Source organism: Natator depressus, chromosome 1 (assembly GCF_965152275.1).
Source record: "Natator depressus isolate rNatDep1 chromosome 1, rNatDep2.hap1, whole genome shotgun sequence".
NCBI classification, from domain to species: domain Eukaryota; kingdom Metazoa; phylum Chordata; order Testudines; family Cheloniidae; genus Natator; species Natator depressus.
This window is the reverse complement of record NC_134234.1, coordinates 76,923,578-77,167,370: the sequence shown is the minus strand read 5'-3', so window position 1 is coordinate 77,167,370 and position 243,793 is coordinate 76,923,578. Positions and strand designations below refer to the sequence as shown.

At 40.9% G+C, this 243,793-nt stretch overlaps 1 long non-coding RNA gene across 3 annotated transcripts; it reads left to right on the top strand.

Moving 5' to 3' along the window:
• The first annotated feature begins 260 nt into the window (after positions 1 to 260).
• Positions 261 to 196,602, top strand: LOC141982253 (uncharacterized). Of its 3 annotated transcripts, none has more exons than XR_012637997.1 (3): positions 261 to 422; positions 56,390 to 56,519; positions 196,506 to 196,602. It is a non-coding gene; the product is annotated as an uncharacterized LOC141982253 (long non-coding RNA). The 3 variants fall into 3 exon arrangements; XR_012637998.1 differs by lacking the exon at positions 196,506 to 196,602 and adding an exon at positions 104,368 to 104,483; XR_012637996.1 differs by lacking the exon at positions 196,506 to 196,602 and adding an exon at positions 98,595 to 98,663.
• Positions 196,603 to 243,793: the final 47,191 nt, after the last annotated feature.

The following is a 243,793-nucleotide window of genomic DNA, read 5'->3' as shown; positions in this document are numbered from 1 at the left end:
TGTAATGTAAATAAAATAAAGAAAAGACAAAGTGATATGGTGCAAACAAAGGTAAGTGTATTCAGGCTAAAGGTACAGAAAACTGGGAGAAATGGGTGGGGGGTGGGGGAAGAAGAAACACAAACCTAACCAGTACAATGAAACAGTGACTGGCTTTAGGAGCTTGAAGCTCAGACCCACAAAACCTCCCTTGGTGTTCAGAAAAATAATAAATGAAACCCCAATACCGAAACCTCTCCTACTATATTCAGGTGCAGTGGATGCTATGCACAGATACAAGGTCCATGACCTTCAACTCTCTGGCTGATTGGGAGCCTTCAAGGAGGACCACTGGCGAGTCCTGACAACTGGTGGACTTTGTCGCAGGTGGGGAGACCCTTTGGGATGATGGACACCAGGAAAGCTGCAGGATTCGCTCTCAGGTAAGATGGTTTCGCTGTGGTGGGAATGATGATGATGACAGGCCTCTCTTTCCTCTGTCTCGCTTCGGGATAGACGATGCTCTTCTCGCTAGCTCTGGAACATGGGGAAGAGCCGATCGTGCACCTGCTGCTGCTGGAATGGACAGCCCTGCGCAGGCGCTGAGCAAGATCTTATATAATCTTTAAGGCAGGAAAAGTTCTGATGGCATAGAGTGTTGGGGGTTGGTTTTGGCGGAAAAAACTAGTTCTGTGCCGTTTGAGCCAGGGGACTCCTGTGTCTAAGTTTTAAACAAATTTGCTTACAAAGATGGAGTCCAAGGGTCACAGATGATATACTCCATATTGGATTTCATTAGAGCCAGTGATTTACATAACCTTTATCTTATATATATTATTAAAACAACTAATTACATACATTTAAACAATACCAACACAACATTTTTTTCTAACATAACTAATCCCCGTTCATTTGTTAAAACAATATGAAGTCAAATAAAGACAATTTTCAAATCAAGTGCTTTCGTAGTTCAAGTAGCACATTTTGTTTGGCTTTGTGGCTTGTGTGGTGCTGAGTGAAGGCAGTGACCATTTAGTAATGACTCAACAAGGTAGATAAATAACTATCCATTTCTGCATGCCACAACAATAATTGTGTGCATGGATTGGGCATACAAATATCCATTGTACATACACATAATATGGCTCATATTGTTAATACGATACCTAGGAGTGTACACTTCACTACTGGAAGAACTTCAGAATTAAATCTGCCAATCCATTTCCATCAATGGCTGGTTGACTCTGGTGTAGGTGGATGACTTTTCAATTACCATGATATTTTTAGTCATGTTGGGCAAAATTCAACACTGATTTACACTCTGTGCCATCATACTGAAGCTAGTGAAATAGCATAGGGCATAAATCAGCACTGAGGATGTCCCACTGAGTGCTATTTTGGATACACAGTTTCAGCTTGCTGTGGCCCATCATATTCATAGAATGCCACTTGGGAAGCTGCAGATGGTGTTAGCTTTTTCTCTTGGCTTCTATAATTCCCATTTCTTGATGTGCTATATGATGCAAAATCAATTAAATTCACCCAATTTCCTTTTTTCCCCCTTTGGTATGATGGTGAGGTCTAAAGGCTGGACATCTAGATCATTCACTGTCCTAAGTTAATACTTTCAGTGCTACTGCTTATAGCATTTCCCGAAAGTCTCTTTTCCTGCTGCACAAATGGTATTTGGCATTTCTATAGCATCATGTGTCTGAAGATTTCCTTTACAAATACTTATTAAACAAACTTCCCAATAACATAATGAGGTGGGTAAATAATCATATGCTCAATTTATGTATTAGTATATAGAGGGACACAAACAAGTGACTTTGGGTTACCAGGTTCGTTGGCTCCTGCAATTGTTACTGGAAGCACCAAAATCTATGCACTGGAGCTGGTCAGAATATAGGGGTTTTTCCCTCCATGGAATGTTTTGAGTTCTTGTCCAAATATAAAAAAATCAAAATATTTTGGGTATACATTGAAATATTTTCATTCCAAACCACATTGCCAGTCCTCATGGGAGTTGTAGTTGGGGTGCCTTGCTCTCTCATTCTCTTCTATGGAACAGGCCGTCTGGATGGACTACAACTCCCATGATAACAGCACTTTCTCCTTTCTTAGCGAGGGCAGAAGGCATAGCAAACATTTTGGGGTGTTCCTTTTTTCTATAAAATTTCAAAATTTTCCATGGAAAGCAGACATTTTTCACAAAAAAATGTTTTGCTGAAAACCCAATTTTCCACAGTTTTCCAAAAACAGTTTTGATGGAAAGCTTTTAACCAGTCCTAGTGTCCACACAAGTCTCAGTGAAATTTTATTTGCAGAAGTGTGTGAGACTCGTTGCATTAAGAGACACATCAGAGGGATCTCAGTGAGCTGAGATGTCTTTGTTTCTGTTAACTTTGTTTTTTGACAAGTTTTTAATTGCTTTGACTTTTAATTATATTGTGCTGTTGGTAAGGGTGTTAAAATTAAGCACTAGATATATGAGTCAGAATTAGCCTTAATGTGTAAGTTTAAATTGGTCAAAGTACACATCTATTTTCTGAAGAATTTCAGACACAGAAGAAACAGTGTTTTATGTGGTTATCCCTACTCCCACTTTTCAACATGTGCATCCTTTCCTGTCCCTTATCCCCAAAAAATTAACTGATGTAACTTAAGTTAGAGGGCTGTGTAGCCCCACCTTTTCATTCAATGGCATTGGGCATTTACACCGATCAAAACTTGATATTTATCCTTCATTACATTTTAAACAATTTGGGGGGTGGGGGGGAATTTCAGTTTTCTTTTTAATTTTCTATATTTTTGAAGAGGCCTTTTGATAAATTAAAAAAGGAGAATGAAAAAGATTAGGAAATCATAAATATAACATCTCCCCACTGTATTTTCCACTGAATGCATCTGATGAAGTGAGCTGTAGCTCACGAAAGCTTATGCTCAAATAAATTGGTTAGTCTCTAAGGTGCCACAAGTACTCCTTTTCTTTCTGCGAATACAGGCTTACAGGGCTGCTACTCTGAAACCTATATATATAATTGGAAACTGTGTTGAATACGCCACTAGATGGCAGACAAACATTTACAAACGTCTGGCTTAAGCAAGTACACTTCCATTTCTTTTGTATGGATTTTAATAAATGGTATTACAGGATCTATTGTAATTTTGGTAAAGGATCTGTGCAATTTATTCTTTTGATTAATTTTTTAAAATAGTTTAAAATTGAAAAAAAAAACTACATTAGCTTTCCGTGTGCTTTCATGTGTGCGATTGCAGAATTGGGATGTTCAAAACAGAGAACTGAGTTAGCCATTTAAAACCTTAGCTTCTTGTATGTGCCTTTGGATAACATTGGGAGTTACTAGACTGTGGCACAACAATAGCAAAATATTCAAAGAAAGTTTTCAGTGTGGAAACCAAATCTGCATTAAAATTTTTATCATTGAATGCAGATTTTAAATTTAGCAGAAGGAAGTCTTACAAACTGCACAGGAGAAATTTCCGTAATCCTTTTTCCTCTGAGGTTTATAAATACTTCAGGAGTGAGCTTTTCTCTTCCAGGAATTTATAAACTTTTCTGGCAGGTGTTATATGCATGGGTGGCACTAGATGGTGCTATTGCAAATATCTTGCTTGTCCTATTGCAAAGCCTATACAGGAGGTAGGTCTTCAAAGGAATGCTTATTGTCCATCCTGCAATGTTTATTTCCCCATCACCAGTAGAGTCTGCCCCATACCTAAATCTCTCTCAGACTGAATAATTTTTCTTAGGTGCAGCTACTGCCCACAGTTTATACTCAGTAAACAAACAAAACATTGCATGGTGTCAGAAATTCTAAGTGTGGAAGCAGCCTAAAAGAAAAGAACTGGCTAGGATTCTAAAGTTTGCTGGAGTTCACAATTAACGGGAAAACATGAGCCTTCCTTAGGACTGGAAGAAGTTCAATCAGCACAGAGCGCCTTGTCCAGGATCTCTGAAATCCATATATGAGGAGGAATAATGCTGCTGTTATCCAATTACTTGGGCTGGACAGAAAAGTAGAGATGTTTATAATAGTTGGATATATATGTCAGCTGAAGAGAAAAAAGAGCCAATGTTTGATTGTTACTTTAATGCCTGTTGTTTGCTTCCCAGATTCTGAGGCATTTACAAGCTAATATTAAATATGAAACTATGAGGGGAGTATCAAGAAAGCAATTAGGAGAGGAAGGACTGAGACAATATCAGTAAGATTACATGGTTACGTAGTGATATAATTATTGAAAGGCTCAATGTTGGAAATTAATGGCAAACCCTTATATACGGACATATATTGCTTTCCTTGGCAAGTATACGTCCTCTTTAGTATGATTTAGGTATATTTAGTGGTGCACATTTCCTATACAATTATTTTCATGTACTGGTGCAGCTGAGAATCTGCTCCAAAGTATGTGAATCCACGTTTGAAAAATCTGTGCAATAAACTGCATGGAGCTCTATTTATCTAACTTGAAGATGAGGTCAGACCACAGGCCAACCCTGCTTACATTTGAACCACTGTCTGCAGAGTCTGTGACATTCCACTTAATAAGCTGTACTCCTGAGGGCATTCTGGACCAAAAAATTAAAAATTCTGTGCACAATATTTTAAAATTCTGCAAGTTTTATTTGTCAATAAATAAATGCAGAGGCTCCAGCATGGCAGTGGGGAGCACAGGCCACTGGCTGCACGAAGCTGGGAGATCACCCTGCAGCTCCCCCAGCCCCGGGACACGGACTCAGCATTGAGGCTGCAGCCTGACCCTGACCCAGCACAAGGCCTGGGCTTGCCCCAGAAACACCCTGGGGCCCTGCCCCTCTGCGCCAGGCGCACCAGATATAGGGCAGGCAGGCTCAAGCAGACAGGATCCAAGTGTGGAGGGGCTCAGTGTGGGGTGGATCCAGGTGTGGGGTGAGGGGATTCTGCGTGGGACAATCTGGGTGCAGGCAGCTTAGTGGGAGGTCTAGGTGTGGGGGGATCTGGATGCACAAAGGCTCGTTGGGGGGTTCCAGGTGCAGGGGCAATGGGACCCTGCAGGTGCTCCCAGGTGAAGGTGGTTGGGGCTCAGCAGAGGGGTCTGGGTGTGGGGGTCTCTGCAGGGAGGATCTTGGTGCTGGGGGAGTGGGGCTTGGTGGGCTGGGGGTCTGGGGGCAGCTAGTTGGGGGTCAGTGGCATGGGGGTCTGGATGTTGGGGCTCAGGGTGGTGCATTGGGTGGTGCATCAGGGTGGGGGTTTGAGTGCAGGGAGCTCAGTGGGCGGTGGTCTGGGTTCAGGGGTCAGAGGCAGGCGGTCTGGGTACAGGGGACCTCCAGATGCAGGGATTGAAGTTCAGTGGGGTGGGGTTCAGGTATGGAGGGATGTACCAGGTGAGGCTTGGCAGGGGTGTCTGGGTATGGGAGGTGCGGATGCAAGGGGGTTGGGCAGATGGGGGAGCAGCTCCCCGTACAGTGACCCTCTCCCCCCACGACTGAGGAGCAATGGGGGCAGGAAGCAGGGGAGGATGCTGAGCTTCCTGCAGCTGGAGAAGGTTTCTGGGAGTGGGTCTGACACAGCCCCAGCCACACCTTGCAAGGGAAGAGGAAGTCCTGTCCTCTCCTGCCTCCAGCCCAGATGGGATTAGCAGCTGATCCCAGCTCAGGGTAGGAACCATTGGCTGGGGTGTCTCCAGCCCCGTGGTGATTTACCTCTCTGCCGGCTGCTCTGGGTGCCTGAAATGATGTACCTGCACTGCTAGGGAGTGGTGTGTGACTGTTCTTGCAGCTTCCCTTTGCTTCCCTTTCAGAAAGTCATTTTTCTGTGGGGAAGCGAAGAAATCTGCAGGGGACATGAATTCTGCACACGTGCAGTGGTGCAGAATTCCCCCAGGAGTATAAGCAGGGAGCCACAATCTGCACTTGCTTTAACTTCCCAGTGGTCTCAATGTGTCACCTCATGCAGAACACATTACAGCAATCCAATCCTGAGATGACAAAGGCCAAGAAAGCTGTGGCAAAGTCCACATCCAGCTGAAAAAAATCTCAATGCTCTTGCAATGTACATGTGAAAAAAAAAAAAGACTTTTGGCCACAGCTGCTACCCAAACATTAGGAACTAATGTCATACCCAAGCGGCACACGTCTTACAAATAGTAGTCACACTTCCTCAGTCAGGGCACTGATATAAACTTTGCCAAGTCTTCTGGATACATCCCAAAGCCTATGGTTTGCTGAACTGAGGCCTCCAAAGAAGATACAAAGGCGTTTCTGATACTGTGGTGTTGGAGACCATGTAAGTGCCCGACTAGATTCTTGGTGTGTTTTGTCTGTGGCAATTTTTTTTCCTTCACCTTTTGCCAGAGATAGTTGTAGTAATCATACACTTGGAGTAATTTAACAGTCATTTACATGCCATCATCACTACAGTTTTTAGTCATTCATGAGCTGTTGCTGGGCTGAGGATAATGTTTTCTCAAGCCATAGTTGAAATGCTAATCCATGTGGTACTTCTGTCACCTCCAAGGTAGATTATTGTAATTCCTTTTTGGTGTCTACCTGACTGTAAAACTTCACAAGTTCTGTTTTACATAAAATGCTGCAGCTGACATGCTTATTCATCTTAAACCAAATTAGCATATCACTGTGGTCTTTTGATCCATGCTAGGGCTGCCAGTTAGAGTAGTGCTTCCTTCCTATAAGACCTGGCATGAATTGATGCATTATGATGGATTCCAACCACAAGCTTAAGGTTTAGACTATAAAATATTACCTTGGCCCTTCTTCACTCTAAGTCACCTTTATCTTAGTCTCAAGCTGGTATGTTAACACTTTAATAGTGGTTATTAAAATTAATTAATACAGTCATAAATATTAGGGATGGAAATGCTCTATTAGGTCATTCTAGTTAAAGTAATATTACATTTATTAACGAGATATCTAGTATTGTGTCCACTCAATGCAGAATGTCATATTAAATAGCATTCTTTTTAAAGAGATTTTTATTGGATGAACTGGGCCTTCCGTTTTTATTTTACTTTGAAGTCCCTTCATGCAGCTGCTTGTTTAAATATCTTGAAATATTAGATAGAATATAGATAGATCATAAGTAACAGTTTGGGCTGTGATTCTACCCATGTGATTTTACTTGAATAAAGTAAAGGGGAAAGAACACTATCAAGCAACTCCTCCCAGTTTGATTCCCCAATTCTGGTGAGTAGTTCTCCATGGAAAATCACTTACAAATTACTGTTATTTGAAGGCACCTTATTAAAAATGATGTGATGAGCAGGACTGGATGGCTCAGATGAGTGGTCAAGGATTATTTCACACATTCATGAACACAGAAATGTATGTAGTCTCTCCCTTCCCTACGTTGCGATCTTCTCCTAATAGGCACATTCCTGTTCCCATTCAAGTAAATGAAAAAACTCTCATTGACTTGCATGGTGCAGGATGGAGCCCCATTGATCTCATGTTAAGACTTGATCCTGCAAACGTGTACAGACATGAGTAACTTTACTCATGTGTGTAACCCCCTGGAGTGCAGTGAGACTTACTCAAAGGCGTGAGTGTTCATAGGCTCAGAACTTTAGATTATAAGTGCTTGAGTGTGGAGCCCCCGTCTATGAAGTGCCGTGCCTATCTGTGGTGCTCTACAGGTAATGTAATAATAAAAGGTCACCAGGTGAAATTCTGAACAACAGTTGTTACCATCTGATGACTGGTGATTTCAGTCTTGTTGACAGTGGAGAAATGCCCATATTAAAAAAAAATTCACAGCACAGTGCAATAGTTATGCATGTATTCTTCTCATTTTGTTATAGATAAGAGAAACTGCAACACAGAGGGATTAAGTAATTTAAATATCCAGTGAGGGCCAAATCCTGCCTGTCTTGCACGAATACCTGTATGCATAAGGAGAGCTGGATTTGTGCCCTTCTTAGCAGCAGAGCTAGGATTCAAGCTAAGAATGTCTTGCTCTAAGCTTGTGCTCCTTTCACTAGAAAACCATGCCTTTCAGTTTAGCATAAGAACATAAGAACGGCCCTATTGTTTTAGACCAATGGTCCATCTAGCCCAGTATCCTGTCTTCTGATAGTGGTCGCTGCCAGATGCTTCAGAGGAATGAACAGAACAGGGCAATTTATCGGGGTATCCATCCCCTGTTGTCCAATCCCAGCTTCTGGATGTCAGAGCTATAGGGACACCCAGAGCATGGGGTGGCATTCCTGACCATCTTGGCTAATAGCCATTGATGGGCCTATCCTCCTTGAACTTATCTAATCCTTTTTTGACCCAATTATACTTTTGGCCTTCACAACATTTCCTGGCAACAAGTTCCACAGGTTGACTGTGAGCTGTATAAAGAAATACTTCCTTATATTTGTTTTAAAGCTACTGCCTATTAATTTCATTGGGCAACCCCTGGTTCTTGTGTTATGTGAAGGGTAAAATAACATTTCCTTAGTTCACTTTCTCCACACCATTCATGATTTTATAGACCTCAATCATATCCCCTCTTAGTCATCTCTTTTCTAAGATGAACAGGCCAACTCTTTTAAATCTCTCCTCAGATGGAAGCTGTTCCACCAAATAATCAATTTTGTTGTCCTTCTCTGTGCTTTTTCCAATTCTAATATTTTTTTGAGGTGGGGTGACCAGAAGTGCATGCAGTATTCAATGTGTGGGTGTACCATGGATTTATATAATGGCATTATCATATTTTCTGTCTTATAATCTATCCCTTTCCAAATGGTTCCCAACATTCTATTAACTTTTTTGACAGCCGCTGTACATTGAGCAGATGATTTCAGAAAGGAAGCCACAATGCCAAGATTTCTTTCTTGAGTGGTAACAGGTAATTTAGAGCTCATCACTGTGTATGTATAGTTGGGATTACGTTTTCCAATGTGCATTACTTTGCCCTTATCAACATTTTGTCATCTGTCATTTTGTTGCTCAGTCACTCAGTTTTGTGAGGTCCCTTTGTAACTCTTTACAGTCAGCTTTGAACGTAACTATCTTGAGTAATTTTGTATCATCTGAAAACTTTTCCACCTCACTGTTTACCCCTTTTTCCAGATAATTTATGAATATGTTGAACTGCACTGGTCCCAGTACAGATCCGTGGGGGACTCCCACTATTTACCTCTCACCACTGTGAAAATTGACCATTTATGCCTACCCTTTGTTTTTTATCATTATACCAGTTACTCATCTATGAGAGGACCTTCCCTCCTATCCCATAACTGCTCACTTTGCTTAAGAGTCTTTGGTGAGGGACCCTGTGAAAGGCTTTCTGAAAGTCCAAGTACACTATATCCACTCTGTCATCCTTGTCCCCATGTTTGTTGACTCCCTCAAAAAAGTCTAATAGATTGGTGAGCCATGATTGCCCTTTACAAAAGCCTGTTGACTCTTTCCCAAGATGTCATGTTGAGATCTGATAATTCTGTTCCTTACCATAGTTTCATGCAATTTGTCTGGTACTAACATTAGGCTTACCGGCCTATAATTGCCACGATTACCTCTGGAGCCTTTTTAAAAAAATCAGTCATCTGGTACAGAGGCTGATTTAAGTGATAGGTTACATATCATAGCTAGTAGTTTTGCAATTTCATATTTGAGTTCCTTCAGAACTCCTGGGTGAATGCCATCTGGTCTGGTGACTTATTACTGTTTAATTTACCAATTTGTTCAAAAATCTCTTCTATTGACCCCTCAATCTGGGACAGTTCCTCAGATCTGTCACCTACAAAGAATGGCTCACGTGTGGGAATCTCCCTCACATCCTCTGCAGTGAAGATTGATGCAAAAAATTCATTTAGCTTTTCATTTAGCTTTTCCCCTAAAAAGGAAAGGCACTTCCTTGAGTGCTCATTTAGCACCTTGATAGTCCATTGGCCCCACTGATTGTTTGGCAGGCTTCCTGCTTCTGATGTACTTAAAAAAAATTGCTGTTAGTTTTTTGTGTCATTTGCTATTTGCTCTTCAGATTCTCTTTTGGCTTGCCTAATTATACTTTTATACTGGACTTGCCAGAGTTTATATTTCTTTCTGTTTTCCTCAGTAGGATTTGATTTCCAATTTTTAAAAGATGTCATTTTGTCTCTAACCACCTCTTTTACTCTGTTGTTTAACCATGGTGGCATTTTTATGGTCCTCTTACTTTTTTTTAATTTAATAAAAATTTAATTTTTAATTAATACATATAGTTTGAGTGTCTAGTTTGGTGTTTTTAAAAAGTTTCCACACAGCTTGCAGGCACTTCGTTCTTGTGACTGTTCCTTTTAATTTTCATTTAACTAGCCTCCTCATTTTTGTGTAGTTTCCCTTTTTGAAGTTAAATGCTACTGTGATGCAGTTTTTTGGTATTTTCACCCATACAAGGATGTTAAATTTAATTACATTGTGGTCACTATTACCAAGTGGTTCAGCTATATTCACCTCTTGGACCAGATCCTGTGTGCCCACTTAGGACTAAATCAAGAATAGTCTCTCCCCTTGTGGGTTCCAGGGCTAGCTACTCCAAGAAGCGGTCATTCATGGTGTCTAGAAATTTTATTTCTGCATCCAGTCCTGAGGTGACATGTTCTCAGTCAATATGGGGATAGTTGAAATCCCCCATTATTATTGGTTTTTCTGTGTTTGTAGCCTCTCTAATCCCCCATAGCATTTCACAATCACTTTCATCATCCTGGTCAGGTGGCCGGTAGTATATGCCTACTGCTGTGTTCTTAGTATTCAAGCATAGACTTTCTGTCCATAGAGATTATGTGGTGCTGTTTGAGTCATTTAAGATTTTTACTGTATTTCACTCTATGCTTCATTTTACAGGCAGTGCCACTCCCCCACCAATGTGATCTACTTTATCATTCCTATATATTTTGTACCCTGGTATTACTGTGTACCATTGATTATAATTGTTTCACCAAGATTCTGTGATGCCTCTTATATCAATATCCTTGTTTAATACCAGGTACTCAAGTTCACCCTTCGTATTTAAACTGCTTGCATTTGTATACAAGCACTTATACATTTGGCAATATTTAATCATCTGCCTTCAAGTGATGTAACTGAATGGGGCTTTTTGTTTGTTTGTTTGTGACACCTTAGAGACTAACCAATTTATCTGAGCATGAGCTTTCATGAGCTACAGCTCACTTCATCGGATGTGAGTTGTAGCTCACGAAAGCTTATGCTCAAATAAATTGGTTAGTCTCTAAGGTGCCACAAGTTCTCCTTTTCTTTTTGCGAATACAGACTAACACGGCTGTTACTCTGAAACCTGTTTGTTTGTTTGTGTCTCTTCAATTCCTACGTACTTTATCAACTTCTATGCTCTCCTCTTTATTAGGGTAAATCCTCTCCTAAGGGATAAGTTAGTCCAAACTGTGTGCTCCTCTGCACCTCTCGGCTTTCCGTGAGCCCTTAGTATAAAAACTCTTGTACAACCTTTTTAATTTTACATGCCAGCAATCTGGTTCTGTTTTGGTTTAGGTAGAGCCCATCCTTCCTGCATAGGCACCTCCTTTCCCAGAAGGTTCCTGTTATGGAGTGTATGTATCCCATGCTGGCCCAGCACCAAAGGGTTAATGTAGGTACTGTTGGCCAGTGCTGATTGACAGCCTCACAGCAGGTGGGAGAATAAAAGTATTGGGAAACTGAGGAACAGGGAGGCTGCCAGAAGAGCAAGCAGGCTGGAGAAGAGAACTGCCAGCAAGTTGTTGAGATGCTGATCAGAGCCAGCATCCTGAGAAGGGATGACTGAACCAACCAACCAACCAACCAACCAACCAACCAACCAACCAACCAACCAACAGGCTGAAAACCCTACAGTTCCCCTACCAACCCCCTGAGAAACTTAAGAACTGAGGGAGTTTCTAGACCCCCTGGGCACAAGGACTAGCTGACCCTGCCAGGAATAAGAGGAAGACCCACACACCCCAGCAGGAATTGGGCAAGAGGAACTGACTGACTGCTCTGCCAGCGTAACACTGACAGACCCCGGTAGTCAGCAGGCAGGATCGAACCTGAAGGTACAGAGCACCACACCCAGGAGGTATGTGGGTTACACTAGACCAAGTGAATTCTGGTGCAGTGCTCTGCGTGGCTAGAGGGGGGGCTGTTGCATTGACACACCAGCCCACATGTGGTACCAGAAGTGGGATCTTGCTGGGCCCCTGCCCCCCAGGGAACTGGTGCACCTTTACACAAGCCCCCACTAAGGCTTAAAATGGAGGAAATGCTTCGACTGCTCACCCAACAACAGGCTATTGCCTTAGACCAGCAAGCAGTGGCACAGGAGCAACAATGACAGATGCAGCAGGCCTTGACACTACAGTTGTTACAGGTCCAGCAATGACAGAATAAGCCGCAAGCAGCCACCCAGTGGCAACAGCGGGGGGCCCAGGCTGTGGCTCAGCAACAGAGCCAGCAAATGTGGGACATGATAACCACTCAGCAACAGCAGCTAGACACTCTGTTGAGAGCATCCCACTGGGGACAGCCCCACCCCCATAGCTGAAGCTAGGGTAGACTGGGTGCGTTGGCCCAGTAGCCTTGGGTTGTCCAAGACTGGACCAGATGATGACCCAGTGCCCTCTCTGGAGATCTCTGAATGTCTTGCCACCTGTGCCCTCTGGCATCCTGAGGTATGGGCCATCTGCCTAGCGCCTGTTTTGACTGGAGAAACACAGGCTGCTTATCTGGTAAGGTCCTCATCTGACAATCTGCCCTTGACGATCGAAAGGTTAAGGCGACCATGTTTGACTGGTTGCAATTAAGTGAAGAGACTTACCATCACTGTTTCAGGGAGCAATGATTTAGCCCATCCATGCAGCCCCAGGCACTGGCTCTGGAACAGAGACTCAAGGATGTCGGCTGGATGTGAATGGGGCCTGAGGCTGGGACAAGCAGGAAAATAGCTGGCTTAGTTGTCCTCAAGCAATTCCTTTGGGCCCTCCCTGCTGTCGTGTGTAAACAGGTACAGAAACACCTACCAGAGGCTCTGGAAGAAGTGGTGAAGCTAGCAGAAAACTATTTTGAAGCTCATGTCCCACTCTCCCAGCCTGGGAGTTCAGAGCTTGCCTCTCCTAAGTCAACAAGGGTTGAACAAAAGGGGATGGCCTTTCTGAGACCACAGGATGGAGGCTAGCCTCACACTTGACAGATAAGAACTCATGACAAAAGTTGACCCCAGCTTACTCCTCACCCCATTTTCTGAATTCCAGAACTTGGAAGTCATGCCATGCTGAAGCCCTGAGTATCCTGCCATTACAGGGCTCATGGGGGAGGGTGGTCTGTTTCCAGTGTGGACATGGGGGCATATCAAAAAAGATTGCCTGACCATGGAGAGTAATTATGGGGCCAGCTTGACCTTCCTCAGCTTTGACTAGATGCCAGGCAGCCCAAAACTGACCACCATGGTGCACATTGACAACCTAGAGGTACAAGCCCTGGTGGATTCAGGTTGTGAATAGACCCTGGTGAGAGAAGACCTGCTGAGGGAGGCTGAGGTCCACTCAGAAGGCATGTTGTCCCTGATGTGCCTCCACGGGGATGTGAGGGACTACTCCTGTACTAAGATCCGTCTAATGGCAGGTGGACAAACAGGCCACCTCATGGTAGGCCTAGCACAGAAACTGCCATACCCAGTTCTGCTGGGATGGGACTGGCCCCACTTGAAGACACTAATGCGGACCCTGTTGAGAATCCAAATGGAGATATCTAGAGAAGCCAAACAGTCTCTTCATGATCTCTTTATACCCCAGACAAAGGTCCAATGGACCGGGGTGAGAAACACACCAGTAGACTTGAGGGATGGGACTTACCTAAATGAGGCTGGAATTGTTGTCTAGGTGAACTGGATGACGCCACTCGAACAGGTGCTCTTAGATCGCCGAACACCAAACAGGACCTGATAGATGTGGGGAAGCTGTTGGGATCATCTAACTTGCGGGTTGAACAGCAAAGGGAGGGCTCCATCCTGAGGGTTTATGAAGAAGGCATAGTTCTTATAGATGGGGAAGTGGTGAGGTCTGAACTGGCCACTCACCTGCCTTGTTTCAAGCTGAGGGGAGACCTACTCTATCACCTGGCACAGGGTACCCTGCAGGGGGAATAATACCCAACTTCTTATGCTCTGTGTGTTCAAATGGGAAATACTCAAGCTAACCCATGAGGTACCAATGGCTGGCCACCTGGGCCAGGAGAAAATCCTCTTCCATCTATTACCCTGCTTCTTTTGGCCAGGATATTCACAAAAGATTATTGAGCCTTCTGCCCTGACTTGCAATTGGTAGCCCCTAAATGAGTACAACCTACCCCATTAGTTTCCCTTCCACTGATGGAAGTCTCATTCAAACGGATAAGAGTATACCTTGTAGGATACATAGAGAAGAACGGTGCTGGCTACATGTACATACTGGTTGTCATTAACTACTCTACCAGCTACTCCAAGGCAGTTCCCCTATGAACCAGTATAGCCCTGGTGATAGCAATGGAGTTGTTAAAAAGTTGCGAGAGTAGAACTACCCAAGGAGATCCTGACGGACCATGGTACAAATTTTACCTCCAAGCTGATGAAGGAAGTGTGTTATTTACTATGGATCAAGAACTTATGCACCTCCGTATAACACCCACAGAAGGGGCAAGGGGTAGAGCAGGGGTGGGGCCTGGGGCAGAGCCAGGGGTTGAGCACCCCCCGGCACATTAGAAATTTGGTGCCTCTGAGGGGAGGGCATCAGTTTTTAGGGAGGGCAGGGCTGGCCTTATGGGTGGGTGGAGGCCTAGGGCCCTGTCACGGTTCCTTCCCCACTCTGAACTCTGGGGTACAGAAGTGGGGACCCACATGAAAGACCCCCTAAGCTTATTTCTATCAGCTTAGGTTAAAAACTTCCCCAAGGCATAAAATCTTTGCCCTTGGACTAGGGTATGCTGCCACCATCAAGTGCTTTAACAAAGAACCAGGGAAAAGGACCACCTGGAGTTCCTCTTCCCCCAGCTATCCCCCCAAGCTCTTACACCCCCTTTCCTGGGAAGGCTTGAGAATAAACAAGTTGAGCACAGACCAGCTTAGGTTTCTTACGACCTTAGAAACCGAATCAGATTCTTAATAAAAAACAGAACTTTATTAGAAGAACAAAACAAAGATAAAAGAAACACTCTGTAAGATTAGAATGGAAAATAATCTCGCAGGCAGTCAGATTCAAAACACAGAGAATCCCTCTTGGCAAAACCTTAAGTTACAAAATGACACAAAAACAGGAATACACATTTCCTCCAGCACAGTGAATTTACAAACCAAAACAAAGAAAAGCTAACGCATTTTCTAGCTAGATTACTTACTAACTTTACAGGAGTTGGAGGGCTTGCATCCTTGATCTGTTCCCAGCAAAGGTATCACACAGACAGACAAAAGCCTTTCCCCCCTGCTCCAGATTTGAAAGTATCTTGTCCCCTCATTGGTTATTTTGGGTCAGGTGCCAGCAAGGTTACCTTAGCTTTTTAACTCTTTACAGGTGAAAGGATTTTGCCTCTGGCCAGGAGGGATTTTATAGCACTGTATACAGAAAGGTGGTTACCCTTCCCTTTATTTTTATAACAGGCCCCATGGTCTGGGGGGCGATGTGGTCCCCACTCCACCACACACAGCCAGCCCAAAGCCTCTTTATCTCATGAACACTGGGCCCTGATTGTTATCAGCTGCCCGGCTGTGAAGTGCAGCTCCTCCTGGTGCCACTCCACCCCTACCCAAAGCTTGCAGTTTGGAGGGGGCAATTCCTCCCCTGCCCCCCAAACTACACCCAAGTTAAAAAGTGGAGGAGCATGGACCCTGGCACCCCCAATTCTGGTGCTGTTGGCTGGGGGTGCCCCAGCCAGGGCCTCCTGCTCTGCACTGGGCTGCAGCTGCTAGTTCTGGCCAGGACTTCCTCTTCTCCATCAGGGGCCACTCCTGAGGTGAGGTCAGAACACCTCTGGGAACCTCCCCCGGCTGCAAGAAGCTCCGTGGCTGCCCTCTGTGCAGTGACCCCCCCACGGCTGGGGAGTGATGGGGGCAGGAAGTGGGGTGGAGAGCTTTCTGCAGCTAGGGAAGGTTCCCAGCGGTAGGTCTGACTTGGCCCCAGAAGTGGCCCCTACAGGTGAAGAGGAAGTCCTGTCCCTCCTCAAACCAACCAGGACTAGGAGCTGGAGCCTAGTGCATGGTAGGAGCCCCAGTTGGAGCACCCCCAGCCCTTCCCCAGCAGATTTCACAGGAGGACAGATTTCATGGTCCATGATGCATTTTCCATGGCTGTCACTTTTGTAGGGCCGTAGATCATATATACACTCCATGACAGACCTCCCCCATTCTCTGGGGAAGAAATCTTCATTTTTATTTTGATGGCCAGAGCAGTGTTTTTCTGAGAAGGAGTATGGCTGTAGGCTGAGGTACCACCTCATTACTCATGGATTTATCTCTTTCATATGGTTCAAACATTTTAGTGGGGCATGTTCAGGCACCAAAGTAAAGTGGTTGCCTAGCAGATAATATCTTGGTGTCTTGATAGACCATTTTACCACAAGGCACTCCCTTTCAATTATTGCATATGTTTTCTTGCAGGGGAATAATTTATGTACTAACTTAAGTATAATACTGGGTGTTCATCACCGTCATATTCTTCAGATAGTACTGCGCCTATGGCGACTTCAGAGGTGTATATCTGGAGTATGACGGGCCTCTCCAGGTTCCTCAGTTCTTGAGTGGGAGGTGCAGAGCTTAGGAGAAGCTAAAGAGCTGAGAGCTATAGAAGACTAATGAAGCTAACTTAGAGATTTACTTAACTAACTGAATTAAAACTTTACAATTAAGAACTAATAGACTAATAAATAAAAAGTTAATAAATGAAGGACTAAGAAGCTTCCTTGGCATGGTGGGTCACCCCTCTTATAGAGCTTGAACACTTGAGCCCTCCTTCTATGTCCAAACTTAGTTTCCTCACCCACAAAATGTCAGGGTACACTTACTTCATACCCTGGTATGTTTGTACATATTGATGACATATACATACATATTAATGACATTAGCTCATTCTTATATTTGTTATTTCTCTCCTAAGAGGTTATTTCAGTTATTTCCAAGTTCTTTGCTGTATACCTGTTAACTTTAAAAGGGAGTATGAACTTAGGTAGTCCCCTATGCCAACATGCTTCAACACATCTTTTATCTATCTATGTTAAAGGTTGCAACCATATATGGACCTTATGCTTTAGCTCATCACCACCTTTCTGGGTGAAAGGTCCCAAACATATGTATGCTAACTTTGCCTTAGCGCAACATACAGGATGTGGCCTGTAGATCCCTTGTGTTACAGCCAAAAAAATACTCTAATATAAACCTATTATAACCTACTATAATAAAACAAATAATCAAACCCATAAGAAAATAAAAAACCCATAAGGACACCAGGACCAGCTGACCCTGCTAGATTAGAGGAAGACCCACACACCCCAGCGAGACTCAGGTGAGAGAACTGACCGACCGCTCTGACAGACCAAGTGCACTCTGGTGAAACATTCCACTTGGCCAGAGGGGGTGCTGTTGCATTGACACACCAGCTCACAGTTCCCCAGTTCCTAATAAACGTAAATCCCGCCTCTGAGTACCGTCGTCTCATCCACGCATTGAGACCGTGTTGTTCTGCCTGCCTAACTGGCCCTGCATGTGGAACTGGAAGCATTTCAGAGAATGCTACCATGGAAGTCCCAGACTTTAATCTCTTATCTAGCAGTCTAAATTTGGCCTCCAGGACCTCTCATCTACCTTTCTGTATGTCATTGGTACCTACATGTACCATGACCATTGGCTCCTCCCCAGGACTGCATATAAGCCTGTCTGGATGCCTTGAGAGGTTCACAACCTTCATGCCTAGCAGGCAATTCACCAGGCAGTTCTCCCAGTCATTACAATCCCAACTATCTGTATTTCTAATAATTGAATCCCTCATTTCTGTTACTTGTCTCTTCCAAATAATAGGGGTCCCTTCCCCTGGAGAGGTCTCCTCAGTGTGAGAGGATACCATAACATCATCAGATCATTTCCTTCCATTTCAATTTGATATTCTCCTTCCCCAAGACTTTCATCCTCCCCATCAGCATGGAGGCTGTCAGACTGGGAGTGTGACTCCTCCACTGTATCCAGGAAAGATTCATCTGTGTACTGCTCGGTCTCCCTTAGCTCCTCCAGTTCATCCACTATGGGCTCAAGAGCCCATACTCAGCCTCTTGAAGGACATGGGCTGTTGCACCAAATGCACACCTGTCGACAAGGCACATAATCAGACATGCTTCATTCAGTGCAACAAACTGGATAGCCCCCACTCTGCTGCTGGATTTCTGCCTGCATTATTTTTACTCTTGCAGGTTTTTTGTTTGTTTGTTTTTGAGGGGGTTTGTTTTAGTTTCCTGCAGGTGTTATTTTTGTATTTATTTTAAATAATTTAATTTAAATTTAGTTTAAAAATGAAAGAAGAAAATAACTTTGAAAAATAATAAAATATACTTTTTGGTAAAATGGTCATCTTATTTTGGTAAAATTGCATCTGCTTCTTATGTAGCAAACCCATATAGAATAGAATAGAATTCAACAGAATATGTAAAAATGCCATTTTCTAAACTAAGTACAGCATTCCAGGGTGTGCATCTGTAAAGAGGTCCCGTATATGCTACTCTTTGCTGATGAAAGCATAAAGAGACTGAAAAAATGTGATGTGCCTGTATCTCTAGCATCTCACAGCATTCCTGGGACAACTAATACAAACATTTATAGCTAAAAACCTACCGTATATTTTGTACATAAACACACATGTACATTTGTATATGTATGCATCACAGAATTAGGCATTTTGAGCTATATGTATAAAGAGTGTATTACACTGAAAAAACTAAGCTTTATGCTGTGTGCCATATAAAGCAAATTCTGATTTATTTATAGGGTTACAGTGAAACACAAGCATGTAGCTATACATATCAGCAATTATATAAAACAATATACATATTGTATTCTGATGGATTGGTCCACTGTTTATTCTCAATTTCCACCCCTAAGGCTCCATTTCTGCTAGTGCCATCTCAAGTTGATTTGAATCAGGAAGCATTCTGCAGTTTTGAATTTTAATGGATGTCATTGCACTATGGCTCTACAAAAAAGAATATTACTATCAAATAAAAACACTACAAGTTATGAAGAAGATAGGATAAGTCACGCTGCTGATCAAAAGTAAGGATGCTTTCATTTTTTAACGTGAAAACGAATCAAACTTGCAGCATAAATAAAGGAAATTAATTTACAAAGGACAGAATGCTAATATTTTTTAAAAGCATGCAAAAAAAAATAAGGGATTTTTATAAATAATAATTATGATAATTTATGTTATGCTAACATCCAAAGGTCCCAGGAAGGATCAGGACCTATTCTGCTGAGTCCTATGCAAACAGAGATGAAGAGGAAAACTCTTCTGGAACAGCAATATTTCTTAAAATTTGACTTACTGTAGTCATGAATAAAAGAAAATTGTCTGTTTACCCACTAATCCATCCTCAGTAGAGATCCATCTAAGCCTTGTTAAAGAAATTGCACTCCAGCAAAGGCTGTTTGTTTTGATTTTAAGAGGAAAACTATTTTTATGGCAATTGTCGTGTAGTAAGTGAAATGGCAGCAATATTTTGTTTATATAAGGTACAGTGGAAAGAAAATATCTGGTTTCCTGCCAAAAGTATTAGCAAAATATCTAGATTCCTACCGGACGTATTAGCAAACTGTACATTATACGATCAAACCAGTTTTATAGTGTAGAAGCTCTTACCTATTCAAAGAAAATTTGCCAAAATTGTTATTAATGGACTGCTGTTAACTTTTCAGCAAGACACATCAGGAGTTGACCCTCATAAAGGCTTTCTTTCCAGACTATTGAATCAGACTTTTCTATTGAAATTTTCCTATTTGGTATTTAAAGTACAGTGTAAATATATTATATTATATCCTGAATTTCTGGATACTATGTGATCCTTACTCACAGGAATGACCTCACTCAGGCATATAATCTTGCTGACATCCATGAGAAGACTTGGGTGAGTATTTCTTACTTTAGTGTTAGTTGAAGGATCAGGCCCTTAAATCTTACATACGTGAAGACTAATGTGTGAGGAAAATTGACACAGGTCATGTTTTCTGGAGATATCTCCAAAATCTGTCTTAGGGGAAATTCAGAAAAACAAATAAGGGTCAGAGGAATACCCACTAAGAGAAAAATTAATGTAAGCATGAGGGAAACAAAACTTGAGGACATAGCATGATATTTGGCATTCAGAAGTAATTCATTAAAGCTGTAATGTATTAAAACATTGTGTTCTGATTATTTGTTGGTAACAGTCCATGCAACCAATGGTTTAATTATTCAATATAGTAAATAAAAGAGTTACATAACTATGGTTTCCCCGTTCTTGCTTTCTCTGATCTTTGAAGTGTGTCACTCTTTCATTTTACCATTCAACAGCCTGACATGCAAAAGCTTTGTTCAGACAGTTTAATTTAATCACTGCCACTGGTTCAACAAGATGATAAAATCCCCTGTGCTGTACAACATCCCACATCCCGCTCACTGTTATCTGATACTGTTTGAAGCTCTTCTCATGAATGCATGCTGATAACACAAGAACTCCAAACATGTCATAAACAATATATTAATACCCTTGATTGAATTCCATTAGAATAAGAACTAGATGAAGTTCAGGCCATCCAGGCAGGCCAATGTAATAAAATGTAATTTGGCCTAATCTTCCCAAAGAATGTCTTGTGTTTGAAGCTGACAGTCTCCTATCACATGCAAAAGTAATTGCTTGTTGACTACACTGAGGACTCTTTTGAATCCTGGCCTTTGTACTTCATGCACCTTCCAGGTGTCCCTTGTAGCAGACAATCTACGTCTTTGTTTCAGTGGAGGGATGTCAGAACTACAAATAATAAAATAGACAGTGGGTATTTTAATGAACACTGCTGATCCAGACTGGAATTTGTAGAAACCTGAGATTAGGAGCTCAGATGTTTAAGGCAACAAAGAAATGTAAAGAATTCATTAGGTAAAATGTTGATTCAAATGATCAGATTTCTTAAATTGCACCAGACTAAAAGATAGAAAGGCATTTCAATGAATGCCATACCTACAATTATCCAAAAGCTATATGACCAAATCCATCCCTGGGGTAACTATTGGTTTCATAGGAGCAACACCAATGATGGATTTGACCCTCAGTGGTTAAGAATTTCACTTGGTTTAAAACTAATAAAAGACATACCTGGATGGTGTATTGTGGTGCTGCCAGGAGTTGTCAAATTCATGAGAGATGATTTCCCTTATTTTTGTCAAATTTTAAAACTACATTTTCAGTGTACATGAAAGATGGTGGATCTAAAGGTGACAACACTGGAAATTTGTGGTCTGTTGGTTACAGTTATTACTTGATTTTATTTATTATTTTTTAAGTATTGTCCATGTACTTTCTTCAGTGAAAGTCATAACATGAAGATAGTCCATTTTTCAGACAGTTTACAGTTTAAAAGCTAGACAATCACACTGTTCGCTCCTATTGACTTCAGCGAGATTTCTGGGATCAAGCCCAGAAAGTACCTTATATCATTAGCAACCCTTTTCCGTGCTGACCCAACAGTGTGTCTGAACAATGTGAGGGACCCACCTCCAGTGCTGAGAGGATAGGTTGGGCTCCTTGCCCAGTCAGTCTTTTGCCTGGTTACCAATCAGGATACTAACTGAGCTAGTGATATTTATGATGTGGACACCAAGAAAAGGACTGCAACCACCAATTACTTTTGTCAAAAAATATGTTAAACAGCAAACTACAGAAGCATTTCACTGTCTTGAGTATCTTGCAGTCTTGCTTCAAACTAGTCCCTGCAAGCTGCATGCAGAGGGATGGGCAAACTAAACTATTTCCACATCTCACTCTCACAACTGATGAGAAGCAAAATGGGCTTTGGCAGAAAAATAGGTTCAAGGTTGTTCATTTCTCAGCATGTGTAAGGTTCTCCTGGTATTACTGTGACATCTCTCTCACTATTTTTTTGTCATTCCTACTTGCATGCATTTATAAAGTGGAGTCACCTGAATAAATGAAAACAGCTTTAGTCCTTCTAATTGTGGGTAATTTAAAGTAAACAGAATTTGTATTGCATACACTTAAGCTCTCATTAAAACAGAATTGCTTTGCATACTTTTATAGTTTCTTTGGGCCAGATCCTGCAAACACATACAAGGGTGCTTAACTTTGTGTGAGAGTAGCTCCATGGAAATCAGCTGAGGGGCCTTCTCTCATGCTTAGGGCTAAGCATAGGTGTTTGCAGGATTGGGGCCTTCAGATTTTATTGGCAATGCAAACACTGCATTTCAGCCCTTTGTAATATGCACAGCATATATCAACAGCTATTAAAACACATTTCAAGAAAGAATTCCAGAGATTGATTGTTTCTTCAAAAAAAGACCAAAAAAATCAATCTGAATTGTTTTATAAATGTGCCTACTATGCACCTAGTTCCTGTTTTCTTTTTTTTTTTTAACAAAATTTATCAATCCATTAAGGAGGGGACAAGTAAACAAAAATGAATTGTCATTTGTGTTATTTTATTAGTGTCACATGAGATTATGGCATATTATTGACTTCTTCAAGAGTATTTTACCCAAGGAGGTTCAGTTTAACATGCACAAATCAGGATCAATACTGGATGTGCATTAATTTTCATAAAAATGCTGTAAGGCAATTTTCTTTACAAATTCCATGATTACATTTATAGTTCTATAAACAAATTATCACTGTGACCAAATGATGGTCTAGCTAAGATTTAATTATTAAAACGATGGATTATTATGTGCATTGTTGCTTAGCTTCCCAGGTGTGTTATTTACTGACCAAATTTAATTTATTTGCTCACCCTGTTTAGTGTGAAGTTGAATAGCCTGCGTACATTTTGCTGACTCCACTATCTTAGCTAGCTTTATCAATTCTTTCCCCCCACCTTTTTTCATTAGAGATCACATACAGTTTAAGAGCTGTAGTCTGACACCTCACAGCTCTAGTGGATACTTAAAAGACTCATTGATATACTTTGAAACATAGACAATTGAATAACATTAGCAATAGCAGCATCTAGCCATTAGACTGTTAGGATCATTTGCCGAGGCATTAAAATTAAATATAGGGACTCTGGCAATTCCCCAATTGTATTTGTTAGTATAACAGCAGTGCCAAGGATATTTTTTTCAGTCAGTGCAGTGCAGATATCACAATAACCCCATTGTTTTACATGTTATAGATGTACATATATATCGGGATCAGGAGACAATAAAAGATCTTTAACATTTACTTAGTTCTGTAAAGCAAGCAATGTAGATCAGCACCATGGGCTGATCCAAAGCCTATTGGAGTCTTACCATCAGGCCCTATGTTATCTGGAAATCCCTATTTCTTCAATTTTATTTAATAATACCATCAGTATGTCAAAACTGTATAGTCCGGGAGGACCCATGTTGGGAGTGAGGTGGGCAGCAGCATAAAGTCAAGGGGAGGAAGCTCTTTGCCTCCATTAGCTGGATCCCACAAGATCCATACGGATCTCAGTAATCTGCAGGGACAGCCTCCTCTATGAGGGTCAAGTTTTCTCCTACCCAATGACAGAAGAGTTCCATGGAGATGTCCACATTCCTGAGTCCTTGTCTAATAAACTCGTAATCTAGTCATTTGTTTAATTCTTTGCATTTATGCCATTTTCTGCATTTCTTTCTCCTTCTTCCTTCAGTAAGTTCCCTATACTATTGCTTTCCTTCAACACCTCAGATACCTATGGACTATACATTTATTTGACCCACAGACTGCTCTGCTGGGCAAGAATATTAATTCTCCACTGAAAACTACAATAAACACCTTTGTCTTCCTTAGTTCATCCACACTCCTCTTACGACTTCTTATCCTCCAACTACCTCTTCAAATCCTCCTCTGCAACTCCCCTTGTCTCAGTGTCCCCTTTTGAAAACAGGCATTGTGTTACACTCACCAGCAGCACTAGCAAAGGCAGCAGACGCCCTCTGACAAAAGGAATCTGAACTACCAACCTAAAAAGTGACCTTGTTAAAATAGGGGGGCATCAGCCCTCTAACTCCTCAACCTTGCACCCTGCTTTGTTCTCATGGCGGCAGGTTTGACTCACTGGTTAAGAGCTGCACCAGAACCAGTTGTTGCAGTTCACCTTGTCCCATTCTAGTGTGCAGGATTAGATGTTACTACAGAGAAATGTGGATTAGACTCCATTATCCATGGATACATGATCACATTTCTTTCCCTGTCCCCTACCCATGCCTCTTCCCCATCCCTACTCATGGACCCTTCTCATGAGAGTCTTTTACAAGCAGAATTGGCCTCCTTGCTCCAAACCGAGTGGTAGAAGGAGTTTCACAGAAATACAGGGGAAGCGGGATTTACTCTTTGTACATTCTCTTTCTGAAGAAGAAAGGGGGTCTTTTGTCCTCTCCTAGACCTTAGGACACGCAACAAGTATGTACATATATTCATAAATGATCTGGAAAAGGGTAAACAGTGAGGTGGCAAAATTTGCAGATGAAGCAAAACTACTCAAGATAGTTAAGACCAAAGCAGATTGCTAAGAGTTACAAAGGGATCTCACAAAACTGGGTGACTGGGCAATAAAATGGCAGATGAAATTCCATATTGATAAATGCAAATTAATGCACACTGGAAAACATAATCCCAACTATACATATAAAATGATGGGGTCTAAATTAGCTGTTACCACTCAAGAAAGAGATCTTGGAGTCATTGTGGATAGTTCTCTGAAAACATCCACTCAGTGTGCAGCAGCAGTCAAAAAAGTTGACAGAATGTTGGGCATCATTAGGAAAGGGATAGATAATAAGACAGAAATATCATATTGCCTCTATATAAATCCATGGTAAGCCCACATCTTGAATACAGTGTGCAGATGTGGTCGCCACATCTCAAAAAGATATATTGGAATTTGAAATGGTTCAGAAAAGGGCAACGAAAATGATAAGGGGTATGGAGCAGCTTCCATAAGAGGAGAGATTAATAAGACTGGGACTCTTCAGAATGGAAAAGAGATGATTAAGGAGGGAATATGATTGAAGTCTATAAAATCATGACTCTTGTGGAGAAAGTAAATCAGGAAGTGTTATTTACTCCTTCTCATAACACAAGAACTAGGAGTCACCAAATGAAATTAATAGGCAGCAGGTTTAAAACAAATAAAAGAAAATATTTTTTTACACAGCGCACTGCCAACTTGTGGAACTCTTTGCCAGAGGATGCTGTGGAGGCCAAGACTATAACAGTTTGAAAAAGAACTAGATAAGTTCATGGAAGATAGGTCCATCAATGGTTATTAGCCAGGATGGGAGGGATGGAAAACCATGCTCTGAGTGTCCCTAGTCTCTGTTTGCCAGAAGCTGGGAATGGGTGACAGGGGGTGGATCACTTCATGATTAACTGTTCCGTTCATTCCCTCTGGGGCACCTGGCATTGGCCACTGTCAGAAGATTGGGCTAGATGTACCATTGGTTTGACCCAGTATGGCTGTTCTTATGTTCTTACATCAGCTTGCATTCAGGATGGTAGTGCTTGCTTCCATCATTTTGTCACTCCAAGCCCAGGAATGGTTCACAGCTCTCAACCTACAAGATGAATACTTCCACATGGCCGTTCATCCAGCCCACAGGAAGTACCTCTGATTCAAAGTTGGCCCAATAAGTACCAATATGAGGTTCTACCATTTGGACTCTCTATGGCACTAAGAGTATTTGCCAAGTGTTGAGAGGTGGTAGCAAAGCATCTCAGGAAACAGAGTACATATCGACCCAGATCTGGATGATTTGCTGATCAGGGGTGTATCTTCATGTGAAACTGAATCAGCATTACAACAGGTGTTATTTCTTTTTTCCCAGCTGGGACTTCTGAGGTATGGCTACACTGTGATAAAAACCCCACAGCAGTGAGTCTTAGAGCCTGAGTAAGCTGACTTAGACTGGTGGGGCTTGGACTGTAGGGCTAAAAATTGAAGTGTAGACATTCAGGCCTGGGCTAGAGTCTAGGCTCTGAAACCCTCCCCACTTGTTGGGTCTCAGAGCCCTAGCTCCAGCTGAGCCGGAACATTTGCACTGCAATTTTAGTGCTTTGCAGTTTGAGCCCTGCAAGCCCAACTTAGCTGACCTTGGCCAGCTGCGGCCATGCCATGAGTCTTTTATTGCAGTGTAAACATACCCCAGGTGAAGTACACAAAGGCATCTCTGAGCCCATCATTTTGAGCCTACTTATCAGACAACAGGTTGGAATCCATTTGGGCCAACATAATCAAATTTCAGACAAAACTGTCAACCATGTTTTGCACATGTTTACCCCTCCTGGGACACATGTCAGTGTGTATTTACATGATACATGTTGCCAGATTTCACCTCTGACTATTAACAACAAAGACTGAGATCAGTTTACTCCCCAGTCAAGCACCAGATAACCAAGTGGGTAGCATGACCTTCCTAGATTATATAGGAAGTCACCTGGTGGATGAATCCTGTAGATGTGCAAAAAATAGTATCTCTTGTGGTCTTGTCCTCATCCTGAACACTGGTGATGGATACACCAGGAAGTAACTGGGGTGCTCACCTGGAACACCTCCAGAAGGAATGGTTGTCCTCAGGTGACTTAAAACTCCATATGAATGCCCTGAAGCTGAAAGACATAAGGCTGTACAACTTTCTAACCCATTCTCAATAACTCAGTAGCGCAGATCATGATGGACAACACATCAGCAATGCACTACTTTTAAAGAAGAGTGGCACACACTTGTCTCAGTTATGCCAGGAGGCTATCAAACACTGGGAATGTTGCCAACAACATGTGATGACCGCAGTGGTCCTTTACCTCCCAAGGATCAACAACAGTGCTGCAGATTTTCTAAGCAGGCATGGTATCTGAACATAAATGGTCATTGAGAGACATCATATTTTACCCCATCTTCCAGACATTGGGATACCTAACTATAGACCTATTTGCACCAGCAGAGAATGCCAAATTCATGGAGTGCTATTCCTGGGGATGCATGAGTGTTGGATCCCTACTGGATGCCCTGTGTGTTTCCCTCAGTTCTGCTGATTCCCAGGACAATAGCAAAGATCAGATGAGACAGAAGCACAGTGATTTTGAGAGCCCTATACTGGTTGAGATGGTTTTGGCTTTTGGACCTCCTGCAATTTTCCACTCATCCTCCCATCCATCTCCCTGTCTTCCCTGACATAGTGGCTCAGGATCAAGGCCAGATACTGCATCTGGACACCAGTCATTACTCTTGATAACTTGGATGCTGGTTGGATGAGCAGTACTGATAGACAGTGCTCTAGACAGGTGCAGGAAATCCTCACTCAAGGAAAGGCCTCCATCAGGAAAACTTTTGCAGCAAAATAGAAAAGAGTTTCCATATGGGCAGCCCAGGACAACATGGACCTGGTTGAAGCCCCAGTATGAAGGGCTCTAGACTACATATAATCCTTGAAGCAAAAAGCCTTTATATTTAGCTCCCTGGAAGTCCATCTGACTGCAATCTCTGCATATCACACTCCAGTTCAGTCACAGTAAATCTTCTCACACCTCATGGTGACAATGTTCTTCAAAGGACTGTAACACTCATGGCCCTCCTCCCCCAATTAGAGACACAGCTCCTCTGTGGGACCTCTACCATGTCCTGCTACAGCTCCTGGAACCACCATTTGAGCCTGTAATGGAGTACATGAGCCTCCATGCAAGGCAGGAAGGGGTTAATAGGCTACCAAAGGCCCAATTAGCCCAAATTCAGACACTTGGAGCAGGATGCAGGCTTCCAGGGAGGGGCTTAAAGAGAAGAGCCTTGCTTAGTTGTGGATGAGCAGGCAAAGAGAGTAGATGTAGAGCTCTCATTGTGTGAGATAAGACTGGCTACCCCCAGGGACTGAGGAAAACTGGAGCCCAGTAGATCTCCCTGAGGAAAGAGAAGAGTTTATGCTTATGTTACTTCAGACATGTTTTGGACTTTTGGGTGCTGTGGAAGGTGGAGAACTGTAAGTGACCTAACCAGAGGGTTACGTCTCTGTAACACAGAAGGCATGGGAGAGTGGGCAGAGTAGTGAAAGTCTTTCTGGGAAACTGAGGCTGAGCAGCTGCTGTACCACACATTATAGAGGGGTGCACTACAACAGAGCCCCTTTCAGAATACTCTTTGTACCATCTCACTATCACAATGGCATTTTTTGGAGGCATGAGATCAGCCTGGAGAGTGAGTGAGATCCATGCCCTTGTGGCTGGACTACTATATACTACTTTTATAGAGATAAGGTGGTTTCTAAGTTTATTCCTAAGAAAGTATTGCAGGTTCATCTGAACCAATCAATCACCTTACCGGTCTTCTCAAAGCCACACTCCTCCTTGGGAGAGAACTTGCATTCTCTGGCTGTCTCCAGGATGCTGCTTTTATTACCTGAACAGGACAAAACCTTTCAGTCTCTCTCCCCAGCTCTTTATTGCTCTGCTGGGTAGACCCAAAGGTCAGGCAATTTCATTTCAATGACTGTCAAAAGAGGATCACTCTGTGTATCTCCACATGCTACCAATGGGCTCGTGAGACCCTTCCTACATATGTCAGGGCACACACCAACAGGGCTCATGCAACATCCATGTTCTGCTTCAAAACTGTTCCAACTGCTGAGATCTGTACGGGCAACTATATGGAAGAATCCAATGATCTTCGTAAAACATTGCACACTTGATGTAGCGGCCAGAGCAGATGCTAGATTCAGTCATTATTTGACTGATATGGCTGTGACTCCTCTCTCACCTCCCAGCTACTATGGGCTTTGAAGTGCGAGAGAACTGAGGTAGGGGTGGGGCCAACCACTGTACAGAAGCATGATACGCAGGGCACAGGGGCAACCGCGCCAGACATGGCTAGCTAAAATAATCTGGTCTCACGTGCATGGGATGCATGCGAACCTAGAGTTGGATTACATTGTCTCAACAAACTAGTTACTGTAGGGTAAATAACCTTATTTTCTCCTCAAGCTTGTCACTAAGTACTACTCTATTTCTAACCTTTCCTTTCTCAACGTGCTTGAGAAAGTATCATTTTTTCACCTGTGCAATCTTCTCTCACACAACTGTATAGATCAGTTACCACCTGAGTTTTGTTCTGGTCATAGGTGAAGATCTCAGAGGGAGTTCTATGAGGTGTGTGTGTGTGGGAGGGATATGACATTCTGGGATACAATCCAGACCAGTGAGGGGCTGTGTCACCACTTGCCCTGCAACCTGGGATGCCTCACAATGCTTTGCCGCTGAAGCTCTGAAACTGGGTTTCTTCACAATCAGACAAATAGCATGCAGGTCACACCCTGATTGTCTGTGTATAGCCCTGGTCCAACAGCTCTGACCCCAGCAGCCTGTCAGCAAACACCAGCCACACTCTGACTTCCAACAGCCTTGTTTACTGCTTGCAGGGTGACCCAAACACACTCCCAGTCCTGGTTTCATCCCAAAACATTTGATCTGCACTGTCCTGCCATCTCCTGGACAGTCTAGATATATTAGGTCTATTGCCCCTTTAAGGGGATCAATATACAATAGTTTGCGACCCTAATGGAGTTACCCAAACAATTCAGTTGAAACACAGTGCTGGATTAGTTTTGATTAAGGAATAAAAAAAGTTTATTTAACTACAAGGAAATAAGTTTTAAGTGAATACAAGTATAAAACATTAAAGTCAGAAATGGTTCCAAGAGAAATAAAGATAAAACACTAGTGCTAAGACTTAACAGATTGGACATGGTTCAAGGTGAAGCTCCTTACCACATGTTTCCAGTAACATTGCTGACTAAACTCTCAGGCCCGGATCTGCTCCCAAAGTTCAACAACTGTTTCTTTTTTCTTCTTAGATGAAAAGGAGAGAGATATGTAGGAAGAGATAAACGTGGGGGTGTTTTTGCCCCTCACTTTTATGATTAAGTCACCCTTTGAAATGCATTTTCCCGAGGGTTACACCTAGTTAAAGTTCATTCAAACAATAAAGAAGACGACATGGTATCTGGTGGTGAAAGAGGTTACACATTGTTTCTTCTCACCTGTTTGTTGAAATGCAGTTTTTCTTGTTTCCTGTCTGCTCCCTCTTGCTGGCTGAGGACCCTGTTTACAACTTATATGTAAACTGAGGTAAACACACATTCCTTTATTTAAGATCTGCTTGATCAGTCCTGCCTAATTGGGGCTACATCGGTTTGAACATGTGCTACCAACATTATTCAGGGAGAATTCATAACTTTACATATAATGTTGCTACACACATTTCATCATGATATTATTGACCAGTGTTATTAGTTTTCAAATGATACCTCACAACGCATATGTAATACAAAGATTATTACAATGGTATGTGGGGTGTGAATTATTACACTGGTATGTGGGCTGTGAATTATTACAATAGTATGTGGGGTGTGAATACAGGGGTGCATTCCATCACAAGGAATAAATTGAGGGAGGGGCCAAATGGAGGGTAAAGGGGATGGGGGAGCCTTAAATGGGGAAACTGAACTGCCCAGCAACATGAGTGGGCTGGTATGTAGTATGCTGACTTCCCAACAACAACCTCAGTGTAGCCTGAATGAAATACTGAAAGAGGTGAATTGCAGAAGTCGCATCAAGAATGAATCTGGCCCAGTGTTTTTTAAAAGAATTGATGATAAAAAGGGAGATTCTGACCTTGCTGAAGCCAAGGCATTGTAAACTCTGTTTTTGTCACTTTTTATGGAACTTTGATAAAGAGAACTTTGCTAATTATAATGAGAATGGATTTTTTGGGGCAGGCCCTCAGAAATGAGATGCTACTTTTAAGGAACACTGGGTCCTGTCATTGGGTTTGGAAATGGCAGGTGGCTGGGAATAAAGGAATAAAGGACAAAGGACAAAATGTTCTTCTGGTAAATGTTAGGCACGGATAAGCAATATGCCTTTTGCTTGTTGGAAAATGTATTATATTTCAGTGTTCTCATGGAGTTTGTAATCCACCTATGGAGCAAAGAAGGAACAGAAATACCTGGATCAATGCGTTTGAGTTTAGTCATTGGTTTTTTGACAAGGGAACATAGAGATGCTCAGAGAAAAATTGCCCTTTTAGAAGACAACTTTTCATGACATTCCAAGATTTTTTTCCCTTCACAATATAACAATTATGTTTCTTCAAACAAACACAACTTTAGCACATCCTCTAGCCAAGGGCAAGATGGAAAACGTCAAAAAGCAAAATTATTAAGGGGAGAGAATCAGATGATATACTGTTGTTGCTACATGACATACAAATTATATTTCTCCTATGAAACATAGTAGTAAGCTCACCACATCTGCTAGGCCAGGACAATATGAAAACTTTCAAAAAGCAAAGTTGTCAAGGGATGTATCAATATAATGTACAGACACAAAAGATTTTTCTTTCATCGGCAACTCAAGTCACACGATCCACTGGATTTCCTGGACACTATCTTCATGACCTGTATTGTTGTTCCATAGTCTTGCACTATCAATGTTTTCTGTAAATGTGTTTTCGTGAATCAGTCAGTTGATTAAAATAACTATAATAATATTCAGAATGGAGAAATTCCCCACTAACAGTATTGGCTCAGAAGGGGTTGGAGTCATAGATTCAGAGATAATATATTTATGATAGAAATACGAAGTGACAAGATTGATGATCAGAATTTACAGAATGGGGAAGAACGTTTTGTGATCCCATCATGCAAAGAAACCGATTGGTGCCTAGTCACAGTGCATCATGCCATCTGTTGGTCATTTTACAAATTACGTGGACTAACTGTTGTATAGGAGCCACTGAATAGCAAAGCAAGGTATGATGCTGATAACATGTGGATTGCAAGGGAACTGAATATGGAACTGTGATGCTGTAATGCTGTTCCATTGCTGATGCAATATAGTTAGCATTAAAATAGTGTTCAGCACAGTATTTTCTCATTAGAAACCACTTGCTTTTCAATAATGATACTGTAAGAACTTGTTTACTGATGCATTTTTAGATAGCCCATTAGAATAGTGATTTTCTGTCCAGTCCTGAACAGTAGAATGGTAAAAAAATTTGAAATTTTGACCAGAAAATGGGGGAACCATTTTAATGATTTTTTTTGGTGAATCTCCCCCCAGCTTCCTTTTTCTTACTTGCTTTACCAAAAAATGAAAGAGCTAGCGCAGGCTAATAGTCTGAGGATTGGACTGGAAGCCTGACATTCTAATCCCAGGTTCACTACCAAGTAACAGTGTGGTTTTATAAACCTCCTAGGCTTCATTCTGATCTCATTTACACTTGTGTAAATCTGTAGTAACTCCAATGAAGTGAGCAGAGCTATCATGGTGTGAAATCAGTGTAACTGAGATCAGAATCAAACCCTCCGTGTCTCATTTGCCTGCCAATGGGAATAATATTGTCCCTCCCTCAGAGGAGTTGTGAGGAATAATTAGTTAATGTGTGCAAAGTGCTTTGAAAATGAAAAGTGCGCAGTATTTTATTATCTCTGTTAGTTATTATTTTTGTACTTGATGAAACTAAATGAACTTTTCAATATAACCCTTTACAAAGTAGTGTGTAACCATGATTTATAGCAAAATGCCATGTTTTCACATGCACCCAAAACTGTTCAGTAAAGTCCCCTAGGGCCTGTTCCACCAGCAGGGGGGGCCCAGAACTGGTATAAAGCTGCATTCAGACAGCCCAAAACATCCCCTGGCTTTACTCCAACCTAGGGATCACCAGGGGAATCCTCAGTTCTTCTTAGTGTAGCTACCCCCATTTTCAATTTGGTACCAATGGCAGATCAACTTCTTTGTTCCAGTCCAAACAGTAGAGCCACTAGTGTGTCTCTTTTCTGAGCAAGTCTTTAACTGGAGCACGTATCCGTACTGGTTCTGTATTCAGTCACTTAAACCATGTGCCCAATTGTTGCAGAACACTACTGAACATTAAAAGAAAGGGAAGTAAAGTAACTCTTCAACCTTCTTAATAATGTATATACCCACCTAACCTTAATGATGTGTATGAGGAGGATGTGATGTATTAAGCAGTTTTAATGCAGTGCAGAAATTACACGTCAGTACTGTTAAAGCAAGTTAGTGCTACCTAGATGTGGGCAGGGTGGGGCAGATTATGTGACCCCTTCATAGTCACTAGAAACTCATCTAGAAAAAGAGCTAAGGCAGTTCCAGCCTGATTCTTTTTAATGTCACAGTTCATTTGCAGACCCATAACTGGAATAAAAAATTAAAAAGCCTTGTATAAAAGTCAGTAACATTAAACCTTTAAGACTCATGTTTCATGTGTCATAAAAAGTCTATGAAAGGATTTTATATTCTGTACAGTGTTTTAGCACTTTCAATCATTTTTTTCTACATAACTTTTGTGAACACTTTTATGGCCTCTAAATGAAAAACTAAACCATGTGTCATTCAAAAAAAGGTTTTATGGATCACAGAATTTAATACAAGTTCTGCACCATAACAAGGAACTGATAAACCTACATTCAAATTAATTTAAAATGTTGAAAAATATTTTAGGAGAATGTTTGTCACACATTACGGTAAACATCACTATTGTAGGAGTGAAAATGTTTTCCTTATGTAACCATTCAAAGATGGTGAAATACAGTACATTAGAGGAAATAGATAGCAAGAACTATAATGGTTAAAATATTATCCTTGTATCATGTATCTTAAAATCCCAAGTTTCCATATTTGCTGTAAGAAGAGTTAAATCAACTTTAAAAATCATTAAACAGGCATGATAATAAACACAGCATGTGACTGTGTCTGACAAATATAAAATTCGGTATAAGCTCTAATCTTTCTCAGGAGGAAAGCCTATTATTCCTCTGAGTCATTAATATTTATGAATTATGCTTCTTTATGAAATGGCAAAATTACAATGATATTCTTCACGTGCTAGCCCTATATTATACATCTGTTTTACGCTAACGGGAAGAGTTGTCTTCTTTTAATACATTTTAGTCATGTGCCTGTGCCAAGGGGAGAATCAATGCCACAGCAAAGATGTATAAAAATAATACTGTGCACATTTCATCTACTGAAAAATGCTGTGAAAACATTAAAATAATTAATTTTCACAAGATTTTTGTGAGATAAGTATAATTTCCCCATTATACAGACTGTGAAACCTGGTTGCAGCTCCCTGATTCTCAGGCTGATTCTATGCAGGTCTCTGTTCTTACTGCTGGGTGGACAAGGGCAACTATCATATTTATCTGACATTAACAAAAATTGCATTTTCTTAGAACCATACCAGTAATATCACAACATTGCACCAATGTAAGCATAATGTGAGCACTAGCTAACGCTTCTAGAAAAATACCGTAAGTCAAGTTCTTGAATTAAGATAATTTAACTTCACAAAACTGGGACAGGTCTGAATTTTTCAATAACCCATTCTCCTATCTGTTCTTTAAACCTTGAACCTACAGACTGTGTTCTTCCAACACAAAAACTGAATACATAGTCTTTGTGAGAACAAGTAAATCATGGGCAAGATAGATTCATAAATGATCTGGAAAAAGGGGTAAACAGCAAGGTGGCAAAATTTGCAAATGATACAAAACTGCTCAAGACAGTTGAGTCCAAAGCAGACTACAAAGAGTTACATATGGGTCTCACAAAACTGGGTGACTGGGCAACAAAATGGCAGATGAAATTCAATGTTGATAAATGCGAAGAAATGCACATTGGAAAACAAAATCCCAACTATACATGTAAAATGATGGGGTCTAAATTAGCTGTTACCACTAAAAAAAGAGATCTTGGATAGTTCTCTGAAAACATCCACTCAATGTGCAGCGGCAGTCAAAAAAGCGAACAGAATGTTGGGAATCATCAGGATAGATAATAAGAGAGAAATATCATATTGCTTCTATATAAATCCATGGTATGCACACATCTTGAATACTGCGTGCAGATGTGGTTGCCTCATCTCAAAAAGATATATTGGAATTGGAAAAGGTACAGAAAAGGGCAACAAAAATGCAACAGCTTCCACATGAGAAAAGATTAATAAGACCAGGAATTTTCAGCCTGGAAAAGAGATGATTAAGGGGGGAATATGATTGAAGTCTATAAAATCATGACTGTTGTGGAGAAAGTAAATAAGGAAGGATTATTTACTCCTTCTCATAACACAACAACTAGGAGTCACCAAATTAAATTAATTGGCAGCAGGTTTAAAACATACAACCTGTGGAAGTCTTTGTCAGAGGATGTTGTAAAGACCAAGACTATAACAGAGTTCAAAAAGAACTAGACAAGTTCACAGAGGATGGGGCCATCAATGGCTATTAACCAGGATGGACAGGAATGGTGTCCCTACTCTCTGTTTGCTGGAAGCTGGGAATGGGTGACAGGGCATGTGTTACTTGATGATTACCTGTTCTGTTCATTCCCTCTGAAGCACCTGGCATTGGCCACTGTTGGCAGCCAGGATACTGGGCTAGAAGTACCATTGGTCTGACCCTGTATGGCCATTCTTATGTTTTTATAACAACTGTTAGTGGTGACTGTGTTGCTGATCACTGCTCTGTGTCCTGGCTCAGTGTTGCTCTGTGATCATGCAAAATGTTTGACTACCGCTTCCTGGGTTTGTGACCCCTTCTATGCATAAGTTAATTAGCATACTCAGCATTGGGAGTGGGTGGAGATGAACTGGCACAGAAGGTGTTGTAATTTGATTCTGATATAGGCCAATAACAATTCACTATTCCCACCAATGTAAGGGGAAAATGGGGAGGGAATTGTGTCTCAGAGGATCGTACTTGAGGCATGGTGTCTGTCAGGGCTACTCCTTAAAACACAATCTAGCCCTACCTGATTAAAACCCTACATCACCCATCCTCAGTAAGGTAGGGTCTTATCCTCCAAATAGCACAGAGAGAATACATACACTCACAGATGCCAACATTCCAATGTGCCAGAGGACACTTGACCCCAGGCTCTGCCACAGGCTCCGCCCCAAATCCACACCTTCCACCCCTGCCCCACCTCTTCCCACCCCCATCCCATCCCTTCTCCCAAGCCCCCACCCCACCTCTTCTTGCCCCTGCTCCACCCCCACTCCGCCTCTTCCCATCCTGTTCTGCCCCCTCCCCCAAGCATGCCGTGCCCTCGCTCCTCCACTCTCTCCCCCAGAGCCTTCTGCATGCCTCCAAACAGCTGATTGCAGCAGGCGGGAGGTGCAGGGACGGAGAGGGAGACACTGATCGGCGAGGCCCGCCGGCGGGTGGGAGGCGCTTGTGGGAAGGAGGGGAGCTGATGGGGGGCTGCTGATCGGTGCTTTTTTCCCCCATGGATGCTCCAGCTCAGAAGTACCCATGGAGTCGGCAGCTAAGCATGCACTCCAAGTCATATGAGACAGAGAGGTGCAATGTAAACTCATTGTTCCCCTGAAGGAGCAAACCCAATGCTGAGTGCAAGCATCAAGAGAAATTATGTGCCGCATGCTCATAAATATTTATCCGACTGCTGAAAAGCATGAACAACTGAGTGGTATGGGGAGAATCAGGTATTGTAGGGCGTGACAGCCTCAGTGGTTACTGGCCTTGAATAAACTTGCCACCCCCCAAAGGGAGAGAAGGGAGGAGATTAGCTGGGCATGGACCAGCAGGCCTGTCTGATGGTGCAAAGAGTTATTGTAACTGGCCACGGAGGACAGTAAAATGTATTCTGTTGTGCTGGTGGTAGTCCCACAGCAATCCCTTTATCCTCTGAACTACGCAGCTCCATTTAGGGGTTTGTCAGCAACTTACCTGGCGACACTGACCATTCTAAAACACACCCTGCATCATAGTGACACTACGTCCCCCGCTCCTGAGTCCCCTTTTGCCTTCTCCCTGAAGATCAGTGGATCTGCCTATCTTTCATCACTCATACAAGGTATGCCCCTTTGAGTCTGCCACTCACATATCATGTTGTCTGCTCACTGCCCCTGTATTGTTATGGCCACAATCTGACAGGCACAAATCTGTGTAGAGGGTAGAGTAGTCAGAGGCTGCTTTATTTAATGCATTATTTGTACCTGACCTTCTTCTATATGTATACAATTTGTGGGGAAAGGACAAATCACAGGAACTTAAAACTTTGTCAGCTGGCCACACCTTCTTTTACCAAGGTCATACCTCCTTTTGGCATGCTATGTGACGGAGTGCAGACGCTGAACAGTACAGCAGTGTGCCCTTGGGATTGCATAGGAGTGGGATCACAGTAGCTCACTAATTTTGATATATGTCTTTAATCTTTGCTCATCTTTTTGTCCTATGCACACTAATATTACTACTATCAGTTATAATTTGCATCCGGGGAGTACCCTCAGCCAGCTTGGATCCTGTTATAATTGGCAGTTTAAACACATCCAGGCTATGTCCACATTGCAGGGTCCATGTAGCGACATGCCACAGTGAAAGGTAGGCTGTGTCCACACTGCGGTGGGTAGCTACATGTGTCAGTGAAAGGTCCTGTCAGGGAGGATGCAGCGGGGAAAGGCTCCAGCAGCTCCCCACTGTTGGAGCCTCTCCCTGCTGTTGGAGTTTTTCTCTTCAGTAAGGAAAAACTCCAGCAATGGAACACTACACAGCTAAAAATAGCGGTGTACATGGGGGGAGACACTTCTTGGGCAAGTAGAGAACTCTTTAGGATATAAACATAAGTGCATACCCCCAGGGTTCAAGTATGTCTTTCCTTGCGTAAGCAATGCCTCGCTGTCTGCATTGCTACTCATACCTATGCTAGGGGTGTGCGTAGTGTATGTACTCTACATGCCGCTGAAAGGAGTATGCAGTGTAGACTTACCTACTTACAATCTTAGGTCCCATTTCAGCACAGCAATTCAGCAATTCAACTTTTGGGATTTCAGAATGTGCTTAAGCGCTTTGCAGAATTGGGACCTAAATGAACACTTTTTGGGGCATGGTTTTTTGTTTTGTTTAATCTTCATCAGTAACAGTTGTCTCAGTTTGCCACATGTCTAACTATTATTAGCTAGTATTGTTGCACAGGCATCACATTAAATGTGAACATTAAGGAAGGATTTGAAGGAGGATAGGACATTATGGAATTTTTGGGAAGTTTGTGCAACATATAGGGCAATGAGCCCTAGATGGGTTGTTTTCTCTCTCAAAATGTTTATTGTTAATGCTTTGCTTCTCTCAGAACTTAACCTTGTAATATTCAGAGACACAACTCTGTCTAACCTTTGCAATACCTTTAAAATTACTTGTATACATGCCAGTTTTCCTGCATGTTTTGACAAATGACACATTTCCTTTGGTGCTTCCTTGTGGGTAACAGTGTGTGAGGATCTAGTGGTGGCAAAATTTATTACAGTTATTTTGTAGTTGATATTAAAGAACATGATGTATTATATCAGATGTCTGACCTTTAAAGATCTTAGGACCCAATTCATTACAACATAAAATTTACATATTATTCAACATTCCAGCAGACCTTTTATGAAGAAGTCATGGGGCATACGTATATGAGATTTAAGATGGACAAGTATACTTGCACATGAAGAGACTGAAAACTGTGCGAAATAAAAAATATAGTAGGTTTGGGAAGGACTCCCTTTTTAACCCATGAAAGGATTACTCAAAGGAATGCTGGCAGCATATTGTTGTGCAGAGCGTTAGGAAAATTAGAACGCAGCAGGGGCAATGTGGCCCGGGTAAGAACAGGGCTCTTGAATTCTATTTCAACCCTGTCTTGGCCTTGCTGTCTTTGCATCTCAGTCTCTCAGTTTACCCATTGGTAATACAGATAAAACCACATATAAAAATCTATGTTAAAACATTAAGTCAAGCACTCAAAGGTTAGGAAATGCCAGCATTAAGGTTGCCTGTGAACTTTATGTAAAACGTTATGTTTCGTGCCAAAGAGAAAACGTATCAAATGACTGTATTAACAGTTTCAGAGTAGCAGCCGTGTTAGTCTGTATCCGCAAAAAGAAAAGAAAAGGAGGACTACAGCTCACTTCATCGGATGCATGCAGTGGAAAATAAAGGGGAGATTTTATATACACAGAGAACATGAAACAATGGGTGTTACCATACACACTGTAACGAGAGTGATCAGCTAAGGTGAGCTATTACCAGCAGGAGAGAAGAAAAAAAAACAAAAAAAACCTTTTGTAGTGATAATCAAGCTGGGCCATTTCTAGCAGTTGATAAGAACGTGTGAGGAACAGTAGGGGGAGGAAATAAACATGGGGAAATAGTTTGACTTTGTGTAATGACACATCCACTCCCAGTCTTTATTCAAGCCTAAGTTAATGGTGTCCAGTTTGCAAATTAATTCCAATTCAGCAGTCTCTCATTGGAGTCTGTTTTTGAAGTTTTTTTATTGAAGAATTGCCACTTTTAGGTCTGTAATCGAGTGACCAAAGAGATTGAAGTGTTCTCCAACTGGTTTTTGAATGTTATAATTCTTGACGTCTGATTTGTGTCCATTTATTCTTTTACGTAGAGACTGTCCAGTTTGGCCAATGTACATGGCAGAGGGGCATTGCAGGCAAATGATGGCATATATCACATTGGTAGATGTGCAGGTGAACGAGCCTCAGATAGTGTGGCTGATGTGATTAGGCCCTATGATGGTGTCCCCTGAATAGATATGTGGACACAGTTGGCAACGGGCTTTGTTGCAAGGATAGGTTTCTGGGTTAGTGTTTTTGTTACGTGGTGTGTGGTTGCTGGTGAGTATTTGGTTCAGGTTGGGGGGCTGTCTGTAAGCAAGGACCAGCCTGTCTTCCAAGATCTGTGAGAGTGATGGGTCGTCCTTCAGGATAGGTTGTGGATCCTTGAGGATGCGTTGGAGAGGTTTTAGTTGGGGGCTGAAGGTGACGGCTAGTGGCGTTCTGTTATTTTCTTTGTTGGGCCTGTCCTGTAGTAGGTAACTTCTGGGTACTCTACTCTGTAGTAGGTAACTCTGGGTGCTCTGTCCATCTGTTTCTTCACTTCACTGTAGTAGGTATTGTAGCTGTAAGAACGTTTGATAGAGATCTTGTAGGTGTTTGTCTCTGTCTGAGGGGTTGGAGCAAATGCAGTTGTATCGTAGAGCTTGGCTGTAGACAATGGATCGTGTGGTGTGGTCTGGATGAAAGCTGGAGGCATGTAGGTAAGTATAACGGTCAGTAGGTTTCCGGTATAGGGTGGTGTTTATGTGACCATCGCTTATTAGCACTGTAGTGTCCAGGAAGTGGATCGCTTTTGACTGGTGTTGGATTGCAAGTCACTTTGTTATTAGGTGCAGGGGTAATAACGTGTTGTTACCCTTGTCATGTGAGTAAAGGGAAGCAGAACTGTGGTTGGAATGCCATGTTTGAGGACAGTCACCTTCAACTGAACTGCACTCACTAAGCAGGGGGTAGGGGTGCCAAAGGCCAGTGGAAGGGAAAGAGTGGGAACGGGTGTTTGTGCTTGGCAGTGTGGGCTCTGCCCAAGGGCCTTAAACACCATTGGACTCTCCTCCTCTCCACTGTTAAAGGGCAGAGCGGAAATAGTCTCAATCAGGACTCTTTAGCTGTGGATCAGTGGAGCTGAAATCACTGGTAAGTGCTCAGCGTTAGACCGGCTTATGGGACAGTGTCTCTGGTGAAAGACCGCCCAGCCTGCACTAGCAGTGAGGCTCCCCCACTCACAGCTGAAATCAACGAGAGTTGTGTAAAGTGGTGGGACCTCAAGACATCCGAGAGGTTGCAGGAGAGAGGGCAGTGGTGGAGTGAATGAGGGCAGAGCAGCTGGCAGTGGAGCAGCCGGCGAAAGAGAGGCCGACATCAGAGCAGCTGGCAACTGCTGGGAGGCTGGCGATGGTGGAGAGGCCAAAGCGGCAGTGAGCAGCGCAGCAGCAGCAGCTGATGAATTTCTTGATACCCCCCCAGGGCTGGGAAGTGAACTCATAGAGTGAACCTCTGAACTTTGGGTCATCGCTGACCACGGACAACAAGCGTGAGTGGGGTGCAGTGGAGGAAGAAGTGAGTGGCGTATTAAAGGGACATTTGTTTGTCAGAATTTCACACCACAAGGGGAGAGATTGAGGAAAAGGACATTGCCCAGTGTACTCTGGGGTGGGTGTTTTGCTCATGGTCATGGTTTTGAATCATGCTTGTTGGGTTTTCTAAATTAATGCTAGGTTCCTTTCCCCTTTTATTAAAATTTTTCTTTTCCACACACGGACTCAGTGAGGGGAAATATTGCCTCTTAGAGGCACCCAGGTGTGATGTGTAGTTTTCCCAGGTTACTGGGTGGGGGCTCAAGTCAGTTCTGTGTGCTATTGTAAAAAGGAACCCCTAGATAGTGAACCCAGCCCTTGTTGCTGCCAACTCCCCCTGGCAGAAGGGTTACATTCGAAAGATGGTAGGGGAAAAAAGGAACAATTGAAAGACAAATGAAGTTAAAAGGAGAGTAGAATGTAAAAACATAGTATGGGATGGGCTACAATCACAAAGATTATGATGGTGGTGACATTGCCGAAGACGAAAGATGATAGGATGCCAAAGAAAATAATGCAAACACAACAAAGTAACCTAGAGGCTGGCAGGACCCAACACATCCCAGATTCCCAGGACTGTAGTTTCAGAATAGTCTTGCTCATCTCTCGGCCAGAGCATGCCAAGTGTGGACAGAATTTTCAGTGAATTTAGCTGCTAAAATCGAGGTCTCTACGGAGAATGTACAAACTGCATTTTTTCAAAGGCTTATAACGTGGCCAAATTTGGGTAGATTTTCCAGGGATGGCAAAAGGCACATCCCTGATGCAAAGGGCCCCTCTCCCCCTGCCAAATTTCAAATCCTCGCTCTAAAGTATGGGGGCACTAGATCTTTTCTGAGAACAGAGCAACAAACTTTTTTTTAACAGAGGCAAAACATTTTTCCTAGCCTCATTTTTTGTATTTTTGTATTTTTCCTCGCCTCATTCTTGGAAACAGCTGAACTGTTTTGGCTGAAATTTCCCCAAAGAATTTAGACCAAGGCAGATAGCGGATATGGACATTTTCACTTCAAATGGTTAAAGTTTGGCAAAGTTATAATAAACTAAAAACAGGATCTTATAATGGGAAGTGTTTGGCAAATTTAATAGTACATGGTGCTACCAGTCCCACATATGATAATACTTACCTTACAGAGGTACTGTGCTTCATTAATTAACATCTGTAAAATGATTTCAGATCCTTGAATGAAAGACTCTGTGCAAGTGCAAATGTTAATTATTATTTTACTATTATATACTTTTGCTTTGACTATTACTATTACTTTTCTTAAAATGAGAACTTCCTCCTTCAGCAAAATAACCCCAAGCAAGAAACAAAGACACATACAAACCTAGCCAACCTTTGCAAACAGAACTCTCACCAAGCATTCTTTCAGCTGCAGTATTTTGTTAAGAGCTAAAGAAATAAAAAGAGCACTTGAAACAATTAGAAAATTAAAGAAACGGTCATTAAGGCTCAGGAAAAATATATATTATCATACCAGGTTTTTCTTGAAATAATATAACAAATAATAAATCTCACAATACAAGTCTGTAAGACATCTTAGTGGAACATGTAAATGCTACAGAAAATCAATTGATAATACAACAGACTTTTGGTGAACAGGAAAATAAATTGTCAAAGAGAACCCACTTCAGATTTTGATGCATTAATCATTGTATCAGGACAAAGTATGTGCAAACATTTAGCAAATAAAATGCCTATATTTGTCCTCCTATTAAAGGCTCTTCTTATGCAAAGAAGTTTGCTTGAAGTTCTGTGCACAGTTTGCAATTCTGTAACCTTCACACAAGCCATCGTAGTGCTGCTCTCATAGCAAGGCTGTGTGCGAAAGGTTACTTCAGCCACTATTTTTTAATATTGTGTGTAAATGTAGGGCCTGATTTGGATTTCACTTACATCAATTTGATACCAGCATGACTGACTTCAATGGAACAACTGATTTACATCAGTGAGAAAGGAGAAACAGGGCCTTATGTCATTTTTTTTATTGTGAAAGGAAAAAAGGATAAAGTGTCAGATCTTGAAAACTAGACAAACCAAGCGATGAAATCATGACAGGGTACAACATCTCCTCATTCTACTCCTAATTACATCACAAACTGCTGCCTCTAGCAGTAAGATTAGGACAGAGAGTTAGAAACCTGTGAATCTTTGTAAAGAAACTATTTCCCATTATTCTACTGCCTATACTTACCCGCGCACCCGCTTACACTTCTGATGGACACCTCTGCCCACAGCTGTTCTCTGTCTTATTTTCACTGGTGAGAGATGCCACATGTGGCTCTGGGTCAAAGTCGGCAGCTATGAAACTGACTAACTCTCTGACCCTAAACGGGAAAACAATGAGATGACTGTACAAAAGGTGCTGTTCTTGCACAAAGTAAACACACTGAAAAAAGAATGCAAATACTATTTCTCTCTCTTGCTGGGACTTTGTTACTTATAGTAAAAATTTGTAACAAAAAATAACTAATGATAGAAGTGCACTTTTTAAATTGCACTTTTACAGAAGAACTTTGGGGTTTGGAACGGATCCCATCTGAGGAGAGGTTAAAGAGGCTAGAACTTTTCAGCTTGGAAAAGAGGAGACTAAGGGGGGATATGACAGAGGTCTATAAAATCATGAGTGGTGTGGAGAAAGTGAATAAGGGGAAGTTATTTACTTGTTCCCATCATATAAGAACTAGGGGGCACCAAATGAAATGAATGGGCAGCAGATTTAAAACAAATAAAAGGAAGTTCTTCTTCACACAGCACACAGTCAACTTGTGGAACTCCTTGTTTGAGGAGATTGTGAAGGCTAGGAATATAACAGGGTTTAAAAGAGAACTGGATAAGTTCATGGAGGTTAAGTCCATTAATGGCTATTAGCCAGGATGGGTAAGGAATGGTGTCCCTAGCCTCTGTTTGTCAGAGGTTGGAGATGGATGGCGGGAGAGAGATCACTTGATCATTACCTGTTAGGTTCACTCCCTCTGGGGCACCTGGCATTGGCCACTGTCAGTAGACAGGATACTGGACTGGATGGACCTTTGGTCTGATCCAGTATGGCCATTCTTATATTCTTATTATTCCAGCCCCTAGACCACTTCTTGTCCCAGATTTTAAAAAAAATCAAACTCTTAGGGTATGTCTACACTGTATTGTAAACCCAGGTCTGTGGGACCCAGGCTTGTGGACTTGGTGTTTCCAAGACCTTGCTTGAGCATCCATGCTGCATTGTAAACCTGGATTTACAACCGCTGCACTCGGGTTTCACAGATGTGCTAATATGTCCATATTATACTATGCAGACTTTATGTACTGCGACTTGACCTGCATCCACACTGCAAAATGACAGGGCTTGGACCCGAGTCACAGTGGGACTAGGGTGCTGAATGACCCTTCTGGCAGGGTCCTAGGACTCAGGTCCCGAGTGCTTGCTGACCTGAGTCAGACTGATTTGTGTGTGGACAGAAGGGGGGCTTGGGCTCAAACCTGAGTCAGAGCCTGGATTTAGTGTGCAAGATGTAGCCTTACCTTAGAGAAAAGTGGCTAACCAGCTGTCAAAGAAAAACAAAAAGAGACAGAAGAGAGAAGTCATTCATTACTTTAGTCATAGCAAAAGTTGAGAGTTTAATTGCATCAGCTATTACCATCCCAGGCTGAGAATGGCAAGAGAGATCCCATTCACTCCTATTATGAGAGGAGGGATTCACAGACCCATAATTCCTCCACAGAAAGTTCCATCTCACAGGTTGCAAGAGAGAAAAAATATCTTATAACAAGTGAAAGGAAAACTGAGCAAAATCAAAATTTAACACAAATCCAGGAGGGCGAGCTCACAAAATAGGTAATGATCCAGAAAGCTGTTCATAATGGAAATGTTTGTGAGGGCTACTAATAATGAGATTTACTGCATACAGCTGTGGGGAGCCTTGGTTCTTTCAGTGCTTGTGTTAGTGGAGGCTGGGAGCATGGCAAATATGATAGGAGAAGAGGGAATTCAGTCTGACTACTCTCAGGTGCCCATATGGGCTGCCCTTGGATGAAGCAGTGCTGCTCCAGAGGAAGCCATCTACAGTTGCTGGCTGAGGGGAGGAAAGAACAGGGATTGTATGTGGAAAAATAAGCCTATGGGTATCACATCATAGCCTGACGTAGTGGGTAAAAGTCCATAACCTCGGCTTGGTTCAACTGTCCATCTAACATCTCTGCCCCCAGAAAATTAGAACCTTCTTGACTTAAACACCTAGTTGATATTTGGTGGGAAAGAATCCCATGTGATCGAGAAAATAAGGACATCACTCTATCCTCTATCACCACCTTACCATTCCCAAATACTTATATCATTATTTGGTCCCTGATGTTCAGTAAAAAAGTGTACATGTGACTGTGTGGAAGATAGTACATTACTATGTGAGAATATTTGAAGAAAAAATACTGTTATTTATGTCAAGGTTCCTTCCTCACTCTGAACTCTAGGGTACAGATGTGGGAACCTGCATGAAAGACCCCCTAAGCTTATTCTTACCAGCTTAAGTTAAAACTTCCCCAAGGTACAAACTTTTACCTTTTGTCCTTGGACCTTATGCTGCCACCACCAAGCGTGTTAAACAAAGAACAGGGAAAGAGCCCACTTGGAGACGTCTTCCCCTCAAACCCTACATCCCCTTTCCTGGGGAAGGCTTGATAAAAATCCTCACCAATTTGCATAGGTGAACACAGACCCAAATCCTTGGATCTTAAGAACAAGGAAAAAGCAATCAGGTTCTTAAAAGAGAATTTTAATTAAAGAAAAAGTAAAAGAAAAACCTCTGTAAAATCAGGAAGGGAAATACCTTACAGAGTAGTCAGATTCAAAACATAGAAAATCCCTCTAGGCAAAACCTTAAGTTACAAAAAGACAAAAAAACAGGAATATACATTCCATTCAGCACAACTTATTTTATCAGCCATTTAAACAAAACAGAATCTAACGCATATCTAACTAGATTGCTTACTAACTCTTTACAGGAGTTCTGACCTGCATTCCTGCTCTGGTCCCGGCAAAAGCATCACACACCCAGACAGACCGTTTGTTTCCCGCCCTCCCTCCAGCTTTGAAAGTAACTTGTCTCCTCATTGGTCATTTTGGTCAGGTGCCAGTGAGGTTATCTTGGCTTCTTAACCCTTTACAGGTGAAAGGGTTTTGCCTCTGGCCAGGAGGGATTTTATAGTTCTGTATACAGAAAGGTGGTTACCCTTCCCTTTATATTTATGACACGCCCCCCAAACCACAGATAGGGTGAAACACTGGCTGTGATTTCTTCCTGGAGCTCTAGGAGAAAACAGAGTTAATAAGACACATGCACCTCTAAATATACTACCAAGTGTATAAAGACTAACAATATTTTCCACATCTCAAGGACGATTTTAACCAGTTGATTCTGGGAAACTTTCACAGGAGAGTGCATCAGCCACTTTGTTAAAAGCTCCTGAGATGTGTTGTATGTCGAAATCGAAATCTTGGAGAGCTAAACTCCACTGAATAAGTTTTTTGTTATTTCCCATGATGGTATGAAGCCACTGTAGCGCAGCATGGTCAGTTTGCAGGTGGAATTCTTGATCCGGTCCTTCCTGCATTAAAACTGCTCCTACACCACACTCGGATGCATCTGTGGTTACTAGGAACGGTTTGTCAAAGTCTGGGGCCCTTAGCACAGGGTCAGACATGAGTGTCGCTTTAAGCTGGTTAAAGGCCTTCTGACACTCCTTGGTCCACTGAACAGCATTTGGCTGTTTCTTTTTGGTTAGGTCTGTCAGTGGGGCGGCGATTTGGCTGTGTTGCGGTACAAATCGCCTGTAATATCCGGCCAACCCTAAGAAGGATTGGACCTGTTTCTTTGACTTTGGGACAGGCCACTTTTGGATAGCATCCACTTTGGCCTGTAGGGGGTTGATAGTTCCTTGACCCACTTGGTGTCCAAGGTAAGTCACTGTGTTTAGGCCTATTTGACACTTCTTAGCCTTAACAGTTAGTCCTGCCTCCCTTATGTGCTCAAAGACTTTTTGTACATGTTCCAGGTATTCTGCCCAGGAATCCAAAAATATGGCCACATCGTCAATGTAGGCGACTGCATATTCTCCTAATCCTGCTAGGAGACCATCTACAAGTCTTTGGAAGGTGGCGTGTGCATTCCGCAGCCCAAAAGGGAGTACATTAAATTCATACAGCCCGACATGTGTGGTGAAGGCTGACCTTTCCTTGGCGGATTCATCTAGTGGTACCTGCCAGTACCCCTTGGTTAAGTCCAAGGTAGAGAGCTGTAGCTCACAAAAGCTTATGCTCAAATAACTTTGTTAATCTCTAAGGTGCCACAAGTCCTCCTTTTCTTTTTGTGGATACAGACTAACACGGCTGTTACTCTGAAACCTGTTATTTAGATGGAAACTATAAAATAAAATGTAATAATGCCTGGATTATCTAGTTTGATAAAACCACAGCATTTCAAACTGAAGCCACACATTGATTTTGTGTTGCACCCTGTCCATTTCCACATTCTATTGTGTAATTACAGCAAGTTTATTTTGATCGAATACTCGTGATTAATGTACTTATTTTCACATTTGCTAGAAGGTCTGCAAATCTGTATTGCAGTTCGTAGCTTTTTCAAACTTTCACAACCAGGCATTTTAAAATTGATAAAAATAAAGCGAAGGCAAAATAGGTGGTTGTTATTTTAGACTCATGTTCCTGAGAAAGTGATAGCCAGTTCTGAGGAATAATGGTTCTGTATGTGGAAATGCAGCGTGCCCTCAATAGAGGGTGCTGTCTTCTCATTCTATCACAAGTTGAAATAGAAGGTCACTCAGCGTATTGATAAATCACACTGCCGTGATTCCTAACTGACAGCTCAAACTAACATCAAGCTGGATGAGAGAGAACAAAAGGCCATCAAGCAGCCATTTTCTTGACACTTTTATTCAATCACCAGCAGATTGCTTACGACAGCAATAGCAGCTGTTTTGTCTTCATCTTTCCACATTTGATAAAAGGTGTCAACTCAAATTTTTGTAAATAATTCACTTACCCCTACTGCACACACCAGCACTGTTCAGCATATGTATTCCAAGTGAGCAGATCACTGAGGCAGGTCAGGGCTCAATGATATCAGCTGAAGGTCATCTGTGATCTAAAAGGAAGCACTGATAAAGCTGCAGTCCCTCAAGGTCAAAGATAAGAACTACACTGAAATATGTGTGATGTAGACAAAAGGTTAAACAATAGAGAGAAAAGTGTGGTATTGTTTCAGTTAACACACTAATGATTTTTCTATTGTTCTTAGTTTAGGAAACACCATTACTAACTCATTCAGCTAGTTAACCCTTTCTAAGTGTATGGTGTATTTTAAAAAATGTTAGACTCAAGTAATCAGAATATTACTTTCCAAAACTGGTAATGTTAAGTAGTAGCTTACAGATCCTTAATATGCTGCTTCTAATACTTTTGAACTGTGAAAGGGAATGGAACATTTCTTTACTGCATTCACCAAAAAAAAAAAAAAAGCTGAATATTGTATCAAACACTAGTGGATAAAAAGACTAATATAAATTAAGTAAAATCCAGTTTATCTTCAATTCCTGCTTGAAATGCTTTTAGTTTCTAGACCAGAGGAGAATTAGAGAATGTGTCTAACATCTGCCATGGTAACAGCTTCATTTACTTTAAGGGTTTAGAAAAACTAATAGAGAGATCTTTGAATTATTGCAATCTGACACTGATGTTGGCAGTAGCTAAAGCCGAGAGATTAAAAGTGATACATCCTTCAATGCTGGTTTTTTTCATAGTTATATTACCCACAAAATAAATCTAAACAACAAATAGTCACTGTTTATCACTGTTTGGTTTATACTTTCTAATAGCCATAGTATATGTGCATTTGAGATTCTGTCTGGGCTCAAAAAGTAAGGAATTTATTGCAAGCAACTGATGTACATGAAGATCAGAGAGCAGTGCCTTACATTTTCCCCTTTCCTTTCTGCCTCAAAGCTATGGTGACAACAACTTCCCTCAATCCAGCTACACTTTGCTAAAGAAATAACCAGAGCTGGATAAGAGAAGATCTCTTTTATTCCTTACAAAAACAGACAGGAGTTAGGAATAGTGTTTGCATAAATTTCATTCCCTATCTAGCTAGTCTCATGTAAATTAATTAGAGAAAATCTCAACTAGGATTAAGCAAACAATTTGCAGCAAATAATCTACTTTATGAATTTAATCTCCTTTTCTGTTAGCAGGACACTGAGAATTAGATTGTGATTTCTTCAAATGTTCTAATTTGAACATGCTGATTTTTATGTAACTATGGATTGATCGCAAAAAGTTTTCTGTGAGCATTTGCTACTTGATAATCTGAATTCAGATGTGCTTGTTTACATTGATTGGCCACATAAATCTTATGGTATTGTGTTTGCCTTTCTTAACTGGATAAATCCTAGAATCGGCCAAAGGGTTTGAGGAAATGACTGCGGCTTTGAATCTCTGAGGAAGTGAGCAGGATTACAGATTTTTACAAAATGTTAAGCCTTTTCCTTTCTGGGCGACATAAATCTTGCTCAAGGTACCATTCTGAGAAGAAATAGACCACTCTAAAATGTATTGGCTGGGTACAGAAATTTAAATATAATGTTCTCTCATTAGATTTGCACAAAGTCATTGTCTGTGCATGCATGATCGTAGCTGCTAAGGGTGCTGTTAGGTGTTTTAATTGCCCTTGTGGCAAGGCTGTGGTGAAAGTTTTGGGGAACACGGATCCCTTGCTGTTTTAAGCAGCATTCCATCCCATATAAAATAAACCAAATACATTGCATTTATTGGTCTACAGTTTTCTGACCAGTTCTTGATGCAGATTCACTGTGCATATGTGTGCTTGGTCCTACCTATGAAGGATATGTTTAAATCCTTGTATGGCTTATTTACTTGCCTCTGTGCCAGTGTTCTGGCAGGGAATTTTGGGAACACTGTGCCACTTCTGTGTCAAGTAATGTCCCATCCCATCAATTTTATATCACTTCTGGTGTGAATACTCAAGCTAAAAATTCATTTTCCTCAAGCACTTACATGAGTGAAACCAGATTACTCGCATTCATTTGTTTTCCATGAACATACAAAAAGGATGCTAGGCTAAGGCAGATAGTAAACACAGTCTGGGCTCTACCCTCTAAGTGTGGCAGAGCAGTAGGAAGTCTTTAGTCTAGCCTCCTGGCTAGGGCAGACAGCAAATACCATCAGTGGGCCTGCAGCCTTCTGGCTGGGGCAAGCCACAAACAAGGCATAGGCCTTCCGGCCTAGGGGAACTAAGCCGCCATCTCAGAGTTGGGGTTGGCGGCAGGGGACTAGGGGGATCCAGGCCCACCGTAGTCCACTGGGTCCCAGCCCAGGGCCTAACAGGAGCAGGGGTCAGTGGGGATCCTGCTGAAACAGACTGGCTCATACTGTGACAGCACAACGTGACTATTGTCTGGTTTCCCTGGACTACTTCCTATCACAGTCAATTGGTGTTGCTCCATAGCCTGTGAGTCCTCAGTCTCCTCAGGATAAGTGGAAGATGACAGTCTTAGCAACTCTTCCCCATTCTCGGTCTCCTCCGAGGGCAGGACACCGCATGGCTCAGGATCTGGTCTGGAGTCCAGCAATGGGTTAGAGACGTCTGCCTCCTTCACTGGCTCCAGCCCAACTGAGCTGAAGGGCCCACCTCTTATACTTCTTGTCCCTCCTCTCTGCTGCCGGCAGGAGGGGCGGGCTGGCTTGGCTCCACCCACTAGGGAGAGTGTAGTGGTCCCTCTCTGTCAGGCTCAGAGGGAGGCCACTCTGCCTCACTACAAGGGGCCTGTATTATGTATCTTTATAATTCCACTACTAACCACAGCAAAAATACTAGCGGTTTATTGGGAATTTGTCCCAATTCTAGTAATCGGTGTTGGCTACCAATGTACCACTCTAAATCCCAAGGGAAGTAAAGGAAAGCTGTGACTTTCACTGGTGGAGTTTACCATAGTTTCAAGCAGGTATAAGCATCATCAGTGCAAATTGCAGATTTGCCAGTCTATATTTGGGCTAACCATTGATTGCTGGAATCAGAGGCAAATTCCCAATGAAGACAAGTCCTGTGGTAGGTAAGTTGTCAGAGGCTCATTAGAAGTGGGATATTGATAGCTTTTAGGGCTAAACTCAGAAGAATCATAATAATAATCTAATCTGATATCTTGCATAATACAGGCCAAAGAATCTCATCCAATAATTTCTCTGCATCAAGCTCACAACTTCTGTTTGAACTATATTATATCTTTTAGAAAGATTTCCAGTCTTGAATTGAAAAGTTCAATTGAGAAAGAATTTGCCATGTCTCTAGATGTCTCAGTGGTTAATTACTCTCCCTGTGAAAAATGTGTGTCTTATTTCTAGTCTGAATTTGTCAGGCATCAGCTTCCAAACATTAAGTATTGATAAAAAATCACCTAATATCAGAAATCTCTTCCCCATAGGTATTTGTAGACCATGATCAAGTCACCTCTTAACCTTCTCTTGGATGAACTAAATAGATTAAGCTTTTTTAAACTCTCACTACAAGGCATTTTTTTCCAGACCTTGAATCATTCTTGTTACTCTTTTCTGAACCCTTTCCAATTAGTCAATATCCTTTTTGAAGTATGATCACCAGAAATGGACATAGTATTCCAGTAGCGTATGGAGAAGTAGTACTGCCTCCCTACTCTGTACTTTGTATTCCCCTGCAAATACATCCTAGGATCGCTTTCACACTTTGAGCTATACCAGCACAGTGGGAGCTCGTGATCTAATTGGAATCTGCCATGACCCTTAAATCTTTTCAGGGTCACTGCTTTCCAGGATAAAGTTCCCCATTTTATAAGTGTGACCTACATTCTTTGTTCCTAGATGTATGACCTTACATTTGGCTGGATTAAAATACTCAAAGGAGCCCACTTTACCAGATTATCCAGGTTGGTCTGTATAATACATCTGACCCCATCATTATTTACTACTCCATCAATTTTTGTGTCACCTGCAAATTTTACCAGCAATGATTTAATTTTTCTTCCAGACCATTGATAATGATATTGGATAGCATTGAGCAGAGCATAGAACCTTGTTGGAGTCCACTAGAAATATCCCCATTAGATGACAGTCCCCCATTTACAATTACTTTTTGAGATCTATCAGTTAACCAGTTTTTAATCCATTTAATATGGGCTACATTGATGTGTATAGTGCACATTATTTTATCAGAATGTCATGTAGGATTAAGTCAAAAACCTTATAAATGTCTAAGTATATTATGTCAACACAATTACCTTTATCAGCCAATCTTGTGATCTTATCAAAAATATAATCAAGTTTTGTTTGACAAGATGTATTTTTGCATATACTTATGTTGATTGGCATCAATTCTGCTATCATCTTTCCTTTAATTCTTTACTGATTATGTCTTATGTTAGCCTGTCCGTAATTTTACCTTGACTGACGTCATGTTAACTGGCTTATAGTTTCCCAGGTTATCCCTTTTACTCTTTTTAAATATTGGCACAACATTGGCTTTTCTCCAGTTTCTCCCCAGTGTCCCAGTGATCGCATGATTTCAAACCCTGGCAAGATAATGGAACAGCTGATAGAGGACTCAATTAACAAAGTATTAAAGGAGGGTAATGTAATTAATGTGAGTGAACATGGGTTTATGGGAAAATAGATCCTGCCAACTAATTAGATATCTTTTTTTTGATGAATTACAATTTGATTGATAAAGGTAATAGTGTTGATGTCATATACATAGACTTATCTTAAGCATTTGACTTGGTATTGGACAACATTTTGATTAAAAAATGAGAACAATATAAAATTGACATAACAAACATTAACTGGATTAAAAACTGGCTAATGGCTAGGTCTCAAAATGTAATTGTAAATGGGAAACTGTAATGTATACATCTAGGAACAGACAATGTATACCATACTTAAAGGTTGGGGGACTCTATCCTGGGAAGCAGTGACTATGAAAAAGATTTGGGGGTTGTGGTGGATAATCAGCTGAACATGAGCTCCCAGTGTGACAGTGTGGTCAAAGATCCAATGTGATCCTGGGATGCATAAACAAGGGAATTTCAGGTAGGAGCAGAGAGGTTATTTTAGCTCTGTATTTGGCACTGGTGAGACTGCTGTGGGAATCCCGTGTGCAGTTCTGGTGCCCACAGTTCAAGAAGGATAGTGATAAATTGGAGAGGCTTCAGGGAAGAGCCACAAGAATGATTAAAGGATTAGAAAACATGCCTTATAGTTATAGACTCAAAGAGCTCCATCTATTTATCTTAACAAAGAAAATGTTAAAGGGTGACTTGATTACAGCCTATAAGTATCTACATGGGGAACAAATATTTAATAATTGGCTCTTCGATCTAACAGAGAAAGATATAGCATGATCCAATGGCTGGAAGTTGAAGCTAGGCAAATTCAGGCAGGAAATGAGGCATATATTTTTAACAGTGTGGGTAATTAGCCATCAGAACAATGTACCAAGGGTTGTGGTGGATTCTCTATCACTAACAATTTTAAAATCAAGATTGGATGTTTTTTTCTAAAGAATATGCTCTCGGAATTATTTTGGGGGAGTTCTATGGCCCGTGTTATACATACTAGACTAGATGATCATGATAGTGCCTTCTGGCCTTGGAAGCTATGACAGGTTCTTGTCCCAAGATCAGGCCAAGTGTTATTAAAATTACTGTATAGTTGGGAGCCCCGAGGTGCACAGTTGCAACACTCACACTAGAAGAGCTTTTGTATATTTACAATAATTTATTAATACATTTAGCAAAGTCACAAACACTCAAACTCAGTAAGGTAGATAGAGATAATACAGAATGTACACTTGAACATTAATATATTCACATCATACCTTGCAGAACAACCTGAAATATTAGCCATTATCTTCCTCATTACCACCATCTTCCTCCTTATCACCAGCTGCCGTCATTCTGGCACCTCCCAAAGGCTACATTTCTCTCTTCTTCATACAAGGCTGGGATACAGCTTTTATAATATGTCACGCTGACACCACTATTCCTAATGCATATTCATTAGGGGATTCTCCCTCTTCCTTATTTGTATTTCCTCACCCTACTAGTGTTGGGGAGCCCTTCTCCTATAGTTTAGTATATTAATGATCTCAACTTAATATCATATGTGTCAAATTGTTGCCATGGCACTCTTGTGGTCAGATACCTATGGATGTTAGCTTGTGTTCCTGGGTTGGCTGATGTTATTATGGCCCAAATTCGCCCTCACACGCTATTTTCAGTTTCCCCAAACTTAGGGGTTACTGTTGGGCTGTTTATCTGTGGCAAAGTTCATAGGCCCTAAGCCTTATGCTAATTGCTGAATCCAATGTCTTACAGGATACAGGCTTGCATTACTGCTGAATACAATAAAAGCAGAATATAATAAAGGCAAGCTAGCCCACACTTTTGACGTTACCTATGGCTGCAGCCTGGTTCCCAGTCATACGGATCGGTTTACACGGGTACACAGAGCAATATTTAAAATTTTTAAAATTATATATGGACCAGCTCCTATCTGCAAGTATGGATAGAGGGTGGTGGTAGGAGATGGAGAGACATCGGTTGGGGGGTAGAAGACTGAATATCACAGAGCTGTGCTATTAATCTTGGAATAAGGGAAGCTGAAGGAAGCAGGAGAAGTTGGTGCACAGAGTAATGATAGGCCCTAGAGACTTTTATTTTACAGCCAAAGGTCTTGGGTTCAATCCCTGCTGACAATCCAAACATGAGAGGTAGTATACTTGCTAGGCTGTTTGCAAGGAGGCTAGAAATCAGGAATTCTGATGACAAATCTTTTACTGATGTATTACAAAAAGTTGTATACACATTAGCAAAATGTGTGTTGTATCTCCCTTGGTGGATTGTGTCACATGACATAGAGGATAACAGTTTAAAGCTGGCTGGTCAAGTCAGTCCATGTTTGATGGCACATTCCTAAGCATCAGTTCCTGATCATTGGTTCTGGCCATTTCCTATCATTGATTCATGCTATCCCAGAGATCCAGAACAGGAGTACTAGAGGTTCTTTGGATTGAGTGGGTCAGGTCTAATGTGCACCCCTGCAAGCAAGCATCACTGGAGCAGAGTCCATCTCTTCAGGGAGTCATGGGAGATGCTTGTTGCTCAAAGACTGACGTGGGCGTTAGATAGTACCCAATGCGATATTTGGGGAAGGAGGACTGTAAAGTGACATGCCCTCACACTAGGTAGGAGGAAGCTAATGAGATCTTCTGGGCCTGTGCTGTGCTAACTTACCATAGGAAGGAACGGTGAATGCTGCTCCACCCACAGACCGAGGGTAACGGAGATAGTCCAGCCGAGGAGGAGACAGCTACAGGACACACAGCTCCCCGAGCTGTCCTGGCTGTCAGCAAAGCCATATGCCCCAGGAAGAAGGGTAGGAGGTAAACCCCCAGGAAGTGGCAATAGACTTTGAGAGACTCAGCTGATAAACCAAACATCCAGGGACTGCGTGAGAGACTGGCTGTCATTCTAGCCACCCCTAAGTGTTGCCAACTGGGGTAGAAGAGAGGCTAAATGATGGACCGCGGGACCTAGGGAGGGGCATTAGGGAGCCCGCAGGAACCTTGCTCCCCTCACAGAGACCTTGAAATTAAAAAAAAATCATAACAATAACATATAAGATAATAGCCTATGAATATGCAGATAGATATAGATATATTTCTTTATTTAGAGGCTTATACTTAGTTACGTACAAGTAGTAGTAAGTTGTAGTGTGTGTGTGTATTCAGAATGTCACACTGTTTATTATATACATTCTTCATCTATTTTGTGTTATTGTAGGTAAGTGGAATATAATTCCGTTTGTTCCAGTTTAAATAAAATTCCTGTTATGTTTTTTTTGACAGCCAGTTGTATTATCTTGGCAACCACCGAATAACCTTTTATCACAGTATAACATCCCCCCAGCTCTCACCTGCCAGGTAAATCATACCTCCACTGTGACAGACCAATACTAAATCTTGGTTGGCGGTTTTGGGATGGGGCGGCCCTCAGATGTATTTCAAATGATAACACAATAACTCTACTCTGAGAGGTCTGTTTATGTATACATAAAAGTTAGTGTAAGGACCCTGGAGTAATTGTTGAAATTATTTTGTATTCATTTACAGAGATGAATGTGGATGTTGAGCTGACGTTGGTTGAAGTGTTCCATTTGTTGAAGTGTTCCTGTGCTGAACTTCCTCTGTGGTTTAACACAGCATTTCAGTCCTGGGGGCTGTCAATTTGGTGCTTCGACAGGTAAAATTATAGATGATTCTGTTGTTGCAATACAGGGCTGGGAACCAGGAGATCTGGCTTCTAGGCCCAGGTCTACGACAGACTTCCCTCGCTATTCATCTTACATTTTTATTTCTGTATGTGTATAATACAGATAATAATACTTACCCTCTTTACAGGAGGGTTGTGTAGCTTAATTCATTAAAGTCTGTAAGGTGCTCTGAGATCTTCGTATGGAAGGTCCTTCTGCAGTGCTAAGATTTATTATTTAAATCTGGGACCAGATTCATTTGTATGCACCATCCATTTTGCACCGTTTTGGTGATGCAGAGCAGCCATGTACCTAGTTCAATTGGCTTGAGGTTGGGTTTATGGCTGATTTGCATCATCAGAGCCATACAGAGCGGCTGGAGCATACCATTCAATCTAAGCCTTGTTTTTAAGTTGTTTGTTAAACTAATGTATATGTTTTTTTCTAGATTTTGTCATGATCAATGTTTGTAAGTCATTCCAATATGGTGGACTGTTTAGACAAAGAGAAATAATAAAAGAACAAAAAACTGCACAGGGACTTGTCACTGTATCTACACTAGGGAATTTTAGACAAAATTTCCCATTACTGATGCCACTAGTTCAGCGGCAAATGAGTTAGCACCAGTGTGAAACTGTGCAGATGAGGCTCTGGAAGCTTCTGGTGTTCTTACCATTATGTTAGTTAAACCTAACTGATGCAGTGATAGAAACATCAAAAGCATTTGAAGCCTTGTCTAAATTAGGGCTTACACTGATGATAACACTAATGCAGGTGAACTTGCGTGTTTTGAGATCTTTTTCTACAATTCCCTAGCATAGACAAGGCTGCAAGACTCACTAAACAAGCCAGTACTTGTCTGCTGCACTATCAGTATCATAACACTTGTGTATCAGCGTGTTTATTGTTATTGAAATAGTAAATGTTTTCTAATTTTTATACACATACACACACATATATATAACACACATACACACACTGAAACACAAACATGTTAAATACAATGTGCCAAAGAAAAAATATGCAAAGCCACAAACGACTCCCTGGCACTCGGAATAATGTTAATTCATTTATTTTAAATGATCAGAAAAAAAGATTGGTTTAGCAGTTTTTACTCTTTTGTGGGGAGCATGGAATGGAGTCCGAGTTGCAACATAATCTTGATATTGATCTCTTAGAAGAATGTTAATTTGTCAATGTCTGTAATTTGCCAGGTTTTATTAATCCATTCTTCTTTCTTCAGAGGAATATTTCTCTTCCAAAACTGTGCTATTACATTTTTTTCCAGTAAAGATATTAAAAAAAGGACAAATCTCTGAAATCATTCTCATATATTGAAACAATCCCAAAAGAAATGTTTTGTAAATATCTATCTAATCTAATATATTTTATATGACAAGTTTTGCTCTCAGCGATGTGAATGCAACCCTACTAAAGTCTATATTATCTAATAATTTCTCAGTGAGAGTTAATATTAGTGGATGGGCATTCCTCCCTTATATACACTGTGCCAGTGAGAGTGAGTCTGCCCCCACATGTTATTTTAATCTGTGTCTCTCCAATTTTGTATATGAACATTTTGTTGTGTATTGCCAAATTTTTTGTTCTAATTTTCTCTGGCTGAGTTTCTCTGGCAGATATCTTTGCCAATAGATGAGGCATTTAATGTTTAATTTAAGAAATATCTCATAATGCTTTAGATAATGCTGACATGAGCCTTTTTACATTTTTCTTTCCAAAAAACTGATTCTTTATTTTCACTGGGTTCCTGGAAATAGTGATATTTAAAAGCAGGTGCAATATATAAGCATATTGTCATTATTGTAAGTAGTAGGAAAGTAGGATTTCTTCTCTCATCTTATTGTATCATTTATCTTTTGAGATAAAACACAGAATCTTTACCAAATAGCTGAGCCATCCTGTCCATGCCTAGTCACACCTTGCCCTCATTAAATCTTTTAAACATCTCTGTAAGAATTAGCCCTGGTCTACACTACAAGTTTAGGTCGAATTTAGCAGTGTTAGATTGATTTAACCCGCACCTGTCCACATGATGAAGCCATTTTTGTCGACTTAAAGGACGCTTAAAATCGATTTCTGTACTCCTCCCTGATGAGATAATTAGCCCTGAAATCGACATCGCTGGGTCGAATTTGGGATAGTGTGGACGCAATTTGACGGTATTGGCCTCTGGGAGCTATCCCAGAGTGCTCCATTGTGACCGCTCTGGACAGCACTTTCAACTCAGATGCACTAGCCAGGTGGACAGGAAAAGCCCCGGGAACTTTTGAATTTCATTTCCTGTTTGGCCAGCGTGGCGAGCTCATCAGCACAGGTGACCATGCAGTCCCAGAATTGCAAAAGAGCTCCAGCATGGACCGAACAGAAGGTACTAGATCTGATAGCTGTATGGGGAGACAAATCCGTGGTATCAGAACTCTGTTCCAAAAGATGAAATGCCAAAATATTTGCCAAAATCTCCAAGGGTATGAAAGACAGAGGCTACAACAGGGACCCGCAGCAGTGCCGCGTGAAAATTAAGGAGCTCAGGCAAGCCTACCAAAAACCCAAAGAGGCAAAAGGCCGCTCCAGGTCAGAGCCCCACACACTCTGCTTCTAAGATGAGCTGCATGCAATTCTGGGGCTGGGGGGAGGGGGCCCTAATACAACCCCACCCCTGTCTCTGGACAGCTGCAAGGGGGGAGTCTCATAGCAGACAGTAGGCAAGTGGAGAAACCATTCTCCCTGACAGCCAGGAACTGTTTATCACCCTGGAGCCAATACCCTCCCAACCCTCCCAAGGCGGGCTCCCGGACCATGAAGCCGGAGAAGACCTCTGGTGGGTGTACCTTTGTAAATATGATACATGGCTTAAGAGCAAGCATGTTTAATGATTAATTTGCCCTGAAGACTTGGGATGCATTCGTGGCCGGTACAGCCCCTTCTTTTAAATGGCCAACCCAACGGGTGCTTGGTATGGGAAAGGAGGGTGCTGCTGTTTGAAACCATTCCCACATGTTATGAAGGTTGAAGAAGTTGAAAGACTGTGGCTTACCATGGCTGCCTGCAAGCTGAATTCTGTTGCCTGGCCCTGAGTGTGTGATCTCTCACACCAAACTGGCAGGACCTCAATATAAGAGGCAAAATGTGACCTTGTACCGAAAGCACATGTGCTATGCAATGTTAACAACTTGGTTCACCATGAAAGAGTCTACCCAATGTTCTCTAAAATGTGTCTTTTAAAATACTACTCTCCCTTTTTCCCTCCCTGAGCTGCAAATGTTTCAATGCTCCCCCTATCATTTCCATCCCAGAGGCTAGCGCAGATAAGAAGGTGAAAAAAACGCACTCGCGATGAAATGTTCTCTGAGCTCATGCAGTCCTCCCACACTGAAAGAGCTCAGCAGAATGTGTGGAGGCAAACAATGTCAGAGTCTAGGAAAACAGAAAATGAACACGAGGACAGGAGGGACGAGCAAGATGAGAGGTGGCAGGAGCAAGATGAGAGGAAGCAGGATGCAATGCTGAGGCTACTGGAGGATCAAACTGATATGCTCTGGCGTCTGGTAGAGCTGCAGAAAAGGCAGCAGGGGACAGACCGCCACTGCAGCCCCTGTGTAACTGCCCGCTATCCTCCCCAAGTTCCATAGCCTCCTCACCCAGACGCCCAAGAATGCGGGGGTGGGGGGGAGGCTACGGGCACCAACCACTCCACCCCAGAGGACTGCCCAAGCAACAGAAGGCTGGCAGTCAATAAGTTTTGAAGTGGAGTATGGCCTTGTCCTTCCCTCCTCCCCTCATCCACCACTCCACCCGGTGCTTCCCTCCTCCTCCAACCCTCCTGGGCTACCTTGGCAGTTATCCCCCTATTTGTGGGATGAATTAATAAAGAATGCATGATTTTGAAACAACAATGACTTTATTGCCTGTGCAAGTGGTGATTGAAAGGGGGAGGCCAGTTGGCTTACAGGGAAGTAGAGTGAACCAAGGGGGTGGGTTTTCATCAAGGAGAAACAAACAGAACTGTCACACTGTAGCCTGGTCAGCCATGAAACTGGTTTTCAAAGCTTCTGTGATGCGCAGCGCGCCCTGCTGTGCTCTTCTAATCGCCCTGGTGTCTGGCTGCGCGTAATCAGTGGCAAAGCGATTTGCCTCAACCTCCCACCCCTCCATAAATGTCTCCCCCTTACTCTCACAGATATTGTGGAGCACAGAGCAAGCAGCAATAACAATGGGAATATTGGTTATGCTGAGGTCTAACCGAGTCAGTAAACTGCGCCAGCGTTCTTTTAAACAGCCAAATGCACACTCTACCACCATTCTGCACTTGCTCAGCCTATAGTTGAACAGCTCCTGACTGCTGTCCAGGGTGGCTGTGTACGGCTTCATGAGCCATGGCATTAAGGGGTAGGCTGGGTCCCCAAGGATAACTATAGGCATTTCAACATCCCCAACAGCTATTTTCTGGTCTGGGAAGTAAGTCCCTTGCTGCAGCTGTTCAGACAGACCAGAGTTCCTGAAGATGTGAGCGTCATGTACCTTTCCCAGCCATCCCACGTTGATGTCGGTGAAACGTCCCTTGTGATTCACCAGAGCTTGCAGCACTATTGAAAAGTACCCCTTGCGGTTTATGTACTCGCCGGCTTGGTGCTCCAGTGCCAAGATAGGGATATGGGTTCCGTCTATGGCCCCACCACAGTTAGGGAATCCCATTGCAGCAAAGCCATCCACTATGACCTGCACATTTCCCAGAGTCACTATCCTTGATAGCAACAGCTCAGTGATTGCGTTGGCTAATTGGATCCCAGCAGCCCCCACAGTAGATTTGCTCACTCCAAATTGATTCCCGACTGACCGGTAGCTGTCTGACATTGCAAGCTTCCAGAGGGCTCTCGCCACTCACTTCTGAACTGTGAGGGCTGCTCTCATCTTGGTATTCTTGTGCTTCAGGGCAGGGGAAAGCAAGTCACAAAGTTCCATGAATGTGCCCTTAGGCATGCGAAAGTTTCGCAGCCACTGGGAATCATTCCAGACCTGCAACACTATGCGGTCCCACCAGTCTGTGCTTGTTTTCCGGGCCCAGAATCAGCATTCAATGGCATGAGCCTGCCCCATTGCCACCAGGAAGGCCAAATTGCCGGGACCTGTGCTTTGAGAGAAGTCTGTGTCCATGTCCTCATCGCTCTCGTCACCGTGCTGCCGTTTCCTCCTCACCTGCTTTTGCACGTTCTGGTTCTGCATATACTGCATGATAATGTGCGAGGTGTTTACAATGCTCAGAACTGCCGCGGTGATCTGAGCGGGCTCCATGCTTGCCGTGGTGTGGCGTCTGCAGGAGAGCAGAGTTGCAGGGGAAGCGGTGGTTGGATGACCAGTTTGGCAGACCTACTGCACCCTCTGCTGCCAGGACACAATGACTGAGTGGGCTGCACTCTTGCCTTGGTACGGCGAGACAAGAGAGGCTGAGCAGAGTTGCAGCGGAAGCGGATGCTGTTGCCTCCTCGCCTGCTTTTGCAGGTTCTGGTTCTGCACATACTTCAGGATAATGCGCGAGGTGTTTACAATGCTCATAACTGCCGCGGTGATCTGAGCGGGCTCCATGCTTGCCGTGGTATGGCGTCTGCAGGAGAGCACGAGGGAAGAGTTGGAGCGGAAGTGGTGGCTAAGGACAGATGCCATGAGAATAGATATTTATAGAGAATGATGAGAGGTCCTGCGAGGTGGATTCATGAGAGCAGGAGAGCAGAGTTGCAGCGGAAGCGGTGGAGGACGATGGTTAGCACCACGCACATTTCTTGAGGAAGAACACACGTACCTGGGAGCCCATGACAGACAACATGGAGAAATTAGCTATTGAGACAATAGCAGCAGAGCAGAGTTGCAGCGTAAGTGGTGTATGACGACAGTTAGCAGCCCTACTGCACTGTCTGCTGCCAGAAGCACCCAGGACATAACAGCGGCGGTGTCAGTGAGCTGGGCTGAGCGGGCTGCACGCTTGCCGTGGTATGGCATCTGCATGGAAAAAAGGCACGAAACGATTGTCTGCCGTTGCTTTCACGGAGGGAGGGGTGACGGACGACATGTACCCAAAACCCACCCGCAACAATGTTTTTGCCCCATCAGGCATTGGGAGCTTAATCCAGAATTCCAATGTGTGGCGGAGACTGCGGGAACCATGGGATAGCTACACACAGCGCACTGCTCCGTAAGTCGATGCTAGCCATGGTAGTGAGGACGCACTCAGCCGACTTAATGCGCTTAGTGTGGACATACGCAACTGACTGTATAAAATTGATTTCTAAAAATCGACTTCTATAATATCAACCTAATTTCATAGTGTAGACATACCTTTAGTCTCATTTTACAGATGGTAAGATAAAGGCAGAGAATTTAAATGATTTTACTGAGCCCACAGAAGGATTCTGTCTCCGTACCAGGGTTAGAATACAGAAGTCTCTTGCTTTCAATTCCATGTTTAAGACCATACTGCTTCTCATGCTATTGACCTATAAATCTTTGAGGCCTGAGGTCTCATTGGCTGGTAAGCAGAAGAATCCAGTAAGATACAGATAGCTTGCAAGGGCCTTACTGTCATCATCATCAGCCTAGGTGCCACTATCTCTCATAGCTGTGATTTTTATATGAGGTCCTCCCAAAAACATCAAGAGATATGTCTATGGTTTTCATGGACCTCAGAGGCTAACCCTGGTTGGCTGCAATGAAGTTCATGAATAATCCATGATTTTAAGCAAAAATAGGGACAAACCGTCAACCCTAGCAACTGGTTTATATAACTTTACCTTTTTAAGGCTATGTATTTGCAAGGAAAAAATCTAGAAAATTTATTCAAAATTGGAAGCTGAGACTAACTCTGATATTTTCTGGTCCCCTAAATGAAAGGAAATGGCCTGCAGCCACAGGCTCTGAGATCCCCAAAGACCGTCTCTGCATACTAAGGGACACAATACTGGAAACTAACCTAAGAACTTTTGAGTGGTTTTCAAAGGGTAAATGTGAGTGACTTTGACCAATGAGTCAGCTGTAGTCTTGATGTAGGTTGTCATGGTGGAAGGAACAGAGATAATAAGCAACCATAATGAATAGACATGACATTCATGTATGTGAAGGAGCACCAGTTCTAATTCCTGCAAGCCCACGTATTAATAGTCATAAGATGAAGGAAACCTAGTGCTTAGAAAATGAGGGTAGCTGGTAATTTCATAAAATACTACTTTATTTTGTGGGGAGTTCCTAATACATTGCTCAATGAAATGAATGAAACATTCCATATTGGTCAGACTCAGCACCATAGTTAGAAACTCTGTTAGGTAACATGGTATTGCTATTTGGCCAATGTCAAATAACTAGATCCACTTGCCTGACAGGGAACATCAATAAGGACAACATACAGCTATAAGAATACGAGGTGCCTTCCTTTAAATAATGATTTAGCAGTTGCACATGTCTAACACAACTTACTTTGAAAACCAAGAAGTCGACACAAAAGGGAAAATATGATATTGCTTTACTCTTGTGGTCATCTGTCTGTCCATTATGATAAAATGAACTACAGTAATGTAATTACATTCAGCATGTGATATATGCAGTAATTTGCCATTTCCTGCTTCAAAATGTGCCTCAAAATGTACATTGGCCAAACTGGACAGTCTCTACGTAAACGAATAAATGGACACAAATCACACATCAAGAATTATAACATTCAAAAACCAGTTGGAGAACACTTCAATCTCTTTGGTCACTCGATTACAGACCTAAAAGTGGCAATTCTTCAACAAAAAAACTTCAAAAACAGACTCCAATGAGAGACTGCTGAATTGGAATTAATTTGCAAACTGGATACAATTAATTTAGCCTTGAATAAAGACTGGGAGTGGATGGGTCATTACACAAAGTAAAACTATTTCCCCATGTTTCTTCCCCCCTCCCCACCCCCCCCCCCCGCTGTTCCTCAGACGTTCTTGTCAACTGATGGAAATGGCCCACCTCGATTATCACTACAAAAGGTTTTTTCCCCCCCGCTGTCCTGCTGGTAATAGCTCACCTTACCTGATCACTCTCATTACAGTGTGTATGGTAACACCCATTGTTTCATGTTCTCTGTGTATATAAATCTCCCCACTGTATTTTCCACTGCATGCATCCTATGAAGTGAGCTGTAGCTCACGAAAGCTTATGCTCAAATAAATTTGTTAGTCTCTAAGGTGCCACAAGTCCTCCTTTTCTTTTTCCCACCATAGTACCAGAGGAACCAGTTACAATTCAGTTGCTGATCAGCTCTGGGGAAATGCAAATGCGTACTGCCCCATACTTCATGCTAGTTGTGATAAATCCACTGTTTAGATCCCAATAGGCAGCATCTCTGGCTCAAAAAATCTCAAGCCAAAGTCTCATGCGACTTAATCACTCCTGGGATAGGACTGGAGAGGACACTTTAACTGCCTCCCCTGTCAGGCTCTCTCAGGCAGCTGCTGCACTGCATGGAGCAGTGACTCAGAGTGGTGGGCATGAGAAGGGGCTGGTCCCACCCCTTCTGGTCCCGGCCCTGGCCCAGCTGCCAGAGACAGGGCTGAGCGTTCCAGGGACAGGCACAGTGGGAAGACAGAGCCCCTCTCCCTCCCCCTCCCCCCCCCGCAGGCCAATTGGGGTGGGGGGGAAGAGGGTGGGAAGCATTTGACCCGGCACGCCCCCCCCTACACATTGCGTCTGGAAAAGACCCTGGAAGGTTTTCACCTTCCTCTGCAGCATGGGGCACAGGTCACTTGCAGCTTTAAACTAGACTAAATGGTAGATTCTCTGTAACTTGAAGTCTTTAAATCATGATTTGAGGACTTCTGTAACTCAGCCAGAGTTTATGGGTCTGTTACTGGAGTGGGTGAGGTTAGGTGGCCTGCAACGTGCAGGAGGTCGAACTAGATGATCATGATGGTCCTTTCTGACCTTAATGTCTATGAATCTATAGTATCTGGATACATGTTCTTAGTTCTTGCAAGATTTCTTCCAATGTGATTTGGAGAAAATGTTTTTGTGAAAAAACATTGATACAAGTATTGGTGGCTAAAGGCCTTTAATTACATTTAAATGAGAGGGAAAGCTTTTTTAAAACATCAATTATTTTACTCATAGTCATTGAAATAGAACATCTACGGTGAATTTCAGAGGGAGAGAGAGAAAAAGTCTTTCCGAACTTTTGTAGATTTCTGCAAAGATTCAACCCCCTCAGTTCAACATGAAAACCAGCCACATCTTGTCAGGATTTGTCTTATCTGTAATTCTTGCCATAGTGTAATTTTGGTGAAATTTCTGTCACTGGTCCTTGTCATGAATATTTATTCACATCCCAATGGAAATCATTGCTCATCTGAAAGGGAGTTAACAATCCTTAATAGCCTCTTCTGATTTGATTGATGTTTTTGTCACTTCCTCCAGTAAATAGGTTCCATTAGCATACCAAATATGCTAGCTGTCCTTTTACCTCTTCAGGCACTTTACTGACCACTCACTTAAGATTTAAATATCCCACCTAGGGTTTTACTGTCAGTTCAGGTCATTTGTTCAAACTCGCTGGAGAAAGACTTAACTATTTAACCAGCTAGCATTTCTGACTACCATTTTGCACAGCAACAAAATGTAGTCTGCTCAGACTGGTAGTTTAATCGTAGCATTTGGATGGTTCCTGTACAACCATCAGTACAGCACAATGAGTTATTTGTTCATACATTATCGTCTGAATTTGATGGGTTTATAATTTTAGTAGATATATGGGATTAAGTGACATGTAATTGGATATGTATAAAGAAAGATATGGTGCAATGTCTCTTGTGGTCACAACAAAAACTGGAATAGCTTTTACATGGGAATTTGTATGTTGTATACACATTGAATTTGTACATAATTGACACACTACATGTTAATTTTGAAAATATAAGCTTCAGTCTAGTAGTTATCAGCTCGACTATTGTTAGCCGTATTAACAGTTGCTGCTGGGCCTTGGTTCCAAAATGAATGTGTCATTGTTTATCAAGTGTTTCTAATGCCTTGACAAAGTCCAAGGGCAAATGAATGTCCAGAAAAGAGGTGGAGCCCATACATTTTGCATGTCACAGTGTTTGCATCATGACCATGACAATTGTGTCCTTTCTCACTAACACACACAGTGTGTGGCCCAAATGAGTAAAGGGCTACTCACTCATTATGGGTAGGAGGCAGAGCCACTCTTCTTTGTTTTCTAGCCAATTTTAACCCAAGAGGATCTTCTTTCCATTACTGGCAGTGATGACTCCAGCTTTCATTGATAAGTGTATTAGACAGCAATTCTTTCATGGGTCATGTACATTATCACCATGTCTTAGACACATACGCTAGTGAATGTAAAAGGAAAGAGTAGAAGAATATTAAGAAACACAGAATAAGCTAAATATGTTGACTTGGGGCCAAGTTTTTAGGTTATCATTAGTACCTTTTAGCTTTCTTCCTTGGGAACGCATTGTCTTGTTTGGAAGCCTATGCCTTAAACTTCATTAGGACCAGAACTGTGTGGAAACAGCCTAGTCATATATTGAGCAAAAACATCATGGGTTAAATTCTCCTTTCATTAACAGCGGTAGAATTCCAATGACTTTACGGTAGGTGCTCTGCTGTAAAAGAAAAGAGAATTTGGTTCCATTTATTCTCGCAAAAAAGGTTTGTAATTTTGCATTGAATTTTTTCACTCTAGTGAAAGGCATTTAACACTATCATGGCAGTAAAATCAATCTGAAATTCACATAACAGGATGCAGAATTTTCACATTGGTCCTAAGCTTTAAACTGTAAAGTGATGTACAGATTTAGGACCTGATTTTGTGCCTGTTCGACCAATGAATGGGATATAGATTATATATTATATTGATTACTTAGACTGTGAGCTCCTTGAAGGACTGTTCTTCTGAAATGCTCAGAAAGCAACTAGCACTGCCACAAATAAATAATAAATTTACAATAATAATATAGACAACAAAGATATTTTCAAAAAATACCAGTAAATCTTTTGGGGGAGAGACAGCTCAGTGGTTTGAGCATTGGCCTCCTAAACCCAGGGTTGTGAGTTCAACCCCAGAGGGGGCCATTTAGGGATCTGGGGCAAAAATTGGGGATTGGTTCTGCTCTGAGCAGGGGGTTGGCTAGATGATCTTCTGAGGTCCCTTCCAACCCTGATATTCTATGATCTTCAAATTCCATATTGAAACCCATTTCTTTCACTATACTTTGTTACAGTTATCTTCTCAACAAATGACTGTTCTTCTCACACTTGAACTATAGTCCCATGTCCCATATTTGGACCAAATTCCGTTTGACTTCCTGCTCCAAGTGATCACAATCATTAACAGAGCTGCTCTCTTGCATAAGGACAGTAGGATTTTGTCCTGAGATACCAAGAGATCTGTAATTTTGTGAGTTCTGCAGATACTTTTATGAGTTCTGCATATGCTTTATTTACATAGGACACTAAATATATAATTAATACAAATAATCATGTTGTTATTTTGGGGATAGGTCAGGTAACCAAAATATCAGACATTACCATGGGTAAGAGAGCATTGCCATGCTCAAAGGATACCTGAAGTTTTCAGAACTTCATAAACCTGTATCTAGTCTGGACAATTGTGTTTATTAAATTGAGACCTTAACTAGGTTAAAATCTGATTTTAAAATTTTAAATTACAGAAATATAAAGCAGGTAAGTCTATTACACATTTTTAGTAACAGAAAAGAACATCTCTGTGGACTGATGGTGTGTACACCAAGTTTCTGTCCAATATGGTTTTATATGGCTCAAGTAAAAACAGGAAACACCAAGTTGTCTGTCAGTGTATCAGTGCTACTGCAGCACTATATAATTTCTTTACTTCAGCTATTTTTCAGTGGTAGAACTAGAAAGCAGCATTTAGGCTAAAATATAATCCTATCAGTTTTACATAAAATATGGATAAGGAATAAACACTTAGCATCCCTGGTATGAATTCACTGGACTTCACGAAACACTAATATATGGATTAAGAAAAGTTAACATAATCCTTTTATGGGAACTAAAATCAATTACATGTCAGCTTTGTAGTATTATAAATGTATTTAGTCAGCACAGAATTTTTCCAGCAGTATTCATTACAGATTGAAATTGACTAACCAGTTGTTAAATATTAAATAGAACTAATCAAAGTATGGTTCAAGAGATTTTAAAAACAATGATCAAAGTGAGCTATTTATTAACTGATTCATGTTTCCACTGAAACAGTGCTTCTATGATGTTATAGCTACCTGAATTTAGTTTGCTGTGAGCTCTTAATTTTTTAGTTTAACATGAATGAAAAATAAAACTCCATAATAAAAAACAATTAATGCAGTGCTAGGATTGAGAATTTTAAAGGGCATAAAACTCAGGCAATTCCATGTAGGAGTTCCCAGAGCAAATATATCTTGCTGACCTTAGGCCTGATCCAAAGTGGACCTCTTTCAACTGACTTCAGTGGGCTTTGGGGTCAGGCACCTTGTGTACATGGCATACTTTGTACTACTTGATATGCTAAGATTAATGTATTAATGAACACAGGCTAAATACAGTCTGGTATTTTGCAAGGAGCTTTGGATAGAGGGAGAAAACATAGGGAGCCTCTTACTCTTGTGTGCACAAGCAGGCAGGATTCCTCATGGCACAAAAAAAAATTGCTTGGATATATATCTAGCTGGCTAAATGTTGACCTGCAGACTCTGACTGACACAGGTAGGTACCTAAATATAATTAGCCTGATTTTTAAAACACGGAGGACCCACTAATCCCATTGAAGTCAATGGGTTGCACATAAATTGTACCCTGTTACTGACACTCCCTCATAATGCAAGAACAAGGGCAGATTCAATGAAGTTAAATGGCAACAATTTAAAACAGATAAAAGAAAATACTCTTTTACATGATGAATAATTAACACGTGAAACTTATTTCTATAAGACATTCACAAGGTCAAAAGTTTAGTATTATTTTAAAAATATATTGGACATATATATGTCACCACACACCTTCCAGCTTCTTCAGCAATTGAGGCAGACGACAACCTCATTCACTACACTTCGTTCCCACAGCTCTGTCCATCCTATGCACTGAATGAGGAAGGGGTCTATGGAAAAATAATACCTGATCATTTAATTCAAGACTGTATCATAATTCTTTCACACAAGGGGGCTGAATTAAGGTTACATGAGCATTTCCTACCTGTTGAGTGCTTGGCTTTACAACTTTAATGTTCTTTTAATGTTGGTTTTTAACGTTATTTCCTAAACTTTTTTTTTAATATATTAAAAAATATTATCCCTTGGAACCATATTGACTTCCAACGTGGGTCAACATCAGGATTGGATCTTTAGATCCACAGCACACTCCTCTCTTCTATATGAGCTAATGGAGTAACTGGTAACACAATATATTCTCTATGTGGACCTGCAACCAGAAGGGATGGAGACAAATACTTTGCCAGCAGGTTTCACAGCTATTTGCTATACAGCAACAGAAGGTTGAGACCCAGTCCAATTCTGTGTTCTTTAGGGGAGTGTCCTCTTGTGGTGAGAGACCCATCTTCCCCTCCCCCTCCCCCCAGCCTCTCAGACTTCCCGTCTCCCTTCTGCTCTGCTTCTGCTCCCCAGCTCCTACCCCATTCTGTCTCTGGCTGCTATCCCTCTGGTTCCTATCCATCCCCCGATGCATGCCCACACCCCCTCCCTGGTCCTATCCTACTCCACCCTCCACTTTTGCCCCCATCTCTTCCCCTCTCTTTGCTCCAGTCCGTGTTCATACCCCCCACTCCTATCCTACCCATCCCTGGCTCCTGCCCATGTCACTGACCTTGTTCTTATTTCCCCCAATCTTCTGCTTCCCATGGTTCCTGCCCCTGTCCTTCCCCACAACTCCAGCTCCACCCCCCCTGACTTCTATTCCCCCCTTCTCAGTGAGCTCCTGCTCCTGTCCCCCTGTCCTGCATCTCTTTCCTCCCACCCTTCTGCATCTGAATCAGGTGGCTTCCTCCTTCCTTCTCGTCCACTCTGTCTTGGCACCAGCAAGGGGAACATTGAGAGCACATGATAGCCAGTCTCCTCAATTTCACTTCCAGTGCCATAGCACTGGGAGTAGCAACTGCAGCCCAGGGCTGAAGAATGCTCCTTCACACTGTGAGGTCAGCCCATGCACAGCCGGGTCAGCCCATAGGAGCCTTGGGGAATGCTCAGTGCAGACAGAATCTTCAGAGAATTTATCTGCCAAATTCTGAGTCTCTACTGAGCATGTACAAATAGATTTTCCAGAGGTTTATAACCTGGCCAAATCTGGACAGTCTTTTCATGGGGATGACAAAAGACACATTCCTGACACTAAGGTTTAACCACTCCCCTCCGCCCACCATTGTTCAAATCCCTGATTCAACACAGCATGGAGGCACTAGAGCTTCTCAGTGAAACAGTGGGAAGCATTTTTTTCAGCATGGGAAAAACAACATGTTCTTCTAACTTTATTTGGAGAAATGGCTGAATTCTTTAGCTCAAACTTTCCAAAAAATTCAGCCTGAGACAAATAACACATGGAAAATTTCAGCCACAATAGTTTAAGTTTAGCAAAGTTATAAGTAGGGCTGTCAAGCAATTACAAAAATTAATCGTGATTAATTACACTGTTAAACAATAATAGAGTGCCATTTATTTAAATATTTTTGGATGTTTTCTACATTTTCAAATATATTCATTTCAATTACAACACAGAACACAAAGTGTACAGTGCTCACTTTATATTTATTTTTGATTACAAATATTTGTGCTATAAAAAACAAAAGAAATAGTATTTTTCAATTCACCTAATGCAAGTACTGTAGTGCAATCTTTTTATCATGAAAGTTGAACTTACAAATGTAGAATTATGTACAAAAAATAGCTGCATTCAAAAATAAAACAATGTAAAATTTTAGAGCCTAAAAGTCCATTCAGTCTTACTTCTTGTTCAGCCAGTCACTCAGACAAACAAGTTTGTTTACATTTTCAGGAGATAATGCTGCCTGTTTCTTGTTTACAATGTATCCTGAAAGTAAGAACAGACATTCGCATGACACTGTTGTAGCCGGCGTTGCAAGATAGTTATGTTCCAGATGCACTAAAGATTCATATGTTTTTTCATCTTCAACCACTATTCCAGAGGACATGCGTCCATGCTGATGATGGGTTCTGCTCAATAATGACCCAAAGCAGTGCAGACTGACACATGTTCACTTTTATCATCTGAGTAGATGCCACCAGCAGAAGATTGATTTTCTTTTTTGGTGGTTCAGGTTCTGTAGTTTCCACATTGGAGTGTTGCTCTTTTAAGACTTCTGAAAGAATGCTCCACATCTCATCCCTCTCAGATTTTGGAAGGCACTTTAGATTCTTAAATTTTGTGTCGAGTGCTGTAGCTATCTTTAGAAATCTCACATTGGTAACTTCTTTGCGTTTTGTCAGATCTGCAGTGGAAGTGTTCTTAAAACAAACAACATGTTCTGGATCATCATCCGAGACTGCTATAATATGAAATACATGGCAGAATGTGGGTAAACCAGAGCAGGAGACATACTATTCTCCCCCAAGTTGCTCAGTCAATTTTTAATTAACACATTATTTTTTTTAATGAGCGTCATCAGCATGGAAGCATGTCCTCCAGAATGGTGGCTGAAGCATGAAGGGGCATTTGAATGTTTAGCATATCTGGCATGTAAATACATTGCAATGCCAGATTCAAAAGTGCTATGCAAACGCCTATTCTCACTTTCAGGTGACATTGTAAATAAGATGCAGGCAGCATTATCTCCCGTAAATGTAAACAAACTTGTTTGTCTTAGCAATTGGCTGAACAAGAAGTAGGACTGAGAGGACTTGTAGGCTCTAAAGTTTTACATTGTTTTGTTTTTGAGTGCAGTTATGTAACAAAAAAAAATCTGCATTTGTAAGTTGCACCTTCATGATAAAGAGATTACATTATGGTACTTGTATGAGGTGAATTGAAAAATACAATTTCTTTCGTGTACCATTTTTACAGTGCAAATATTTGTAATAAAAATAATAATATAAAGTGAGCACTGCATATTTTGATTCTGTGTTGTAATTTAAATCAATATATTTGAAAATGTAAAAAAATGTCTAAAATATTTAATAAATTTCAATTGGTATTCTATTGTTTAATACTGTGATTAAAACTGCGATTAATCGTGATGAATTTTTTTATCGCGATTCATTTTTTTTGAGTTAATCGCATGAGTTAACTGCGATTAATCAACAGCCCTTGTTATAAGCTACTGTATACAGAGTCTTATAATGGAAAGTTTGGGGCAATCTTAATTATAGGTTCATTATGTGACCCATAATAATAAAATATAGTAATTTTCTATCTGTCCATGCACTGAAATAAAATTTTAATTTTTACCCTTTAGCATGAGCCAAAAAATAAAATAAAAATAAAAATCAGTCTTTTGAATCACAGTTTATTCTGGATCTGGTTTTATAGCTCACAAATTAACTATACTTTAATGAGTTATTACTTTTCTTAGGATTCAGAAAATATATGGCATAATGGATTCCCCGCCGTCTCCCCCTGTGGATTGGGGTAAACCTTCTTAGTCAAACCTGGTTGCTCTGTGGGAAGTAAAAAGCAAACTAACCAATGTTCCTACAAGCAACAAAATCATTTACATTTATTACTCTTGCACAGTAAGGCCCCCAAAGCCTCAGAGTGATGATTCTCCAAATCACTGCATTCTAAGCTTGAGTGATTGATTTAAAAGCTTGCAAGAGATTTATAACGATTCACTGTGTAAGCCAGTGATTTTACATGTAAGTCAAGAGACTGCTTTTAAATGACAAAAACTTTAGACTCACATTGGACTCAGCAGGTGACCAACTGTTTGCTTAGATTTAGAATGTCAGGCTTTATCTGGCACAGTGTTTCAACTGGAGTTTTGAAACACATACACAATGCATTTTATCCTGAGATCATTTCAGAAGCACTGAAACCTAAGCCAGAATTTTCAAAGTTCTTTGTCTCTGTGACTAATACGGTAGGTTAGCGAATAGGTGTGTATTCACTAATTTCTGTAAGTATTTTCCAGGATAATTTTAAGCATCTGCCTTTTTTGAAAATATGTGCAGATGAGCAAAACTTGAAAAGAGATGAATTCCTTCAGCAGTTTTGTTCAGGTGTGAGGATAGAATTTAGCTTATTGAACTAAAGGATTGTGAGGTGGAAAAATACAAGGAAATTGTTCCAGAGGTTAGGTGCTACAGAGAAGAAGACGTTCACAGTAAGAGTGATGAGTGGTGGAAAGGGGATGAGAAAAGAGAGGCTAGATGAACAAGAGGGGACTAAAAAGAGACAAATTCTCGGAAAGAGGCGTTTTGTGCACAGGTTTAAAATAGTAAATACAGTTTTGAACTGGAGTCTGACATGACTGAGAATCAGTAGAGATTAAATGAATTGCAACTTCAACTGCCAAAGAATCGTTTTTCAGTGTATTTGGTTATGGATGATCTAAGGCTTTAATTGCAGTCATATCAAAATAAGATATTTGGAGTTCAGTCTGGCACTCAGCCCCATAACGGGCCTTTGGCACTTTGACATGGGGGTCAGATGAATGTGGTTGAGAGGTACATAGCTGAGCTAGAGTGCTTTGTAATTGTAGAGGCACCAGCATTGTCAGGAGGCCAGTAATGGTTATTGTTCCATCTCCCATGGGACAGAATCAAATTCATATTGAGTGACTGGCCTTTACAGTTCTGTAGTTATCACATTTTAAAGTCATGGTAACAGCTTTCTTGAAGCTATTATAATAGCAGCACTCCTTCCCCACGAATCCCTCCTCTGCCTCCCACTGCTCCAGGACTTTCTTTCTGCTATAGACCATACATGAAGGCATCTCTGTGTCCTCTGTCCACAGGCCCAGTCCTGAAACTAGTGGGATTGGAGGAGCTCCTTGCATCCTTGCAAAACCTCCGTCAGCCTCCAAAATCCCATGACTTGTGATCAGTTTGTGAGGGCTAGCAATACTGCCTTACCCTGACTGTTCAGAGGGACTCCACGTCCTCCCCACTCCCCACAGGTGGAGGAAGCTGCCATTCAATCCCTCTTACTCCCATCCCCATCAATATCCTCTGTGTCCCCAGCCTCCCTTCTGCCCCACATCCCTCTGCATCCCTTAAATCTGCCTCCTGCTGCCTCTCACGTTCCCCATCCACTTTTCACAGTGCCTTTGCTGCTCCTCACAGTCCCTGTGTCCTGTCTAGCACCCCAAACCTTGGAGTGGCAGACATTTTGCCTGTATGCATGGCTTCAGTCTCATCGAACACAGTGGCAGGTGGCAGCCAACTTTTGGTTTTAAGGGAAGTCTCATTTCCTTATGCAGATAGGCAGCAGGGAAATGGTGGTCATTAGCCCCATAGACAGTAATAGGAGTTGGTGGCCATTTTGAACAAGGGAACATTCCCAAATTGGCAGCCTTCCATCATATTTTCATGAGATGGGTACAAAAAATACCCCAGAACTGCTAGAGTTGTGATAATACTGGCTTTTAGCCCTGCTTATACCTCTTTTGGAGGAGGAGCGGGTAAGAGAGAGACATCTTTTTATGTTTAACATTTGAAAGCTGACTTTCAGGCTAAATTAGAGTATTTCTAGAGAATTTGAAGAAAATTGCACAAATGCTTCTCTGGTTGAAGAGCTTTTAATATAACTTTGTGAAATGCTTGTGACATGTCTGTCTGTGCCTTGGTATATTGAAAGCTGAATCAAAACTAAGGACTATTAGTTCTATTTGCTGTGCATTTATTTAAAACCAAGGAACTACAATATGTAATATGTGTACTTAAGTAACCATAATATATAAAAACAATATACATTTTTTATTGTTTCTCCTTTCTCCCATCCTTCATATGTTGCTTGTCTTAAGGAGGAGCGAGAAAGTCTGAACTAACAAAGATGGGTGCCTCTTGTGCCCCGGAGCACTTTGCTTTTCTTCCTCGCCTCCCTTGCCTTTTTAGATTTATAGAACTCTTTGAAGCAGAGGCTGTGAAGATTTGGGGAATCTGTCTATGTACAGCTTATGAATTCTGGTTGATGTTATGAAATTATTTCATGAATGCTCTATGTGGATGTGGAATCAACCATTTGCTAATAGGGCTATAATACATCTCTCCCAGACCAGGGACAATGGGGAGTTGTTAATCTTAATGACTGTGCTCTGATCAAACAATGGGCATGCTAAGGACGCTGGGGGAAGCTAATTCCTCCAACTTGTCTGCAGTGATGGGGAAGTGAAGAATAGAAAATTGCCAAACAGGATAGAAGGGACAAAGCAAGGGTGTTAAAAGGACTCACAAGAGGAAAAAGAGGGAAGGCTTTTGGAGGGATAGGAAGCTTTGCACAGATGCTTCGTACAGCTTCTAGTACAGTGGGAACCTGATCCTGACTTTGGTTTTTGGGTGCTACTGTAATACAAATAAGTATTCTTTTATTAGAAATCAAGATTCACTTCATAAGCAGTTGGCATCATAGCCCTCAGCATAGGGTAAATTTTCAGCAAACACATTGCTAATTTTTTTTAAAAGTATGAGTCAATGTTATTTAAAAGTATGAGTCAATTGCCAGTACTAGGCTGATGAATGCAGTGTAACAACTTAAATAGCTAGGGTGGCTTCACAATAAAAACTCCTCCTCTGAACAGAGTTTTTTCAGAGGGCAAATTTTGTGTGCCAGTGGGTTTGTGGTAGAAAAAGGTTTCTGACTCTATAGACTCTTCTAGACTGACTTTTTTGAACAGATAAATGTGTGTTTTATGCTGCCACTTGCCTACCCTCTCAAATCAATGTCGAGGGTCCATTTGAGCTGACCCAGCCTGCGTGATTTTTCAGATCCTCAGGGTCAGTGGTGGAACTTACAAGTTCAGAAGACTCAGTCAATATACTGCTTCTTGGATCAATGCCCATTCAGGGAGAATGGTGCCAAGATGTCAGGCTTACTTTTACACAGTGAGACCTGTGTCAGCTCAAAGGATTAGGCAACCTTTAAGCCACAATGTGACTGCATAAATTGTTAATATACTGAAGTTTTTTTTTATTGTCTTTCTGAACTGCGACTAATTCAGCATAAGATAGTGTCATGCACATAACAGAATATACAATGGAAATACTTCAGCTCATAAAGACTTGTGCAGAATATTTTAAAGAAAATATTTCATGAATTGCATGGTGCCAAGTCCTTTCCTAGTCCTCTCTGCTGCCCTGAGTTCCCCAATTGTAATCAAGTCTGGCTGCTGGGTCTGTAATTTCTACAAGGGCAGATGCGTTTCAAAGCTTGTTCCTTAGGCATGTTCAACCTAGGAGTACCACATAAACTGGGTCTGTCAAAACAGTGTGTGAAGAAGAAATCTGTAACCCACCCTGGTCCTAACACTGAATATGAACACTAGAGAGGGTCCAAACTTGCCCTGTACCTGTATTTCTTTTATCATAAATAACAACAAACAAAAATTGCATACGAAAGTATGCTTCTAAGCTTGTTTGTTTCTAGGATTGCCCCCTGCAGAAGCGGTGCTTGGGGGAAGGAGGGGGCATGTGGGGTCATGTGTCCCTCCCCCCAGAGAGGTTGGGTGGCCCAATGCAATGAGTCAGGAGGTGGGGGTGGAACTACCTCCCTGAGTCCCGCTGTGCAAGGCTTCCCCGCCTGAGCCCCACAGCAAAGCTGCCTGGAATAATTGCTCCCCCCCTCCCCCCCAAAAAAACGTTCCTACGTTCCCCCTGGGGGGGCACACTCACCGTTTAAAAAGTCTGTGGGATGGTCACATGCCTCTCCAGAAACTTTAAATTGTACCCTCCCCCACTACGAATTACGTCTCACCTCTGGACCCCTGCAGATCCCCTCTGTCCCTTCTTCTGTCTGTGCCACAGAGAAATACTCAAACCCTTAATATCCTAGCTTGGAGCTAGTAGGACCCATGTGGTCTTGCTTTCAGTATAAGTCAATAAAATAGCTTTGTATCTGTATGCTGTATCATAGAACCTGATATCAGGGTGAATCCACATGATAGCTCTGCATCTCTATGCTGAGTTTTAGAACCTGACACCATTGTTGCAAGACCCCAGACTTATTTTCATCTATGCAGAAGAGCTTGGAATGAGATATGGACTGGGAACCCTAAAACATGTCTGTTTTATGTGGTGAAGTGTAACATGTTCAGAAGTCAATGCAGACATTTTTCAGAGTAGCAGCCGTGTTAGTCTCCACAAAAAGAACAGGGGTACTTGTGCCACCTAAGAGATTAACAAATTTATTTGAGCATAAGCTTTCGTGGGCTAAAACCCACTTCATCGGATGCATGCAGTGGAAAATACAGTAGGAAGATATATATATACACAGAGAACATGAAACAATGGGTGTTACCATACACACTGTAACAAGAGTGATCAGTTAAGGTGAGCTATTACTACCAGGAGAGAAAAAACAAAACAAACAAACAAACAAACTTTTGTAGTGATAATCAAGATGGGCCATTTCCAGCAGTCGACAAGAACATGTGAGGAAAAAGTAGGGGGAAAATAAACATGGGGAAATAGTTTTACTTTGTGTAATGACACATCCACTCCCAGTCTTTATTCAAGCCTAATTTAATGGTGACCAGTTTGCAAATTAATTCCAATTCAGCAGTCTCTTGTTGGAGGCTGTTTTTGAAGTTTTTTTGTTGTAATATTGCCACTTTTAGGTCTGTAATCAAGTGACCAGAGAGACTGAAGTGTTCTCTGACTGGTTTTTGAATGTTATAATTCTTGACATCTGATTTGTGTCCATTTATTCTTTTATGTAGAGACTGTCCGGTTTGGCCAATGCACATGGCAGAGGGGTGTTGCTGGCACATGATGGCATAAATCACATTGGTAGATTCTGAGGCTATAATTGTATTAGAATTCTGGTTACTTTATAGTGTATGATGTCCCAAGAACCCCTAGATGGTATCCAAACTTTATAAATCAAAGTTGTGTATTATATATTCTATATGTCATGCATTTGATATGTGGTGCAATTTTCAGAGATTAAAATGATATACTCCTAATTCTTGGATACTCTTTGATCATATTTATTCCTTTACTCCTTTAAACATTGCTAAATAATTGTATATGTATTCAGCGGCTGACAAGCACATTCCCTGTTTGATGGGCTAATTAAGGAGAAAAGCTAGTCTCTTCTCAGTTAAGGTTGTAACTAGCTTTCTCTTATAAGGCCAATTTTGATCTCCCCTGTAACTACATCAAAATTAAACTAACACACCAGAAAATAATGGGTTTCAGAGTAACAGCCGTGTTAGTCTGTATTCGCAAAAAGAAAAGGAGTACTTGTGGCACCTTAGAGACTAACCAATTTATTTGAGCATGAGCTTTCGTGAGCTACAGCTCACTTCATCGGATGCATACTGTGGAAATTGCAGAAGACATTATATACACAGACACCATGAAACAATACCTCCTCCCACCCCACTCTCCTGCTGGTAATAGCTTATCTAAAGTGATCATCAAGTTGGGCCATTTCCAGCACAAATCCAGGTTTTCTCACCCTCCGCCCCCCCCCCCAGACAAACTCACTCTCTTGCTGGTAATAGCCCATCAAAAGTGACCACTGTCTTCACAATGTGTATGATAATCAAGGTGGGCCATTTCCTGCAGAAATCCAGGTTCTCTCACCCCCTCACCCCCCTCCAAAAACCACACACACAAACTCACTCTCCTGCTGGTAATAGCCTATCCAAAGTGACCACTCTCCTTACAACCTGCATGAAAATCAAAGTGGGCCATTTCCAGCACAAATCCAGGTTTTCTCACTCCCCCACCCCCATACACACACAAACTCACTCTCCTGCTGGTAATAGCTCATCCGAAGTGACCACTCCCCCTACAATGTGCATGATAATCAAGGTGGGCCATTTCCAGCACAAATCTAGGTTTTCTCACCCCCCCCCCACACACAAACTCACTCTCCTGAGTTTGTGTGTGTGTGTGTGGATTTGTGCTGGAAATGGCCCACTTTGATTTTCATGCAGGTTGTAAGGAGAGTGGTCTATTACCAGCAAGAGAGTGAGTTTGTCTGTGGGGGGGCGGAGGGTGAGAAGTGGCGGATGACAACGGTCATATAGAGGATCTATTTACCTGTTGATGCATATCCGATGAAGTGAGCTGTAGCTCACGAAAGCTTATGCTCAAATAAATTGGTTAGTCTCTAAGGTGCCACAAGTACTCCTTTTCTTTTTGCGAATACAGACTAACACGGCTGTTACTCTGAAATTTTCAAAAGTGACTGAGAAACTTAGGAGCAAAATGCATTGAAAGGCAAAGTACTGAATCGGTGTTTCTGCTAAGTCACTTAAGTCACTTAAGTGCTTTTGAAAATGTTACTCCCGTCTTTACAACTATGACTATATTTATTGTGAAATGATTTCCTGGACTTCGAGGACCTCACCCCTTCTTCTTTCCTTCTCAAACAGATGTCTTCTGCCTTCCTTGTTTCAACTTACGGCACAAAAGACCAATGGCCTCTTTCAGGTCCCATTTTCTATTAAAGCAAACCTGGGAATATGAAAGATAAAAAACACATATTTCTAGCTCAGTTTTGTAACAGAAAGTGGGTGCTGCAAGAGGATAAAAAGGACAGCTGGCCTTAGGGGGTTGGGTGTAGGGAAGAAGCAGTTTAAAACTGCCCACTCTGTGTTCCAGATGGTCTCTTCCTTCCTCTCAGGCCCCACTTAAATGTGGCATCTTAGGCCAAGAAGCTAAAAAAGGAGCCTTAATGTAGCTCCTAGTTCAGCTTCCGTAGTCAGGGCTACTGAGCTGGGATGAGAAGGGAAGCAGCAGTTTCCTATTTAAAGCCCTGCTCTAGTGATCTGCCACAGCAGTGTTTCAAAGAGAAGCTGTTCTTTTCCCTTCCAGTCCAGATGTAGTGCTCAGCAGTACTACAGAGCAGCTGGGGTGCTTAAAGGTGACCGTAGGACTACAGAAACCTGAACTAGGAGCTAAATTACATTAAATTATTAGGTTTTTTATTTTGATTTATAAATAAAATAGAGAGCAGATATCTCAGCATCTAGGTGCTCTTAACAATTTTTATAAACACCAATCATACAACACCGTAATAAAACCAGCAGCTAATCCTCACCTTATCAAAAAATAAACCAGCAAACAACTACTGATGAAAACTAGAAGTTCTCACACATTACACCCCAGCACAAAAGCCAAAGAATAAAAAAATGGACTTTGCATCATAACAAAGGCAAGAGAATCAGGCTAATTTGAACCAAGGTGGCATTAGTAAGTCAAGGTTCCCTTATGCATAATGCCATACAACCAAGTCCCTTCCTTTTAAAAAAAAAGAGCTTTCAGTATTAGCCAACAGAAAAAAAGGATTGTGTTGCTTTAAATTGTGTTGTCTTCCCATTTCTAATTATTCATGTAAATTAAATTCTACAAGTTAAGAAAAATTCATAAAACTCATACTTATTCGTCTTATAGGAAGATCTGGCATATGAATAGTGCCCATAACCTCAGAAGGTGAAATGTAGAAAATATCACAGGCAACTCCTACTTCAAGTTAACTGAACCAAAAAAGGGAGATTCCTGATGTGAAGGAGAATTCAAGGAGATCCTCCCTAATCACCTCTTAATAGACTCACATTTCAGACACAGGAAAGAAATCAAGAATTCTGAAGACATGGAATTTTTAATCACTTACATTTACTATCACATAGAATAAAAATGTAAAAGTACAGATAATGAACTTTATATGTAAATAATAAGACTTATTACTAAGAATAGTCAAACAAATAGAATTCTGCAAAATACTGATGTACATACTACAGCCATGGAAAATTCATTGTACCTCCCCAGTTCTTTATCGGTATCCAATGCAGAGAAAAGATATTCTCAATAATGAATATCATTAGTACATAATTATTTTTTTTTATGTTTCTGTCTGGTAAGAGTTGGTGATAATTAGATGTGTATTTTTTAACAGTTCTAAAAAAGTGTTGAACATTACAAGAGGTAGCAGGACAGGGAGCCTGGGAAAAAAAATAGATCAAGAGAAGGAAGTTTCAATTAATGACCCTTCCATTAACATATTATACCAGATATGAACTGAAAAGGAATGAGGCTGCATCTCTGGAAGCCAAAGTCCTGTACACTTTCAATGGATGGTCTCAGACCTTAAATACCAAATACCTTAAATACCTTAAATACCAAATCCCTGTAGCAGTTTTGATTCAGTGTCCTTGGTTAAAATGTCCCCTTGTCCCATTGTTGTTCAGCATACAATGCACTGAATGGCATCTGTGTATCAGTAGCATGCACTAGAATATACAGTACATAATTTGGAAAAGGCTGTGGAATTCTAGGGGATAAAAGGGGCAATAATATTTTTTTACGTACAGCTTCTATCCTTCAAGAACGTTAACCCCACTACAGTCCCCAGAAGGACAGACTATGTAAGGCCTCCAGGGACAAAACCACTATGCCCCATAAGGCATCGAGGGCTAGTGATAAAAACAAACAAAACAAAAAACAAGCAAGCAAGCAAACAAACAAAAAACAACCAGACTATGGCACAGAGAAAAAGTTCTCTGGCACCAATCCTACTACCAGAGATGCAACCTTTGGTGTTGATGTCTACAGCTGAACAAAGGCGGCTTAATGTATCCTGAAAGAACTAGGAATATCCTCAGTACCAAGACACCTACTGAGACTGGTGTAGTCCCTGATACCGAAAACACTATATACCTCAGTGCTACCCCTAGAGGAGATCTGCTCTCTCTCAGATGCATATTGTTTTTACATCCATAGAGTTGAGAACCCTCTACTCTTTGTGGCTCTATCTGACTCGTTGAAAGGCCAAGTCATTTTATTACAGAGAATCTCTAAGTGGACTATGCAAAGTATCTCCCCACCTGTTGTCACTTAGCAAGTGATGCTCTCCTTTTGAATGCAAAGGTGCATGCCACCAGTGCACAGGCAGCATCTTCAGCCTGCTTCAAAAACATGCCAATGTTTGAGAACTGCAATGCAATTATGTGGTGTGACATACTGACAAAAATAAAATGATGTAGTGATATCTACTTGAGTTTGCAGACATCCTGAAACAATAGCTCCAAGAGGTGTGAACTGCCCCTTTTTATTTCAATAGAGTGTTAACATTTAGCTTACCAGGCATCAAAGTTAAAATTAACTATTTCAATACTCATCAAAACAGGCGGGAAGGGAGATTATCATATCATGCAAAGCTGCACAGTGTGCTGTGATTAGCACCTCATTTTAGTATCATGAGTGGGTGGAGCTTGTGTTGTGGGAGGATTTGGGGAGAGTACCACCACTTTTTTCCACAACATTATCCCTGTTGTCCAGTTTTGAACAATTCCATTAGGTCACATTAGATACTAAGGTAGGAAATGGAAGTTACTGAACTATTTGTAGGTTCTTATGAGTAGTCAACCTAGTTAGTAACACCTGCTCTATGCTGTGTTTCAGAATGACTTGTAAACCTGGCCTGTCAGTATTGCATCACTTTTGACACTCTGTCCTGTATGTTGCAGAATCTAAACTCATATTTGCTCCCTTAACCATGACTGGCATCATGTTGGCATCATTTTACACTTGTATTGCACCCATATTGTAGAATCTTGTACAATGTATCCCTCATTGCTTTAAACAATGGAAAAGATATGTTAAAATAAAACCCCCTGAAAATCTTCAAGAACTTCATAACATTCTATATTTTATATAGTTAAGACTTGTTTCCATTTTGTTGTTATTTAAGCTAACAAGAATAAGGAAATAGCAATAAGGTCCCTTGAAGTACATGAATATGTCCACTTATATGTGTTAATTAACTATACATGGATACTCGTAGAGTACACCTATCGTCAGATGAGTCCAAATCTTGTTTTAGAAAAATCATGGGTGTAATATTGGGATTGTTGGAAGTGTTTAAAAGAGAGGGTTTTAAAATTGCTTTTTGTAAAATAAGTCTATTTCTTAGATAATGTAATGTAGTTTGCATAATTTCAGGTAAAACACATCTTGTGTATTTGACTTTGCAAATCTTCTGATTGATCTAAAATGGTCTATTTATCTTACGTGTTTTTATATTAAACTTGTTCCTCTGTAAGGTTAAAAAAGAAATTCATATTACTAGGTTTCAGCTTGCCTCCCTGTGGGATGTTGTCTTCTGATCCTTCTAAAGGACCCTCAGTCTTTTAATGCAAAGACCTAGAGGCATTTTAGCAGCTCAAAGGAGTGAATGGAGGCTTTTCTGCTTTGATTTATACACATACGTATTGTCAAAAATTACTCAGTTTGTGCGTTCATTCATCTAACTCTGCCCAGGAATTATAGAAAATGCTCTCACGGTTTTTCTTCAACAATGCTATTCAATAATTGTGACAGCATCTCTTCCTCATCACCTTGTTTTCTGTGACCTGCAGAAATAGTTGTGCAAACATGAGTGTATATGTTTGCACATTTTAAAAGTGCCATGTGCCTCTAATTCTCTGGCTGTCTGGACATACTCATTTCCTCATTTTTATGCTCATATGTGACTCAGAAGGTTTTTAAATTTTGGACATAGAATTTTTGCGTGGAAAAAAAAGTCTCCATTAGCTTTTTGTGACATCTTGGGGCAAAAATGCAAAAGTCCATTTTCATATGAAATGTTGTTGTCTCAGGTTTCAGAGTAGCAGCCGTGTTAGTCTGTAACCGCAAAAAGAACAGGAGCACTTGTGGCACCTTAGAGACTAACAAATTTATTAGAGCATAAGCTTTGGTGGGCTACAGCCACTTCACTGGATACATAGAATGGAACCTTAGAGACTAACCAGTTTATTTGAGCATGAGCTTTCGTGAGCTACAGCTCACTTCATCGGATGCATAGCATATTGTGGAAACTGCAGAAGACATTATATACACACAGAGACCATGAAACAAAACTTCCTCCCACCCACGAGCAGGACAGTGGGGTGTAGCTCACGAAAGCTCATGCTCAAATAAACTGGTTAGTCTCTAAGGTGCCACAAGTACTCCTTTTCTTTTTTCTTTTTACGAATACAGACTAACACGGCTGTTACTCTGAAACCTGTCATAGAATGGAACATATAGTAAGATATATATATATATATATATATATACATATATATATATATATATATACACATATACAGATAAGTTGGAAGTTACCGTACAAACTGTGGAGATAGCCACTACCTTTGAAGAGAGAAGGTGGCAGAAAACTAAACTTCTGCCCAGTTTTCCATACTACTAAAGTGCCAAGCTAACATGGTACAGTAACTAACTTCCAAAACAGCTGGTTGTTGCGCTCTTGTTGGAGGCTGGAGAAAGCACCAATGGCCTGATATCTTTGGGGGATCACAGGTCTATTTTGTCTCACTGAGAACTTTGGTAACATATGTTCTCCCTCCTTCCCTCCCTCCGTTCCAACAGATGCCTAAGAATGTAAGGATGATCCACTGTGATCTCCCTCCCCGTCTAATTTGTTCTCTTTCTTCCTTTTAACCAATACTAAAGTTTCTCACCTGTTTTTCTGCTCATCTAATGACTGCATTCTCTCCCTCTGCTAAACATCTCATGCTTCTGTCTCACCCCCTCTCATCCGCTTCAGCTTTAATGTCTTCATCTAGATCCTTCCTCTCACAGTATAAGTATGCTCTGTTGTCCCCATCCTAAATTAAAATAAATGAAATAAAAATCCACTGATCCCCAGGCCTTACCAGCTACTACCTTACTCTCTTAATAGCCTTAGTATCTACCCATTCTCATTTCCCTGGACATCCTTGCTGCTGTTGATCATACCCTCCTCATACACTTTTCCACCCTGAGTTCTCTTGACACTGTTCTTTCCTTGTTCTCCTCAAGCCCACAATCTTGGGATGATCTGTGACTTGGTCCTCTGCCTTGCCCCACACATCCAAGCCATATCCAAATCTTGCCACTTCCCCCCACCAAATATTTCCTGATCTCTTTGTCCTTTTTTCCCTATAGCTAAAACTCTCACTTAAGCCTTCATCTTAATTGTTTTGACTTACTCCTCTCTGACCCCCTTGGTGCTGACATTGGCCCATCCAGTTCCTCCAGGCTGTTGCCCACCAGATCATGTTCCTTGCCCATCAAACTGGTCATGTCACCCACTTCAGTGATTTCTCCATTGGTTCACCATCCTTTGTAGCATCAAGTTGAAGTTTTGATTCCTTGCCTTCAATGCCCTGTAGAAATCTGTCCCCCACTAATTAACTGTCCTCTTTTTTTCATTTCCTCATGAGTCCTCTGCTGCTCTAGTGATACTAGCCTTGATGCCTTTATTGTCTCCTTTTTTAAGTTGTTTTCTGCCTACTTTTCGGCAGTCTTCTACAAGTATAACACATTTCTTGAGCTGATCTGCTGCTGGATGACCAACTCCTGATGAATGGCCAAGAAACAGTTAACCAGATAATTTTGGTAAAATTGTGTGTGTACTTAGGGGGAAGAGTAACTAAAATATAATTTCACACATACAAAACCAAACCACCAGCAATAAAAATAATTGTGTTAGTAAAATGTTGTATTATGAACATATGGCCAATAAAGGTCTTGGCTGCTTCTGCTGCTGCACTCATTCCTTCTGTGTTTAGAGCCAGATCCACAAAGGGACTTACAATGCTAAGCACTCCAATGCTTAACACCTAACTCCTAGGTACTCTGCCACAAGGGGAATTGGGAGTCAAGTGCCCAGGTGTTCCATACAGGCACTTAAGAAAGGGATCCTCAGAAGCTGGCAAGCTGACTGCACTCAAAGTAAAATGCAAAGGAAAGGGGTGAAGTTTAAGGACTTAGGTGCCTAACTCTCATTGATCTGGTGCTTAGGCATCTGACTATTGGGCCAGAAGGAGGTGCCTATCTCTGCTCATATGTGAATTCTCATATGTGAAGCTTCTCCTGGAGTTAGGGGTGCAAGCCAGGTCAGCTGTTTTTTTCACCCCCAGCCCTAATTATACCAGTGGTTAGGCCACCTACCTGGGATGTGGGAGACCCAAATTTAAATTGCTGCTCTGCCTGATTTGGAGTAGGGAACTAAACGCTGATCTCCCATGTGAGTGCCCTAACCACTGGACTGTTGGGTAGCCTGGAGTAGACGTCTCTCAGTATCTCCTATTGGAGCTGTTCCACTTTGTATAAACAATTGAATATTTATTGGAGCAGGGACTTGAACTTGACTCTCCCACTTCAGAGGTGAGTGCCCTAACCACTAGGATGCCAAGTCAACATCTTGCTTTCTAGCCCTTACTCCAATTAATATTTAATTATTTATACAAAGTGGAACAGCTTCAACAGGAGAGATTGAGAGACGCAGTCCAGAATACTCTATAGCCTGGTTGTTAGGGTACTTAAGTGGATTCAAGTCCCAGCTCTGAATAGGGCAGATGAGAGGTTTGAACTTGGGTCTCACACATCTCAGTTGAGTGCCCTAACCCCAGATGTGTATATGCACTCTTGTCTTTCCCTCGCCACAACCTGTAAGGCTGAGAACACATACCAGATTGCACGCCACTGTGGGAGAGAAGCAGGGGAAAGCCTAGTTTAAGAATGCTGTCAGGAGTCAGCTCTGAGTAAGGTTCCAAACAGCTCCTTAACTGTGGGTTGGCCTCAGGACTTCGGAGGATTTGTGCATGTCTATTAGCAGAAACCTGGGAGCGTACAGGATTCATTGGCAGCTTAGCAGTGGTTTCAAGGTTGTCAGTGGTGTCTAAATGATGGATTTAGGTACCTAGAAAGGCAGTTAGGAACCTGAGTGCCTTTTTGGATCTACCCTATAGTCTGTTTATCTTTTAGCTTGTGAGTTCTTTGAGGTAAGGACCCTCTCTTCTTTTATGCTTGGAAAATGGCTAAGCACATTGCGGGTGCTACTGGAAACACCTAGTAAATAACAAGTCAAAATGGCCTCTGGTTATGCTCCTGAGCTAGTGGAACAGGTTCAGACAAAAAGGGAACATGAAGAAATACCACAAGACTTCAACCTTGTGGTTAGTCCCAGCCAACCTAGCTCAGTACTTGAACATGCACAGTGGAAATCTGCATTCTATTTTTGTCAGTATACAGACGTGGGAAAAATATTGTGCATAATTTTGATAAAATTTTTGTTAATGCAAACATTTTACAGGAAATGCTGCATTTTCACAGGTGCTTCATAAACTCTAAAAAAGGGAAAATTTCAAATATATTTAATTTAAATTGAATATTGTGTATAATGGCTCTGGTTTTAAATTTCAGCCCAGGGTGATAATTTATAGCCAACTTAAAATTTCTAAAACTAGGTTTGACAGAGCATTAACTACAGCAGGAACCAATATTATATACCAGTTAACCACTGATTATCTTTCGATGAAAAGGAAAGGAAGAGATTAATCAGCCATCACACAATGACAATTAAACAGAGCTAATAGAAATTGGAAAAACGTGGAAAGCTCTGTGGAAGGGAAACAGTGAAGGGTAAAAATAGAACAAATTTTTAAAGATAATTTGTGGACATTTTATTCATTTAGAGGGGAAAGACCATAAATAAATCTAGCAGGAATGAAAACAATGATAAAACAATCATTTGTTTGTGCTGATAATTTGTTTGCCTTTAGCTGTTTTTTTTCCTTCAGATTTATGGGCCTGCATCTTTGCACTTCAGTGACAAGTAGATTCATTATGATCATTAGTTTCCTGTGGAGGTGTTATATCAGGTACATTTTCATCAGTACTGCTGCTAGCACCATCAACTGTAATGTGACGATTAAAATGAACAGGAGATTTTTTTCCCTTATGTAGGTAATTCGAATCTTCATTTCACTAAAGATTAAAAACCAAATCCAGAGAGATGCTGAGCACCCACAACTCCCACTTAGTCTTTAGATTCTCAACACTTCTTAGGATTTGGCCCTATGGCACTGATGTCACTAAATTGCTATTTGATATTAACACACTGTGTTAGTAATCTCCATTCATCAGCAAAGTTTACTTCGGTTTTTGCAAATTTACCTGTTTATCCTTTCACTTCATTATGGAGTCAGGCATGCCATTTTCTATTATATTTCCTCTTTGTCTGCTATCTCTTCATTTTACATTTAAATAAATAGTTACTGATTCACTATTACCATTGACATTTCTTCTGCTTTCATTTGTTTCTGTACCACTAGCTGGTTTCTCAATTTCATTATTATCAAACAGCTCTTCAGTGATAGACTACTGTTCCTCATCTTCATATCCATAATTTTATTTTCACATGCATCATCCTGATTTTCAACATCTCCAGTGAAGTCTTCAGAAGATGAGTCATTTGCAAAAGACTGATTTTCATTACTAGAGTCATCTTCAGAGTCAGAATGTGTTGGTCTATTTTCAGGGATATTGTTTGCTCCTGTATGCCTTTAATTATCTCCTGGAAGGGATGTGCCTGATGTACTTGCTTGGTCATTATCCAAATAATTACAATCAAATGTACTTATTTTGTAGATTAAACAAGAACATTTTTATTATGATTGTTTGTCTTTGAAAAGCTTGAAAAGCTTTTTAGCATAAATGTTGAGTTTAATATTGCTGGCTATTTAAATTAAACAATTAATGTCAGAAATATTTCCACTTGATATGTAAAACAGGGTGTTAATAGCTTTGAGTCAAGAAAATATATATAGACATAGTATCATTTTGTAAAAGGTGCAACAAGATTACCTGAAAGTTCAGTTGATGGCAGCCCCCATACAGAGACAGCAGTATGCACATAATACACAAGTTAATAACAGAGTCCAGAAATTTGATTCTAAGGAATTTCAGTGAGTTCATCCCAAAGGACCTCATCCTGCGTGCTTTACCTAGATTGCATTGGGAGTAGCAGGAAGGCATAGAGGAACAGGCACTGGTATCATAAGTTACAGATGGTAAAGGTATATTAGGTTAGGCCATACTCTCGCTAAGGCAGAATTGTTCCTTGCACTTTGAGCTCAGCCTTGCTCCAACTGAATGCAAAGGAAGTTTTGTCATTCACTTCATGGGAACAGGATTGGACATTAAGGATTAGATTACTTTATTTGCATAGGTCACTCCCAGCTTTTTCTTACAGCAAGATACATTTTTCTTTGGCTTTTCTTTCAGTTCTCTTACTTTGTAAGTATCTCTGACTGTAGACATTCATTGGACATGTATTGCCAAGTGTTTAGCTTTTCATGAGAATTTATTTTAAAAACTTCTCAAGTATTATAAATAAACAATTCGTTGGCTATGATATCAGTTTCCTACAGGGTGCATTTGGCTCTTACTTAGAAATATTTTTGTTTATATATTTGAGATAGTGAACCTCTGTGAGACATTAGCATGTGTAGTAAACTTACCAATGATAGCTTATTGCAATGACAATTTATACATATATATATGCCAAATCCTACCATGTTAAGAGCCTATCTAGCGATATTTTATTAGAACATATATCATTTATTACAAGCAACTTTTCTTACCTTAATCAATCATCATTTCTAGCGTGCCCATCATTTTAGCATAGAGGCACCAAATACCAGCAATTAATTAATTAAGAAGAATCATTTACTATGTGGTAGTGGATTAAGGATAACTTTTATATTATCTGCAATTGCTTCTGTTGTATTTTTGCTACAGCAGCTTTTTCTGAATGTTTCTGAATTTTGGGGACAAGATTTAACCTATACTGTTAAATTCAAATCGATATTCCCTATTTCATACTGCATTCCCATCAATGCCAACTCTCCTAAAATCACGTTTACATTGTTTTTTCTAGTACACATTGTATCTTCATGACTTCATTTAAAATCCTCTAATGCTCTTAGCACTAGATGTTCTTTAGCTGAAACCTCACTGTGTTCTTCTTCTTTGCTATGCGCAATGTGGCTCAGGTGGCACGTGACCAGGATTCTTCACCAAATTTCGTCCCCGGGTTGGATCATTAGCTTACCCGGCTCGGGCTGGGGGAAGTGTAACCTAAACGCTGATCCATGCCCCACTTTCCCCTTTACTGTGTTAATCATACCTCACTTCCTAGAATTTGATCCAGAATACCCTCATTTTGCATGAAGGCTATCCCCTATTGAAGAATCTTAACATCAAGGAGGGAGGGATTTTTCATGTTAAAGAATGTTTTCTTGAAAAGGCCATGCCTGTTTAATACATTGTATATAAATTAGGTGGGGGATTGGTCCCTTACAAAGTTTCAGTTAATTAAGGGGAATTAATAGGTTGCTGAGTTTTCCTTGTTATAATTGGCAGGTTGCTTTTATTTCTTAGGGATGTTTCATTTTGTCATTGTGAGTCGTCTTCAGCATGTTTACGAAATGCAATTGCTGCATTTTTATTAACCCTCTTGGAAATCTAAAAGAGCTCTGTAGTTTGAGTTAAAAAGGTTATCTTGAGGTTTTCTGATATTTTCTCCTGATAATGTTCCATTTAGAACTTTTAACAATGTAGTCCATATTTGGATGCATATAGCTTTCTATTGAATAGAATATCCCAACTCCAGTAGCATATTGTCCTTAACAGTGTAAGTGCACAGAAAAAGAGGAACTTGTATCAAACATTGCTAATATTACCACACGTCTCTTACATGAAAACTCACTACTACATCATGCCTCAAGGCAGTGTGTTCTGCAGAGGCTTAGAAATCAGTAAATTTGGATCTGGTTATGATTCTCTCAGCCTTTGTTTACACATATAACCTTTCTGCCTCTGTTTCCCATCCATGATGTGGGGCTAACACCCACTCCATAAGGTGAAAAGAAAAGGAGTACTTGTGGCACCTTAGAGACTAACCAATTTATTTGAGGAGAATTAACTTGTTGTTGAGGGTGGAACCCTGGATTCTGCCAGAGTTTTTCTGTGTGACCTCGAGGAAGCCACTTAATATTTGTGTTCCTCAGTTCCCTCATCTGAAAATTGGTGATAGGAATACCTGCTACTATACTGGTATGAGGAGTGTCTAAGGGATGTCTACACTGCACAGAAAAACCTGCGGCACGGAGTCTAAGCTCAGGTCCACTGACTTGGGCTCATGCGGCTTGTGCTGCGGGGCTAAAAATAGCAGTGTCTTGGAACCTGGGCTTCAGCCTGAGCCTAAATATCTACACTGCTCTTTTTAGCCCTGAAGCCCAAATGCTGCAAGTCCCAGTCAATTGAACTGGCTCTGAGACTGACTGCGGCTGTGTTTTCTTTGCAGTGTAGACATACCCAAAGTATATAGATTTTTGGCACCCCTGCTATGGAAGCAGGAACCCAAAAGCCCTGCTGTATAGAATCATAGAATCATAGAATATCAGGGTTGGAAGGGACCCCAGAAGGTCATCTAGTCCAACCCCCTGCTCGAAGCAGGACCAATTCCCAGTTAAATCATCCCAGCCAGGGCTTTGTCAAGCCTGACCTTAAAAACCTCTAAGGAAGGAGATTCTACCACCTCCCTAGGTAACGCATTCCAGTGTTTCACCACCCTCTTAGTGAAAAAGTTTTTCCTAATATCCAATCTAAACCTCCCCCATTGCAACTTGAGACCATTACTCCTCGTTCTGTCATCTGCTACCATTGAGAACAGTCTAGAGCCATCCTCTTTGGAACCCCCTTTCAGGTAGTTGAAAGCAGCTATCAAATCCCCCCTCATTCTTCTCTTCTGCAGACTAAACAATCCCAGCTCCCTCAGCCTCTCCTCATAAGTCATGTGCTCTAGACCCCTAATCATTTTTGTTGCCCTTCGCTGGACTCTCTCCAATTTATCCACATCCTTCTTGTAGTGTGGGGCCCAAAACTGGACACAGTACTCCAGATGAGGCCTCACCAGTGTCGAATAGAGGGGAACGATCACGTCCCTCGATCTGCTCGCTATGCCCCTACTTATACATCCCAAAATGCCATTGGCCTTCTTGGCAACAAGGGCACACTGTTGACTCATATCCAGCTTCTCGTCCACTGTCACCCCTAGGTCCTTTTCCGCAGAACTGCTGCCTAGCCATTCGGTCCCTAGTCTGTAGCGGTGCATTGGATTCTTCCATCCTAAGTGCAGGACCCTGCACTTATCCTTATTGAACCTCATCAGATTTCTTTTGGCCCAATCCTCCAATTTGTCTAGGTCCTTCTATATCCTATCCCTCCCCTCCAGCGTATCTACCACTCCTCCCAGTTTAGTATCATCTGCAAATTTGCTGAGAGTGCAATCCACACCATCCTCCAGATCATTTATGAAGATATTGAACAAAACCGGCCCCAGGACCGACCCCTGGGGCACTCCACTTGACACCGGCTGCCAACTAGACATGGAGCCATTTATCACTACCCATTGAGCCCGACAATCTAGCCAGCTTTCTACCCACCTTATAGTGCATTCATCTAGCCCATACTTCCTTAACTTGCTGACAAGAATACTGTGGGAGACAGTGTCAAAAGCTTTGCTAAAGTCAAGAAACAATACATCCACTGCTTTCCCTTCATCCACAGAACCAGTAATCTCATCATAAAAGGCGATTAGATTAGTCAGGCATGACCTTCCCTTGGTGAATCCATGCTGACTGTTCCTGATCACTTTCCTCTCATGTAAGTGCTTCAGGATTGATTCTTTGAGGACCTGCTCCATGATTTTTCCAGGGACTGAGGTGAGGCTGACTGGCCTGTAGTTCCCAGGATCCTCCTTCTTCCCTTTTTTAAAGATTGGCACTACATTAGCCTTTTTCCAGTCATCCGGGACTTCCCCCATTCGCCACGAGTTTGTACTACTCTGTCTACTCTGTTTGTACTCTGTCTTAGTGGGGTCCCTCTGAAGAGGCCTTGTTGAACCAGCTGTTGACCTGAAATTTGGCAATTGCCACCTGGAAATTAATTAATGGCGGCTGGGGACACATTTAGGAGTTAAATGTAGAGGTATTGGCAGAGAGGAGAGAGAGTAAAGGCTTGCCTTGACAACAAGCTAAGGGAATGCTGAGAAAACTTAAACTGTCCTGTGGTGGTTTTCACTTTTTGGTTTATATTTTTGTGTTTTACTCCATGGTAAACTTCAGAGAGAGACTCCAGCTAGAGACTTTATCCAATTAACGTCCGTTTGTATTAACTCATAACAAACCCTACCTGGAAGGTGATTTTGTGTTCAGAACTGGAGCCTTTGGTGAATTTTCTTATTCTGTCATTCCATTCCTGGCCCTGCAACGGGAAGCTAAATTAATGGCTGGTACAGCATTGGGAATGCTTGGCTGGAGGAAGCAATAGAAGTGCATGATGTTCTGAGTTGATATCTTGGTGCCTCTGCTAATTCATTACCAAGACATCAACTCAGAATACTATGCTAATCCATTACCCTGCTAATTCATGCTTCACTTGGGAAAGGAGCTGCTTTTTGTGTGATTGGTAAAATGATTGATCTTGGCTTATGTTTAAAAACTTCATACGTTTTTTGAAAATGAAAAAATAAAATACTTTCCTGATGGTCTGTAGTAAAACATTGTCACTACTTGCCACCACATTGACTTTCAGTAACTGAAAATTAAAGATTCACATAAATCACTTTTTCTTCCCATTGATTAAGAGACCTAGTTTCACCATAACTTACAGTCAACTTTTTGTCCGTGCATAGTTTCATGATTTGCAAGTTGTTTCTGGCAGCCATTGTTGTCAAACCAGTGATATTTCTTCTTCTTCGTCTCACTGTTTTGGCCCTTATCCCTCATAATTAACTTCTGCATCAGATTTACAACCATTTAGGTCTTTGTTTCTGGGGGATATCAACTCATTATAGCAATGGTACTTTGATTAACGATTTCCCTGGCATCCTGGACTTGCTTACACATTATTTTATACCAAGTTAAGTTAGATGCCTTTCTTAACTAACAATTTCATTCAAAGAGACAATGTGGGTGAGGTAATATCTTTTACTGGACCAACTTCTTGCCTCACCTGCCTTAGTCCTCTGAAATCCTGGGACCAATAGAGCTACAATAACATGGCACAGAAGTTTATTCAAAAAATGATATAAAAATGTAACTGATTTATTTGGTTATATTGGTATATATATAATATATAAAAGCACACACACACATCAAGCTCTAGACATCAAATGCGGAAACAAATTTCAGTGCACATTGAATATTAATAAGATTGGATATATAATTAAAAGAACCTGACAATTAACAAAATCAATATTGAATCACTATTAATTATTAGACAAAAATAAAAAACGAACATAAGAAAAACTGAAATTTTAGCTAAAACATTTTGGAAAGTACAGGTCATTTTAACCTGATATAAAAATATAAATACATTTCTTAGGACAAAGGCGTCAAAGTGCATTTATCTCAAATAAAATTGTACCAGCTGTTTCATAAGGGATATTTCAATTATCTTTTTTACTTTTATTATTATGAACCTCACATCTTCATTTTCACTGAGAAATTATGCTCTGACCAATTGTGAAATAAATCTGGAAATTCCACTATAGGTGGCGCTCTTGCACACAACTTGTTTCAGAGAAATCTACCTCTGTAGAATAGGTTTTGCCACCAAGTTCAATGGCAGCTACTTAACTGTAACTGTATAACTGTATGTTATATACCGTAATTCTACTTAACGATTCTGCTCGGATAAAGAGCTCTGATCCCGTTCCTCAGTGATTAATATGCTTGTTTAATCTAAATCACCACCATGTGGTATGTTATGACTTTTATTAGCAATCCTGCAAATTTAACAGGTAGGATGCCTCACCAAGATACAAAGTTAAATCAAGAGACTGATGTTTCAATCTGCTTTCCACCCCAGAGATGGTATCATTTCTTTTTTGTAATCCAAGAATATGACGTTCAAAGTTTCAAAGACAAAGTGTGAAATAAAATTGAAGCTCACTCTCTTGGGTAGGAGCAAAAGATACAAATTGGAATAGAAAGCCAATCCAAATGGAAGGATTTACAATTAACAACCAGCACTAAAACTTGATATCTACTGTATGTGAAAAATTGCAATGCAGTTTAACCATTGTTACTATCCACTATTAATCAAAGGAGATGACAAACACATCTTTCCAGGAGAAAAATGACTGTGTAAGAGAGGGAATAATGTTCACTGTAACATACGCAAAGAATCACCTGACTGAAACATATAACATGGTTTTCAGTGGCTTGGTTTGGCACAAAGACTCCCTTTTATTTCATTTGACAGAGCTACTGCCTATGGTCACAAGATGTCCAGTTCAAAACTCCACTTTGATAATGTTCAGGTTCAGGTCTAGCTGCCTGAGGTAGGATCACTAACTGGTTATAAGAAAAGGAGTACTTGTGGCACCTTAGAGACTAACAAATTTATTTGAGCATAAGCTTTCGTGAGCTACAGCTCAAGTGAAGCTCACGAAAGTTTATGCTCAAATAAATTTGTTAGTCTCTAAGGTGCCACAAGTACTCCTTTTCTTTTTGTGAATACAGACTAACACGGCTGCTACTCGGTAACTGGTTATAGTGCTATTTAGATTCTGGCCACCACAGCAATCACAAAAAGCAATTATATATTTCTAGAGCTTTATAGGGTAAATTAGACATAGTGGGACAATTTATGTCTAGTGCAATCCATCTTGCACAATAAATATATCCCAAAGTCATGCTTCCGAAGCACAATTTAAAAATAAAACTATTAAAACAAGGTACTTTTTGCTTTTCTTTACAGCCAGTTGAAATGCCATAAAACTTCAAAAGGACTAATTTAAAAAAAATAAATCAGTACACCGAAGTTACACAATTAACAGCTTTCAGTTTGACGTTTCATACTCAAAGATGGTTCCTAGCATTTTTTCCAAGCTTTTATATAACAAGTTAAAAATAAACCCTCGTGGTGATTTAGTAGCATGAACTAAGATTAAAACTTCAAAGACAATTGTAAATGTGATGCAATTATGTACATGTGACTCTTTGGAAAGATTTTATAATATCATAGTTAAATGGCAGGGCTGTGTGTTTACCTCTGATGGGTATAGCTGGCCCATATTCAACTGCACGGAAGGAACAATGCTTCATTGTATCTTTAAAGACATTTTCCTTCAGTGTTAAATGCTTTAAAACAACAAACAGACCCTTTTATGTACAGTGTGACAGCCCATGAATAGGAAACGTACACTGCATCAAAACATTTTCCCCTTAATTTTTTAAGAAACAAAATCACAAACTAGCAGCTGAGATGGTATCAAGATGAAGGGTTTGTCTGTCTGAATGATTGACTTAATAAACTAATCCTGAATGAACATCACTAATGAAACTGACAGTGTTATTTACCAAAAAAAAAAAAAAAAAAAAAGCCAGAGACTTGGTCTCTTGATTCTTGAGAATACAATATAAATGGTACAAACATGTGTACTTCATTAGCTACATGTTTCCCTTGTCTTTATTGTTTTGACACTATGGCTGGATTACTATTTCTAACCTGGTAACACTCTGAGTACAATTCACTATCCTTCTTGACACAGAGGTCAAGAGTTAGACAGCACAACATTTTTTGAAAATCAGTATTTAGGAGGCAAAGTTTATGTTCTTTGCTGCAGCTGGTGCTCAGGAAATCAGTCCTTTTTGTAACATCAAGATTCACTGTACAAATATTAAAATCCCTAGAGCAATGTCTTTTATTTTTCCCTTTTGAAAGAGTCTTCCTTGCTCTTCTTGGCACCCTGAATATCACTCATTGTCCCCATTAATTGCCTTTTCAAAGGCTTCATCAATACCGTTTCTTGATTCAAGATAATTATGCTGCATCTTGTATGTGTCCAGCAGGCAATGAAATACAAATTTGGATTTTCACTTAGCAAACTATTTTACAGCTTTCAGGCTCCTTAGCAATGTCTTTTGAATATCTTTCTAACCTCGCTGAATAGAATTGTCCTGATTCTCATTTTACATACATACTTATTTTATACCAATATAACTCCATTGACTTACTGCTGATTTACACCAGTGTAAGTGGGAAGAGAGCCATGCATATTGATTCTTGTGCCCAAACCATACCGCATAGATTTGCCAACTTCTAGCATCTTTTAACTCTGTATCATAATGTGAATAATATCTCTTCAGTACGACCCTACCCTTGCAACCTAGCTGCCTTTCCTATAGTCTTCCAGTCAGGTGTCCTTGTACTGCAGCACAAACTTTTCAAAATACACTAAGTAGCCTAACGCCTACAAAGTTCCTCACATACTTTCTCATCACCTTTCTTGTGTAATAGAGTTAGTACAGCCTATTTCTAGTTTGGATGACATAGCAAAGTTCCTTTGCTATCTCAGGCTGCAAATTATTACAGTGAAAGAAAATGTGAATAATCATTTGACACGAACAGTGGATGAAAAACAGTGGATTAAAATATAGGCAAAATTGTCAAGATCCTGAACCTTCAGGGTGCTGAGCACCCTTGTTTCCCATTGACTTCAGTGACACTCAGCTCTGGAAGGATCAGACACTGAACACATGTAACATGAAGTTAATGATAAGGAAGTCAGAGGGTTGAGAAATGGCTTTTTTCACCTTCACCTTGCTAGAAGACTTTCAGCCCTGCCTCTCAGAAGGACATCTGGCCATCCTGGTGCATTCATCACCTCTAGACTGGAGTACTGTATCCAGGTATATCTGGGGAAAAGGTGGAAGCAAACCAGAGGCTATATCTCCAGTGAGACAGGCCCTGATAAGCACACGAGACCTGTGCTTCAGTCTATCTGCTGATTCCCAGTCTTCTTCCATTGATACTTTCAGACCTTGGTCCTGATTTTCAAAGCCATCAATAGGCTAGAAGCCAGCTACATCAGCGGCTGAGCCTCCATCCAGGACCTGCCAGGACAGCTGCACTCCTCTGGGGCAATGCATCTCATAAAATCCATAGTGAAGTAGCTCATTGGTTTGACTACATCACCCACTGCTTTGCATTCTTCCACTGGTTCCTCTGTTTCTATTACAGGAAGCACACATATTCTCATATGGCCTTCATCAGGAGAGGACCTTTGAGCAGATGGCAGAGAATGAGAGAAGCCCGAAGAGCATGTGTGGGAGGATGGGTGCTGCTCCCCCTTCCTTTGGTCCTTCACTTAGCTTAGTCATTGGCTAGGTGAGTGGGGGAGATGGGGCCAGCTGATTGGCTGCCAGGTACCCCTCCCTTCCGTTGTAATTATTGGGTCTACACATTTATCCTAATTGTGAGCTCAGTTGTGAAAAGCGAGTGAACGTTCATAAGATGTCACAATAATCTAATAACAATAAATGTTGATGGGAAAAGGTGTAAAAAGGAGACAGACTAAATTAGTCCAAACAAAAAGACCTACTGATATAACTCATGATCTGTGTTAAGATCAGGCCTGATAAACAAGAAAAGGGTGGGACTGGATATTACTGGATCACAGATGGTGTGTCAGAAATGAGGCCTAATGAACAAAATAATGAAGGGGTGGGTTATTCCACCCATTACTTCCTTTTGGGGGTCCTTAAAAGTTTTTGGGGAAAACTGCAAGAAGCTGTCTCACAACTACTGACTGGGAGACAAAGGAATGAGCGTTAACATCATGATTGCCACCCCCCAATGCACCTCTTGGGGCCCTAAGATCCATCATGATACCTCTGGGTCTTCATTGTCCTGATCCTGAAATATGTCCTGACCAGACCAGCAAGAGAGAGGGACCCAGATGACATCATCAACTCCATCCGCTCTGGCTGAATCCTGGGATATGAGACTTTGGTTCTTGCTCTCATCCCCATCCCCATGTGTCCTTTTTCTTCCCTATCTATTTTCTTCTCTTTCCTATCCTCTCCTTTTGCCTTCTATCTAATCAGCATATGGCTTAGCTGACCAAGACTGTATATTTTGTAACGCTGCTGTAAATGCTACGACCGGAAAGAGGTAACTAAAAGAATTGCCCTAAACCAGTGGTTCTCAAACCTTTTCTTCGTGGACCACTTGAAAATTGTTGAGGGTCTCGGCGGACCACTTAATGATTTTTCCAAATGTTGTTTGTACCGTTAGCTAACTATTGTAAAGCGCTTTGGATAAAAGCGCTATTTAAAAAACAAACAATAATAATTAACATTTGTTTGTTCTACAAATAAAAGCACATAACTCATATTTTAATATCAGTAGTGTTACTTTTCTAATGCGATGGATGTGCTCGCTCTTCCCCGCTGTGGCAGCCCCCGAGCTGGGGCTGGGAAAGGGGGGGGGGGGTCTCTCCCCCACTACAGCAGCCGCAGAGTTGGGACTGGGAAGGAGGGCTGTCTCTCTCCGGAAGCTGCAGCCCTGGGACTGGGGAAAGTCGCCTCTTTCTCTGGCCATCGCAGTCCTGTACATCCTAAATTCCCCCCCCCCTTCTCACCCCACTGCCACCTCCCATCTACCTCCTATTTCCCCCAAGGCCACCACCTCACCTTACACATGCATCTTCTCCAGGATCCAGGCACTTAATTAGTGGAGCCATGCCTTTGCGGCTCTGCTAATTAGATGGATGGTCCTTCATTCTCTCATGTGGGGTTGCCGAGGAACACACCTTAGAGGGAACTATCTGTAGCCCACCTGAATGGAACTCGCGGACCACTGGTGGTCCACGGACCACAGTTTGAGAACCTCTGCCCTAAACAGCCCAATACTGCTACAAGGTGCCTGGTCTTGGAGTGACTAATAAGACAGTGTGATGTGCCTGGATTTCTTCAGCAGTGATGTTGTAATTGAGAGTCAACACCAGAGACAGAAGCTGCATTTCTATCTTTGCTGTTCTTTTCTCTCTCTTCTTGAGCGCGTTTTGTCTTCTAGGAACAGGATCAGACTTTAACAACAACAGCAATAAAGACAGCTGCAGCCCATCTCAGCTAACTTTTTCTCATTTCCCCATAAAAGGACCATTTATTACAGTCTTTAATACCATCTAAAAGACTGTTAAATGTTTTTTTTTTCCTTCTCAAGACTCTCTCTCCAGGGAGGGAAAGGGAACAAGGGATATTGTTAGAATGAAAGCCTTACATAAGACTTTTACATTTCAAATGCTTTCACTGTTTTGCCTTCCTCTTCTGTATCTTTAATAAAAAGTTGAAAAGGATTTTTAATGGTATTTGCCACAAAGCAGACTGAAGACTCTGTATACGAAACACTAAAACATGTTTAACACTATTTAATGTTGGACAGGGACAGGGTCACATTAACAGCTTTCACTCTTTGGCCCATTTATTCCATCAAAATTAATATAACACAGACACACCCAAACTCTTTTACTCTCCAGTTAGCTACAGTTAGCTGGGAAGCAGTTGCTATTTAGCTATGCCAGGAGCAAGAAAGCACATAGGCAACGCTGGAAGAGGCTGCTAAATTGGAAAACCCATAATGAAATAGCTCATTGGTTCTACTACGTTACCCACTTCTTTCCATTCCTTCACTGGTTCCTCTATTTCCATTGCATCAAGCACAAACTACTTGTCTTCACCTTTAAGGCCCGTAATGGCCTATCCCCACCCTACCTATCATTTACTATAGACAGATTACCCCGTGCTTCATCAACAACAACACTTTGGCCATTTCTCAGTTTTTTTGGCAAACATAGTCATGCTTTCCTTTAAATTACATCATAAAACTTACCTACAATTATGATGCCTACAAAACTCTTGAAAATGACAGCTGTTGAGCTGTGACCACCATGACTGTTGCTTATTACACTGTTTCCAATTGTCTTGCTATTCCCCTGTGCTCCCCCTGTCTGTTTGTCATAGCCATTTGTTATTGCCACCTTTGTAGGAGAGGGAGTAGCTGCTTAGTAATAGCTGCTCTCCCCCATATACCTATTATAAAGACAACAAGCACATGGGAATGAAGGAGGACTTTAGACTCCTTACTCTCTTGCGTATGTATGCTGCAAGAGTGTTGATTTGATCCATGTATCTTTCTCTATTGGTCTTTGTCATTCATTTGTAAATACAGTTTTAATCAGATGCTTTCTAGAAAAATTGTTCTAATAGATTTCCATCTAGAATGAATTTGGCGGGTAGAGGTGTAAGTGTATCCCTGGTGCCAGCAACACTCCTCCCTGTCTTCACCTTCCCTTTAGGGTTCTTGCTCAGGGGTGGGAGGGACAACTGTGATTCTCACTGGGAGCTCTATGACCAAGTTGCTGAATCAGAACCCAAAAAAGTGGGGTATGTCAACAGGAAAGAAGCCTGGCAAAGGAGTGAATTGAGTCAGCACGTCACTCCTTCCTGCTAACACAACCCTCATTTTTGGCACTGCCTTCTGCAGCTCACTGGTGGAGTGGAAATTGTGGTTGCTTTGTGCTGTTGTAATCATTGCTCTAGTGGACTTTCTGCTTTAGATATCCTCTGAAGGGGGTGTGGAACCGCTAGTGACTTAAGGGTATGTACTAATAAAGTCAGTCTGGTTCACCCAATGAATAAATGAAATTTGATCCTCTAATCTGAAATCCAAATACTTAGGAGAAGGTGCATTGCTCCTCAAAGGAAATAATGGTGAAAAATGGACACTTCTGGCATTGACCACCTCACCTCAAAGTTCCTACTGTTGTGCCTGCTAGTAGGTTAGATTTGGCCAATTAATGAAGATCTCTATACAATGGCTGGATTTACTAAATAATCATCCTGCATATTTCCCTAGTCAAGATTTGAACTGAGCTTCTGTTGTTGAATTGGCAGTAATGAGTCTTTTCTATATAGGTTCTTATACCAGGCTTATCACCGTAGTACCTGAGCATCTTCCAATAATGCATTGAGCAATGTATCCAACTTCTGTCATGTGTTTGCTCTGTCATCCTCACCGCAGGGCATGGAAAGTATGTTCAGTGGAGAGTTTAGTTTTGGATGGGGTCTGTGTGTGTGTGGGAGTGCACATACACACATTCAGCTATATGTTTATGTGAGAGAAGGCAAGGTCAAAGAAATGTGCCTTGCACTTGGAGAAGAAGATGGTGAGGTTTGTGCTGGTCCTTAGTTTCCTGGGAGAGTTCATTCCCTAGTCTTGGACTGACCCCCAAGAAAGCTCTGTACCCACATAAAAAGAAAAGGAGTACTTGTGGCACCTTAGAGACTAACAAATTTATTTGAGCATAAGCTTTCGTGAGGTACAGCTCACTTCATCGGATGCATGCAGTGGAAAATACAGTGGGGAGATTTATATACACAGAGAACATGAAACAATGGGTGTTACCATACACAGTGTAACAAGAGTGATCAGGTAAGGTGAGCTTTTACCAGCAGCAGAGGAAACAAACAAACAAACAAACAAACAACCTTTTGTAGTGATAATCAAGGTGGGCCATTTCCAGCAGTTGACAAGAACTTGTGAGGAACAGTGGGGGAGGGGGAATAAACATGGGGAAATAGTTTGACTTTGTGTAATGACACATCCACTCCCAGTCTTTATTCAAGCCTAATTTAATGGTGTCCAGTTTGCAAATTAATTCCAATTCAGCAGTCTCTCATTGGAGTCTGTTTTTGAAGTTTTTTTGTTGTAATATTGCCACTTTTAGGTCTGTAATGAAGTAACCAGAGAGATTGAAGTGTTTTCCGACTGGTTTTTGAATGTTATAATTCTTGACGTCTGATTTGTGTCCATTTATTCTTTTATGTAGAGACTGTCCAGTTTGGCCAATGTACATGGCAGAGGGGCATTGCTGGCACATGATGGCATATATCACATTGGTAGATGTGCTGGTGAACGAGCCTCTGATAGTGTGGCTGATGTGATTAGGCCTTATGATGGTGTCCTCTGAATAGATATGTGGAGAGTTGGCAACGGGCTTTGTTGCAAGGATAGGTTCCTGGGTTAGTGTTTTTGTTGCGTGGTGTGTGGTTGCTGGTGAGTATTTGCTTCAGGTTGGGGGGCTGTCTGTAAGGAAGGACTGGCCTGTCTCCCAAGATCTGTGAGAGTGATGGGTTATCCTTCAGGATAGGTCCACCTGCTAAAGTGAAGAAACAGACTGACAGAGCCAGAAGAATACCCAGAAGTTACCTACTACAGGGCAGGCCCAACACAGAAAATAACAACAGAACGCCACTAGCCGTCACCTTCAGCCCCCAACTAAAACCTCTCCAGTGCACCATCAAGGATCTACAACCTACCTGCACATCTATCAAAGTGATATATGCCATCATGTGCCAGCAATGCCCCTCTGTACCCACACAGATGAGCTTATTGTAGAAAGTTTCATTGTGTCAGAAGAGCCAAGTTGTTGATCCTGGACTTCACTGCAGAGCTTTAGATGGTCTTGTAGATAACCTGGGCCCAAGCCATTGAGCACCTGGGTGCTGAAGGCTTCAGTTTTCAGGTATTATATTGCATTACTGTAGTCCAACTGAGAGGTGACAAAGGGGTGAATAGCCATGGTCAGGTCACCATCAACAGAATGGGCTGGCGTCTCCTAGCCCAGTGGTTCTCAACCAGGGGTATGTGTTGCCCTGGGGGTATGCAAAGGTCTTCCAAGGGGTACAGCAACTCATCTAGATATTTGCCTAGTTTTACAACAGGCTACATAAAAAGCACTAGCAAAGTCAGTACAACTAAGATTTCATACATACAATGACTTTTTTTTCTGCTCTATACACTATACGCTGAGACGTAAGTACAATATTTATATTCCAGTTGATTTATTTTATAATTATACAATAAAAATGAGAACGTCAGCAATTTTTCAGCAATAGTGCGCTGTGACACTTACGTAGTCAAAATTACTCACATAATTGTATGTATCTAGGAGCTGGGGCTTTAAGAGAAACCACCAAGAATTGTGAGACTCATGATAAAATTGCGAGAGTTGGCAACACAACATCAGCAACAAATATGAAGTACACTGACACCATTAAAGGAGCCTCAAAGATCTGTCTTCACTGCTTCACTGTGATGCAATTGGTGAGCCTTTGAGTGGCCAGCCCTGTGAAAGAGATATGACAGTCTGTGTCCCTGTATTCACCACTTGCACGCTATTGTAATATTCTTTGTGCAAAGTATGCCTTGTGAGGTAGCATTTGAAAACTCATAATTTGCTGGTTAATAGTGTCTTGATAAAATGTGTGGCAACACTGTACGTAAAGTTGTAAGATTCCACTGTATGCTGTTCTTAACACATGTTCCAAACCACAGCCCTGCTCAAACAGAAGATGGTAAACAGGTCTGTCTCAAACAAAGGAACTTGTGCTCTGCTTAATTTGCATTAAAGCAGTAAACAGAGTCATCAAGCACAAAGGGAGTGCCAATAGGTGGGAAAACCAGCAGGAGACACCTTCCCCTCTAGACTTTTTGTCTCCTGAATCTTAGCTGGAAATATTTTCTATCGGGGGGAGGGAATTGACACTATACAAATGAAGGACAAACACCCCAAGCCACACACTCTTTCCCCTCTCTCACTTTCTGTCCATCTATTGACTGTACCAGAAGGAACATTGGAAAAAGCTGTTACATAGAAGAAGAGGTCCTGGCCTAGAAGTTTGGCCAACAAGACTATTGAGTGTATGTGGTGAGAGAAACTTAGTTCTGAATTTAGCATGGTTTGTTAAGTTAGGCATTAGTTGCCTTTTATCTTTATTTTTCTTGTAACCATTTCTGACTTTTATGCCTCATTACTTGTATTCGCTTAAAATCTCTCTTTTCGTAATTAATAAACTTGCTTCATTGTTTTATCTAAACCTGTGTGTTTGAATTGACGTGTTTGGGAAACTCCACTTGGGAGAACAGGATTTGGGCATATCATTTTCTATTAATAAAATGACAGACTTCATATGAGCGTGTATTGTCCAGGAGAGGGCTGGGCAGTACAAGATATTCATTTCTGGGAAAAGTCTGGGATTGGGACTGTGCTGGGGTCATCCAGCATTGTAATTCAGCCTAGTGAAAGCCTGAGCATGACTGGCAGTTTGCAAGTGCACACAGACATAGCTGGGAGTGACTTACATGCTAGACTCTGTTTGTGAGCAGTCCAGGAGTGGACGCAAAAACAGCAAAGCAGTGCAGAGGACACCCTAGGTGAGAGGGCAGGGGTGACACAGCTACTCACTAGTCTAGACTGTACCCTGGGTATGTCACAAGAGGGTGTACAAAGTAATAGGTAGGAAATGGTGGCTGATTTGAAGGATAAGAAGAAACAGGTCTATAACTGGTCTTTCACAAGTTTTCTCACTATATAAACAGAGGTTGAAGAGGCTGATGATCACACTACAGCATCTCTAAAGTAGTCTCAGACTTCTTTAGTGAAGTTTGAAGCAAACAGGCACTGAATTACATGAAAACTTATTGTCTTGACAAAGATCGTAAAAAATGGAAAATGAGACAATTAAAGACCCCTGACAAATTTTATAACAAGCATAGAAAATAACACAAAGCTAATCCATAGTATTTTCTTTTCAAGGTTCTTCTCAGATGTTGTAAATAGGGTTTATAGTACTAGTTATTTTTTTTGCTACTTTGCCATCAATCACCCTGAGGCATTACTAAACTGTTTCTTATCTGCTGACAGGTGAAACAAAACTTTAGTGCTAATATTGCTGAAATTTTATTGGTGAACATCAAGAGCTGTGTAGTAATCAACGTAATCGAAGAAGAGAAAAAGCAAACTTAAAAAAATATTATGCTAAGATTCTCAAATTGGTTGCCATTCACTTTCTTTGGTAGTAAAATATTTTTTTACCTGTATGGATGGGGGGGTTGCTGGAAGGGGAAAGTAACTTGAGCTTTTGAGTTGCCAGTAGCGTTTTATAGTGAATTGCACAGCTTCATTTTGGTTATGTTTGGGTATTAATTTCAAGTTATGTCCAGAGTGGCTAGAACATATGAATAGAGGTGTTCTTTTTTGGTGTGTGTGTGTGTGTGTGTGTGTGTGTATAATTCTAAATAAATAAATACTTTTTGCTTCTGTCTTTTGGGCTTCCCAGTGTGTTCCATTTCTGGGTGGAATCCTAACTCCATTGAAGACAATGTCAGAACTCCCACTGGTTTCAGTGGAGACAGGATTTCACTTTGTGTCTTATAGACTATAAACTCTTTGGGAGAGAGACAGCATGCTTTATCTTCCATAGAGTGAATTCTATTATTACTCTTGAAAAATTATTATTAAAAACTGAAATTTGATTATTATATTAATTTAAAAAAAATGAATGGCTGCAAAAAGTTTGTTTGAACTGCCCATGTGTTTTAACATTGCCAAGAAATAAAACTGAGCTCATGTACGCGCAGTACAGAAAACATCAACTTCTTTAAAATAGCTATCGACTCAACAAGAGCCCTAAATTTATGACTGGAAGTGGGGGACAAAGCACTATTTGTAGTTAGCTAGTGATGTAGAACTCTTTGTAACAGTGCTGCCCAATTTTCCATAATGCTATTGCATACAAGATGTTGCCTCTCACAATAGTCTGTCTCTGCAAGCATAAATTTTAAACATATTGAAATTTGATTTTGCTTCATATTTTTCTATGGATAAAGAAGCCTGAAAATCAATCATATATTTGAGATTTAGTTGCGTCAAATAGAGGTCACTTTATAAGAGCTGGCTTGGTATTAAAGATAATCTACAATGTCAAGGCAAATGTTTTAAGCAAGCAGTTTTTAAAATACTGATTTTAATAGGATACATGACCCTGATGCATTTTATTTAGTCTTGCACATCTTGCTAGCATTAGATTTTCCATACTAGACCTGTAGAAAATTTAGTGTCATTGGCTGCCTTCAGCAGTAGATGTACATATTAAGTTTCTTCATATAGCAATTTCTCATCATACAGTAGTTCCTTCCAAATCTAAAGTCTTCTTCTATAGTACCCAGAGAATAGTGCAGTCTGCTAATATGTTGAACAGAAAATTAAAATTCTTTTGCTGCCTCATTATGGAGACCCAGCCTGTAGAATGTTTTAGAAGTTTGTTCCTCATTGATTAATGAGGTGCATGTATGGCACGGTCTGGTCTCTGTTGTTTTTCTTTCATTTATTTTTCTTTAGGAATGTTGGTGCTCCTGAAAGTATGAACATTCACTAATTTCATTGACAATATTAAATTGGGAGATGGTGAAAAAAACAGCTTACACAGATAAATAGTGCAAAGGAACTTACAAAGTTTAATAACATGGGCAGGAAATAAAGTGAGAATCAACCTGGAAAAATATCTTCAATAGACCTACTTGGGAGAGGGAAATAATCCAAAACTCATTGCAAAGAAGACATCTAGGGTGAAATCCTAATCCCATTGAAGTCAATCGGAGCTTTGCCATTGACTTAAAAAAAACCCCAGAATTTCACTCCTGGAAAGTAATGCTCAAAGAGACCTGGTGACATGAGACAACAAACTAGACATAACATTTACAGTTTGACATGGTAGAAGGAAAACACCAATGCAATATGGAGCTACATATGCAGAAACATCAAGTTACAGAGTGATAGCCACTCGGTAAATGGCTCTAGTAACAGGGACCACACCTAAAATATTTTATTCAGTTCTGGGAGGCACATGACAACATCAGCTACTGCTTCAATGCTGTTGATCTTGAACAACGTTGTTTATCTATAGTATAAAAGGATACATTAAATACTTAAGGACCAATTCCATGATCACTTACATGGTCAACTCCTACAATGGAAATTGTACCCTGGAGTGAGGGCAGAATTCATCCCTTTGATCTTAAAAAAAAAAAGACTGTTGGGGCAGTTTTGTGTCATAATGAGTCACCTGATTGAGCAGCATAATTAATAAAACAGGCACTTACACATCAGTTTGAAGACTCTCTTTGATCTTGGAGCTCTACATGACAGGTGTGCAGAACAACTAAAGAGCATTGTTTATACAGATAAAGTAATTTTGCAAACTGAAAATAAAATGTGGTGCTTGGCACATGGGATATGTTGAAATAACTATTGGATTCATAAGTGGTTCAAACATAGAGTGTATTTGGTTAGGACCATGAATAGATTTAAGCATGTCTTGAGCTCTTCTTGAAAAATGTGGAAGTATATCAACTGTGTCTAGGCGGAATTGGATTAGATACTCAGAGCCTAACCTCTGGAATGATGAGGTCCCCCATCTGCAGAAAAGAAAATGAATACAGTCCCGGGAGATCCAGTGCTGTACTTGACCCCGCCATTTGCTATCGGATAAGTCTACTCCTCAACTGTCCAGTCTCGCTGTGATTAATTTTTTTTTAATGGCTCTATCCTCATATCCAAGTTTACCATTTTACATAGAGACGCTGCTGTTCCTCCTAGTAGGATCTAAATACAGCACCACTTCGGTTTTAAAAAAATATTTTCTAAAATAGTGACATTGGTGAGGATACACATGTTGATTAGTTCATTAGAACTATGGGTGTAGTGCAAATACCTCTGTGTGCCTCTTAGACCCTGTTTAAAAAAGGCCCCAAGACCTTTACTCACTCCTTCACCTTTACATCGTGGATTAACATTTGGTCTGCAGTTCACTTTCAATAGCTCATTAACATTTCATCGCCTTTTGAGTAACTCACTTTTACCAATCAACTTTACAGAGCCTCCCTTTTCTCACCATGTCACTGCATTCATCCTCCCGATTGTCACCTCCTTTTCCTAGTGTTGTCAACTCTCATGATTTTTATCACAAGTCTTGCGCTATTTGGTGATTTTTCTTAAGAGCCCAGTTCCTGGAGTAGTGTGATTATGAGCGAATTTCAGTTTTCATTTAAAAAAACAAAAAAACTAAGTTTCTAGTCCTCATGGATGCAGAGAGAAACTTGAAAACATGAATCATAAAGGCTCAAAAACCTGAAGGCAAATAAAAAGAACCCAAAATGTATTATGTTAAAAATCACATAATTTTTAAGACAACCTCATGATTTCTTGGGGGCCTGATACATGATTGTTGAATGCATGGGGCTGGCAACGTACCAGCATTTGTCCTTGTTTATTCCTACACCACCATTCCTAGTCACCATCAAGCCCCCTCTCCTTCATTTCAAAGTCTTGTACATTTACTTCGGTCACATATTTTCTGTTTCATTTTTGCCCTTCAGGGTCTATCTGAATGATATGAGACTAGAGTGCTCATCTTCTCCATAAACCTCATTGCTGTTGCAAGGGAGGGGAATCTCACCATTTTACTGCTGTAGCCTCCTGGCTGTTGGAGGAAGCAGACATCTCTGCAACATTTCCCCTCCCCCAGCCTTTGTTTTTTGGGTTTTTTGTTGTTTTCTTTTGTCTGCTTCACTGTTGCTCAGAGCTTTCCCAAGCACCACTAGCAGCACCATGATAGCGGTAGTATTCTTGAGAGTTTCACTGTTGCCCACAGGTTTGAAGTAAGAGAACTGAAACTCAGTCTCAATTTCAGTTTATACTACCCATGTCCCCCATGCACCATTCTGTGCAAAGTTACACGCAGCTGCAGAAACAGTGGGGCTTCATCAAAAGACTCGTCTAGAAACTCAGGAAGAAGGGACTGCCTCAATCTACATTTGTTAGGTTTTATTCACAACAATAAGGGTAGGATCTTACTATTTTTTTACACTGAAAGCTGAAATTCTGCAGTAATGGGTAACTTAGATCCTAGTTTCTCTAGGAAAGTCTTCCTAGTGAGCACTAGCAAGTGGATTTTACAAGCCCTGTGTGTAAACTTTATCCTTTCTTTTCGTTCGTTGGATGCAACAGCCTGTAGTACCATTTAGTTAAAGTGTCTTAACAGTTCAATGCAGCAGTCGTTCCTTGTGGATGTAAAAAGCTTCAGACTCGAGTATTTCTGGAAGGGAAAAAGTCACGCTATAATTTACCAGAAAAAATGCAGAAGGTTAGGATTTCTGATTATCTTCCCTTCCCCCTGGATACCATGGTCAGGAGCTGCATGTGGTGTGGTCAACATGAAATATAATTTGAAGTAAAATGATGGAAGCAGTGGATTGGAGACCTCAAAAGGGCCTGATCAGGAACTGGAAACTTTTACCCTGGGAGTCCTGACAAATTGGGTGCAAGCGCTTTGAGTTTCTTCCTTAATTCAGATCTTCCCATTGTACTGAGTTGGGGCCTGGTCTTACTCCCACCAAAGTCAGCAGAAAGACTCCCATTGAGTTCAGTGTGACATGCATTGAGCCCTGAGTGCAGTCCAGGGTTATTCAGCACAGAATAGCCTACTGGTGTAAGTCTGAGTCCGTTTTAATGCTAAGAGCCATCATCCCTTTTTTCCACTCCCCTGCCCACCAAGACCCACAAAAGCCACACAAAGAAAAGCATGTAAAAATACTTTTTATAAGAACAGAGCCCTTGCGGGCAAATAATATAACCCCCATCCTCCTAGTATAGTGTTAGAAAAATTATTCAGAATAAACTGATTTTATAGACAGTCTGATTGTAAAGCAAGATTAATATGAAAAGGTAAGAAGTCTGCAATAAAACCTACTAACTTAAATCGTCCACATTTGTGTACAAGTATTCATATTTAGCAACAGTCCCAAGGCTGAGATTAAAGCTGTTTGGTAGGTTACTTCAAGGCCCTTTTATTGCTAAATCTTATTATGTCTCTAAAATGTAGAAATTAATCACCTGTCATCAAAGCTGCAGTGGATTATTGACTTCTAAATGTCTCTACAAATTGATTCATGACAGAATGAAACAGGAGACTGAGCTAGCACTGAATTTTTTTTTTGCATGTGATAAAACAGGGTCTAATTAAAAATGTTTCAACAAATGCTGGCCATTATTACAAAATATTTTGCAATCAAAATACAGTACGGCTGGAATAGTCTTGTTCAGATACATAGCTGTGCAGCACAGATCTCTAAGGTAATGTTAGTTTGAGAATCTGAGTGGCTAGACTGGTAATTTACTGAATTCTGACATTAGATAGCTGATAACGGGCTCTTCTGCACTAACTGTAAATTGGATGATGGTGAAAACCTACTGCTATTTGCACCTATTCCCAGGTTTATCGACTCAAGAACTGTTTGGGCCATGACATTTGCACCCTAGAATTTAAATATTTCAGTGCATATTCAGTATCCATTGTTGTTCTTTAAAATTTATGAAAAGGGTGTATCTCTGTTTTTTGAAGAAAGAGATGTAATGTGATTTTTCGCTGAAATTGGAGCTCTTATTTCTTAGTTACTGTATGCTGATGAAGTAGTTGGAGGAAATGGCAGAGACAGAAGTTGATAGTGTTTTCTTTCTCCAAAATGTAAAGCATTTAATATATTTTCTACATAAATCAATATAGATAACTGGGGGATTCTTCATAAATAGTTAGAGCTGAACTCCTAAATTATCAGTAGATTATGTTTGACATGTGTCATTGGAAAGGTAATTTTCTCGAGATTTGCAATAAGTTCTGGGATTTGACCTATGACTTTGGCATCGCAAGATATTAATTATCTGTGTTCAGGTAATACTGAGGAAAGTAACATGCTTTTTTTTTTTTTTACATTGTTAAAAGTCCTTTTCATTTTATAAAAGACTAGATAAAATGTCACTTACATTGAGTTCATTGAAAAGATAACTCCACTAGTGACATTTTCTTCAGCAACAGTAGCAACCAGAAGATTATTTGATTGTATTTTCTTGTGGAATTGTAATCACTATGATTTTAACCATTATGACAATTTCAATTGCTTCAAAATAATGCAAGGATATCACCAATGAAAACTTAGAGCAAATCAGTCAAATGTTGAATTCTGAATCCAAATAGATCTTGCATTATGGACAGACAGTGCTGCTCAGTGACTTTTGAGACTGTGTAGCAATGTACTCTGACTCATTTAAGTGAGTATTTGGATTCTTAGGTGTTTTTTTATATTTTATGATTCACTAAGATGGCAACTCCTAGATAGTATTGCTAGATTTTAGAGGGGGAGGAAGTCTTGGCCCTGCTGAAGTCAATTCACCATGCCATTTATTTCACTATGACTGGGATGTCACCCTGCATCTTTGGCAGTTAATTTTTACAATTACTGCTTCGAAATACCTAGCATTGACATAATGTTCGTGAGACAAAAGAAAAAACTGTCAACATTTTAATGGTGACCACTCTACATAGCTACCAGCCAACCTGTCTGAAGCAGAACTCAAGGATTTGCTTTCCAAAAGCACAGTCCTCTACCACCTAAAAAAACCATGTTCTAATGTTGCTTGAAAAACCTTGTAATAAAGATTCCAATTTCTCGTGTACTTCGGGGACAAAAATCTTCTGAAGCTAAAGAGGGAGATTCTTTGTTCTTTTTGGTATTCTGCTCCACCTGTTCTCACAGATATATTAGAAATATACCTAAAATGTGATTAATTATCAAAGGAGAGATAACTTTTTCTTTTACCTGTACTTTTACCTGAAATGTTGCTGAAGAAATCTGTCAGTGTAAAAACTAAAGGCAAAAATTAGGAAGTTAACAAATGGCGTATAATTACAGCTTTAAAATTGAGGAAACTTGAATGACGTGCAAGCTCCAGTTATTTAAAAATAATTAAATAAAAAATCACTAAGCCTTTCTTTTGTTTCTGTCTAACAAAAGGCTCCATCCTTAAAAGAAGTTAGCTTTGTTAAATGACTGAGCAGTGGCTCATAAAATTCACACTCACCAAAGTACTACCTAGAACTGTTGTTAGGTTGGATTCTGTACTAAGTAAGAATCTACATTAGTAACTTAGTGTAAGCTCATCCCCTATGAGTGCTGTCTGCCAGGCATGTGAAACAATTTCCCTTTATGTTTTCCTTTTGGATCATTCCCTCATGGAATATTGGCTTTAATTACTGACACTCTACAAAATGACTAGGTTGTTCGATTTTTTTTTAAAAAAATGTATGATTTGTATGGATCTTGAAGAGATTCACAGAGACACAGGACAGTCTATATGGAGTCCCTATGCTTCTGCACTCATTCCCAATTCCTGTAGGTTTCTCTGTAGGAGCTATGCTGCCAAGAAGACTGTTGTTGGCTCTGGTTACCCTTTCACCCCAAACTAAACAGAATGGAGAGGATACGTTGACTTAGCATGCAATCTTCACAGGTTTGGAAGGACGAAAATGCAGACAGTCTCCTCAGACCTGCTTTCTCCAATGCAACTCTGATGAAACACCTGGACATGGTCTTTATGGGGTTTGGGGAAAGGAAGCAATGTGGGCAAGGAGAAGAGTAGAGTAGAGGTGGCACTCCCCATGCCATGTCTGCTTTTCATCACATGGGGTGTGTGTATGGGTGTGGGAGCAAACAGGTCCCTCTGAAACTCAGTTGTATATCTTGGAATGCAGTTATGATGGAAAATACATTGTGCTAGGAGTGATATTAAGGCGAGTGTTGAAAGTCATATGTGAAAAAGAGAACAGTAAAAACTGCCTTTTCTGTATTTCTGTAACACAGTGATTACTATTTGTACACGTGGTGGGAGACAGAACTGACTAAATTAGCTGAAAAGATCATTTTAGACTAATTGGTGCTAATTGAACAAACCTGATGTAAATATTGTTTAAATGTAGACTGGTGATAACCCGACTGTCTTAAATGAATTGGCTGCCATTTAGTATCTGGATTCCTGCGGTATATAACCAAGGGCCAGATTTTCAGCTCTGGCTGAAGAGTGCATAGTGTAAATTGGTGGTGGGGTCTGCTCTTGATGCCAGTGAGCTGAAAAAAACAGCCAGGGATCACAGCAGAATTGGGAGCATCCAAAACTTTCCTCCAGTCCTATGCTGGCATCAGGAAGAGGGTTTGGCATGGGAACCTCTGTATCTCAAAATAATCCAATTTGCACTGGCACATATCCATCTTGATCCAGATATTCCAGGTCTAAAACCAGAATCTGCTGGCAGTGCAGACAAAGATGTAGTTCATGAGTGGCTCCACTGAATGTGATGGAATTATACTGGTGTAAAACATGTATAAGTGAGGTCATAATTAGGTCCATTGAATTAACTAGCGACTACTCTAATACTTTCATGACACCTGGCATTTAGGTACAAAGTTTTTCCTGAATAAGGAGCACATATTTGAGCTCCTTGAGCCAAATTCTGCCCTGCTACACCAGTGATTATCTATTGTTACTCCATCGATTTGCAAATGAATTTCTTATCAAGACAGTGGCATTTTCCAAATGAATAACAGAATCACTGAGAGAAGAATTTGGATCTCTCTATTTAAAATCACTTTACATCCTCTCATATTTTCTCCTCTCTCTCCCTTATCCATTCAAGTTTACTCTTGCTACATGCATACAGTAGGCACATTTGGCCATCCCCTGACCCATATGCGGAGCTGCATTTTTTGATGGTGGCATATGGATACCTAACAGGTTGAACAGACACTTGTACAAATGAGAATCTGCCTTTGGGTCTCTTTCGTATTGTAGCTTCTGTGAATTTGGCTGTGGTATTTCATGTCCTAAATTATTTTACTCATCTTTGATCGAGAGCATTTTCTATCTTCATGAGCGGTTTTAGAACAGCAGCAACCTGAAAACAAAACCCTGTACAAAAAAACTCTCACGCCTCAAAACCCCCATTGTACCCTTCTCCCTCTCTCATCACAGTGATGTCTTTCATGCTGCCCTTTAGGCATGAAATTACCTTCCTCTTCTCATGTGCCAAACTATCTCTCTCACTCAGCTCCCTCCCTAAAACATTTTTGAAAAGCTTTTCATCCTTTATCTCTGCAAACTGTTCTGCTTCAAGTTTAAATCATTATCCAGATGAAATATATTTTCTGTGTCTATATTAGATTGTGAGATCCCTGGTGCAGGGACAGTGGGTAAGTTCTCTGAGCTCCCTCCGGCAGCCATAGACCCAACTTAAAGGGCCAAATAAGTTGGGTTTGTATTGCTGGACTGACACAAACAAACAGGTGAATCTGGCCAAATCCTCAGATATATTGCTACAGCATGAAGCACACTTTTGGCACTTCATAGATGACTAAGTAATGGGTGCCTTGGAAATACCTAAGACAAGTTTAATGCAAGAATTAAAATATGGAGAAAGCAGGAAGGTGAACTGTTGCTGAAACTCTTAAATCTCAGACTGACCTTCTTTTGCCCACAGGAGTTGCCATCTGTAACTTCTGGGCTGTTCCACGGTTAGCTTTAATTTATATGACTAGTGACATGAAAGATGTAAAATCTGTAAAAATACAGTGTTTGGCTGCTTAAATTAAGTTTATGAGTTTTTCTTAAGCTTGCCAAACAACTTAAATATTTCATGGCTTTCACAGGCTACAGTTCTAATATTTATAACTCTTGTGTGCAGATTTCAAAAATTATAATTACAGCTCCCAGGATCCCAGATATAGCAGATGTTCAATATTTTGTACGATGCTGGCAGAAATGCCTTTCATGCTTTTTTTTTATTTCAGTACCCCATGTATTGTATCTGTTTCTACAAGCTGTTGATAAGAGACTTTATTGTTGTTTTACTGTAAAAGACTCTGTTGGGCAGATTTAGGATTTTGTGTAAAGGGAGGACAAATGGGGACTCAACCCTACTGCATAACAAATAGTATCATGGAGTAGATATTTAAAAAAGATACCTTTATTAAATAGGATATGAAAAGTCCATCATTTAATCTGATCCAAACACTGCTCCACATGGGATCACTGCACCCACAGTGACCCTTTCATTTTAGGGCTTCCTTGTTCCTCTGCCATGGTGGATCATTTAATATCCCTTTTACTCTTATTGTTTGCCTGTATCATGCCTTTGCTCCATCTATGAGCTTTATCTGAGTGAGATGCCAATACCGATTTTTAAAAATCAGATTGCTGCTATAGAGAGAAAATCATGGAGTTGACTCTTTCTACCATGCAGTGGTTTTCTAATGGTCCACTTGTATTGAGGAGAGGAGAAATGGGCAGAAATGGGCAGTAACTAGGCTTGTCCTGATTTTTGCCATGTCTGTCTTGTATTAAATCCCTTACACTGGGCTGCTTACTTAGGGCCAGATTCTGCCCTCGTTTAGGATTGTGAAAATCAGGGTAACATCACTGTCTTCAGTGTGGTTATCCTGGATTTACGCTGGTGTGACTGTGATCAGAATCTGGCACCTACAAACTGATTTTAATTCAATCCACAGAGACTCAAAAAACAGGTTTCAAATTAGTCGATTAATACAATAGCCTCTGATGTTGCTGAAAATGCAAACAAATGAAAGCATTAGAGTCATTACATCAAGTAATTTTAATTATGCAATCATTCGTTTAGGTTTCAATTAGAAATATATGGAAGACATTAGAATTCATACTGTTTTAGGGATATTACCTTATAAAAATTCAAATTGGATACCTACTATTTGATTTCTAGTATGACCTTAAAAGGTATCCATGGGAATATAAACATTAGATTGAAACATAATGAAACTTGAAACGACAACTTTTAATGATACAGTATATGGATGTCTTCTATTATTCATGTCCATAGGACAGCTGCAGGAAAACAAATACACTGTGCTTTTCAAGACTTTCTCTAGTTGGAAGTATTTTTTGTGCAAAATTTAAATAGGAAAGAAATATAGCCATTTTCTATTTGAAAATAGGGGAGCTAGAAAAATAGCATTTGTACTGTAGCTAGAATCTGAACATAAGATGGATTCAACATGTTAAACCCTGGAAGCTTAACAAGATCATCTTGAGGAGAGAATGAAGAATATACAAAATGATGCTTTCAAACTGGCAATTTCCACTCTGATAAAACTACCATGAAGGACAATCAACAATAGAGGATTTCACACCAAGAAAATAAATATAGAGGGTAGTGGGTTTTTTTTTGTTTATTTTTAAAATGAGAAATGTTGCTATTAAGTTAGTATTGATAGTATTAAAATTATATAATCTAGGAGATGCTTGTTGGCACTGGTTTGTATACAATGTGATGTGGTTGTGTTCAGAACACTAGATGAAGCAGCTGTGGAAGTGAGTTTTTAATTGCACTTTCTAACTTGTCTTGCACTGGGTTATCATGTGAAGTGAAAAAAAGTTTAAATCTTAACAGTTTACTTGGCAATGTCAACATTGTATTATGGAATAGCACCAGGCATCTAATTTGCTCAAGTTGCGTAAATACTAATCTTGCAGTTTTTGCATTCAGTGCAGTGTTTCTAGAAAGGAAACAAAAGTACAACTCCTTTTCTGAGCTGTGAGCCTTGGGTCCTCTTCCTCAGGCTGGCTTAGGAAAGGATTTTTAAAATGGGGTCTTTTCAGAAGATAGGTTAGTGAGTCAGATTATCCCCCGTTGATGCAGGATGCAGAGGATTTACTCCAAAGCCTGTAAAATTTATAGTATAGCTGTGAATGGTGGATCGAAAATGCTAATGACTGAAGCATTGTGGGCTGTGGGATGAGGAGAGATCATTGTATTGTGGCTTTGCAACTTTCTGCGACTTGCTTCAATTCTAAAGATTTTATGTTACCTTGTTTGGCTTGTGCATCTGGTCAAACTTTATGAAGTAGGCTTGTTGCAGAGACAAGTTTCATATTTTTCTGTAGAGAATACATGCCTGTCAGAGTCCATCATTTTCTCATAAACTAAATGATTATTCAATGGTATTATTAACACCCTATACATGAGGTCCCATTACTTTCCCTGTTTTGGACACACCTTTAAACTTTGCAGCTATTGTAATCCGAGAATATATCAACTCCAAGGTGTAATTTTCAGTTGGTCATCACTTCAGTCTTTTAGTTTTATGGCTGAAATTTAGTAGGTTTATTCTTAGGTCAGGAGCAAATTTGTTTGCCATGGCTAAGCCAAAGTAGTTCAGCAATCTTCATGAACAAAGAGAGTTGCCAAGATACTTTCCCCCGATAAAATTTCAATGCCCCATCCTGTCAGTGGTTAAAGAAACTTGAATTTTGACAGGGATACAGTCCCAAGATCACAGATCTAACTTCTGATGGCCTGCTGATGAGTATAAGGATTTTTGATAATATACTTTGTGCTTGCATACCGAATTTTGCAGTGGGGTCTCTTACCATCTGCTAATGTTCTATTGGTACTTCAAATGTATGTGTCGCTTAGGTCATGATATGTCTTTCTCTGATTCGTGAAAATGTACAGGGTAGGCAGCAAGATTCTGAATGATTTCTACCTCATTCCATTCGACATGGAAGGGGTGCCTGAAATGAGGCAGGAGCTCTGCTGCTTTCTAGCAACCAGTTGAAAATGAGAATAATACTTTGCAGCCTCAGAGGTGTGGTAAGGATAAATTCATTAATGCTTGTGAGGTACTCAGTACATTGATGAGTATCATAGAAATGCCTATAAAGAAAAAAAATCCTGATTCAGTGCAGGGTTTGTTACGCTAAATGAGGAATGAGACCACATATTGAATAATGAGGATAATGAGCAGCTGCTTTGTTCACAGAGCACTGTCCATCTTACCCACTAAATGTGGCAGAGTCCTGTGGAAAAATATTATGTGATTATGTAATTAAAGACTATATCATAATAAATACACACAAAGGGGCACAGTTACATTTGTTCAGGCGACCATCCATTTCCTGACTTCTGAGCGGGTCCTCTGAACCTTTAACATTTGTGGATATACTGAACAGTTACTCTCTAAACATTGGGTCAAAAATCAGCACATCTGGCTTAGCCAGTTAAGCCCCCTTTTGTCAAAAGGACAGTCACCCCTCTGCAGGGCAACTTTAATTCTTGTGTATTTTTCTCCTCTCCCTTGCTCTGAATTTCTCATTATTTTGCAGTTCTTTCTTAAATATGTGATTGAGTCTTCTTGAATGTCAGGGAAGAATGAAATGAAATGGAAATTGCTTAAAAATAAACATGAAAAACAATGTGCTGAGTAACAGGGTGGAGTGGGAAGGGATTATGGGACCGTCCATTGTTATAGGGGTGACAGTTATAAACTAAAGCACAAGCTGCTTAAAGCTCTCACATGTGTTCACATGGCCATGTTCCCTGTTTGGGTAGACTAGCTGTGTCCCTCCTACCAGTACGACTGAATTACAGGGAGAGATGAAGGATTATAGAGCACAAGGAACATGGCTGAATCCCTTAACTTCATTTCCAGGCATTTTCTTCTAACATTTGAACTCCGCCTCTCTTCCCCAAGCATGTAGAACTCTTGTAATATTGTTGTTGACTGTTACCTGGACTCTGCTAAAACACATTTTAATGGTTAACTTTTAAAAATATTTTGTTTGGGAATATATAATTCCTGTGCTTCTGAAAGAGATGGCTTTAAATAGTGATGGGTGAATTTGATTGTTTTGAGAAGCAAGATTAACATCCCTGGCATGGAGAACAAGAGGAATGTTGTGTATGATGACCTCTGGAGAGGAATAATGTAGAATCTCATGAATGTAGGGAATCGAAATACAGCTGGACAAAAATAGAGGCCAACAGAGCTTTTTTGGGCTGCACAAAGTAATCCTGAAAGGTAAGGCCTAGGGACATTTGAAACGTGGTGTTTCCTGGTTACTCAAAACATCACTGAGGGGGAAATTAAGAAAAACACAAAAAGAGTAGAAGTCCCCCAGACTACAGCCCACACCACAGGTGGTAGGCAGAGAGAAGCAGCTCAAGTGCTAGAAGGAAGTAAGAGGGCATATAATTCTATTTTTAATTAGGAAGATGGGCTGGATGAGTAGGAGGAGCCTCACAGCAACTGGCTGATGAACTGCAGAAGGAAGGGAACTGGCTGATAATGGAAAATGATGGATTTAAAAGGATGGAAAGGATGGTTTGGGAAGGATGAAAATGACTGATTAGTGTTTCCAAACCTCAGGAGGGGAATGATTGTGAGGGAAGCCCTATGGTGTTGTAGGGTGGGTGAAGAGAGATGAAGGGGGATTGATCAATGTTGAGAGAACCTTACTGGTGGGGACAGAGGAGCAGTGAACAAAACGGCACCTCTCCTGGATCTTCTTATGCTTCCTTAATTGGAATTTTATTACCCTATTGCTCCTGAGTTGTTTGTGTTTCAGGGTACATTGCAAGACCTATCTATCTATTCAGGCTATTTCCTGAAGAGGGTGTGTGTGTGTGTGTGTGTGTGTGTGTGTGCGGGGGGTGGGGGCAGGGATTCAGTTTCTGTTGTGGTCTGCAGTGTTTTCTTTTTGGGGTCCTTTTGAGTGAAAACATGTCAGTTATTTTAAAATTATTATTATTTTAATTATTTTATAATTGGTGTGCATTGGTGCATTTTTATAACTGGTGTACAGGTGCATTTTCTAAATTAGAAATAAAGTATAAAATACATCATTTTTCTGGTTGCTTGTTCACTGAAAATCATATTCCATTCTTATTCACTTTGCTGTGGAAACTAGTTGACTTTGTGAAGGCAAACAAAAATAGCATTAGATCCTTAGGGCCATTTGATGGCTGGTGCAGCTTTGTGGCTTTCCAATTCTGAGTTCATTGGATGGTGGTTTGCTCCTGAGGAGCAACTTAAGGTGGCCTCAGAGCTGCTTTGTGTTGCATCAACTGCAATGGATCCCAAGTGACTGTTACAATGGTTGGGGCTGTCAGCGCTCTCAGCAAACTCCCTTTCCCTTGACTGTGCCACCTACAGCAGGGTGATGAGGGCAGGTGGCTCCTGTATAGTGGGAATCCTTTGCTGGCCTCTTAGGCCATCTTAAAGTCTGCTTTGTGCTGCCAAAGGATCTGATCCACTCTCTTACTTTTGGGACCCCAGTAAGAATTCCATAGAATCTCAGAGTTATGGACACCAGAGTTACGAACTGACCAGTCAACCACACACCTCATTTGGAACAGAAGTACACGATCAGGCAGCAGCACAGACCAAAAAAAGAAAAAAAAAAGGCAAATACAGTACAGTACTGTGTTAAACATGAACTACTAAAAAAAAAATAAAGGGAAAGTTTTAAAAAATGATTTGACAAGGTAAGGAAACTGTTTCTATGCTTGTTTAATTAAAATTAAGATGGTTAAAAGCAGAATTTTTCTTCTACATAGTAAAGTTTCAATGCTGTATGAAGTAAATGTTCAGTTGTAAACTTTTGAAAGAACAACCAGAACGTTTTGTTCAGAGTTACAATCATTTCAGAGTTACGAACAACCTCCTTTCCCAAGGTTTTCATAACTCTGAGATTCTACTGTAGCTTGAAATAACAAATTAAAGAAATAGATTAAAGGACTTTCTTACTATAGCTGTGCACTCTTTAAGCTGTTTTATCTCCAAGGTAATATAAAGCTCTGTGGGGCTTGAATTTTGTGGGGGGAAAGATGAGGGGAGGCTTTAGTACCTATATCTGTCCTTGTTAATATAAACCAATGTATTCTGAAAGTTCATGCTGACACACAAAACCAATACCTAGCATGGATGAAATCTGATTTGAACTACTCACTTTGGTAGTACTACTGATAATATCAGTGGAACCACAAGAATTTTTTTTCTAAATGGCTGTATAAATCTCATAAATGGGAAAACAGTTGCTCTGATTTGTTCAGTATGTAATGGTAGATATTGTTTGAATGAAGAGATTGCTTTGAGGCTGGATAGATATTGGATTATTGACATTTAACCTTGTGACTCTTGAGCCTAATAGGGAGTCATTGATGAAAATGCATTTGGTAATCTGGGTTTATCTTCCTTCTGACGGAAATTTATATCACCTCAAAACAATTACATATATATATATATATATATATATATATATATATATATAGTGATAGTGTGAGCATGCACAGTTGACATAAAGTTAAACACAAAGATGACTCCAAGAGCATCTTAAATTGGAAAGAAGTCTACAATAATAATAAAACTTTATCACTGAGAGTCATTGGCAAAAATAGCTCTGTACAGGATTTGGGGAAAATATGAAGGACTAGAGGGCTCAGGGGATTTGTAATGGACTGCAAAACCTCTCATCCATAATTCATTGATTCAATCCAGCCCAGGTCAGTTGCAGACAGAAGTCACCATCTGATGTCTACCTGTGGTAGTCAATGTAAAATGAGCTAATGTTCTCCAGTCAGTGCCTAGTGGGCAGGTTTTCATTCATAACAGCAAACATCACCAGACAGCCAAACCCTGCTTGCATTGTTCAGCTGAGTATGTGAGTAATCCCATTTAAATCAAGGAATTTTGCAAGTAAGGCAAATAGGAACTGGTCCAAAATTAACAGTCTTGTAAGCAGTCTCAGCTAAAGAAGCCAGGGATTGAATGGAAATAGTGAGAAACTATCCTTTCACTCCCAAAAATTAGTCAGCCAAGTCAAGTTTGAGGCATATGGGCAGGGCACTTGGATTGGAAGGTTGCACTCCCTTGGAATCACGGTGTGCCTATTTTGTGGGACTTCAGTCTCTAAGAATGTATGTCCATCACTAAACTTAGAAGGAAAACAAAACAAAAAACAGAGAGAGAGAGAGAGAGAATTTAAAATTTCTCTAATTTTTTTATCATGCTTTATATCGCCTTTAAATATTAGTCCATTATGTTCTCCCTGCAAAAGTAAAATGGATACCATCAAGTTTTTCTTTAGTAGTTTAAAGACTTGTCTTATGATTTTCTAAGATGCTTCACTATTAACAATTCATTTCCTGTCAGTTTTGTCCTTCTCTATTAAGTACTCTCCCTTCCCTGCATGATGGTAGTTTCCAAGCACCTCTGAAGTTTTTAACAATAGAAATAATTCTTTCTTTCTTTCTTTCTTTCTTTCTTTCTTTCTTTCTTTCTTTCTTTCTTTCTTTCTTTCTTTCTTTCTTTCTTTCTTTCTTTTTCTCCTTCCCAGCTGATAATTTATGGTTTTGTTTAGTTGGATGGGTCTTGTGACTAAAAGAATAAATTGAGGAAAAGCTAAATAAAAGAAGTGAGTATTGATGTAGCAATAATTTTCTGACTTGATTTTTGTGTGTTCCATGTAGAGCAACACAAACCCAAGCAGACAAAAGTCAAAGGGTCTCTGTGTTTACTTCTTTGCTTATGCAGCAGTGTCATTTTGATAAAGTTATCGCAGCTCTAGGAATAGCATTTGTTAGGTAAAAAAGGAATACAAGAGCACAAACTTTGTATTTGGGAAGATTCTACAAAGATAATTGTCACCGCTGTGAATATATTTGTTACTTTTCAAGTATGTATTTGTGAATTTAAAAAAGAAACTAGCAATTACCAGTGCACCAAACACTTCTCACCAGATTCTATCAATTTTAATATATATAGTACCTGTCAGCCAAACTTTGTGCCTGGACTACATGATAAAGTAGGTTTACAGACAAAGTGGGCCCTAATCTCATAGTCTTAGGCAGAGGAAATACTGTTCATGTTTGAATGTATGGGGAAAGGAAAAAGATTTTCAAAACTATTGTAGAGTAACTATTACAGTTTATAAAAAAACATTTCTAGTAAACTTGATATCCATACCCCTTTTTTTCAGTATGTTTGTCCCTTCAAGTGGTGGAATATAACTGAAGAGATGTATGTGTGTGTTCATCACGGTATGTGAAGAACTCTTTTTTAATCATACTTTGTTCACTGGCTTGGGGAAAATTTCCATAATCTTTGTTGCTAAATTGATATTTGATAAATTGATAATCACTGTTATGTTGATTAAAACTTGATTAAAATACTCTCCAAAGCAGGGAAAAAACCCTGCTATATTTTAGTGACATATTGCCTATACACTTTAAGATCAGGGCTTTTGTTACATGGGGACCAGTTTGACTTTATGAAAAACATGTAATTACAGCTATTGTATACTCTAGTTGTTATATTCAGCTAATTTCATTCCAGGAATGGAATTCAGAAGCACTTGTGAAGATCCCCAATGTGTTCAAGTGCACAATGTTGTACTTTTTGTAAAGAATTGCCTTGCATCTGACTGATCTGAATCCCAGAATTATGATCCAAGAAAATGTTACAAATTTATCAGTAACTGGCTATCCCTCTTACTTATGTTAGCACTTTATTTAAATATTTGCATTTATGTTATTATAGTCAATTAGATTTTTGAAGTAAATCTAGATTGCTCACTCTCTGGACTAGTAGGGAGCAATGAGGGCTGAAGACATTGCAGAGGCAAATGCATTCAACCCTAAGGTTTGTCTACATGAGGATGTAAAAATGTGTTGTTAGAATGTATGGCTAATGTGTCCTAAGAGTCTAGCATAGGCAAGGTAATGTAGATTAGCTGGTCAAGATAAAGCCTTGAGGGGAGCCTGTGCATCAATTCAACCTACTTCACATATGTTAAGGTATATACACTGTCTTGTTTGCACTAGACTTAGAACACATTAGCTAATATGTTCTGACCACACACCTTCAAATCCTCAACACCTTCAAATCCTTCGGGGCTGGGTCTGCCTCCTATTGCTCTTTCATCCTGAATCTAGAAAGTGTTGCCTTTGAGCAAGCCCCATCCAGTCCTGTTTAGCTGGCAGGATGGTGGTAGAAACATAGTGCTTTTGCAGGAGATGAGAAGTGGAGAAAAATGTGAGTATCCTTTGGGCTTTAACAGGAACGTGGCAGAAGTCTGCGGGGGGCAGAGAGGATGAAACTCAGTTAACTAAATTGAAAATAAGTTAGCAAACTAGACATCAAGGTTCCACTTGACCTAAACAATCAACAACAATGAGAACTGTTCCATTATAGAATATGCCCTTATGCACATTTTTGTGTATCAGAGATACTGTATCAGTCACATTGCAAAAGACCTAGATCAACTTAAAAAAATAAAACCCAATAGAATGATTACAGCTACTGCCTAGAATGACAAGTATTATCAACAAAAATTAATCAGGCGCATCTTTTAGTGAACTCAATTAATAACGTGCAACAACAGGGTCTCTTTTCTTAAGATGAAAATTAATTAGTGGAGGGAAGGTCACTTGGAGATGCTGACATCACTCATCAGAATGCTCTGGCAGCTCTAATTATTTGTCTTCCAGGCTTGGGTGATCAGAAATTATTGCAATACCTGAGCAACATTTTGAAAAAGCTTTGTGCATGGCTCTTTTAATTAGACGTGGAATTTGATTAATGCAGTGGAAGCATTTAGATCAGCCTCTTATCATTGAGTGACTTAGAAGTTTTAGAGAATTGTACTGTGCAAGACAGGGTCACTAAGATTTTTAATGCAGACTCTTAAAAGGCAGTTTTAAGAAGCCAATAAATTGTTTATGTCCTCTCTTTCCTTTTCTCTTTCATTGCCAAGCATGAATCTATATAGTTTCAGTATGAAAGATATATGAAATAAATTAAACAGTATACTGTATGAGTATTTAGTATGTGTGTGTATACATATAGTAATAGAAAACCACTTGCTAAATTTGAACAAGATGGGTTTATGTAATATTGTACTATTGAAGATATGAGCTATACATGGTAATCAGTAATGAGTAGAAGCTTATGGAAGATGATACTGTGATGTTTTTGTATAATAATTTACCATTATTCCTCCAAGACACAGGCAAAATAAAAATAATGTAATATGTTTACTGCGTTAAAAGAAAACTATCCATGTTTACTTTCTATTTTCCATATACATTTTATTTGTGTGTGTATATATGTTAATGTAATGTGTATATAAATATACAACAATGATTTCTAGCTAGAGCTAGGTGAATGATTTATAGCAGTTTAGGGGTAGATTTCAAAGACTTTGAGGGCAGGGTTTGTTTCTTTTCTCGTGTTTGTACAGCACCCCAAAAATTGGGCCCCTATTGTGAACTATCTTAATATAAATAAATATAAACAAACAATTAAAAATTACAAAGGGCAATTAGGTACCCAATTTCCAGTGGCTTTCAATGGAAGTTAGGTACCTAACTGCCCTTTGTGCCTTTGAAAATCTCCCCCTTTGTCTAGAAATGTAGCTTTTTTCCCTCTCTACGTGAATTGTCTGTGACCAGCATGTGATTTTTCTCAGATCTACTTGTTGCTTGAAAACATTCATTGAATATGTTTAATGAGTAATTCTTAAACTCTGTGTAGTTTGTTGCAAGTATTTGGCATTTGCATTGTTTATTTTACTATTACGTATTTTTCATATTACATTAATTTTGATTGGGCACAGAAGCAATATGCTTTACTTTAATCATGAATTAAAGTCACAATTTGCTGGGAGACAGAAAGGCAAACCAATTTCATGTTTTCACTGTGTTATTAAAGTTAAGCAAACACTTAAGTGGGCACAATTCCATGGAAGCTAATGGAATTATTCTTGGATTTGGCCCATTATATGTATTGTTTCTATGACTGACTTCCTCCTAACATGGTTTTATGATGACAGTTCAAAATCATAAAACTTATTCACTCTACAAAACTAGAGTCATCAATTTTTACTTTTGATGTATTTGGTTATTTACAGTTTCATTGGCCAGCTAGGAAATATACAGCACTGAGATCATACCATTGCCTTCAATAAACTTACACCTTTTTATAGTGGGGCTGAGTTTGGCAATAACAGCTTAAAATGAACATATTCAAGAAACATCAATAAATTGTCATTCCTTGTAAAATTCTATGCGACAAGGTGGCTGGGCTCTCCTGTGTTTAAGGTTCTGGGTAAGTTATGAAGATTGTTTGTGTCAAGTGTGGTTTGTTAACGCCACCAGGACTTAAGAGAATTGGAAATGACTTTCTGGGTAGGGGACTGTGATCTGGGACAGAAATATCCCTGTAGGGAAAATTCCAGGAGCAGCCAAGCTTGGGAGAAAAAAATTAAATGGAGGTTTACCTTGTGGTGTTTTATGTCAACTACCAGTAGAGCCAAACTGTAGGATGAAGGGTAATTCTGAGCTATATACTGACTGTATATTCTCATCATACTACTGTACATACTGACCTAACAACAGTTTTGCTATTCTTTTTATACAGCAAGTACAGTACTTCACTACAACTTTTTACAAAAGGATATTTTAAAGGAAATTTTTTTTTAGTGTTTGAAATATAGTATGTATCTTTGAAATAGCATGCAGCTTTCGTTTTGGCATTTACTTTCCACAAAGGGGTAAAAGTTAGTTCTGGCGCTGAATAACTGTATGAAGTTTATGGTGAATATGAGTTAACAGTAGTTGATTGGCTGAAAGATCTCATTAAATACTCTTAAAGCAAGGCAAGTTTTGGAAATTCCATATTAAATAAAATATAGTGAACACAAACAATGGCTTTTCCTTAGCACAGGGGAAGGTAGTTAAAATGTTAAAGTGGTAGGCAAACCAACCACTTTCAAGGCAGCCCTTTGGGGCCCAAACAGTAGACAGAGAATATAAACTAATTTCTGATAACTTTTTAATTTTGTCCCCTTTTGAAGTAAAAGATTGGTTTTAGACATGTGTGAAAGGTGCTTTCAGAACATATAACACAGCTCAGGTGACACCTGCTCCTTCATCAATGGATCCCGTATCTCCACTGGCCTTAGCAGCTTTTCTGGCAGAAACTCTAGACATATGTACTTGGCTTGATTTTCACCTCATACCAGTTTTACATCAGTGTAACTCTAACTTTAGTGCATGAGAGCCAAATCAAACTTCCTATAAATACCTTTTTGTTGTACTACATCTATGGCAAATACTGCCAACTTCATGGTAAAGGATTCTGGGCCTGAGGTCACTGGATCTCCCCAAAGAAAATGAAAACTCACGTAATGAGTCTGAAATATGGCCTGAAAAACCTTCCTCTACCTTATAGTGTGCTGGTCATGGAAGCCTCCCTGAGCCCTGCATAGCTAATCACACATGTCCTCGCAAAACCTAGGGCCGAACAGTTCAAATTGAGGAAGTTACTCAATCAGTTTATGTATGTTCTATGTTTGTAATCACTTTTAACCTTTTTTCAATTCTTTTCTCTAAATCTTTTTTCACTTTTGTTATGAATCATGTACAAAGACTAAAGCTATTTCTTTAGGTTCTAAATGCTGCTGACAATTCTCGAGGAACTTTAGCAGCTTCAATTTAGTTATTCCAGATTTATACCAATGTACCTGAGAATAGAATTTGACCCTTAAAAATTGTGAGCAATGGATAGGCATCTGAAAATGAAAAATCAAATTTAAGGCAAAAGTGAACAAGGCTAAAGGCATTACTTGTACAGTTGGATTCACTGTAAAATAAGTAAGTAATTAAAATGGAAGTATTCTTGAAATCACTAGCAAATTTTTCACACGTCCTTTTCCTTGAATGAACAAATTATGAAAACTAAAATTCTTGGCTTTTTATATGAATAAATAATGTATGAAGTAACATTGTTTCAGCTTAATACATTATACCTTGAATGTATGCAAATTCAGACAAATGCCAATGTACCTTTTGTGGAACCCCCTTGAAAATAAGCATCTGAGAATCAGGATATTTCTTAAGACCATTTTTACTGGTTATTTAAAGAAAGTTCCTTTTTACTAGATGCCTACTGTAATTTGTTAATGTTAATTAACAATATTTGAAGCAAATCATGATAAATAGGTACTCCCCTAAACATTATGCATCTAGTTGTCTGAGTAATCTGATGAGTAACGGATCAAATTAGCACAAGCTTTCCCAGTGTTGGGACATAGGTCTTTATTAGAAAGAGTATACATCATTCCTGCTTGTTATTTTGATCAAAACTGAATCAGAAAATTACCCATAGAAAATATTGCCTTTGGAATTCCAGCTTGTCTCTGTTTCTTTGAAACATAAAGCTTTAATTTTTCTTCTCAAATACCAGTTAAAACAGATAAATACAACAAAATACCCTTGTGTTTTTTTTAATGTAAAGTTAAGTTCTTTGTTGAGATGCCCTCAGCTTTCACAATAATATTAAAACTTGAAGTTGCTGTCTGTGTATGAACATTTGAATTCAGTTTGGAATAGAATCATGTCATGCAGCTAAACCTTATGTATTTTAATTTTGACTATCGTGCCAAATGTTATACAGTGCTGAAACAAAGGAAACTACACATGTATATTAAAAGTGAATCAGTATTGCACCCAATATTAGAAGAAACTCCCACAGCCCTTTGTCTCCCTATAAGGGGCTCAGCTGTGCTGCTTCTAACCCTAACTACATCACTTCAAATTACCAGTAAATTAACAGAGTAACACTTTCAACCTCAGAGCAGATTTGATCCAAACAGTCTTTAAATGCCATTTCTGTTCCTATTAACCTAAAGATCGGCATAGCAGATATTTTCGTGAGGCTGCCCAGCAATACAGGGCATTAATGGCTAAGTTGTGACAGCACTTTTCATGATGATTTATGATTCAGTGTTTAACTTGATTACTCCACTGCTGACTCTGAATACTATTTCAATTAGTGCACAGAAGGTCACAGCACAAATATTCCTCTATAATCTATTCCTATTAACACTAATACACAGAGTAACCAAATCTTTTCACCCTTGTTGATTCAAATCATCCATAGCACTAACTGCAGGCTTGTTTACCAGTTTACTGCTCTGGACATATCCGAAATGTTAATTTTCAGTCCTTTGAGTATCATTAATAGCTGTACCATGGCATGGTGAATAAAGCATCCCTATGCTTGAGTGTGCACATTAATGATTATCAAAAGCTCAGCATTATTAAATGGCAGGTACACTTTCAAAAGGAACTCCACTTTACATCATTATTTCATGGCTAATTATTAGGGGGAAAATAATGAGAAAATATTTAAGAAACATAACAGGAGATGTAAATTAATACAATTAAGGAAAACACTGTATGAAACCAATACACTAGAATAGAATGTTTCCTTAATAATAGGCTTTTGGAATCAAATTCTGCATCATTTATGCCTTGTACAATCCTGTCCTTTGGACTGAACTGTCCTTTGTTATTCTTATATATGAAGGAGTTCACTCATGGTTAGATCACCACCTTGTGGCTAGATGTGGCGTAGCCCTTCTCTCCCATCTGGCAGTCACTCTGGTGCTGTGGAGGTCTCTGTTCCTGTAACTTGGCCCTCTAGCCAGGTCATGATTTAGCTCATCCCTTCCACTGTAACAGAGAGTCCAACAAAATAAGAGTTCATTGTCCTTATATTTGGTCTCTGGCCCCAGCTCCTTGCACCCCTTTTTTGGCCTCATACCACCATACCAGTGGATAGTATGGGAACTCTACGCACTCACTACAGAGGGTTCCAGCATATAAGAACATAAGAATGGCCATACTGGGTCAGACCAAAGGTTCATCCAGCCCAGTATCATGTCTTCCGACAGTGTCCCGTGCCAGTTGCCCCAGAGGGAATGAACAGAACAGGTAATCCTCAAATGATCCATCCTCTGTCGCCCACTTCCAGCTTCTGGCAAACAGAGGGTAGGGGCACATCCTTGCCCAACCTGGATAATAGCCACTGATGGACCTATCCTCCATTAACTTTTTTGAAGTATCAAAACCATCAACCAAGGTCTCTTCAGTCCAACTTCTTGCTGTTGCTTCCCTGAGCTCCATCCTACTGTGGCCTTCTCCCCCTCAATCCTTGTTTCAGGCCGGGGCACTCAGGGCTCTTTGCTGGAATCCCCTAACAAATTTCAAAACTAAACCTATACACAGAAACCCACTCTCCACCAACCCAGAGAGTTGGGGCCCATCTAGTGCTCCCAGAGTGGGGATGGGATGCTGGGATTATGTGCCCAGGTTTTGGGGCATGTGATGAGAGAGGAGCACCCTGCCACTTCAGCTGCTTTAACAGTTCCCAGCACAGTATGCCGCTGCTGCTTTGGCAGTGGCATGGACCCAGCTCATTAGAATGCTCATGTGCTTAGTTTTGGCAGGCTGCCAACAGGTTCCTGGGGAACACAAGCAAGAGAAGGGAATTTGAAAGAATTTATAACTCAGCCAAACCTGAATGGAATTTCACTGGACAAGTGGAAGGCCCAGGGATTTTTCCCTTCCAAATTTCAATGGCTTTCTGCAGACAATGGAACTTTTCAAAAGTAGGAAAGTGTAAAACAACCTAAATATAGGGATACTCCATAATGTGATGGTTTAAGTTTCCTTGCACCCCAGGCAACATGTGACTGCCAGCTTTCACCCTTCCTAGCCCCTATTTTCTGGGGTCAATTGCCAAGTTATGTGATATAACTGGAGACCTCTGAGATACATCTGTTGCACCTAATGTTCCTTTGTCCACACATGTCATAAATATAAAGGGAAGGGTAAACCCCTTTAAAATCCCTCCTGGCCAGAGGAAATCTCCTCTCACCTGTAAAGGGTTAAGAAGCTAAAGGTAACCTCGCTGGCACCTGACCAAAATGACCAATGAGGAGACAAGATACTTTCAAAAGCTGGGAGGAGGGAGAGAAACAAAGGGTATGTGTGTCTGTCTATATTTTGTCTTTGCCGGGGATAGACCAGGAATGAAGCCTTAGAACTTTTAGTAAGTAATCTAGCTAGGTACGTGTTAGATTATGATTTCTTTAAATGGCTGAGAAAAGAATTGTGCTGAATAGAATAACTATTTCTGTCTGTGTATCTTTTTTGTAACTTAAGGTTTTTGCCTAGAGGGGTTCTCTATGTTTTGGATCTAATTACCCTGTAAGGTATCTACCATCCTGACTTTACAGGGGGGATTTTTTTTTTATTTCTATTTACTTCTATTTCTATTAAAAGTCTTTTTGTAAGAAAACTGAATGCTTTTTCATTGTTCTCAGATCCAAGGGTTTGGGTCTGTGGTCACCTATGCAAATTTTTATCCAACATTTCCCTGGAAAGGGGGGGTGCAAGTGTTGGGAGGATTGTTCATTGTTCTTAAGATCCAAGGGTCTGGGTCTGTAGTCACCTAGGCAAATTGGTGAGGCTTTTTACCAAACCTTGTCCAGGAAGTGGGGTGCAAGGTTTTGGGAAGTATTTTGGGGGGAAAGACGTGTCCAAACAGCTCTTCCCCAGTAACCAGTATTTGTTTGGTGGTGGTAGCGGCCAATCCAAGGACAAAAGGGTGGAATATTTTGTACCTTGGGGAAGTTTTGACCTAAGCTGGTAAAGATAAGCTTAGGAGGTTTTTCATGCAGGTCCCCACATCTGTACCCTAGAGTTCAGAGTGGGGGAGGAACCTTGACAACACAGCTGCATTTTGCACATCACACAGGCAGTGCAGCTAAACAGCAGAAATCAGCTGTGCTCTGCATGACTATTTTCGGGGACCTTTCCACCATGGGTCTTATATCCTAAAAATACAAAGAACTGCCATTACTGATTCCTAATACAAAGTAGAGACATCCCACCCCCTCACACAACCCCTGGTAGCACCCAAGTATGGATGTGAGTTATACCACTCTATAGCTAAAGCCCATACAATTGGAATTCAAATGCACAATATGACACTCTTACATTGTTGGTGGTACCTGATGAGGATAGCCACATTCTGTGGGTCGAAAATGGGCAGGATTATGGAGGTAGGGCTAGCGTTGATGTTGGAACCTTTATGGTACATTCTCTGAGTTTCTAGCATGTTCACCACAAATACAAAATTATATTAATGTTATTTTAAAGGACAATATATTCTCAGCCTTGTTTCTTAATGACTTTTTCTCTGGGAATGTAAATAGACTTTATACTAAGTGGTTTGATGTTGCTAAAACTTTGATACTGAACTTGTCGGTTTCTCCCATTCTAATGATATAATTGATTCTGTAATAATTAATGTCCATATCTAGACGAATAAAGTAATAATGATTTAAGATTGAATTGAATTACTTCATTATTGTCTGTACTGTTCTGTAGGTGAATTCCCAAATCTTTCAAACATTGCTTACACAGCTAGTTCAGATGAGTCTGTTGTTAATTTTAGCACAGATGTTACTCTCTGCAGGACATACAAACAAACTAGAGATAACTAGCTGTACAATTTGTTGCTGTATCATAGTTACAAAAGTTCTCTGGCTTTCAAGTTGTTGTTTATATAATAAAAGCCAACTCTTCAGACTGAAAAAGACGAAGTCATAATTTGTTGTTCACATTTATTTATTTGTTTGTTTGTTTTGGAAAATGTATTACTTGTGACAGATAGGAGAGTGCTAGAAGTGGAAGTCTGGCTCATTTTTGTTTCCACACTGCTTCACAAGTGCGCTTCTATGCTATTTTGGACTGATCTTCCCTTTCTCCAAACCATGGAAAGAGCCCAATATGCACACCGCTTCATGGGCTGCATCAAGGAAGAATTTCTAGAAAAATTCACTACAAAACCAATTGTATACTTGAGATACATCAATGATATTTTCATTCTCTGGACAGACTACCTAAATTCCCTTATGGATTTCCAAAACAATTTCAGCAACCACCACCCATCCATCAACTTTTACTAGAATATTCTCACACCAGCATCAACTTCCTGGACACCATGATCAGCTTCAACAAGAGAACCCTTCAGACAACTATATACAAGAAACCCACAGTTCACCACACTTACCTTCATAGATCCAGTAACCGTCCCAAACATACCAAGAAATCTGTTATCTATAGCCAGGCACTCACCACACAATATAGTCTGAGGAGAAAGTCTGGGATATGCACCTTAACACACTTAAAACTCCCCCCACCAAACAAGGGCACTCCAACAGAGAAGTAGATTGCATCATGGAATAGGTAATCCAAATACCCCAAGAGAACCTGCTTCAATATGGGGGAGTGGGGGCAGAGACAGGGAGGGAACAACCTCTGACCACACAGCCCTAGTTGTCACCTACCAGCCCACACTGGAACCCCTAATATATCATTAAATAATTACAATCCATACTGGAATAGGACAACATCCTGAAAGAAATCTTTCCCCAAACCCCTCTTCTGGCCTTCAAACAACCCCCAAACCTCACCAAGCTCATCATCAGAAGCAAGCTCCCCACAGACCAGGACACACCAACACAAAGCAGCACCAGACCCTGTCACAACAACAGATGCAAAACCTGTAGACATATTGCCATTGCTACAATGATTAGTACCCCCCACAACACACCTTTCAAGATCCAGGGGTCCTAACTATGCCCATGACCACATGTGATGTACTTCATCCAAAAGTTTGTGTGTGCAGAGTTCTTTTCTGTGCTTTCCATTTATGCATTTAGTATAAGTGATAAAGATGTGTACAATGACTATATATATACATATGTGATTCAAAAACTGGACTATTTCATTTTGGTTTTAGTGCGTAACATATAGATAATGCTGTCTGAGATGTTGTCACTAGCAAATGCACTTAAGTGTTCATTAATCCATTTGCATATATTACAGCATCTCTGCTTGGTAATACCGTTGCCTTTGTGTCACTTATACAACATATTAAGTAATATAAAACATAGGAAATTACGTACAAAAAACTATGTTAAAAGATTGTTTAGGTTCTTTAATGATGTGACCACGTATGAGAAAACAGTAGTTTGTGATCCCATAGAGACTATCATAATGCATATCCACAAGGAGGCAAATTATGGTTGCATGGGCAATGTAAATTCTGCCATTTCCTAAGTTCTGAGTGCTTGACTTTGCAACCTTAATGTTCCTTTAACCAAGTTTTTGTATTTTGTTATTTCTCATTGTGCTGGAAATGCCTTGAATAAAGTCTTTCTTATGAGATTTAACATTTCCATCAACAATCATTGCTGGAACCAAAAAGTACAGAGGCATGCCTATTAATTCTGAAAAAACTTCAACTTTCTCAGACCTCAAAAGTTCAGTTTGATTTGAGTTTTATGAGAAGAGTTGTATCATTTTTTACTTTATCCAGATAGGTTTGCTCATTCCTAAAAAATAAACAAACAACAACAAAAACCACTAGAACTTAAAGACCTTCTTTGCTTACAATTTGATAATATCCTGGGGATATGCAGAGTCTGAGTTAAAAGAAAAGATCCTCTATCAGCTGCTTTTTATTCATATATTGTTTGTCATAGGATCCATTTATTAGCCTAGAGATAATGTGACAGTTGACTCTAGCTGTAACACAGCACTCATTAGTAAGCTTGACAGGGAGGTGCCAGCAGCTACTTGAGATTGTATTTTATCAATCTTCATGACTCATTTGGGAGGCTCACTGTGCTATCCTCTACACCCAGTGCTTGCTGGGATAGGGCGAATAGCCACACAGCCAGACAGCTGCAGCGGCACAGGAGCCAGCAAACAGAGCTGTAAACAGGGGAGTTTGCGGGGGAGTTCTGTTGGAGGAGAAGGTATTTGACCTAGGTGAGAAGGTGATGACAGATACAGAGGCAGCAGTGGTAGAGACCCAAGAAGTGGAAGACACAATGAAGATGACTGGATGTAGAAGCTGCGGCAAGTACATGATCCTGGAGGGGGTACCTGAAAAGAGTTTTGTCTGCATGAAGTGCCGCCTGATAGAGCTGATGGAGGAAAAGATCCGAGGATTGGAGTTGCAGGTGGAAACTCTGGTTGAGTTTAGAAGGGGGTTCGAGGGGATGATGGAGCAAAGCCATGAGGAGGCTGAAGGGAAAAGCTCAGACTTGCAGATGGAAGCAGGACCAAAGAACTCTGAGGGGAGACTGCTGGGTGAGGATAGTGGACAGTGGAAGCATGTGACTAAGAGAACCAGGCAGAGGAAAAGATGGGCTAGTGAAGGAGAAAGAGCTCAGGAACAGATTTGTGGAGTTGGAAAATGAAGAAGGGGCACAGCAAGTGGTCACTGAAGGTGAGAGGGCAAGGAAAAAGAGAAGAGCAACTAGTCCTATAGGAAGAGGGCAAGAGTCAATGGAGATAACAACACCAAATATGATCCCCAGGAGGATACGGGATTGGTTGCAGAGGATTGCAAAGGACAATAGGAATCGAGAGGACTTGCAGCTAGAGGGAACAGGGGATAGACTGGAGAATCGCACCATCACCAGGAAAAGGCAGGTCTACGTGATTGGGGACTCCTTACTGAAAAGAATAGATGGGCCTGTAACAACAGCTGATCCAGAGAACAGAAGGGTGTGTTGTCTGCCGGGCGCTAAGATACGGGATGTGGACCTGAGGCTGAAGAGGATCCTAATGGAAGTGGGAAAGAATCCACTGATTGTCCTTCATGTGGGAACAAATTATACGGCTAGATTCTCACTGGAACGTATCATGGGAGACTATGCCAGGCTGGGGAAGACACTTAAGGAAATCGAGGCTCAGGTGATCTTCAGTGGGATTCTGCCTGTTCCTATAGAAGGGCAACAAAGGTGTGACAAGATTATGATGCTCAACAGATGGCTCAGGCACTGGTGCTATAAGGAGGGCTTTGAAATGTATGGCCACTGGGAAGCATTCATGGACAGAGGACTGTTCTCTTGGGATGGACTTCACCTGAGTAAGGAGGGAAATAGACTTCTAGGATGGAGGATGGCACAACTGATCAAGAGAGCTTTAAACTAGGAATCTGGGGAAGATGGTTGGGAGATGTCCAGGTAATCTCCACGCTGGATTTTAACACTGAGAGGGAAGAAAACAAAGTAAGAAAGGATACAGCTGTGGGTAAGAGAATGGACATAAGGAGGAAGGGTACTGTACATACCAGTCTAATAGGTGATACTGGCAGTAGAATGTCTGTGCCTAATTGGGTAAAGGATGTGAGTGAGGCCAAACAGCAAAAATTAAGATGTTTGTACACTAATGTGAGGAGCCTAGGTAACAAAATGGAGGAACTAGAGCTACTGGTGCAGGAAGTGAAACCAGATATTATAGGGTATCAGAAACATGGTGGACTAGTAGTTATGACTGGACTACAGATATTGAAGTGTATGTGCTGATTAGGAAAGACAGAAATAAAGGCAAAGATGGTGGAGTAGCATTGTATATCAATGGTGAGGTAGACTGTAAAGAAATAAGAAGTGATGGAATGGATAAGACAGAGTCTGCCTGGGCAAAAATCACATTGAGGAAGAAAGCTACCAGAGCCTCCCCGGGACAGTGCTTGGGGTGTGCTATAGACCGCTGGGATCCGATCTGGATATGGATAGAGACATCTTTAATGTTTTTAAATACTAATGGGAATTAGTGATCATGGGAGACTTTAACTTCCCAGATATAGACTGGAGGACAGGTGCTAGTAATAATAATAGGGTTCAGATTCTCCTGGATGCAATAGCTGATGGATTCCTTCACCAAGTAGTTGCTGAACCAACAAGAGGGGATGCCATTTTAAATTTGGTTTTGGTGAGTAGTGAGGACCTCATAGAAGAAATGGTTGTAGGGGACAACCTTGGTTCGAGTGATCATGAGCTAATTCAGTTCAAACTAAATGGAAGGATAAACAAAAATAGATCTGTGACTAGGGTTTTTGATTTCAAAAGGGATAAATTAAAAAAAATAAGAAAATTAGTTAGGGAAGTGTATTGGATTGAAGAATTTGTGGATCTAAAGGCAGAGGAGGCCTGGGATTACTTTCAGTCAAAATTGTAGAAGCTATCGGAAGCCTGCATCCCAAGAAAGGGGAAAAAATTCATAGGCAGGAGCTGTAGACCAAGCTGGATGAGCAAGCATCTCAGAGAGGTGATTAAGAAAAAGCTGAACGTCTACAAGGAGTGGAAGTTGGGAGGCATTAGCAAGGAAAGCTACCTTATTGGGGTCAGAACATGTAAGGATAAAGTGAGAAAGGCCAGAAACCATGTAGAGTTGGATCTTGCAAAGGGAATTAAAACCAATAGTAAAAGGTTCTATAGCCATATTAATAAGAAGAAAACAAAGAAAGAAGAAGTGGGACCACTAAACACTGAGGATGGAGTGGAGGTTAAGGATAATCTAGGCATGGCCCAATATCTAAACAAATACTTGCCTCAGTCTTTAATGAGGCTAATGAGGAGCTTAGGGATAATGGTAGGAAGACAAATGGGAAGGAGGATATCGAGGCAGCTATTACCACATCCGAGGTAGAAGCCAAATTTGAACAGCTTAATGGGACTAAATTGGGGGGCCCAGATAATCTTTATCCAATAATATTAAAGAAGCTGGCACATGAAACTGCAAGCCCATTAGCAAAAATTTTTAATGAATATGTAAACTCAGGGGTTGTACCATATGACTGGAGAATTGCTAACATAGTTCCTATTTTTAAGAAAGGAAAAAAATGTGATCCGGGTAACTACAGGCCTGCTAGTTTGACATCTGTAGTATGCAAGGTCTTGGAAAAAATTTTGAAGGAGAAAGTAGGTAAAGACATGGAGGTCAATGGTAATTGGGACAAAATAGAACATGGTTTTACAAAAGGTAGAGCATGTCAAACCAACCTGATCTCCTTCAGTAAGGCATTTGATACGGTTCCACATGGGGAATTATTAGCTAAATTGGAAAAGATGGGGATCAATATGAAAATTGAAAGGTGAATAAGGAACTGGTTAAAGGGGATACTACAATGGGTCACACTGAAAGGTGAACTGTCAGGCTGGAAGAAGGTTACTAGTGGAGTTCCTCAGGGATTGGTTTTGGGACCAATCTTATTTAATCTTTTTATTACTGACCTTGGCACAAAAAGCAGGAATATGCTAATAAAGTTTGCAGATGACACAAAGCTGGGAGGTATTGCCAATAGAGAGAAGGACCAGGATATCATACAGGAAGATCTGGATGTCCTTGTAAACTGGAGTAATAGGATGAAATGTAATAGTGAAAAGTGCAAGGTCATGCATTTAGGGATTAATAACAAGAATTTCTGTTATAAACTGGGGGCGCATCACTTGGAAGTAATAGAGGAGGAGAAGGACCTCAGAGTATTGGTTGATCACAGGATGACTATGAGCCACCAATGTGATATGGCCGTGAAAAAAGCTAATGCGGTCTTGGGATGCATCATGCGAGGTATTTCCAGTAGAGATAAGGAGGTATTAGTTCCATTATACAAGGCACTGGTGAGACCTCATCTGGAATACTGTGTGCAGTTCTGGTCTCCCATGTTTAAGAAGGATGAATTCAAACTGGAACAGGTACAGAAAAGGGCTACTAGGATGATCTGAGGAATGGAAAACCTGTCTTATGAAAGGAGACTCAAAAAGTTTGGCTTGCTTAGCCTAACCAAAAGAAGGCTGAGGGGAGATATGATTGCTTTCTATAAATATATCAGAGGGATAAATACCATAGGGGGAGAAGAATTATTTAAGCTCAGTACCAATGTGGACACAAGAACAAATGGATATAAACTGGCCACCAGGAAGTTTAGACTTGAAATTAGACAAAGGTTTCTAACCATCAGAGGAGTGAAGTTCTGGAACAGCCTTCCAAGGGAAGCAGTGGGGGAAAAAGACATATCTGGCTTCAAGACTAAGCTTGATAAGTTTATGGAAGGGATGATATGATGGGATAGCCTAATTTTGGCAACTAATTGATCTTCAACTATTCTCAGTAGATATGCCCAATGGCCCGTGATGGGATGGTAGATGTGTTGGGATCTGAGTTACTACAGAGAATTCTTTCCTGGATCTCTGGCTGGTGAGTATTGCACACATGCTCAGGGTTTAGCTGATGACCATATTTGGGGTCGGGAAGGAATTTTCCTCCAGGGCAGATTGGCAGAGGCCCTGGGGGTTTTTCGCCTTCCTCTGCAGCGTCACTTGCTGGAGGATTCTCTGCACCTCAAAGTCTTTAAACCACGATTTGAGGACTTCAGTACCTCAGACATAAGTTAGAAGTTTGTTGCAGGAGTGGGTGGGTGAGATTCTGTGGCCTGTGTTGTGCAGGAGGTCAGACTAGACGATCATAATGGTCCCTTCTGACCTTAAAGTCTATGATTTCTATGATGCTGTGCTTTTAAAAATGGAGACTTCCAGAAGTTCTACATGACCAAATAATCTGCTCTTTGTCAAGAATATAAGCATGGCCCCAGGAATTCTGCAACATATAATTGACAATTTCTAAGACAAGGGTTGGAAACCTGTGCAGTGTTTAATGTAAATTCTGTAGCAATTCTGTACTCCTTGAATTATGTATTTGCAGAATTCAATCATGCATAATGTGTCAGGGATGTGGTGCAAATATTAATATCACTCTTTAAACTGTATCATCAGCCAGAAGAAATGGCAGTACCATATGTTTTAGAGAATTGGGTTTTTGTTTTTTTTTTACTTTTCCCTCCCACGCTCCACCCTGTGTGTATGGAGGTGTGTGTTGGGTTTTTTTCTTTTTCTTTCTTTCTTTGTTTGTTTTGTAGCTCAGAAGAACATGCTGTGATTTAATACTTTCCTTTTAATTTTTGGGTTTTATTGATTTGCAGCCCTCTAACCACTCCAACCTACCCTAAATATTCTTCTTAAACTCCCACACCCTCCCATCTATGTTGCAGATTTTAATAGCTACCACACCAAATGGGAATACAGAGTGTCAGATCAAAATGGAGTTGAGCTTTTGGAGAGGGCCTTGCTCATGACCTTCACCTCACTGATGACCAGAACAACATGGTACCTTTAATTCTGCCAAATGCAAATAAGATTACTCCCCTGATCTTATGTAGAACACCAGCACAGGCCATCATCCACTTCAAGATATGAAGCAGTATATTGAAAAACTTCCCACATAGTCGACATCATCCAGTCCTCACCAAAGCTGGACTAAGCATACCTGTTGTGAACATGAATACAACCCTTCACTGGAACGATCAGAAAGAAAACTGGCCCAGTTTTACACAATTCACCAACTGCTACATCACTTGTATCTCGCACAATATCTCTATCAAAGAAGTTTGCATGTGGTTCACAAAAGCAATTTACAAAGCTGCCACCAAGTTGATTCTACAAGATTTGTAATTATAAGATTTACATTCCCTACCTAGATGGGGAGTGTGCAGAACTCTTCAATAATATGAAGAAAGTGGTGATTCAGAAATTGCCACACATCTCCTAGACAGCTTGAATGCTTTTAGAAGAGCAAGATGGGAGCAGCTTACCTCAGAACTAAACATGTCAAGATCTAGCTGCAAACCCTTGGTACTAATTAGAAAATGGTGCTGCTCAGAAGCCTCAAGCACCATGCCATTAGCTAGTCTCTTCACACAGCATTGCTACCCATCTGATAAATGTCACAATAGCAGATAAGGGCAAAAAGTTTGAGGGAAAGGTGAAGAAGAAATGGCAGCAATGCAAACAGTGTATACCTGAAACCAAAGAAGATGTCAAGCCTTTCACTGCATATGAAATACAAAGGGTGATCAAAACACTAAAAACCAGGTAAAGCCTGTGGGTTTCACATCTTCTCCTAATTTCAGAAGAACCTAGGAAAAACTAGCAGACATCTTCCTATCTGGAGTAACTCAGCAGAATAAAATACCTAAAATCTGGTGCAGAATAAAAGTAATAGCCTTGCCAAAACCTGAGAAAGGTCATGGATTTGCAACAAGTTACCGCTGCCTCTCTTTACTAATCAGTGTGTACAAATTATTTGAAAAGCTTATCCTTCAAAGAATTTCCCCCACCATTGATGACATCCTGAGTGTAGATCAAGCAGGTTTCAGATCAAACTGTCCTACTTGTACTCAAGAGCTGGCACTGACCTCCTACAACAGAAATGGCTTTCAGAGAAGGTAGGGAGCAGTATTCCCAATCATATGACAGGCTTTGGCATATAGGCCAACTGTACAAACCCTCCTTAGTCCTACCAAAGTGGGTTATGGCTGCAGAAATGTTGCTGAGAGGCATCAGAAAAAATGTCTCCTGGTCTTTTCAACTTCTTCTCACTAGCCTTCCTAACAGCACTGCCAGGTGCTTTATTTACATAGATGACATCTATCTGGCAGTACAGGACTGGGATTCCAGTCATCTAGAAGAAGTACTGAATGCCGATGTGAAAGAGGTGGCCCGTTATTATGAAATATGAAGATTTAAACCTAGTATCAAAAAGACAGTTTCCAGCTGCTTTTGTCTGTACCATTTAAAGGCCAACAAACAGCTTAATATATTCCTGAATGGATGCAGGCTGGAGAATGCCTGTGTATCTAGCTGTTACACTGGACTGTAGCATGACTTTCAAGGAACACCTTAGTAAGACCTCACTGAAAATAAAGACAAGAAACAATAGGAGTTGGCGGATGTGATTACAGAGCCATTGGCCATTATCTTTGAAAACTCATGGCGATCAGGAGAAGTCCCGGACGACTGGAAAAAGGCTAATGTAGTGCCCATCTTTAAAAAAGGGAAGAAGGAGGATCCGGGGAACTACAGGCCAGTCAGCCTCACCTCAGTCCCTGGAAAAATCATGGAGCAGGTCCTCAAGGAATCAATTCTGAAGCACTTAGAGGAGAGGAAAGTGATCAGGAACAGTCAGCATGGATTCACCAAGGGCAAGTCATGCCTGACTAATCTAATTGTCTTCTATAACAAGATAACTGACTCTGTGGATGAGGGGAAAGCAGTGGACATGTTCCTTGACTTTAGCAAAGCTTTTGACACTGTCTCCCACAGTATTCTTGCCAGCAAGTTAAAGAAGTATGGGCTGGATGAATGGACTATAAGGTGGATAGAAAGTTGGCTAGATTGTCGGGCTCAACGGGTAGTGATCAATGGCTCCATGTCTAGTTGGCACAGCTGGTATCAAGTGCCCCAAGGGTCGGTCCTGGGGCCAGTTTTGTTCAATGTCTTCATAAATGATCTGGAGGATGGTGTGGATTGCACCCTCAGCAAGTTTGCAGATGACCCTAAACTGGGAGGAGAGGTAGATACGCTCGAGGGTAGGGATAGGATAGAGAGGGCCCTAGACAAATTGGAGGATTGGGCCAAAAGAAATCTGTTGACGTTCAACAAGGACAAGTGCAGAGTCCTGCACTTAGGATGGAAGAATCCCATGCACCGCTACAGACTAGGGACCAAATGGCTAGTCAGCAGTTCTACAGAAAGGACCGAGGGGTTACAGTGGATGAGAAGCTGGATATGAGTCAACAGTGTGCCCTTGTTGCCAAGAAGGCCAATGGCATTTTGGGGTGTATAAGTAGGGGCATTGCCAGCAGATCGATGGACGTGATCATTCCCCTCTATTCGACATTGGTGAGGCCTCATCTGGAGTACTGTGTCCAGTTTTGGGCCCCACACTACAAGAAGGATGTGAAAAAATTGGAAAGAGTCCAGCGGAGGGCAACAAAAATGATTAGGGGACTGGAACACATGACTTAGGAGGAGAGGCTTAGGGCTTGACAAAGCCCTGTCTGGGATGATTTAGTTGGGGATTGGTCCTGCTTTGAGTAGGGGGTTGGACTAGATTACCTGATGAGGTCCCTTCCAACCCTGATATTCTATGATTCTATGAATATGATGAACAAACTTGCTGGTTCTACCTGGGGAGCTAGTGTGCAGATACTAAGATAGTCAGGGTTTCACTTGTCGTATTCTATACCAGAGTATTGTTGTCTGTTGTGGGCTCAGCTCTTTTCACCCAGGACTAGTAGAAGCTCATCTGAATGAAAGCATGAGTATAGCAGGTACCCTGAGATTGACCAACCTGGCCTGGATGCTAGTTCTGTCCAACATCATCCCTCTGTATGTCAGGCGACAAGTTGCCTTGCAAAATTTGCTCCTTAAGGTGCAAGACATCACAGCTTTCCCTGTTTATATGTGTGTTTAATCTACCAAGTCACTGTCTTAGGTTCAGTCACCCTGTTTGGACAGTTCCCCTAAGGAACCTTAATAAGCACTTGCAGGTGACATATTAGGTGGAAAAAATAAGCTTTAAACAGAACCTCTACCTATCTCATGACAGATTCATCAGTCCAGCCCCCTGGTTTTGACCTTCCATGCCATCTTTAGCTTCAGATGTGGAGTTATCCAATATGCCTCATATCTTCATGGACCTGTGCAATGCTCTCCGTTTAGCTATTGAATGATTCTGACACTTAAATCAAGCATGTTAGTCTGACTGTTTATGTAGGTGCAATTGAAAAAGAAAGTGAGGTATCATATGCTCGACTGAAACACTTGGTAAATTCTTCCATTGCCTGAAAAACATTAAAAAAAAAAAAAGAAACTGACTCATTCAAGTTCTACATTACGCACTTAAAAAAAGGATATTAATGATGGCGTGTTTGCTTATATAGGTTATGTTGGTATAAGGGTGTCACCATGCCTCCATGGGTCACAACTGAGAATACCAAATTCAGGACAACTGCTGAGAAATAAGGCGGACACCCCCCCAAATTAATAATTATTCTTCCATAAGATATACCAAACCAGCAACAAAAGTAAACTTCTGTCTCACCACACCAGCTAACAAGAAGTCAGAAAAGCAGTTTCTGTAGGTATTCCAGTTCTGGATTCAACACCCAGACACTTAACTTAAAGATGAGTTGTTCTTTAAAACCAGTCTCATCAAACAATAGGTTCTTCTAATCCCAAAGGACCAGCCACACTCCCAGGTCAATATATAACTCAGATCTTACCCCAAAATCATGCTGATGCCAATCCTTTAGTATCCAAAATCTAAAGGTTTATTTATAAAAAGAAAGAAAGAAAGGTGAGAGTTAAAATTGGTTAAAGGAATGAGATACATACAGACCGGTTTCAGACTAGCAGCCGTGTTAGTCTGTATTCGCAAAAAGAAAAGGAGTACTAGTGGCACCTTAGAGACTAACCAGTTTATTTGAGCATAAGCTTTCGTGAACTACAGCTCACTTCATTGGATGCAAGTGAGCTGTAGCTCACGAAAGCTTATGCTCAAATAAATTGGTTTGTCTCTAAGGTGCCACTAGTACTCCTTTTCTTTTTCAGATACATACAATAATTGCAAAATTCTTGGTTCAGGCTTGTAGCAGTGATGGAATAAATTGCTGGCTTGTGAAGTCTCTGGTTGCTTCCAAGTCATTGCAAGTATCTCAGTCCCTTGGTTAGAATGCTCCCATTAATATAAGTTCATAGTCCAGAGGCTTGAGCAGGAAAGAGGCAAAATGGAGATGTTTCCAGTACCTTTTATAGCTTCTGCCGTGCGGAGTGAAATCCATTGTTAGAAACAAAGCCCTCAGCACAGCTAGTGGAAAATCACAGGGAACAAGATGGTGTTTGGAGTCACATGGGCAAGTCACATGTCCATGCATTATTTTGCTTAGTCATAGCAGAGTCCATTACCTATACTTCAGATGGACCGTTCACAGGAAAGTCCATTCAGTGTAGATGGGCATCTAGGTAAGTGTTCTTTTGATGGGCCACTTAACTTGAATAGTCCCTTCAAGATGTGCCGGCTAAATACTTTGTGGGTGTTGCCACAGGAGCAAACATATTTGAAATACAATTATAGAGCCAATACTCATAACTTCAGATACAAAATACATATATACAAATAGCATAATCATATACAGCGAATTCTTACTTTTCCATAGAACCTTACTTGACCTACTTTGTACAAGATTTGTAGCAATTATATAACAGTAAAAAGAACGAGAAGTACTTGTGGCACTTTAGAGACTAACAAATTTGTCTGGGCGTAAGCTTTCGTGGGCTAAAACCCACTTCATCAGATGCATGCAGTGGAAAATTCAGTAGGAAGATATATATATACAGAGAACATGAAAAAAATGGGGGTTGCTATACCAACTCTAATGAGACTAATCAATTAAGGTGGGCTATTACCAGCAGAAGAAAAAAAACTTTTGTAGTGATAATCAGGATGGCTCATTTCAAACAGTTGACAAGAAGGTGTGAGTAACAGTAGGGGAAAAATTAGCATGGGGAAATAGTTTTTAGTTTGTGTAATGACCCATCCACTCCCAGTCTTTATTCAAGCCTAATTTAATGGTGCCCAGTTTGCAAATTAATTCCAGTTCTGCAGTTTCTCGTTGGAGTCTGTTTTTGAAGTTTTTTTGTTGAAGAATTGTGACTTTTAGGTCTGTAATCGAGTGACCCAGAGAACAGTGAAGTGTTCTCCGACTGGTTTTTGAATGTTATAATTCTTGACGTCTGATTTGTGTCCATTTATTCTTTTACATAGAGACTGTCCGGTTTGTCCAGAGGGGCCAAAAAATTGCATGGCACTTGGCAGAGGGGCACTGCTGGCACATGATGGCATATATCACATCTACCAATGTGATATATGCCATCATGTGCCAGCAATGATATATAAAAGATATATATATATATAATTCCTGACACATGATACAGATATATATGTATATATCTTCCTACTGTATTTTCCACTCCATGCAGCTGATGAAGTGGGTTTTAGCCCACAAAAGCTTATGCCCAAATACATTTGTTAGTCTCTAAGGTGCCACAAGTACCCCTTGTTCTTTTTGCTGATACAGACTAACATGGCTACCACTCTGAAATATATAACAGTAGTAGCTACAATGATCTACATGGTTATATTTTAATCAGATAATGTCACAAAGGGTTTGGTCTAAGAATGAGAGAATTACATAATTCCATCCCAGGAGAGATACAGGCATGAAGCTTGATACCTGAGGGGTTCACACAGAGAGACCACAAAGGGGACAGAAGAGGACAGACCACAAAGGGGACAGAAGCCTGTAGCCATGACAGTAAGTGCTGAACTCTGTCCATACTATCCAGTATAACATAAGTAGTATACAATACATTATCCAAATTAGATTACTTTTTCTTAATAACTTACTTGTTCAAGTGCATATTTGCAGCATATAGATTTTGACACTACACTAATAGGGCTAATCAAAAAATAGATCTAAATTTCTAAGAGAGAACTCAACATGTGATTTAATTCTCACAACAAAAATGACATTGAAAGAATGTTAAGCTTGTGCTCAAAAACAATCAAAACAAGAAATTCACTGTTAGGCTGCAATGTGCTCACTCAATAATTACCCTTTTCTGTTCATTCCCTCTGAAGCATTTGACACTTTCCACTATCAGAAGACAGAATAGTGGGCTAGATGGACCATTGGTTTGACCTAGTATGACCATTCTGATGCTGTGGGTTTGAAAGGGGTAGTTTTAAATTATTGGATGCCAAAAATATTTTATTGGATGCCATAAAATGCCAAATTGGATGCCCAAAATAAATTATTAGATGCCATAAAAATATTTACGACAGACAAGGTGGGTGAGATAATATCTTTTATTGGCCCAACTTCTGCTGATGAGAGATACAAGCTTTTGAGCTTACGCAGAACCCAAACCTGATGAGGAGCTCTGTGTGAGCTTGAAAGCGTGTCTCTTTCACCAAGAGAAGTTGGTCTAATATCCTGGGACCAGCATGGCTACAACATTGCATATATAAAAATATTGAATCCAGAAAACCAAGAAATGGTAGGCCAGCTCTTAATAATTGTTTCTCTTACTGCCAACTCAGGGGAGTGGCCCACACGACTGACTTCCATGGTGTAAGAACCCATAAACCTGAAGCCAGGAGCTGCAGGTCAAGTATCATTTCCTTGTTGCCACCAGTGGCCCAGGGAGGGTTGCCACCAAGACGTGCTAAGAGACTAAGCCCTAGAGCAGTGTTCCCAAGCTTGTTTCGCTGCTTGTGCAGGGAAAGCCCCTAGCGGGCCGGGCTGGTTTGTTTACCTGCCGCATCTGCAGGTTCGGCCGATCGCAGCTCCCGGTGGCCGTAGTTCGCTGCTCCAGGCCAATGGGAGCTGCTGGAAGCAGTGCGGGCTGAGGGGCGTACTGGCTGCCACTTTCAGCAGCTCCCATTGGCATGGAGCAGTGAACCGCGGCCACCGGGAGCTGCGATCGGCCGAACGTGCGGACACGGCAAGTAAACAAACCGGCCCGGCCCAGCCCGCCAGGGGCTTTCCTTGCACAAGCGGCGGAACAAGTTTGGGAACCACTGCCCTAGAGGATGTCCTGTCCTAAGGAGCATGAGCTCTAAGATTCTCTATTGGCTGGCATTCCCCATATAAACCAGAAAGCCATTTCTGGGAGTTTTCTCAGAAATGCAGCCTCCAGTGTGCTTCTTCCTTACACCTGACTTGCAGTTCCTCACAGCAACCCACCTTGATCCCAGACTCCTGGCTCTTGACAAAGGTTCAGCTCCTGACCTTGATCCTTGGTTTACCGTCTTCAGCTAAAGACCATTGCTGACCCTGGCCTGATTCTCACCTTGTGCTTTCAATTTCAGACTCTGACTTTGCAGCTTTGAGCTGGCCTTGCCCCAGATTGATCTTTGACTTTTGGCCCTGATGCTGAGCAGCTCATTCTGTACCCACAGGCTGCCCGAAGCACGAGTTCTTTTACCTGTCTTACTTAGGGGACACCATGATCAGGACCAACCAACATAAACACAATTATTAACCATCAATATTTTATTATTAAAGAAAGAAAAAGGAAACATTAAACAAAACACGACAAATGGCAGAGGGCAAGTGATAAACTGGTTGTTTCCATTATAATCTGTTTTGTATGCCTTTCTGTGGAGAGCTGTTAACAGAGATTATACACTTGACAGTGAATCCGCCTTTGGTGGGTCACTTTTCTCTTGGCAAGTTAAGACCAAGTGTATTTTGAGTGTAATTCTCAAAATTATTATGAATTATGTTTTAGTATCTTATTAGGCCCTCAACACTGTTTATGTATGGCAAAATAATTTAAGGACAAGTGAAGCCTGTCTAGTTATTAATAATAACCTAAATAGTTTATAATTGGGCAAAGTAAGAAATCTCAACTAAATCCTATGACTATATGTAAAATTAGTTACTTAAAAGAAGCCATTTAAGGAGCTGTCTTAAAACAGTCCAATTACAAATATTAAGAATCTGAAATCCAATTAAATCCCATTATTTCTCTGTTTACCAACACTTATCTCCTGTCTCCTCACCAGGAATACATGATGTAACCATCTGGTGATTAACAGGGGAAACAGTTAGTAATTTAAGTAAATTATATTAAGTAATAACAGTTTCATATTCCAGTAAAATCATCACAAGGGTTTAAATCTAATCCTTTGCCAGTGTTTTACTTCTCTCACCATTCCACATTGAAGTTTTGGGGAGGTTTTCCTTGAGCTGGTTTTTTCTTGAGTCTTCTCTGTTTTTCTTATCAGTCTGGGTAGTTTCCTGGTAGACATGGACAGAATGAATTGTGGAGTGATTGCAGTCCATCCAGAGTAGCAAGGTGTGAGTGGGAGTGGGTGAGTGCTCACGTCAGTCTTTTTTAACCTTTCTATTTTCATGAAAATTGTAGGAATTTCTGGCTTTTTTATATTCAAGGTAGTTGCTGTCACTCTGTCATTCGCTCCGTGGCTTCATGGGTAGTCTTTAGAAGCTTCTTCATCTTATGAATATGTAGTTTCATAATGAATATGCAATATTTCTTAAGTTGTTGATTCTATATGACAGTTTTCAGAATGATGATCTTTCTTGCCTTACTGAGTTGGGTGAGGGTTTGCTTGTGACCTGCTAATACTTAATTCCTCATTAATATAAATAATCTTTACTTAAAGGGCTTCTTACATTAGTAATTAGTTTAGCAAGTACATTAGGTTCCATGGTAGTACATAAGCATTTTACCATTAATATAGAAATGATATTAGGAGCTATTTTAGGAGTGTTGCATTTAACTAACATACTTGCAAATCTGCATTTCACAAAGGTGTTTGTCATTTCAACATTTAAGAAATAAACAAAAGTTTAAAACATTTCCCACTACACAGATTTTTCCTTGAATTCCAAAAGTACAAGCAGAGATTTTCCTTTGAAAAGAAAAGGGGTTGGTATGGCTACTTCACAACCTAGATTTATGGCTCTGATAACACACCCTACATTCCTTTGTAAAATTAGGCCTCTACCTAAAACATGAATGTTTTCCATGGTTTGTCTTCTTGATATTTGCTTGTTCTAGAGATAGGAGCAGAAACTTTCTGGTATTTCTTTGATTAGCTTTAACATTTTCTAACGTGCTTAGCTAAACATAGATATTGTTATATTTCCAAACATCCTGGCTGTAACATAGTTGTAGGTATTGTGACATTACAGTCTATATTCCTTATGAAAATATGCTTATGATATGAATGTGACATAACTGAGATGTACTTTATGCAAGATGGCTCATGTGAGATGTCATGAGAAGGGTTATGATTTACTGAATGTGGCTATCCAATTTGTATGCCTGTGTCAAGGTTCCTCCCCCACTCTGAACTCTAGGGTACAGATGTGGGGACCTGCATGAAAACCTCCTAAGCTTACTTTTACCAGCTTAGGTTAAAACTTCCCCAAGGTACAAATTAATTTTATCCTTTGTCCTTGGAATATCCACTGCCACCACCAAACTCTAACTGGGTTTACTGGGAAACGTAGTTTGGACACGTCTTTCCCCCCAAAATCCTCCCAACCCTTGCACCCCACTTCCTGGGAAAGCTTTGGTAAAAATCCTCACCAATTTGCATAGGTGACCACAGACCCAAACCCTTGGATCTGAGAACAATGAAAAAGCATTCAGTTTTCTTACAAGAAGACTTTTAATAGAAATAGAAGTAAATAGAAGTAAAGAAATCACCTCTGTAAAATTAGGATGGTAGATACCTTACAGGGTAATTAGATTCAAAACATAGAGAATCCCTCTAGGCAAAACCTTAAGTTACAAAAAAGACACACAGACAGAAATAGTCATTCTATTCAGCACAATTCTTTTCTCAGCCATTTAAAGAAATCATAATCTAACGCATACCTAGCTAGATTACTTACTAAAAGTTCTAAGACTCCATTCCTGTTCTATCCCCGGCAAAGCAGCATACCAACAGACACAGACCCTTTGTTTCTCTCCCTCCTCCCAGCTTTTGAAAGTATCTTGTCTCCTCATTGGTCATTTTGGTCAGGTGCCAGCGAGGTTACCTTTAGCTTCTTAACCCTTTACAGGTAAGAGGATTTTTCCTCTGGCCAGGAGGGATTTTAAAGGGGTTTACCCTTCCCTTTATATTTATGACAGCCTGTATAATTTCTGTATTTGAAGTTAGGAATATTGACTATGTATCTGTATTTCAACTATGCTACTTTGGGTGACACCCACTGATAACACTTCAGGTACAACATTGGAAAAGCCAGACAGGGCGGATGGCCCATCAGCAAGGACAATGAGCTGTGGAAAGCTTGGCCTTCCTATGGACCCTCCATATTGCCACTGACTCATGGACGCTGTGATACTACAGAGTCAGGTGGTCTTGTCACCTGTTACTAAAACCTTACCTGGGACTGGTAACTCTCCAATATAATGGGTGTGTGTGTGTGAAGTTTGGGAAACAAAGGATTCCTGCCTTATGTAAATACTATTTAAGGGTGCAGAGGGAGGCAAACAGGACTCCTTTTCTCCTTGGCCTGTCTGCCCAAGAAGAAAGCCTGCAAAAGGAAAGGCAAGGGAGGAGCCCAGACTGAGACAGGAGTCCAGTCTGCAAAGGAATATAACTGGAACTCTGAACCACAGGAACTTTGCAAATTGCCTGCAACAATATCTATGGTGAGAAATACTATTTTTAACCAATTTCTTTAGTGAAACTAGTTTAGTTTGCATGTTTGATTTCATTTGCTTAGTAATCTGCTTTGCTCTGTTTGTTACCCCTTTTACCACTTTAAATCTGCCTTTTATAGTTAATAAAATTTGTTTTGTTTATTATTAAACCCAGTTTCTGTAATTTCTAACTGGGGGTGGGGGTAAGAAGTGTGCACACCTCTCTCCACATTTCGGGAAGGGGGCGAATTTAGTAATATATATTTCGGTCTGCAATCCAAGGGAGGTGGACAGCTGAGTGCTCGAGCAAGTCCCTTAAACTGAGTCTTCCCAGAGCTGATCTGCAGCTGGGTGTGTCCCTGCCTGTGTGTGTGTTAGAGGAGGTTTTAAGAGCCTGGCTAAGCAAGACAGATTAAAGGGGGCCCATGCTGGCAGAACAGGTAGACTCAGTGGTATCTCAGCACATTAGGTGGCTTCCCAAGGGGCCCAACAATCACAGGTATATCTTAATATTCAGCAAATGTGCACAGAAATTTGTAACAACCTAAAACATTTTTGCATCGATTCTGAGGTCTCTCCCTTACTATGCTGAAGGTCTTTTAATATCTAATTACAACAGGTCCAAAATAAGAAAGTCATTAAACGTACATCCTATTGTGCATAGGTATTAGTAGACATATGGTGCTTTTCAAACAGAAATATTAATTTTCTTGCATTTCTGGTTTTCTGTCAGAACTATTTTTTAATGTAGGAAATGTTTGCAGCTCTTTTGGTTCTCTAAGAAAACTGATAACACTAGAAAATGGACCTTTTTGTTAAGGAAGGGCAAGCTGGATCAGACAAAACCAAATCAGCTTGAACCTTCACTAAACACTTGCACTGAACCTACACCAGATTTCTTTTGAAGTTCCAAAAAGTTTGGTTATTTTTGCATGGGTTTTTTTTTGCTATATTTGTTTGTACACACTTTTAACTACTTATTTCTAGACAGGGTTAGGGCTTGTCTTCACTACCAGGGAGATCAATGCTATTGCAATTGATGCAGCAGGTGTTGATTTAGCGGGTCAAGTGAAGACCCATTAAATTGATGACAGAGCTCTCTCCGGTCAACTCTGGTACTCCAGCTCCCTGAGAAGAGTAAGAAGAGTGTCTTCCATCGATGCAGCACAGTGAAGACACCGGGGTAAATCGACCTATGCTATGTCAACTCCAGCTACTTTACTGATGTAGCTGGAGTAGCGTAACTTAGGTTGACTTACTCTGGTAGTGAAGACAAGCCCTTAGAAACAGAAAGTACCAGAAATATTTCAGGACAGCATTATCTTGTGAAACTTCCAGCCTATTTTTGTAGACCCAGGAAGTTCCAATAGGTTAGCCAAGCATTAAGATTTTTGGGTGCTTATCCGATCTAAACCCAAACAACAAACTTTTTGAGTTTTTTTCTATCATTATTCATTTAGGTCACGCTCCTTCTCTGATTTAAATCAATGGCAAAACCCCCATTGACTTCAAGTAGCCAGATTCAGGTCCTTCTTTGCTAAGTGCTGACACTGTTCTCAGTGCTGAGCAATACCTGAAAGCAGATACAGCTCCTGCCCCAAGAAGTTCACAGTCTAAATTATACTTTAATCAACATTCAGTCAAATCTTGAAGTCTGTTCAGACAAAAATACCACTGGCTTCACTGAGAGTTTTGAATGAATCAAAGAATCCAGGTATAGCCTAGTAAATTCAGTCTAAAAGCTTCTGTATTAGCACATTTTTGACATGCTGTGAGAGTTCGGGATGCCTGAAAACTTTCTCCAACTGGTCCGGGAACTATATGAAGGCTGCACCACCGTGGAAGGAGAGACACCCGAAATTCCTATCTGTGGTGACATGAAGCAAGGGTGCCCCCTGAGCCCCACCGTTTTCAACTTAGTCATGGAGCCGCTCATTTGGGCGATCTCCAGTGGTCTAGGCAGTTTCAATCTATATGACAACAGAGTGAATATCCTGGCCTATGCAGACAATCTGGTCCTGATTGCAGACAACCCTGAGAGTCTCCAACAAATGCTCAATGTCACAAGCCAAGCTGCCAACTGGATGGAATTCTGCTTCAATGCCAGGAAATGTACATCTCTGCATATCGATGGCAGTAGAAGGGATTCAGTCCCTGTTTCAGATCCAGGGTGAACCCATGATCTTCCTCCAGGATAGGCAGGCATACCAACATCTCGGCACACTGACAGGTTTCCGCGTCCAGCAGACACCTGAGGATACCATCACAGAGATCCTACGAGAGGCAGCTAGAATCGACTCCCCTCTACTGGCACCATGGCAGAAGATCAATGCCTTGAACACCTTTCTGATCCTCCATATCTCATTCATCCTGAGCGGATCTGCCGTGGTGAAGATACCTCTGAACAAGGCAGACAACATCATCCGGCAGCTGGTGAAGAAGTGGATGGTTCTTCTCCAGAGAGACAGCAATGAACTGGTGTACATCTTGCACAGGCAGGGCGGTGCCAACGTCCTTCGAATGTGTGATCTGTGTGACATTGCCGTGATCACTCATGCCTTCTGCCTTCTGACATGCCCGGATGCCACGGTGATGAACATCTCGGAGAGTGCTCTGCAGGATGCTGTCAAGAAACGAATTGCCAGGACCCCCTCCAACCAAGATGTCGCCACCTACCTGAGTGGCTCGCTGGAAGGTGAATTTAGAGGAGACTGGGAGACTTTGCTTTACTCTGGACTCATGCCTGCAATGCTATGTGATGACTGGAGAAGTGTATCGGCTGCCACTGGATGTCGAGGAGTCCTGCAAGGAATGCCAGGAGCTGGGAGTCCTGGTGCCACAGATGAAGAATACAGATCACACTATCATCACTCCGAGAGCTACAGAGGACCCTAAAGGATGGCATCCACTGCCAATACGTGGAAAACATGAAATTGAAGCTGGGCCAGGGCAAGGAGTTTGAGGTGACATGCAAGTGGGATGCCAGCAAGCACTTCCTCCCTGGGGGCAGCTTCACACGATCTGCAAACTGGAGGTTCATCCACAGGGCCTGGCTCAACTGCATCCCACTGAACGGCGCTGTCTGCCACAGGAATCCGAACAAGTGATGCAGGAAGTGTGGCTACGCCAACGAGACGCTACCCCACATCCTGTGTAGCTGCAAGCCCCATTCGAGAGCTTGGCAGCAGTGACACAACGCCATCCAAGATCACCTAGCCAGAGCCATCCCGCCACCTGTGGGGAAGGTTGCCATAAACTCCACCATCCCTGGAACCGACAGCCAACCAGACATCGTCATCACCAACAAGGACTGGAAGAAGATCATCACGGTGGACGTCACAGTGCAGTTTGAGAACAGGACCCTGGCCTTCCACGATCCCCAAGCTCAAAAGGTAGAGAAATATGTTTCTTTGGCTAAAACCTTGAGAGCTAAGAGTTACCGGGTCCAGACACATGCACTGATCGTCGGAGCCTTACGCGCATGGGACCCCAGTAGCGAGCAAGTGCTGAGACAATGTGGAATCGGTCAACGCTATGCTCGGCTGATGCGGCAAGTCATGGTGTCGTATGCCATCAGGTGGTCAAGGGACATCTACATAGAACACATCACTGGACATCGGCAATACCAGGAGGGGTGAGCTGGAGTGCCAATGAGAAGCGCAGTCAGGAAAGTAACAAATACTTTCCTCATGGATTGTATTTTCTAAATGGACAACCAACCTAATTCTCAATTACTGAGGGACAATCTCCACTCATTGATATATTTTGCTTTCCACAACCAAATCTCTGTACAACTTTTAATGAGTGATGTACCCGAGTATTCGGATTCTAATATCTAAACTGTATTGTTTAACTGTATAATAAACCTACATTTGGGTTATTGCTGATTATGTACTCTATGTATCATATAACTTTAAAAACAAACTTTGTTTTTGTGGATAATCTAAGCACTATACCCAGATATACAGACACTCTTTTCCAAACCTGCTTATTATATAATTTTTTTTAACATTAGCTATTTGTGAAGGTATCATACCAGTTTTGTTTTTTTCTATCTTTTCATACAAGTGTTGATGTGGGAATTCCCTTGTTTTTATTTATTTATAGGTCTGTACATTCCCACTTCCTGGCCAAATACTACCCACGCGTTGGGCTGCATTTTTTCCTACAGATTCTGTCCCTGGTGAAGGAGAGGTTATTTCTGCCTTCCATGGCAGACTGTCCCAGCACCAGGTTTTATACTGGTAGAATCTGATGCAAATGCAAGCTGAATCTATTCATGTCTCCTTAAAGTTCAATGCAATGAAGTAAATAATCTGCTATTAAAATGAACTCAGACTTCTTTTAACCCTAACGTCCGATTAGGTTTCTGCTTTCTAAGTGTTTTTTCCCCTTGATGCCCTGATACAGACGCTTACAAAATAGTGAACAACAATATGAACTTTAAGAAATGTCAGTAATTGCTGTGCATGCACATAAACTTGTTATTTTAAACAAAAAGCCTCCTTACATTTTTTTCTCATATAGGCAGAGTGATTAGTTCACATTAGGGCCCAGTGGCCTGCAAAATTAAAACTATTGGAGCAGAAAAAAATCCCTGATCAGATATTTTAAAATCTGAATGATAAGATCAACAATAGACTACAAACACAATTTCAGAGGTTTGGAACAATACATTTTGCATCTCAGATTTCTGAACCTTAAATAATACTCTAAGGCTCAGTATTAAAGTAAATAACTAGCAACATTATTGAAAACAACTTATTTAACTACATAAACATGTCCTTGAAACTTACTAAAACTCCCGAAGTCCCATTTTCAGACTTGCATAAAAGTTGGGTTCTCTCTAGAACAGGGATTGGCAACCTTTGGCATGCGGCCCACCAGGGTAAGCTGCCTGGCAGGCCGGGCCAGTTTGTTTACTTGCCATGTCCTCAGGTTTGGCTGATCTCAGCTCCCACTGGCCGTGGTTCACCGCTCCAGGCCAATGGGGGCTGTGGCAAGCAGCATGGGCTGAGGGATGTACTGGCCGCCCTTCCTGCAACCCCCATTGGCTGGGAACGGCGAATCACGGCCAGTGGGAGCTGTGATCGGCCGAAGCTGAGGACGCGGCAGGTAAACAAACTGGCCAGATCCGCCAGGGGGCTTACCCTGGTGGGCCGTGTCCCCAAGGTTGCTCTACACCTAAAGCTTCCTTATCATCGTCATTGTTTTGACATAGCATATCTTGTGCGCACAGGCCACCCCCAGTCTCATAAATCTGTGTAATGTTCTTTCTTATTAAGCTCACAGATGGTGATGATACATACAGGAAAAAAGCAAGCAAAAGTAGCCATGTTTGCCTTCACAGAACTGAACATATAATAAAAAGCAAATGTTTGCCAAATGGGAAAGAACAAAATCTGTAAGTACAGGCAATTTATTTTCAATCTTATACAAATTTTTAATAAAACCTTTCAAAAATGAATGTCCTTCTAACAACATCTTTAATTACTTTGCTTTATTCATGTCCTCTTGAGACTGCAATCTCTATTCAACTATTTTGTAATTTGGTCAGTTTCTCAAGTAGCATCCTGCTTGTCATAGTCCTACTTGTTAATTCAGGCTTTCTCCAGGTATTAGTCATCCTGATGTACTTTGCTATCCATGTATTACCTTGCAGTTCTTGTCAGATATGTCTCTATTCATTACTTGGCTTTCATGGGCTTTGTTGCTACCAACCAATAAAATCAAGACCATTTAAAAAGAGGTAGCATAGGAAGTAGAGTGTGAGCTGCTGTTGTCAGCTGGATGGAGTACTACTATGAGAAATGTAAAAGGCCACAGTGATGGGAATTCTTCCCAAGAGAAAATTCTTTGTTTTTATAGTATTGATTTTTATTACACATCAATTAAACTTTGAATAAAACTGTTCAGGTCATGCCATTGTATATAACAATCTTGCATAAGACTAGCAAACAGAGATTAATTGGATATGACACCAGATGGATATACAGATAGCATAAGTTCTCAGATAACTAGAATGTAGCGCATTACATTATGTAATAGTTAATGCATGGAAGGAGGGAAATCATAGAATCATAGAACTGGAAGGGACCTCGAGAGGTCATCTAGTCCAGTCCCCTGCCCTCAAGGCAGGACTAAGTATTATCTAGATCATCCCTGACAGGTGTTTGTTTAACCTGTTCTTAAAAATCCTCAATGATGGAGATTCCACAACCTCGTTAGGCAATTTATGCCAGTGCTTAACCACTCTGACAGTTAGGAAATTTTTCCTAAAGTTCAACCTAAACCTCCCTTGCTGCAATTTAAGCCCATTGCTTCTTGGCCTATCCTCAGAGGTTAAGAAGAACAATTTTTCTCCCTCCTCCTTGTACCAACCTTTTATGTACTTGAAAACTGTTATCATGTCCCCTCTCAGTCTTCACTTCTCCAGAGTAAACAAACCCATTTTTTTCAATCTTACCTCATAGGTCATGTTTTCTAGACCTTTAATAATTTTTGTTGCTCTTCTTTGCTCCAATTTGTCCACATCTTTCCTGAAATGTGGCGCCCAGAACTGGACACAATACTCCAGTTGAGGCCTAATCAGCACGGAGTAGTGCGGAAGAATTACTTCTCATGTCTTGCTTCAATACTCCTGCTAATACATCCCAGAATGATGTTTGCTTTTTTTGCAACAGCATTACACTGTTGACTCATATTTAGCTTGTGATCTACTATGACCCCCAGATCACTTTCCGCAGTACTCCTTCCTAAGCAGTTATTTCCCATTTTGTATGTGTGCAAATAATTGTTCCTTCCTAAGTGGAGTACTTTGCATTTGTCCTTATTGAATTTCATCCTATTTACTTCAGACCATTCTCCAGTTTGTCCAGATCTTTTTGAATTTTAATCCTATCTCCCAAAGCAACTCCTCCCAGCTTGGTATCGTCCACAAACTTTTATAAGTGTACTCTCTATGCCATTATCTAAATCATTGATGAAAATATTGAACAGAACCGGACCCAGAACTGATCCTTGTGGGACCTCACTCGTTATGCCCTTCCAGCATGACTGTGAACCACTGATAACTACTCTCTGGGAATGATTTTCCAATCAGTTATGCAACCACCTTATAGTAGCTCCATCAAGGTTGTATTTCCCTAGTTTGTTTATGAGAAGGTCTTACTAAAGTCAAGATATACTACATCTACCGCTTCCCCCCATCCACAAGGCTTGTTACCCTGTCAAAGAAAGCTGTCAGGTTGGTTTGACACGATTTGTTCTTGACAAATCCATGCTGACTGTTATTTATCACCTTATTATTTTCCAGGGGTTTGGAAATTGATTGCTCAATTTTTTTCTCCATTATCTTTCCAGGTACAGAAGTTAAGCTGACTGGTCTATAATTCCCCGGGTTGTCCTTATTTCTCTTTTTATAGATGGGCACTATATTTGCCCTTTTCCAGTCTTCGGGAATGTCTCCAGTCATCCATGACTTTTCAAAGATAATTGCTAATGGCTCAGATATCCTCTCAATCAGCTCTTTGAGTATTCTAGGATGCATTTCATCAGGCCCTGGTGATTTGAAGATATCTAACTTGTCTAAGTAATTTTTGACTTGTTCTTTCCCTATTTTAGACTCTGATCCTACCTCATTTTCTCTGGCATTCATTATTTTAGATGTCCCATCGCCACCAAACTTGTTGGTGAAAACCTAAACAAAGAAGTTATTAAGCACCTCTGCCATTTCCACATTTTCTGTTATTGTCTTTCCCCCCTCATTGAGTAATGGTCCTCCTCTGTCCTTGGTCTTCCTTTTGCTTCTAATGTATTTGTAGAATGTTTTCTTGTTTCCTTTTATGTCCCTACCTAGTTTGATCTAATTTTTTGTGTAGCTTTTCTAATTTTGTCCCTACATACTTGTGTTACTTGTTTATATTCATCCTTTGTAGTTTGACTGAGTTTCCACTTTTTGTAGGACTCTTTTTTGAATTTTAGATCATTGCCAAACTCCTGATTAAGCCACTGTGGTCTCTTGCCATACTGCCTATCTTTCCTATGCAGTTGGATAGTTTGCTCTTCTGCCCTCAATAATGTCGCTTTGAAACACTGCCAACTGTCTCCAATGGTTTTTCCCCTTAGACTTGCTTCCCATGGGATTTTACCTACCAACTTCCTGAGTTTGCTAAAGTCTGCCTTCTTGAAATCTATTGTGCTGTTCTCCCTCCTACCATTCCTTAGAATCATGAATGCTACCATTTCATAAGCACTTTCACCCAAGTTACCTTCCACTTTCAAATTCTCATACAGTTCTTCCCTATTTGTCAAAATCAAATCTAGAACAGCCTCTCCCCTAGTAGCTTTCTCCACCTTCTGAAATAACAAATTGTCTCCAATACATTCCAAGAACTTATTGGATAATCGGTGCCCTGCTGTGTTATTTTCCCATGGGTGAGCGAGAGGGGAAGGAGGATGGGATGGGGAAGAGGCAGTGGGGAAGGGGGATGGGACAAGGCAAGGGGAAGAGAACAAGGGGTATGGGGTGGGGACAGGAAGGGGAAAGGGATGTGGCTGGGGGGGGAAGGGGCGGAGGACAGTGGGGAGAGGAAGGAGGATGGGGTGGGTAGAGGCACTGTGCATCTGAATTGCCTGAGTGGCCACAGGTCCCATGCTCAAGTCACCGCCCCTTAATGGTCAGCCCCCCTCCTCCATTAAGCTGTCCCTCACAGTATTGGAACCACAGGCACTGCTCCAGGCAGGGGGGGAGAGCCAGTGAGCCAGGAGAACTGGCTTCAGCATGCATATGTTGCCCCCACAAATATAACAGTCAAACTACGCTAATGAAGGGGACACACCTGCCCCCAGGGGCCCTACCATGGTTCTTGCTGCCCTTTAGGCAGTGTTTAAATCCATGGCTCATCCAAGCCCTATCCCAACAGACTCAGGCACCCCCAGTGCCCTGGCTGCCTGGCAGCTTGCTCTGCTCCTGGGCACCTACTCTCTTGCTCTGCTCCAGGAGGCGCTGGGTTTGCAGCTCGGTGGCCGGGACAGGATTTAGCAACTTTTGGTTGCAGACTGCAGCAGCTGAGATGCTGAGTGCAGGGATCGGAGTGCAGGGAGCTGACCCCAGGAGCTCTGGCGGCCTCTACCTTGCCTCATCCCGTGCCCACCCCACATGGTGCACTACTGCACAGAGCCTGGTATCCCCCAGGACAGAGCCTGGGAACCCCTCACCCCAGGTGGATACCTTCACTGCAGCTTGAGATCCCCCTGCCCCAAAGGATACATCCTCTACAGACTGGGATCTCCTGGACACATCCAGTCCCCAATCCAGGAATCCCCACCCCCAATCTTCTGGGACACACCCAGAGCCCTCCACTTGCCTGGGCCTCCTCCCTTCCTGGCTCACCTCCTTGTTGTGGTTTAAACTGACTACAAGAAGCCAAGCATGTCTGCACCTTTCCCCATGTACATCCTCTCTCCAGAGCCCAGGGCATGACATCCTTCTCCCTTCACCCTCTGGTGAAACAGACACCTTCCCCCAAGACCTTGGAAGTGAGGATCCCCCTTGGTTGGGGCTGGTGTGCAGCTCTCACACTGCTGGGAAGCTGACTCCTGGGACTGTTACTCTGCTCTGCACAAACCAGCACTCCGAGTAACAGGACGAAATGAAGAGGGGGGAAACTCAAAGCTATCAAGAAAAATTTTCCTGGCAGTGCAATTTCTGACTTAGGCTGTGGAACAGTCTCCCAGGGGAAGGGCTGGAAACCCCAAGGCTTGGGATTTTTAAAAGGAGACTGGAGAAAACATGCTGGAAGAAGCAGCCCTGCATTGGCAGGGAAATAGACCGAGACAGGATGATCACAGCTCCTCTTACTTCTATAATTCCATCTCACGTTTCTGGGAGTACAAATTCTGGTACTAGAGACTGGGGTGCTGGATTCCATTGCACTGGGATTGTGAAATAGCGTCCTGACATGCAACTCTGACTGGGTCAATAGTGTAGATCCTGCAGTTAGTACAGCTTTTTGCAGGTGCCCTGGTATTTAGTTGAATCCTTACACTCAGGGATTGAGTGCATTCCCCGCTCTATTGTCCGCATGCATTGTGACACTGCTACCCTGCGGTGTGGATCCCAGGGTGCTTCTACTGTGAATTTTTGGCACTCACACCCTGCTATATGTATCTCATTGTGCTGGTAGTGCTAGTGCTCTGTTGTAATGATGATATTATGCTAGAAATATGAATCCTGAAAATAGTGCCCTGGTGTGATGGTCACTCTGGCTGTTAATGTGAACCCTCCGTTTTTGTATGCAGTGTTGTTGTAGATCCCCCTATTGGTTTCTGGATCTTAGAGAGACAAGGTGGGTGAGGGAATATCTTTTATTGGAGCTATTTCTGTTGGTGAGAGAGACAAGTTTTTGAGCTTACGCAGAGCTCTTCTTCAGGTCTGTAAGCTCAAAAGCTTGTCTCTCTCACCAACAGAAGCTGGTCCAATAAAAGATATTACATCAAACAAATTGTCTCTCTAATGTGAATCCTGTCATTATGACCCTATTGGGTGCATCCTAATATACTGAGAGTATGAATCTTGGGCACTAGAGAAGGAGTGTAAATCTTAGGGCATGGCTACACTTGCATATGTAGCGCGCTGTGCGTTAAACCAGCCCTCGGAGAGCGCAGTACGGAAAGCGTTGCCATGTGTTTACGTGGTCAGCTGCAAGCGCACTGGCATGGCCACATTAGCAGCTCTTGCAATGCCACAGAGAGCAGTGCATTGTGGTAGTTATCCCAGCAAGCAAGTGGCTGCAATGTGCTTTTCAAATGGCGGAGGGGTGGAGTGTGACAGGGAGTGTGTTGTTTGTCTGCGGGGGGAGAAAGAGTGGTTTTTGGGGGGGCTGAGAGCGTGTTAGCATGCTGTCCTGTAAGTTCAGATAGCAGCAGACCCCCTCTCATACTCACAGCAAGCAGCATTCCACACTAATGGTTGCTTCGTCCTGGAGCGGATAAGCAGCCGGCTGTCAGAAACGGAGCTTTGGAAGGGCATATCCACATTCCTACAGCCGATTCCAAAACAATGAGAAGAGTGGCCACTTGACTTAAGGGGATTATGGGACATTTCCAGAGGCCGATCAAAGCACAGTAATGCAACACCTCATTCACACTGACGCGGGGGCATTTCAGCCGAGGTGCAGCAAGTGTTATGCTTCTCGTGGAGGTGGATTACCAGGAGCGCTCCAGCTGCAGAGTCCAGGTGCTCTAAGTGCCTTACTAGTGTGGACGGGTCATGAGTTAGGGCACCTGGGACTGCTTTAATGTGCTCTAACTTGCAAGTGTAGCCAAGCCTTTAATGCTAGTAGTCTGCTGTTTAGCTCTTACTCCACTCTGAGCCTGGGAGTTTTAATTTTGGCATGTGTATCCTGATACCAATCCGTGAAGACAGTGAAGTTTGGAAATAATGTGAACACAGGGCCGGCCTTATGGGTGGGCACTGTGGTCGGGGGGGGGGGGAGGGCGGGCTGTGGTCAAGACGCAAGGAGTGAAGTGGGCCTGGCATGCGAGGCCATGGAAGGGAGTTCGGGGCAATGAGGGGGAGGCAGCGGGGTCCAGGGGCGAGGGGGAGGATTCCTCTGCCATGTTGGCCTTGGTCCCTCCCACTTCTTCAAAGGTTCTGGCACCCTTGGGCTCCCCACAGTGACTGCGTGGCTCTTACCAATGGGAAGTATCTCAGGAGAGAGGAGGACCAGGGGTCCCCAGTGTGAGGAGGGTGGGGGGGGCCCAAAAGTTCTTTGGGCCAGGGCCTCAATAAATGTTCATCCACCTCTGGTAATGCTATCCTAATGAGATTGAGAGAAAAAATAGCTGTAAGGGAGGTACTCATCTCATTCATCTCAATGCAATGTTAACTGTGAAATCTATTGCCAATGGCATTTTACCAGAAATACTCTGCCATTTCAGGACTGTGCATATATGAGGAAGGACATGAGAGAATGCTGCCAAGAGAAAGGAGTGAGAAGTTCTTTGTTACTCAAAGACTGGAGGAACCCACATATGGAATCTTTAAAATCCTTTCCCACCTTTTATTATGTCAAATGTAAATACAGAAGTAAACAATATTTTGAAGCTCAATAAAGGATTGTGAGAGACCCTCTAGTCATGTCCTGAACATGTCAGTACATTTCCATTTTTACATTAGCTCTACATCTGACACATGTGGAAATATGCAAGTGTGGATTCCTCCAGCCAGGTTTCAATCCATTATTATTATATTCTTATTCATTGTTTATGTAGTACTGAAAATGTGCTAGACACTGTACATACAGATAAAGACATGGTTCTTACCCTGCAGAATTAACAGTCCAACATTGTGACAAGTTCCACGCAAATTTGGATTCATTTTGAGAGTAAAATTTTGTAAGATGCTAAATGTCAAATGCTTCACTAAAAATCCAAATATATTACATTTGCTCTATTACACCCTTATACTACCCCACGTAATTTTGTATTCAAAATAGATTTATCTAGCCAGATTTGTTCTCTATCAAACGAATATTGCTGAGTGCTCATGGTTCTATTTTCTATAGGCTATATCATGCCTCTAACTACACAGGTGCAAAAGGAAGGAGACGATATAAGGCGCTTGTTTACCTTATTCTCTCTCCCCTTGTCTATGAGCCATTGAATACACCCTCCTAGTCCCACTTCAGTGTTAGTCACCGAAAAGGGGAGGGGCAGAAGGCATATCTCCCTCACACATTCTGGCTGCCAGCCGAGTAGGGAACAAGAGCAAGTGGCATTATCCTAAGGGGTTGGAGGAGCATGAGTACTTCTTGAAGTTCTTCTTCTGCAGGGCCACTCTGCAGTGCCCCCATCTGGGATCTTAATTATTCTGTTTATTTACTAGGGATTCAGGTCTGATTTCCTGCATTGTAATTGACAGGATCACTCTTCTTGAATTTTTTTGAAGGCAATGGAATTGTGGAAAGTTCATTCCATTAATATTTATAAAGCACTTTGTTTGTCCGAGATCCTAAGAGAGCAGGTGCTATTACAAAAAACAAACAAAAACCAAAAACACAAAAACGCAAAGAAAAATAAGTGTTTTTACATTTGTGTTTTTACAATTTTCTAGTATTTCCCCAGTTTTTTTCCATACTGATTCTGAAATAATCCAGGTGTTCGGTAAATTAATTCACTAATTCCCTTAACACCCTAAGACGCATGGCATTTGGACTAGGTGACTTGAATAATATGAGACTTTCCAAGTACTGTATTTTCCTTTTCGTTAACAGGTTTTCTTTCATTTGTAGAATTCTGTCCCTACCTCTTTGCTCTAAATTTGTTAAAATTTGCATGAAGAAAAATAAAAAATGACTCAATTACAATCTGTGATTATTTTAAATAATTCACATTTGACAAAGATCCACTTTGCCCAAAGTTGTAAAATATTTTTTATACAACATTATTCAGTCAAAAAGCTCCTCAGCTCCATTATTTTCATTGCAATATCTATGATGAACCCCATTCTGATGGGGAGAATTTGTATTTTCGCTGACAACACGTATCTGATGACTTAATTTAGAGAAACAAGTTCTGAATGTTCAGTATGGAAAACCTTCAGTTTGAAAAACAGGATTTGTAATGGAAATGGCAACTGTCTGACCCAGAGCTAGAGAGTTGGGTAGTAATAAATGTTTCCTTTTGTGTTCATGGATTCTCTGGATGGCTGAAGATGTAAGCCATGTGAGTGATTACATCTTTGAATGGTTAGATATAGCAGTAATATTACAAACTAATTCAACATACGGTAATAATTTCACCTGAGTGAGACCTTTTGCGGTTTAAATTTAGGAATACTGTCTTTTACAAAAATGCCAATCAGAATGAGTGCATTTTGGTTTAAGGACCATAAAAAACACATTTGTAATGAGCTATCATCTTCCTTTCTGTGTGAAACACTGAGTTACAGCAGAAACCATGATAAATAAATACAATGTCAAGTTAGAAAAAATGTTGTAGTTTCATGTTGTTGGTTAGCAAATTGAATTTTTACATAAAATTTACACTAAATGGAACCTCATTATATCGTGATGAGGTCCGGTATGATCCAAATCATTAAAATCACTGTACTGCTTAATGATTCACTAAGTGGTACTGCAGTGCCATAAATTTAGCACTAGTTTCATGATTCAAAACACCAGACTGAGACACCAGCAAATCGTATGTGGATCATTAAATTTACAATGAATGTCAGAGATGAAATAAGAGGGAAAAAACACTTTGAGAGATAGGGATAATATGTGCTCTAAGGTGACATCCATCAAGATAAATGATCTTATACTACTTGTACTTGGATAATAATGGGGGGTTGTTTTTTGTTCATTTCATAATTTCCAGAGGGGTTGGAAGCCTAAGCCCCTAAGAATTAAAGTAGTTGTCATTTTCTGACTACCTTGTGATCTATTTTATTTGTATTTATATAATATATAGATGCAATTACATCCTTATGTAAACTCATTGGGCTAGGTTTTGCTCTCAGCTGTACCAGACCAAATAAAGAGTAATTCCACTGAAGTTGATGAAGTTGCTCCAGTGGTGTAAATGAAAGTATAATCAGGCCCATGGTGACTAAATGTTACAGCTCATCTGGTTTTCTGAGGTTATCACCAAAACCTAAGACAAAAGCCCTTTATAATACCAGACAGGAAGCAGCTATACATATATAGTAAAAACTATTTGTATATATCATTTATTAATATATCACGGTCTATGCATGTAAACACATAAATAAGTGATATTCAAAGAAACCACACTGTCCTACTTCAGATACACATATAGAATTCTTCATTCTCTGTCTTGGAGGACTTTGACATTTCACTTTTTTCATTATATTGAACAATGAATCCATATCACTGACCAGTCAGTCCTGGGGTCTCCTTGCCTCTCCCCACAGTGTGGCACTTAGGAGCTGTACAGGTGCTTGACACTCCCTGCCTTGCACGGCTCACTCGCACTCATGATCTACACATGGTCCTTGACTGCCCTTGTCTCTCTTTGCCCTTCAAAGCGTAGGAGCTCTGCAAGCTTCCTGGCTCCTCAGCTCCTATTGCTTTGCACTGTTCTGTGCAATCTCAGCCATACACAAGGTTATTACCTCTCTCAGCCCAGGTTTTTCACTATGGAAACGATGATTAGTGTTTGTACAGCAGTAATCCCATAGTGGTCAGTGGGAGAGATCCAGCTTTCAACGTTGAGTAGTGCTGAAGAGGAATTCAATATGAGGAACTATCCACTGCAGAAGCCCTGAAGAAGCTTGTGTCTGATCTCCAGTTTAGAGATCAGACACAAGAGGAACCCCCTAAATATTTTTCCACCAAATTTAGAGTCAAGAGCCAATTGTTTGTAAAGGGAGCTCCAGAACAGTTACTTCTATGTGTGCCAATAATTGAATCATTTGAGAGAGGTTCAAAAATCATTGAGGTGAAGCTGCTTTGTTGAATTTTTTACCCAACCATGCCAAGTCAAAATTATTTATTTAGTGTGTGCAAAGTCATCTAGCCAAGTGATGGCATCATCAGTGGCATGATAAAATTATAATCATTATTAAACAGACTCTATTTACTAATGTAATATCCATTGTGAGAAGGATATAGGCTGTTTAGACTGTGGAGTTGTAATTTGAATTGCTTTGCTGCAGATAAAATATTTGTCAGTAAAATTGGATTTTTAAATCCTTTTTTTTCTGTACTCATACGGTAAAGGAGAAAAAAGTGAGAGAGGAAGGTAAAATGAATTAATTTACTTTCAGGAATAGGAAATGTAACTAAATTTGGATTTGTGAAAATATTGAACTTTCAGTGGGGGAAAATATATAAATGATTCAAAGCCCTAGTGATCACATAGAGGATCCAGGTGATTTGACAGGTATGAATTTATCTCACTTGTGAATGAATAACCTTTGTAACTCACTTGAGACTCAAATATTCCAAACACATTTCCTTTGGAACACTTCAAAAGAGACAGTTCATTTCTGTCTCTACCAAACAGTCTCTTTGGTTACCTTTAGTTTACTGAGTTTGTGGCTTTGTAAGTTAGAAATTAACATAATAAAAGCCTGCCAATGAGTTTTAGTCGTGTAAGAATGAAACTAGAATAACGCTTTGATTATTCTAAAGTCTAAACAACCTCTTTTTATATCTGAAAAGAGGCAGCTTCATTGATATTCACTTCTAAATCTTGTTTCCCTTGTACATAGCAATTCCTCTCACTTGGAAAATGTAGGGGTAAATTTTCAAAGCAATGTGTGAATATATTCAGTGAGTGACTTCCACCTGAGACAAGCATAGCCCAGCCAAGAAAGAGGATTCCTTCTGGCTCAGCTGATTAGAACTGCTCCCTGAACACTTCATCCTGCAAGGTGCCAAGTGCCCTCGGTTCTCTGAGGATACAGAGTGCTGAGGTTATGAATGAGAGTTGAAGACTTCCCAGGCGGTGCTCAGAACTATGCAGAATCAGGCTCTGAGGGATCACAGAGGTTCTAATTAGAGCCTCAACTATCCATAAAGTGAGCTCAGCCAATGGATGGGAGTGAACTTCTCTAATTGGCCACATCTATTCTAGTTGCTACCTACCAGTCGGCAGAAACAATAGCTATGTGAGGGTTCAGCTTCTTAGAGTGGGCTGAACCCTATCATGTGGCATGGCCCATTTAAGATTTTGAAAGGTCTGATATACACAAGGACCTAAGATATATTGGTAGAGAGGAAGGGGTCCTGGGAATAGACAGTGTTTGGGAGGAAAACCCATCATTGTTTCTTTGAGGGTCTGGCAGCAGGGGCGTAGAGCATGTCTCCCCTCTCACCCAACCAATCTGGAACAGTTTTAAGGAAGGGGAACAGCATATTACATGGGTTCATCAAGTCTGTTCCGACGTTGGACTCTCAGGCATCACCATCAAGCCTTTGCAGTTGCACAGGAACTGACCAAATGGTGAACGATCGCTACGGCCGACTGTCTGGCTAAGCGTTGAAGAGAGAGAACAGCATATACTCTACCTCCTCCCTCATGAAGGGACAGAGCCCATCAGAAGGCTGTCTGCTGAATCCTCTGAGGCTGTGGCCTAACTGGGGAAAGGGGAAATCTTTCTAAAGCCCTACAGCTGGCTTTAGTTACAAGCCAGGTCCAAGGAGGAGAGCAGGGGACTCCTGTCCTGAAGAAGTGACTGTTAAAAATACAGCCCCAGTTCCAAGAAAGGGGTCTGGGGGCTTTCTGAACAGGGACTGCCAGGACTCTTAAATGGACCCAGAGTAGGTGTGCACTTGAGTGACTAAAGAAGTGAGTAAGGCAATGCATCTGTAGGACCATGAGAGGCCACAAGGGGCATGCTTGAGAACAAGGCCCCATTACAGTTGGTACCAGAAGTGGGATGCAAGATCAACTTCCATCAAAGAGGGATAGCTAAGCAGCAAGGCATAAACATCTTCATAGAATTACAGAAATGTAGGGAGAAGTCAAGTCCAGCGCCTTGTGTTCAGGCAGCGCTAAGCAAACCTAGATCATCCCTGACATGTATTTGTCCAATCTGATCTTAAAAACCTCCAGTGATAGGGATTCCACAACCTTCCTTTGAAGCCTATTTCAGATCTTAACTACACTTATAGTTAGCAAGTTTTTCCTAATATCTAACCTCAATCTCCCTTGCTGCAGATTAAGCCCATTACTTTTTGTCCTACCTTCAGTGGACATGGAGAACAGTGGATCACAGTCCTCTTTATAACAACCCTTCACATATTTGGAGACTATTATCAGGTCCCCATTCTGTCTTTTGTTCTCAGGACTAAACCTGCCCAGTTTTTTAACTTCTCCTCATAGATCAGGATTTCTAAACCTTTTATCATTTTTGTTACTCTCCTCTGGACTTTCTCAAATTTGTCCTAAAGTATGGGGCCCAGAATTAGACACAATACTAAAGCTGACGCCTCACCAGTGCCAAGTAGAGCAGAACAATTGGGGAAATTAGGGAGTACAGGAAAAAGTGCATGTGGGGTAGTCAGGATGACATGTCCCAAACAACAAATGTAAATGTAGGAAAATGGCCATGGATTCCACATGTGCTAAGTTTATAAATAGCCTAGCACAATGGGATCCTAGTCTCAGTTGAGTTCTCTAGTAAGATCTTCTGCAGCAGCAACGGAAATTGCATTATTTGGGGTAAATTTGTGAGAGTTGACACCGTTGTAATTGACAAGCACCTTGGGGGTGATCAGAAGAGAGTTAAAAACACTGAAGACAGATGGAAAAACAGGATTTAATCATTAAAAAGCCCACATGGGTTTCTTGGGAGGGGTCTGACTTACAATTTCTGAACTGCTAGGATTGACAATAGTGCAAATACCACACTCTTTTTTATGGAAATTGGTATTACATGTTACTTTATTCCACTCTCAAATGAGGTTAGAAAAGCAAGGGGGTCACTGTAGTGAATTGGGTATATTATTTGAGGTGTCTAACTCTTTTATAGCTGACCTCTCTGTGACCTTCCTGTGACCTTTGTCTAGTTCTGCAGTTACAGGCAGTTCCTCCTGGATAGCCATGGGATAGGTAGGAAGTCATCATTTCTGTGAGTGGTACCTCTTAATGAAGATATCCCACCTTAAAAAAGATGTCCCTGTTGTTAGCTGTAAAGGACAACTGTTGTGTGTTTGTCCCTTTCTGACATTCAGTAGCATGACAAGGCTGTGCTAAGTAAGGAAGCTTCTGCATCACCTGCTTTCATTATGACTGGTTTTATCTGTACTTTATCTTTACTTTCATAAATTACTAAAGGTCAAAAAGAACTTGTCCCACACCTGAGAAGCATTGTAAGGTACAGACAAGTTTACTCATAAAAAAGTAATAATTAAACCAGTTACATCATCAACAAAAATATACTTAGCATTAATCTTATGCCATAAAGTTGACAATGGTGACATACGATACACTAACTAGTACAAAAGGACTGACTTCTCAGTCTCCTATTGTACTCTATCTTCATATGTAATTTCAACTCTGCTTGTCTAGAAGAGAATCATTGTATACAATTCTGTAGAGCATTATTTCTCTAGTCTACCTTTCTCTGAATCCTTGCGATATCTTACATGAAGAATTCTATTTCCAAAATGATTACATTGTATGTACAGTATGCTATATCATTAGACTAACATTGCATTAGGCATTGATTGACAGGACAAGAGGGGATGTAATGTAACATGAATAGGCTTTATGGTAAATATTAATGTTTGATTTTTGGCTTTACAGAGATTTGAAACCTCACATATGTAAAAACAATAATTATGAATTATAGTAATTGTAATATTACAGAATCACAAGCTGGACCACATCCAGGATTTAAAACTGTCATATATTAAGGTTCAGGGGATATTTAGCTTTCATGAGATAGTTGTTTATTTAGGATTTTTCAGTAAAAACTATCCAATTTTCTAGGCACAGTATCATAACTTAAACAAAATCAGATAAAAATAAACATTAAAAAGGTGGACCTTTTAAAAAACCTTTCAACCTCAAACAAACTCCATTAATCATCTTCCATTTGTCTGCTATGCTCCTCACCGACCCCATGAACACTCTGCTCTAAAAGGCAGGGAAAAATATTTCAGTTTTCTAACTTCCAGAAGGTAATCAAATCCAGGTTCTGGTATACCAACGGAGAAAGCAAGTTCCAAACAAAGTAACTCTCCGGGTATGTCTGCACTTAAACTTTTAGTCATGTTTTAATTAAAATAATTGTAAGTTTTAACATGGACAGGACATAAATGTTTGCTTTTCATCCTGTTTAACCCTAGGCTGAAGTCTAATAACAGGGAAACTCTAGTGAGGAGGATTTGAATGTATTTTCAAGCATTTGATATTGCAAACCCCAGGAAATAGGCCACCAGCCTGCCTCAGTCCCACCAAGACTTGAAAGGCAGTGGGACGATGCAACAGTGTATCAGAATTAGTTCTGGGGTCAGAAAGATGGAAAAAAGAGTGGTGTTACGTGCAAGGCTTCGGTTCAGGATTGCCTTAAATATCTGAATTTACCATAATTTGTTGTGATGTTCTCACAACTAGTCATCTTCAACAGAAGCTGATAGCAGTGGTTTCTCCAGAAAGTAGTTCAAAATATGAGGCCTATCTGTTCTAGGAATAAACAACATATATTCTTATAAAATGTACTTTTTTATGGCTAGATGTATATAGCATGTGCGTATAAGTAAAAATATTTGCCATCAGATGACATTGTGAACACTCACATAATGTGTACAATTTTTCCGTTTACGTGTAAAGAACTCATTACATATTCATTTGATTATACAAATTACAATAGGTTGTAGAGCAAAAGGAAGAGAAAAAGGAACACATTGTGGGAGTTCAAATAATTAAGTTTCTAGAATAAAAACAGAACAGCTGCAGTTTTTAAATAGTGGAAGGCAGGCATTTTTAATGAAAAAAATCTATGGGGAAAAGATTATTTGGAATATTTTTTCAGATTTCAGGATTTGTCATTCTGTCTGCCAGAAAATATTTTGGAATACTTCCAGCTGAATGTTCTAGCCAAACATATAGCCTAAACACTCTTTTCTTTTTAATTTTCTGAATTCTAGGGTTTGTGAGAGTTACTTCCTTATAGAACTGGACACTGCAGGCCTCTCGCGATCAACCGAACAGTAGCAATAGGAGTTTTCCCACAATGCACTGACAACATACCTCAATCCTGTTCTGGGAAAACTATCTTTCAACATACAAGGGAAGTTTAATCTTAACGACTTTTCAGTCCTTTCACCCTGTGCCTCCTAATGGTGCCATTTGCACCATTTGTGATGGTAGTTTTGTGATATCCATGAGTCTATTAATTCACTCCTGAAAAACCATCAAAAATTTGCCAAAGAACTTTGGATGAATTCGTAGAAGGGATCAAGAAATGAAAGGTGCCGTATCAATGTTAATCTCCTAACCCATCGGGTCTCTCCCACCTGTCAGATTACAATTTCACCCGAGTGCTGATGCCCTTTCCGCAATTCCCCCTGAAAGACAGACAAGGTCTCCTGCAATTCACACGACTGAAAGAATCCTAGATCATCTCATCAGAAAAAAACCATAGACTATGCCCACAGATGCACATGTATGAGTAAAAAAATACAGTGAGAACACAGTAACGAAGGATTGGCTATATTGTGGGAATACTCAGACCCAAGCTAAGCTAACTAGGGTGTTCAAATATGGGTGGACAATCAGCTGGGCTAACTTTGCAGTATAGTCATAACATTCGAGATAAGATAAGTGTCAGAAAGATTTACCAAAACGTGTATACAGATTAAAGGTCCACTGCTGCAAGATGCTAAATGCCCTTAATCCACACTGAAGTGAAGAGGATTTCTAAGGTATTCAGTAGGAAGAAGGATTAGGCCCCAGATCTGGCAATTAAAAGATTAGGTAGCTCAGTAAGCCATGCCCTGCTTATTATATTTAAACATGTTTAAAATATAAAAGACTTATTTTTTTTATTAACTGTTTCAAGTCATGCAGATAATATTAACCTGATTCTGTTTGCTACAGGAGTATAAGATTCCCACTAAGATGTAGTCATTTCTACACTTGGAATATTCTGAAACTAGGACCATGTTACTGTCATGGCAAATTAGGTCAACATGGCGAAAAACAGAGTCATGGGATGATGAAACATAAAAGGCTTCATTATTAACTGATGTCTTTTTCGTTTTATTTTTCTTCAGTGACATTTAACAAATTGAATATTAAATGCTGAGAGCCACAAAAATGCTTTGTTAGATTATTAAAAGAGAGAGAGGCCCCTCAGCTAGCATGCAATGTAATGTAATAATAAAAAGCTGACTCTAGTGAAAATTTTTGAAGGTGCTATTTGAGGTTTCTTTCCCAGGAATATGATAGAGATTGTTCCTCCCTTGTAAAGTACGCATGATTTATTTATTTTCTTGTATATGTATTTTTACATAGTTACTTCAGGAATCTTTAATACTGCCTGAGCCATGCCCCATGAGGACTTTTTAGAATGTCAAGACTGTAAAGTGGAATGCAGTGGTTCTAAAGTCCACATTCCCCAGGAGGTACCTCTCTGCCAATGCTATATATAAATGCCTTGAACTAACCACAGAAAGATTTTTCCAGTTTTAACCTTATTTAAAGTAAGACATTTCAGAAAGTTATGTAAAGAAGTAAACAGTAACAGAATATTTTATCTTCCTAATGGTTTACAAGCTCTCTGATTGCCACACTGCATACCTAACATCAATTAGTATGGTCCAGCCTTCCTTCTCCGTGGCAAAACAGAAGAGCTAGTATAAGTTCCTGTGTACAAAAACAGAACTGAGAGGAGGCAATGAGATTTGAATCTGAGAACTTCATACACTCACACATAGGCCTCTGCTCAAGAAACTAACAGCAGCTCAGGAACCCACATTACATGGACAGTACGTCTATTATATTTCAGAAAAGATAATTAGTATATGTAGACACACACTAACCAATTCAGCCCAGCAACAACCACATACATCATAATGCACTACAAGTGCTGCTTTGTTGGACACACATGGCACATTGAGGTTCTTCAGGGGATTCACACAAGGTGTAAAATGCATAAGTAGAACATGGTTTGCATTGTTATTTATGCCAAAAATAAGTGTACTCATTTAATTACTATATAACAACTTTTCTGTCAATAAGCTTAATCCTTTACATAAAATTATAAAGTATATCTTAGCAGTGGTGCCCAACCCTGTTACACAGGAGGGCCACATCAACCTAAGCACAACCTTGTGTGTGGGCCAAACAGATTCTGCATATTTTAATATGATTTAAAGTCACCTGGATTGATTTATATTTTAAGTTCAGCTTGCTTCATATGTATTTAGATAGGTTATGTCTATCTACATTATTGTCTATTTACACGTGTGTGCAAACTAAAAGGATGGAAACATGATGAAAAAATGCTAATGAATTGGCCCTTAGTATATTGTGTAGAAGCAGACTGCGGGCCTTATGAAACGCTCTGGTGGGCTGTGTATGGCCTGCGGGCCGTAGGTTGGATACGCCTGGCCTACAGCATTAACAACCTGGAGCAATTTTTTATGTAACTGCCTATTTTCTAGTGGTGCATTCTGTTTGCTTGTAGAACACTTAAATAAATAAATAAACCCCATCAATTATTATTTGTACAATACTTTGCATTTGAGGATACAAAGTGCTTTACAAAACTGGGTATTTATACTGCCATTTAGAATTATTATCCTCCATTTTACAAATCAGGAATCTGAACCACAAACAAGCTATGGGATTTGTTGCTCAACAAATGAAGGGCAGAACTTGGAACAGGATATAGATCTCCTGACTCCTCATCTGGTGGCCCATGCACGAGAACATGCTTTGTAAATTGTAATCCCACCGTGGGATTAATGTTATGCTAGACAAGGCACTAATTTGGAGACTAAAAGTGTGTAGAACATTGCAGGCAAGTACATTTACTGATCTGTTCAGCAGCAGGGAAAGAGCTAGGAACGGAAATATGGGTGGAGTTTGATTTGAATTGAGGATGGCCTGCGGAGGTCGTGTTCAGATCTGCATTATGTTCATTCTGGTGATGTTAAAATCTTTCAAACTGACTTCACAAGATTTCAACTAACAGTGGATTAGAGGAAGAGAGATTTTGGCCATAACTGAACCAGAACAAGGATAGGTCAACTGCATGTTTGGATCTGACTACCACCAAGACTACAGTAAAAGCTTTATTATCCGGCATATTGGAGGAATAGGGGGTGCCGGTAGGTCTAGAATTCTGGTTAACTAAGAGTTATACTTACCAATGGAGGGAGGGAGTTTGGGTGTGGAAGAGGGAACAAGTTTGGGGGTTGGGGCGCAGGATGGGGTGCAAGGCGTGGGCTCTGGGAGGGAGTTTGGGTGTGGAAGGGGCTCGGGGCAGTGGGTTGGGGAGCGGGAGGGATTTTGGGGTGCTGGATCCAGGCAGCGCTCACCTCGGGCCGCTCCCTGCAAGCGGCGACATGATTCTGCTGCTCCTAGGCAGAGGCGCTGTCAGGCAGCTTTGTGCTCTGCCTCTGCCCATGGGCACCGCCCCCAGTGGGAGCTGTGGAGCCAGCGTTTGGGGCAGGGTGGGGTGGGGGCACCGCACAGAGCCCTCATGGCTGTTCCTCCACCTAGGAGCAGCAGGGACATGTCGCTGCTTCTGGGGAGCCACACAGAGCAGGTAGGGAGCCTCTCAGCCCCATGCCAACTGTACTTTTAATGGTATCAGAAATGCTGGTTTTTAAAGCTTTCTGGTTGGTAAAGTGCCGGATAACACAGCTTTTACTGTATAATGATTGGTTGAGATCTAGGGATTAAAAACTGGCATTTTAACATTTGGGGGGGGTTCAGATTTGAGGTATTGGCTCACCTCTAATTTTACAAGGTTAACAATAAAACAAAACTAAGAAGTTCATCACAATTGGTCTTTTACTTTAATACATCTTCTCAAATGTAGAACTGGAAGCTGTATAATGTAACCACACTTTACATTAATTTTTAAAAAGCAAAGAAGATTGAATCGTTTGTACAAATTGCACCACTAATTTATTAGTGCCTAACACATACACTTTCAATGCATTCTGTGAGGCATGCAGTCATACAATTACTATTACATTCAGGGAAATTGCATGGCTAAAATCCCGTGCAATGCTTTATAAAGTTAAGCATAAATAACAAAATGATTTCATTTGATCTGTTGCTTGCAGAAAATTTACCAATTTTGTATTTTCAGAATTCAGAGCAGCTAGGGATGTACTAAGTATTTCCCCAGGTCATTGCATTTTACCTGGATTAACCTACAATTGCAGATGATTTCAGCAGAAGAGGTAGCTGCAATATACACATTTTAAACACTGACGGTATTTAACCTTTGGAACAGAGTACTAGAACGTGGTAAATTCTCCATCTCTTGGTGTCTTTATATCAAAACTGGATGCCTTTCTTAAAGATTTGATCTCCTTCAACCACAAGTTGTTAGGCTACATGCAGGAATCAACGGGTGAAATCTATGGCCTATTATGCAGATGAGACTAGATTATCACAGTGATCCCTTATGTCCTTAGTCTATGAACCTATAAGAAGGCAAGAAGAAAAGGAATGAGAAAGGTGTACAAACCACCAATCCTGTTCAAAACCACCCATAGGGAAATAAGACTGAGAATATTGCCATTATATTGCCACACTCAGTGACTGATGCATTAAAAATATTGAGCTAGATTTGAGGCTAAATTCTGAAAAGCCTGTCTGGGCATATATGTATGTGTATATAACTTTCCTCAGTCAAAAAACTGTGCGTGCATTTTCAAAGTACCATCATCTGCCCAACCATGTGATAGATCTAGCACTTGCAAGGAGAGGTGATTGCATTTTCTTATGCAAACCTCTTTTGTCAAAATGAGTTTTGCAAGTGTAAGCTCTAGCACTTTCATATGCAGTTGCTTATGCATGCTCAGGTGAAAGCCCCTTTGAAAACTGGGTCTATTAAATAAACATGTGCATAAGCAGGACTGATATAGTTAGCAGCTCTAGCAGTTGAAAGCATTTCTTTAAAATAAATGTGATATTTACTGGAAGCAAATGGGAACTCTTAATTAATGGGTTGATAAACAGTATTGAGTTGGGGTAGATTTGGAGCAACTGATCTTTTGATAAAATTGGAGATCCTGAAGCTGGCGTTTTAGCTATGCTTATAAACAGTAAAATGTTGTAGTCCAACCTAGAGATGACAAAGGCATGAATCAACTTCTCCATGGTCTCAGCAGACAGCAAGCAAAGATGTCAATGTGGTACTATACCTAGGAGGGTGCAAAAGAAGTTTTGAATGTCACATGAAGATGGTTGTCAAAATACATTTCTGAATTCAATATTACATCAAGGATTTTCATGCTGACAGAGGGAATACCTTGGTCAAAAAAACAAACAAACAAAAACCCACCACAACAACCGAGAGAGATACCAAGGTCATGCCTGGGCTTTGAACCATCTAGCAGAGTGCCCATCTAATTTATACAACAGTTAAAAAAGTATATGACATTTCTGTAAGCAAACAGTCAGATGAGTGCTCATTTCAAATATGCAGAAATCACGTTTACCTGCTATTTTCGTTGCAACCCCCCACCCAGCATTTTAATTACTAAAGGACTCACCTATTAAGAATTTTGTTTCTAAACTTGAGTCTATTTACCATTAACCCATAGAAATCCCAAAGCCAATGTTGTTTTCAAGGACCAAATAGTATTCTAAATACAAAAGTGCCAGCTTCTCTTTCCCCTCCACCCCCCATCTGTGACTTTGGCAGGTTTTTCCAAAAGTAAGTAGCTCCTGTGGAATGAATTTGAAATGAAGAGACATTAAGGGACAGTCTGTGTAGCGTTTTTTAGTTTTGACAGCCCAAGGTAAGAAAACTTCAGATGCGGACAGACATAATTCCTGGATGTCTTTTAGCTATGGAGGCAGGGAGAATATTTTATAGTTAGACCTTAATCTGCCTCAGCTATAAAGGTTGAGTACTTTGGGAGTTTTCAGAAGTTCTAATCATTGCCATTACCCAGGTGTGATGGACACTGGAAACTCATTTGCTAGGCTGAAGTTGTTACTCCTTTCAGTTAAAACTAGCCTTGCATGTGCTCATTAGTCTGTCATGCGTTCATTAATTTCAATTTTTACTGCGATATCACAAGGAATTTACAGTACTCTGTGAGTTCAGTGGTCATTTCTTCTATTGTCTTGTGTTGCCTGTTGCTAGCAAAAGCAAATCGCACGAGGTTGGACACAATGGTTGCAGATGGGCTGATTGTAACCGTAAGTGAAAAATGGCATGGACATTTGCCTATTTCAAGTTAAATACTTTTTGGGTTACAAAGCCTGGACATTTGTTATTAAAGTATTTACTTGATCAATTACTGTCATGTGCCTTGCACTGGAAAGTAGCCATCATGACTTCTGTCAAGGTTCCTCCCCCACTCTGAAGTCTAGGGTACAGATGTGGGGACCTGCATGAAAAACCTCCTAAGCTTATCTTTACCAGCTTAGGTCAAAACTTCCCCAAGGTACAAAATATTCCACCCTTTTGTCCTTAGATTGGCCGCTACCACCACCAAACAAATACTGGTTACTGGGGAAGAGCTGTTTGGACACGTCTTTCCCCCCAAAATACTTCCCAAAACCTTGCACCCCACTTCCTGGACAAGGTTTGGTAAAAAGCCTCACCAATTTGCCTAGGTGACTACAGACCCAGACCCTTGGATCTTAAGAACAATGAACAATCCTCCCAACACTTGCACCCCCCCTTTCCAGGGAAATGTTGGATAAAAAGCCTCACCAATTTGCATAGGTGACCACAGACCCAAACCCTTGGATCTGAGAACAATGAAAAAGCATTCAGTTTTCTTACAAAAAGACTTTTAATAGAAATAGAAGTAAATAGAAATAAAAAAAAAATCCCCCCCGGAAAGTCAGGATGGTAGATACCTTACAGGGAAATTAGATCCAAAACATAGAGAACCCCTCTAGGCAAAAACCTTAAGTTACAAAAAAGATACACAGACAGAAATAGTTATTCTATTCAGCACAATTCTTTTCTCAGCCATTTAAAGAAATCATAATCTAACACGTACCTAGCTAGATTACTTACTAAAAGTTCTAAGGCTTCATTCCTGGTCTATCCCCGGCAAAGACAAAATATAGACAGACCCACATACCCTTTGTTTCTCTCCCTCCTCCCAGCTTTTGAAAGTATCTTGTCTCCTCATTGGTCATTTTGGTCAGGTGCCAGCGAGGTTACCTTTAGCTTCTTAACCCTTTACAGGTGAGAGGAGATTTCCTCTGGCCAGGAGGGATTTTAAAGGGGTTTACCCTTCCCTTTATATTTATGACACGCCCCCCAAATCTCAGCTAGGGTGAAACACTGGCTGGGATTTCTTCCTGGAGCTCTAGGAAAAACAGAGTTAATAAGACACATGCATCTCTAAATATACTACCAAGTACATAAAGACTAACAATATTTTCCACATCTCAAGGACGATTTTAACCAGTTGATTCTGGGAAACTTTCACGTGAGAGTGCATCAGCCACTTTGTTAGAAGCTCCTGAGACGTGTTGGATGTCGAAATCAAAATCTTGGAGAGCTAAACTCCACCGAAGAAGTTTTTTGTTAGTTTCCTTGACGGTGTGAAGCCACTTCAGTGCAGCATGGTCGGTTTGCAGATGGAAACGCCGTCCCCAAACATATGGGCGTAGCTTTTCCAGAGCGTAGACAATGGCGTAACATTCTTTTTCAGTGACTGACCAGTTGCTTTCCCTCTCAGACAGTTTTTTGCTGAGAAACACTACAGGGTGGAATTCTTGATCAGGTCCTTTCTGCATTAAAACTGCTCCCACACCACGCTCGGATGCATCTGTGGTTACTAGGAACGGTTTGTCAAAGTCTGGGGCCCTTAGTACAGGGTCAGACATGAGTGTCGCTTTAAGCTTGTTAAAGGCCTTCTGACACTTTTCGGTCCACTGCACAGCATTTGGCTGTTTCTTTTTGGTTAGGTCTGTCAGTGGGGCAGCGATTTGGCTGTAGTGCGGTACAAATCGTCTGTAATAACCGGCCAAGCCTAAAAAGGATTGAACCTGTTTCTTTGACTTTGGGACAGGCCACTTTTGGATAGCATCCACTTTGGCCTGTAGGGGGCTGATAGTTCCTTGACCCACCTGGTGTCCAAGGTAAGTCATTCTGTTTAGGCCTATTTGACACTTCTTAGCCTTAACAGTTAGTCCTGCCTCCCTTATGCGCTCAAGGACTTTTTGTAGATGTTCCAGGTGGTCTGCCCAGGAATCCGAAAATATGGCCACATCGTCAAGGTAGGCGACTGCATATTCTCCTAATCCCGCTAGGAGACCATCTACAAGTCTTTGGAAGGTGGCGGGTGCATTTCGCAGCCCGAAAGGGAGTACATTAAATTCATACAGCCCGAGATGTGTGGTGAAGGCTGACCTTTCCTTGGCAGACTCATCTAGCGGTACCTGCCAGTACCCCTTGGTTAAGTCCAAGGTAGAGATGAACTGGGCCCGTCCCAGTTTCTCTAATAGTTCATCTGTGCGTGGCATTGGATAGTTGTCTGGGCGAGTTACAGCATTTAGCTTACGGTAGTCCACGCAAAAACGTATTTCCCCATCTGGTTTGGGAACTAGAACCACTGGAGATGCCCATGCACTTTCAGAGGGGCGGATTACACCCATCTGTAACATATCCTGGATCTCCCGTTCTATAGCAGTTTTAGCTTGAGGAGACACTCGGTAAGGTTGGACTCTAATTGGGCGAGCATTACCTGTGTCAATGGAGTGGTATGCCCGTTCAGTCAGTCCTGGGGTGGCTGAGAACGTTGGCGCGTAGCTAGTGCACAGCTCCTGGATCTGCTGTCGCTGCATACGCCCAAGGGTCATGGAGAGGTTCACCTCTTCCACACCACCAGCACATTTCCCTTCGTAGTAGACACCTTCAGGCCACTCAGCGTCGTCTCCTCCCTGGGCTGTAAACTGACAAACCTTTAATTCTCTGGAATAAAAGGGCTTTATAGAATTAATATGGTACACCTTAGGCTTTTCGGTTACCTTTAGCTTCTTAACCCTTTACAGGTGAGAGGAGATTTCCTCTGGCCAGGAGGGATTTTAAAGGGGTTTACCCTTCCCTTTATATTTATGACAACCTCCCTTTGCATAACTCCTACACTGCTTTGGGAACAGGGCGGGTGGGATGGAAGGAGAAAAACAGGTGAAATTCTGGCCCTATTGAAGTCAATGGCAAAACTCTCATTGACTTCAGTGGAGCTGGTATGTGTCCCCCAGGGTGTGTTATGGGAGGCTTTTCTATCATGCACAGGTAAAAGGTCCACCATGAGAGAACCTGTTCCTCCCCAATATTGGGATGACTTGGAGTTGCAGTTTGGGGATTGCATATCTTTGGGGTCCAGGGCACATAGGCTCTATGATAACTTATTACTGCAGGGAACGTTGCCTGCCAGGTAACTGCCATTTGTATTTTAATAAAAATTAGAACGTTGTCCTCTAATCTAATTTCAAGTGTGTTGTGTTTTCTTTTCACATCATCCAAAGTGTCATCGCCCAGTGCCTGGTAAATGAGCCGGTACTTGTTAAACATCACTTGATTTTTCATGTACACTCTCTTGATATAGGCCCTCAGTTAAAAATAAAGCAGGGAAGACAAGGTAAGAAAAACAGATAATACTTCTGCAGACCTATCAAAAGGAAGGGAAAAGTAATATAGTAGAACCTCAGAGTTACAAACACCTCAGGAATGGAGGCTGTTCATAACTGTGAAATGTCCGTAGTTCTGAACAAAACGTTAGGGTCATAGGCACCGACTTCCCCTCTTTCCCCTGGGTGCTCAACCCACCCCCCTGCTGCCCCCGCCCTCACTGCACCCCTTCCATGAGGCCCCACCCCTGCCCCCACCCCGATTCCAAGCCCTTCCCCAAAGTTCCTGCCTGAACTCCACCCCCTCCCTGCCCCTATTCCAACTCCTTCCCCAAATGCCCGACCCAGCCCTGCCTCTTCCTCGCTTCCTCCCCTGAGCGTGCCAAGTTCCTGCTCCTCCCACCCCTCCTGGAGCTGTTTGGTGGCAGCTGGGCTGGAATCGCTTGGAGGTAGGCTGAGGAGCAAGGACGTGGTGCGCTCAGGGGAGGAGGAGGAGGTGGGACAGGGAGTGAGGGGAACTTGGCTACCAGTGGGTGCAGGGCAATCACTAATTTTTCAGTGCCAATGGTTATGGTTGTTCTTTCAAAAGCTTAGAACTGAACATTGACTTAATACAGCTTTTACAATGCAGAAGAATAATGCTGCTGTTAGCCATCTTAATTTAAATGAAATAAGCACAGAAATAGTTTCCTTACCTTGTCAATTTTTTTTAAACTTTTCCTATTTTTTTTAGAGTGGTAGCCGTGTTAGTCTGTGTCAGCAAAAACAATGAGGAGACCTTGTGGCACCTTAGAGACTAACAAATTTAGTCTCTAAGCTACCACAAGGACTCCTCGTTGTTTTTCCTTTTTTTTTTTTGGTAGTTTAACACAGTACCATACTGTATTTGCTTTTTGTGTATGTGTGTGTCCGTGCTGCTCCCTCATTGCATCCTTCCGGTTTCAAATTAACTGTGTGGTTGATCAGTCAGTTCATAACTCTGGTGTTCATAACTTTGAGGTTCTGCTGTACGTGGAATTTACTTGACCAGACAATGTTCCTCCACCCTATATAAAGTCCAGCCAGCACCCAAATAAAATGTTCAATTTACAAGTATAAGTGAATAGCTTGAAAGTTTGGACCCAAATTTTAAATGAAGTGAATTATGGTACAGTGCCTCTCTACAAGCCTTAAAAATACTAAAATACTTAACTCAGGATTCTGTCTGTTCTCTGAAGGCTAAAATGCATTTTCACCAAGTTACCATGCATACTGGACTCCAAAGATCGAGCCATTTCAACTCTAGTGGAAGGTAATGAGGAATAAAGTTGCATCTGGTTTGATTTCCTTCTAATAAAACAGTCAATTGCCCCATGTCAGAAAAGATGTACTATAGGAAATCCCTTGGGATTTTACCTGGCATTTGCAGAGAAGCAATAGAGAAATAAGACCTAACATGTTTTGTTTATAAAGCATGAATTGCATTGACCTGGAAACATTAGGAACATAAAGATGTTTTCACCCCTAAAAACTGGACATACTGCCAAAAAATTCTTCTGTTTCTCAGAAAGAAAACAAAAGATACTGTATTGTACCTCGTGACTTGGGGCTTGGCACTAATCTGTGGAATTCAACAGCACCACAGACAGAGAGAGAGTTCTCTCACATATCAGTGAGCTGCTTTCATTCAATTCTGCAAGTGTGCTTATCAGGCAAAAGGATAAATAAAATTTTGCTAGAAAAAGCAGAAAAATTCCCTCTGAAATTCAAATCATTGTGACTGTGTGGGACAGGCAGAAAAGGTGAAGGTTTGGCTGGTTGCCAGTCACATGTTTCAGCAGGGCTTTAAAGGAAGAGGTGTGTCCCTTGTCTGAGGGTAAGACAAGGAAATGCAAAGGGAAAGCCCCATGGACTCTTGCAGCCTGTTTTGCTAGGGGGGAATAGCTTTGTTTATGTTTGAATTAAAACTGTGCCCAGAGGGAAGGGCCTGAAAGGGATTTTTGGCATTGAAGTGAGTTCTTCCAGGGCTGCTAATGGAGCCCACCAGCATACCATCAGAGGGAGGGATAGCTTAGTGGGTTGAGCATTGGCCTGCTAAACCCAGGGTTTTGAGTTCAATCCTTGAGGGGGCCATTTTGTGTGACAGTTGTTTTTGGGTGGTGGTGGTCGGGGACTCTCTCCTCAGGGGGACTGAGTCATCTATCTGCCGCCCCGACCGGGAAAACTGAGAAGTCTGCTGCTTGCCAGGAGCTAGGATTCATGATGTGACAGAGAGACTGCTGAGACTCATCAAGCCCTCGGATCGCTACCCCTTCCTGCTTCTCCACGTGGGCACCAATGATACTGCCAAGAATGACCTTGAGCGGATCACTGCAGATTATGTGGCTCTGGGAAGAAGGATAAAGGAGTTTGAGGTGCAAGTGGTCTTCTCGTCCATCCTCCCCATGGAAGGAAAAGGCCTGGGTAGAGACCATCGAATCATGGAAGTCAATGAATGGCTACACAGGTGGTGTCGGAGAGAAGGCTTTGGAATCTTTGACCATGGGATGGTGTTCCAAGAAGGAGGAGTGCTAGGCAGAGACGGGCTCCACCTAACAAAGAAAGGGAAGAGCATCTTCGCAAGCAGGCTGGCTAACCTAGTAAGAAGGGCTTTAAACTGGTTCACCGGGGGAAGGAGACCAAAGCCCTGAGGTAAGTGGGGACGTGGGATACCGGGAGGAAGCACGAGCAGGAGCACATGAGAGGGGAGGGCTCCTGCCTCATACTGAGAAAGAGGGATGATCAGCGAGTTATCTCAAGTGCCTATACACAAATGCAAGAAGCCTGGGAAACAAGCAGGGAGAACTGCAAGTCCTGGCACAGTCAAGGAATTATGATGTTATTGGAATAACAGAGACTTGGTGGGATAACTCACATGACTGGAGTACTGTCATGGATGGATATAAACTGTTCAGGAAGGACAGGCAGGGCAGAAAAGGTGGGGGAGTTGCATTGTATGTAAGGGAGCAGTATGACTGCTCAGAGCTCAAGTATGAAACTGCAGAAAAACCTGAGATTCTCTGGATTAAGTTTAGAAATGTGAGCAACAAGGGTGATGTCATGGTGGGAGTCTTCTATGGACCACTGGACCAGGGGGATGAGGTGGACGAGTTTCTTCTGGCAACTCACGGAAGTTACTAGACCGCAGGCCCTGGTTCTCATGGGAGACTTCAATCACCCTGATATCTGCTGGGAGAGCAATACAGCGGTGCACAGACAATCCAGGAAGTTGTTGGAAAGTGTAGGAGACAATTTCCTGGTGCAAGTGCTGGAGGAACCAACGAGGGGCAGAGCTCTTCTTGACCTGCTGCTCACAAACCAGGAAGAATTAGAGGGGAAGCAAAAGTGGATGGGAACCTGGGAGGCAGTGACCATGAGATGGTCGAGTTCAGGATCCTGACACAAGGAAGAAAGGAGAGCAGGAGAATACGTACCCTGGACTTCAGAAAAGCAGACTTTGACTCCCTCAGGGAACTGATGGGCAGGATCCCCTGGGAGAATAACATGAGGGGGAAAGGAGTCCAGGAGACCTGGCTGTATTTTAAAGAATCCTTATTGAGGTTACAGGGACAAACCATCCCGATGTGTAGAAAGAATAGTAAATATGGCAGGCGACCAGCTTGGCTTCACAGTGAAATCCTTGCTGATCTTAAACACAAAAAAGAAGCTTACAAGAAGTGGAAGATTGGACAAATGACCAGGGAGGAGTATAAAAATATTGCTCTGGGATGCAGAAGTGAAATCAGGAAGGCCAAATCGCACCTGGAGTTGCAACTAGCAAGAGATGTTAAGAGTAACAAGAAGGGTTTCTTCAGGTATGTTAGCAACAAGAAGAAAGTCAAGGAAAGTGTGGGCCCCTTACTGAATGAGGGAGGCAACCTAGTGACAGAGGATGTGGAAAAAGCTAATATACTCAATGCTTTTTTTGCCTCTGTCTTCACGAACAAGGTCAGCTCCCAGACTACTGCACTGGGCAGCACAGCATGGGGAGGAGGTGACCAGCCCTCTGTGGAGAAAGAAGTGGTTCAGGACTATTTAGAAAAGCTGGACGAGCACAAGTCCATGGGGCGGGATGCGCTGCATCCGAGAGTGCTAAAGGAGTTGGCGGATGTGATTGCAGAGCCATTGGCCATTATCTTTGAAAACTCATGGCGATCGGGGGAGGTCCCAGACGACTGGAAAAAGGCTAATGTAGTGCCCATCTTTAAAAAAGGGAAGAAGGAGGATCCTAGGAACTACAGGCCAGTCAGCCTCACCTCAGTCCCTGGAAAAATCATGGAGCAGGTCCTCAAGGAATCAATTCTGAAGCACTTAGAGGAGAGGAAAGTGATCAGGAACAGTCAGCATGGATTCACCAAGGGCAAGTCATGCCTGACTAATCTAATTGCCTTCTGTGACGAGATAACTGGCTCTGTGGATGAGGGGAAAGCTGTGGACGTCTTGTTCCTTGACTTTAGCAAAGCTTTTGACACTGTCTCCCACAGTATTCTTGCCAGCAAGTTAAAGAAGTATGGGCTGGATGAATGGACTATAAGGTGGATAGAAAGTTGGCTAAATTGTCGGGCTCAATGGGTAGTGATCAATGGCTCCATGTCTAGTTGGCAGCCGGTATCAAGTGGAGTGCCCCAAGGGTCGGTCCTGGGGCCGGTTTTGTTCAATATCTTCATAAATGATCTGGAGGATGGTGTGGATTGCACCCTCAGCAAGTTTGCAGATGACCCTAAACTGGGAGGAGAGGTAGATACACTGGAGGGTAGGGATAGGATAGAGAGGGCCCTAGACAAATTGGAGGATTGGGCCAAAAGAAATCTGTTGAGGTTCAACAAGGACAAGTGCAGAGTCCTGCACTTAGGACGGAAGAATCCCATGCACCGCTACAGACTAGGGACCAAATGGCTAGGCAGCAGTTCTGCAGAAAAGGACCTAGGGGTTACAGTGGAGAAGAAGCTAGATATGAGTCAACAGTGTGCCCTTGTTGCAAGAAGGCCAATGGCATTTTGGGATGTATAAGTAGGGGCATTGCCAGCAGATCGAGGGATGTGATCGTTCCCCTCTATTCAACATTGGTGAGGCCTCATCTGGAATACTGTGTCCAGTTTTGGGCCCCACACTACAAGAAGGATGTGGAAAAACTGGAAAGCGTCCAGCGGAGGGCAACAAAAATGATTAGGGGACTGGAACACATGACTTATGAGGAGAGGCTGAGGGAACTGGGATTGTTTAGTCTGCGGAAGAGGAGAATGAGGGGGGATTTGATAGCTGCTTTCAGCTACCTGAAAGGGAGTTCCAAAGAGGATGGATCTAGACTGTTCTCAGTGGTAGCAGATGACAGAGCAAGGAGTAATGGTCTCAAGTTGCAGTGGGGGAGGTTTAGGTTGGGTATTAGGAAAAACTTTTTCACTAAGAGGGTGGTGAAACACTGGAATGTATTACCTAGGGAGGTGGTAGAATCTCCTTCCTTAGAAGTTTTTAAGGTCAGGCTTGACAAAGCCCTGTCTGGGATGATTTTGTTGGGGATTGGTCCTGCTTTGAGCAGGGGGTTGGACTAGATGACCTCCTGTGGTCCCTTCCAACCCTGATATTCTATGATTCTATGATTATACCTTTAGTGGAATGAAGGACACTTCCTTTCATGTTTTGGGCATTGTAGGATGTCCAGATTATTGTATTTTTAAAAATGTCTCAAGTTTTCCATTTTTCCTCTTCAATTATTTCTTTCGTATGAGTGCGCCAACATTTAACTTTCATGATTCAGCTTCCTTCCTGTGTCTCCTATCATCTTAGAGAAGATTTTCTGAAGATTTTCAGCTCCGGAATCTGATTCACCTTTCAAAGCATGCACTGGTTCAGAAAGAATTTCTTCCACCATTTGTATGGAAAAGATAACAGAGAAGGTTCTCTGTGCTTAGAAATACGTGCGACCATTGCTCTACTTTTGCCTACTTGATACTGTCAAAATTCCCAGCGGAAATACTTGAATAGTATTAAAGGTTCATTTACACCATTGAGGCACAACCCTGAGTAAGGGACAATGAGAGAAAGTTTACACAATGGGAGGCACAAGTCCTCTCAGAACTCCCTGGTTCATGAAGAGCACATGCACCATGTGCCATCTCTTTTGGATAGTGCTGTATGTTCCTCTCTCTGTGACTATCTCTTTGGGTTAGCTTGTGTCTCCCTGTTCCCTTCTGGGTGCTTGCATGTCCATTGGTGAGACAATGTATATCAACCCCGCACTGGCGAAGCAAGGGTTAAAGAGCAGTTTTTTGCCCATAAGGCCATGCCCCCTCGCACCTCTGGGTATGCTCCCAGTAGAGGGAGTATTCAGACGGGAGCAGCTCAGCTCACTCTGGGCTGACTGAGGAGGAGAGTGGTTGTGTGCAACAGCCTCCTGTCGGGAAGTAGCCAGGACTCCAAGCTGCCAGAATCGAGCCTCTTAGCTGCACTGTGGGAAGTCAGCTAACTGCAGGAACCAAAAGGAATGACTTGCTGTTGCCAGAAGAGGAGCTGCCAGAGATGAAGCAGATGGGATGCAAGAGGGACCCTATGTCCAGCTCTGAAGACATCACTGGAGGGACTGGATGAGGATAGGAAGTGACCCAAGGAATGCATTTGAGGGTATTGGGGCCTGAACCATGTGTCAGGGTACCTTGTTTTGAAGGGCTCTGGGTCAGAACCCAGAAAAGTAAGGAAGGCCCGGTTCCCCTCCCCTCCCCTCTCTCGTTGCTAGGTGGCACTTCCCTTGATATTGCCACCTAGGCAAGGTGGCTCCTTTCAACCCTCACCAGTAGGAATTAAGTCCCAGAGTATCACCTTTAGACAATACTGCTAGCCCAGGGCATAGGCGCCGACTCCATGGGTGCTCTGGGGCTGGAGCACCCACGGGGAAGCTCCCCTCCGTGCCTCCCCACCCCAGCTCACCTCTGCTCTGCCTCCTCCCCTGAGCGTGCCGCCACGTCCTGCTTGTCCCCGCTCCCTCCCAGCGCTAGCACTGCGAAACAACTGTTCGGGGAAGACATGGGGCCGGGGTGGGGATTTGGAGAGGGCTCCAATAGGGGCAGGAGGGGGAAGAATCGGGGAGGGGCCAGGGGCAGGGGGGCACAAGCACCCACCGGCGCCAAGGAAAGTTGACTCCTGTGGCTGAGGATACCCAGCCAACCCCTGATAATTGGTCCTTGGAAGGAACAGTCTTTGTGCTTTCCCCTCACTTCCCCTATGGTACCAAGACTAGGCACAGTCTAGCCCTAAACAGTTTAATTGATTTTGGTGTTTTTCTATCTTAAATTATGTAATGACCAATTTTTCACATTAGTCAGCTGGTTCTATAAATTGAACAATATTAATCAGATAATTTGACAATTTTTGTAATGAAATGCTAAACTGTATTATACAGTTCAGCCACTAAAGGACCTGGTATATAAAATACCTTATTGAAATGAACCCTGGCCATACCTGGCAGAGCATTAAAAGATCTTCTGATGATAGCCAGAGGCACACGGTTTAATACATTCATGAAATATGGACATTCTGCAGCTGTTTGCCAAACCAAAGCAGTCACGGAGTTGACTCATTACAGACAATCAAGAAAAAAGAAAAGGAGGACTTGTGGCACCTTAGAGACTTACAAATTTATTTGAGCATAAGCTTTCGTGAGCTACAGCTCACTTCATCGGATGCATTCAAGAGTAATTGTTTCTGGGATCCATCACTTGTGATGACATAGAGCCTGCCTGAAGAGTTAAAAGTGGAAAAACTCTACAGAGGATTTGATGATTCTTGACTTTTGAAAGAAGATCCTATACAAATGAACCTAAGAGACAATACGGAGCCATGCAATGTACAAACACCTTTACCAGTGAGGCTTCGGAGAGACTAGATGCATATATATGCAAATCATAATCTGGTTGTTGTGGACTATTTTTCAAGGTATATAGAAATAATGTACTTAAAAGCCATAACATATTGCAGTGTTATCAAGGAACTGAAGTGCACTTTAGGTCATTTTGGTATTCTAAAACAACTAGGGATGGACAATGGACCACAATTCACTACAGCAGAATTTAAGTCATTCTGAATGAAATATGATTTTTAACACATTACTAGCAGTTCACATTACCCTTGAGCAAATGGAGAGGCTGAGAGAGCTGTACAGAAAGCCAAAAAAATACGACAGCAGAAATAGCCATTCCTTGCTTTTCTTAGTTACAAATCAACATCCATACCAGCTATTGGATACTGTCCAGCATAACTCATGCTGGAAAGACATCTCAGAACTACTGTTCTGACTTTGGAAAAGAATGTACTGTATCTCCAAAGTGGCCAGACATGAAGAAAGTAGCCAAATTGGATACAAAGGCTAAAAGAGCTTATGAACACTTCTACAACAGATGTCACTCAGAGAACTGCCAGGTCTAGAAGCTGGTGACTGTGTTCATGTCAAACTGGATGAAGAAAAAGAATGGACAACTCCAGTTGTTGTAAAGAAAAAATTCAGCACTCTGATCATGTGTGATCGAGGCCGACAGTGGAGAGTTCAACAGAAATGGTCAACATCTACAGTTTGTTCCTCAAAAAGAACACTCAGCAGAGCAAACTGCACACATGGAGGATGCAGAACACAAGCAAGAAGACTCAAGGATTCCAAATTGACCAAAGCCAGTCATTGCAACTAATGAACAATCAGATGGCCAAGTTGTTATGCATTGGGGTCATGTAATTAGAAAACCAGTATAATTCAGGTTTCAGAGTAACAGCCGTGTTAGTCTGTATTCGTAAAAAGAAAAAAGAAAAGGAGTACTTGTGGCACCTTAGAGACTAACCAGTTTATTTGAGCATGAGCTTTCGTGAGCTACAGCTCACTTCATCAGATGCATAGCATATCGTGGAAACTGCAGAAGACATTATATACACACAGAGACCATGAAACAAAACTTCCTCCCACCCCACTGTCCTGCTGCTAACAGCTTATCTAAAATGATCATCAAGGAAGGCCATTTCCAGCACAAATCCAGGTTTTCTCACCCTTCCCCCCCCCCCCACACAGACACACATACAAACTCACTCTCCTGCTGGTAATAGCCCATCCCTCTTTGAAACCTCTCTTTATAATGCGCATGATAATCAAGGTGGGTCATTTCCAGCACTAATCCAGGTTTTCTCACCACCCCCCCCACACACACACACCCCCCTCCAAAAACCACACACACAAACTCACTCTCCTGCTGGCAATAGCTCATCTTACAATGTGCACAGCAATAATCCAAGTTTAACCAGAACGTCTTGGGGGGGGGGGGGTTTGTAGGAAAAAAACAAGGGGAGATAGGCTACCTTGCATAATGACTTAGCCACTCCCAGTCTCTATTCAAGCCCAAATTAATAGTATCCAATTTGCAAATGAATTCCAATTCAGCAGTTTCTCGCTGGAGTCTGGATTTGAAGTTTTTTTGCTTTAAGATAGCGACCCTCATGTCTGTGATTGCGTGACCAGAGAGATTGAAGTGTTCTCCGACTGGTTTATGAATGTTATAATTCTTAACATCTGATTTGTGTCCATTTATTCTTTTACGTAGAGACTGTCCAGTTTGACCAATGTACATGGCAGAGGGGCATTGCTGGCACATGATGGCATATATTACATTGGTGGATGTGCAGGTGAACGAGCCTCTGATAGTGTGGCTGATGTTGTTAGGCCCTGTGATGGTGTTCCCTGAATAGATATGTGGGCACAGTTGGCAACGGGCTTTGTTGCAAGGATAGGTTCCTGGGTTAGTGGTTCTGTTGTGTGGTATGTGGTTGTTGGTGAGTATTCGCTTCAGGTTGGGGGGCTGTCTGTAGGCAAGGACTGGCCTTTCTCCCAAGATTTGTGAGAGTGTTGGGTCATCCTTCAGGATAGGTTGTAGATCCTTAATAATGCGTTGGAGGGGTTTTAGTTGGGGGCTGAAGGTGACGGCTAGTGGCGTTCTGTTATTTTCTTTGTTAGGCCTGTCCTGTAGTAGGTGACTTCTGGGAACTCTTCTGGCTCTATCAATCTGTTTCTTCACTTCCGCAGGTGGGTATTGTAGTTGTAAGAATGCTTGATAGAGATCTTGTAGGTGTTTGTCTCTGTCTGAGGGGTTGGAGCAAATGCGGTTGTATCGCAGAGCTTGGCTGTAGACGATGGATCGTGTGGTGTGGTCAGGGTGAAAGCTGGAGGCATGTAGGTAGGAATAGCGGTCAGTAGGTTTCCGGTATAGGGTGGTGTTGATGTGACCATCGTTTATTAGCACTGTAGTGTCCAGGAAGTGGATCTCATGTGTGGACTGGACCAGGCTGAGGTTGATGGTGGGATGGAAATTGTTGAAATCATGGTGGAATTCCTCAAGGGCTTCTTTTCCATGGGTCCAGATGATGAAGATGTCATCAATATAGCGCAAGTAAAGTAGGGGCGTTAGGGGACGAGAGCTGAGGAAGCGTTGTTCTAAATCAGCCATAAAAATGTTGGCATACTGTGGGGCCATGCGGGTACCCATAGCAGTGCCGCTGATCTGAAGGTATACATTGTCCCCAAATGTAAAATAGTTATGGGTAAGGACAAAGTCACAAAGTTCAGCCACCAGGTTAGCCGTGACATTATCGGGGATAGTGTTCTTGATGGCTTGTAGTCCATCTTTGTGTGGAATGTTGGTGTAGAGGGCTTCTACATCCATAGTGGCCAGGATGGTGTTATCAGGAAGATCACCAATGGATTGTAGTTTCCTCAGGAAGTCAGTGGTGTCTCGAAGGTAGCTGGGAGTGCTGGTAGCGTAGGGCCTGAGGAGTGAGTCTACATAGCCGGACAATCCTGCTGTCAGGGTGCCAATGCCTGAGATGATGGGGCGTCCAGGATTTCCAGGTTTATGGATCTTGGGTAGTAGATAGAATATCCCAGGTCGGGGTTCCAGGGGTGTGTCTGTGCGGATTTGATCTTGCGCTTTTTCAGGAAGTTTCTTGAGCAAATGCTGTAGATGCTTTTGGTAACTCTCAGTGGGATCAGAGGGTAATGGCTTGTAGAAAGTGGTGTTGGAGAGCTGCCGAGGAGCCTCTTGTTCATATTTACTAAAACTAGACAAGCCATTTACAACGCACACTTTACTTCTCTACAAAAGAAAAAGGACACTAAACTTTCTAAACTACTACAGGCTACAAGGGGCCACAGCAATGGTCCCCTCAACCCACCCAGCAATATTGTTAACCTATCCAACTATACTCTCAGCCCAGCAGAAGCAGCTGTCCTATCTCGGGGTCTCTCCTTCTGCCCCTCCACCCCCTCGAACATGATACAGTTCTGTGGTGACCTAGAATCCTATTTTCGACGTCTCCGACTCAAGGAATATTTCCAAGATACCTCTGAACAACATAATGATCCACAGAGGCCTGCCTACCAACATTACAAAAAGAAGGATTCTAGGTGGACTCCTCCTGAAGGTCGAAACAGCAGACTGGACTTCTACATAGAGTGCTTCCGCCGACGTGCACGGGCTGAAATTGTGGAAAAGCAGCATCACTTGCCCCATAACCTCAGCCGTGCAGAACACAATGCCATCCACAGCCTCAGAAACAACTCTGACATCATAATCAAAAAGGCTGACAAAGGAGGTGCTGTTGTCATCATGAATAGGTCGGAATATGAACAAGAGGCTGCTCGGCAGCTCTCCAACACCACTTTCTACAAGCCACTTGAAGAGAACACTTCAATCTCTCTGGTCACGCAATCACAGACATGAGGGTCGCTATCTTAAAGCAAAAAAACTTCAAATCCAGACTCCAGTGAGAAACTGCTGAATTGGAATTCATTTGCAAATTGGATACTATTAATTTGGGCTTGAATAGAGACTGGGAGTGGCTAAGTCATTATGCAAGGTAGCCTATCTCCCCTTGTTTTTTTCCTACAAACCCCCCCCCCAAGACGTTCTGGTTAAACTTGGATTATTGCTGTGCACATTGTAAGATGAGCTATTGCCAGCAGGAGAGTGAGTTTGTGTGTGTGGTTTTTGGAGGGGGGTGTGTGTGTGTGTGGGGGGGGTGGTGAGAAAACCTGGATTAGTGCTGGAAATGACCCACCTTGATTATCATGCGCATTATAAAGAGAGGTTTCAAAGAGGGATGGGCTATTACCAGCAGGAGAGTGAGTTTGTATGTGTGTCTGTGTGGGGGGGGGGGAAGGGTGAGAAAACCTGGATTTGTGCTGGAAATGGCCTTCCTTGATGATCACTTTAGATAAGCTGTTAGCAGCAGGACAGTGGGGTGGGAGGAAGTTTTGTTTCATGGTCTCTGTGTGTATATAATGTCTTCTGCAGTTTCCACGATATGCTATGCATCCGATGAAGTGAGCTGTAGCTCACGAAAGCTCATGCTCAAATAAACTGGTCAGTATAATTCAGACACACTTAATAGACAGATTCATAATGAACCTCAAAGACAGTGTGATAGGATAAATATTGTAAATGGTAGGAATGTAGAACTTAAAGGGGGCAATGTAATGGAACGCTAACCTGTATTATACTGTTCAACCACTAGGTGGCACAGTATATAAAAGACCTTATTTAAACGAACTCAGCTATGTCTGGCAGAGCATTCAAGGATCTTACAATAAACACATCTGGTGTACATAAGTAAGCTCTGTAGCCAGTCCATAGCTAGTACAGGAACATGACAATTTTTGTGTCAATCATTGAGGAAATTATTTGCATTTTTTACATAAATTTGCCTAGCTGTAATCCTACCCCTTTCATGCCTTTAGCTGAAGCATGAAAAGTCACATGTAGCTAAACAGAACTGAAGTAATATCAGATCAGAAGGGACCCCAAACATATTTAAATCAGAAGACATTCCCTCCTCATTGCCTTTTCCTTTCTGCATCACTATAATATTTTAAAACTGCTGAGAAAACTTCAAGGGTCACAAACATTACCAGCCCTTCTGGAAGAAGCTGATGCAGTTTTAAAACATTTAAGGTAAAAAGAATCCAATCCCAGCTGGCATATTCAGCAGTGTGTCAACTTAATACACCACCTTGCCCTCGCTGTTTCAAGAAGTGGAGAAGAGACAGGTCAAAAAAGCATTGCCAAGAGCAATACCCCTGAAATTGAGATGTGACTGACAAGCTCTGCGCCAGCTCACTGGCACTGAAAATCTCTTCACTTCATGTGTTAATTCTTGCTCAACATGACATCACACTAACTGAGAAACAAACTCTATTTCTTCTTTCAAAATTTGACATGATCACAGAGCCAGGGGTGTAAGGTGACATTTTTGAGTAGCACTGTAATTTACCATTGAGCCAATTTGCTGTTCTAAATTAAAGGTTGCAGTAACAGTAACTCTTGAGAAAATTAGGATGCTGGCATGGGAAGTCTTTTTTTCCTGTGGCAATGTATTAAAATGTCTCCCTGCAAGTATTCTGTATTAATAGATAAATTCATGGTGTCAGTGTGAATGCAGAGATTGGAGGAACTGAGTAAAACTTGAACAGATGTGTCCAGCAATGAACTGAAATATTGCTGGATTCTGAGTCTAAATGGATGTTTTCAAGTCAGTTTGTCTAATGCAACAATATATGAGTCCACATTTGAATGCTAAAGTTTATAGATACTGTTTTTTGTATGTTCTAATTTTCTGGAGCTCCATGCTATAATGGTCATGAAGAAGTTGTCGGATTTTATTTTATCGGCCTTGAGCCAGCCCCAACTTGTGCAGTGATTTACTAGTGTAGATTTTTACACTCAGGCAGAATTCCTCTGAAAGCAGTGAGACTATGCACAAGTGTCAGTCTGATCATTTGGATCCTTTTGCAATATTGCCTTAGAGAGCCCTGCTTCCACTCAAGTCAAAGGGTGTTTTGCCACTGACTTCTATGGGAGCAGGATCAGGCACTAATTTCTCCAGCAAGCCAGTTGAGCAAGGCTATGTAAAGAAGATATTTGACAGACGTAAAGTAAGATTTCATTTCAGACAAACTTTTTTCCTTCAATGAAGCATTATGAAAGATCTTGTGAGAAATTCTACCCAACCAATACACTCCACTGCACACACTTCTCCCTGTGGGGAGAGAATAAGAGACCAAACAACATGTACAAATATTTAGTCACATTGCTTAACACACTACTGGAAGGGGCTCAGTAGCTCATCACTACGGTGACAAACATGGTATAAGAACCTATATAGAATAGAATAGAACAATATGGCATAACCACACGTCTCCTTCTCACCCTTTCAGGCTGTTAAGGTTTTCTTCAGGCCTGTGCATCAAAATCCCATCAGGAAGTCAGTATGTGTTGTCCCAGATAGTAGGTTTTTTTGGTCAGCTTAAAGCAATTGAGGACATAGCCCTGTTTCTTTTGATGTGTATATGGAAGTTCACTTTGCTCAATACATCATTGAGTTATACCATGCTATTGTAACACAATTAATGTGCTGTGTGTGTGTGTCTGTCTGACCCACAGATAGCCCCTGACAGGACCTGCCTCAGGAAGTAACCCTAAGAGGAAGTTGAAGTGTGCCTTGGGAAGAGAGAGAAACAGTTTGTTACTAACAGGAGCTGCTGAGTTACTGAACTGGAGCTTGTCTCATCATTCTGGGTACTCTGCCTTCTGTGTTAACCCACCAATCAGTAGACTTGAGGTCATGTCATAATACACCATATTTGTTCATGTTTTATAAACAACTTGATTAAGTTAACTTTTGTGTAACTTGTGTTTGTTCCTCTCATAGGCCCAGATCCTCTGCTTCATCCAGAGAGCACACAGCATAAATTTGGAATGGGTTTGGAGTGCAAAGGTCACTATTGTGCTCCCTGGATTGTTTCTGTGCAAGGACAGTTTCCTGGAATAACTTAGGGCAGCCTAAAGGCTGTTCTAAATTATGCCAGTTTCCAGTGGGCCTGGTCTGTCCAGGCAGCTTGAACACCATAGCACAGGGAAAACACAGTTACATTCCCTATGCCAATCATAGGAAAGAGAGTGAAAGTCACAGGAGTGGTTATGGTAGCTCTACACCACTGAACGATCCCCAGGCACTAGTGAGATCCTCCTAGGCTGATGCTAAAGTCCCTTTGCACACTGGCAGGGTCCAAAATTGGCTTTAATTCAGGCTTTAATCTGGGCTATGTGTTTTTATACGAAGTTACTCATTTTTAACTTGTTTCAGCACTGACCTGAATACCGACACTGATTTAGTGACAACCTCCACCCCTTTTCCTGACAACATTGTAATTGGAAACTGGGACCAGTAAAGGTATGTCTACACAGCTGCTGGGAGTGAGTCTTACAGCCGGGGTCAACAGAATTGCAGTGGGGCTCAGGTTAACATGCTAAAAATACCTGTGGAGATGTTGGTTCGACGTTCAGGCTCAGGCTGGAGCTCGGGCTCTGATGCCCGCTCCTCTCCACAGGCTTCAGAGCCTGAGCTCCAGCCCAAGCCAGAGTGTCCACACTGCAATTTTTAGCATGCTAGCAAGAGCACTTGTCAAGGTTCCTCCCCCACTCTGAACTCTAGGGTACAGATGTGGGGACCTGCATGAAAAACCTCCTAAGCTTATCTTTACCAGCTTAGGTCAAAACTTCCCCAAGGTACAAAATATTCCACCCTTTGTCCTTGGATTGGCCGCTACCACCACCAAACTAATACTGGTTACTGGGGAAGAGCTGTTTGGACACGTCTTTCCCCCCAAAATACTTCCCAAAACCTTGCACCCCACTTCCTGGACAAGGTTTGGTAAAAAGCCTCACCAATTTGCCTAGGTGACTACAGACCCAGACCCTTGGATCTTAAGAACAATGAACAATCCTCCCAACACTTTCACCCCCCCTTTCCTGGGAAATGTTGGATAAAAAGCCTCACCAATTTGCATAGGTGACCACAGACCCAAACCCTTGGATCTGAGAACAATGAAAAAGCATTCAGTTTTCTTACAAGAAGACTTTTAATAAAAATAGAAGTAAATATAAATAAAGAAATCCCCCCTGTAAAATCAGGATGGTAGATACCTTACAGGGTAATTAGATTCAAAACATAGAGAACCCCTCTAGGCAAAACCTTAAGTTACAAAAAAGATACACAGACAGAAATAGTTATTCTATTCAGCACAGTTCTTTTCTCAGCCATTTAAAGAAATCATAATCTAACACGTACCTAGCTAGATTACTTACTAAAAGTTCTAAGACTCCATTCCTGGTCTATCCCCAGCAAAGACAGAATATAGACAGATAGATTGTTTCTCTCCCTCCTCCCAGCTTTTGAAAGTATCTTGTCTCCTCATTGGTCATTTTGGTCAGGTGCCAGCGAGGTTACCTTTAGCTTCTTAACCCTTTACAGGTGAGAGGAGCTTTCCCCTGGCCAGGAGGGATTTCAAAGGGGGTTTACCCTTCCCTTTATATTTATGACAGCACTGCTAAAACAAGTCTGTCAACTCAGACTGCAAGGCTTGCTCCCAGTATCTGTGTAGATCTACCCTAAGTAGGCTTGGGAGTATTTATTAAATTACGTTTGTTTTTATATAGCCTTTAACCTCTTTTTGAGAAAACATTTCCTTCACCATCAAATCGGGGTAGCTCTTTCACTAGCTAATGTTTTATATAACATAACATACAAAACTCTACAAATTAAGCTGACCAATACTTTATATATAGCAGATATGACTCATATCAAACAGGTTAGAGATTGTCTGTTCCATTATTAATGTACTCTGTGATCTCATCTAGAAAGGTGGTGTTTTGGAATGTGTGGAAATTTATGAGGTAGGTAGAAAAATTGTCAATACATGTGTGCGGAAAGTTTTGCCTGTTAAGGACAACTACAGAAAACTCACTTTTCCTGGTTTCATAACCACTCTAAAACCTCACTCGTCAGCTGATCAGTTTTAGGAATTCCATCAAAAATAAAACCAGCTTTTTTTAAAAAAATTAAAACTAAAAGTTACTTGGCACAGCAGATGCCCAAATTTTTGCCTCCCAGGATGCTGTCTACTGTTCCCTCTCAAGAATTACCCTTCTGTGAGCTAGGGAATACCGGGCCTTTTCCCTGCTTCTTTCTGTTCTCTTTCTGTTGTGCTGATAGTACAATGGCAAGAAATGGTCCCTATGCTCCCCCCATTCCCCTAGAGATCAGTTTAGTCTCCCACAAAAACCTTTCCTTTAACAATAGGTTCCTATCCGGCTTCAGAAATTTTGTCTCCCTCCTGCTATGATATGTTTTGGAATATTTTAAGGTGACCTTTATGTAAAAAAAAGGTTCAGTATTTGTGTTACCCACCATTCTGTACTCTTCTGGGCCTTGTTTTGAATCTTTATTATAGTTTAAATAATAAGATACTTTTATCACCTAAAAGGTACTTATTAGAACAATGCAAAGTCCTATACCTAGCATTGTTTGTACTGTAGATAGCTTGTACTTATGCTGCAACAATTACATGTTTTATGTTTTGCTGTAACAGTGTTATACTGCTCCTATAGACACCGTAATTGTAAAACATACTGCACTTCTGCATTCATTTAAAGAGCAACTACTTGGTAAGTACAAAGTAATTAAGCAATAAGACATGACAGGCAGTACATTTCTGGGGAATTATTGTACATCTCAGATGCCTTGAAAGGTATGGGGCTAAAGGTTGAGTGACTTCAACCACCTGAGAAGTGGAATAATCCTCCAGAAATGCATTGCTTGTCATGTTTTATTGCTATTGTGAAATGGAAATTATGAAACCAAAATAGGGGGGAAAAGATTAGGTCTGTGCATTAGATCTGTGCATTTATGGAGGATTACTTATACGGGTATGACCTCACTGACAGTTCTATATGCGCCCAGAGAGTTCTAAAGCCATTTTAGAATGATCACATGAACAACACAACTTGCTGAAACTGCTGGTTCAGCATTCCGCATTGCTTTCTTTGTCTTCTACCAGCCTCCCAACAAAATCATATTTGTATTCTCAGTACAGACTTTGTCTTTCATATTAATATACAACCTCAGGGGGTGTGGTTATTCAGAGATAATCATACCCCCTAGAGGTTTAGAGGCATTTGGTTACTCGCATGCCTGGTAACACCCAAAGGTCATTATCTCATGATAATCACCTCTCCTGGAGTTGCCTTATTGCTTAAATGTAACACTAAATTTTAATTATAATGAAATAGGGCTCTTCTGGTAGTATATACAACATCTTGTGTGCTCAAAGCCAGATGGAAATAATGCCTAGCTTTTACTATAATAGCATTTGCTGGGCTTGTGCTCCATTGCAATAAATGATTTTTTTGGTTCTTGATGAGAAAATAATTTTGAACAAAATTGCATGTGGCTATTGAATTTAACTTGGGGTCTTATGGATGCACTGATTTGTTGTTGTACATTTAATTTAATTAAAATAAAATACGGAATAAAATTATAATGAAGGATCTGTTATTGTTAACATTCTAAGTCCCTGATCCTGCAAACACTACTGAGCTTTGATAAGGATTACTGATGGAAGCAAGAACTGCATTTGGCTCCTAAGGCCTTAATTTCAGAGGCTGCATTGCAAAAATAGGCTCTGGTTTGAAAAACAATGTACAATATTTCAGATCAGAACAGATGATTCTCTTTCTTACAAATGTTCCAACAGAAATGAAGTAGCAACAGTACATGTGCTAATTGGGCTTCTTTCTTTTTCTCTCACTGGTTTTGCATGTTTAGGTCCTGATGCTGAAAACTGCTTCATGTAGGCAGAACCGTACATTGGTGGGGATTCCATGTGGTTGCAGGAGTCTGCTCGCATGGAGTAGCTGGCAGGATTGGGCCTTATATGTGAAAAATGGCTTTTGAAGCGAAGTTTGGCAGTTAGTCTGGTAGCACATCTCCTATCGAGAGAATGAATGATTATATTATCACTTAAATGTATATTTTTCTATTCAGCAGAATATAACAGTTTCAATGGTATTGTGTCCATAACTGGACCTACCATTTTTAAAGAGTTTTTTAGTTTGGATAAAGAAATGGCAGTCTATTATTTTCAACTGAAAATATGTCAAATATTTAATATTAAAATACCCGAACCAAAAGGATTAAGTCTATTGGCCTACACAATTCTATCTGAATATATTTAAACATTTACTTAATAACTGCTCCAACAGTGCAGTGATCCCAATCAGAGCCCTAAAGTTTTGGTTTAGGGCATTTAGGAAGATGATTATTGTTCATTCTCAATAAATAAATGTTCTGCTACAATTACTGCATTTTTTTCCAGACAGTTTTCCATGCTGTACCTGAGTTGTGTTTCCCTGAATGTCACTTCTTCAGATATTTATAACAAAGGTAATATTATGGGTAAGCATCTGAGAAGGACCAAATGATTATGGTCCATTTGTCAGAAAAGTGTTTTATTCTTCCACTATTTGTCTTCTGGTTACCAACTTTGACAACAGAGTGGAGACATTATATATTTCCTTTCTGTTTTCATTAAAATCAGGACAGAGAAATCTCAGAGGTGCAAGTCTTGACATATTTTTGGCATCACTTTTATTTCATGGCAAAGATTAAGTTAGAATGGAAAACATCATAAAATAAACTATTCATGTGTGATAATCTTTCTCTAATGCTGTGGTGTGCATTAACTGGTTATTTGTGTAGCATGGCCAAGGACAGCAAGTTTCAGTTGTTTAAAATATTAGGTATTTATTCAATCAATTAATGAGAGGTTCAGAATAACAGTGCTTACACACAGAGATAATTTTCAATGAGGTCTAGTTTTAAATTTCTGAATATTTTCTTTAAAAATATGAGGCCAAAATTTCCCCTCAATTACTCTGATGTAATCCCAATGAAATCAATAGATCTATGTTGTGACAAATATTGCAAACCCATGCAATGTCTTCTGGGAGCATTGTATTAAACTTTTGAATGGTTTATGCATGATTGTGTTCAATAGGGGAGGGTTACCACAGCTTTTACAGGAACTCAGAACAATAGTGGGTGATTACCCCTGACTGTAAATGACTCCAGAAAAGTTCCATCCCTTGGAGTGGTTTGCTTATATGGCTAAGGATGGATTTTTTGGAGACTCGGAAATAAAGAAAGGGGTTTTGATATAAAAGGATGAGCTTGAACTCAGTTGTGGTCTCCTTTCTGACCCAGTAAATGGACTAGAACTTCTGTACAAGTGGTCCCCAACTCTTGTGGAAAGGTTGGAAAGATTTTGACCTATTAGGGCCCCAGAAGACTGATGGGTGGCTCCTGGTATGTTTAGTGTGTGTTTAAACCTGTTTATTGTTTTTATTATGTTTTCTGTGTAATGCTTTAACCTTAAGAATAACTGTGTTTGCTTAAAAAGAGCTTTGTGGTAACTTGTAACTGCTGGTAGTACAGTGTTCCTAGCCCTCAGAGAGAAAGCAAAGCATAGATTCTGGCCTTTAGGCAGACTGGCTTGCTGGGATATGACAGTGCAAGGCGAGGAGCTATGCAGCCTTAAAACCTCAGGTCAGGAGAAAGAGAGAGAGAGATGCGGGTCTCCACCCAAGGGACACGATGGGTGGGAGCTGGAAACCTTAAATGGGTGCCCTTAAGGGGGTGGGGAGAGTACAGATACAGTTACTCTGAAACTGTGACATAGATCACTTCAACAGGAGTTACTTGTAACCTGCACTGAAAGAACAGATCCCACTGACTTAAAGGGGGGTGCATTGGTATAACAAAGAGGAGAATTTGTCCCACCATTGAGAAATAAAACAATGATCATACCATATGGAACCATGAAGTTTGATCAGCTTTCCATTACTCCTGGTTTCCCACACTGGCTGTTATAATCTATTTAGTGTGTCATGATTATGTTGATTATGTTCTAGCAACATTGGTGTTTAAATCCCCAACAGAGACACAGAAGGATAAATTCTATATTTTTACCATTTTGTGCCTGATTTAAAAAAAAACAGAAATCATAGTTTTAGTAATTGCATAGCGTTAGGAAACAAAATTATTAACTGTTGCACAAAGCAATCACATTGTGAAAATTTCATCCTTTCTGTAGCCTCTTATCTTGTTCTGCTCTTACATATGGGTCATATTATGCACTGCTTTGTGCAAGTTTGACAAGAACTAATGTGGCTACTTAAATATTTTAAAGACTGCACATTTCAGAATGATAAAATACTCACCCGATCTTCCTTTCCTGTTGAATATGTGGTTAATGATAAAGTAATTTAATACTTTAGTCTATTACTGGTTTTAACAACAAATGCTAAAATTCCTTGTAGGAAATTTTCAAATAAGGCCATGGAATGACACTTTTTAACTATAGTTGTTTTTATTCAGCCATAAAATCTATCTTTCATAAAGAAACCCACTTACATGTCTTACTTCAGTGAAGGTTATTTGTAGACTGAAGGTCTTTTCTTGTCAAGATATGATGAATACCATGTGTAAAGACAGAGGAGCATCAGGACCTGTATTAGCCGGAAAACCCACTGATCTGTGAATAACCTAAAAAAGAAAACTTGAAGATTAGCAACGTCGCTTTTAAGAATGATCCATCAAATTCAACAAGCAGATTCACAGAGATGAATCATCTAGTTCCTTTTATTCCTGCAATACAGTAAAGGTTATTTCCCTTCCTTATAAACAGAAGTTCAAAAATAAAGGAAATAGAGACTTGTGAATGTTTCCCAGGCATAAGCCAATTATTCTACATTTTTTCATGCCATGTATTTTTAAAATCTTTTTACTGATCATTCAAAAGAGGCATGGCCAACTGCATCCTATGGATAGCTCAATTGTGTGATTTTGTCTAATTTTCAGATAAGTGTTTGGTTATTGTAAAGATTAACTCCCTTGTCAAAACTGTGTTTTATAGAAAGCACAGAAATTAATCATTGATTTTTAGCAAAGAGTTTCTAATAGCACATCAAGCTGTTGCTTAACCTATTAACAAGAGAAACTGTTGTCATACTTTATACTGAGATTCATTTATAGTTTATAAAAGGTAAAAACATTATTAATGGATGTTTTAATAAAGGGTTAATTGTTATAGAGTTCAACAAATCAATAGGTTGTTTATAATGATGGCTTATAACTATAACACATTATTCATGTTTGTACCATTCTTGTAACATCTATCAATCATTTATTAATCCTTTGTGAACCAAAACAGCTTTTTAGTTTGTATTCTTTACATTTCTTATTCTGCATGTTTATTTTATTTGTAGAAAAGTGCACTGACCAAAAGCCAGCCTCCCCAGACTCTGGTGAAATTCATTCTCAAATGAGCATTTTGCATCTGGCTCCTATCTCTAACAGGACAAACCCAAACCCTTGTTTTGAAAGTCTCAAAACTTTGGGAAAGTGTGGATTCCAAGTTTAGGAAAGCCCCTGTCCCCCCAGCCACAAAAGAGGGTTTTATGAATTCGGGGTAAGTGGAGAAATATGTTTCCTTTTTAAGCCTTTAATAAAATGTTTGACACTACAGTAAAGAATTTTGAAGTATATTTCTTTTTACGGTTATGATTTGAACAGTGACAAGGGCAGCAAAAGCAATGCAAGTTGACTGGGGTTAGCATAAGAGGGAACAATTTTATCAGTTCATTTCTATCAGCTAGTGTGAAGATCTGAGAAATAATGCCAAATATTAGTACAATAGAGAAGGACCCCTGCAACAGGCACCAATAGGTTCCCGTGCCTGTGCTCAGTGAAGATGCCCGCCGTTGGAGACAATAAGAGTTTTGCCTTAGAAAAGACTGCAGGATTGAGCCTGTTAACACTGGAAAAGCAGCATTATTGTGGACCCCTATTCTGACAGGGGCAGAAGTATTTAGTTTGAGACATGGAGCAGCAGGCAACTATGCAGACCTTGACCCCAAGCCTTGCTACAGAACTCTTCTCAGAAGATCTGGCTTTGGGGGATCTGGGGAATGCATACTCTTTAGGTGCTGAGGAGGCATAGGGCAGGATAAGAAAGTTTCACTCTCTCAGGGAATACACAACTATGAAGCATAAGACCTGAATTTGGACCAATCTATTCCTGAATTATTTTTTTCTCCTTAAACTCGTGTCTTTTTGCTTCATTCCTTTTATCTATGCAACCTGAAATCTTGCCCTATATAGTAACCCTTTCAACTATGCCCAAGGGAATGTAATTTTTAGGATGCATCAGATGACAAAGTTCCTCTTCTGCTCCCTTTAAATAGCTAGCAATTATTTATACTGTGATATGAAACTTTTTGATAATGTTATTTATATAGTAATTTTCATTATGCAAATTAAATAATAAAATGGCAGCAATGTAAAATAGCTAATGATTTATGGTTGCATGAATGAGAACCTTACAGCTTGAAACATCTTGGAATGTTTTGAGTAACCTTGAGGGCATTTGAACACTTGAACTGTCATCTTATCCTTTTGGAGCTCTTAAAACTAATAAAGAACAAGCTGCAAAAGCTAACTTGCGGTATTTCTAATAAACCCTCTATTTAGAGGAGCTTCAGGGTGTGCATTTAAAAATATACTTTTTGTGAAAGCCAAGCATATTTAAAAGTGTTTGTTTCTCTTGAAACATGAAATGAAATCAGCTGTTGTAATATTGTTTTTGTCTTGATGACACGATCAAATTGAGTACACCAGCTTGACTAAGCTTTTTATAAGCAGTGGAGTTTACCTCTTCCTCTATTCTTCTAAACACTACAAAAGGCCTTGAAACCTGTGTCCCACCTACAGGAAAAGCCATAAATCATATGTGAATGCAGGAGAAGGGGCCGTCAGTGATGCTCAAATGCGAAATGCTGCAGCAAAGTGAAAAGCATTAAGTTAGAATTTAGCACTGAAAGATACCTGTATTATTGATTTGAACTTCAGTTTAAACAGTCACCAGTTCAATTTAATATCCCATTCTGATGATGTTAAAACAAACTCACTAGTAAATAAACCAGGGAGTTAAAGAGACATGTCACATGAATAGCAAAACAATGAAACAATTTAATTAAGTGATAATGTTTCTGGCACTGGAGTATACGAAGCAATAAACAGCTTTTGTGGTTGATTAAATGCTGAAGAGCAGCAGAGTGTGAAATCTTTCTCACAGGAAGAGCTGCCCCCTTGGATCTTCCCATTACTTGTGAATCTCTGCACTAGCAGACCTGTGGCTTTCATTTGGGATTCTCCTCTGTCTATCCTTTGAATATGGATGTTGTTGATGTGGCGATGAGAGGACTTTGCAGCTCCAAATTCACTCTGCATTGTGTCAGTTTCAAGTGACAGCAAGTCATTGTATATCTTTTTATTTCCCATCTATTCAAGTGTACAAATACGGTATTGGCACCATAATATGATCTGCAAGATATGTGCCTGCCAAAAGCTGTGTTCTTCCGGGAGGCAGGATATCTGGGGTCTATTCCTGATTCTGCCACAGAATTCTTTTATGGTCTTGGGCAATCATTCAATCTTTTCATACTTCAGCTATTATTCCTCTTACAATTTTACTTCCAAGTGGTGCTGTGAAAGTTAATTCATTTATATTTCTAAAGCACTTTGATATCTTTGAATAGAAAGTTCTATATTAGTGTTCCAAATATTACTATTATACATAGTCTCATAGACTTTAAGGTCAGAAGGGACCATGATGATCACTGAGTCTGACATACAACACATTGCAGGCCAGAGAACCTCACCCACATACTCCTGTAATAGATTCATAATCTCTGACTGATTTACAGAATGATTTAAAGACTTCAAGTTACAGAGAATCCATCATTAACTCTAGTTTAAACCTGCAAGTGACCAGTGCCCCATGTTGCAGAGGAAGGAAAAAATACCCACAGGGTCTCTGCCAATCTGACCCAGAGGAAAATTCCTCCCCAACTCCAAATATGGTGATCAGTTGGACCTGAGCATGTCAGCAAGACCCACCAGCCAGACAAATGGGAAAGAATTCTCTGCAGTAACTTAGAGCCCTCCCCATCCAGTATCTCATCTGGTTGCAGGTGGCGTGGTGGAGAGCTCCTAGCCACCCGGCATCTGCCCAGCACCTTCCCATTCTATCATGAATATTTTAGTAAAAGTCAGGGACAGGTCAAGGGCTTCCGTGAACTTTATTGCCTGTGACCTGTCTGTGACTTTTACTAAAAATATCGGTGATAAAATCTTAACCTTACTCATAGTCATCTTGTGATCAATCAATACACCCAGGTCTTTCTTCTATTCTGACTCTTCCAACAAAGTTCCCAGTTTATAGCAAAAATTCTTGTTAGTCCCTAAGTTTATGACCTTGCACTTTGCACTATTAAATTTCATCCCATTTATATTACTCCACTTTATCAGGTCATCTAGATCTTCTTGTGTGATATTCCAGTCTTCCCTTATATTGGCAATACCTCCCAATTTTGTGTCATCCACATATTTTATTAGCACACTCCCACTTTTTTGCCAAGGTCAATAATAAAAATGTTAAATCAGATTGGTCCCAAAGACCAGTCCCGGAGGATCTCCACTTGTAACCTCCCTACAGTCTGACAGTTCACCTTTCAGTATGACCTATGTAGTCTCCCCTTTAACCAGTTTCTTATCCACCTTTCAATTCTCATGTTAATCCTCATCTTCTCCAATTTAACTAATAGTTTCCCTTGTTGAACTGTATCAAATGCCTTACTGAAATCTAGGTAGATTAGATCTACTGCATTTCCTTTGTTTAAAAAATCAGTTAAACTCGCAAAGAAAGAGATCAGATTGCTCTGTTTTGTAAAACTATGTTGTACTTCATGCCAATTACCATTAACCTCTATGTCCTTAACTACTTTCCCTTTCAAAATTTGTTCCAAGATTGTTGCAAACAATTGAGGTCAAACTAACAGGCCTATAGTTTCCCTCCCCACCACTATAAAAATAGGTATTTTATCAGCAATTCTCCAGTCCAGGGGTATAACCCCTGAGTTTATGGATCATTCTCCCCACCCCGACATCTTAAAAATAGGTATTTTATCAGCAATTCTCCAGTCCAGGGGTACAACCCCTGAGTTTATGGATTCATTAAAGAGCCTTTGCTATTGGGCTTGCAATTTCATGTGCCAGTTCCTTTAATATTCTTGGATGGAGATTATCCGGGCCCCCCAGTTTGGTCCCATTAAGCTGTTTAAGTTTGACTTCTATCTTCTGTCCCAGATGTGGTAATTTCTACTTTCATATCCTTATCTCCTTTAGCCACCCTGCAACTACCCTTATTCCCATTAGCTTTATTAAAAACTGAGGCAAAGCATTCATTTAGGTGTTGGGCCATGCCTAGATTATCTTTAATCTCCATGCCATCCTTGGTGGTTACTGGTCTCACTTCTTCTTTCCTTGTGTTCTTTTTATTTATATTGCTATTGGTTTTAATTTCCTTTGCAAGGTCCAACTCTGCTTGGCTTTTGACCGTTCTTACTTTTCCCCCACACTTTCTGACATCCAAGTAGTGCAGCTCAGAGGTTAACTAAATATATCAAACCCACTTGAGTTTTCCCCATGTTTCCTCCCAATGCCACAGTTAGCTCCAAAATGCACAATGTGAAGTCTCTGATGCGGCAGTTCAAAATAAAGGGTACCAAAGGACAGTTTGGTCAAGTGTGCTATGGTAGCACCTTCTCAGAAACATTTGCCAGCTGGCTGCACATGCTCAAATGCCTTATTAGTATGCACTGTCTGGACTATATCTATCACTTTCTACATTTTCTACACTAAGAACCCACAACCAGACAGATATAAAAATACATGTGTAAACATGACAGAACACATCAGTACAAAGAGAATTCTTCCTGACACTGCCACAACGATCACGGAAATACAGTCTGATGTATAATTTTCAGCTATATCGTTTTGGGAGTGGGGGCAGGAACCCCGACCACCCTATTTATCTACTCTATTAAAAACATAGGGGGAAAGATGGCACTCTGCATTCTACACATAGAAGTGCTGCTTCAGCAACCAGTTAGGGTAGGGTGATTGAAAGCTTGCAGTTCAGCGAGCCTCACTGGGATCCTTTCAGGATCAGGCCTTGAATCTGCCTGTGCATTTCCATATCTTGTAAATACAAAACTAAAATGCACAGTCCTAATTTTTCATTGTATTTGCCCCCAAACCAGAAAATGAGTCTTAGTTGAATTCACCTGCAGTTGTAAACAAAAATCAAGGCATTCACAAAGCCATTGGAGTAACAGAAAATTGGCTATGCCCTATAGGAATCAGTCTTTGTGGGCTGAACCTTCACATCTGATATCTTGGAGTGGAAGGTGGCTGTGGGCCACATCTTAGGAGTTAGTGGGATCCATTTGGCCCTCAGGCTGTATTTTGGGTATCCCTGACTTAGGTTCACACAAAGTCTGTCCCACTGTCACAAGAAGCCATTCATTCATGCATCGGAACGGTGAAGAGCAACGTTGTCATGTGTGGTTCCCCCTTCAGTGTTATCTGAGAATGATTTACAGTCCACCCTCCCCATATGATCTCTTAGTAAAGTGTACATTTCCAAAGGATAATGCCACGTTCTTTTATATTGTGTTGCAGCAGAGCGTCTTCACTATGAAATTGGTCATTTGATGTTTAAGACATACAGATTTCCTTGTCATGAGAAATGTTTTACCAGTGGACATCTTGTTACATGAGGCTTGCATGCTGTTGTGATGGCAGGGGGCCATATTTTAGTGTCAAGGTCCACCATCAGCATTATGCTCTGGATTACTGATGCCTCCTTAGAATCTTGAAAATGATAAATATTAATGGCTATGCATGAGAATATTTTGATCCATTTTCCTATTGATTCCTTCCATGTAGTAGCTATTGCACAACAGTTAATGCTGCTTAGAAGTGGAATATTGTTATACCTTACATAATCTTCATTTCATCTTGATTTGGGATGGGAGGATTTGGAACAGTGTTGCCTTTTGACACCTCCTCTTTCACCCCCAATCATGTCCTCTTTTTTTGGCTGCAGCCCTGTTGCAGGTATGGGGTATTGTCATAGTATGGCAAATGCTCTTTTGGAGTATGGAATCATTTGGAGAGAGGCATTTTCTACCTAAAAACCAAGATAAGTCACCAGTGATACTGGCAATGACAGATGGCCCACAGATCTGATAGCAGGATTTTGCCCTGAGTTAGGAATTGCTTTGCTGCCTCTTGTTTGGATTTCTAGTGATGTCACGCCAGGGTCATGGATTGGATTAACAGTCCAGGTAGGAAGTGTTTAAAAATGACGTTTGTTAGCATAGTCTGTGTGAAGAGTTGATGTAACTGGATTTTAAAAACCTGATCTTCTGTTTTATGCCCACAATTTCTGAGTACAGTTTTTACTTGGGTGTCTTAGTACCTGATTTGTGGCAAAAGAAGGCTGTTAGACACCCTACAAGTTGGTAGAAATTTAAAAACAAGACTGGGATGAAAAGTAGGTTATAAAGTCAACAAGCGGTGTTTTAAAGATCAGATTTTCCCCCCTCTCTACGGAGATTGGCTAAAATGTTTCTCTTCTAGTATAAACTAGCAGTAAAACACAACTAGGTGTGAATTTACCGTATATAAATCACACCTTGTGTATTGTTCTGAATGGTCAAATGTTTGTTAAGTGCACAAAATTTGAATTACACTCATAATTCATATTTTGAATTGACTGTGATTATGATACAGTGTTGTGCAAATATTAATTTTTAAATAGTATCTTACACCAGGGATAATTACACATTTCATTTAAATTCAGTTAAAAACTTAAATTGAAACTAATGTATCCACTACTTTACTTATATTTCCCTATCTCTTATGAGTCTCTTCTACTTTACTAATGTCTTTATGCTGTGTTGTTGTAGCCATGTCAGTCCCAAGATATTAGAGAGACAAGATAGGCAAATTAATATCTTTTATTGGAATTGGCGAGAGAGACAAGCTTTCGAGCTTAGACAGAGCTCACCCACCTGGTCTTACTAATGTCTGGTCACACAGTATATCCATTGTAGGTGCTACTCTGAAGTTTTACTAGGTGCTACTATTAAAATGGCAACATTTTCTAAGAGCGCATAGTAATCTTTTAAGAGACAATAGTTATTTCTATTCTAAACAGAGAGAAATATGCTCTCTCAGATAGTACTCTATCATATCTATTGGCAAACACTGTTTGTTTGATGTAGATTTTACAAAAGACAGTGGTCACCATTAACACTCTTTTAGTGCTCCTGATTTCATCTCTGAGGCTCACAGTGGCTGGGCTACAGTATGAAAACAAAATGAAAATAGATTTTGGTTTGAGCTAAAACTCTGAAGTCTTTTCAAACAACCACATCTTTGTCAAAGGCTGCCAGTTCTACACCAAACAGGAAGTCACATTCAAAATGGCTTCCCAAGGGCCCAGACACCATCTTTATAGAAAAAAGATGGAGCCCTGACGTGCTGGTTCTCTGGGAGTTGTGTTGCAATAATATGACAACGTCATAATAGCTTGATTTAGTTCAGGTTTGTCTGAAGGTTGTGACCAGAAACTGTATCTTCCTGCTCCTCCAATTTTGAAATCTCATTCTTTTCTCTATAGGGGGTCAGGATCTGCCCAGATTGCAGGGGGCAAGGTGACCTATCAGTTAAAATTACAAAACAGTTTTATATCTTGAAAGAGCACTTAGTGCTCAGTGGAATGTATGGAACAAGACACCCAGTAATTCAACACTTAAAAGGGTCTCCGATACAGAATTGCCTTTCTTACCTTTCAGTACTTCCCCTAGATAAAATGATGGAGGAAGGGCAAGAGAAAATCAAAAAACAAACTTAATAACACCTTCCTTTCCAGGGAGCATGATTTATAACAAATTTGTGAGAACACTCTGAACCTATTTCATGTTGAATTACAGTACACCTGTACAAGATGCTACTAAAATAGGAGTTCATGACGGTACTACTTGTGTTACTCTGATACCATTCCTTGTACTGCCACTAAAATTTAAAATGCTGTACATACAAAATAGATCTATAAATTTATATAGTAACTATCCCAACAAATGCAAACTCATTCTTAGTAACCATAAAATTACCTTCTGTTATTTATCACCCAGTGAATTATAGTTTCATCACTTAGAACAGCCAGAAAAACTGAATAACATTGCCTGCCTACCTACTATTTCACCATTATTTTCCATGCAAGTGCTGCAAGTTATAGAGAAAAGGAAAAACAACACAGACAAAAAATTAAAACTCAATATGTGGCATTGTAAACAAGGGTCATATTATTAATTTTTCATTGAATGTAATTTTTTAAAAATCAGCATCTATCTCTTCAGCTTTTAGTTTGAACTACAAATAAATCAGTATTGTTCTGGTCCCCACATATCCCATCCAAGTGCTTTAGTTTACAAAGTATTCTACTGCCAAATTAGTTTTATTAAACTGTGAAGATTTTAATTGCTTGCTTTAATAGGGTATAAATAGACAAAAATATTTCTGTGATAGAGTGCTACAGAGGTTAAATTCTATAGATTTAATAAAACTTTCCTGTAGTTGCTCCTACCTATATGGCAGGGAAAGGGGGTCCTTACCACTGTCACTCCAAATTGGGGCAAGATCATGTCATTGGGAATGAATGTCAAAGCTGCATGCCTTGAGTATACATGAGAACCAAGCTTTACCTTCATAGAGCTTTTCAGCTTGGAAAAGAGGAGACTAAGGGGGGATATGATAGAGGTATATAAAATCATGAGTGGTGTGGAGAAAGTGAGCAAGGAAAAGTTATTTACTTGTTCCCATAATATAAGAACTAGAGGACACCAAATGTTTAAAACAAATAAAAGGAAGTTCTTCTTCACACAGTGCACAGTCAACCTGTGGAACTCCTTGCTTGAGGAGGTTGTGAAGGCTAGGAATATAGCATGGTTTAAAAGAGAACTGGATAAATTCATGGAGGTTAAGTCCATTAATGGCTATTAGCCAGGATGGGTAAAGGACTGGTGTCCCTAGCCTCTGTTTGTCAGAGGGTGGAGATGGATGACAGGAGAGAGATCATTTGATCATTACCTGCTAGGTTCACTCCCTCTGGGCACCTGGCATTGGCCACTGTTGGTACACAGGATACTGGGCTGGATGGACCTTTGGTTTGACTCAGTATGGCCATTCTTATGTTCTTGGAGCTGAGTTTTAAGCCAGAAGCGCTTCATACACTCATCACTCGGGGGATAGAAACAGTATCAGGTGATTTATCTGACTAATGACAGCTAAGAAATGTTGAAAATTTACAGAAAACTGTGTATGATCAATCCATAGAGTTAAAGAAATTTGCAAGAGGAAGTCATTCAATAATTTGGCATATGAATACATCTGAAGAAATCATGATATGACATGCATAGTCCCAGAGCAGAAAACTGCTTAATTCATCTGCTACATTATTTTTCATTAATTCTTTGCTCATTTCTAGTTGGCAGCACAAACTTTCTGCATGGGATTAGGACCAGAACCAAAGCAACAAGAAATGAAAAAACCTGATGTTCAGCTGTCATTGAATGACATTTCCTTTTGAATCCAGTCTTTAGTTCGCTTTATTTGAAAACAACATGAAAAGATACTAATGTGAGTAAACAAATCAGGGCTTCATTTTAAACAGTTTTCCTCTGTTGCTACAATTGTCTGTTACTTAGGGACCAAAGCCTGAAGTTGTTACTTAACTTTAAATCATCACTGACTGAGGCAATCTCACAGAAAATAGATGGGAGATTTGCTTGACTAATAACTTAGTTAAAACTGACTTAGGGACATGAGTCTTCTCTGGCATTAATTCCTGAATAATTCCGCATCAGACCAACAGAAGCAGACCAATGAAATACCTGTGTATAGTAAATGAAGTAAAAATCAGATTCTCAGACTTTAGGATTTGGCCCTCAGATAAAGGATTCCAAAAGAATATTTACCAGGAGGACTCTTCTTCAAGACATCAGTAATGATCTCACTTTTCTTACAAAAACATGATAATAAACATTTCTGGCTGTAGTCCTGGCTTTAGCTAGAACCCATTCAAAGTGTGATAAGAAGATTTTTGCTTTTACAAATGTGTAAATAAAGCTTGACATCAGTCAGAAATCTAGGTCTTTTAACATTAACATTTGAAAATTGAAAACTGTCTGTTGCAGAACTTTGATGATAATGGTCTGATAAGGAAATCAACAGGAAGGTCAAGCTGGCAGTGCCTTGTATGCAACGAAGAACTAGAACATGCTGTTTGAATAAAACTAAAAGTAATGTTAACTGATCTGTTACAAAGCACCAGGAATAATTTAGCATATTAACCAAGCAATTGAAAGAGCAGTTGAATACTTTTGCTTCAGAGAGGAGGGTTCAGACATTTGGGCAGTGAACTTTCACAAATGTACTTCTTTTTATTTTAATATTCATGTATATCATCCAAATAGCTGCTTTTAAAAAGTAAATTAGCAAAGCTCATTAATAAAGCTGAAGCCAAGCTCAAAGGATGGAAAATATCTCTCTGACATTAAGATAAAATGCACATTATCAGCCTTATACTGATTATTTTCTGCTTAGTATCTGAACGGTCTTTCCCAAGGCTCTTCACATTCCTGCATATACCTGCTCCTGCATATACCTTTATTTTCATTGCTTCGAATTCCTTCTTCTGACTCACTTTGCTCCACACAAACCTCCCTTCCACCTTCTCCTTCTGTATCCTTCTCACACTCTTGTCTTGGGGCCAACTTCCATGCTGCCTGTTACAATATGCTTGAAACAGCTCCCTTTTCCTGCATGGCAGCTGAACATTCTCTCATTCAAATCCCTCCAAGTACCTTTCATCTCTTAGGTATTGCAATGATTACCTGCAAAAGAAAGAAAGAAAGAAAGAAAGAAAGAAAGAAAGAAAGAAATCCCTCTAACAGATGAGAAATATACGAGAAACAAAACAATGTATGTGATCTGCTCTCCTTAGGAAAAGAATACATTACCCAAGAGCAGTATTTCCTTATAATTGTTTACCATTGTATTCCCTTCTCTTATCCATCTACTATCCTCAGAGATCTCTTGTCACTTTGTGTGTGCGTGTAGATGCTGGTTCCTCAGGGCAGGGACCTTGCATCTGATTCTGCTGTCGGTTCTCTGGAGTAAATCAGGAGTGACTCCAGTGAAATAAACAAAGGTATACAAGTATGAAACCTGTGTGGAATTGGAATTAGTCCTCTTGTTTAATTGGCATGCAAAGTCCTTTCCACACTAATGATGCAATATAAAAACAATATACATCAAGTGGTACAATATTGTTTTGTTTTGCATTGCTTATCTGGTACAAACTCTGTTCCAACACACTTTAGAGAGTTAAAATAATACAGTTACAGAATAAAATACATCATAACAGAGGTATAACGCAATTTAAAAATAAAGGCAAGAAAAATATTATTATTTATTATTTCTATTGCACTAGTCTGTGATCAGGGATTAGGGTCCCATTGTACTAGGTACTGTACAAACAAGATTTTGAAAAAAAGATGATGACTTTAAGAGATAAAAATTAACTTAAAAGCTGTTCTGGATGGCAGGAACTTCCGAGGAGAAGCTTTTCAGACCAGCAATGGCCATATTGTGTAAAATCTTACCTTTTTTTTGGTCAGCCCTGAAAACATTTACCACGAATTTCTCTACCTCCTATCCAAAAAGCCAGAGAGTATTGTCTGCTGTGCCATCCTACTAAAACAAAATGATTGATGCTTGTGTAAGGGGACTGTTGGCCCCTTACTAAAACTCAGTGGGTTTTTTTTGCTTGGCTAGCTCCCAGCACAAAAAGAAAGGGGAAGGGTCACTGGGAAATCAGGACCCTGAGACTGACAGTCCCCAGGAACAATGGGTCAATGCTCCAGGTCAGCCTGATTGACAGGGCAGGTAAGCTAATGAGGGAGTCAGAAGCCCAGGAGGGTCCTGTCCTCCATGAGAGTTGGAATTGCCTGGAACAGAGTGGGGCTGAGCTAAGGAGAGAGCAGAAGTCTGAGGTGAGCTGGGGAGTAGAGCTGTGCTAACCAGAGAGAACCAGAGAAGCAGCGCAGGGAGCAGGTCAGTGCTGGGACCAAAGCCACAGAGGCAGCCCCTAGAGCAGATCTGTGCTGGGAGGAGAACTGCAGCAACCAGAGCCAGAGGGACCAGAGAAGGAGCCCAAAGGGCTGACGGCAGAGCAGCATCAGTGCAGAGGCAGAGTGGAGCTGGAGCTGGAGCTGGGGCTGGAGTAGTCCAGAGCTGGGTGTGGTGAGCAGCTGGGGAGAGCAAGGGGGACCCTGGGCAGAAGGCCTAGCACAGGGAGACCCCACCAGCCAAGAGGCCTTGCAGGCTGGGGCGACGCTGGGAAGAAGGGTCCTGCCACCTAGAACCTGAGGGTGTGTGGCCACCACCAGAGCAAGTGTCCGATCTGCGGCATCCCTGCAGCACAGCCAGGGCCTGAGAAGGAGGCCTGGGACATGTGAGGAACACACTGTGAACTTCTCTTACATTCCAGAGACTTGTTTGTGATTTCTCCATGCCACAGAGCGGGGTTATTTGTTTTCCTTTCACCTTTCCAAATTTTTCTTATTTTTTTAAAATTGATTGCTGTTTAATAAATTGTATTTGCTTTGAATTGTATGTAATGATCAGTGGAAGCATCCAGTGTGGAGAGAGCACGCCGGAGTGGGGACACCCTAGCCCTTGCTTTAAGTGACTACGACAAGGTTGGGGGTCCAGTCCCCCAGGAATCCTGGGCCCAGCCTTGTCGGAGTTACAAGGACTCTGCCACAGAAGAGAGTGGAAGGGCAGCCCACAAGGTCAGGCAGACCTCTGTGTAAAGGAAGTGGGAGTGAGGACTCAGATCCTTTCACTAGCCCATTTCATGTTGGTATTGTATGAGCCAGGAAAGTTCTCCAAAATAGCGGGACCATCCCCCTGCTTACACTTGTCGAGCATGATCATTCAATTTGCATTAATGTAAATGAACAACAATCTTCCTGATGCTGAGGTCCACATGATGGGATACGTCAGGCAACTGTACCTCTCAGTCAGTGGCAACACGGGAATGCCCCCTCCCCTGAAGTTGCCTCCAGCTTCCTTCATAGATTATTCCCCCACTTTGCATATGGGTGGCAGCTTTTTCAGCTGTAATCATTATCATTCAGTCTTTCACAGGGTCATGGTAGGATTAATAAAGCAATTAAAGGTGAGGAAAACCTCATTCCTGTCTTCTCCTGGAGAATTTTGCTCATTGTGGCTCTATAGAGAGAGAAAGAAACATACAGAGCAGAACAGTGTCTGGAACATCTTGGATTCATGATACTCTGTGCAGGACCTTACTGTCTCAACCTAGATGCCTGGTATTTGAAAAAAGTGCCCTAAACCAAAATAGATGATCTAATTAACATTAAGCTTGATCTTAGAAAGACATCAACAAACAGAATTTATTTCTCTTAATGCTACTGTCGATGCAGAATCCATGGATTAATCACCACATAAAAGAAGTAAAATATAGCCTTGAGTTCCTCAGGGATGGTGCTAACGTAGGTATGAGCGTCCAAGTTCAAAGATTAAGTCTTGACATTCTTGTATGTTATCAGTGTGTTCTGAAAAAGTAGGTTTTCTGCATTTCCTGATATTAAGAGCTTCCTTAGACTACTACCCAGATTTCACCACCACAAGGTGTGACCTTATTCTGGACCTAAAAACACTAATGCAATTTAACACTATCAGGAATTAGTGTTATGCATATGGCCCATCAGAGTGGTCTTCCCAATAGCTACATCCTCCATCACTCTAGATTTTTGAAGGTAAGAGCTGTCTCTGATGAGATGTAATATTATACCTTTCATTTTGACAAGGTAGTCCTCATAACTGACATACCATTCATTCTTAAACAAACTCAATTTTTGTAATTCAATAAATATTCTTCCTTCCATCTGTCCCAAGATCTTGAATTGAAAGAAGGTACACTTGTACACTCCAGATATAGGAAGAGCTCTGAAGGCATACACTAAGCAGATGAAACAATTTCTGTCCATGTAGCCCAGCTGCAAAAGGTAAGAAAGCATCTGCATCATTAGTTCTAGGTTGATCTGATAGAACATTTCTGAGGCAAACATCAGACAATTTCATGGGTAGAGAATTCACATGTCTCCTGTAAGGAGAGATGCTGTATATGTCCATCAGTAGGTACATTCATCAAATGCTAGTGACTGGTCATCTGATGTTCAGCAGAAGTCTTCCCCATTCTATAGCATTCTCATAAGGGGATGATGGAATGCTTACTTCATTTTTAGGTGTCTGTAATTAATGCATCATTCTACTGCTAACCCAGGAGGCACAATGCCAAGAAATTCGCGTTGTCAGATCTGTAGACCTTGAAGCCCTGAAGCATGAGGTTTAATATTGTTTCCAAAATTGTCATATTGTTAATTGTTATAATTAGATATTCTTGGGATCTACATAAATATCCAATCCTCTTTTGAATCCTTCCAAGATCTTGGCCTCAACAGTTTCCTGTGGCAGTGAATTCCACAGAATAATGATATGTTGTCTGAAAAACTATTTCATTTTATCAGTTTAGAATTTGCCACCTGTAGGCCAAACTTGATATAAGTAAGATCTCATTTCTCAGTGGGCATGATTGGGAAGGTGAACGGAAGATTAAGTTGTAAATAAGAGTGTAACAAGCATTAGCCTGGAGTCAGTCTAGCTAAGATAAGCAGGAACACTCTGGTACTTAGGACAATGGATAAGATAAACCTGGAATATAGAGACCAGGTTATATATGAACAGCACATGGAGAGAGAATGCTGTACCAGGATTGGTTCCTGAAAAGTAACCAAGCCAATCATGAAGAGTGGGATGCAATATATAGTCAGGAATGCAGGTGTTAATAAAGATATATAGGAAAAGTTCTGCTGTGTAACTTTGTGTTGCTTTGAAGTGTACCCTGAATCCATCCTCTGCATTTGAGCCTGGCCATCTTGGACATAGTGTGGCTGCATGTCAGATAAAGGTTCCTGAATGACAAATTCTAGAATTGAACTGAGTTTTTGGGAACTGAGTGGAAGAGGGACTCAGGAGATCCCAACATCACCTTTTGATTTTATTGACTGTCCCCTTGTTCTTGTATTTTGAGGCAGAGCGAACAGAATTTCCTAATCTGCCTTTGCTAGACCATTGATTATTTTATATACCATTATTAGAGCTGTGTGAATAATTGATTTTTGAGTTCAGTGGCCAAATCAAAACATCCCTGTGACGATGCACCCATAAGGCTTTTTGGAAAAATGCTTATTAATGTGTTTTATGCTACATATGCCATGCAACGTATCTCTGTAAAGGTTATAATCTACTGAATGTATTCATCTTATTTGTATGCATGTATCATTTTTGTATTTGAAGTTATGAATATTGGCTGTGTACTTGTTTGATTATTAAGTAGCCTTAGTAAAGCATTTGGTCAGTTTCTTGAGAAAGGAATGTGCAAATTAAGTGCCCAATCAAGAAGCACTTAATGAACAATGGATCTTGGAATGCTCCAATCCACATAAGAAGTCTACTTGAGGACATTCAAGGTAGCATGTGAACCATGGCTGCTACCTGTAAGTTCTGAGTCATGCATGGACATGTGACTTGCCCATGTGACTCCAGAACTCCATCTTGTAGCTGGAATTCTACACAGGGGGAGGGAGGGGTATCCACCCACAAGAGAAAGTCTATTTAAACCCCAGGGAGACCCCTCCATTTTGTCTTCAGCTGGCTCAAGAGATAGCCTCTCCACCCCCAAGGATACCTGAAAGAAACTGGAACAAAGGACAGTAACTACAAGGGAGTGTGAGTGATTGCTGGACCCAGACTAGAAGGAGACTAGTCTGTAAAAGGAAGCTTACTGGAACTCCTCTGAGGGTGAGGTTTTATCTGCATTCAGTTTTCTTACTGTATTAGGCATAGACTTGCAGGTTTTATTTTATTTTACTTGGTAATTCACTTTTTTCTGTCTGTTACTACTTGGAACCACTTAAATCCTACTTTCTGTATTTAATAAAATCACTTTTACTTATTAATTAACCCGGAGTATGTATTAATACCTGGGGGGGGGGGGCAAACAGCTGTGCATATCTCTCTATCAGTGTTATAGAGGGTGAACAATTTATGAGTTTACTCTGTATAAGCTTTATACAGAGTAAAACGGATTTATTTGGGGTTTGGACCCCACTGGGAATTGGGCATCTGAGGTCATGTCTATACTACCCGCCGGATTGGTGAGCAGCGATCGATCCAGCGGGGGGATGATTTATTGTGTCTAGTGTAGACGCGATAAATCAACCCCGAGTGCTCTCCTGTCAACTCTGGTACTCCACCGCTGCGAGAAGTACAGGCGGAGTCGATGGGGGAGCGGCAGCAGTCAACTCACCACAGCGAAGACACCTTGGTGAGTAGATCTAAGTACGTTGACTTCAGCTACATTATTCATGTAGCTGAAGTTGCGTAACTTAGATCCATCCCCGCCCCCACAGTGTAGACCAGGCTTGAGTGTTAAAGACAGGAACACTTCTTAAAGCTACTTTCAGTTAAGCCTACAGCTGTTAGGGGACGTGGTTCAGACCTGGGTCTGGGTTTGCAGCAGGCTAGTGGGTCTGGCTCAAACTGAAGTCCCAAGGTGCCGGGGTAAGAAGGTAGGGGCAGAAGTAGTCTTGGCACATCAGTTGGCAACCCCCAGGGGGTTTCTGTGATCCAACCCATCACAATCCCCTCTCAAATTTGATTAGATTTGAACCAAAATTGATTTTTTTGTTTTTCTACCAAAACAAAAAAAATTTGTTTGTGTCTAATAAAACATTTCTAAGATCAGTTTGAAACAATATTTTCTAAACAATATATCTGTGTGAATTAACATTTTTGAAATGTTTCATTTTGAAAATGTTGAAGTGAATGATTTTAGCATTTCCAGTGGGGGAGGGAGCATTTTTTTCAGCAGAAACTATTTCTCAAATTCAGCCTGAATCATTGAATAGTTTTGGTGCCATGAAAAATGCATTTATTGTGAATTTATTATTTGCTGAGAAAAAATTGCCCCCTCTAACCATTATCATGTCCACTCTTATTTGTCTCATTTCTGAGGTAAACAATCCCAATATTTTCAATTTCTCTTCATGAGGGTTTTGCCATGATGCTGTTTGTTCCTGTCACCCTTCTTTGAACCCTCTCTAATCTTGCAATATTCATTTTGAGATGGGATGACCAGTACTATGCACAATAGTCCAGATGAGTCTACACTATTTATTTATGTAATGATACTTAAATATTTTCCATATTATTCTCTGTCACATTCTTCCTTGTTAGGATATAATATTACATTTGGCTCAAGATACTATACGATAATATAAAACTCCATGAACCTACATTTGTGTTGATAAAATAAAATATCTTTTGTATTATGTTATTATGTAGTATTTACAAATTAGCATAGTCACATTACTCAGGACTGTGTGTTCATATAAACATCCTATTGTCATGAGTGCACTGAAAGGGGACATTTAAAGTTTCAGTGGGAACCTTAAACTCAGAACTTTGGACAGGATGAAATTTAAAAGTGAATTCTTTATTAATGTAGTTGCTTGCAAGGACTTTGTGCTAGGACCATGATTTGTGCATATGCTAGTATAGTTGTTTACAGGATTAAGCCACAGTTGACCTGGTGGTTTGTGGATGGCTGTAGTACCTTAGTCTGGGACTTAGGTACCTAAAGCTCAGATCCACAATGGGTCTTAGGCATTGCAGTGATCAGTGTCCCAACACCTAGCTTAGCAAATCACGGAAGAGCACTGCAATCCACAGAGCCTGAGTTAAGTGCCTAGGCTCCCTATACAGGGAATGGGGAGTTATAGGAATCTTAGAATTAGACCTACAAAGCCAGCATGCTTGGCGGGAGCTGTCTAAACTAGGCAATGGGAGATGCCAGTTAGAAGGGTTTGTTCTAAACCTCGCCCCTCTCAGGAGTTCAGCACCTAAGTCCAGGCTTCAGGAGGCACCGACCTCTGTTATTGATCCATGAACTGGGGAAAGATAGGCTTTCCTCTGCCTAACTCACAGGCAAGGCCCAATACTGTGGGTGTGCTCAGAAGCTGCTTAATTCCACTCCAAACAGGGTGGTGATGGAAAGGACCTTCCTTATAACCTTTAACCCAGTGGTTAGAGCACTACATCAAGGATGTACAAGACCCTTGCTTCAAGTCACTCCTTTGCCTAATGAGAAGAGATTTAAACAAGGGTCTAGAACCTCTGAGGTCAGTGACCTAACCACTAGGCTATGGAATATTTTAAAGTGGGTCCCCCTCAATCTGTTCCAATGAAGTTGTTCCTTTTAATTAAATAATTAATTATTAATTGGGCCACAGACAAAGTGAGGATCATGCTATAACCTAGTGGTTAGGGCACCCACCTGGGAGGCGATAGATCCTTGTTCAACTTCCTTCTTCTCATCAGGCAGGGGGTGGGTGGGACTTGAATCAGAGGGTCTCCACCATCCTAGCTGTGTACCCTAATCACTGGGCTAAAGCTTATAAGGGAGTGGCTGCTGCTTCAGCAGCTCCTTCTCTTTCCACTTTCCGTCCCATTTTGTGTGGAGCTAGGCAGCCTCTGAGCATGCCTACCAGATCAGGCTCCACACATGAGTTAGGTGCCCATCTTCTCCTGGTTTGTGGATCGCCCTGTGGCTGAGGCAGAAGGTAGGAATTTGGAGGCTTCGAGTGAGGCAGCAGTGCTCATACCCAGACAAAGAAGCATAGGCACCCAAGGAACTGAATAAAATACAGCCACTGAGTCAGTTTAGGCATCTACAAAGTTAGGTGGCTACTGAGCAGGAGTTTTGTGGAATTTAATGATGCCTACAAACAGGACTTAGATGCCGATGTCTGGGGGTTTTGCACCTAAATCCTTTGGTGGGTCTGGGCATAGATGCCTAACTAACATTGATTTAGAAGAATTTAAACACTCTGGGGCAGGGGCTGTCATTTAATATGTATTTTACAGAGCCTAGCACAATGGGACTCAACCTGGTTTTGGTCTTTATTAATAAAAATAATATTCAAACAAACATGAACCCCTCTTTTTAGATGAAAAGATAATGCTTAACAGCATCACTGTTGTTTAGGGTTAGGGTTAGGGTTAGGAAAACACCTTTCTTGTTTTCCAGGTTGAAAACAAAAACAAAATTCAAGGTCTGCTTTATGGTGCATGAGGAACTCTAGGTAAACGTTGATGGCTAAATTGGATGTCATGTCTGTGTCAATGGTTCAACATACCACAGATATGGGAAATCTCCTTAAAGAACGGACACGATGTTGAATGTTTCTGATGGATGCCCTTTTATGCTATAAAAATATTATGGGTCCATGACAAACATCTGACAGCCTAAACAAATTTCATGCATGCACCATAATGATGAAAAATCTTAAAGCATGGATACACTTCACAGTAGAGTATCAAAGGTCTTTTGTAAGTCAGTGTATCTCAATAAGATAGGAAAGTTTTAATCGTGAGCTGCATCAAGTAATCTTTCAATTATGCAATTTGATTTTGTGCAGCTCAACTCATCTTTGAACTCATCTTGATTTTTGAGAATTAGGTCAATATACTCAACAGTTCCTATTAAATAACATTATAGTATTTGCTATAAGGCACAGTTTCTGATAAACTGATACTTATCAATCTAATCATGTAAGGGAAGCATATGGAAGATCATAGAATCATATTTCATATTGGAATCTTGTCATCATAATATTTCATGCATGTATGTAAAAGGTCACATTGTAAATCTGTTTCATTTAGAGCCAAATCCTGATCATCTCAGTACACTGTGAAAGTAACAGCCTGTACACTGGGGATCTCTGAATGATAGCGAAGGGCAATCTTTCCCCACAAGTGGTACTTTGTGGCCACTGCAGCAGTTTCAGAGCTGTGTTAGACCCATGTTTACTGCACATCCGTATTGGGAAAAGGAAATGACTAGTGGATTCTGTGGATCTGCACAGAACTCCTTTTTTTCCAGGACACAGTAATCCTATAGAGCACAGATGCTTGGAATGCAGAAAATGCAGACTCTTTGCATGAAATTCTGCCCCAGCTTGGTTTGGTGGAATGGTTCTAGTTCTGCTGCTGTCAGGGATCTAAATACCCACAAGTGGGGAGGGAAGAAGTGAATATTATTTTCACTGTAATTCATTTTGAGTGTTTCTTTCCTTCTTTCAGTATATTAATCATGGTTTATCTAGTCAACTCATCTTTACATGTCAGCCAAATCTGGTGTAAAGTATAAAGTAAAGGTAGGAATTGTGTGTGCATCTTTAGTACCGTCTTTTTGTTTGACAGTGCCTAGGACCAGGGGGTTCTGGTCTATGAGTAGGGTCCCTAGATGCTACAGCGATACAAATAAATAATAGTTAAGATGAGAAACCAGTAATGAAAGAGAAACATCTAAAACAACAAAAACTACTTTTCCTTGCCACTCACAAAAGTATAAGTGGAAGCTAATCTGTAGAATTTATTTCCAGGGGATGTTGTGAAGGCCAAAGGTTTAAATAGGTTCAAAAAAGAATTAGATAAATTAATGGATTATAGGTCCATCAATGGCTATTAGCCAAGATGATCAGGGATGCGACCCCATGCTCTGGATGTCCCTAAACCTCTGACTGCCAGGAGCTGGGACTGGATAACAGAGGATGTATCACTCAATAAATGGCCTTCTTCTGTTCATTCTCTGTGAAGTATCTGGCACTGGCCACTGTAGGAAGACAGACTATTGGGCTAGATGGACCATTGATTTGACCCAGTCTGGCCATTCTTATGTTCTTATGAAACTATATAACACATTTTATTTTTTAAACTTGGTATATCTATTTTGCTGAACTTATCTCCAGTTTCCAACCATGAAAGCATATTGAAAACAGAGATTATCTTAATATTGAATTTTTTCCCCATCCTTCCGGCTTCTTCTGCCTGCTTGCATCATTGAATGCCTATGACATTCTAACACCTTGTTTTCATAACTGAGTGTAAATCTTTGACAACTGACTACACACTGTTCTTTAACTGGGTTATGTAGTATAGTTGAAAGTTTTAAAGATAATTTTATGGTCAGAGTCCAGACCGACCAGTATCAGAACTGATCATCTTGTCATTTCATAACATGTATTCTAGTTGCTCCATTGGACCACTAGTACACATGTATGTTGTGATTCACAAAACCTTTTTAATAAGTAACGTGAATCAAACTAATTGATTTATTTACATAACCATAAACTTTTTTTCCCCCGTTGGTCATGCTAAAAAAAGGTTGCAAGCCCTTTCACTTAAGTATTTCTGCAATGGCTGTTAAAATCAATTCTAGCATTAAAGTCTCCACGAATGAACAAGGCATTGAGTGGAAAATTGATTATGTGGTCAAAGATCAGTCCTTTTTGGCCTTGTTTGCTTTTTCAATTAGTACAACTGTCATTGCTGTTGTAGGTGGTCCTCAAAATTTACAGAAAAAGAAATGCCCTTGATGCTGTATGTTTGCCTAAGGATTTTTTAAAACAATATGATTTGCTTTAAATTTAATACATGTATACCTTTTACTCAATAGAATTTTGCAATAAAGGCAAAATAGAATCAGTAGGGGATGAAATGAAGATGGACCCTGCTTTGTATTGTAAATCAATAAACACATTTTTAAAAAAGGAAATGGAGAAGGTCAGTAAGTAGGCCAATGGGTTTTTAGAGTTGGAGGGTTTTTGAACCCAGTGGAATCAGTTTGATTTTGTTTATCTTTTTGGGAGAGGAGCTTAGTCAGCTTGTTTCTTTGTTTTGCAGTCTGGTGTAACAGCAGTTGGAAGGCTCAGCAGAGACATGGGTGTGACAGTCAATACCCTTATGTTCACCATTTTTATAGGACTGTGATAAATTTCATACATAATATGCCTTGTGAGGTATCATTGAAAACTCATAGTTTGCTGATCATTATTGTCATGGTAAAATATGTGTGACGACATTGTATGTAAAGTTATAAGACTCTACTGTATGACATTGCTGAGACATGTTCCAAGTTTAGAAAAGCAGGCACAAACCAGTTTCTCATAGACAAAAGGCAAACTGATGCCTTGGCCAGCTGTCAACATAATCAAATGGACTCTGACCTGGTTACACAGCCATTCCTTGGCAGGAAGAAGGGTCTGAGCAAGAAATTTACATCTTGGCAAAAAACTGCTGTGGGTTCCTAGGCAAACAGACTTTCTGTCTCCTGAGCCTCAGCTGGAGATGATTTTCAAAGAGGAAAATAGCTAGAAGAACTGAGAACAGAGGACTCAAATCATCTCTCTTAGTTTTCTCTTCCCTGCCCACAACATCCACAACGCCTGAAGGACAAGGAAAGGAGCATTCAGCTGAGGAAGGGGTCCTGGTTGAGAGGCATCCAGCCAGTAAGAATGTAAAAGCATGTGGTGAGAGAGACATTTTGCTTTGAATTCACTTAGCCTGTAAGTTAGATATTAGTTGCAGTTTGCCTTTTATTTTCTTGTAACCAAATTCTGTCTTTTATGCTTCATTACTTGTAATCACTTAAAATCTATCTTTCTGTAGTTAATAAGCTTATTTTATTGTTTTATCTAGACCAGTGTGTGTTTGGATTGAAATGTTTGGGAAACCCCATTTCAGATCATAAGGTTTGTGCATATCATTTTCTACTAATGAAATTATGGACTTTATATGAGCTTATATTGTCCAGGCGGGGCTGGGCAGTACAAGATGCACATTTCTGGGGGAAGGTCTGGGACTGGCAATTTTTTGGTGTTGCCTGCACTATAGCACTCATACAATGTAGCTGGGAGTGATTTACATACTGGAGGCTGTGTGTGAGTTGTGGCTCTCAAAGAGAAGCAGTGCAAAAGGTACTCCAGGTTGGAGAAGTGAGGGGACACAGCTGTCCATTTACCCAGATTGTCCCCTGGGGGAATGCAACAATGGAAGAAAAAGCTCATTACTCTACAGCTATCCTGAATTGCTTTTAATCAGATTATTTGGGGCTACAAATAAAAACCTGATGCAAAAATGTTTGAATTCATTTCGGACAGTGGTTTTCAACCTGTGGTCTGCAGACCCCTGGGAGTCCACAGACTATGTCTTATTTCCAAAGGGGTCTGCACCTCCAGTTGAAATTTTTAGGGGTCCACAAATAAAAGAGATTGAAAACCATGTATTGAAGTGATCTATTGAGGAAGTTTCATGTTTAAGGCACTTAACTGGGAATCAGGATATCTGGGTTCAATTCTAAAGTCTACTACAAACTTGCTACATGACTTTGGACAAGTCTTATTGGATGGGATTTTCTAAAGTTTAGCATTGACCTAACTTTGCTTTTGTTGAAGTCAATTATAGACTCAGAATTTAAGGTCAGGAGGGACCATCATGATCATCTAGCTAGTCTGACCTCTTTCACATTGCAGGCCACAAAACCTCACCCACCTACTCCTGTAATAGGCCCCTAAACTCTTGCTGAGTTACTGAAGTCTTCAAATCATGAGTTTAAAGACTTCAAGTTACAGAGAATCGCCATTAACACTAGATTAAACCTGCAAGTGACATGTGCTGTATGCTGCAGAGGAAGGCCAAAAGCCTGCACGGTCTCTGCCAATCTGACTGAGGGGAAAATTTCTTCCCAAGCCCAAATATGAGCCCAGCCAGACACCTGGGAAAGAATTATTTGTAATAACTCAGAACCCTCCCCATCTAGTGTCTCATCAATATTAGCTGCAAGCAATGGCAGATCAGTTGCATGCTTTGTAGGCAGTCTCATCATACCATTCCCTCCATAAACTTATCACACTCAGTTTTGACGCCAGGTAGGTGTTTTGCCCCCACTGCTCTCCTTGGAAGGCTGTTCCAGAACTTCACTCCTCTGGTGGCTAGAAACCTTTGTCTAATTTTAAGCCTAAACTTGTTGATGGACAGTTTATATCCATTTGTTCTCATGTACACATTGGTGCTTAACTTCCTTCTCGGGTATTTATCCCTCTGATGTATTTATAGAGAATAACCATATCTCCCCTCAGACTTCTTTTGATTAGGCTAAACAAGCCAAGCTCTTTGAATCTCCTCTCATAAGGTAGGTTTTCCAATCCTAGGATAATCCTAGTAGCCCTTCTCTGCACCTGTTCCACTTTGAATTCATCATTCTTAAACATGGTTTCAGAGTAACGGCCGTGTTAGTCTGTATTCGCAAAAAGAAAAGGAGTACTTGTGGCACCTTAGAGACTAACCAATTTATTTGAGCATAAGCTTTCGTGAGCTACAGTGAGCTGTAGCTCACGAAAGCTTATGCTCAAATAAATTGGTTAGTCTCTAAGGTGCCACAAGTACTCCTTTTATTCTTAAACATGGGAGACCAGAATTGCACACAGTATTCCAGGTGAGGTCTCACCAGTGTTTTGTGTAACTGTCTACTGCATTTCCTTTGTCTAAAAAATCAGTTAACTGCTCAAAGAAAGAGATCAGATTGGTCTGTTTTGTAAAACAATGTTGTATTTCATCCCAATTACCATTAACCTCTATATCCTTACCTACTTTCTCTTTCAAAATTTTTTCCGAGACTTTGTATACAATTGAGGTCAAACTAACAGGCCTGTAGTTTCCAAAGCCCTGAGGTAAGTGGGAAAGCGGGATACCGGGAGGAAGCACAGGCAGGAATGTCTGTGAGGGGAGGGCTCCTGTCTCATACTGGGAATGAGGGGCGATCAACAGGTTATCTCAAGTGCTTATATACAAATGCAGAAAGCCTTGGAAACAAGCAGGGAGAACTGGAGGTCCTGGTGATGTCAAGGAACTATGACGTGATTGGAATAACAGAGACTTGGTGGGATAACTCACATGACTGGAGTACAGTCATGGATGGTTATAAACTGTTCAGGAAGGACAGGCAGGGCAGAAAAAGTGGGGGAGTAGCACTGTATGTAAGGGAGCAGTATGACTGCTCAGAGCTCTGGTACGAAACTGTGGAAAAACCTGAGTGTCTCTGGATTAAGTTTAGAAGTGTGTGCAACAAGAGTGATGTAGTGGTGGGAGTCTGCTATAGACCACCGGACCAGGGGGATGAGGTGGATGAGGCTTTCTTCCGGCAACTCACGGAAGCTACTAGATCGCATGCCCTGATTCTCATGGGTGACTTTAATTTTCCTGATATCTGCTGGGAGAGCAATACAGCGGTGCATAGACAATCCAGGAAGTTTTTGGAAAGCGTAGGGGACAATTTCCTGGCGCAAGTGCTAGGGGAGCCAACTAGGGGGGGCGCTTTTCTTGACCTGCTGCTCACAAACCGGGTAGAATTAGTGGGGGAAGCAAAAGTGGATGGGAATCTGGGAGGCAGTGACCATGAGTTGGTTGAGTTCAGGATCCTGACGCAGGGAAGAAAGGTAAGCAGCAGGATACGGACCCTGGACTTCAGGAAAGCAGACTTCGACTCCCTCAGGGAACAGATGGCTAGGATCCCCTGGGGGACTAACATGAAGGGGAAGGGAGTCCAGGAGAGCTGGCTGTATTTCAAGGAATCCCTGTTGAGGTTACAGGGACAAACCATCCCGATGAGTCGAAAGAATAGTAAACATGGCAGGCGACCAGCTTGGCTTAATGGTGAAATCCTAGCGGATCTTAAACATAAAAAAGAAGCTTACAAGAAGTGGAAGGTTGGACATATGACCAGGGAAGAGTATAAAAATATTGCTCGGGCATGTAGGAAAGATATCAGGAGGGCCAAATCGCACCTGGAGCTGCAGCTAGCAAGAGATGTCAAGAGTAACAAGAAGGGTTTCTTCAGGTATGTTGGCAACAAGAAGAAAGCCAAGGAAAGTGTGGGCCCCTTACTGAATGAGGGAGGCAACCTAGTGACAGAGGATGTGGAAAAAGCTAATGTACTCAATGCTTTTTTTGCCTCTGTTTTCACTGACAAGGTCAGCTCCCAGACTGCTGCGCTGGGCATCACAAAATGGGGAAGAGATGGCCAGCCCTCTGTGGAGATAGAGGTGGTTAGGGACTATTTAGAAAAGCTGGACGTGCACAAGTCCATGGGGCTGGACGAGTTGCATCCGAGAGTGCTGAAGGAATTGGCGGCTGTGATTGCAGAGCCCTTGGCCATTATCTTTGAAAACTCGTGGCGAACGGGGGAAGTCCCGGATGACTGGAAAAAGGCTAATGTAGTGCCAATCTTTAAAAAAGGGAAGAAGGAGGATCCTGGGAACTACAGGCCAGTCAGCCTCACCTCAGTCCCTGGAAAAATCATGGAGCAGGTCCTCAAAGAATCAATCCTGAAGCACTTACATGAGAGGAAAGTGATCAGGATCAGTCAACATGGATTCACCAAGGGAAGGTCATGCCTGACTAATCTAATCGCCCTTTTATGATGAGATTACTGGTTCTGTGGATGAAGGGAAAGCAGTGGATGTATTGTTTCTTGACTTTAGCAAAGCTTTTGACACGGTCTCCCACAGTATTCTTGTCAGCAAGTTAAGGAAGTATGGGCTGGATGAATGCACTATAAGGTGGGTAGAAAGCTGGCTAGATTGTCGGGCTCAACGGGTAGTGATCAATGGCTCCATGTCTAGTTGGCAGCCGGTGTCAAGTGGAGTGCCCCAGGGGTCAGTCCTGGGGCCGGTTTTGTTCAATATCTTCATAAATGATCTGGAGGATGGTGTGGATTGCACTCTCAGCAAATTTGCAGATGATACTAAACTGGGAGGAGTGGTAGATACGCTGGAGGGGAGGGATAGGATACAGAAGGACCTAGACAAATTGGAGGATTGGGCCAAAAGAAATCTGATGAGGTTCAATAAGGATAAGTGCAGGGTCCTACACTTAGGATGGAAGAATCCAATGCACCGCTACAGACTAGGGACTGAATGGCTAGGCAGCGGTTCTGCGGAAAAGGACCTAGGGGTGACAGTGGATGAGAAGCTGGATATGAGTCAGCAGTGTGCCCTTGTTGCCAAGAAGGCCAATGGCATTTTGGGATGTATAAGTAGGGGCATTGCCAGCAGATCGAGGGACGTGATCGTTCCCCTCTATTCGACACTGGTGAGGCCTCATCTGGAGTACTGTGTCCAGTTTTGGGCCCCTCACTACAAGAAGGATGTGGATAAATTGGAGAGAGTCCAGCGAAGGGCAACAAAAATGATTAGGGGTCTAGAGCACATGACTTATGAGGAGAGGCTGAGGGAGCTGGGATTGTTTAGTCTGCAGAAGAGAAGAATGAGGGGGGATTTGATAGCTGCTTTCAACTACCTGAAAGGGGGTTCCAAAGAGGATGGCTCTAGACTGTTCTCAATGGTAGCAGATGACAGAACAAGGAGTAATGGTCTCAAGTTGCAGTGGGGGAGGTTTCGGTTGGATATTAGGAAAAACTTTTTCACTAGGAGGGTGTTGAAGCACTGGAATGCGTTACTTCGGGAGGTGGTGGAATCTCCTTCCTTTGTGGTTTTTAAGGTCAGGCTTGATAAAGCCCTGTCTGGGATGATTTAGTTGGGCATTGGTCCTGCTTTGAGCAGGGGTTTGGACTAAATGACCTCCTGAGGTCCCTTCCAACCCTGATATTCTATGATTCTATGATTCTATGATTCCTGGATCATTTTTTCTCACTTTCTTAAAAAATAGATATTATATTAGCAATTCCCCAGTCATAGTGTATGACCCTTGAGTTTGCAGATTCATTAAAAATCCTTGCAATTTCATGTGCAGGTTCCTTTAATATTCTTGGATGGTGATTATCTGCCTCCCCCCTCAATTTAGTTCTATTAACCTGTTAGTGCTTGACTTCCATCTCAGATGTGGTAATTTCTACCTCCATATTCTTGTTCCCTTTAGGCACCCTGCCACTACCCCTAAATTCTTCATTAACCTTATTAAAAACTGAGGCAAAGTATTCATTTAGGTGTTGAGCCATGCCTAGAATATCTTTAATCTCCACCCCATCTTCAGTTCTTAATAGTCCCACTTGTTCTTTCTTTGTTTTCTTATTATTTATATGGCTATAGAACCTTTTACTATTGGTTTTAATTCCCTTTGCAAGGTCCAACTCTGCTTGGCTTTTGGCAGTTCTAACTTTACCCCTTCACTTTCTGACCCCCAAGAGGTAGCTTTCCTTGCTGATCCATCCCATCTTCCATTCCTTGTAGGCTTTCTGTTAATCACCTGTTTGAGTTGCTTGCCCATTGAGCTTGGTCTGCCACCCTTCTCTATGATTTTTTCCCCCTTGCTTAGGATGAAAGCTTCAAGTTTCTGCAACTTTGACTTAAAGCAATTCCAAGCCTCCTCCACATTCAGATCATTGAGTTCTTCAGTCCAGTCCACTTCCCTAACTAATTCCCTTAATTTTTTAAAGTCAGCCCTTTTGAAATCAAGGATCCTAGTTGCAGACCCATTTTTGTTAATCCTTCCATTTAGTTTAAACTGAATTAGCTCATGATCACTAGAACCAAGGTTGTCCCTGACAGTCAGTTCTTCTATGAGGTCCTCACTACTCACCAATACCAAATCTAAAATGGCATCACTTCTCATTGGTTCAGTGACTATTTGGTGAAGAAATCTGTAAAACTCACATCAACTTCAACTTAAACAAAAGTGTGAGGATCCGTCCCAAGATAGGTAACTTGCCATGGTCCTAGACGTAACTTGCCATGGCAATGTCTCCTTACGAAACTAATTAAAGCTAAGCCACCGTGAATAATAAATCCCTAATTTTATTGCTTTAAAAAGAAATATTAAGACTGAGTTAATTTAAGAGGTCTTTTGAAATGTGTTGGTAACTGTAGTCTATGTGACTCTTAAATCCACATCTTAACTATACTGATTACCATGTAACATTCATAAATGCAAATACTGAAAATGTTTCTTTATTTTAGCTAAGCAAACAATTTAGTCATAATAGGCACTAGATTTCTTTTTTTATACTTTAATGTTTTATTAATTTAATTTTCCACAGTCAGATTCCTTTTTATTCATTTTGCCATGCAGCCTAAATTTCCCTTGGTATTTGTAATTATAATATTTGTTTGTGATGGTGCTGCAATATACTGTAATTCTCAGCCAGCTGACAATGAATCAGAATTTCTATCTAATGTCTTACTAAAAATAAATACATAAGTGAAGACATGATATTAAGAACCTTTAATATATTTTTTGTATATGCAAGAGTCAATTGCTTGATTAATTTCAACTCTTTTAACATTAATACACATTTCATTTTGTGTCTGTGTACAAAAGATACAAAGGCTAAATTCAGCTCTTGTGTAAGTGGAAACAATTCTCAGTTAAGTCACCTAAGCTGAAATTGGCCATAATATTTAGGAGTGTAGCATTTCTGATATTGGATTAGACTATTCCAGAAGAAGCCAATACCTGATGCTTCAAAGGCAGGCAAATATTCCCCATAATAAACTCAGCCAGTGTTGCCATGTCTGAGCAAGTGGAAAAATTCCTTCTTGACTGTTGCAGTAATCACTGTGTGTCCTAAAGCATGAGGCTTAATTACCACTCGCTTACCAAGTATAAAATAGAAGTGATATTAGTCAAAAAATTCTCTTGCTCTTTCAAAAACATCTGTTGATGGCATTTAATTCTCTATAGTCCTGCAGCAGTGAACTCCACAGCTTGCTTACATGCTGTGAGAAGAAATAGTTCATCTTATTACTTCTAAATTTCTCTGCCATTAATTTTAATCAAAATACCCCTTGGTATTTTTTATGAAAGAGTGGGAATGAGAGGCAGAGTTAAGGAGGATTGATTTTTATCTCTGGACTTGAGGGTGGAGGGAGCTGGGTGTACAAGGGATGTATGCAAGTTTTTGGGTGTGTTTGGTCAGGTTTTTGATAAGGTGTTTTCATTTTGTTGATTATTCTTATTTCTTCCTATTTGAAGATAATACTGGGAGGTGGCTTTTCCCTCTCAGTTACACTGATCCATACCTTTTATTCCATCCTTCCTGGCATAAGGGATAGGTGACATTCCTCCTTTGGTGCATGTAGCCCAGGATAGGACTAACTGGTGAAGACTTGTTCACTCTTGAGGAAAATCGCCTTGCCCTGGCTGCAGAAAAATGCCAGAAAAAAGGATAGATGACTGTCATGCAGCAATAGTGGCCCAACCCTGCCTTCCAACCTCAACTGCAACATCTGCCAATGAGTTTGTGGCTCAAGGATTGGACTCCTCAGTCACCAAAGGATTCATAAAAAAAACCTGTGGAAGAGCTCATCCTTGATCTCAAGGGATCGCCACCACCACCACCAGCGCATGTGGAAGGTACACTAGAGGTGGATGTTTATCTTTCTTTTTCAGGGAGGTCTAATGCCTGTGGGATGAGATTTACCCCTCCATGTCTGGGCAAATGCCTTACAGGTGTCTATTAGATGGACATCATCCAGAAAGGACTGTGGCTGTGCTGTTTACATCCAACCTGAAACAGAATTCCCAAGTCCCTAAACTAGATTTGATAGTGTGTTTGTCCATATGGCATGTGAGTCCTAGGCTAAAGGTAAGACTGAATTAGCAATATAATGTCGTCAGCAAACTACGCCATCTTGCAATTCACTTCCTCCAAATTATTAATAAATATATTACATAACTCTAACCCCAGTAATGACCCCTGAAACACTGCAAGATTAATATATCTCTACTTCGAGGTTATAACTACTCATTTCCGATCATTTAATCATTTTTTAATCCATGACAAGCCTTTGCCCCTTACTTCATTGTTATTTATTATCTTTAATATTCTTTTATGAGGGACCTTTTTGAAAGCTTTTTGAAAATCCAAGTAAATTATATCTACTGGGTCACCTTCATCTACTGTCTTATTAATATTTTCAGAACCTGTAACATGTTAGAGAGGCACAATTCTCCCTTACCCAAGCCTTGTTGCTTTTTTCCTTGGCATTTATGTTGGACTTATTCAACCGTTCTAGTTTTAATTTGATTCTCAGTCAGTTTTACCAATACAGTTGTAAGGCTAACCAGTCTGTAATTTCCAGGATGTCCCATAGCTACTTTTCATCTGAGCAACTTTCCACTGTTCAGGTATTGCAGTCAATAAGGATATACTATATGTCCTTGTCTCCACTGTTGAATTCTATATTTGCTTCTGAAAACTCAAATGATTTTCTGCACTTGAAGGGTTGTTCTATAATTTTTTGTTCAGAGATTTTATGGGAAAGCAAAGTGTGGCTTTGTCAGGAAGTGAAAAGTGACTTTGGAACTGGCTCTCTCTCCTCTTAGACAGTTAAGACTTGTGCAAAAATATATATTTAACTTCTCAGCTGATTCATCCTACTCTTTAAATTACCCTCTATCCTTTTGATAGCCTGGGGGACCTACAGTCACACCATGCATATGTCTTACTTCTCAAATATTTGAAAATAGCTTTTTATTGTTTACTTTGATATCTTTGGCAATCTATTCATCACGTCATCTCCTTGCCCTTTTTGAGCCAGAGGGTCCCCAGCCACTGTGTAGATGCACAAGTGGGGTAGAAGGATACAAGAAATCTTCTTCTTCCCCTGTGCCTCCTGTATGGCATCTGGGCAAAGTCCCGGTCATTGTGCTTGTTAAGCATCCCAAGGGGCACAACGCACTCCAGAGACAGCAGAAAGAAAGAGGAGAAGGACTATTGTCACAACCTTCTTTTGTCCTGCCAGCAGAGCTGGCCAGATACATAGGAGGAAGGAATTTGCACTATCCTGAGACAATCCCTGCTGGAGTTCCCAGTTGGATGGGGCAGCTCCTCCTCATTCCTCTCAGTACAAGCCTGTTCCTATCAGGTCCAACTGAGCCCTTTATATGCACTTTACCCTGGCATAGTTCATTCCAATTGGTTTGTGCATTTTGGGCAATATTTCCATGTTCTGAAACCTATTTTTAGAGCTCACTGAAAATTTTTGTTTTCAGGGGAAAATTGGCTTCTTGTCTGAATGACATTTTCCATGGAAAGTGTCTGCTTTCCTCAAAAATATATTGATTTTTTCCATTGGATAACAGAAAATGTTTTGGTTTTCAGTATTTTTCAGCAGTTTGGGGGTTTTTTGATGAAAAAATTTCTGACCAGTTCTGCTATTATTGTCATCCTAATAAACTAATACATTTTCCACTTAACTACTGGTGAGTCTTTATACACTTTAGAGTGTTGTCAATGCCCATAATTCAAATGTCACGAATCAGCCCCGCTAGTAAAAATGATATTTTAAAAAGATACATATGGGTGGGTAGAGAAAAGAGTGGATGGGTTGGCCTTTTGATTTTTTGAACTTTTAGGGGATACACAGAACACCTTTTCTCCACATCATGAAGTCTAGAAACTTGCTTTTTTTAAAAAAAAGGAAGATTCCTCTGAAGTAACAAAATTCCAGGAGCTGGGATTTTAAGAAAAGTATCAACTAGCATGAGACTCGCCATAAAGTTGCAAGAGTTGGCAACACAGCCCCAAAATACATCAAAATCCCTTATTTTGCAGTGTGCTTGCAAAATGGTCATTTGCCTCCAATGTAGCAGTAGCATTTTGAACTTTTACAGTTATATCGGAGGTAGAGACACTTTTTTCCTGTTTGTTACTTACAAGATAGAAATATGTCAAAGTGTCTGTTTTCCAAGCTTTTTCTTCTTTTCAGTTAACCTACAATCACTTCTCACAGCCATCAATTTTCCAACTGAGTTCAGAGTATAGCACAAGGGAACAGTAGTTGTGAGAATACTAGCTCCACACCAGAGGAAGTTGCTGCCCCCTTTATTGGTATGTATTTGGATCAATTGGTAGATTGCTATGTTGGATTACACCTTCAGTGTAAGCAGAGATGTTTGAGTCGAACAAATTGTACTGACATCATAGTTATTAGGAAAGAATATTTTTGCCCTATTGACTACCAGCAAAATGTCAGGAGGGCTTCAGACCCAGAGTTTCAAATCTGTGTGTGAAATTTTTCATGCCCCCAATTTACATGTGTACACCAGGAGAGCACTCTGTGGAGAAGTTGCCATTGATAGGTAAGGATATGGGGTGTGGCAGGCATGCCAAACCTGTGAAAAAAATGCAGAAATTGGGCTTGTTTTTGGCTTAATTGGCTTGTGAGTTACTCGTTGGCTAGTTTTTGGCTTGCAGCATGTTGGGCTTATTGTTTCTTTTTTTTTTTGATCAGCTCCCAGCAAGCAGGGGCAAAGGGGGGAGAGAGTCAGGGGTGAATAGCGGGCCCACCACAGTCCCAGTCTGCATGATGGGGGGATCTAGTCACATAGAGTGTTGGGATTCTTAGGGTTTAACTTGTTTTGGCCTTGTTTTGAAATTGGATTAGCTTGATTTTTGGCTTATTGTGAAAGTCCGGGTGCTTATTTACCGCATGAAAGTTGGCAACTGTGGTGTGGCTGTGTCACAGATCTAGTGAGCACATCATTTGGTAGGTCCCTGTGAGGGGAATCCGAGCTTCTGCTGCTCTGCTTCTCTCGGTGTGTCCAGTTTCCCTGAGTCTCAGCAGGCTGCAGCACTATTTCCTCCCTTGGTCTCTCTGGCACATTTCCTAGGCACTCACTCTCAGTCTATGACCAGAAATGGAGCTCCTCAGTCCACCTCTTCTAGGATCTTGTAACTAGCATTGGCTCTTAAGATAGCCCAGTTACCTAAATACACCTGTAGCAGCATGGCAAGCCAGTCCTGATTACAGAATGTGCCACACCTAGGAGAAATCAGGAAACAGAAGAGACTGCAGAGGGTTTGAAAAATGGTTATAGGGAAGACCCTGAGCCCAGGGGAGATGTGCTAGAGAGCTGCTGTAGTGATCAGGAGACTCCTGCTAGAGACCCTACTGAGAGAAAGGTTTGGGCCTGGAACCCAGAACTGGAAGGCTGAACATCAGCCAGGTAAAGTCTGGGAGTTCTTGGCCCAGCTCCTGCTAAAGAGAGAGAGAAGGATTTGGGGGCTTGGAAGCCAGAGGGCTGAAGAAGGTTGAGCTCCAGCCAGGTAAAGTCTGAAAGACTTTGAACTGAGACCTAGCTCTGGGAAGAAGGGCTGAGGACTCCCTACCTCAAGAGGGAGAGTGACTAAACTAGTGTTGGGACCTGGAGGGTTAATATTTAAGGACTCAATAAATGGGATTCAATAGGGGAGCATTTTAATTACCCATTGACTGTGAGCTAAGGGGCCCTGAAGAGAGGAGAAATTGGAAGCAGGGTACTGTAGAATGACCTGGCCATGAGGGTGTGCTCAGGAGGCTGTAGGCCATGTTGCAAATCCCCTCTCCTAAAACTCCATGCCAAAGGTTTGAAGTTTCTGCTTATGGTTTAATTCTCTCAGGGGCATGCAGCAGCTGTGAAGAATATAATGTTCTTTGGACAGTCTAACAAATGTATGCTCTTTTATACTCAATCACGTAAAGCACAGGTGAGTACAGATTATACAAAACATTTAAAACTGTAATGTCCCCCCACATTTTCTAGCTCACCCTTCCTTTGTGAGTCCTTGGGGACCACTGGTGTGCAGGAAGATAGGTAGGCAAGGTGTTTCCTGCCTCATAGAGGCTGTATTTTGCTGGGTAGTCTCTCCCTTATGGAGTCCCTTACCCCTGCTTGTGTGACTTTGCTCTCTTCTGCCCCATACTGCCTCTTTCTTTATGGCTCCCTCTGTTCCTGTGTGGTTGTGATTTAACATCCAACCACCCCTGGCTTCCTTTGTTCTGTCTTTTGGGTAACTTTCCATGGCTTCTAGGTCACGCCCTCCCTCCAGGGAGTTAATCTAAAACTGGTTTTCTAAAGATGCAGCTTCACTTGGTGTTCAGGTGTTTGCACTGGAATTGGGTAATTGAGTCCTAAGCACTACCCCATTGGATTACTGTCTGGTGTGCACCTGCGACAGCGCTGGTGGTGGAGCCACGTACCTATAGGAACTCATAATCCAGCACTTTTTCATAATACAATTTTATAATTTTTACCAGAACTCCTAAATTGTACAGACACAGCCTCAGTTCATCACCGACTACAACGACCAAAGATCTTTCTCCATTTTGGATGGTAGGGCTTAGCATTACAAGGAAGTACGGACTACAGTCACACCAAGGTCTGGTAGCTGTTGTGTTAGGGTCATGTACTGTATAATGATTTAATGCTAAACACAAGCTCTCTGTGCCTCAGTAAGGAGAACAAAGAGGTACACCCTCTTTATATTTTTTTTAAAAAAAGATTTGAAACTCAGTATTTCGGTATCCATAGTGACAAACAAGAATTAAACCATCTTTTGGTTTAAACTATTTACATTTTAGAAACAGCTACATTATTCCAACATAAGAATATAAGAACATAAGAACGGCCATACTGGGTCAGACCAAAGTATTTAGCCCAGTATCCTGTCTTCTGACAGTGGCCAATGCCAGATGCCCCACAAGGAATGAACAGAGCAGGTAATCATCAAGTGATCCATCCTGTCGCCCATTCCCAGCTTCTGGCACAAAAGCCTTCTATATGTTTTGGCAATTAGAAAATATGCATTGTTGGCAAAAACCAGGAATGTATTTGCACATCAAATGTCAGATCTGTAGATATGCTTCATTATAAACACAGAAAATGAAAACTATCCAGCTTTTTGAAGAATACATATTATTTTGTGCAAAGCTATTATTCCTGCTTTCAGCAGAAGTGATGTTTACAACAAGCATACCGGAAAAAGTCACATGAAGTCTTGCAAAAACACTTTGCGTGCTGCTTGTAAATTAGAGTTCACCTCCTAATGGCCCTTCTCCTCCTATTTGGTATTGTTCTCTACATGTGGTTCATAAGCAATGCCAAAATTGTGTAGACCTGAGAGTAGTATAAGTACCAGTTGCTCCCCTTTTTAAGAAGGAAACCCTACTTATCAGCTGGATAACAGAGGTCCAGAAGTTTTCTGCCCAATTTTTCTTCTAGAAATTTTTACCACATATCAGATTAATCACACTCTTAGTTTTATTGCTCTCTGAACAGAACATCATCTATTATAACCAGCATTATAATCAGGTCCTATAGTTAAAGCACAGGATTGGGAGCCTAGTACAGACTTGATGTGCGATCTTTGGCAAATCACTTAACACTTCTGTTACACATTTTGTAGCGTGCACATGCTGTTCCTTAGGAGGGAGTGGATTCTAAGGAGAGGGAGCATTCTTGCTTTGTTATCACTCTAGTATTGCTAGAAGTTAATGGAATAGCTATTTAAAGAAATAATTCTTATGAATCATACGTGCCAATTCCGTGGGTGCTCCAGGGTTGGAGCACCCACGGAGAAAAATTAGTGGATGCTTAGCACCCACCAGCAGCCAAGCTCCCCTCTCACTCCCACACTGCTGCCCCTGCTGATCAACTCCTCCCTCTCCCTCCCAGTGCCTCCTGCATGCCACGGAACTGTTCAGCAGTGTGTAGGAGGCGCTGGGAGGGAGGGGTAGGAGCGGGACAGGACACTCTTGGGGAAGGGGTGGAAAGAGGTAGGAAAGAGGCAGGGCAGAGGTGAGGGCTTAGGGGAAGGGGTGGAGTGGAGGAGGGGCCTGGACCTGAGCGGGCGTTGAGCACCCCCCCAGGAAAATTAGAAGCCAGTGCCTGTGTTATGAATAAATATCTGAATACCAGAAATGTATTGCCCCAAATGCTTTCTTTGACACATCTCGACATTAGTCGTATTACCTTATTGTAATTGTAATCTTGTGACTGTATTTTTGTGGTGCCTCAAAAACATGTGAAGTCATACAAGGGGCTGCTGCACCCAACTAGACCTGCCAGACTACATTTTACATTTTAAGATTAGGACACTGGAGTAGATAATAATGGGATGGGCAGGGCAAGTGGGAGGGGAGGAAAGAGGGAGGAAATAAAATTAAATAAATAAAAAACTGTATACATGTAAACCCAGCAAGATGCTTTCCAAACCTTTGCCTCAGTCACTAGCTAGTACATTTGCATTTCTTCCTCACTAAACTTCATCTGTTATTGTGTCTACTTAGACTGCAGCCCCTTTGGGGAAAGGCCCTGTTTTCTTTTGTGCTTGTGAAGTGCCTAACACCCTTTGGTGTGCTGCCACCATGTCAAGGTTCCTTCCCCACTCTGAACTCTAGGGTACAGATGTGGAGACCTGCTGTGCTTCTGGTTCATAATGATCTCTGGTTCAAAATGATCTCACCACTGCCACCATGTCCACCTTATTCTTACCAGCTTAGGTTAAAAAACTTCCCCAAGGTACAAACTTTGCCTTGTCCTTGAACAGTATACTGCTACCACCAAGCGTTTTAAACCAAGAACAGGGAAAGAGACCACTTGGAGACGTCTTCCCCCAAAATACCCCCCCCCCACAAGCCCTACACCCCCTTTCCTGGGCATGTCTTGATAATAATCCTCACCAATTGGTAAAAGTGAACACAGACCCAAACCCTTGGATCCTAAGAACAATGAAAAATCAATCAGGTTCTTAAAAGAAGAATTTTAATTAAAGAAAAGGTAAAAGAATCACCTCTGTAAAATCAGGATGGTAAAGACCTTACAGGGTAATCAGATTCAAAACATAGAGAAGCCCTCTAGGCAAAACCTTAAGTTACCAAAAGACACAAAAACAGGAATATATATTCCCTCCAGCACAGCTTATTTTATTTTAAACAAAAGAAAATCTAATGCATTTTCTAGCTAGATTACTTACTAACTTTACAGGAGTTGTAAGGCTTGCACTTCTGATCTGTTCCCTGCAAAAGCATCACACAGACAGACAAAACCCTGTGTCCCCCCCTCCAGATTTGAAAGTATCTTGTCCACTCATTGGTCATTCTGGGTCAGGTGCCAGTGAGGTTATCTTAGCTTCTTAGCTCTTTACAGGTGAAAGGGTTTTGCCTCTGGCCAGGAGGGATTTTATAGCACTGTATACAGAAAGGTAGTTACCCTTCCCTTTATATTTATGACAGGGTGTTAGATAAACGAAATATAATAATCAGAAATATAGCTCAGCCTCCCTTCATATATGATGGCCAACCCATTGCCCTTTTAATTTCTTCACATTTTTTACATTACATTTTATTACTTTATATACTGGATAAGAGTGATACAGGGTCCTAACAATCAATAGATGGTATCAGTAAAAGCAAAACATAAGAGAAGGGAGAAGACAGGGAGCATTAAGAAGAAGAAGAAGAAAGGTTTTGAGGACAGATTTACAATGAAGTAGAATCAGGAAATCAAAGGACAGGGAGGAGATAATTACAAAGAACTAGGTCTAGAAAAGAAAAAAATACTGACTGGTGAGTCTGTAATGAAGAAAAAAATAATAAGAGGATTTTGAGAATATGAATTAAGGGAGCAAGCAGGAAGGCAGAAGACAGGCAGGAAAGACTAGTGTAGTCTGTAGCAGGACATTTAATATTGAGAATTGCATAAGCACAGGGATGATAGATAGCAATTCAGAGAAGTGAAGATAAGACCTGTGGATAGCAAGGTAAAATAAAAATCAGTCATGCTGCATGATTTAGAATTGAGTGAAGTACAGTATTACCTCAGAGTTACGAACACCTCGGGAATGGAGGTTGTTCGTAACTCTGAAATGTTTGTAACTCTGAACAAAACATTATGGTTGTTCTTTCAAACGTTTACAACTGATCATTGACTTAATACAGCTTTGAAACTTTACTATGCAGAAGAAAAATGCTGCTTTTAACCACCTTAATTTAAATGAAACAAGCACAGAAACAGTTTCCTTAACTTGTCAAATCTTTTTTTTTAAACTGTCCCTTTATTTTTTAGTAGTTTATGTTTAACACAGTACTGTATTTAATTTTTTTATTTTTGTCTCTGCTGCTGCCTGATTGCTTCCTTCCAGTTCCAAATGAGGTGTGCAGTTGACTGGTCAGTTCTTAACTCTGGTGTTTGTAACTCTGAGGTTCTACTGTAGCTGAGGTCATTTTTGAAAACCAGTGTGCATAAGACTGTGGAATTCAAGGTGTTAGATAAATTAATGGACCACTATTTCTGTTCCATCTAAATAAAGAAATCTGCAGATAATGTAAAATGTTTAGAAGTTATCTGGAAAGTTTAAGTAACATGGATAACAGGGGTTGGAAACCTTTATCATATTGGAGTTCTCTCATGTACCTGAATTTACCATGACCAAAAATTGAAGTAGTGGTGATGGAAAAATAAGTACATGTTTTTGAGCAGGTTTGATTAAGGTTCACTAGAAGTGCCATGGCAGTTAGCTCCCATTACACACCAGTAGGAGTGAGATGCCTAAGTGCCCAGCTGCTACTTGTGCCTTTGAAATCTCCGGGCAAGAGGATTCTCCTACAAATGCTTCACAAAGCCAACTTTCAGATTTATTGAATGATGTATTCTGCAAATATGATATTTTGACCATCTGTATCTGTGACATAAAATATCCATTTCTAAGATACTTTTTCAAATGCTTCCAAAATCGATACTGAAAAAAGTTATTCTATTTCACATATTTCAAAGCAGGTTATCAATACTGAACAAAACAATTTGTATTTCTATGCAATTAAAGAAAATCTTTGTTGCAACACTATTTTGCTGTTTAAAATAAGCTAATATAACATTAATTTTTTTTCTAACAGCCTACATTCTCTGATAAACTAAAACATCTGTCTTCTATTGGGTACTAAAGATCACGGAATCGATGCAAAGTCCCATAGGGTTTACCCTGGTCGATGTAGCATCAGGACTCAATAGAGCAAAGGACCCAATAATACAAACAATGAATTCCAGGTGTAGCCCTTACTATAGTATGTCCTGTAGTAAATTTTTGCAACTT